We start from the raw sequence: 282,695 nt of genomic DNA, 5'->3' as shown, positions 1-282,695 counted from the left end.
ATATTTTTCACAATATTCCTGAAACATTGTTCCTGCAACATTTTCAAAACGTTATTAAACATTCTTGTTAGCTGGGTTGTAGCTAAATGCATTCATTCAAATGGGTGTCCACTAACATTTATGCATATGGTACCAGTCAAATGTTTGAACACATCTTCTCATTCAATATTTGTATTTATTTATTTTTATCTACATTGTAATTGAATGGAAATGAATACTCTATAAAGCATTTAGGTGCTCTTGTCTGGGGAGATGTTACCTCGTGGTTTCTGAGGCTGGTAACTCTGATAAACTTATCCTGTACAATAGAGGTAACTCTTGCTCTTTCTTTCTTGGGGCGGTCCTGATGAGTGCCAGTTTCATCATAACATTTTTAATGGTCTGTGCGACTGCATTTAAGAATACTTTCAGAATAAGTTCCTGAAATTCTGACCTTCATTTCTTATGTTAAATATTTTTTTCTTTACTTAAGGCCAATTAATGCTATTGCGTCAAACCTACGCTGTAACCTATGAGTCTCCGTGTGCCCTACGCTGTAAACTATGCCGTAGCTTGATGTGGACCTTCCTGGAAATTTAAATACGCATTGCACAATGCGGACAGCTGCAGCTGTGATTGGTCCTCCAGGCCTCAAGTTCCCGCCCACACATTCCAGTCTTCATGGTTTAAACTGCAGAGCGACGCAGAACCGCTGATATGCGCACACAGAAGTATAAACACCCTCCACTGCGTGGTGTACTCTCACTGGATACACGTAGGCTACGGCGTGTAAATTGGCCTTTAGTTGAGTAGTTTTTGTCAAAGTGCGGATTAGTACATTACTCAAGTAGAGCTATTCACTGCATTCGAATTATTCATCTTCACTACTTTACAACTGATGCTCTTAAACACTTTATTAAGAGGCAAGAAATTCAAGTAATTAACTCTTAACGAGTTCAGCACAGCTGTTAACTGAAAGCCTGAATTCCAGGTGACTCTACCTCATAAAGTTGACTGAGAAAATCCAGCCAAGATGTGCAAAACTGTCATCTAAGAATCTAAAATATAAAACATATTCTGGTTTATTTAAGACTCTTTGGATGTTTAGATGACGTTAGTATGAATCTACAATGCAGAACATTTCAAAACAATAAAAAAACACTGAATTTAAGGTGTGTCCAAACTTTTGACTTGTGCTGTAAATGGTTAAATATTGTTTACACAGTATAAAGCTGAAGGTTGCCTTATTTGGACCCAACACAAGCTCCAGACAGCTAATGACTGATAATACAATAATAGTCCTCACACCTTCACATTCACATTGATTAAACACTGATAAATCATTGAGTAAACCAGCCTCTGTCACTTTCATCTGCTTCTTGGGGTTAAAGGTCGTACTTGTTTATTTGAGTTAAGGAACGATATGATCTTTGTTTTGCAGGGACTTTTACAGCACAGGCCAGAAGATAAGAATTAGATATCAACAGAATTAATGGTTAAGGAAATATTAAGAACAGTGGGAATTCACATTATATCCCCTGCAATTTAACATGCGTATTTATAAGAATGTCTGGGAACATTTGAAAAAGGTTCCAAGAAGGTTAGCCTGTCATATAACAGAAGCATCACAACTTTATTAGAATGTTTCTCCCATAATGTTCCCAGCTACACAAATAGAAACGTCATAGAAACATTAAAAGTAACATTCCCAGCTAAAAGTTCAAAGACTGACACAAGAGATGTTTTAAACAAGAATATCCATAAAACTTGACAGATTGAACGGCCCAAGAACGTTAATTCTAACGTTCAGAAAAGGTCATACAGTTAAATCACATTGGGAAGTCTACAACTAAACTAAATAAACATAAGGAAACCTGAATGAAACCACCCTGGTACCACCCATTTTGGTCACAGCAGGATTAGCCAGTAGACTTTGTCTGAGGCAGGGATCTGTAACTACTGTCTGTGGAAGCAGATGTCAGCAGATGACAAGGATGTAGGACCTTTGAAATAATGAGTTTTGTGCTTTTATCGCAGTTTATGAAGCATGAACCTAACACTAACATGTTGTAAATGCTCAGCATACACAGCGTATTTGCATAAAAGTGACAGAGCCCATAAATGGCTCATTCTGAAAGGGACTAAAACTAGCATGAATAGAGCTGGTGAGTTATTATATATCTTTATGTGAGAGTGATTTTGTGCAAAGAACTTCATGAACCTACAGCTCTGGAGAAAATTAAGAGACTTTGAGTTTCTGAATCAGTTTCTCAACATTTCTTCAAAATAAAATGTTTGTCATTTAGAGCATTTATTTGCATAAGATGAGAAATGGCTGACATAACAAAACAATGCAGAGCTTTCGGACCTCAAATAATGCAAAGAAAACAAGTTCATATTCATAAAGTTTTAAGAGTTCAGAAATCAATATTTGGTGGAATAACCCTGGTTTTTAATCACAGTTTTCATGCATCTTGGCATCATGTTCTCCTCCACCAGTCTTACACACTGCTTTTGGATAACTTTATGCTGCTTTACTCCTGGTGCAAAAATCCAAGCAGTTCAGCTTGGTGGTTTGATGGCTTGTGATCATCCATCTTCCTCTTGATTATATTCCAGAGGTTTTAAATTTGGTAAAATCAAAGAAACTCGTAATTTTTAAGTGGTCTTTTATTTTTTCCAGAGCTGTATTTTGTATAAACCTACAGTATTCTAACTTGTGTTAAAACAGGCACACTTTTGCTTAATGACTGACTTGCAAATATAGTTGGCTTTTTTTGCAAAGTAATTATATACTTGAAATAAGAGATAATGAGAGTTGAGTTTTATGTGGCACCTTTACACTCATTCATTACCTACTGAACAAAGCCAGAGAGGAAGAGCCATAAAGATAACGATTACTCTCTTTGCACCTTGAGCTAATGCTAATGCTTTATGGGCCTGTGCACTACGGCACTATGGCAGCTGGAGCTGCAGTCATGCCCAACTGAAGGTGAGCTGCATGGGTTGTGATGAAACTGCTGATCTGGCCTTAATTACTTACGCTTATTATCCTTTAACTCAATGTACTGTATTATACACTGGTTCATCATTAATATACTGTATAATACAGTTCATCATTAAAAGAGTCATTATTAGGATAATGTTACTGATGCTTATAGCATTGAGGAAATGACATGCCACATAATCTCAATAGGATTCAGGTCAGGCCTCACCAAAATCTTCACTTTGTTTTTCTTCAGCCATTCAGAGGTGGACTTGCTGGTGTATTTTAGGTCATTGTCCTGCTGCAGAACCCAAGTTTGTGTCAGTTTGAGGTCAAAAACCGATGGCCGGATATTCCATCAGGATTTTTTTGTAGACAGTGGAAATCCATGGTTCCATTTATCACAGCCCCATACCATCACACTACCACCACCATGTTTTACTGTAGGTATGATGCTCTTTTTCTGAACTACAGTGTTACTTTTTCACCAGCTGTAATGGGACACACACCTTCCAAAATGTTCAAATTTTGTCTTGTCAGTCCAGAGAGGATTTTTCCAAAAGTCTATACGGATCATCAAGATGTTTTCTTGTAAAATTTTAGACGAGCCTTAATGTTCTTTTAGCTTTTTTAGATATTGTTGCGGGGTCCTTTGTGACCTCTTGGATGAGTCGTCGCTGCTCTCTTGGGGTAATTTTGGTTGGCCGGCCACTCCTGAGAAGGTTCAGCACTGTTCCACTTGTTTGCCATTTGTGGATTTTTGTCAGGCAGGGCATATTTAAGTGATTTCTTGATTGAGAACAGGTGAGGATGTAATCAGGCCTGGGTGTGGCTAGAGAAATTGAACTCAGGTGCGATAAACACTTTTTCACACAGGGAGATGTAGGTTTGGATTTTTGTCACCCTTAATAATACAAATCTTTATTTAAAAAAACTGCATTTTGGGTTTGCTTGTGATGTTTTGAAAAAAAAAAAAAAAATCATGAAGAGGCAAACACTTTTCACCCCACTGTATTCTCTTCAATATTTATTTCCCATGGCGGACAATTTTAGCAAAAATTGGCATGGTTGACCAGGAGTTGTAAACATATCGAATTGTTCACGGTGACCTTTTTCTGTTCCGAAGATTTAATTTTGATTTTCAAAAATTATTTTCATTACCTTGATACAGGGTGGACAGCTTAAGCTTCAGCTCCAGAGGGGTTTCCAATGGGGTTCAGGTCTAAAGGTTGACTGTCAGCATATTGGAATATATCAGCCTGCAACCACAGCATGACACATCATCACGTGACCTACAAAAAGAATGGCAGATTGGAGCTGTGGTGAAGTGCACAGAAAGAACAGATGGAAACAGGCTACTAGAGGTGGGATATAAGTCATCTAAAGCTAGAAAAAAGCCCTTTATTAACGAAAAGCAAAATAGAACCAGGCTGAAGTTTGAATGGTCACAAGTCATTAAAAGTAGTTGAACTGCTTGAATTTTTCCGGCAGGAGTAAAGGCATAAGGTCACCCAAAAGCAGTGTGTAAGACTGGTGGAGGAAGCATGAAAGCTGTGTTTAAAAAATCAGGGTTATTACACCATATATTGATTTTTTAAGACGTGGTCACTAGTTTATAGAATAAAACAACATTTTAATGTTTATTAGTATATACTTGTATGTTTAAAGGGATGTTTAAAGGGAGATAAAGCCAACATGAGGCGCTGGAATAAAGAATGCTTAGTAAATTGAATAGAGGAATCTTATTTTTTTACTTTATTATAAACATCTCAGCTTGATTGTAAGGATTTCTGAAATAGAACTTTAGAATAGTTTATTATTATTTGAAGCATTTCTCAATCTTTTTGGTTTGTTTTCACACAGGCATAAAAACTTCTAAACGCACCAATATGGTCACCAATAAACCACGCGAGCACATCGTCTCCTCTGATTGGTCAGAGCTGTCTGGCGCAGGAGTGAGAAAGTAAATATAGTAAGAAGATTCTGTGTTCCAGTGTGTATATCTGTATCTATAGCAGTGTGAAGCTGCTTTAACACAGAACGCATACAGAAATTTGCTGCTGCTCTTTTTTTAAACACAGTGTTTTTAATAGGACGTGCAGCACAGACGTGAGCAGTGAACGTTGCACAGACTGCGCTCTTAGTGTGTAAACAACATGGAGCAGCAGCAGAGACAGCGTGTGTTCATTGCAGTATATTATCTGGCTAATATATCAGATTAAACTGAGCCTTATCAGCATTTTAGCTCAATTAAAAAGAAGTATATTTAAGAGCTGAGTCGGATCGAGACCAGATCACATTCTCATATATATGTATATATATACACACAAATATATACAAAGCTTGCTGCAAATATACGTGTTTTTATGATTGAGGCCTGTCCTAAACTCCTATAGTCTGCTTGGCCTCTTCTGTCTCTCTGCTCTGGAGCTCTCCTGCTCAGTGGCCTGTCACTTGTGGGGGCGTGTAATCATTTATCATGCTCATGTATCCACAGGGGGGGGGGGGGGGGGTGATTGGCCCACGCTGAGACATCACCCACCCTCTGATTGGCTGAGCGGGGAGGTGGGGAGAGTGCGAATTCTGCTGCAGTCACGTGCTCCTCTGAAGCTCATGCATGCCTGTAGGACAGGACAATTCACGTGAAACGTCCATTTCTGCTTCCCAGAGTTCAGACGCCACATGCATGCACTGTTAAAGAGCTCATGCACAGACATGGTTCAGACCTGCAGCTTTAGGCTGGGGTGATGCAACATTTGTAGGCCTGTGCATTTACTGCATGAGGAAACTAAGAGTGTTTTAGACACTAAAAACTACAACAACAAAAAACAGGAAAGTCTAGTTTTACCAGACCACCATTGGTTGCATAGAATTGTTAATGGTATTTTAACAGTAGAGTTTTGAAACATCTTTATTTGTGGCATAAGGCTGGGTTATATATTTAACAAAAACACATATCTCAAATTGATTAAAAGAAACGGTGATATTCTTAATATTTCTAATCTTCAAAAACACACTTTTGATTTTTAATAATTAGTTTAACCATAAAAAATTGGTGTCAGCCAGTGGTTAATTTAGTGTTGTGGTTTAAACCCAACTCTATAGACAACAGTGTTGTACTTTGTTCTGATTGGATAACAAACATCATTTTTTTACTCAGATTTTATAAGGTGTTTGCCTGATACTTGTTCCCATTTGCAGGAAAGACCGGACCCCTGGTCTATATCTTAAGGCTCAACAAATAAAAACCTCATATTAGAGAGACGAGAGACTCGTAGCTTTAAAAAGGGAAATGGATGCGTTCGTTAGCAGCTCATATGTGGAGCATCTTTTGCTGGAGTGGAGAAACAGTAAACAGCTGGTCTGAAGTTCATACTCAGGTCCAGGAGGTGAAAAAAGGACAGGTGGTTTGCTTTTGCTGTAGCTATAGCTGCACAGCTGCACCAAGAGATGTGTTTGTGGGTACGAAAGAGAAGCACGTAGCGCTAATGCTAATGCTAATGTGTAAAAGAGAAAAGACGCATGAATCCTGTTTTGACCGCTTACATTCATGTCGCATGTCCATGGATCAGATGCGTATTTGATTTAGAACCGCATATGAAAGTGACTCAAAACTGATTTAAAAAAAATGGATTTGGCATGTTCACGCAGCCAATAAAAACAATTAGATCTGAGCCACATTGAGCAAAAATCTAATTTGAGTCAATTCAGCCAGGTAATGTGAACGTAACATTACATATGTGGTCCTAAATCGGATACGTAGCTGATCCATGACCGTGCGATGTGAATTTGAATGGTCAAATCAGAATTTGTGCGTCTTTTTGTTTCTACCCGTTAGCATTAGCATTAGCGCTACGTGCTTCTCTCTCAAAAAAACTGCAAAAGCAAACCGCCTGTCCTTTTTTCACCTCCTCGACCTGAGCATGAACTTTAGACCAGCTGTTTGCTCTCCACCACCATGTAAATTACTGCTAATCACTGCTGTATCTGATCCACTCACTGTACCACCAGCTCAACACACACTAACACCTCATACACCACCACCATGCTAATCACTGCTAATCACTGCTGTATCTGATCCACTCACTGTACCACCAGCTCAACACACACTAACACCTCATACACCACCACCATGCTAATCACTGCTAATCACTGCTGTATCTGATCCACTCACTGTACCACCAGCTCAACACACACTAACACCTCATACACCACCACCATGCTAATCACTGCTAATCACTATTGTATCTGATCCACTCACTGTACCACCAGCTCAACACTCACTAACACCTCATACACCACCACCATGCTAATCACTGCTAATTACTGCTGTATCTGATCCACTCACTGTACCACCAGCTCAACACACACTAACACCTCATACACCACCACCATGCTAATCACTGCTAATCACTGCTGTATCTGATCCACTCACTGTACCACCAGCTCAACACACACTAACACCTCATACACCACCACCATGCTAATCACTGCTAATCACTATTGTATCTGATCCACTCACTGTACCACCAGCTCAACACTCACTAACACCTCATACACCACCACCATGCTAATCACTGCTGTATCTGATCCACTCACTGTACCACCAGCTCAACACTCACTAACACCTCATACACCACCACCATGCTAATCACTGCTAATCACTGCTGTATCTGATCCACTCACTGTACCACCAGCTCAACACACACTAACACCTCATACACCACCACCATGCTAATCACTGCTGTATCTGATCCACTCACTGTACCACCAGCTCAACACTCACTAACACCTCATACACCACCACCATGCTAATCACTGCTAATCACTGCTGTATCTGATCCACTCACTGTACCACCAGCTCAACACACAATAACACCTCATACACCACCACCATGCTAATCACTGCTAATCACTGCTGTATCTGATCCACTCACTGTACCACCAGCTCAACACTCACTAACACCTCATACACCACCACCATGCTAATCACTGCTGTATCTGATCCACTCACTGTACCACCAGCTCAACACTCACTAACACCTCATACACCATCACCATGCTAATCACTGCTAATCACTATTGTATCTGATCCACTCACTGTACCACCAGCTCAACACTCACTAACACCTCATACACCACCACCATGCTAATCACTGCTGTATCTGATCCACTCACTGTACCACCAGCTCAACACTCACTAACACCTCATACACCACCACCATGCTAATCACTGCTAATCACTGCTGTATCTGATCCACTCACTGTACCACCAGCTCAACACACACTAACACCTCATACACCACCACCATGCTAATCACTGCTGTATCTGATCCACTCACTGTACCACCAGCTCAACACTCACTAACACCTCATACACCACCACCATGCTAATCACTGCTAATCACTGCTGTATCTGATCCACTCACTGTACCACCAGCTCAACACACAATAACACCTCATACACCACCACCATGCTAATCACTGCTAATCACTGCTGTATCTGATCCACTCACTGTACCACCAGCTCAACACTCACTAACACCTCATACACCACCACCATGCTAATCACTGCTGTATCTGATTCACTCACTGTACCACCAGCTCAACACTCACTAACACCTCATACACCATCACCATGCTAATCACTGCTAATCACTGCTGTATCTGATCCACTCACTGTACCACCAGCTCAACACTCACTAACACCTCATACACCATCACCATGCTAATCACTGCTAATCACTGCTGTATCTGATCCACTCACTGTACCACCAGCTCAACACTCACTAACACCTCATACACCACCACCATGCTAATCACTGCTAATCACTGCTGTATGTAAATGAAAATTTCATTTTTCCACTCTTCTTCTGGTTTTGTTAAGGAAACTATGAGTTGTTTTTGTCTCCTTCAGGGTGACCTGTATTCAGGGTGACCTCAAAGTGACCCGAGGGTGGAGTTGAGTGAAGGAACACAGCCACAGCCTTGGAAAGCACAGGCTAATTCAGTTTATGCATGGCATGCAAGTGCGTGAGAGGAGTATACATAGGCACAGTCATGTGATATTCAGGCAGTTGGCATGTTGCAGGTGCTCTGCACACTCCGCTGCCTGTATCTGCTGACTGGTTTCACTGGGTTGAGTCTAGACTCAACTGTATTAACACTGGCATCAGATCCAGTCTCATCTGGATGAGTTTTCCGGGGCCGGACGTACAGATCTCTCTGCTAATCAGTAAATCTGAGTGGAGGTGAAAAACAGAGTGTGTACTTTGTCCACAGAGCGCTGGGGTAACTCTGCCTGCTCTGGATTCACTTCGCTTATTTGATTAGCAGTCAAGGTTAAGCTAGGCACGATGCCATCGTGGTTAATGTTTAATATCAATGTCACAACACCAAATACAGCAGTAAATGATAAATGAACAGACAGCCCGTGGCCTGTGTCTCTACGTTTCAGCACGTTTAATCAGTCACGAGTATTACAAGCGTTAGAGGCTATCACGGGCCAGGTTCACACTAGGGTTGCCATCTTTCAGAAATAAAAAAATAAATAAGGGACGCCCACCACAGCTCCTCTGGGCCATGACCACAACAGTCAACTCCAGTAAATCAAAATATAAAAATTTGATGTACAGTGGCATGAAAAAGTATTCCCCCCCCCCCCCCCCTAAGATTTATTTTTATTTTGAGATATTTTTAAAAATATCAAACAAATTTTAATATCAGACAAAGAAAACCTGAGCGAATACAAAAAGCTCAATTTAAATGATAATAAAAAGAAAATATGTGTGAAAAGTTTTTGTACCCTAAATCTAATGACTTGGTTGTCGAGCTTTACAGATAACTGGCAACCAGTCTTTCACATCTCTGTGGAGGAATTTTGTTCCTCTCTTCTTTACAGACTTCTTTTAATTCAGCACATGCTTTGGGTCATTGTCCTGCTGCAGAACCCAAGTACTCCTGAGCTTGAGGTCACTAAGGAACAGATGGTCGGACATTCTCCTTCAGGATTGTCTGATAAACAGCAGAATTCCTGCTTCTCCATCTATTACAGCAAGTTGTCCAGACCCTGAAGCAGCATAAAATTATTTAGTGTGATAAGAGACGTTACTGTATTCTATACAGGTTTGGGACGATTACTGTAAAAATGTGTTCTATAATAGATTACTAATTACTGTTGTAATGTAATTGAAATCATGACCATATTAAAATACAATAAATCCGAACTTTCAGGTGTGAAAACACCTTTAGTGTTGTCAGCGCTAACACACACACACACACACACACACACACACACAGCTAATGTCACATTTCCTCTTTTCAGGTTGTTAAATTGTGGAATATGGAGCCACACTAGCATTTGTTCCTCAATTAAGCTCAGTAACTAAGCATATTATAATTTTCTAATTTATTTATTTTTTTCTTCTTTCATTGTTTGTAGTTATTGCTATATATATATATATATATATATATATATATATATATATATATATATATATATATATATATATATATATATATATATATATATATATATATATGTGCAAAAGTTTCAGGCACCTGTGGGAATTTCAGTAAAGAAAAAGCTTCTTATCTGTGCAGTAAGTGAAGTTTATTATCTCAGTAAAACACATTACAACATTACAATAAATACAAACAGCAATTTTACAAAATGCAGAGCTTTTCCTTAAAACATCTCCTAATCTCTCCTCCTCATCTGACTTATTGACTCTGAGTTATTTCTAGTTCTCATCATATTAATCAACACCTGCTTTGGTAAATTGGTAAATTTTGTAAATCAGGTGAGCTGCTGACGGAACTGAACATAATAATATACACATGCTGGCTGAGGGAAATCATTCAGGAGAAATCTGGAATCTCTACACTTTGTTCTTCAGCTTCAGGCTCACAGGATATAACATACTTATAGTTAAAAATGAGAATTCCTTGTTACGTTTTACTGTATGTATGTTAATTTGCATCTGTTTAAATCATATGTGGTATTTTTTCAGGTAAAAACACTCATATTGCTGAGATAAATGGATTAGTGTAATTTGCTTTGGTGCCTAAAACTTTTGCACAGAACTGTATATATATGTTTTTTTTTTTACTCTTTTATGTGCGTAGTTTTATTTTTTCACCTGTAGCTGCATTTGTATCATTTTTATTAAATTAGATTTTCTCGCATATTATTTTATGATTCTTACTAAATTATTTTTTATCTTATTTGTTTTACATCTTATTTTAAAATATCTGATACATGTAATTAAAATGCTGGGTCTTTTTATTTATTTATTCTTTTTCTTTGACAATCCCTTTCCTATGTATTGGCTTGACTATATAGTAAAAGAGGGCCATCCTCAATGTACTCAGCGTTTATATGCAAGGTTGAATGATTGATCGATTGATTGATTGAAAAAGCATCAAAACGGCTGTGAGATTTTATAATACAGTAAAACCACAATACACTATCATTTTGATAAATACATTCAGCATTTCGTTTAAATTATAATTTTGAATCATGATTAGACACAAAAAACACTGTTATAAAAATATATAATTTTGCCAATCTAACACTGACTTTTCTGTTTACATTTAAATACCCACTATTAAAAGCTTAGTCTTAAGTAGAAAGAAAAAATGCAATTCATCTCACCTCATTGTGCCAGGTGTAAAGTTTGGTGGAGGGGGGATAATGGTCTCAGCCCTTTAATAGCCGCAAAGGATGGTCTGACATCATATTAAACCCTGTGGATTAAAAATGAGGTGTCACTCAAGTTCATATGCATTCAGTGAGTTCATATATTTTGATAATATAGTGGTAAATAAGGGCAACTCAATCAAAGGTATTAGGTAATGGAGGACCCGGGGATTGGGTGGCCTGTTTTTTTGCCTGTACAGTCTGTGCTTTACACAGTTGGCCATTAGATGGAGCCACATGATTAGATACTCTTCATCCTCATCTTCATCCACTCACCCACTTACTCATCATCCTCTACTTTATCTTAAACTATACAGCACTATATAAAACCTTCACTATTAACCCTTTCAGATCTGAATTATGTATATATATATATATATATATATATATATATATATATATATATATATATATATATATATATATATATATTCTAATATACAATTTACATGCACATTAAATACAAACTACATAAAATAAGTAACTGTTTTTATTTTAGATTTAATCTTGACCTTTTTGTTCACAAACCATCCCTAAACACTAAAATAAACCTGATAAAAAAGTGTTGTAAAGCACACACAGTTAGTAAAAATTAGCTCTTTTAATTTGCCTATTTTGGCTTTAGTGCTGGGATTTTTTTTTTCGCCCCAAGTGCAGTGGGCGGGGCTAAGCTAAGTTTATTGTTCATTGCCTCGTTTTTAAGTCTATTCCGATTAACAACAGGTCTCAATTAGTGATATGTGCAAAAAACATATATATATATATATAAAAAAAAAAGAAAATACATAATGTCCATTGTAATGGATGCAGGGTCTAAAAGGGTTAAACTTTTTACAGATCTTTGTTAAATTAATAGATTTAAAATTATTTAAAATGTAGAATTTATTTACTATTATTATCTATTATGTATTCATTATTATGCTTTACTACTACACACATGGCTAAAGCAAAAAAAGCACAGGTTCAAAATTCTGTTCAAAATGTGAAACTCATATATTATATAAATGTATTACACTCAGAATGATTTACTGTATTTTAATTGTTTATTTATTTTATTGTTTATTGATAATTATGGCTTACAGTCAATGAAAACCCTAAAATCAATGTCTCAGAATATTACAATATTATATAACCCTTGTAAAAGAAATGTATTAAGTATATATGTTTCAAAGCATTCTTAAGGTGGAAAGGTACATACATTTTTTATTTTAAATTAAAATATGTACTTAAATACTTACTAAATATACTATTTTGGAACAATTTATGGCAACTTAAGTATATTTCAATGTTAACTAAGCTATATTTAAACACAACATAAAAGCATTAAATTGTGCTTTTGAGTGTGTTTTTCTGTCTGTGAACCTAAGTTAAGAAATTTAAGTATGTGTTTTTAAAACATAATTTTTTATATATATATTTGAAGTATTAAATTGTATATGTACTACTTTGCATATTGATGCACATATTGTGTACACCTTAATGCTGCTGAAAAAATAAAACTACGCTAAATTGCACTTCAAGCCGTATTTAATGCCACTATATTTTGTCAACACGATGTATAATTTAATTAAGTGCTTAAAAATACATTTTATTGAAATACAGAGAAAGTATATTTTATGTGTTTTTTTATATTTTCAAACAGTATATTACATTTAAAATGCAATTTTAGTATTCTTTACCTAATTTTTTAATTAACCTAAACGCTTAACGTTCTTAAGTATACTTCCTTTTCACAAGTGAAAAGACTAATTGCAGACATCCCAAGTTGCAAAAGTTGATTTCAGGGAGGTTACCCCCCCCCCCCCCCCCCAACTTGCACACAAACCAAAGGATAACGACACTAAATAATTTTTCTTTTATTTAAATTAAATTTAGAGTATTCAGAGGTGAAATGAGTTCTATATTTTTTTCTTTTTGGAAAAAAGGGGGAGGGGGAAACACTGCCCGCCCACACTAAAAACTGATTGGCTGTCTCGCAGACTCTTTGCAGAGAACAGGCCAATCAGAACCCTCTCTGTTTTCTCTCTCTCCTTCCCACACACGTGTGCTCGTTTGTGTTTGTTCTGAATTCCGGGAGATTAAATGTGACTCGCGGGCATCAGGGAGCCACTACCGAAATGCGGGAGACTCCCACAGCTTCAGGGAGAATTGGTACTGTTGGCAGTGTGCCAAGTCCTGCTGGAAAATGAAATCCGCATCTCCATAAAAGTTGTCAGTAGCAGAGGGAAGCATGAAGTGCTGTAAGATTTTCTCAGGAAAACAAAACTGCACTGACTTTAGACTTGATAATAGAACACAGTGGATCAACACCAGCAGATGACATGTCTCTCCATTATACCATCACTGATTGGTGAAAACTTCACACTAGACCTCGAGCAGTTTGGACTGTGTGTCTCTCCACTCTTCCTCCAGACTCTGCTTCCTTGATTTACAAATGAAATGCAAGATTCATCACTTCATGCTTCTTCCCTCTGCTGACTTTAACTTTTATGGAGATGCGGATTTCATTTTCCAGCAGGACTTGGCACTTGACACTGCCCACACTACCCCAAAAGTACCAATTGGTCTTATTATACTGTATAATATTTTTTTAAGATACTGATTTTTGGGTTTTCATTGTCTGTAAGCCATAATAATCAATAATAGAATATATAATAAACAATCTATATAATATATGAGTTTCACATGTTAAACTGAATTACTGAATGAACCAATAAAGTAACTTTTCAATGATATAAAAAAATTTTGAGATGCACTAGACTAGTACATAATGACAGACAGACAGACAGAGAGACAGACTAACACACACATATTATCACACAGACACTTGTAGATACAGACAGAAGTGTGTAAGTGTGAGAGGCCTAAAAGGGAAAGAGTTGAACAGGTTCCCACGAGAAAGCTCCAGTCGTGTGCCTCTCTGCCGGAAGCTGCGGTTCGTGTGGTTTCGCTCTGTGTATAGAACAGTGCATCTGGCTGGCTGGAGACAGACAGCATGGCGGAACACAGCGGAACTTCACAGAGCACTGATCTGTAGTCAGTCTCAGACTTCTGTTAATGGTGTAAATGTAGCAGATTAGCACTGATAGGCCCTGGTGATCAGATCACAAATCACAGCTTCAGTTATGTCACACTCACACCCGTCAGCCACCTGTAATACATGCAGGGGTCACGAAAAGTGCAGGCAGGGGGACTTTAGAGGTCACGCAGAGGGCACACAGAGGGCACACAGGGGTCACGCAAGGGTCTCACTGATATGAAAAGGTCGAAAAGTCCCTCAAAAAAGAGGAAGTGGTACCCAACCACAACCAGAGACCTGGGGTGGGTTTCCCGAAAACGATCAATCTTAGCGAATAACGAACGAAGTAACGAATGACGTGTGTAAAGAACGAGCCAGTTCTGCGAGTGTTTCCCAAAGAGCTTCACAACGTGAAAATTAACGAACGAGGTTAAAGAACGTCTTTGTTGACTCCTCCCCCGAAACAGCGCGCTCAATCGATCCACAAATATCGATTCAACACTGCAATATGCAGTATTTATTCACTATTACACCCTAAAAACGTAGAAATGTGTTGTAATTAACAACATTATACTCCTAAAGATACATATGACTAAATAAATACTCGAAAATCTAATCTATTTTAAAACATTAAACTTATTTTTTACATTTTTAAAACTATTATTGTTAATATATATTATTTTAATAGATATTATACTAATATTATTAACAGTAATATTGATAGTAATATTAATTTATTATTATTATAATTGTTAATATTATAAAAATAATATAATAATACATATGTTCCTGTGTGTGTGTGTGTGTATATATATATATATATATATATATATATATACACACACATATATATATTACATTTTAAACCAACAGAAATATGTTTTGTACTTTATACTGTGAAGCTCCAGCTCAACCTAAACCACCATCTCAGTTGGGTTTATGTCAGGGGATTGTCAAAGCCGTGCACCTTTTTGTCTACTAATTCCATTTGCGTCAATTAGTTTTCATGGTTTTAATATTAATCGACAATGTAAAAAAAAAAAAAACATGGAATGAGACGTGTCCAACTTTTGACTGATATTTGCGAGCTGACACACCCCAGAGTTTGCCCAGATGAACTTGGTGACTTTGCAGCTTTGCTTAGACCGTGAGCATCATCTGCAGGAATTGACTGATTGCATTTCTTGCAGCATTAATGTCAAGACTTCTATCATCGCTAATCTGGATTTAAATAATTTACTCGTGGGTTTGATTGCCCAGTTAGACTACAAGCCACAGTTGGCATTATAATATAATATAATATAATATAATATAATATAATATAATATAATATAATATAACTTATTCACTCATTTACTCACTCGTCAACCGCTTTATCCGTTAAGGGGCGCGGGGGGGGGGGGGTCGATGCTTGGTGGCTGGAGTCTATACCAGCTGGCATCGGGCTGAAGGCAGTATACACCCTGGACAGGATGCCAATCCATCACAGGGCAGACAGACACAGACACATTCACTCACACACTCACACCTAAGGGGCAAATTTTATCCGACATCTAATTAGCCTGAACTAATTTCTTTGGACTGTGGGAGGAAACCGGAGCACCCGCAGACACGGGAAATAATATAATATAATATAATATAATATAATAATGATATAATATAATAATAATGATATAGTAATATAATTGATTATAATTAATAGTAATATAATATAATATAATAATATTAATAATTATATAGTAATATAATTTATTATACTTAATAGTAATGTAATATAATTGCTTCAAACACGGAAATTATCATTTTTCTTCCTCAAAATTGGCGGTCCCTGGTGTTTAAGGTGCTGAACTGCAAGTCGAGATCCCCTAAAGAAGCTCGTTAAAAATAACGACTGGGTGAGAGCACTCGTTAATCTGCGAGCGAGTTTACGTAGTACTTTAGTTACGCACGGGTTTGGGAAACACTCTTTAATTAACGATCAATCTTAAGTACGAGTTAACGAAGTTCTTAGCGTTACGAAGCTTTCGGGAAACCCACCCCTGAGCTTTTGTGGAGATCTAACCTTATAGAGAAAGTGTGAATATTATTCATGCTTTGATCAATTTTTAGCTTTTTTTTTTTTTAGGTTTTATCATGCTAAATAAATAATCTGTAAAAGGATTTGTTTTAACTTTACAAGGTTGTTATAAAACCTATTTCTGTCTTCTTTGCACAGCAGTGCTAAAATGAGAAATATGTACACCCTTTGCAAGGCGAGTCGCGATGTTTGTTGCTATCTTACACCCCATCAACATTCGATTTTTATGCTTTGAGGTTTTTGGCTTCCTCGGTCACATGACATCATGTTCAGTTGTTCAGTAGCTCCTCCATTTCCACTCGCTGTTGTGTTTTTTTACGTGGATCTCCGTGGAAACATGTGCTCAAAGTGTAATTACGGTGCGCGGCAGTGGACAAATAGCTCTTTTATTAAACGCAAGGAGACGAAACTCAGAGATGTGGATCCGGACGAGACTAAAATTACCTGAGGACCACGAGGAGTTCAGAGAAAAACAGTAGATAATTCAGCCTGTAATTTTCTTTCAGAGGACGTCTAAGACAAAAAACACACACTTGGTCATTCTGGATGGGATTAAAATCACAGAGGACCCCTCGCCTAGTGTAAAAATAGTAGATTAAAGTGTAAAATTAAACAACTTTTTTTTGTACTTATTATAGTTTATCTGTATAAAATAGAACAAAATTCTTACTTACTGTACTAAAATGGAACTATTTTAAATATATTTAAATAACATTTAAACTACTTTATACTACTTCATGTACGTAACCCAATATTTTGAATATGCTTACAGTAAAATTCTAATACATTTAATGAGTATGACAACTGTATCACTATTATTATACACCAGGTATATTAAGAAATGTATTAATAACTGAGGTTAAATATATGTGATTTATTTACATTAGAGTACAGAAACATGCTTCTTGTTCCTGTCTTTTGTAAGTATCACACTTCTAGTGTACTTTGTTGGGTATAAAAATATATTTTAATATACTGTAATACTGTAATTTTTTAGCATGTTACAAATGTACTTATTTAATTTTTTGACATTTGATATTTAAATGTGTTATTTAACACTGTATCCTGTATTTGACTTATATTTATATTTATATTTTTTGACATACATTTTAACTGTTAAAAATATTTTTAAAACATTTTACCAATGTAGCAATTTAATTTACTTTCTAAAAAGTCACATGATACATTGTATTTTAAGTGAACTACTGTAACAGCTGTTTTTAACACACTTTGTTAAAAACATACAAAAGTATATTTGGAACTAAGTATTTTAGAAGCATATTGAATTACATTAAACTAAAAGTGTACTTCATAGTACTCTATTTAATTAAATACACTATATTGTACTTTTTAAAAAGTATGATCAAAGTTTACTATCAATAATATTTGATTAAAGCATAATATTAATGTATTTGTAATACAGGTGCTGGTCAACGAATTAGAATAATTTGAAATAGTGCAATCATGAAATTCTTTGAATGCATTTTTTGTGCAGAAAGCAAATCAGGTGTTCACCGCACCTGTCCTACTCGTTAGACTAATCACAGAACTGGTTACCTGGCATCAGCCAGTCTTCCGTCTGCAAAGCTCTCAAGAAAAACTGCAGCAAGCGCACCAACTGTTCCGGCGTCCGAAAAACTTCTGCTCGCGACAACAAGCAGCTGAGAAAGATTGCAGTCAGCAACCGGTTCAAGTCCACTTCCGAGCTCACCGACTTGTGGAACAAGCAGACCGGCGCTGACGTCTCCAGATCAACCACTTACCGTCGTCCGCGCGAACTCGGCTTCAAATCTCGCGTTCCAGCAGTAAAACCGATGCTGAACAAGAAACAAATGGAGAAACGGCTGAAGTGGGCCAAAGAACACGGCGAGTGGACTGCTGAAGACTGGCAGAAAGTGGTCTTCAGTGACGAATCACGCTTCTGCATCTCCTTCGGTGACCAAGGTCCTCGTGTCTGGCATCGTGGTGGCGAAACCTACAACCACGAGTGCGTGAAAAGATCCGTCAAGTTTCCCCAGAGCGTTATGGTCTGGGGATGCATGTCCGCTCGAGGTGTAGGGAAACTCTGCTTCCTCAAGAAGACTGTCAATGCTGCCGTATATCAAGATGTTCTGGAAACGTTCCTGATTCCGACTGTTGAGGAACAGTTCGGCGAAGAAGACTTCATATTTCAACAGGATCTTGCACCGGCTCATGCGGCAAAGTCGACCAAAGATTGGTTCACTAAAAAACAGCTTGAAGTTTTGGCATGGCCGGCCAACTCGCCTGACCTCAATGTCATTGAAAACCTTTGGGCCATCGTCAAGCGGAAAATTCGCGACAGAAAGCCTACTACGCTGGACCAACTGAAGCAGAACATTGCCACTGCCTGGGAAGCTGTGAGTGCGGAAACTTGCGACAAGCTGGTCAAATCGATGCCGCGGAGACTTCAGGCAGTCATACAAGCCAAGGGGGCAGCCACAAAATACTGAGAAAGTGATGATTGTAATTATAATAAAAATTATTCTAATTCAATGAAACGGTTTCTCCATTATTCTAATTCAATAAAACAACAGTGTCACAGTTAAATGGCCTAAATGGGCCTTTTGGAAAGCTCAGCTGAGCAAATTTTTTTCCAGGTAACGGGTTCTGTGATTAGTCTAACGAGTAGGACAGGTGCGGTGAACACCTGATTTGCTTTCTGCACAAAAAATGCATTCAAAGAATTTCATGATTGCACTATTTCAAATTATTCTAATTCGTTGACCAGCACCTGTATATGTAAGTAAGTACATCAATATGTTAGTATATTTACAGCATACTTTCATACATTTTTAAATTTTCAATATGTTTTAAGTACAATTAAGTATATATATTTTTTGAGAAACTATATAATCCCATTCAGAAACAGAAAAGCTAAAGTTCTCAAACTTCTCAAAAAGCACTTATACTACCCAAGGACCCATGTAGGCACCCTTAGTGTTTGCCTGAAGTGCTGGAATATAATCAGAATGTGTAGAATCCCTTGTGAAAAAGTTGTATATTTAAATATAATAATAGTGTTTTTACCAATTTAAGTAGTATTTAAATATACTTTGAAAAATACACTAGTTAGTTGGATGTGCTATTTTTGTACTGGTGATGTACTTAAAAATTTATATTTAGTATTATTTTACAAAACTGTGCTTTTTTATCATAAAACTACTTTTGTTAAATGTGTCCCAAGAGCCAATATTTCTGCAATAAAACTGTTCTTTCGTCACATTTAAAACTTTAAAAGACAATGCTCCGAATTGAGATATCTTGGTTTTTTTTTACCAGTTTATATATGTCACTCCCCAAAATAAATGTTGTGTTAAATATTTTAATCACACTTTTAATTTGTTTTCAATGTTCCGTTGGACAGCTCACATAAATATACTTAAATTGTATTAAAAAGTGGGAAAAATAGCATGAGTATACTTAATATGAATTTAGTGCAAATTTATATAATTTTAATTACAAACAAGTAGTAAATAAGTACAAATGAATTCTTCTAAAATAACATAACATAACTTAACCCTTGTGTGGTGTTCATATTTTTGTTACTCATTTACTTTGTTACTTGTATTTAATTCAGCAAAATTAAGCAATTTTACATTAAAATGCTTTACACATGCTTGCCTCACCTAAATTGCAAGCAATATAAACACAGCTCACATGGTTAATATTTGCCCTTTACCTTTCTTATGTTACATTTCTTTCAAAAAGTGCTACTCTTTTTTTTTTATTAGTTTTTTAATAAAATGTAAAAGAAAATTAATTAAACTCAAGATATGAGTAGAAAATTTGTTTAGTTTCAAATTTACAAATGAAGCAATGTTTATTAGCCCAAACATACTGTATGTAATATAAATGTGTGTGTGTGTGTGGGGGGGGGGGGGTGTACATTGTGTGTTTATCGAAAATGTGTTTTGATATATGTTTTTCACAAAAAATGAGCCAATGCCAATGAGTTTGAGTTAGAAAATTTTTTTTTTTTTGTATCATTTGATGAAAAATGAAAACGGGTCCCACAGACCCGAACACCACACAAGGGTTAAGTACAGACCTATTTCAGCATAATAAAGTATACTTTTTTTTTTTTTTTACAAGGAATGTGTAGAATACGTAAAGCTCGCAGAGCTCAAGGCCATCCTGCAGTAATCTTTTCCAGATCTGACTGCAGCATTGACTCTGAACTTCTGAATGGGATCACTGTGGAGCTTTTTAGAAAAATACCACTTTCCTCTCGACCCCAGTGAAGCACTGATTGGTGTGATTTGTTGACACAGTCATTTTCATGTTCCTGTTCTCCGTGGAAAACGCTGCTCTGCCACAGAGACCCCGTACAGTATAGGAGGCTCTTGAAGATGTCTGTGAGCTCCACTGAGAATAGGCCCGCCTGGCTGAGCTCCACGGCTGTCGTGAGAAAGAACGGCTCTGTTTACTGACCTCAGAGGAGCACCAATCAGAAACGGGGGCCAGTGCCAATATTCCTGAATACTGAAAGTGAACACCCAATCAAAAATAAGCAAATTAAGAAAAGATAACACCACCTATGATGCTGAGAGCTGCTGGATGGCTTTCTGGCTGTGGCTGAGCAACATATATAACATTATAGCTCAGGCTAGTAGCATTTTATTGTGGACATTGATATAGTGTTCCATTGGCGTAGGAACGGGGGGAATGGTTAGGATGGTTATGGTAATGGTTATGTCCCACCCAATATCAGAAATAGGTGGACACCCCCCCCCACACACACACACACACAAAATGATACCACCATAGACTGTATATAGCTGGACAGAGCATCGTCTCTCAAAAGTGTAGCCACCACAGGTCGGGTGCCCCCTGCTGTTCGGTTTCAGAAAGCCGTGTAACTCCACCCATCCCCATAGGTTTCAATGGCAAAACAGACAACTTTCAATCACGTTTTTTTCTAATATGCTGTAATTTTACCTCCATTATTTAAATGCAGCAGCTAGTGTAACCTCTGCTTATAGTGTCACATTTTTATATCCCCACAGAATTCGGTTTTTAAAACTTTATTCAGCTCAAAAAAGGTGTGGTTATTGTAAAAGGGCTGGTTATGGGCGGGACCAATAACAGACCGTCAGCTCCGCTCCGCTCCGCTCTGCAGTCTGTGACCACGAGGCAGCCCTCAGGGGCGGGGTTATTTAAATGAGTAGGCTGTCTCTCCACAGTCTTTCTCCCTCCTCTGGTCTCTACTGCGCTCTACAGATTCAGGTTTCAGGATCGCCAACATGGCGGAAGATTTTGGCTTCATTTTCATTGAACGAATGGGAACGGCGACACGGCGTCCATCTTTTTTTCTCTGGATACCACAGAAAAAGCTGAAAATGTTTTAAAAGAAACTTTTATTTTGAAAGTGCACCAAAGCTCTCAAAAGCGCGTTTCTAATTAAAGTTAGCTAAAGCGACTATCAAAAAGATGTGGGTGCGAGCTCCCGAGAGGGGGTGCTTTTCCTGGCAGGGGTGCAGATTTAGGCACAACACCGGCTTTACATGAGGCTAGGAGGGCTTGGGTTATCTAACGTTTATATTAACTGCTGCCAATAATCTACAGGGTTTTTTTTTTTTTGAGAAAATGTAAGTATACAACAGAACTTACATTCTAATACACAATAATAATAATAATAATAATAATAATAATAATAATAATAATAATAATAATAATAATACATTATATATATATATATATATATATATATATATATATATATATATATATATATATATATATATATATATATATATTGTGAGATTTACTCTGAATGAACACATTATTACTATAGCTGTCATTGTTAAAACATTAATTCACGCAATTAATATGGAATCAGTAGCGCATTATTATTATTTTAACTCTTTAATTAATTACACCACCAGGTTTGATCCCAATTTCCACAGTAATCTGTTTCCTCTATTCAATTTATTATGCAGTCTTTGATCAAGCTCCCCAAGTTGGATTTATCTCCCCTCAAACTTTCAAATATATATATATTAGTATTAATTAACACCAATATATATATATATATATATATATATATATATATATATATATATATATATATATATATATATATAAACATCAATTCTTAGTAAATTTCTAATATACTCAGTGTATAATAGTTGTAATACTCATTAAATATATCATAATGTTACTGTGAGCATATATAAAATATGGGGTTACAGTACATATAGGAAGTAGTTTATATGTGTTTAAATGTTACTTAAATATATTTAAAATAGTTCAATTTTAGTACAGTTTAGTACACTTTCACAATTTAAGTAAGACTTATGTACTATTTTTATACTGTAATTAAAGTATAATAAGTACAAAAAAAAGTGTTCCACTTAAGCACTTTTTAAATATATTGATTAATAATGTGGCTACAAGAACACTTTATTTAGTGCACTATAGCACAATAATGCTTAATATACTTTAATACATTTTTTTTCAGTAGGGAAAATATATTTTAAACTATTCATCATTTTCGCAACTCCAGCTAAACTTCTGCTAATAGCGTCCTCTCATCCTCTCATTGTCCACCCTGTTTTATGACTAGCCATTACAGGAAATAAAAACTAAAATAATATAAAGTATAAATAAAGGAGATTAAGCTGAAAAATATGATTTTGTTTTATCTGGTTTATTTGGCTGCTCATTATGACCCTAAACATGACTGTGCTGTACTGTAGTATATCAGATTATAATTCAGGGCATGAACTGTTGCTGCAAACGAACAATTGGTGGATATAAACTAACTTCATAATGGCGGCATTAAACAAAATCACCCACATCCATTCACCAGAATCATTGTTTTAGTTTCCTTATGAAATGTTTCTTTTTATATGATAAGATTTTGCATTGTGAAGTGTGATTTCCACTCCATCTCTCTCTCTGTTAGCCTCAGTGTGAACCCTTATGTTATGTTTTACAGTGAATACTGCTTTTTTTTAAATCTCATTTATTTTAAAATAATACCTAGAAAAATAATATCAAGTTTGTAAGATCATGAACTTCATTCTTTTAATTGGATTTTTTTTCCACAGTTTTTGTAAAACGCCTTGCATTCTACGATAAACTACTTTGTCAAAAGCATTCCCTGGTGAAAAAAAATATATACTTCATTGTACTTAAAACATACTGAGAAGTGTGCTGTAAATAGTCTAACAGATTTATGTACTTACTTTAAATATAGTAAAAGTACATTAATATGAATAAAATGCTTTCATCAAATGTTTAAAAGTAAACTATATATTTTTAAGTACAATATAGTGTATTTTGAATAAATACACTACTATAAAGTACACTTTTAGTTTATTATAATTCAATATACTTACTTTCAAATATACATTTGAAAATTTTTAGAAAAGCATGTTAAAATCAACTGTTACAGTAGGTCACTTAAAGTGCAATGTATCATGTAACTTTTTAGAAAGTAAATTAAATTTAATAAAAATAAAAAATAAAGTACATTTGTAACACGCTAAAAATTGTAGTACGGTATATATTAAAATATATATTTTATACCCAAACAAAGTATACTAGAAGTGTGCTATTTACAAAAGACATGAACAAGAAGCATATTTGTGTTCTAATGTAAATAGATCACATATATTTAACATCAATTCTCAGTACATTTCTAATATACCTGGTATATAATAAATAGTGATACAGTTATAATACTCATTAAATGTATTAACATTTTTAATAGCATTAACATATTTAAAATACGGGGTGACATACTGTCACGGAAATGGGGGTGACCCAGGCAGGGAGACGAGGAGGCGGACACAAGTGCAGGTAGGGTGAAATCAATAAACAATAATTTAATAAATAAATATAAATAAACCAGGAAACGAGAAACAAGTAAACACTTAAACATAAAACAGGGAGAAATATACAAGAATCAAGGGAGTGAACTAAATAAATTAAACTAGATAAACAAATAACCAAAAACCAAAACAAACGAGAGAAACCAGAGAACATCAACTAAACCAACAAGAGATAATAAATAGCAAAATAAACTGGGAGTAAATAAACAAAGAAACAAACGAGGGACTGAATAAATACAATACTAAACAAGGCAGGGATATATACAAGGAAAACTAACAAGAGGCTAAACTAGACAGGGAAAAACTAAACTAGACAAGAATAAATAAACTAAGCAGGGAACTAAAGGGAACAAGAAACAAGAAGATGTAAACAAGGAACTAGGGCTAGGGCTAAGGCTGAAATCACAAAGAGACACGGAGAGACAAACAACAGGGGTTAGTGCAAAGACCGACGGAGACAAAGTGGCAGAGGAGGGCTATTTAAAGAAACAGGAAACACTATAATTAGAAACACCTGGGGAAGGGGCAGAGCAACAAATGAGAAACAGGTGGAAAAGTACTGAGACGGGAGACACAGGGGAGCACAGGTCACGTGGGGAAGACACACAGACACGAGACGAGACCAGGATGTGACACATACATGAAGTAGTATGTTTGAATGTTGCTTAAGTATATTTAAAACGAGTTCCCTTTTAGTACAGTTAAATAAGGACACTTTTATACTATTTTTAAACAATTAAAGTATAATAAGTACAAAAGAAGTTGTAATATTTTGTCGGCCCACCATTTAAAGCTATAACAGCTTTAACTCTTCTGGGAAGGTGGAGGAGGTGTACTATTTGTGCTAAAAAAAAAAAAAAAAAAAAAAAGCTGTATTAAAAAAAGTTGAACATGACAATCAACAGCACTGTTTTTGTTCCACTTCGAGTTTAATCCAGGTTAATCTACAGTTACAGTAGATACAGTAGATTTTTCCTAAACCATTATCTGTCTGCTATGGGAAATCTTTTTTCTTCTTTTTGAATTTGTTTAATGGGTAAGGATAGCCTGCCTCAACATCTTGTAACTGCTCTAAAATTCAAAATCTAAACCAAACAGTGCATTCACACTGCTAACGAACCAGATCGTGGTTCAGCTGATCTGGACTAAAACCAACACTTTGGGTCAGATCAGGTTTTGGTCTTTTAGTTCAGGATACATTTACAATCACTAATGAAGTACAAATTCATTGTTATCTTACTTATTTAGAAATGTTGGTTATCTATTCTTTACCGTATTAATCATTCTTTTTTTTTTTACGACTTTTTACTTCTACTTCTTAAATTTGTACACAATTATCTTAACTTTCTACACCTTACATTTTTCTTAATAGCCTCGTTACTTCTACTTCATTTCAGCTCGTTTTTTTTTATACCGGCTTCTCATCGTTCAATAAAACCCCTATCCAGATAAATCTCTCCTCCATCCAGATAGAGTGAATCTGATTGTGATTGGATGTAGAGAAGTATAAACATATACCGTTCCGACTCCCTATTGGTTTATACTGTGATCCATCACACCTGCACACGCCCATATTTACATTTACATTGCATCCCAAATTATATTATCAACATTAACATTTTATAATAGAACATTATAGTCATTATGGACTTTTATAAAAATGTGTACTTTCATACTTTAAGTAGTTTTAAAAGCAGTACTTTTTTAAACACTTTTACTTAAAAAATAAAAAGCTTGAGTTGATATTTCTTCAACTCCTACAGAAGTATTTTATTAAACCCTAGTATCTATACTATATATACACTCTAAAAAACAGCGGTACGATATGAGTACTTTTTTGTACTCAAGGGTACACTCTTCGTAATTGTACCCTTAAAGGTACAATATTGGTCTTTACGGGGTCAGATTTGTTCCCTCTGAAGTACAAAGTAATTTCTAACAGCAATAAGTACAGATTTGTACCATTTAACCAGCCAAAAGGTACATTCAGTATTCTGCATCACTGTACTAATAAACAATATATATTTGAATTGCACATTTTTTTATTTGAAAGGCAGACAATTTTAGATGATCAAGTTTTTGACACATATTTAGTTGATGATAATGTTTATAATATTTATAATCTTTACTGACACAAAAACCATGGGTACAAAAAAGGACTTTCACTGAAAGGTACTTTTTTTGTACCTCAATATAAGGTTCAGCCCCAGTGACAAGCTTTGTACTCTTTTAAGTACAAATCTGTACTTACTTTTCTTAGAGTGTACCTACAGAGTAATGACTCAGAATACTTTCCACACCTTTAACAGTCTCTACACAGATGTATAGTGAAGTGTATGATTCAAGGCCAACTGATTTCCTGTTCACTGTGGGAACAGCTGCAACTTTTCCATAGACTTTTTTCCATATATATTTTCTTTTAATAATAACATTTTTTTTTCTATCTGAAAGCACTTAATAATGAAATATTTAAAAAATGTTTATTTTTCATACGGCCACTCGTGCTTCCTGTTGCTAATCATTTGTTTGCTGCTAAGAGTTTGGGGAATCTCTCTCAGGGGATGAAGAGCCAGAGAACAGAATGTTCTTTTTGAGTTTACTACATTATCTCAAGGCCATTCGGGGACAGCGGCTCGTAAATTAATTTTTTTAAAAGACTTTTTGGTTTATTTCGAGCGATAAACAGAGATAAATACAGATCTGCAAAAAATACGAGACCACTTAAAAATGACGAGTTTCTTTGATTTTACCAAATTGATACCAATTTTTTTTTTTTTACCAGGAGTGCAGGCATAACGTTATCCAAAAGCAGTGTGTAAGACTGGTGGAGGAGAACATGATGCCAAGATGCATAAAAACTGTGATTAAAAACCAGGGTTATTCCAGCAAATATTGATTTCTGAACTCTTAAAACTTTATGAATATGAACTTGTTTTCTTTGCATTATTTTAGGTCTGAAAGCTCTGCGTCTTTTTAATCGTTTTTTGTTATTTCAGTCATTTCTCATTTTCTGCAAATAAATTCTCTAAATGACAATATTTTTATTTGGAATTTGGGATAAATGTTGTCTGTAGTTCATAGATTAAAACAACAATGTTCATTTTACTCAAACATAAACCTATAAATAGCACAATCAGAGAAACTGATTCAGAAACTGAAGTGGATCTTATACAGTTGAAAAAACTGTTAATTTCTCTTTTAAAGAGACACATTTGTAAGGAACATGCGTTGGTGGGATGAGCAGCAGAGCTGAGTATCTGCTGAGGTTGCGCCAGTGAAAAATTTGCTAAATTGTCTCTACTATGGAGTTAGACACAAACATTTGAAGATCACAGCTACCAACTAGCCATAGCATTAGCTATGTGAAATAACAGTGAAATAACTCCAGTAAACTCACCTTAACATGTCTTACAGTGTCATTCCCTGTTTAAACTGTCCACCATTGAGCTTAATTATTATGGCACCATTGTGAAAACAGCCTCCATTAAGGTCAAGTGTGAACCCCGCCCACAGAGAACACTGATTGGGCTACAGAGCACAAAGACAGACCAATCATCAGAATGTAAATCCCAACCCAGAGAGCATTGTAGATCTACTGAGCACAAAGGCTACGTTCCCATTACAAGCCACATTGCTCAAATCTGATTTATCTGTGAGTAATGTGAACAAATCTGTCTCTGAAACACTGCCTCACATGCACACACTGATACCTGTATAAACACCTCCTTCTTCACCAGCAACAAAAAAAACTCATATTAGAGAGACGAGAGACTCGTGGCTTTATAAAGGTGAAATGGATGCGTTTGTTAGCAGCTCATATGTGGAGCATCTTTTGCTGGAGTGGAGAAACAGTAAACAGCTGGTCTAAAGTTAATGCTCAGGTCCAGGAGGTGATAAAAAGACCAGGCGGTTTGCTTTTGCTGTTTTTTTTGCAGCTATAGCTGCACAGCTGCACCAAAAGATATGTTGTGGGTACAAGAGAGAAGCACATAGCGCTAATGCTAATGCTAATGCGTAAAAGCGGGAAAAAGACACATGAATTCAGATTTGACTGTTCACATTCACACGTCGCACGTTTGTGTATCCGATACGTATCCGATTTAGGAGCACATACAGACATCCCAAGTAGCAAAAGTTGATTTCAGGGAGGTTACAACCTACTTGTTTCTTTTTGGAGAAGAAGATTTGAGTCACTTCAGCATGGTAATGTGAACGTAGCCAAAGGCCAAAAAAAAAAAAAAATAAATAAAGATTTGAATCTCCCAAAAACAGTGTGAATGCACCAGATATACAATATCCAATTGTTTTGCTGATGCATGTATATCTGTTTTGCTATTAACTGATTGCCTGGTTAACCCTTTCAGACCTGAATTATTTCCAGTCTACTATAAAATCTATATAACAAATAAATCCAAACAATTAAAATATTTAATTAATGTTTTTTTTTTTTATTTCCATTACATTGGAAGGCTGCTTGTAATATTTTATATTTCATATCGAGCTATTAATTTCATAAAAAATCCCTAATCAGTAAAAACATTATTAAAAAGTGTTAAAAATTACATTAAATTGTTATAGTGGGCGGGGATAAGTTATTGTTTCATTGGTGGACAACAGCTCTCAAATAGTTTTATTTTAATATTTAACAAAAGATTTTATAATAAAGAAAATAAATGATATTTATTGTAATGGATGCATGGTCTGAAAGGGTTAAATGAAATGTAAAAAAAATAATCTGGGATTATATTTGATTTGTGGGCAAATAAAGGTATCAAAAGTATCTCCATTCATTACTCTGTAGGTAGAAGTATAGATACTAGGGTTTAATAAAATACTTCTGTAGAAGTATTTAGAAGTATGCTTCTTACTCTTTAAGTAAAAGTAATGTCAATGCCCAAAATAATCGTATTAAATAAATAAATCAATAAAAATAAGTATTCTGGTCACCAACAGATGCACACACATCATATATTTTTCTTAATATACTTTAATAATCAGTTATACAATCTTCTATCTGGTTCCCATACAAGTTCCAATAGACTATAACAGATCAATAATAATATCTATACCCATATCTATAAATGCACAGAATCAGCAGATGTGAGTATAAGGCTTCAAAAGCTGATCAATACAGACTTTCACAGGACAAAATACCCTCATATAGATGATAACACAACGCTGATCTGAGCTGCATTTCCCAAAAGAATCTTAACCAATCTTTACCAAATTAATGCTAACCTTACTTTAATTGTTTCAGCTTTTGAGGTGATATTTAATATAACTTAAGTTAATAATGAGAGTCATACAATTTTTAGATTTAAAATATCAGGTCTTAGGTTTCCATATATGTTCAGGTTTTAAAACATCAGATCAATGCAATTTTAAGGTGAAACAAATATCATATCCATATTTTGTTTGTTTTTAAAAATCAAATAAATAAATGTTTTAGGTCTGATGCATACATTTGTTTAGGCTTTAAAAAATCAGATGCATAAATTTTTAGGTTAAAAAAATGATGCATACATTTTTAGGTTAAAAAAATTCAGATGCATAAATGTTTAGGTTAAAAAAATTCAGATGCATAAATTTGCAGGTTTTAAAAAAATCAGAGGCGGGTTTTTTAGGCTTTAAAAGAACAGATACATAATTTTTTAGGTTTTAAAAAATTAAATGCATACATTTGAAAGTTTAAAAATCAAATGCATACATTTTTACATTTTTTAAAAAATCAGACAAAATCCGATAAAAAAACAGATCTAAATTAGAGCTTTAAATTTTTTTTTATTTTAACTTTTAATTTTAAATCAAGAAAATTTTTTTTAGCTTATTTGCGTGTCCAGAGCATCTAGACTGAGGCACATCCGTACAAATCCAATTGTTCTCACATTTCAAGCAAACTTTTGCATTTTTTACTTTAATTTTACGTTAAAAGGGATAAAAAAGGATAAAAGTCAAATGCTGAATTTCTTTGCTAGTAGTGAAGAAGTTTTAACATGAAGATGCTTTTGGGAAAATGAGCCCTTGTCAGTAAATTTGAAAGAAAATAAAAGTTACAGCATAAAAAAAATATAGAACACATTTATATCTCAACAAAACCTGGTATAATGTCTGATAGTTTTTAACAACTTTATAGAAGAAGGCAATGCTTTTAACTTTAAATTTTAAAGCTTTAATGTACAGTAAGTTAAAGCAACACAATATATTCCAAGTAATTCTAATACTAATTTGTAACATATATATATTTATATACACGGTATACAGTATTTGGTATTGATTTGCTCACTAATTTTTAGTTCTTTTTTTGAACTAGTCAGCTTTAAAAAGAGTTTGAGGCTGTAGAGGCTTTGGAGGAGGTTGCAGGATGCTGACGGCTTCAGGTTAAAAGTCACCGGGGCTCGGCTTCGTCATGTAGGCTGTTGGCCTAGTTTCATTGCACTGGTTTCAGTCTCTGTTTTAATCTCAGCATCGTGGAAAAAACATCAAACCTCCTCCATGATTATTTAAAAACACCCTGTAAAAAGCACTGATTTTATATTTATATATTTATATATACTGTATGTATATATATACACACTCAGGACATTGAAAAAAGGCAGTCTGGCTGAAGAATCCATCATTACAGTAATTTGATTATATATGCCCACTCCCCAAAAAAAAAAAAAAAAAAAAAAAAAAACAATAAAAGAAACATAAAAGATGTTAAAAGTTGAGTTACTGGCACATTTTAAGTTAAATATTGGCTCCATCAACATTATACACAGTCATTAAATGCATGTAAAGTTCAAACTAGTTTAAAACAGCTTTCACATTAAAAGGGAGGATATATTTCTAGTATATTTTTTGTGTTTTTCTCAGTTTTTATTTGTTTTTCGTTTCTGTGTGCCGAAAGCTGCGCCAGTGGGTTAACTGAGCAGGTGGCACTCCACTATGACTGGCAGGTAATTTCACTATTTCACCATGTTTAAATAAAATATATATATAAATAATATTTATTGGCCAAAGTAAAACATACTCACGCAACACAATGCAATAATAATTCTATGGAGCTTAAAAGCTGACAAATTAGAATCTGCCTTTTGTATATTTAAATTTAATTTACTTTTAATTTTAGATGCTTCATAAATATTTTGCATGGTGGTGAAATTTACTTTTGAAAAATGTACATTTTTAAAATGTTAGAATTTTAGAAAAAAAAATCAGCTTCATAAACTGTCAAATAAAAAAAAATGAATCTGATTATTACATTTTCAGATAAAAATTTCAGATTAATAAATGTTTAGGTTTAAAACAAATCATATTCATACATTTTCAGATAAAAACAAATCAGATAAAAAAAATCGGATTCATAAATTTGCTGTTGAAAAAACATATTTCAAAACAGATATTTAAAAAGATACATAATTGTTTTAATAAAAAATTCAGATCTATATTTTTTTCAGTAAAAAAAAAATCTGATCCACATTTTTTTATAAATAAACAGATGCATTTTTTTTAAATAAAAAAATCTGATCCATATTCTTTTTTGATAAAAAATTGTGATACATATTTTTTTTAGAATAAAAAAATTCAAATTCACATTTTTTTTTGAATAAAACATTGAATTGATTCAAAATAAAGTCATATAAATGTAGGCCTGAATTTAAACATCTGGTAGATCTGTGAAACCTAAAAATATAGAGATCTGATTTTGAAATGTATTTTTCACAAATAAAAAAGCGTTTTAGCTACATTTAATTCAAATATATAAAAGGGACATTCAAATATGTGTATAATAAATTATATAACTTTTAAGCTCCATATTTTATACTTTTATAAATGAATATATGTGTGTATAAGTTTTTTAGATTTATCTAAACTGCTACATAATGAAGAAGTGGAATAGCTTAAAACGGTTTCATTTACTGTTAATTTATGCCACTGTTTTGCGCATTTATATAATTTCTATATGATCATACAGTATATATCCTTTAAAAAGCATATATATATATATATATATATATATATATATATATATATATATAGACTTACATACAAATCATTCTATAAACCTCAGATCAAAGATACAGGAGCTCCACAGTATCAGACGGCGTATATCATCAGCACAACACATAATATAATACAATCAATGCAATATATCACTTTTAACCATATTAAAAACACAAATAAGTGGAAATCTAGCTGCAGGTTCCACTCCGTGTCAGTCTACTGCTGCAGACCAAAGTACCACGTCCAGTGATGAACACTAAATAACGGGAAACAGATTCGCTAAATGAAGCTACCTGGACTCGGCCATCACCGGCTAGCGCTGTGTGATCTGAGCTGCGGTTGAGAGAAGATGCAGTTTTTTTGAGGAATTGACCAAAACCTCAAATCAGGGTTGATCGAAGTATTGCCTTGTTTTATATTTGGTCTCCAGAAACACGGAGTCTCTCGGTTGTGGGTCCGTTGTTTGCTATTTTAAATAAAGTGCTTCACAAGATGTGGAGGAAAGCTATGAAACGTACAGCATCGTTGTCATCGTGAGGATGGATTGGGGGAATGTGATAGAAAGAGAAAATTGAGAAAAGCAATTTTTAAAAAGAAAGATATACCCTTAAAAATAAGAGTGCAAAAAAAAAAAGAGTTCTTTGAGCGATGCCTTAAAATGATCACTTTTGGTTCCAGAAGAAGCATTTTTGTGGATGTAAAAATACTGTAAAGATCGGTGTCAGAAGTGGTTCATTTAGTGTTGGGTTTAAACCCCGCCCACTAGAGGGCAGTGCTGTACTCTCTCGTTAGACTGTGCTTTTTTGACTGAATACTAATTAAAGTTTTCTTTGATTCAGTTTTTAGAATTTCGCCTTGATTACAGTATAGCAACAGGCAGCACAAAAAACACACTCTGAGGAAAGCGCCGGATCCCCAGCTATGATACATCAGCTTACAGACGCCTGTGCTGACCAACATCTCACTAGGAGTGCTGTGGGAAGACAGCGCCACCTGCTGTACCCACCCAGATTGAGCATAGCAAATTGTGCTCGCTCGGACTTCGGCTGCTGATGGCTGCTAATTTTCTCATTTGTAATTTTATCACTTTGAATGACCATTGTGTATGAAAGGTGCTATATAAATAAACTTGCCTTGCCTTGAAACAAAGCGAAAAATATATCAATGTTTTTATTTAAAAAAATGTATGACTGATAACGATTTATTTGAAATATATTTTAAAGGATTTGGTATTTTTGCTCAAGTTGCTCATCTGGTTTTCTATTCTACCCAATGTTGTCTCAGAATTGCAGACTGGAAGGGGGAGGAGTTTCGTTACTATATATAATGTGGAAGTATGTGAACACACACAGTGAGTAAAGCATTATGGGAATCCTTTTTAGATCAATGTTTCGATTAATTGCCCAGCCCTATCGATTGCCAGTACATAGCCTACATAATTAAATGTGATTAAACATTTTTAGATGAACCAGAAGTGGTTCCACTTTGGCATCGCTCAAAGAACCTTTTATATATATATATATATATATATATATATATATAAACTTTTAAAGCACCATTACCATATTTTTCGGTCTATAAGGGACACTTAAAATACTTTCATTTTCCCCAAAATTGACAGTGCGCCCTATAATCCAGTGTTCCTTATGTATAAATTCTACCAGTCAGGTATTAAGGAGCAGTAAAGCCACTCCTCTGAAGTACAGAGTTATAAGGATGAGTTTTCAGTGAAGCTTCTCCAGCACTAAGGCTAGGTGCAGCAGCATTAGCATTAGCCGCTAACCGCAGAGCTATTATATGCGATTAGCGGCTAACGCTAAAGCTGCTGCCCCTACCCTTAGTGATGGAGAAGCTTCACTGAAACTCATCCTTAGGTAAAATATTGGAAATCTAAGCTTACTGTAAATAAACAGAAGTGTTTTACTCACCCAAATTAACCTTTTTTATAATTTGCAAGTTTTATTTACTTAGGCACCTTCCTTCAGCTTCCCCATTAGAAAGGAAACATGGCGACACTCTAGCTCACTTCGATGTAGGTATCCTTTAATGCGCCTTATAATCCGGTGCACCGGATTCGAATCCGAAAAATACAGTAATAATCTTATTTTTAAGAGTTTTTCATTTCAAACCTTGCGTATTTTGTAGTATTTTTTTTATCTGAATATAATCTGGATTCATAATCGTCCACTTTTTGCTGATGCGATTCACTTCATATCTTTTTGCCCCCCCAAAAAAATATTATGAAACTATTGCAAAATTATCTGCAATTTTTTTCAATTGAACTTAAAAGACGAATATGAAACGTGATTTTTATGTACATTAGTAGTGACCGGAGAAATTGCACCAGTGAAAGAACAACTGGCAGATGTAGTATTTTTTTATAGACTTTCTATATTTGAATACATTATTGTCTTCAATATGCTTGAACACGAGCGAAATATGCAACACGTAGAGAGATCAGTAAAAGTATACAGTCTTATAAACAAGTAACAACTCTTAGATAAAAATATAATACACATTACATCCGTGTCGTGTTGTGTGTGTTTGTGTGTGTGTATATAAATGTGTGTGTGTGTAGTCTCTGGGTGTGTGGTAAAGGCAGCTGTTGAGAGTGAGGCATGCTGATTGTTAGGCACAGTATTGGCTGAAGGACCGGGTCAGGGTGGTTCTCTTGGTTCTGGTTCTGGTTCTATGTGGCCTGGTCCAGAGCTTTGAGAAGGTCGCTGCCCTGCAGGAGGTGGAGGTTCCCCTGCAGCGGCACGTTCACGTCGCAGTCGTACTGCGTCAGCTCCGTCAGACAGAACGAGTCAAACGACGGAGCCAGCAGTCGACTCGTCATCCCTGAGAGAGAGAAATAGAGAGATTAAATAAAAATATTAAAGCTTTAGAACTTAAAAAATCCCTTTATAATACTCTTATATAAATCTGCATCCACAGGGCTTGGACAATGAAACTGAAACACCTGATTTTAGGCCATGATAATTTTTTTAGTTTACATAGCCGTGGTTTTATGTTTTTTAGATACAATCCGGGTTAGCACCCGAACATCCCTTTCAGACAGCTTCCTCTTACAGTGTCCACAGTTAATCCTGTTGGATGTGGTTGGTCCTTCTTGGAGGTATGCTGACATTACCCTGGATACCGTGGCTCTTGATGCATCACAAAGACTTGCTGTCTTGGTCACAGATGCGCCAGCAAGACGTGCACCAACAATTTGTCCTCTTTTGAACTCTGGTATGTCACCCATAATGTTGTGTGCATTGCAATATTTTGAGCAGAACTGTGCTCTTACCCTGCTAATTGAACCTTCACACTCTTCATGCTCTTACTGGTGCAATAATGTGCAATTAATGAAGATTAGCCACCAGGCTAATATTCCAACAAGGGCCAACATCATAATTGACAAGCAGACTTTTCTTATTCTTGTTGAATTTGTAGAATTTTATACAGGTTTTATTTTCACTACTATTTTTTTTTTACTCATAATCAAACAAAAATAAATAAATAAAAAAACACAAATAATAAAAGCAGTTTTTAAGCAATTATATAATTTATTAAGGGAAAAAAAAAACACTATTCAAACTAGGGGTGTGCCGTATCGTATCGTACGCCATAATATTGCCAACAATTTTTGAATATTGTGAACAATACAATACCCTGAAATATGGTGCCTAATTATCACATCAGGGTACTACTTTTTTATATCTACTGTTTTTAGCAAAATAAAGGGGAAATTCACCTTGTTCTCATTTCCCATTATATATCTACTAGAGACTAGAGATTATATCTGTCCAGTATCATTTATTTTACTTTAATCCTGGATATATGGAGATAGCAGTGCATTATTATTAGCATCATGACATTCTGGATCATGTACTTCTGTTACAAATCTGATAGAATTCTTGTTTTCTCAGAAAAAAAAAAACATGGAAAACCCATCATTTATTTTTTAATCATTATTAATCAAAGATTACAGTTGTAAATAATCAAATTTATTTTAAGTGATTAGCAAATTGGAATTAGATTTCTTATTAGTGGTGTCAATCTTTATTTAATCATATTATTTACATTAAAATTAAATACTTAATTTTTAGAGAAGAGAAAAACAAGTAAGATAATTTAGGATTAATCACAGAATATGTTTTTTTTTTATTCATTCACACAGAGGTAGAAAGTCACTGTATCGATGTAAAATCGATGTAATAAAAATGGTATATATACAGTACCAGTCAAAAGTTTGGACTCGCCTCCTTATTCTTTTTTTTTCTTTTTTTATTAATGTTCCTACATTGAATGTAAATGAATATTGAAGTGATCCAGACTATGAAGGAACACATAATGAATCATGTAGTAACTTAAAATTACTGCTAAACAAACCAAAATACTCTGTGAAGAAGCATTTAGGTGTTCTTATCCTGTATAACAGAGGGAACTATTGCTCTTTTTCTTCTGGGGCAGTACTGATGAGTGCCAGTTCCATCAACATAAGGTTTTTTGATATTTTTTTTGCGACTGCACTTGAGGATACTTTCAAAGTTCTTCGAATTGACTTTTGAATTGACTGACCTTCATTTCTTAAAGCATTATTTTTATTCTTTACTTAGTTGAGTAGTTCTTGCTTCTCATAATCTGGATTAGAACATTACTCAAATATTCACTATTCACTGTATACCTGTAACTCTACCTCTTCACTACTTTACAACAACTGATGCTCTCAAACACATTCATATTTAATATGATTTTCTAAATAGTTTGCATAACTTATTATGCAGAAAATGTAAAAAAAATATATATATATATATATTAATAAATATATGTATATAGGTGTATATAAAGACCAATAAAAACAGTTTAACAATACCACACGTGTTTTTAAGCTGTTTTATGCATGTTGTGAGTGTGTATATAAGAGGTGTGTGCTGGAATAAATGCATGCATGTTTGCGGGTATGTGTGTGTGTGTGGGGGGGGGGGGGGGTTGGGGGCTGACCTGTGGGTTTGGGGGAGGGCAGCATGCTGTACTGATTGAATTCAGGGGGGCAGAAATGCTCAGTGAAAGGCCGTTTGTGCTCTCTGAAGCTCGGCTTGTCTGGAGGAAGCTGATTTCCACTGATCTGAGAATCCACCGCTGCTGGTCTGGATGAGAAAGTGTCTGAAAGAACAAAAAATAAAACAGAAATAATATAGTGTGTAACCAGATCAACCAATAAAAAGCCATTAAAATGTTAGTAAATGTTCTGTTAATGTACCTTCAAGCACTGCAGAGCTGGTGGGGTTTCTGGCGGTAAAGGCACAGTTGTCATTGGTTATCGTCTTCATTCGCTTCCACAAGTCTTCCATCGATTCGCTACGAGGAATTCCCTCCTGAAGACAAATCCAACAACCACACAACTCAACAACTCAACAACGCAACACCACAATCTCTTAACCAACACTGTAAACTGTGCAGCAACAGATTCATAGCTTCGGTCTCTGACTTTACTTTAACTACAAGCTGGAGTTTAGAGATTATAGATTTATAAATTTATTTTTAGGTGGAGGGGAAGGTTAAGTTCAGGGGCAGTAGTTTAAATGTAGGTTTAGGTTGAGAAATTGTAGGTTAAATTGAGGTTTAGCTTTAGATGTAGTAATAAGGTTTGGGCCTAGGTTGAGGAGTAGTTGGTTAGGTTTAGGTTAAGGGATTATATCTTAAGTATAAATTTAGGTTTAGGGATTAGATCTTAAATTTAGTTTTAGGTTGAGGGATTATATCTTAAATTTAGTTTTAGGTTGAGGAATTATACGTTAAGTGTAGGTTGAGGGACTAGTTTAGGTTCAGGGATTATAGGTTAAATTTAGGTTAGGCTGACAGGAACTTTAAGTATAGGTTGAGGTCTAGTTGGTTACGTTTAGGGTTAGTTTGTGGGATTATAAATTAAGTTTAGGTTTAGTTTAAGGGATTATAGGTTAAGCGTAGATTAAAGGATTAGTTTGGCTACCAGTTGATGCTCGCATCAAATTCAAAACTCTTACAATCGCCTACAAGGTGATGTCAGAACAGGCTCCTTCCTACCTGCACTCGCTCCTGAAGGCTTACGCTACCTCCCGGCCGCTGCGCTCCTCCAGTGAACGTCGCCTCGCTTTGCCAAACACTCACACAAAGCAATCCAGACTGTTCTCATACAGAGTTCCCCAATGGTGGAACAAACTACCTTCCACTACCAGATCAGGAGAATCTCTCGCTATCTTTAAGAGACTCCTGAAGACAGAGCTCTTCAAATAGCACTTACTCTCTTAACACCTCTAACTAACTACCTTCTACTACCAGATCAGGAGAATCTCTCGCTATCTTTAATAAACTCCTGAAGACAGAGCTCTTCAAAGAGCACTTACTCTCCTAACACCTCTAACTAACTACCTTCTACTACCAGATCAGGAGAATCTCTCACTATCTTTAATAAACTCCTGAAGACAGAGCTCTTCAAAGAGCACTTACTCTCCTAACACCTCTAACTAACTACCTTCTACTACCAGATCAGGAGAATCTCTCGCTATCTTTAATAAACTCCTGAAGACAGAGCTCTTCAAAGAGCACTTACTCTCCTAACACCTCTAACTAACTACCTTCCACTACCAGATCAGGAGAATCTCTCACTATCTTTAATAAACTCCTGAAGACAGAGCTCTTCAAAGAGCACTTACTCTCCTAACACCTCTAACTAATTACCTTCTACTACCAGATCAGGAGAATCTCTCACTATCTTTAATAAACTCCTGAAGACAGAGCTCTTCAAAGAGCACTTACTCTCTTAACACCTCTAACACACTAACTACTTCTAACCCCATTTCCTTCTTCCCCTCCTTCACTCCTCTATCCTATTATTCCCCTTTGTCCTCCTTTTATCCCTATCCAAAGATGTTTTTCCTTTAAACTTATTTTACATTGTACTTGACTATTGTAAGTCGCTTTGGACAAAAGCGTCTGCCAAATGTAATGTAAAGTAATGTAATGTAGTTTAGTTTCAGAAATTATAGTTTAAATTTAGGTTAGTCTGATAGGAAGGTTAAATTTAGGTTAAGTTTAGGTTTAGGTTTGATGAATATAGGTTAGGTTTAGGTTTGGTTGATAGAAAGCTTAGTTTAAGGTCTATTTAGTTACTTTTAGTCTTAGTTTGAAGGATTATACTTAACGTTTAGGTTGATGGATTATAGATTAAATTCACATGTACGAGGGACAATTTATGTAAAACACACATTGTAAAAATTCTAAAATAGTGAAATAAGTAATTTTTTTTCCCCCAAAATACATTAATATTTATGATTATATGGCTATATGGAGCCATCTCACCTGAGGGGTGTTTGAGAAAGAGCAGGAGGAGCTGAACACGGTCTGCCTCTTGCGTTTAAAATTGGCGGACGGTGGAATCTGATCAAGGCCCAGGTCATCACATGGCTTAGCGAAGTCTTCAAAAATTCTGTAATTCAAATAAATTAGCATTTGCATGAATTGCAATAGATTTTATAAAAACAAAGCAGAACACAGAACTGAAAAAAATAAGAGATCTCTTCAAAATGATGAGTTTCTTTGATTTAACCAAATTGAAAAACCTCTGAAAAGTAATCAAGAGGAAGATGGATGATCACAAGCCATCAAACCAAACTGAACTGCTTACATTTTTGCACCAGGAGTAAAGCAGCATAAAGTTATCCAAAAGCTGTGTGTAAGACTGGTGGAGGAGAACATGATGCCAAGATGCATGAAAACTGTGATTAAAAACCAGGGTTATTCCACCAAATATTGATATTTCTGAACTATTAAATCTTTATGAATATGAACTTGTTTTCTTTGCATTATTTGAGGTCTAAAAGCTCTGCGCCTTTTTTTTTTTTTGTTATTTCAGACATTTCTCATTTTCTGCAAATAAATGCTCTAAATGACAATATTTTTATTTTGAAATTTTACTCAAACATAAACCTATAAATAGCAAAATCAGAGAAACTGATTCAGAAACTGAAGTGCTCTCTTCTGTATGTTTCAGCAAAACTTTCCTTACCTTTGCTGGTTTTGAGCACATGTCAGATTCTGTCCGTCCAGCTCCGGTCCTCCATACTGTAGAGAGGACTCTGGGGGCCACTGCAGGTTCTGCCGGCCCCCTCTGGAGGGCAGCGGGGTGGTGGCAGGGCTCTGGTATGGGGGCAGGATGTCTGGGTTGGGGTAGGTGCTGGGGCAGGTCTTGGTGTCAGGGGTGAAGGGGGCGAGGGGCTGGAAGAGGCGGGTGACGCAGTTGAAGCTGTGCTGGGGGGTGGGGTACAGACTCGGACACGCCTCAGGCAGAGGCTCCTCCTGACCAATGGGGTTCAGCTGGAAGTCTTCCCCATCCATAGGGATGTAGGGAGCCAGCGTCTCCAGATCCAGATCATTCAGATCAAACTGAAAGACAGTGTAAATTTTTACATTTTCTATTATTATCTGAAACAGAAATGATAGAAAATGTATTTTTTTCCAACGCTTTTTGTTTAATTATGGTCACAATTTCGACATTATAAATAAATACTAAAGTGATCCAGACTATGAAGGAACACATAAGGAATCATGTAGTAACTTAAAAGTGTTAAACAAACCAAAATACTCTGTGAAGAAGCATTTAGGTGCTCTTATCTGTGGTGCTGTTAACTTGCAGTTTCTGAAGCTGGTAACTCTGATGAAATGAGGCAGTCCTGATGAGTGCCAGTTTCATCATAATAGTTTCGATGGTCTTTGCACCCTTTTGCATTTCTTAAAGTCTTTGTTTTGTTTTCTTAGTTGAGTAGTTCTTGATATAATATGGATATATTAGGACATTAACCTCTTAACACGCCCAGAAATGTATTAAATATAATATCTGGCTGTGTTTATGAATAGTTATGAATACTTATAGGTTCAATATAGACACCCAATATACCATTTTAAAGCTTAGCATCTCTGCTTTTCAGTTATCTAGCCTATTTAGCAGTATCTCCTTTCAGAAAATAAACATTTAGGGCGAAATATGCCTTGCTTCTCAAAGTTATGATTCATAACTTTCATATTTGCGTTTATCGTACGTCCATATTTGATCGAATGCGGTCATGTTATACACCAGCGTTTTCTGTTTGTATAGGAGTAGACCACACAAAAACAGCCTTATTACTGCAAAATGAGTTATAAAAGTGGTAGTTTTTATTATAAAGTTTTCAGTCCTTTGGAGAAAGAAAATACCATTACTGCTTCAGATCACAATAAAATCTAAACACATTATAACAAAATGTAGAGCTGCTAAAAAGCTTCATCCATATAAATAGTTCATTTTATATGTCTGAAAATAAAAAAATAAAATAGAAAATCTGAAAGGCGCCTAACAACTTTCCTGGTTTTTACCATATTTTGGCCATTATATGTTCAATTGAATAATTAAAGTGTCTTAAATGAATTGTGTAAAGGCTTCTAAGTGATATTAATTCATAGAATTGACTCTGAATTATTTAATATTGGAGTGAGAAGCCTTCAAATGTGAGCATGTAATTTCAGGCGGAAATTGGTCAAAAAAGGCTTGGAGCTTAAGAGGTTAATCAAATAGAGCTATTCCAACTCTGTATACCAAGCATAGCATTTAGGTGCTTTTATCTGGGGAGCTGTTGTGGTTTCTGTTACAGTTTCTAAGGCTTTTCTTGGTTTTCTTGAACTTATCCTGTACAACAGAGGAAACTCTTGCTCGTCCTTTTCTTGGGTTGCCCTGATGAGTGCCAGTTTCATCATACTATCATACTATTCATATCTGATGGTCTTTGTGACCATCTTTTAAAAGTAGTTCTCGCCATAATCTGGATTAGAACATTACTCAAATATTCACTATTCACTGTATACCTGTAACTCTACCTCTTCACTACTTTACAACAACTGATGCTCTCAAACACTTTATTAAGAGACAAGAAATTCAAGTAATTAACTCTTGACGAGTTCAGCACAGCTGTTAACTGAAAGCCTGAATTCCAGGTGACTCTACCTCATAGCTGACTGAGAAAATCCAGCAGAGATGCTACAGTAAAATCTACACTTTTTTGTGTACTAAATAATTCCATATATTTTTCTTCACAGTTTGGATGATTTTAGTATTAATCTATGAACATTTTAAAATAATGAAAATATACTGAATTGTATATGTTGTGTTCAAACATTTGACTTTCTACTGTATACTGCACTGACCTGTGTATCAGTGGGACTGTTGGACTCGGTGGTTTGGGCGAACAGTCTTTCTGTCAGCTCTACTTTCAGCTCATTCTCTCCGGTGCCGTAAAAATCTCCTCCTGAACTCTCAGGCTGCAGAGGAAAAGGGACAACATGAGCAGATCTATACATAAAACATATATATATATATATATATATATATATATATATATATATATATATATATACTATAAAATATTTTTAGGGCTCTATCATACACCATGCATGTTGCCATCTTACACCCAGTCATCAACCTATTTTCACACCTTGTGCTCGCACTGTTAAAATAGTGCTGGAGTTTAGGAATAAATCTACACTGATGGGTGTGGTGGTCTGGAAGTGAGGTGTGTTCAGGCAAATTTCTGGCATGTTTTTATCGTGGTGGTGGGAAATACAGGAGCGCCACTGACTGATTAAAACCCTGACAACAGTCAATAGTCAGCCGCCCAATTCTATGCTAGCCATGCAGGAGCGCCTTGCGCATTGTGCACCCTCAGTGTGAGCAAATCCAGCTTTTACATTAATAAACAATATCAGAATAAAGAATAAAATAACATTACTGTTCCATTAAATGAGCTGCTGGTGTATCTTCACAGCGTGAACGCACCGCACTACAAAGATTATCAAGATACGAACGCGCCAAAGTGAGAACCTGCCTCTTAAAGGGAATGATGACAGGCACACTGATTGGTTTATTTCACGTTACGCCCAAAATTAACCGCACCCATGATTAATTGATAGATAGGACCTTTAAAGCCTTAAAGCTTAAATAAGAATAGGCTAAGGAATAACTAAGTAAGGTAAAGGGACGTACAGTGGAGCAGCTGCTGATGTTGTTCAGGCTGGGCATGGAGTCGGACAGGGTTCTGGGCAGGCCGCTGTCGGAGCTGGAAGCTGGAGAGTCCATTTTCCACAGTTTGCTGCCTGTAGTCTGACAGGGATATTTGTAGAAGATGGACTGCTCTTCAAACTGTGGCCTTCCTGTAAACGTACAGTACAGAGAATAGGTGTCAATAAAGCCATTTATACTATAATTAACCCAGAAGGAAGTGTGGAACTGCAATGCTATTCAGAAGGAAGTTAAAGATCAATAAGAAGGAACAATAAACGCTGAAAATAAAAATATGGACTGATATGTTCAATATGTATTGAGCTGCACGAACATAAAAAAAAATGTGTGTAAGGAAGTTGTAGAGGTTCCTAATGGAGTCCTGTGATAATCCATTGCAATACTGCTTTAATTTTCTCACACAGTTCCAGCGGTAAAAAGATTTAGTATTGGGGATGTAGGGAATGTTGATAGAGCATTCAATACTGTTGCATCCCACACATTTTCTTTAGATTTCAATAGATTTTGTATATTTATGGCAAGTTCTTTTGTAGAACACTGTCCTGCTGAAATATAGGTGGGAATTAAACAACTTAAAAAATAAAAATATCATTAAAAAAGTAAATTTATTATTCTAAGCATTTATTTCTTTTGTTGTTGATGAGCGTGCCAATTCCTGCTGGAAAATGAAATCCGCAGTGCTTCCCTCTGCTGACAACTTTGAACTTATGGAGATGCAGATTTCATTTTCCAGCAGGATTTGGCACACTGCCCACACTAATCCACACAAAAGTACCAACTGGTCTTATTTAATATTAAAATTTTCTGAGACGCTGATTTTTGGGTTTTTATTGGCTGTAAGCCATGATCAACAGTTTTATCACAAATAAAAAAAAATAAACACTTAAAATAGATCACTCTGTGTGTAACACATATATATATATATAATATATGAGTTTCACATTTTGAGCTGAAATACTTAAATAAGGCAACTTTTCAATGATATTCAAATTTTTTGTGATGCACCTGTACTACCACTGATCGCAGGACATTATGCTTTTAAATGTAGGAGTGCTTGAAAATATTGGATATCTATGGGATGGATTTTTACAGGACTCCATTAGGAACCTCTACAACTCTCTGTAGCTCAATAAACAGTACCTATGTATATATCACCTATATTACCTACCTATATATATATTTTTTTTTATCTCTCCTCTGAATAGCATTGCAATTTGAAACTTCCTATGGTGTGCAACTATTTTTTTTGTCATTGATAATTCTACAAAAATACAAAAATACAGAAATGAATGTTCTGTTGAGCTGTGAGTGACAGTATGGAGAATATAAGAGAAGAGGGAATGGTGATTGTTAAAAGTGAACCAGAATACTCCCAAGGTTTGATCTAAAACAGACAAAAACAAACCAGTGATTAGTTGGTGTCCACTGCATGCAGGTGAATGTGGAAAAAAATACACAAGAAATGAGATTATTTAGATTAGCAGTGAAACAGGTGAAAAAGCCTGAATAAGGAGAATACCCATGAAAAAAAAAAAAAGAATACAGCACCATCACAAGATAACACCACAATACACAATCCACAACCCAGTACCCCACATTAGAAGAGAAGAGATCACCAATGAGAATGGTGCACACCAGAAAAAGAATACTTAAAGAAGATTTAAATAAAAAGACCTGTTTATTTTTAATAACAAAAATATTAAAGAAAAAAACAATTAATTCCCATTTTTATAAGTAAATTTATAAATTGTAAGTATTCCAATAAATGGGTACCACTTTAAAATAAGGCTCCTTTATAAAGGGTTTATAAATAATAAGTTTATACATGAGTTTATTAATGATCAATAACTAGGTTATAAACCATTAATAAGCAGTAACAATACATAAATGTAATTTCCTAAATAGTGACTCCGCATTCATTTATACAGTTACACCTCAGATCTTACTGGATGCTTAACTTTATTTATTTAACCATGATAACATGGTTATTATAACATTTAATGACTAAACTGACTTAATTATTGATTATTCTATATTATTTTATTTAATATGTTAAAAACGTAATTGTCCCTGTTATTCTTTTCTTTCTATTTTTATGTTGTAAGTGGTTATTAATGTTTTTAAAGTATTTATAACTTAATTTATAACCATTAATATGCTCTTTTATAAAGTATGTATAAACCCTTTATAGGGCTGTCACAATAATTGCAATATCGATTTATCGTACAATAAATGAACATGAGCTCAATCAAAAAAATTTTGATAATGGTGATATCTATGTTGTCTATGTCTATTGTGCTTATGTCTATGTTTGTTCACATATACTGTATAACAGTGAGCAATATTTTAGCCAGTCATGATTCAATACCTGGGACTCCATAACATACACACAGTGTGAACTAAAGAAAGTGAAGAAATAAGTATCACTCCCAAAGTCATTTTAATAAATGATTAATTCAAATTTGTTGTGCTTATAGCTTATAGTGTATAATTGCTTTTTTACACTGCAAAAAACTAAATCTTAGCAAGTGAAAATTTCTAAATTTAAGGCAATAAATCTTATTTTCTTCTCTTCTTCAAAAAGTCTTACTAAGCATTGTGTGTAAGTGTTAGATTATTTTTGCTTATTTTAGGGATAATTATCCTAATCATTCTTACTTAGAATTTGTACTTTATTTTAAGTAATTTGAACTCAAAATAATAAGCACAATCAAGCAGCAATCAAGTTGTTCTGACTCTTGTGTCCAAAAACAGTGACTTTTTTTGCTTGATTTAGGTGTTTCTTCACTCATTTTGAGACTTTGCCATTGCTTTTTGTAAGAAATCTTATTAAGAAAATTTTGCTTGCCCCATTGGAAGATTTTTTTGCTTAATATACATATATTTGTCTTAATTTGCATATATTTTGTCTAATTTTTGCCAATGGATTTTTTGCAGTGTATGCCATACTGTTATCATTATGTCAGTGGCATTTATAAGTTATGAAATTACAAAAATATCGTGTATCGCAATAATTTCTGGGACGATGTATCGTCCACAAATAAAAAAGTCGTATCGTGACAGACCTAACCCTTTATAAAGGAGCCTTATTTTAAAGTGGTACCAATGGTGGTAAATGTGCCGATGTACCATTAAAAAAAAGCCCACTTTTTAAGTTCTCCAGCATCATCAATAAAGCGAACCCTGCTGCAAAGCCAAGCTACAACCAAGCCACTGTACAAATTCAGCTGCTGTTGCGAAGCGTACGGGCACCAGGGCACTGCCGTGAACGTGTGCGTGTGCGTATGTGGTGATTCCGAGGTAGAGAACTGGGAATACTGGGAGGATTAATGGAGGATTAATTAGGAGTTCACGCATGCAGGAGAGGGGTGGACATGCCATCGAAGGACGGGGTAGAGTACAGACTGAAGTTGTTGTGGGGGTAGAAGTAGCGACGGGGGGCGTTCTGACCAAAGTCCAGGGCAATGATGGCGTCTCCAGGCATGGGCGCCAGCTGTGCCAGCTCCTCGGGCTCCTCCTTCAGCTTGTTGAAGAGCAGGCTATCCGGGTCCGACACCGAGCCGGCCTGGCAGAAGAGTTCGCCGGCGCCCAGCATGTCGCGGGACTTGAACAGCGCCTCCGTCTGGTCCATGGAGAAGACGATGGTTTTCTCTTCAATTTCACTGAAAAATAAGCAATGAAAGAAAGAAGAGAACAGTCAAAGCTGGCACTGGTCCATACTTTTATGATGAATTATAATGGGTTATGATGGGTTATGATATGCTATCAGTATCAGGCCATTGAGAAAAAAGGCAGGAAATGTTCAAACTATGTAACTAAGAAAAGAAAAAAAAACAGCGTTACGCCTGAAATCAATATTATTGAATATTACTGAATATTATTACATATCACAGAAGCTATGCTGGTTAAAGATAATTACGGCATCAATTTATTGTAAAATATATAAGCATTAAGCATGACCTCATGAATCATTTTTCATGACCTCAATACTTTCAATTAAAGAGCCAATTAAAATGAAAATTGCAAATAAAATGAAATATATATATATATATCAATGGCGTGCAGTGAATCTGGTTGGTTAGACTGTCCTTTCACTTTGCTAATGATTCATTGCTACACCCTTTTCAAAATCTGCAGAAGGGTCACGCAGTCACGTGAGCAGAATCCATTTTAAAAAGCTGTGATTGGTTAAAACCGCTGTCAGTCAGATAAGAGTCCTGTAGCAACTAAAAAACACAGACTAATGCTTTAATTAGTTGCTGTTTTTTTATTTTAGTTAATTTATAAAATAAATTCTTACACTTACAATAGCTATGATATATATTTCCTGATTACAAATTATGTAATTATTTACATGCATCTATTGTCACCCCATGGCCTCACTGCACACCACTTATATATATATATATATGTGCTATTTATAGATTTATGTTTGAGTAAAATTAACGTTGTTGTTTTATTCATTAAACTATGGACAACATTTCTCCCAAATTTCAAATAAAAATATTGTCATTTAGAGCATTTATTTGCTATATATATATATATATATATATATATATATATATATATATATATATATATATATATACATATATATATATATATATATATATATATGTATATATATATATATATATATGTATATATATATATACATATATATATATACAGGAACACTTATCTACTTACAAAAATGCAGCTTACCTGAGAACATAGTTGATGCAGACGATGCACTGCGGCTGAGAGTTACGGCTGTTGTAGATCACTGTGCCCTGAGTCTCCACCCACACGTAGCCTCCATGTTTGGCCAGCATCCGGTACTGCCCGCTCACCGCCTGCCCTTTAGCACACACTGCACACACACACACACACACACACACACACAAACACACACACACACAAACACACACACACACACACAAACACACACACACACACACACACACACACACACACACACAAACACACACACAAACACACACAAACACACACAAACACACACAAACACACACACACACACACACACACACACACACACACACACACACACACACACACACACACACACACACACACACACACACACACCACTATTAATACTGTGGTCAGATATGACTTGTATTGTTCTTGTTATTATATTGTTAAGTATTGGGACAACTGCTCATTCATAGTTTTTATCTGAAATTATGGTTATTAAAAAAAGTTTATTTTAATAAATAAATAAATTATTTATTTAGACATATTTTTAGACATATTATTTATTTAGACAGAAAATTATTTATTTGGATTATTTATTTAGACATATTTATAGACATATTATTTATTTAGATTATTTATTTAGACAGAAAATTATTTATTTAGATTATTTATTTAGACAGAAAATTATTTATTTAGATTAAGTATTGAGACATATTCATAAACATATTATTTATTTAGACAGAAAATTATTTATTTAGACATAGTCAACATAAAGTACTACATTTAGTATTGCATTGTACTAAAGTCATCAAAAGTATGTAATTATTTAGTGACAAACCAGAATTTGATTTATATTTTAGATTATTGATAAGACGACAGTTTTGCACATCTTGGCTGGATTTTCTCAGTCAGCTTTATGAGGTAGAGTCACCTGGAATTCAGGCTTTCAGTTAACAGCTGTGCTGAACTCATCAAGAGTTAATTACTTGAATTTCTTGCCTCTTAATAAAGTGTTTGAGAGCATCAGTTAAAGTAAAGTAGTGAAGAGGTAGAGTTACAGGTATACAGTGAATAGTGAATATTTGAGTAATGTTCGAATCCATGTTATGAGAAGCAAAATCTACTCAACTAAGTAAAGGAAAAAAACAGTTTAGGAAATGAAGGCACTTTAAAATAACTTTCAAACATTAATGATGAAACTGGCACTCATCAGGATCGCCACAGGAAAGGAAGAGCAAGAGTTACAACCCTCTAATCAGCAGACCTGACCCTAGATCAGCTTCTGCAGAGACCACGCTATCACTAACACAGTCACATGACCCAGATATCAGGAGTCAGGCCACTTCCTTGACCCGAACCGAGCTGATCCTGGAACAACAGCTATACAACGACAGAGATAAATGCATGAATAAATAGTGGAGGAGTACAGAACATTGTGGACTGCACGTTTATGGACTGTGTGCTGTTTTGTGATCTGCTCTGAATGACCGCGATGGACGCTGATATAAAAGGGCACAAACCTAGACGACATTAAAATTAAAAAGCACTATGTGTTTCTATATTTAGCAGCGCATACAGGAATCACAGCCCATTTACACAGCCAAAAACCCTTCCTCCACTGCAGCAATCATAAATAAATGTAATAATCAACACATGGGTACAACATGTTTGTCCTTTTTTTGTTTTTAAGCTTGTTGATAACAGCTTGTACTGTTTATGATTCACCAATGTGATCAAATTCTAGGTATCTTCCCCTCGTCAGGCATCGCCAGATTAGTTCATATATAATAGCTAGTTTCAGTTCCTCCAGTCATAAGTTTGGACATACCATAAATTTAGTGTTTTTTTTTTCTTTTCATTATTTTAACATTTTCTACATTGTAGATTAATACTAAAGTGTTCAAAACTATGGAATTATTTTATAAGCAAAAAATGTCTTAAACAAACCAGAATATGTTTTATATTTTCATATTTAAGTTACTTGGAATACATGCTTTCAGTTAACAGCTGTGCCGAACTCATCAAGAGTTAATTACTTGAATTTCTTTAGTTTTAGAGCAGAGTTGGTATACAGTGAATAGCTCTATTTGAGTAATGTTCTAATCCATATTATGAAAAGCAAGAACTCCTCAAGTAAGTTAAGAAAAAAACGTTAAGAAATTACATTTAAAAAAACTTTGAAGTATCCTTAAGTGCAGTCATAAAAAAAGAACATAAAAAAGAACAAAAGAAAACCAAAGAAATGATGAAAGTGGCACTCATCAAGACCACTACAGAAAAGGAAGAGTAATTAAGCCCTTAATTAATCGTACACCCTGCGCAAGGCACGTGTGATGCTCTTTGCTATCTTACACCCTGTCAACCGTCTATTTTCACGCCTTGCACCCTCTTTGTTAAAATAGCGTCAGAGAGAGTTTGGGAATAAATCTACACTGATGGGCGTGGTGCTCTGGAAGTGAGAAACCTGTGTTCTGGTAAATTTCTGGAGTATTTCTGTATTGGAGGTGAGAACAACCAGGTGCGCCAGTGATTGATTAAAACCCTGACAACAGTCAACAGTCAGCCACGCAATCCTATCTTATTCAAGCAGCCATGCACTTCCTTGCTCAATAAAAATAACATTGCTGTTATTTTAAATGATCTGCTAGTGTATCTTCACAGCGTGAACACACAGGTCAGTATCTGTCTCTGCTGAGACGTGCAAAAGCACTGCACTGTTAAGATACGAACGCGCCAAAGTCAGAGCTCACCTGGTTCTTAAAGGGAATGACAACTGGCACACTGATTGGTTTACTATTTCACGTTACGCCCAAAATCAACCACACCCATGATTAATTAAGAGCATTAGTACATGACTTTCTTGCATGTTTTGAAAAGCAAAAATGTATTTTTTGCACCCTAACAATACACAATTAGCAATTTACCTATATATTTGCAATATAGCTCGCTAATATAGGGCCGATATGAGTTCTTCTATACTTCTATACTCTTCTATACAAGTTACTACATGATTACGTATGTGTTCCTTCATGTCTGGATCACTTCAGTTTAAAATAAAATGTTTTCAGGATGTTGGAAAGCAGTATATGTGATTGGTTTTTGGTGCTTTATATGGGGATGGACGGGTGAGATTTTGCCGGGTGCTGGTGTGGGTCAGTGCCATTCCTCAGAGAACGTGCAGACAGGCTGGCCGTCACTCGATGCCCTGTAATCCAGCGAGAGCGGGAAGTCTGAGCTCTGCTGATTTATGATGACAGTTTCAGAGAGCACAGGAACCCTGCAGGTCTGAGGAACAGTGTGAGCGTCTGAGATCAGCTCAGAGTTCAGCACAGGTCCAGCTCAGCTCTCACATAACACAATCCTACAGCCGCCAGAACACGAACAGCACCCGCATACTCCACCAGAGCACCACCTGTCTGTCTGTCTGCCTGTCTATCTATCTATCTATCTATCTATCTATCTATCTATCTATCTATCTATCTATCTATTTTACATCTCTTTGTTTTACTTTGTCTATCTTTCTATTTTACTGTGTCTATCTATCGATCTGTCTGTATGTCTGTTTATCCATCTATTCATCCGTCTGTCATACTGTGTGTCTATCTGTCCGTCTATCTGTCTTGCTTTGTGTCTATCTATCTATCATGTCTATCTATCTATCATGTCTATCTATCTATCTATCTATCCATCTATCTGTCTGTCTGTCTGTTGTCTATCTATCTATCTATCTATTTTGCAGTGTCTATCTATCTGTCTATCCTACTGTGTGTCTGTCTGTCCGTCTATCTGTCTATCTATCTATCTATCTATCTATCCTGTCTGTCTGTCTGTCTGTCTGTCTATCTATTTTGCAGTGTCTATCTATCTGTCTATCCTACTGTGTGTCTATCTGTCCGTCTATCTGTCTATCTATCTGTCTATCTATCTGTCTGTCTATCTATCTATCTATCTATCTATCTATCTATCTATCTATCTATCTATCTATCTATCTATCTATCATGTGTGTCTGTCTGTGATCTATCTATCTATTTTTGTCTGTGTCTATCTATCTGTCTGTCTGTCTGTCTGTCTGTCTGTTGTCTAGCTATCTATCTATCTATCTATCTATCTATCTATCTATTTTACAGTGTCTATCTATCTGTCTGTCTTATTGTGTGTCTATCTATCGATCCATCCATCTGTCTGTCTTCCTGTCTGTGTCTATCTGTCCGACTGTCTGTCTGTCTATCTATTTTGCAGTGTCTATCTATCTATCTATCTATCTAAATTAGAAACTCATCTGTATTTTTAAACAGTAAACACCTTAAGTTTAAAACACAAATGCATTGTTACAAGTCTGTCTGTCTGTCTGTCTGTCTGTCTGTCTGTCTGTCTGTCTGTCTGTCTGTCTGTCTGTCTGTCTGTCTGTCTGTCTGTCTGTCTGTCTACAATTTAATTCCGCCACACAAAGGCTAAAAAAAGCTAAAAACGCTGTGGTTCTGAGCAACCGTGTTTATTTTCTCTGTGACTAGTCGTACCAATAAAGCCATAAAACCCTCAGTTCAGGCTGAAACGCTATTGGACGGCGGTAAATATTTGCACTGAGACATCTGCTAAGCAAATAAATAATGAGACGCAATAACCACTGGGTTTATAAATAACTCAACAATTCTAGGACCCGGGCTGGACATCTGTTTCCCTCCGTCAGCGCAGCGAGTGCATGGGAAGTGCCCGTCGCCCGGGGAAGTCTGACCCCAGGCCTGGAGTTTACACTTCATTTCAGACGATAAGAAGCTGTGAGTCATTCTGCTGCTGCTGCTATTCACTCAGGGTTAATATGAACACACACTATATTTCATCAGTCAGAAAGACAATGTTAAGCGCTCTCTGCAGTCTCAGCATGTTTTTGGACGATGCATGCATGTTTCTGGTTGGTGGACTATTCTCAGTTCCGCAGTCACACTGAGGCGTTTAAAAACTCCAGCAGCACTGCTGTATCTGATCCAGTTACTGTACCACCAGCACAACCACAACTCAACAACTAACTCAGTAATCACTGCAGTGCATTTCTGCAAAACAGCCCACTGCAATACTTTAATATATTCCTATTTTTTACATCCACTGATCCAAGAGGAACGGTAATTCTTAATATGTGATAATATACTTGAATTAAATTGAACTTTAATGAACTTGAAATATTAAATTGGCACATTTCATACATTCATACACGCATATATACAGCTCTAGAAAAAAATAATAGGCCACTTAAAAATGATGAGTTTCTTTCATTCTATCAAATTGAAAACCTCTGGAATATAATTAAGAGGAAGCTGGATGATCGCAAGCCATCAAACCAAACTGAACTGCTTGAATTTTTGCACCAGGAGTAAAGCAGCATAAAGTTATCCAAAAGCAGTGTGTAAGACTGGTGGAGGAGAGCATAAAAATAATAATACTGTTCCCTTTAATGAGCTGCTGGTGTATCTTCACAGTGTGAACGTGCAGCTCTGTATCCTCTGCTGAGACGCACAAAAGCACTGCACTGTTAAGATACGAACGCGCCAAAGTCGTGTCAAATTCAAATCTCATCATGCGTTATTCTAAATGAATGTTTATACACCTTTTGCAAACACCTCAAGTTTAAATCACACAAAAGCGTTGTTAAAATTCTAAATTTTGAATTACATGATTGAATGCTCAGAATTTATGAAAAACGTTTAATAAAATGTGCTTTAAATTTAAGTTGATCTACAAAACATAGATTCAAATATTAATGTCAGCTTTTAAGTGCTGTAGACATTCTGTTTTTGTATTTTTTTGTATTTACTGTGAAGCTTTAATGGTACTGTTTGTATAATTGTAACATTGTTCAATTTAAACATTTAGTTATAATATAGTTGCTGTAGTATATTGCTGAAATCAGATTAAATTAAATTATTGCTGAATATTACAGAATATATATTTTAATTTATTAGTTTTGTTGTATTGCCCAGCATTTAATTATCACAAAAATACCCTGACATACTATGATAGCATTAAATTAGATAATTTAATGGGCTTTCTAGGTCATTGAGTGATTTAGTGATTGGTTTTTGGTCAATGATGAATGGATGGATGGATAGATGGATGGATGTTTGGATGGATGGATGAATGGATGGATGAATGGATGGATGGATAGATGGATGGATGTTTGGATGGATGGATGAATGGATGGATGAATGGATGGATGGATAGATGGATGGATGTTTGGATGGATGGATGGATGGATGGATGGATGAATGGATGGATAGATGGATGGATGGATGGATGGATGGATGGATGCTTTATTTATCCCACAGGGAAATTCTGGGATTCTGTACTCACGATTCTGGTGGCTCTTGGTCATGCTGTCGGAGTCCAGCGCATGGTAGAAGTCATACGCAGAGCGTCCAACCAAATCTTCAGGCCTGTAGCCCATTAGAGATCTCACCCTGCAGAAAATCAAACAGAAAAACTATTATATACAGTATATTTAATAAATTATCATACTCAAATACTCAAAATCCCTCAATTTAATTCTCTTATTCACCCTCTGCATGACAGAAATCATCACTGTCAAAATACAGTACTGTGTAATAGCTTATTACAATACATATAAAACACTTGGTCACTTCATTTGAAGCTTTTAATCACTGTCTTGCTCTGATTACAGGATTTGATTCATTATTCTTGTTTTGTCCCTCTAACTACTGCAACCATGTTCTAAACCTGTCCCAATACCCCACAGGTCTAATCAACTAATATGCAGCAGAAACACAACCACCTATCTGTAGAACAGTGCAACATTTTAGAAATGTTAGGAGCCTTATTAAATAAGCAAATCAAATGGTTTTCAAATGATACCACAAAACACTTGAAGAACACTGTTAATCATATTCATTACGTATGTTTCCAGTAATAATACTGAAACATCATTCAACCTTTATTTTCACTCAGGAAAAACATTGAGGGTGACCCTCGTTTACAATGTTGCCGAGCCTTTATAAGATCAAAGGGATTGAACACATTTAATAATAATTTAGAAATAATAAGAAATAAAATAGTAAAAAAAAAAAAAAAAAAAAACATAAGACAAGAGTTTGGAGTCCTATAAAACAGGACAAATCAAAGGGTTAATATATATCATATAAAGACCTCTTTCTCATGTATTAAAAATATATATGTTTCAAGTAATATTACTGTATCATTTTGGAGTAATAGGACACCAATCTAACAAAAAAACTTTAATGCACTTTTTCTAGCCCAAAACAGGCTAGATTTCTCTCACTGAATTAAAAAAAAAGAATTGGGGTAGAACAAACATACCAATACATTTATTAAATAATAAAACAAAAACTAGATTTTTAGGGTAAAGTTTTTAAACGCTGTTAATATTTTTTTATAAATTGGTTGTGGTGCTAGTCAGAACAATGCAAAATGTTTACAGTTTTCTAAAACATTTTATTTTATCATTGTAATGTTACATTTTCTGTTTTATGTGTATTCTATATGTATTGGGCAGAACTGAGATAAGTATATTAGTCTGGCCCTCTAAACCTGTTGCAATTTCTCATGTGGCCCCTTGGAAAAATGAATTGCTCACCTCTGCTCTAGAGCACAGTCCTGCAGTGATACTGAGATGTTCAAAAACACCAGCAGCACTGCTGCATCTGATCCACTCACACGCACTAACAACAAAATACCTCAATACTCAGAAACAAGGGAGTAGGGTGCAGATGAGAAGTGGGACTGGGCCTTATCCAAACCTCCACAAATCAGCACTTACATCTCTCCTCCACATTCTGAGACGTACTACTGAAATATAGACCAGACAGATCGACCCATCAGCCAACTAAACAAGACAAATCTCTCCCGCTGGAAGCAAAACGCAAACTCCTTCAGCACTACAGTGCAAACCTGACAACAAGTAGGACTTTTATTATCTGGGAGACCTGATCGCTCTTTCTCTCTCATTCCCACTCTCTCTTTCTCTCTCTTTCTTTCTCCCTCTCTTTCTTTCTCCCTCTCTCGCTCTCTCTCTCATGCCCACCTCTCTCTCTCTCTCTCTCTCCCTCTCATTCCCCCTCTCTCTCGCTCTCTCTCTCTCTTTCTCCCTCTCTCTCTCTCTTGCTCTCTCTCTCTTTCTCGTTCTCCCCCTCTCTTTCTCTCTCCCTCTATCTCTCTCGTTTCCCCTCTCTCTCTCTCTCGCGTTCTCCTCCTCTCTCTCTCGCCCCCCCTCTCTCTCGTTCCCCCTCTCTCTCGTTCCCCCTCTCTCTCTCTTGTTCTCCTCCTCTCTCTCTCTCTTTTCCCCTCTCTCTCATTCCCCTCTCTCTCTCTCTCTCTTGCTCTCTCTCTCTCGTTCTCCCCCTCTCTCTTTCTCTCTATCCCTCTATCTCTCCCGTTCCTCCCCTCTCTCTCGTTCCCCCCTCTCTCTCTCGTTCTCCTCTCTCTCTCTCTCTCTCGTTCCCCCCTCTCTCTCTCGTTCTCCTCCTCTCTCTCTATCTATCATTCTCTCATTCTCCCCCTCCCTCTATCTCTCTCATTCCCCCTCTCTCTCTCTCTTACTCTCTCTCTCTCTCGTTCTCCCCCCTCTCTCTCTCTCTCTCGTTCCCCCTTCTCTCTATCTCTCTCATCCACCCTCTCTCTCTCATTCTCTCTCTCTCTCTCGTTCCCTCTCTCTCTTGCCCCCCCTCTCTCGTTCTCTCTCCCTCTCTCTCTCTCTCGTGTTCTCCTCCTCTCTCTCTCTCTCTTTTCCCCTCTCTCTCATTCCCCTCTCTCTCTCTCTTGCTCTCTCTCTCTCTCTCGTTCTCCCCCTCTCTCTTTCTCTCTATCCCTCTATCTCTCCCGTTCCTCCCCTCTCTCTCGTTCCCCCCTCTCTCTCTCGTTCTCCTCTCTCTCTCTCTCTCTCGTTCCTCCTCTCTCCCTCGTTCTCCTCCTCTCTCTCTATCTATCATTCTCTCATTCTCTCCCTCCCTCTATCTCTCTCATTCCCCCTCTCTCTCTCTCTTACTCTCTCTCTCTCGTTCTCCCCCCTCTCTCTCTCTCTCTCTCTCTCGTTCCCCCTTCTCTCTATCTCTCTCATCCCCCCTCTCTCTCTCTCATTCTCTCTCTCTCTCTCTCTCGTTCTCTCTCTGCTGGGTTTGTTATCTTTGATACATTTCCAGCTTGTTCAAAAACACACTTATACTGTAACAGATCATACGGGCCTCTTTCCTCAGCGCTCTGAAGGGAGAAAGCTGTAAGGCATTAAACTCACGCGAGAGTGCACCTCGCTCAAAACTCCAGCAAGATTAAAGGCCGCTCTCAAAACGCCACCTCAATCATTAATCAAGGTTTTCTTGATTATCTCAGTGATCAATATCCTCATCATGCTGGGGCTCCGCTGTGATTGCTCCTGACCTCGCTGCAGGGGTCATCATGTTCCTCTTAAAAAAAAGTATCAATAACAGCTTCAGGACTCTTGTGCGAGGATTCTTGTGAAAGAACTGTAACACAGTCTTTGGTGAGGTGAGTGATTACTTTTAGCTACACATACCAAATGTGTATATTTTATATTATTATATATGTATATATGTATTATAATTATATATTAAATTACTTTATTTACTGCAAAGCTTCTAAGCAATGTTCCAGTTAATTCCTCAGTGCGCCAAACATTCTACTTTTTCACCTTTCTTTTCATTATTACATTACATTACATTAGAGCGGGGCGATATGGCCCAAAAAAAATAAATCTTCGAATCGAATTTTCGATTTAAATAGATTTTTTCCCCTACTAAAATCTCCTAAAAGTCGCTAGAAGTCGCTAAATGACGCCATCGCCTAATTTGCATAATACATGTTTTTGAAGCTGTAAAGGATTAACATTGTGAGAGAGTAAAAAGTGAGTAAAAAACACTCTAAATATGTTAGAAATGACACAAATAAACTGCAACAAATTAACAACTTCTGTTGCTTTTTAAATAGGCAGTCACGTCTCAAAATATAAATATACAAAATAACTTTATTTTACGTAAATTACATAAATCTGTTTTTTTTGCTGTGTTGTTAAATGTTATAAGAGCAGTTTTTTATTTGATTATTTTTAACTTTTTAACGTATTATAGACAAATTGTTGAATAGCTTTTTACAAAGGGGCTGCCCGCGGGAGAGAGGGGCGGGGCTAAGCTCAGGGGCGCGTCGGTGGTGAAAATTAAAACTCAGAGAAAATCGATTTTCATAAAAACACAGCGTCCTTAACTGTAAATTCGAATTAATCGATAAAATCGATAAAATCGATAAGATCGATTAATCGCCCAGCTCTACTTTACATTAAAACCATGCCACAAAATTTCATAAATATTTGCCCCATAACTTTTTAATGACCCACTTTTCACTTATGAGAGGTTATCAATTTGACTCCACCCCTTTCGCATTCATCCATCAGCACACCATTACCCCAGTATAGCGACGGTCACTACACTGCACTGACACTGCTGCACTTATCAACCCCGAGCCTTGACCTGGATACACCGACACACGGCCGGCCGAGCCAGACCGAGCCCCGCCCCTCTCGCCCGGCCCCATGTGTGAGAGTTATGTAAGAGAGCAGCTGCTGATCCCAGAAGACTGCCAGAGGTCGCGCTACTCTAAAACGACAGCCCTCATAATCACTTTCCCTTATTACAGCGCATGATAACAGCGCCGCAGCCAGCGCCGCAACTACTGCGACTCCCAGCAGGGCTTCAGATAAGAGCTCCAGCCTTACCCTTTAACACACTAACACCAGCGTCACATGACCTGCTCACAAAGCTACAGCAACTCATATTTATACACCATATATACCCACTGATCAGGCATAACATTATGACCAGCTACTTGTTTCTACAACCCTTATCACATTTATTTATTTATTTTCAGCTCTAGTGAACATATAGAGCACTTTATAGTTGTGTTATTAATGATTACAGACTGTAGTTCTGTATCTGTTTATCTGTATATTTATTATTAGAGCAGCTACTATTTTTATTATTATTATTATTATTATTATTATTATTATTATTATTATTATTATTTGGGTGGTGGATCATTATTCTCCGGCCTGCTGCAGCAGCGCTGCTGGAGTTTTTAAACACCTCAGTAAGAACAGTCCAGCAGTGACAATATAGTGCTCCTATATGGAGCTGGTAGAATGGACAATATGAATGTAGAAACAACAGGTGTTCATATTAAGTTATGTTATAATTGTTGTATATCCACCATTCAGAGTAATAAGATAATTAAAAAATGAATGGATGCTGTTAAAAGACTACTATTTTCATTTAGTCTAGATTTATATTTTTCCTTTTTATTTGATTGTCGTGTTTAATTTTATTTTTTTATTGTTCTTATTCTTTTTTTTTCTTTTTAATGCTTTATTCATTTCTCAAATTACTTACTTACACGTGTACATCTTTTCCATTTAACTGCTTTTGAATTTATTCTTTTTTTAATGTAAATTTTATGTTGTATTTTTAGTAAGTGCTACTGATATTTTTTTGTCTTTATAATATTCAATTAATTATTTACATTACTTATTTTTATACTATTTCACTTTGACTGCTTTAAATTTTATATTATTTTTTTTACATACATTTTACGTTTTATTTTAAGTGCTGCTGTTTTTCTTTCCTATTTTCTTTATTTTATTAATTAATTACATTATTTACTTACATATTTCACTTTGACTGCTTTAAATTCTATATTTCAATTTTATATACAATTTTTTTATATTATTTGTTTTCTCCTTTTTAATGAGATGTCTTTATTTTTTTTGTTTGTATGTATTCCAATTAGCTGTTTAACTTGGCTGATTTTGCCAAATATAATAAATGTATATGTATTTATATGTATTTCAAAATAAAAATAAAGTTTCGCTAAATGATTAATTAACTGATTGAGTTAAGAGTGCGAAGTAGGGGTGGGCGATATGGTACTATAAATAATATCATGATATTTTAGGGTATGTCAACGTGACAAAACATTTATTTTTTTAATATAAAATATACTAATGCAACAAAATAAATAATTAAATAATTAAGTTCTATTTTAAATAAATACACCAATTTTATAACAAACCTATAAACGTTGGTCTGTTTCCTAAACAGTAAGACCTCGATTTTGTACAAAAAAATGTTATTAAATAAATAAATAAAGTAAATAAGTAAATTAAATAAGTAAATAAAAAATTTAAGTGCAGCATATGTACTGCATGCACATAAAAAACAAACAAGTAACTAAAAGTATAAAGACTAAATAACAAAACAAAAAAAGTGGAAAAGTGGGCGTGGCTAAGGTAAATGAGGTAGGAAGTAAGAACTACATGCCTCTCGTCGCAGTAGATGAACTTCATGTCCATGTTGTGTCGGCTCATGAAGGTTTTGCTGTCGAGGGGCGTGTCCACATTGGAGGGGTTTGTGATTGGCTCGCATAACATGACCACACAGGTGAGGGGGGGCTCCGTAAATCCACATAACACGTGCGGGGGGCAGCTGGTGTACACCTTTAAATGACCTGTACAGTGGAGAACCTGAGGGAAAAAAGTGACGATAATAATAATTAATAAACTAATATTATTACCAATAACTTACTAATAACCACAACATTAATTACAAATAGGTTGGGACACTTTCTAGTTTTTGTTAATCTGACCACAGAACAGTTGTAGAGATCTCTTTAGGCAAGCTGTCAACCAAGCTGTTAAGTGCAGCTTAATTTAGGGCGTGTCAGTGTGTCTTTGCTATCGTAACGTCGGGAAAAGTACACCTTGCGCGGCTTGAAATGCCCAGTAGGCATGTACTAATTTTCTTAATTAATCATGGGTGTGTTTTGGGTGTAACGTGAAATAAATTATTATAAACCAATCAGTGTGTCACTCTTTAAGAGCCAGGTGAGCTCTGACTTTGGTGGATTGCTATTTTAACGGTGCAGCTACCTGGATGTGTCAAACACTTCTCAGCAGAGTTCGTTCACACTGTGATTTATTGTTGATGTAAGTTGGGTTTGTGCACTGCTGCGTGCCCCTGTGCACCAGCATTGCTAAGATAGCAATGAACGTCTGACAATTGACTGTTGTCAGGTTTTTAATCAGTCAGTGGCACACCTGTGTTTTCCACCGCCAAGATAGCAATACACCAGAAAATTAACTGAAAACACCTCACTTCCAGACCACCACAACCACCAGCGTAGATATATTCACAAGCACTGTTGCTATTTAAACAATGTAGGTGGAACGTGTGAAAACAGACTGTTGGCGGGGTGTAAGATAGCAATAAGCATTACAACATGCCTTGCACAGGGTGTAAGATAGGGCTTAATGTTTTACTATGTTTTTTAAACAAACAGCGGTTGGACAATGAAACTGAAACACCTGGTTTTAGAGCACAATAATTGATTGTGGTGACGGACAGTTCTGGTGGAAACAGGAGAGTTATGGTGCACATTGAATTCTGCCGTGATTTGATCAGCCGTGGTTTTATGTTTTTTGGATACAATCCGGGTTAGCACCCAAACATCCCTTTCAAACAGCTTCCTCTTACAGCGTCCACAGTTAATCCTGTTGAATGTGGTTGGTTCTTCTTGGTGGTTAATGCTGACATTACCCTGGATACCGTGGCTCTTGATACATCACAAAGACTTGCTGTCTTGGTCACAGATGCTCCAGCAAGATGTGCACCAACATTTTGTCCTTTTTTGAACTCTGGTATGTCGCACATAATGTTGTGTGTATTGCAATATTTAGAGCAGAACTGTGCTCTTACCCTGCTAATTGAACCTTCACACTCTGCTCTTACTGGTGCAATAATGTGCAATTAATGAAGATTGAACACCAGGCTGCTCCAATTTAGACATAAAACCTCCCACACTAAAATGACAGGTGTTTCAGTTTCATTGTTCAACTCCTGTATATTTCTCTACAATTTACATAATGTTTTTGGAATTAAGGTTGTATTTGTGATTGCTCACCTTCCATGTGGCTGATTTGAGGTTGACGGTACGTCCTCTGCTGGTAACTGTACACTTCATCCTCATGAAGAAATCTCTCTCCGTGTTCAGCTCTTTACACCTCCTGCCATAAACCGGCCCTAAAACCAACATCCGGCAAATTAGTATCAATTAGTATCATCCTTAATATTGTATGAAACTGTATTTGATTACTGTATTAAATTTTGATCATTTTAAAATCGACTATGAACCATAACATCTCATAGAAACAGTATGAGTGACCACTAGGCCCATCATAATAAGTATGTTTGCCTTATTGTCATTTTAAGACCATTTTATGCCAATGATATAAGTAATGCATAGCTTACAGTGGCTTACAGCAGTATTCATGCCCCTTTCACATTTTGTCACCCTACAACCACGAACATAAATATATTTTCTTGAGACTTTAAGTGGTAGACAGACACAAAATAGCACATAACTTTAAATCAAATAAAAATGTGTGCGTGACATGCAAAAGTATTCACTCTAAAACCCCTAAATAAACTCCCGTGCAATCAACAGCCTTCAGTAGTCATTTAATTAGTTAATTAGTGTGCCTGCTGGAAAATGAAAACTGCAGCTCCATTAAAGTTGTTAGTAGCAGAGGGAAGCATGAAGTGCTGTAGGATTTTGTGGGAACACAAAACTGCACTGACTTTAGACTTGATAATAAAACACAGTGGATCAACACCAGCAGATGACATGTCTCTCTATTAAACCATCACTGATCATCAGTAAATTTTACATTTCATTTATAAATCAAGGGAGCAGAGTCTGGAGGAAGAGTGGAGAGACACACAGTCCAAACTGAGGTCTAGTGTGAAGTTTCCACCAATCAGTGATGGTTTGGAGATGCGGATTTCATTTTCGAGCAGGACTTGGCACACTGCCCACAGTACTGCCAAAAGTACCAACTGATCTTATATAATATTCTAATTTTCTGAGACACTGATTTTTTGGGTTTTCATTGGCTGTAGGCCTTAATCTTCAACAATAAAAGAAATAAACACTTAAAATAGATCACTCTGTGTGTAATACATCTATATAATAATCGAAACAAATTCGATTTCATATGCATACATACATTAAGTCAATATTTTTATTATGACAGGCCTGTTGGTCACAGTGGTAAACAGGTTGGAACTGTTTTCTGACTGGGCTGTGGGGGTCAAAGTACAGCTGCAGTGAGCGAGCCGGCCTGCTGAAACCCGGCTACACTATAACACTGCTATCATCTCAGCCAGATTATACTCCAGCGGCCAATCAAACGCCAGAAAAATCAGTCACACAACAGCAACCAGGCGGAGCAGGTCAGGTGACAAAAAGAGAGAGAGGGAGTGGAAGATAAAAAAAAGGGAGGAGAAGGAGCAGAATAAAAGTGAACAGACGAGAAAAGAGGGACAGAAAAGTGACTGCAGGAGAGAAAAAAAATGTTGCAAAGGAATTATAACAGTTATAATGTGTTGAGGGGCTTCATTTGGGTGAATGAGAGAGAGATTGAACGAATGAGTGCCCTACTAATCAAGTGACCAATCCAGTGGCTGCGTAACCGAATGAGTTACTGACCAACTGACTGAATAAAAGACTGAAAGACTACATGAGTAACTGACTAAGTGGTTAAGTGACCAATCAAATGAGAGACTGACCAAATGACTTATTTGTGATTGACCAACCCAGTGGCTAAGTGACTAAACAAGTAACCAACACAATGTCACTCAGCACTTGGTTGGTCACTCACTCAGCCATGTGTGATGAGTGACTGAATTACTGACCAAGTGTGCGACTGAATGATCAACTGAGCGACTGACTGCCCAAATGACTGAACGACTGACTGAATAAATGAGCGAAAAGCAAATGAATCAAGTAAGTGCTGAACCGAAGGACTGACTGCCCGAATAACTGACCAACCAAATGCCTCACTAAGTGTTCGGACGAGTGACCGACCAAATGACTGACCGACCAAATAACTGACCAAGTGTGTGAATGGGTGATCGACTGAATAGCTGACCGCCCAAATGACTGACCGACTGACTGATTGAATGAGCAGCAAGCATGTGATGAGTGGCATATTAAATAAGTGTTTGGATGAGTGACCAAGCAAATGACTGACCAAGTTTGTGAATTGGTGACCAACAAAAATCATTGACCAAGCAAATGACTAACCAAAAATATGAATAAATGACTGACGAAATGTCTGTCCGACCGAATAACTGACCTTCTGATTGACTGACTGACCAAAAAATGAATGCAAGACTAAATAAATAAATAAGTAAATAAATAAAATTAAATAACTAACCACGTGAATGAGTGACTGACTGACTGAAGGACTGACCGAATGACCGACCAAATAAATAAGTCACCTTCTCAAAGACTGGCCAAGCATGTGAATGAGTGATTGACCAAATGACTAACCGATCATATGTCTGAAAAAACGAGTGAGTGCCTGTCCGACCAAATGACTGACCTTATTGTATAACAAACCATGTGAATGAGTGACTGACTGACTGAATGACTGACAGAGTGACCGACCAATCAAATGAGTAATCATTTTAATGACTGACAAGCATGTGAATGAATGACTGACCAAATGACTGACTGACTGCATGACTGAGCAAACAGGTGAATGCCAGACCTTCTGAATGACTGACTGACCAAAAATTGAATGAGTGACCAATCAGATGCCTGGCCGATTGAATAACTAACCACGTGAATGAATGACTGACTGACTGACCAATTGAATGAGTGACCCTCTGAATGACTGACCAAGCATGTGAACAGGTGAGTGTCTGTCTGACTGAATGACTGACTGACCTTCTGAATGACTGACCCACCAAAAAATTGATTGAGTGACCAATCAGATGCCTGGTTGATGAAATAATTACCAAGTGAATGTGTAATTGACTGGCTAAATGAATAACTGACCGACCAATCGAATGAGTGACCTTTTGAATAATACACACGTTTCAGTCAGTTAAATTCAATGCAGATTTTTTTTTTCCCCCCCAGAGCACATGATTCACACAATACACAGAGCCGGGCTGTAGCCATTTGAGGAATGTACAAAATGTATCATGGAAACGGTGATAAGATGTCTTGGATAAAGGCATGCTGAAGCTACTATGCAGAGAGATAAGAAGGAGGCGGAGCTTCAGTTCATATGGGATCTCGGACCATTTGAGTATAAAGATACACACCAATCTACTCATCTCCAAAACAACAGTGTAACAACAGCTGCAGGAAAAAACCACAACACACTGCTCACGTACCGCCAGTGCACCCGGTGACACCAACACACACTCACGCACACGCGCACACACACACACATGCACCTGCTTTAATGCTGAGGTTCTCCCGGATCTCCTCGTGATCGCAGGGGTGCGTGAAATCGAAGATGCTGTGTCCCGTTAACTCCACCTGTAAGAGTTACATTCAGATCAGAACATACAGCAGCTCATCTTCATACTCATCTTCTCTAGAATGATAAGAGGTGATGATCACATTCCTGATCAATGGTGGAAAAAAATAAATAAAAAAATAAATAAAAATACTGCATGATATACTGTAGTCCCTGTAAATTCTATAGGGGGTGTGGCTAAAAGTAAGAAAGAAAAAAAAAAACTTGTTGATATGAGTGATAATGTACCATCAGTTCATACAATACTATTGATTCCATTGTTAAGAGCACCTATAATGCACTTCTTCATTAGCAGTGCATCTAACCAAAGCAATATGGCCCTAAAATAATATAAAAATATTTTATGGTATTTTAACGATAATGACAAAACATTGATTTCAGCGGAATTATTTCAAGAATACACTACTACAACAAAATAAAAATTAAATGTTATTATCGCATACAATATAATATGGCACACCGCCACACCCCTAACAGAAACATTAAAAAATACAAGAATTTTATCAGATTTCAATAATTCAGAATGTCATGATACTAATAATACTAATACTGCATTCCATATATCTCCATATATCCAGGATTAAAATAAAATAAATTATACTGGACAGATATAATCTGTCTCTCTAGTAGATATATATTGGGAAATAATGAGAACAGTGCGAATTTTTCTTTTGCTAAAAACAGCAAAAAAAAAAAAAAAAAACAAAGTTGTATCCTGATGGGATAATTAGGGGGGTGGGGGTGATCTGGCACCATATTTCAAGGTATAATATTATTCATGTTCACGATATTTCAAAAATGTTGGTAATATTATTGCGTATGATACGATCATAATCGTTATAACTTTTTTTTCATAGAATAAAAAAAAAAAAATCCAAATTTTGATAAGAGCTATATTCTGTTTTGAAAGCCTATATCTATACTGTATTTGTTTTGCTCTTTACTGTGAAGCCTTAAGGGTATTTGGGACTCATTAACACACAATATCAACAGTTCTTGATTTAGAGGCACGTCATTGGGCTGCAATGATTATATGATATAATCAGCAATGTCGATTATAAAAATTTGTTGACTCCAGATGTTCATTGTCGACTAATCATTAACCCTCTGGGGTCTACTAACTCACCAGCATGTCAAATTTAATGTTTCTTGATGTTTCTCTTAATATCTTTAAATAAAACTAATAGACTTTATAAGTCTAATGACTTTAAATGCAAACCTCCTATTAAACTTGCTTCTTCAGCAAAGTAAATCATCCTGCACTGGGGCACAATGGCAATTTCTACCCTTATTATTAGCCTTGTAACTCCACATGTGAGCATGATATGATTTTGCAATAAGACAGAATTGAAAATTCAGACTCAACAGGTTTAGAAAAGTTTAGAACAATCTTTATGTGTTGTATTATCTCCAAGATATTAACATAAATATCCAAACTCACCCATGATTAATTGAGAGAATTAGTACATGTACATTTGTTGTATTTTTCCTGTTGTTACGATAGCAAAGACACACCAACATGCCCCAAATCAAGCTGCATGCTAGAAAATAGGGTCATGGGGCACCAATAGGGAGGCGCTTGCCCCCCCAGCTCGAGTCCGCTAGTGTTCCTGATAGAGAGACAGATCAGGCAGGAGACTCACCTGTGTCAGACCCATGAATTTACTGACGTTCTCCGAGAGGAAGATCATGTCCCCTTCTGACGTCACCACGACAACAAAGCCCTGCAGACTCTTCAGGTACAGAGCGTCCATCTGCATGTCCTCTTTCGGCTGTCGGCCCATGCAGCCTGTGATGTACACAGAAACAGGGGAAAAAAGAGATTAAATGACTTAAACGCCTTGATGTGTGTGTGTAGGTTTGTGTGTTCGTGTTCTTGCTAAGAATATTCCATGCATCTGATTGAAGATGACTTAAAAATTGTGCTTACAGTGACACAGCTCTGCATGAACTGATATATAATTAAACTGTAGACTTCCATGTTTATTTTAAAGGGTTAGAAATTTTAGGGGTTAAAAAGTTTTTAGACAAATGCACTTTTAATTTATTTTTTTAATAAAATGGTCATTTAAAAAAAACTTAATTAAGAATAACTTAAAGTACAATCTAGCATGTAACTTTTTAGAAAGTAAATTAAATTACTACATTAACCCTTTCAGAGCCGAATTATGTTTCAGTGATGAATGATGAAAAAAGATGAATGGTGTTTTCTGTCTGTAATGCATTCCAAAAGCGTATATTTTGTATTTTTTATGTTAATTTCAGTGTAATAATTTTATATAACTTTTATATAACTTTTTTATTTCACAAATCATCTCTAAGCAGTAAAAAGACTCATAACATGTTTTTTTTTTTTTTTTGTCCAATGCAGTAGGCAAGGCTAAGATGCTGTTTGATTGGCTGATAAATGTCAATTCTGTTGGATAACAGGCCTCATTCTGTGTTAAATGCAAGAATACACAAGAAAGAAGAAAACATGTCCATTGCAATGGATGTAGGGTCTGAAAGAGTTAATAAAATTTTAAGTAAATTTGTAACACGCTACAAATGGTAGTACAGTATATTAGCGACAAAAACGTCTCACAAATGTGATGTAATATTAAAATATATATTTAATCCATACAAAGTATACTAGACGTGTGCTACTTATAAAAGACAGATACAAGAAGCATTTTTGTTTTCTAATGTAAATACAGAAGATCACATATATTTAACATCATCAATTTTTAGTACATTTCTACTAATATACCTGGTGTATGATAAATAGTGATACAGTTGTAATATTAATTATATTAAATGTATTATACTTTTACTGTAAGCATATTTAAAATAAGGGGTTACAGTGCAAACATGAAGTAGTTTAAATGTTTAAATATTACTTAAGTTAAGTATATTTAAAATTGTTAAAAAAAGTTAAGTACACTTGTTTAAGTACACTTAGCACAATTTAAGTAAGACTTTTGTACTATTTTTATACTGTAATTAAAGTATAATAAGTACAGTTCCATTTTAGCTCTCTTTAAATATACTGATTAATAATAATGTGGCTACAAGAAAACACTTTAGTGCACTATTTAGTGCATAACAATGCTTAGTATACTTTAATCTGTTTTTTCCCACTAGGGGAGGATTTTTAGAAAAATGTAAAAAAAAATAAATTCTAAATGATTAAATAGGATATTTTTGTTTCGACTCTTGAATTAAACCTATCTTATTGGTTTTATTTCAAATCCAGTGAAATGTGGTGGCATGCATAATGTAGCATAACGAGAACTTTTAGCAACAAAAGCCAAATTTAATTAAAAAACAATCATTTAAGATTGTATTAAAACTTGCACAGCATTACATTTAATCATTTTTTAAAATTTAATCTTTACACCAATATGCCAAAACATTAGGAACACTAAAAGATGAAGCAAGTCGTATGAACTCTCCTAAAACAATGGCACATATAAAAGCACATAAAGTAAGTTAGACTAAAGTAAGTAACTAAACAGTCCAAACTGGTCCTAGATGGTTAACTGGGTGAACTGGGTGAACTGGGTCGAAGGTGGAGTTCCCCTGCTCAGCTGTGGTGGGCAACTAATGACCATAGTTCAAAACAAGGGACAAACCAGGACATGAATCAGACAGGAAACTGAGGGTTCAAAGCCCACGGCTCTTTAAAGTATGAAGACAATGAAGGACATCACATCAGAGGAACTGAAGAAATGGGGCACAGGAGTCTCAGAAACTTTGAGCATTTGAGAATGTTTGGAGATAAAGATCTCCCCATTGGTTTATTAATGCTGATGGAATTTTTTTATAAGCAATTTTACACAATTTTACTCCGTCTCCAAGTTTAAACCTTTGCTTTATATGAATGGTTCAGACTCCAGAAGTAAAAACTGTCCTAATAAACATATTAATGGTAGTATTTTATACCAAAAAATCAATTACTGTATCTTTCGTACTATAAGGTGCACCAGATTATAAAGTGCATTATGCAACACTAGTAAGGAACAGGGGTGAGGCCATGTTTTCCTTCTAATTCAGCAGGTCTTGCTGCTGGGTGGTGCCTCTGAACGACGAAAGAGCTAGTGCTTAGCACGGTTAGCGGTTAATGCTAATGCTGCTCCTTTTACTGCAGAAAAAAAGGGTTTTGTATCACCTACATCTGTAGCCTGTATCCAGGACAAGGCGTGTTATGGGGTTAATGCTTTGCTTTATATTGTTGATCAAGGCTTCAGAAAAGAAAACTGTTCTAATAAACATAATAATGGAAGTATTCTATACCAAAATAACATTCATCATATTTTTCACACTATAAGGTGCATCAGATTATAAGGTTCACTATCTATAAACGTCTATTTTCTGGTCTATTTTAATACATAAGGTGCAATGGATTGTTAAGCACATTTTTTGCGACACTAGTAAGGCACATTGGTGTGGCCATGTTTTCCTTCTAATTCATCAGGTCTTGCCGCTGGGTGGAGCCTCTGAATGGCAAAAGAGCTAGCACTTAGTGGCTAATGCTAATGCTGTTTCAGCAGTGCTAGCCGGGGTTAGCAGCAGACTACAGGCCAATTAATACTCACCTCTGAATGGTAAAAGAGTTAGCGCTAAACGAGGTTAGTGGCTAATGCTAATGCGGCTCCAGCAGTGCTAGCTGGGGTTAGCAGCAGGCTACAGGTCGATATATAGTCAACTCTGAATGGTGAAAGAGCTAGTGCTTAGCACAGTCAGCTGCTAATGGAGAATGCTAGCCGGGTTTAGAATCAGGATACAAGCCAATATATACTCACCTATGAACTGTAAAAGAGCTAACGCTTAGTGCGGTTAGTGGTTAATGCTAATGCTGTTTCAGCAGTGCTAGCCGGGGTTAGCAGCAGACTACAGGCCAATAATACTCACCTCTGAATGGTAAAAGAGCTGGCACTTAACGAGGTCAGTGGCTAATGCTAATGCTGCTCCAGCAGTGCTAGCTGGGGATAGCAGCAGGCTACAGGCCAATTAATACTCACCTCTGAAATGCAAAAGAGCTAGCGCTTAGCACAGTTAGCCGCTAATGGAGAAAAACCTCACTGAAACTCCTGTTTAATGCTGGAACTTTAAGTTTAAACTTTAGTGGAGTGGCTTTGCTGCTCCTTTTAAGACCTGACTGGTAAAATTCATTTATGGGAAAATGTAATCTATTATATATATTTAATATATATGTCTTTTTAATATACACACCCTGCACTGTTCTACCACACAGTCACCGATCCCACTAAAGAGCTGCATTCCAGCCCAGTCCAGGAAAACCGAGCATGAGAACCAAAACAAGTCTGCGCAGTAACATCAGCAGATCAGCACACAATGACCACGCCGAACAATCTGAAGACCTGCAGACAATAATTACAGCCGGGACTCACGCTGCGGGAGGAGAGCTGTTTCCCCCGATAACAGCCAGCCTCCTTCCCCCTGCACAGAGTCACCACTACAGCCCCACGTCCACTATAAACACCTCCCTCCTCCATCACCCACCAACCAAACCTCCATCAGCCATTCCCAGCATTCCTTATAGCAGCTCTGCCACAACCTGAGAAACTCTATCCTTTACTCTCTCTCTCTCTTTCTGTCACTCTCTCAATCACTCTGTTTGTTTTGGGTGTGTCCCAATTGTTAACCAATCAATTATGGGATTACTGTGCCTTTGGGTCCTCAAAACGTATTAAACAGTGTAGTTTGTGGTCTGCATCTGGTCATTTTAGCAAGGAACAGAAAGCACCATACAGGTGCATCTCAAAAAATTTGAATATCATTAAAAAAAGTGACTTTATTTCCATAACTCAGTTAAAAAATTTAAACTCATATATTATATAGATGTATTAAACACAGAGTGATCTATTTTATGCGTTTATTTCTTTTTTTGTTGATGATTATTATGGCTTAGAGCCAATAAAAACCCTAAAATTCATGTCTCAGAAAACTAGAATATTATACAAGACCAAGACCGGTACTTTCGGCAGTGTGGGCATTGTGCCAAGTCCTGCTGGAAAATGAAATCCACATCTCCATAAAAGATTTTCCGAGACACTGCACTGATTTTGGACTTTGTACTCGTAATACTGTAAGTCTATGTTCTATAAATAACATGTTTTTAGTCTTTCTTTAGTTCTTTAATCGCTTCCAGAACGAGTCGGTTAAGGGCTCAGTCCTTTTTATGCAAATAAGCTGTTGCTGGCCACACCCCTTGTTTACACTGAGCATTTACCACATGTTAGAGTTAGCTTGTGCTAAATGGCAAAACACAAAGAAGCTAGTTTATCATGCCTAACTGTTATAAATACAAAAGACAAACTTGACACTGACGGTAGGTACAGATTCCTACCTCAGACGAAGTCTGCTGACTAAATTTGTACTGTACTCTGTGTACTGTCTGAGGTTCTCAAGCAAAATGACCAAAATGGCCAAAATTGAGGAAAATTCAACAGTGGTTCTCCATTGGTCATTGGTTGGGGCTCTAGCAGGGGTTTAAAGGTAAGGGTGGTGTCAGGGATGATTCTATGCAGGTTTGCTGATTGTAAATTTTTCCACACAGTTTTCATATAAAGATGAAACTATAAACTAGGAATACTGTAATTTTAGTTTGTACTGTAATTGATTTTTCTTTGAATAAGTTTTATTCGCTTCCAGAATTAGTCGGTTAAGGGCTCTGTCGATTTTATGCAGATAAGCTGTAGCTTAGCTGTAACAACCCCCCCCCCCCACACCCCATTAACGCTGATCATTTACCACATGTTAGAGATAGCTTGTGCTAAATGGCAAAACACAAAGAAGCTAGTTCATGCTTAACTGTGATAAACACAAAACACAAACTCGAAACTGACGGTAGGTACAGATTCCTCAGTCAGACAAAGTCTGCTGACTAAATTTGTACTGTACTCTGTGTACTGTATGAGGTTCTCAAGCAAAATGACCAAAATGGCCAAAATTGAGGATAATTCAACAGTGGTTCTCCATTGGTTGGGGCTCTAGCAGGGGTTTAAAGTTGAGGGGTGGTGCCAGGGATGATTCTATGCAGGTTTGCTCATTGTAAATTTTTCCACACAGTTTTCATATAAAAATGAAACTGTAAAATAGGAATACTGTAATTGTAGTTCTGTAATTGATTTTTCTTTGAATAAGTTTTAGTCGCTTCCAGAATTAATCGGTTAAGGGCAAAACACAAAGAAGGTAGTTTATCATGTTTTACTGTGATAAGCACAAAACACAAACTCGAAACTGACGGTAGGTACAGATTCCTCCCTCAGACGAAGTCTGCTGACTAAATTTGTACTGTACTCTGTGTACTGTCTGAGGTTCTCTGAGGACCAAAATGGCACATAATTCAATTTCTCTAGTGGGTGGAACTCTGGTAGGGGTTTAAAGGTGAGGGGTGAGATTCTATGCATGTGATTCTATGCATATATATAAGAGTCAGAAGCAGCAACAGGAATTATATGAACAAAACAATAAAGCTGCTACAGCAGCAGAGCCTCCAGCAGATACTGTATATAAGCACGTCTGACAGCATACCTCTCTGCTCTGTTTAACGCTGTACGACACCACCTACACCACCGCTCATAAATCACACTCACACACAATCATCTCTCAAACACAATCACACAAGATTTTATTATAAACTCATTACCCGCCTCCTTTACCAGCCTTATAATATTAAATCCATTCAATTAAATCAACATATTATTCACCTTTCATTTCCTCTACAGCAGCGCAAAATCACATCTGCTCTTCTTCACACACACAGCAACAGTCAGCCGTGAGAGAAAGAATATCAAAACTAACACCCAGAAAATCACATTGTCTAAATTATATATATTTATTTGCATTTTGAAGAGACTAATAAGTATTTGATCTTCTACAAACCACTAAGGGTTCTGGCTCCTACAGACAAGTTTGACGATCCTAATCCACTCGTTAAAAGACTTCTGTCCACAGACCCAATTAATCAGTCAGGCTCTAACCTCTACAACATGGGCAAGACCAAAGAGCTTTCTAAGGATGCAGAAAGCAATTGATCTGGGGCTCCATGCAAAATCTCACCTCATAGGGTATCCTTGATCATGAGGAAGGTGAGAGATCAGCCTAAAACTACACGGGGGAAGTTGTTAATGATCTCAAGGCAGCTGGGACCACAGTCACCAAGAAAACCATTGCTAACACATAAGCTGTAATTGATTAAAATCCTGCAGTGCCCGCACTAGTATCTGTATAATGTTCATCAATTTCATGCAAAAAACTTGTCTATTTTTCCTTGTTTTCTGTAAGTTTTCATCATAATATGGAAACAGCTTCCAGATTAAAATTTCAGAAACAGAAATGCATCAGAATGACCTGACCTTTGTTATATATGTATATATATATATATAAATAGCAAAATCAGAGAAACTGAATCAGAAACTGAAGGTATTCCTTTAGTATATATATATATATATATATATATATATATATATATATACGTATATATATATATATATATATATATACTAAAGGAATACCTTCAGTTTCTGATTCAGTTTCTCTGATTTTGCTATTTATATATATATATATACATATATAACAAAGGTCAGGTCATTCTGATGCATTTCAGAGAAACTGAATCAGAAACTGAAGGTATTCCTTTAGTATATATATATATATATATATATATATATATATATATGTATATATATATATATATATATATTTACGTATATATATATATATATATATATATATATACGTATATATATATATATATATATATATATATATATATATATATACGTATATATATATATACGTATATATATATATATATATATACACGTATATATATATATATATATATACTAAAGGAATACCTTCAGTTTCTGATTCAGTTTCTCTGATTTTGCTATTTATTGGTTTATGTTTGAATAAAATGAACATTGTTGTTTTATTCTATAAACTACAGACAACATTTCTCCCAAATTCCAAATAAAAATATTGTCATTTAGAGCATTTATTTGCAAAAAATGAAAAATGTCTGAAATAACAAAAAAGATGCAGAGCTTTCAGACCTCAAATAATGCAAAGAAAACCAGTTCATATTCATAAAGAGTTTTAAGAGTTCAGAAATCAATATTTGGTGGAATAATCCTGGTTTTCAATCACACTTTTTTCATGCATCTTGGCATCATGTTCTCCTCCACCAGTCTTACACACTGCTTTTGGATTATATTTCAGATTTTATATTTTTATAGAGCTGTATATATTTTTTTACATTGACTTATATTAAAAGTTAAGAAGGGTTATTATCTTCTCCAGTAAAGCTGTTATTTTGAAAATACAAGGCTTTTGCAGTATTGCATTAATATATTTGTGTGTTTCTGTGTCTGTGTGTGTGTGTGTTTGGCCCGAACCTGATGCCAGCAGTTTGCGTGTGCGGAGGAAGCTGATGGTGAGTCTCATGATGGAGGCTTTGTCCAGGTGTGAGCGGACGCTGTGAGGGAGGGGCAGCTGATGAGCCAGTTCATAAAACACCTCCGTCTCTTTACTGCGTCTGCAGCGCGCCGCGTCCCGCGACTTCTCCTTCCGCCGCTCCGACGGGTGCCTGAACACAGACATCACAACATCACAACATCAATAAAGCAGCCAGACTCTGGAGGACCTCAGATTATAGGTGCATATCAATATATCAATATAGCAAAACATTGCAATATACAGTTCTGCAATACTGTATCGATTCTCTAAAACACAGTAATGTAATGTATTTAATGATTTTTAATTTTTAGTTTATATGTAAAGGCTGCTGTCCAATAATAATTCACTAATGCTGTGATTAAACTCAGTCTTCAGTCTTCAGAGCCCTCTGCTCTGATTGGATAAGAAATAAACTTTTCTTTTATGCAGATTTTATAAATAATTTGATTTAAACAACTGCAAAATATGCCTTGCTTACAGTATCACAAAACTAGAGCTAGGCAATAAGACACAATAAAATATCATCATAATAAATTTGATTATTGTACTGACAATATATACTATATTGTAACATGGAGGAGGCAGGATGTAAACGCAAGTCAGGTTTATTCACCATATTTAAAAAATAAACTAACAAAACACTAAGGAAGAACTATAAAGAAAAAGGTTACTGAAACAAACGCTATACACCAGAAGATAATCTAAAAGACTGAAACAAACAGGCCAAAATAACAAAGAAACAAACTACATAAAGCAAACCTGGAAAACTGAAGACAAAAAAACACAACAGGTCTGAGGCTAAACAAAACATTTAAACACGATCTGGAAAGATTAACGAACACGGTAAAACAAAAAGCGCGACCGAGAACAAAGGATAACATGAGGTATATATACACAGGCACACACTAGGGACACCTGTGGAGGTAATGAGGGGGCGGAGTTACAAATGAGACACAAGGTGACAACACTAATGGCTTGGGCAGGGCTAGGGCGGGGCTAGGGCGGAGACAGAACAATAACAAAACAATGCCATGTGCTCAAAAAAGCACATGGCTGGAAACACAAGACAGGAAAACAGGGCAGGAGCACAGAAAACCAAAAGAGGGAAAAACACAGGACAGACATGGGCTGAGGTGTAACATATATAGGTATAATATATACTACTTTTATTTTATTTATGTGAAATATATACTTATTATAAAAATATAAATAAAAAAGCACTACTGACAGTGTCAGTGCATGATGATGTGCATGATGATGGGTATTAAACTGTTATTAAACATATATTGATAACAGAAAAAAATTAATATCGACCAAAACTACGAAATACAGTACCAAGCAAAACTTTGGACACAAATTCTCATTCAATATTTTTATTTAGTGTTTATATAGTGATAAACAAACCAACATACTCTGTGAAGCATTTACGTGCCCTTGTCTGAGGTGGGGCAGTCCCGATGAGTGCCAGTTTCATCATTTCGGTTTTGATGGTCTTTTTTGTGACTGCACTTGAGGATACCTTTATTATACCTTTATTATAAGTTTTTAAATAGCCTTTCGGATTGACTGATCTTCATTTCTCAAAGTATTTTTTATTCTCTTTAATTAGTTGAGTACAGTGTTAATGTCGTTGACGAATAATTTTCGTCAACAAAGCTTTTTTTCAAGACGAAAACGAGACGATAATTAAATAAAAACAGCATTAAAAAAACAAAAACGAGACGAAATTAACTGACATTTTCGTCAATGAATAAAAACGAGACGAAAATGTTTGGCAGGGACGACATCCAATCAGAACTGATTTAGCTATGTTATGTTAAAGGTAGGGACCAGTTAGGAAGAGATCCAATCAATACTACTTTAGCGAAGGTGGAGAGGCGGGACAAGCGGGGTAGTCAACCAATCAGTGCCCGCCGCTTTCTGGTTTGACTGAATTGTAAAAAAAAAAAAAAAAAAAAATGAAATGTATAATGTATATATAAACCAGCACTTTTTAAATAATATTTTTGACATTTTCTTCTATAAATTACATATATTAGACTCACTGGACCAAAAAAAGGCCACATCATCTCAACCACCCATTTATATTGTGATTTAAATTTTGTAAATATCATTAAACTCTATGTAATATGTATTGTATTGCCCAATTCTTGCCAACACACATCTATATATATATGTGTGTGTGTGTGTGTGTGTGTGTGTGTGTGTTAGGGGTGTGCCATATCAATAATATCGATAATATCGCCAACATTTTTAAATATCGTGAACGATATTAAACCCTGAAATATGGTGCCATATCACCCACCCCTAATTATCACATCAGGGTGAGACTGTTTTTAGCAAAAGAAAAATGTATACTGTTCTCATTTCCCATTAAATATATACTAGAGACACTTGATGTATAGAGAAATATGGAGTGAATTATTAGTATTGTGCAGTAGTGTATTTTTGAAGAAAAAAAAAAAAAAAAAGAAAAAAAAGAAAGTGTTGTCATATCGTCAAGAGTATCGTTATCGCAAAAATACCATGAAATATCGTGATATAATTTTAGGGCCATATCGCCCACCCCTAGTGCGTGTGTGTGTAATGTGGTAACCACTAAACATCCCTAAACAGCAGCACTATCTTTATAACTAGGCGGCTGTGCAGCCAGAATGTCTGATGAGCTTTTCCGTCTCATACCTGAGGAGGCCGAACGACTTCCTGTTTATCCTGAGTAAACGAGCGGGCGGACACGCTGCCCTCCCAACAAAACAATCAAGCCATCATCTGTAAGTGGAGCCAGACAACAATATGAAAGCGGACGGTGACTGTGCAGCCAAACGAGCCCGAGCACCGCCAAATACCATTCATCTGGATCCCAGGCCTGAGTCACGCTGTTCACTGTTCCTACAGCTAGACCAGGGGTGTCCAAACTACGGAGGTACTTTAGAAATAGAATGAAAGTTGGCCTGCTGTTAAGCAGGCTTTTATAATGTGAGATTCAAAGTTTGAACGCTAGGAGTCAGAAACGGGCCAAAGAGTCTAAAAGCGGAGAGAGTGCGCATTTCTAGCGCAGAAAAACGGGCCAAAGAGTCTAAAAGCGGAGAGGGAGTGCATTTCTAGCGCAGAAAAACAGGGCAAAAGAGTCTAAAAGCGGAGAGAGTGCGCATTTCTAGTGCAGAAAAACGGGTCAAAGAGTCTAAAAGCGGAGAGGGTTCGCATTTCTAGTGCAGAAAAATGGGCCAAAGAGTCTAAAAGCGGAGAGAGTGTGCATTTCTAGCGCAGAAAAACGGGCCAAAGAGTCTAAAAGCGGAGAGGGTGCGCATTTCTAGCGCAGAAAAACGGGCCAAAGAGTCTAAAAGTGGAGAGAGTGCGCATTTCTAGTGCAGAAAAACGGGTCAAAGAGTCTAAAAGTGGAGAGGGTGCGCATTTCTAGCGCAGAAAAACGGGCCAAAGAGTCTAAAAGCGGAGAGGGTGCGCATTTCTAGCGCAGAAAAACGGGCCACAGAGTCTAAAAGTGGAGAGAGTGCGCATTTCTAGCGCAGAAAAACGGGTCAAAGAGTCTAAAAGCGGAGAGGGTGCGCATTTCTATTGCAGAAAAACGGGTCAAAGAGTCTAAAAGTGGAGAGAGTGCGCATTTCTAGCGCAGAAAAACGGACCAAAGAGTCTAAAAGTTGCCGTAATTAAGGAGTTTAATATTAAGAGACATCATGAAATTAAACACTGTCAAAGATAGATATAGAGAGTAAGTCAAGTAAAATGGTGTGTAAATGAAATAATCAGGAAAAAAGTATTATTTAAAGTGCTATATTTCATTATTTGTTTTATTACAGAGTCTGTGGCCCATGACTTCAAATATATTTCTCCTTCTGGCCCCCAACAAAAAAAGTTTGGACACCCCTGAGCTAGACCATACTGACGCCTGACATAATTCAGTTCATAATTAAAAAAGAAAGTGATGCTTTCCCTTTATGATAAGTCCATATATTTTACCATATAAAAAAAAAAAAACAAGGCATCAAACCAAATTGAACTGCTTGATTTATTTTTCACCAGGAGTAAAGCAGCATAAAGTTATCCAAAAGCAGTGTGTAAAACTGGTGGAGAAGGAAAACATGATGCCAAGATGCATAAAAACTGTGATTAAAAACCAGGGTTATTCCACCAAATACTGATATCTGAACTCTTAAAACTTTATGAATATGAACTTGTTTTCTTTGCATTATTTGAGGTCTGCAACTTTCCCTTGAAACCAAATTATAAATGCGTTACATAAGCCAAGTAGTGCTTACTGGGTGTTACGACTCATATTAGTTTTTTTTTTTATGACAAATTTCCAGCTCTCACACACACACACAAACAGAACACTGGATTGAGGAATGCTTATTGTTCCACTTTGTTTGATAAGTGATGCCGCCTTGCCATGAGCACAATGGTCAGTGTTCAACCTCACTCACAAGATATAACCTAACAATGTATAGATGTGTTGGTTCCATACATATATATATATATATATATATATATATATATATATATACAGCTCTGTAAAAAAAAAAAACAATAAGAGGCCACTTTAAAATGATTGGTTTCTTTGATTTTACCGAACTGAAAACCTCTGGAATATAATCAAGAGGAAGATGGATGATCACAAGCCATCAAACCACCAAACTGAACTGCTTGAATTTCTGCACCAGAAGTAAAGCAGCATAAAGATATCCAAAAGCAGTGTGTAAGACTGGTGGAGGAGAACATGATGCCAAGATGTATGATGAAAACTGTGATTAAAAACCAGGGTTATTCCACCAAATATTGATTTCTGATCTCTTAAAACTTTATGAATATGAACTTGTTTTCTTTGCATTATTTGAAGACTGAAAGCTCTACATCTTTTTTTTTTTTTTATTTCAGCCATTTTTCATTTTCGGCAAATAAATGCTCTACATAACAATATTTTTATTTGGAATTTGGGAGAAATGTTGTCTGTAGTTTATAGAATAAAACAACAATTTATTTTACTCAAACAAAAACCTATAAATAGCAAAATCAGAGAAACTGAATTTTTTCCAGAGCTGTGTGTTTATTTATTTATTTATTTGTTTGTTATTTATTATTATGAGGATTAGTAGAGGTGGTGTGTTGAGGGAGGATGTAAGGCTGCTCTGCCAGGCTGAGAGAAAGAGAGAGAGAGAGAGAGAGAGAGAGAGAGAGAGCTCTGTGGTCTGTGGTTGTGGAGAGTGTGTGTGAGGGCGTGTGGCAGAGAGAGGTGAACTCCACATGCCCTTCAGTGTGGTACACCACTGCGGCCTGTGCCACACAAACACACACACACACACACCCTAACGAAACACACACACAGGCCTATGATACACTCCTACTGCTTCTGTTTCTCCTACTTCTATTGTGGTTGGTTTAGTGTAGTGGGTAACAGCACCGCCCTCACTGTGGCAGACCACGGTTCAATTCCCTTCCTGGGTAAAGTGCACCAACCACGACTCCATATTCACTGACCTGTGTAACATAATAACTCCACTAAAATCCACTTGTTCTTGTTCTTTGTGAAATACAGTAGGTCTCTCTGAGTTGTTTATGCATGCTGCACACTGAGTTGTTCTTCAACCTCCACTGTAACTGTAAACCCAGAAGTATGTTACCTTCTGGCTCTCTCCCTTTAGTTAGGCTGTTTTATTTAGATCTGCCGGAGTCATTAGCCACACTCTGATAATGTTTTATATTCTCTGTTTTACATAAATCCAGTCAAAACTAATTCCATCTCTCTGCCTTCCTCCGAGTTACTGACCGCCCACCTGTCTGACCCCCAATACCGATGGATGTTTGAGACCAGACTGATGGAGTTTCTGAAGTCAGCTCTTCTCCATCCATCACCCACCACAGATCAGCTGCACATCATCCATCTTACTCTCCACTACAGACCACACCCAAGCCATTAGTGGCGCTATTATACTTCTGAATATATAAAACCTATGTGGATGTATGAAAGACTTTTTAAATTTTAATTTAAAAGCCGTTCGACCAGTGGTAGGATGGTCCCCCCTTAAATGTGAGTCTTGGTCCTCCCAAGGTTTCTTCCTCCTCCTGCAGCTCTGAGGCAGTTTTTCCTTGCCTCAGCGCTCACTAGGGTTTCTGTGTTGTGTCATTTCTATGTTTAATCTTTTGCCTGACGCTTTGTCCTGTAATCATGTTTCTGTAAAGCTGCTTTGTGCCAACACCAGTTGTAAAAAGCGCTATACAAATACATTTGATTTGATTTGATTAGTTTGAATCCAAATAAATTAAGTCTGTTTTACATAAAATTGGATATTTCCAAACAATACTCAAACTATTTTGAGTTAGTTGAACATTTATGAGCACATTTACATTCAAACCGAGATCTTTGAGTTGAACCAACTTAACTGTATACCAATAATAACTGAGTTTAGTCTGTTGCCATTGGCAGCTTCGTTTTCCATTGGCTTCTGTCACAATCTATTTGCATACTGGGTGTGTCCAACAGTTTCTGACTAACACTCACCACCAGTGTGTAGTGATTCCCCCCGGGGCTACCTTAGATAAACTTGTAGATCATATATTATGATTAAAAGCTTGGTCTCTGTGTTGTAGCTGTAGAACAAGCATCATTTACTGAGCTGCAGTAACTCTGTGTTCTCGCTGTGCTCTCAGTACTTTTAATTCTTTACTGTTTCCATTCATCTACTTTTCTATGAGTATTTAAAAAAAAATTGTTGAATGAAACCAGAAAGAAGACTTAATACAAGTTCAGGAAAATATAAATTTTAAATATATATGTATATGTATTTGTTAAGTTCATTGTACTTAAAAATTATATTACATGAGCTTAAAATGTATTAGGTAATCGGTTACAACAAAAGTTTTGAGTTTAGTCAACTTATCGGGTTTTACAGTGTAGTAAAAGAAAATATATTTAGAAAAATGAGTCAATCAGGAAAAGCACTGTCTATGTTAAACCGTGAATTAGTATTCATGGCCACGCCCACCTCGGCTCGGAAACGCCCACAGACAGAGCTGAAGCCGGGCTGCAGCAGAGCCGACACTGTCTCTCGTAAGCTAAAGAGCTTATAGCTCTGTTTACAGCAGCTAGTTAATGTTAATGTTAGCTATCTTGTGTAAGTAACTATAGGTTTAAATAGGATCTCCGGTGGATTCAGTGTTTTACCGAGACCTTAAAAGAACACTAGGGAAGCACGGTTTAACAAGGTAGCTCAACTTGACAGACTCTGGGGCTTTGATGTGGTGAAACTGCCCAAGCACCCAATCAGCAAGTCGCACAGCGGCATTGAAACATTTCTCGGCCACAGGGGAGTCTGACGTTAAGCGAAGTTTAAGGGTTAACTCTATCTAGCACTCAGTGCTGTATCTTTATAACTAAGGCTGTATCTCTGAAAACCTTTTGTCCTTTTAGAGTTTTAGAGCTGTAAAATTGACTGTGGGGGAAGGCAGCAGGTTGCTGTTCTCTGCTGAAGTGCTGTTAGCCAATCAGAGGCGATATGTTTGCATGTATGAATATTCATGAGCAAGAGCCGAAAACCTGTCTTTCTTCAGAGACCTCTAATTCAGTGATCTAAAGCTAAAGGGCTAAATAAAAACACCTGAGCACTTCTTAAAAACAAAAAAAAACATCTCACAGGGCATTCATTCATACTAGAGACCAGAACTACACTGTTTAAAATGAATGAAAAAATGATGAAATGAGATCTTTAATACAGAATAATAGAAAGAAGAACTGGTATTTTGGCTCCTGAGCTCCCCCTACAGTTGGGGAGTAACAGATCTTAACTTAAATGGTGCTAATACAAATTGCACTGTGAGCTTTCCCTCACATGCACGTCATCACATGCTTTGCACGTGCACTTGCTAGCAAGCTGAAAGATACAAAGCCAGCATCTGAACTGTGGTGGAAGAATAATACAGTATAAAGAAGTTCTAAATCACTATATTTAGATGGTCCATTATTGGAAGCCTCATATATGCTCACTTAACATTAATCTAACGTTTACATGAATATATATTTATTTATTTAGTGCAACTGAACTCTAAACTGATCCTAATCATAATATTAGATTAATTACGTGATTAATTAAGAGAATTAGTTAGTTAGTAATTATTTTTGCGCGTTTTGAGCCCTGCAAGGCGTATTTTTTTGCGTCCTCTCGATACCAAAGACACACAGACGCCCTAAATCCAGCTGCGCGATACACAATTGACTGGTGCACTATAGATCACTAAAAAAGGGCCCAGAAAAATAAAATTCTTTCAGTATTTAAAAACTAATCATTATATCAATCAAGGGTGTCAAAAGTATTCACATTCATTACTCAAGTAGAAGTATAGATACTGGGGTTTTAAAATACTTGAAGTATCAACTCAAACTTTTTACTTAAAGCAGCGCTAGGTAGGATTCCCTTGATTTTTGATCTTTTTAAAGAAGTGAAATTACAGCTTGAAACTCACTGCAGTGCTGCATTGAGGTGTAATAGGAGGAATAGCGGTGCTCTCGTGTCTGTGCCGGAGCTCCTCCGAGCTCAAACCAGACTCTGTAAGTTTTCCGAGGCGGCTGCGACCAACGCTCGCGAGAACTGCAACCTGCTTTCCGACCTCTAACAGTTCTACAAGGACTACTGTTTCATTCTTTACAAACTAACATACAGACACTCTGGCAGAAGCTGAAAAGAGACCGAATATGTCTGCGAAAGCCAGAAAATGAGAAAGAGAAACTAATTCGCCTGAAACATTTATTACACTCTGCAACTGTAGGGGGAGCCCACGGGCACAAAATCTCAATCCTACCTAGTGGAGCTTTAATTAAAAGTGTAAAAGTACTGCTGTTAAAACTACTTAAAATATAAAAGTAAAAGTAATGTAAGGACAAAAATGACAGAAGCCTAGGCCGCACTACCGAGGCCTATAGTGCACTAAACCCCTGATGACTAGATGACTATAAGAACTGAAATGGTGCTTAAAAAAGTCTTCAGAGGAATGTTATATATTAAATATTAAATATTTTACAGACTCACACAGACAGCATCATACCAGCTGTAGACTGTAGATTTGCACAATGAACTCAAGTACCAGTCAAAAGTTTGGACACATTAATTTCTCTTTTTTTTCTACATTTTTTGCAGATTAATATTAAAGCATCAAATCTATGGTATATGAATTTACAGAGTTATGCAGTAAACAAAACAGAAAAATAGTCAACAAAATATATATGTTTTGTTTTATAAAGTAGAAGCTTTTGCTTTGATGCCAGTGTTGCCTACTCTCATGCAATTGTAAGCATAATCAAGATAATCCTCATTTTTTATTATTTTTTTATATATGTACAATTTTCATATTTTGAATTTAAATACTGCAGTTATGAAATTTAATTAAATATTGAGAATAATTACACTCTCTGTAAACACAATATGCTCTCAATTACATATTTATCACAATATGATTAAATATTGTCATATCACACAGCTCTAGTAGTACATTAAAATTGGTTTATGCAAACCGCTGCAAGCTAATTATGATTCATACCTATTATTCCATAACACCAAACACACACACACACACACACACAGACAGAAACACACACACACACACACACACACACACAAACCCATACACAGTCAGTCACACAGTCACACAGTAGTTCGTTTAATAGGTTAACACACTTTCCCACACACTGTTAGATCTGGTTTTGGTAAATGTGTCACAGTGGTGGAGCTCTGTGTGTGTGTGTGTGTGCGTGTGTGTGTGTATTTGTAAAACAGAGTAGCAGAAAGTTTGGCCTGCAGGAATGTGCTAATCTTCCCACCATTACAGAGCTGCAGATCTGGCAACATGCCCCAACTTTACTTGCAACTTTTTTTTACAGTTTTTAACATGATAAAAACTTCGCTACAGCATTACAGTGACCATCTAAAAAGATTTACTGTAGTTTTTACACAGTAAAAGCCTCTGTCTTGTGAGCCTGGCTGGACAAGATGGCCCAAATTATACATCACGTTATATTATTTCTTAATTTTGATCGAAACAATATGATTCAAGACCAATATGATCAACATAATTACACATAAAAACTAAGAAAAACAGCCAAAAACAGACGTCTATACCTACACTATTTATTGTAATGCATTTTTAAATTAGGGCTGCACAATATATCAATTGAGAATCGGCATCGCAATGTGCACAAGCAGAGTAGACACACCGCAGGCTCTGCAATGGGGGGCTCTATGATTTTTGCAATGCAGAGATCACAGACAAAATCAGGCTTGAAATTTATTTTAAATAATAAAACTAAAATATAATAAGAGAAAAAGCCCAAAAAAGGAAAATAAAACAGATCAGTATATACATATTATGCCACAACTGACTATTGCCCAAAATGTTAAATCCCAAAGTCAGATTATATTTTCATACACCAATTTTATATATATTATTAATATATTGTATATTGAAACATTAACATGTTCTTTAATATCGTAATATATATATATTTTAGAACAACATAATAGCACAAACCCAAATACTGTGCAACCCTTCGTGAAGTAGTGTACAGTGTAAAACATATTTTAAATATAATATAATGTTTACACATGTATATATCTTATATATATATATTGAATTATTTTGATTATTGCCCATCCCTTCTTGTGCACAAAATATGCTAGAACATGTACCTCTATTATATAGACACTTACAATATGCTGACAGGCAAAAAGTCATGGGAGAGCAGTGTGTTATTTATTGTAATTTTTTTTTGGCAGATTGGCCTAATATTATACAGGTCTAATATATAATATAAACAGGTCTAATATTATACCATTATATCATTTATATCATAATTTTAATGCAAAACTGTGGTATGTCCAAAACAGCTTTACTTTACTTTGAAAAGGGAAAAAAAATCCTTCTCAGCTTTTAATAGACATTAATGTAAAAATATTTTATTTTGGATCATTTTATTGGCCTATTCATTGCAAAAAAAAAGTAAAAAAAAAAAAATACTGACCTATATACGCATGTGTGTGTGTGTGTTATGTAAGTACTGTATTCCTAACCTCAGTCAGGTGATGCCAACCCTTCGCCCAGTGACTCTCACTATACTGTAATCATAAAACTGTCTAGACACAGAGAGATCATGAACTGAAGTGGAGCAGAGGAGATTTTATACAGTGCTTAATCATTTATTCAATTTATTATTCTGTTTAATTAGGTCAAAATATACACTGTGTAAAATGTATCTGGTGAACTGGGGTAAAATAAAAAATCAAATAAATAAAACTACACTGTAAATATGGTTCATCCCTTCAATCTTAAACACTTAATGTAGACAAAAAAACTTTAAAATTGGCATATTAAACTCAAATTAAATAATGATCGGTTCGGGGTATTTACTTAAGTATTAGTTTTTGTGGTGAAATGGACATTAAAAAAAGTACATAAGCTGCAAGGTCTGTCACAATAATCACAATTTAACGGTTTATTGTTCAATATATGGACACATTTCAATCCTTTTTTCTGACATTAATATTGCCTGTTATTATGCTTAATTAAGGATATTTATTACAAAAACTGTACAAATATCCTAATGTCTATATATTCTTAATATATTAAAGGTTGAAAGACACAAGTTTTTTTCATGGCAAAGTTAAAATGTATTTCGAAAACGAGAATGTAACACACCCTCATTCTTAACGGCTAAAATAAATCAACCTATCACCACCAATCACCACACAGACTGACCTGTTCCTGGAAGGCGGCTTTTCAGTACACAGACACACACACACACACAGATGCACACAGAGACACAATGACACACATTGACAGACTGACAGACAGATAGATAAACAGACACAAAAACAGAAACACACACACACAGAAACACACTCAGAAACATACACGGAAAAACACATAGAAACCACATGCGTACACAGATGCAGAGACAGAGAGACATACAGACAGAGAAACACAGAGACAAAGACACACAGACACACACAGAGACACACATACAGACACACCACAGACACAAGCACAGACATGCACAGAGACACACACAATTACACACATACACAGACAAACAGAAACACAGCAGAAACACAAGTGCACACACAGACACACACACACATGCACACGCATGCACACATGCACACACAGACACACACACACATGCACACGCATGCACACATGCACACACAGACACACACATGCACACAGGCAAGCACGAACACACACACACATGCACACACACATGCATGCACACACACACACACACACATGCACACACACACATGCATGCATAAACATGCACACACGGACACACACAGACATGCACACACATGCATGCACACACACACAGACACACACACACATGCACACACAGACATGCATGCATAAACATGCACACACGGACACGCACAGACATGCACACACATGCATGCATAAACATGCACACACATGTACACACGGACACACACAGACATGCACAGACATGCATGCAGAAACATGCACACACGGACATGCACAGACATGCATGCAGAAACATGCACACACGGACATGCACAGACATGCATGCAGAAACATGCACACACGGACACGCACAGACATGCATGCAGAAACATGCACACACGGACACACACAGACATGCACACACATGCACACACGGACACACACAGACACATGCACTCACACACAGACAGATGTAAAATCTCCAGAAAGGTAAAACATAGTAAAACACAAAATTATGAAATCTGAATAAAAGAAACGACAGAGTACAACACTGCCATCTAGTCGGCACTGTTTAACCAAAACACAAAATGAAACACCCATCTTTACATCTACGATAATAAATAAATATCAGTAATGTATTTTTTAAAAATCGATACAGTATTGCAAAACGAAACATTGCAATACTTCGATATATTGATATATCTAAATAGTAGCTTTATTTACGATCATTTTACAGTGAAAAAGGGCCCTAGACTGTACTTTATTAAGCGTAATTCCCTACAGATCAAATAGTTTGGATCAATATTTAAGATATATTGCCCAGCCCTGATTGCAGCTGCTCAATGTAAGTTATTATTGTTGTTGTGCAGAAGCCTGGCCTGTCCTTGGCCTCATTCCTACTGACCCTGTTCATCCGAACGAGCTACTGAAGCCAGTTCCCACACACTCCAGCAGCTGACCTCCAACCCTGAGCCTCCAGCTACTGCTCCTGCTCCATCTCCTGCTTCTCCTCCATCTCCATCTCCTGCTCCATCACAGAGACGCGGCGGAGGAGCCGAAGCAGAGCTGGATTATCAGATAAAGCAGAAGCTCCGGGTGAAGATGAGCAGGCACTGGGCTGTCAGCAGATCTGACACATGGCTGTTCTTTTTTTTTGTGCTGCAGGCGGAGCCACCTTTACTCCAACTTTACACAGTAACGAGCCAGAAAACGCATTAGGAGACACCCATCACCTGGCCACGCCCCCTGGCCTTTACTTATTGATCAGCTTTGATTAAAAGTGTCAGTCAGGTCTTGATGGGTTGGGGTTAAAGGTCAGGAAAGTGTTGCATGTGCACAAGGTCGAGAGAGAAAAAGAAAGATAGATAGATAAGGAGAGACAGTTCTCATTTGTTTTTACTACAGAAGACAATATATGTTGCTTAAGTCATGTGTGCGTGTGTGATGTAGTTTAATCAGTTTAACAGCTTAATATATTTCCCCATTCATTACATATACATATATTCATTATATATATATATATATATATATATATATATATATATATATATATATATATATATATATATATATATATATATATATATATATACACACACACATATATAAATATATATATATATATATATATATATATATATATAAATACAGGAATAATAGTGGGGAACTCAAAATCTAATGTAATCAAATATATCTACATTTTCATTTATATAGTTGCATGGCAGTTGCAAAACTATACACAAATATTCCAATTTAAACAAAACAAATACAAGATTTTTTTTACCCATCACGTCAACAATTTTTGGTAGACAATATATTTATATTTTCCCAGAAACTATAAACAATTTTCTTGCTGGGCGATATGGCCCTAAATTAATATCACGATATTTCATGGTATTGTTGCGATTATGATGTTCTTTTTGATATGACAACATTATTAATTAAAATATATATATATATTTCAAAAATACAATAGTGCAAGAAAATGAAAATATTAAAAAATATTAAAAAATACAAGAATTTGATCAGATTTGTAACAGAAGTCAATGATCCAGAATGTCATGATACTAAAAATGCACTCCAAATATCCAGGATTAAAGAAAAATAAATGATACTGGACAGATATAGTCTCTAGTGGATACATGATGGGAAATTAATTTCCTTTTTCTAAAAACGTAGTCTAAAACGTAATCTAAAAAGTAGTACCCTGATGATTAGTGGTGGGTGATTTGGCACCATATTTCAGGGTACAATATCATTCACGATATTCAAAAATGTTGGCAATATTATTGCGTACGATACTAACTGGATTATATAAAAAATGTAAAATGATTTATAGCCTTGATGGAATTAGTTTCTCAGGGGGACGTCTGTGAAAAATATTTCACACTTCTTGATAAAACTCCTGCATCCGGACTGCAATTGAAAAAACAGGAGGACCAGTGAGTTTTTAGGCTTTTTCTCGGTCACATGACTTTGCGGCGTTCAGTAGCTCCTCCATTTCAACTCGCTGTTGTGTTTTTCCGGGGATCTCCGTAGAAACGCGCGCCCAAAGTGTAATTGCGGTGCGCGGCAGTGGACAAATAGCTATTTTATTAAACGTGAGGAGACGAAACTCAGAGATGTGAATCCGGACGGGACTAAAATTACTGGAGGACCAGAGTTCAGCTAAAAACAGTAGATAATTCAGCCTGTAATTTTCTCAGAAGACCTCTGAGAAAAACATGTTTATGGTCGTTCCGGACAGGAATAAAATCACAGAGGACCCCCCTATAAATGAGAAAATGACCCCAGAACCCCCTGAGAAACTAATCCCATCTGGATAGAGCTTTAGACTGTTTTTATTAGTCCACTAAACCCCAGAAGATGTCATAAGGAGTGAACCCAGGAACAACATGAATAATATATAGGACAGAATCCAGTCCTTTAAAATATATACTAGCCTAGCCTAGTTTCATACTCAACTGGATGAAAAAAATAAATACATATAAATAAAATAAATAAATACAGAAATCACATGACTGCTGGTCTGACCCTCACCCCTCTCACTCTCTCTTTCTCTTTTAATCATTTACTCACTCACTCACTCACTCCCTCTAACAAGATTAGAGGAGCATTCAGGACCACCGGACCACACAGAGACCCCATTCACACTCACACTGCCCCTACTACAGAGATCTCAGCAGCCCCATCATCTCATTCATCTACACTATTACTCTCTATTCTATTACTCTGTATTCTATTACTCTTAATTCTCAAATTAATTCGATTACCTGAATGACTGTTTAAATGCAATATTCAATATTCAAAATTCGATTATTGAGAAAGTCCCTTAAAATGACATTACAGCTGAATATTAGTGGTATATAATATAGATCAAACACTATGATATGTGATAATGCTGGTAAATATCCAGGATAAATAAAGATCATAGATTAGTTTAAGTTCCGCAAAAAAAAAAAAGAAAAATTAGCTTTTTTGAAATGTATTTTTCTCAAGTTATGTGGTTGTATGATGTGAGGTTCACTGTGAAACTTTGCCTCACACTACCACACTTTACCTCTGCCTCACCCTAACTCATTCGGTGATGCTCAGCCACACTCTACCTCACTCTACTAGGGCTGCATCTAATGATTATTTTAGTAGTCGACTAATCTGCTGATTATTTTTCAGATTAATCGATTAGTCAACAGTTATTTCTGCCATGCCCTCCCTCTCTGCTTTCTGTGGGTATGGCTTCTGTTTCTAGCTTTCACTATTGGTTCAAAAACGATAGAAAAAGCTGAACGTGGGATTTAAATGCCCTTCAAATGTCCAGAACATTTTGTGATTGGGTACTTTTGGAGACACAGGCCGAGTTGAGTGTTACCTGAATAACATTGTGTTTTTGTCCCCAGTAATTTGCGTAGTGCTACTAATTGATGATTGGTCGACAACGAACATTTGGAGTCGACAAATTTTTATAACCGACATTGTCGATTATATCGACTAATCGTTGCAGCCCTACACTCTACCACACTTGACCTTGCCTCTGCCTTTACTCTACTTTGCTCTCATGCTCTACCACGCTCTACCTCGATTTTCCATGCTCACTCAACCTCACTTAACAATACTACGACACTTTACCTCTGCCTCACTCTTCCTTGCTCTCACTCTGCTATGCTCTAGCACACTGTACCTCTGCTTCACTCTGCCTCGCTCTACATTGCACTACCTCTGCCTCACTCTACCACACTCAACCATGCTCTACAACACTTTAACACTGCCTCTTATTATCTCACTCTGCCACACATTACATTTGCCTCATTTTATCTCTGCCTCACTCTGCCTCATGTCATGTAATCACAGTCTGCAATGTAAAAAGCTAATATCTGTTGCTGATTGCAGGTAATATACTTTGAGATTAATTTGCTCTTAGTCACAATAGTATAGCAGCTTTTGTTGTGTTCATCATGAAATCTCATATCGTGATCACGATAGAAATCTGATTTATCGTACAGCCCTAGTGATTATGTAATTACACTAAAGCCAATCTCTTATTTCTCTCCCTCACTCTCTCACACACCTGCAGCATCTCCTCTTCCAACCGGCCAATTGAGCTCAAAGCCCTTGGTCTGAAGACATCAGACTAAATTATAGAGCTGACAATAGAGTTGTAGAAACACGACCGCAACCCAATCCGAAGCTGCGAAGGTCCAGAGTGCTGATAAACCAGAACGCTGCAGCAGCACAGGCTGATCCTCAGAGCCCTGTTCTCTCTGCTCGTCTCTCTGTGCTTTTCCACACTCTGAAAGGGAAGAGGACAATTACCTGCTAATCTCCATCTGAGCTGGAACATTACGTCCCCTCTAACGAGCCGGCCACGGCCTGAGCAGCAGCGCTGAGAACAAATCAGGCCTTCTCTAAACGTCCCTCAGGCCTCCAGCAGCTCAGCTAGAAAATGGCTATACTGAATTATATTCCACAGGTAATCCTTCTTCCTGCATGTAGATGTATTAGAAGGCTAGGGGCAGAGTGAGGTAGAGAAATGTAACGTGAGGTACAGTGAAGAAAAGTAAGACATAGTGGCAGCGTGAGACAGTAAGTTAAAGAAAGATATAGGGAGTTATTGGAAGTTTGAGTGAGGTAGAATGTTGGTAGAGTGTGGTAGAGGGAGGTAGGTTGAGCTAGAGGTAGAGAGAGGCAGAGTGAGATAAAGCAAGGCAGCATGAGATTTGTTTGAGGTAAAGTGAGACAGAGCAAGGTAGAGAAAGCCAGAATGAAGGACAGTGAGGTAGACAGAGGCAGAGTGAGGTAGAGCAAGACAGGGGGAGATACAGAAAGTTCAAGTGAGGTAGAAATGGGAGAGGTGAAGCAAAACAAAGCAAGCTAAAATGAGCTAGAATGAAGGAGAGTGAGGTAGACAGAGGCAGAGTGAGATGGAGTGAGGTAGAGCAAAGTTGAGTGAGGTACAATGTTGGTAGAGCAAGGCAGAGGGAAGTAGGGCGAGCTAGAGAGAGCTAAAGCAAAGAAGGCTAAGGCAGAGGAAGCTAGAGTGAGGTAGAGCAAGGCAGCGTGAGATTGAGTGAGGTAAAGGAAGGTAGGGTGAGCTAGAGTGTGGTAGAGAGAGCGTGAGGTGCAGTGAGAAAAGCAAGGAAGAGTGAGGCAGAGCAAACTAGAGTGAGGTAGAGCGAGGCAGCATGAGGTTAAGTGAGCCAGAATGAAGAAGAGTGAGGTAGAGTTGAGGCAGACAGAGGCAGAGTGAGAAAGTGAGTGCGAGTTATGTAGAGGGAGGTAGAGTGGTGAGGTAGTGTGTGGGCAGAGTGGGGTAGAGTGAGCCAGAATGAAGGAGAGTGAGGTAAACAGAGGCAGAGGGAGGTAGAGTGAAGTTGAGTCGGGGAGAGTGAGGTAAAGGTCCACAATGAATGCTCATTTCAAACTACTTCGTATCCTTGGGAAAATAAGTACTAGTGCATCTAACCAGGTGCAGAAAAACCCATTCAGGATCTTTATTTATCATATTTCAGATATATTCAGATATTCAGCAGCATTATCACACATCACATTTTTCTCACCGCCACATTTATACACCCCTAATATGTACAGTACATGACCTCAATCATTTTTACCATGTCAGGCCTACTGGATGCAGCACACTACACTACACTACACTACTTTGTATACATCAAAACAACAACAGCCAACACTAACACAGGACCACCGGGCTACCATGCATCAAAGTGTAAAATTCACAAGAAATCAAAGAGGAAGTGTGCAGAGTGAGGTGTGATTTGTGAATGACTAATTAATTGCAAATATGTGATCAACAGGGTCCTTTCTGACTGAGCCAGCGAGCCCACCACAGCGCAGGTGCCAATAAAAAGACACTGAGTGTTTTGTTGCCTGAGCACCCGATGCAAAACAGAGAGAGAGAGAGAAATAAAAGATTGAGAGAGAGAGAGAAAGAGAGAGAAAGAGACAGAGAGAGAAGGAGAGAGATGCACTTAAGATGATTCAATCACTCATTTTTAGTTTTAGGAAGAAAGGTCATACTACACTCTAGGGGTGTGCAATATTATATTGTATACAAAATATCGTGACACAGAAATATCGTCTAAAAATGTAGTGCATTCTCAAATTAGATGTAATTATTAGACAATTCTGACATAATTGCTACTATTAGATAGAATTGTAAGAATTTAAGGTGCAACGTCCTATTTTATTAACCCTTGTGTGTTTTCATTTTTCATCAAATGATACTAAAAAAAATATTTGTTCTAACTCAAACTCATTGGCATTGGATCATTTTAAGTGAAAAACATCAAAACACATTTTCGATAAACACACACTGTACTACATTTATATATCACCTTACACATTTATATTACATACAGTATGTTTGGGGCTAATAAACATTGCTTCATTTGTAAATTTGAAACTAAACAAATTTTCTACTCATATCTTGAGTTTAATTCATTTTCTTTTACATTTTATTTAAAAAATAATAATAAAAAAAGAGTAGCACTTTTTGAAAGAAATGTAACATAAGAAAGGTAAAGGGCAAATATTAACCATGTAAGCTTGTGTTTATATTGCTTGCAATTTAGGTGAAGCAAGCATGTGTAAAGCATTTTAATGTAAAATTGATTAATTTTGCTGAATTAAATACAAGTAACAAAGTAAACGAGTAACAAAAAATATGAACACCACACAAGGGTTAAACGCTATCAGCATAAAGACAGTCCTGCTCCCTCCTGCACCTCGGCTGCATTGGGTTCGCGGCTCTCCGGGCTATTCTCAGCTCTCAGTCTGAACTTTAAAACAGTCAGACATTTTCATTTCTCTCAGCCTTAACTGCACCGGTTGTCTTCTTAATTCGATTCCTCAGGCCAACAATTTCTGCCCATAAATAACACCAGTATATTCCTCCTCCCAGCACTTCCAGCGCTTCATCCAAATTGGAAAACAATTTAATCCAGTTTCAGCTTTACAAAGGCAAATGGGGCCCTTACCAAACATAAATCACTAAATCACATTAGGGCCCTTCTTTGTAGCCCTATTAGGCTTCTCACGCAGGCAGACAGACAGGCCTCCATCACAGTAAACTGCTGCCAGAAACATTCTGACAGATATACAGTAGATTAGAGAGTTTAGAGTCTTTTTTATCCTTTTATTTAGAAATAAAGGCCCATCATACTAAAGCAGATCTTATATTAAATACATAAAATGCTGTTTCCCATCAAAATGAACATTAGAATCAGAAGAAGCACCCTAACAGAAGAAGATATTTTACATTACTTTAGTGATTCAGTTCAAAATGTTCAAAACTCATTTATTATAAAGATGTATTAAACACAGAGTGATCTATTTTAATTAGGTAGATGTAGTATCAGTGCATCTCGGTGGATAACAAAAATGGCACGGATTGGTCAATGGGTGGCGCTATAACAAGAAAAGTTATATATATATATAGTAGGGGTGTCACGATTCTCTAAATCCTCGATTCGATTTTATTTCCGATTTTAGGGTCACGATTTGATTCGATTCTCGATTTTATTTATTTATTTTTTTTACAGCAGAGAGGCCTATGCCAGTTTTAGATTAGTCTATGGTCAGTCATTGGTTTGATTAATTATCTTACTTCAAAAGGTGGGCTTGATATAAGTGATGCAAAGTGATACAAGTGATCTGTAACACACCACATTAGGCACTAATGGTCAAATTTAAATAATTTAATTAAGATATATATGTAATGCCATCTAGTGGCTTTTTTTGGTAGCAGCAGTGTGCACTATTAAAACAGCAATGTGCAACATAAAATAAATAATAAAAAAATACAGAAACAGTCATGTACAAAATAATAGAACAATTAGAGCCTTAACAAACTGAACTCTATTCTACTGTAACAGTTAAACATGAAAAATAAGACTTTAAGACTTTTTCAGTCCCTGAGAAGGGGAAGGAAAGTTTTTTTCTTTAATAAAGATATATTATTAACTTTATCTGAGAGAAAGATGCTCCTTAAGGTACCAAAACTATTAACATATTTGAGGCTAGACAAAACAATTGTTATTTTTATATTTTTAAGTTTTTCTTTAAGAAGATGAGAATGTCCACATTCTCTGGAGAAAGAGCTGCTCTTTGAGCAGTCAGAGTGACCGCGGCGTTGGCTACTGTGTGCTGTGCCATTTGCGTAGCTTAGCGTGAGGAATCGTCAATCCTCTTTTTGACTTCAAGGCTCGAGACCATGACATAATTTCGATCGATTTCGATGAAATATCGAAATCGTGACACCCTAATATATAGTTTTCACATTTTGCTCAATAACTCCAAAACCATAAGACCTACATTCAAAATTCTTTTTTGCTAAAATCCTTGGGTCAATACCTACAACTTTGCAATTTGGACCATGCACTTCCGCCCACTTCGATTTTTTGCTAATTTGCATTATATGCGAAACATACTTTTGCAAACTAGTCCTAGGAATTTTGACCAATCCTGACATGTTTGGTATTAAAATACTCGTGAGAACACATTCAACAAAAAAAGTTGATATCTGTAAACAATATGGCCACCATATGCAAATGAGTCTTTCTGGATATATGCCCCATTCACTCCAACAGTTGAATCTGGAACACTGTTTCTCAGCAACAGTGCAACTTAGTAAGCTGAAACTTTGCATACAGAATCCATTATACAAACTCTGATGGATATTTAAAGGACAACTTCATTAATCAAAATGGCTGAACACCATCCACCAATCAGCATTCAGCAGGAATTTTGGCTGGCTTTCTGAACACAACTTTGTGAACATACTGGTTGAAGTCTCCTAATCAAAAAACAGTAACATATAGACGCCTTTTGACTAATTCACTTTGATTTAACTCGCTTGATGAATTTTCTACAAAGTTCATTAGATTTGTATGTGAATTTAAGCCTATGCTTTACAATAATAAAAGACTTTTAATAATCTAAAAATGTGACCAAGTGTCTCAAATATATTATATTGATTATACATCACCATTCTACGCTCTAGTAAACACCATTGTGTCGCTTGGTGCTTGAACACGCTGATTGTCGCTTGTGGATATATTTTCTTTTATTGTTGATTATTATGACTTACAGCCAATGAAAACCCCAAAAAAATCAGTATCTCAGAAAATTAGAATACTACATAAGACCAATTGGTAGTTTTGGCAGTGTGCCAAATCCTGCTGGAAAATGTTTACCCTTTTATTTAGAAACAAAGGCCCTTCATACTTCAGCAGATCTTATATTAAATACATTAAATGCTGTTTCCCATCAAAATGATCTTTATAATCTGAAGTAGCACCCCAACAGACTAAGATATTTTACTTTATTTTAGTAATTCAGTTCAAAATATGAAACTCATATATTATATAGATGTATTAAACACAGAGTGATCTATTTTAAGCGTTTATTTATTTTATTGTTGATAATTATAACTTACAGCCAATGAAAACCCCCAAAAAATCAGTATTCCAGAAAATTAGAATATTACATAAGACCAATGGTAGTTTTGTCAGTGTGGGCAGTGTGCCAAATCCTGCTGGAAAATGTTTACCCTTTTATTTAGAAACAAAGGCCCCTCATACTTCAGCAGATCTTATATTAAATACATTAAATGCCGTTTCCCATCAAAATGATCATCATAATCAGAAGAAGCACGCCAAAAGATAAAGATAAGCCAGACCTTCCAGCCAGACAATCAAGAGATCAAAGATTAAAGTGGAAACGGCCAATAGAAACCCCAGTCTATAAAGATAAAACTGGGCTAATGTGCAGAACTCATGTGAAAAAGGTGTTAACTGCTCTAAACCAGCTCAGAATAATGCAAATCTCTTTCTACTGTTAGCTAATTATTACCAAATACAACCAAACAGGGCTCGGGCCTCTGATTAATAGTCGAACTCCAACTGCACAGGAAATCTGAGGCAATTAAAAACACCTCTCACAAACATAAAACTAAAATTTACTCTAAAAAACGTAACTCTCAATTCCTCAACTCCATATTATTGAATATATATATAAAGTATTTAAAATTAAAAACTCTAAAAACACTTAATCAACTTCGATATGCAACTTAAAAAAAAACTAAACTCCTCAAATTAAAACATTTGTCACACCTTCCAATGCTTCTACTGACTTTTCCACCTTCACAAACTCCAACTCCCAGAATGCACCTCTCAATCCTGTGTCTCAGCCAGCCAATCAGCACCTGATTGTTAGATCTGCTTCTGTGTTCTGAGTAATTACTGGGGGTTTTCTATGTATAAATACAAGTCTGTTTGTCCGGTTTCTCGCGAAGTATTGCCCCTGTTATTCAGCTGCATACCGAGCGTTATTTCTTTGATTATCTATTTCCGTGTATGACCTATTTTTTGGCTTTTGTCTCTGATTTTGTCTTGCCCTTTTGGTTAGTTCATTTGGCTGTTTTGTTCTGGTTTAGACCCTTATTTCCTGTTTATTGTTTATCCCTTTTGGACTGTGATTTGGCTCTGATGTTTTGGTCTGTGTTGTTTGTGTTTTGTACTGTTGTTAGTACTCAGTTTAAGCTTGTTGGTTTGGCTCTGTTTATTAAAACCTCTCCTGATTTTTACTGCAAGCGTCTCACTCCTGTCTGTGGCGTCACAACATTAACCTCAAATCGCTTCTTTAAATACTGATTTAATTTAAATGAAATAAAAGAAAAAAGAAAAACAGTACAAAACACAACAACTGCTTAAACTCAAATTCAACCCATGCTACTGTCTCATATTATTGGAAGAAGTTACAATCTAAAGGATTTTAGATTAGGGAATCTAAAAAACACTAAAAACACACCTCCTCAATCTAAAATCTACCTTAAATCTACCTTAAATTACATAAAATGCAAAAAGAGAAACACAACTCAACTTAACCCCCAACTCCCACCTTTATTACTGAATTAATTCATATTACGTCAAATTTAAAACACTTAATAAAACATGTTAACTTCTCAAGCTCAACTCCAAACTCAACTTCTACCTCAAATATGGATTATTATTATTATTATTATTAAATACCTGGTCAAAATAAGGTTTACCACTTACTATGGTAATAAAAACACCAATCCAACCAAACTTAAAGCAGGTTTGGGTCTTATTATTGAGCAAAAACACATAAAAACACTCCTCACTAACTCAATTCCTACCTCCAAATCCTAAAATTTAGATTTAAATATATGTATAATATTAAAACGCTAAAAATAACTCCCCAAACTCAGATCATACTGAACACAAAAATTGATTATTATCAATAAATACAATTTACTATGGGAAAAAAACACCAATTCAACCAAATTTAAGGCAAGTTTGAGAAATTTTATTTTATTATTATTGAGCCCAAACACCTAAAAACACATTAACTTCTCAAACTCAATTCCTCCTGACTTTTATTTTAATTACTGAATTACTGATTGCAATTCAATCCTAAATCAAAATCATACCTCAAACTACATCTACAACTACAAAACAGGCCCTCATCTCCTACCTAATGTTCCTGGAAGTTATTGTTTTATTATATTTAAATTATAGACCAGTATAAAACACTAAAAAACAACTCAACTACTCAAACTCAACTCATAATGAAACACAAATACAGATTATTTTAAATACCTGCTCAAAATAAGGTAAACCTCAAAAACAAACTCAATTCCTCACACCTATTATTACTGAATGTATTTAAACTATTAAATTAAAAAAAAAAACACCTCAAACTCAACTATAAACCCAAACCTGCTCAAAATAAGGCCATCTACTTATTATGGTAATAAATACCAATCCAACCAGTCGTATTAGTACACTAAAACACTTAATATTCAACAGTTTATCTACTCAAACTCAATTCCCACAGCATAGTGTAGATTTTTTTATTATAAAATCAAAACACCTTAAACTCAACTATAAACCAGCGAATTAACTTCTATATCATATTCTGACATTTAGATTTAAATTATAGAACTTTAAAAACAGTAAAAAAATATATAAATCCAATCCAACCAAACTCAGAACCAGTTAGACCCATATTATTGAGTCACAACATTTTTTTAATTACTTTGAAAAATACTGAATTTATTTAAATAACAAAAGAAAAACACCTCAAACTCAACTGTGAACCAAACCTCAATCCAACTCCTATCTCATATTGCTGGAATTTAGGTCTAAATGAAATAACATAAAATAAAAACACCTCAACTCATACTAAAAACAAATACATTTGTCAAAGACCTGTTTAAAATAAGGTCAACCATTTAATGCAGCAATTAACACCAATCCAAAATACTTAAAAAAATTAACTCCTCAAACTCAATTCCTTCCACTTATACCTGAATTTATTTTGATCACAAAATCAAAAACACCTCAAACTCAACCTCAACTCAGAATTCTACCTCACAGTGCTAAAATTTTGATTTAAATGATATAAAAAAAACACCTTAACTCATACTTAACACAAATACGATTCTCAAAAGACCTGCTCAAAATAAGTCAACTATTTAACATAGCAATTAAAACCAATCCAAGCAAACTACTCCAACTCCAAAATACTTAAAAAAATACTTTTTTAACTCTTCAAACTCAATTCCTGCGAAATATTACTGAATTTATATCCATTATAAAATCAAAAACACCCTGAACACAAATACGATTCTCAAAGACCTGCTTAAATTAGGTCAACCATTTAGTACAACAATTAACACCAAACTACTCCAACTCCTCAAACTAAATTTCTTCCTTAAATTGCATAATTTATTTCAATAACAAAAAAAAATCAAAAACACTTAAAAACTTAAGCTCAACTAAAAAAACTCTACCTTATATTGCTGAAATTTAGAATTAAATTATAGAACATTAAAAACATACAAAAAACAACTCAACTCATGATAATATATTAAATACAGCAATTAACACCAATCCAACCAAACTAAAAAAAACAATCCGAAATACTTAAAAAAAAACACTTTAACTCCTCAAACTCAATTACTATCAATACAACATCAAAAACACCTCAAAACTTAACCTTAACTCGTAGAACTCTACTGCATATTGCTGAAATTTAGATTCAAATTATAGAACATTAAAAGTCTATTAAAAGTCTAAGCACAACTCAATTTATGATAATACATTAAAAATATTAAAAACAAATAAAACTCCAGAGGTTTTCTTACCTTCTCTTCTCTTTCTCTGAGGTCATGGTTGAGTCCTGTGGGAGAGAAGATCCAGCTCGAAGAACGTCCTTCACTCAACTCTATTCAAGTCAACTCTGTTCAACTCAACTCTATTCAACTCAACTCTGTTCAACTCAACTCTATTCAAGTCAACTCTGTTCAACTCAACTCAGTTCAACTCAACTCTAAACAGCAACTCAACTCAACTGGAACTCAGAACATCCACCAGTGGTTATCTCCCCTGCTGAGGGTCCATGCTGAGTCCGGGGGGTTTGTGCGGTAGTTCTCCGGTACTGGTACCGGTACCGGTACTGGTGCTGGTGGGATTGGTCGAGTGCAGTCTCAGAACACTGCCGAGGATCGCACTCCCTCTCCCAGTCTGAGCTGCTCCTCTCTCCGGGCGCTTTAAAGGTCGATAGCGCTCTGAGCTCCAGCTCCGTGTCCTTTACTGCTGTTTAGCTGGGCTTCAGCCAGTTCCCCCACAGCCCACCCGCATTCAGCACCCAACCCCACCTGTACTCAGCACAGACCCCGCCCCCTCAACCTCTATTGGCTGGAATGGTAGACTCTCAAAGGTAGAGCGCTCAAAGGCAGGGCTGGAAGGGTGAACTGCTAGCCAATCAGAGAGCGACAAAAATATTCAAGCAGCCAATCACAATTTAGAAGCCACTCCCACTCCAGGGAGAAATATCACAACAGCACCAGCCAATCACAGCAGAGTGAACTCTAAATGATATTGCTTTAGTTTAAAGTTTAAACCATTAGATATATAGATAGAAACTCAACTATAAACCAGCCAATCAACTCCCACCTCATATTCCTGAAATTTAGATTTAGATTGTACAATAGAATAGAATTAATAAACACTAAAAAACGCATCAACTCCCCAACCTCAACTCAGCTCATACTGAACACAAATATGGATTATCAATAAATACCTGCTCAAAATATTAATTAACACATGGCTCAATAATAATGAGCCATGACAATAATGTCAATAATGACAATGACTCCTAATCATCCTTTTAGACCCTATTTATGTTGCTGGTAAAATAATAATAATAATAATAATAATAATAATAATAATAATAATAATAATAATAATAATAATAATAATATGCAAGTTTCACTCCTTTAAAGATAAATCAACACTGATCATCAATATTTAGACATTGGGCCTGGAATATAAAATAATAAAAAATGTTTATATATCTTTAAAAATGACAAAGTCGACATGCTAGCTCTCTAATTGCTAAATAAACACAAAAAATGGAAAAAATAAGAAACCACTTAAAAATGATGAGTTTCTTTGATTTTACCAAATTGAAAACGTCTGGAATATAATCAAGAAGAAGATGAATGATCACAAGCCATCGAACCAAACTGAAGTGCTTTAATTTTTGCACCAGGATTGTAAAGTATAAAGTTATCCAAAAGCAGTGTGTAAGACTGCTGGTGGAAAACATGCCAAGAATTATTTTCTTTCACACATCTATCATCTATAAGTTGAAAAACTATTTTTTATGTCATTCAATCTTATAGGCAATATGGTAAAACATATATATATATATATATGTATATATATATACATATATATATATTCTTTAAGTGCAATAGCACACAAATTCAGCTTTTAATTAAATGAAATAGCATTGCTGTTCCCCTAAATGAGCTGCTGGTGTATCTTTACAGCGGGAACACGCAGGTCAGTATCTGTTTCTGCTGAGACGCACAAAATCTCCGCACTGTTAAGATACGAACGTGCCAAAGTCAGAGCACATCTGGTTATTAAAGGGAAAGACAACTGGCACTCTGGTTTACATTGGTTTATTTCACGTTATGCCCAAAACACACCCATGATTAATTCAATGATTTAGTGCATGTTTTAAGCCGTGCAAGGCATACTTTTCCTGTCGTTACGATAGCAAAGACACACTGACACGCCCTAAATCAAGCTGCGTGATGCACAATTGATGTCTCGCCTATAGATCAATAAAAAAGGGCCAACAACGTTAAAACTGAGAACACTCTCAACAAGTGACCTATAAACCATCATACTGTAAATCAGAGATCAGATGTTTGCTGTATTAAAACTACTAAGCTTTCTAAGAATCTCTGCCTCACCTTTTTATAGAGGTGATTCACAATTATCTAAGAAGCGAGTCTTAAAAAAGTCTTTACAATGATCCACTTTTATTACTTTACTTTACTTTTCCTAAAATCATTTTTATAGACTTAATGCAACATTAATTTGTCACGTTTTTACAATCTAACAAACAATTAAAGCAAACAAAAAAAATGGAGTAAAATTTACTTGAATAAAAGTTTCGCAACTTTCTGCATGTGCTTTTCTTAAGTAAATTTAATTAATTAAGTAACTTCAAATCGGTTTCAAGACTTAAATGTTACATTTCTGCATACAATATTATCTAATTACAATTACTTAATTTATACAATATTACTCAAGTAATTTATGATACATAATATATTATTCCTGAAATTTAAATATTTTTAGTTAAAACACACATATTACACTGTCTCAACTCATGGATGGGAAGTAATACATTCTTTTTAGTATACTAAATTATATTAAGTATACTACAAATACGTTTTCAGTAATATTGTATAAATGAAGTAATTGTAATTAGGTAATATTGTATGCAGAACATAAGTAAAGTGTACTAAAAGAAAGGATTGATTCAGTAAAAATAAATGAAGTAAAGTTTACTAAAAGAAAGGATTGATTCAGTAAAAATAAATTAAGTAAAGTTTACTAAAAGAAAGGATTGATTCAGTAAAATAAATGAAGTAAAGTTTACTAAAATAAAGGATTGACTGAAGTTCAGTTCACTTATTTACTCTATGTAACATTAAAGTCTTGAAACTGAGTTGATGTTACTTAAATTTATTTGAAATTAAATTGACTTAAAAAAAGCAAATGCAGAAAGTTGCGAAACTTTTTTGAAGGAAATTTTACTCATCATTTTTTTCAGTGTATGACGTGAACACTGAATACAACCAATCCATTAGTCCACACCCAAGAAGCTAAATTTAGAAGTCATTTGATTGGACGAATGCAGTAATACCCCATCAGTCATGCCTGACAGGGGGAAACTGTATTTCCTTTATCTGACGCTGATTAAATAAACATATCTGCCTGTGTGCTGAGAGATAATACTAACACTGTTTAACATTTCCTTCCAAGAAGAAGGAGAGGCACACCTGACTGACCTGGATTTACACCTAAACATCTAAACATCTGATCATCTGACCATCTAACCAAACCAGCTCAACAGCACTTTCACTGTAGAATGTAGAAAGCGTTTTCACACCTGTAGTTGTTCTATAGTTTCTATGATCCGGATCAGTTGATGAGTTTGTTTATTTGGAGCATTTTTTCTACCTCTGTTTGGTTTGGTTTCACACAGGCATAAAAAACCTAAACGCACCAAAATACCCACCAATAAACCACACAAGCATATCTTCTCCTCTGATTGGTCAGAGCTGTCTGGCGCAGGAGCAAGAAAGCAAATATAGTGAGAAGATTCTCTGTTCCAGCGTGTACAGGGTTTGGACAATGAAACTGAAACACCTGTCATTTTAGTGTGGGAGGTTTCATGGCTAAATTGGAGCAGCCTGGTGGCCAATCTTCATTAATTGCACATTATTGCACCAGTAAGAGCAGAGTGTGAAGGTTCAGTTAGCAGGGTAAGAGCGCAGTTTTACTCAAAATTTTGAAATGCACACAACATTATGGGTGACATACCAGAGTTCAAAAGAGGACAAATTGTTGATGCACGTCTTGCTGGAGCATCTGTGACCAAAACAGCAAGTCTTTGTGATGCATCAAGAGCCACGGTATCCAGGGTAATGTCAGCATTAACCACCAAGAAGAACCAAAGAATCACATCCAACAGGATTAACTGTGGACGCTGTAAGAGGAAGCTGTCTGAAAGGGATGTTCGGGTGCTAACCCGGATTGTATCCAAAAAACATAAAACCACGGCTGCTCAAATCACGGCAGAATTCAATGTGCACCTCAACTCTCCTGTTTCCACCAGAATAATAAATTATTGTGGTCTAAAACCAGGTGTTTCAGTTTCATTGTCCAACCCCTGTACGTGTATCCGTGCAGTGTGAAGATAATTTTCAGCTGCACTTTTAAACACAGAGTTTTCAATGGGATGCGCAGCACAGATGTGAGCAGTGAACGCTGCACATTACCGTGCATCTAAACATCAAATGTTTGGACACAACTGCCCTTTTTTTTTATTCCTACAATATAAGTTTTTGATGAAGTCATCCAGACTATAAAGGAACACATAATGAATCATGTAGTAACTTAAAAGTGTTAAACAAACCAAAAAATACTCTGTGAAGAAGCATTTAGATAGCTTTCTTGCTGTTTCTGAGAATCGTAACTCTTCTTCTTCTTCTTCTTATTATTATTATTATTATTAATAACTTATTCTGTGCAACAGAGAAAACTCTTGCTCTTCATTTCCTGAAGCAGTCCTGATGAGTGCCAGTTCCATCCAGTTCTTGCCATAATCTGGATTAGAACATTACTCAAATATTCACTATTCACTGTATACCTGTAACTCTACCTCTTCACTACTTTACAACTGATGCTCTCAAACACATTAAGAAGCAAGAAATTCAAGTTATTAACTCTTGATGAGTTCAGCACAGCTGTTAACTGAAAGACAATCCAGCCAAGGTGTGTAAAGCTGTCATCTAAGCAAGAGGTGCTACTTTGAACAATGTAAAATATAAAACATATTCTTGTTTGTTTAACACTTTGTGGTTTACTAAATAATTCCATATGTTTTTCTTCATAGTTTGGATGACTTTATAAGTAATGAAAAATGAATTAAAATATACAACATGCTGATTTAAATACTTATATCAGCTTTTAAGCTCCATAAAGTAAGAGCCCCTCTCATTGGGTGTATAAAAGTTGCTATAGCTTTGTGATAAAAAAAATAAATAAATACATACGTAAACTTGTATTTTTGACATCTTAGTATTTAATAGGTTCAAAAAACAAAAACCAAACACATTCACATCCTTTAGATTACAGTACGTTTGGCACATAATAAAATGCTTACACTGAGAGACCGCTAGAGTATCCAGAAAATAAAATAAAAATTTAAATTAAAGATATACCTCTGTGCACACAAAGCTTCACCAAACAGAAACTAAACCCAATACAAGATGTATATAATACATACAGCACTATCATACATTATGAAAACGGCATGTATTTTAATACTGTATGCGCAAATATATTTAATATTCAGCCAGACGACAAACGTTTGCACTTCATTTAAGAGGTAATATTGAGCTGTTTGTTTTTATTCGTTACATTATTTACTGATGTATTTGACTTTGACATTGAAGACAGACCGTTTGTTGGTTCCTACAGAAGAACATTTTCTTTGTTTTATTTTTTTTTGTTTTACAGTAGAAAAAAGAAGGAAATGAAAAAACAGAGCTGAGACGAAGTGTTTGGCTTGGTAGAGTGAAAGAGAAAAAAGAGAAAAGAGAGAAAGAAACAGAAAGAGAGAGAGAGATAAAGACTGAGTAAGATCAGAGCTGGGCAATATGACAATATTTTATTATATTGTGATAAAGTTTATTATCGTATTGTCAATATACTGTTGTAGTTATACTGAGAATATCTTCAGTTGCGTAAAGAACACTGAACCAACCGTTCACTTTATTAGAAAGGGAAAAAAATCGTAATTAAAAAATATAAAATATTTATCATATTTATATATTTTATATATATTAGGAATCTGTCACTGCTGATACACGGTGTCTACATGTCTAAACATAATTGCAATAAATATATTTTTTTATATTTTATATTGAAATATATCGTGATAAATTTCCTTATTGTACCTGCCTTATAGTATGCTGTTGTAAGCATACATTACAAATATAATGCACATTTTAGCAAGTGAAATGCTTACAGTGAAAAGTACAGTCTGAATATCTAATATCTTAATTTTTAGATGATTATATCAATATTGTAAGAATTTATAACTTTATAATATTTAATAACGTCCTTTTGTGTGTTTTGCACTTGTAGATTAAGTGGGTAATAATATAGTAATATTATGGTAACAGGATGTAGTAATCCATACATTAAATATAAATTACCTCTTTTTTTTGTTAGTGATGAATAAATCATGAATTTTGGAGGTAATATCTCTGCAACAATTAGGTAATAATATAATTATATTAAGGTAACTAGTTGTATTTACAGCAATTAATTATTTGGCAATTATGAATTTGTTACTTAATAACAAATCAGAGAAACATTGCACTAATTTACTTCTAACTTATTACTTCTATTTCTTCATGGATAATAAGTTAATATTTTAGTAATATGTCAATTTTAATGATAATTTGTAAAATATAGCTTAAATATGTTATTTACCTAATAAATTATGTGCACCTTTCTTTTAAGATATACTATACTATATATTATATACTAAATTTAAAGTTGTAATTCTGCTGAAAAAAAAAAAAATATATATATATATATATATATTTTTTTTTTTTTTTTTTTTCCCCCAGCAGAATTACAACTTTAGATTAAGTACTTTGTTTCTGACTGGTAGGAAATGTATATTTACTTTATGGATTAATACAACTTGTTACCATAATATTACCATATTATTACTCAGTTATTAGCGATCTGTAAAATAAAGTGCTACCAAGTTTTGAATAAAATATTTTTTTTCAGAATCTGCCAAAACAGATATTGAGACATTATTGCAATAAATATTGTATTGTACTGTGTGAGTGTTATATATTATGAGTGTTATATCGTGATGTATTATATATTTATCATATCGCCCAGCTCTAGGTGAGATCTTGGTGGCTGGCAAGGAAAGGCTTTCACAAATTGAAATGAAAAATAAAGCAGAATTGACAGAAATCGACCCACAGACACATGAGCAATAAACAATACCATGTAAAACGTAGCAAACAACGAAAAAATAACAGTTTAAACAGTTAAAATTAAAGCTGAAAGACAACTGGAGGAAAAGGAGGATAAGAGGGCGTGCTCAATAAAAAGAATAAAATAATAAACGAGCATAAAATAATAAAAGAAACACTGTTTCAGATAAAACTCTGTGGAGATTCGTCAAACTGCCACTGAATTGTTCAAGCAAAGTCATCACATTCCAGCGAGATTTAATTAGTTAGCCTGAAATTGACCCTTTTCTCGTACTGACCTCTTCCTCTTCCTCCTCTTTGTTCACATTATTCTTTTATATAAATAACTAAATCCACTATCTATCAAATGCAAATGTACAGGATGGAACGATATAAGGGGTGAAACAAACAGAAAACATCAGAAAATCAATCATATATTAAAAATAACTGAGTGGGAAAGGAGCATAAAAAGGCTTATTTGTCTGAAATATACAGACGCACAAAGCAGAGAAGGGAATAAAACGCTTATTGACTCAATGAGAAGAGATAAAAAACAGAGAAAGAGAAAAAAGAGAGAGAGATTTGTAGATTGTAGAATAAATTAGACACACAAATATTATTCCACTACATTCCACGGTTTCTGCTCTATATACAGTACATTAGAATGAACGTATAAAGAAAAGGAGTGAAAGAGATGGATCAAGAAAGAAAGACAAAAAGAAAGAAAGAGTGAGAGCAAGAGAGAGAGAGAGAGAGCGAGAGAGAGAGAGAATGGAGCTTCAAAGTTGACAAATATCTGAATCTGCACTTCATACATTTGAATTAAATTTACTTTTTGGCTTTTACTTGACTTATTAAATATATATTATAATGCAATTCATGAATTTTGACAGTGTTGTGTTTTTTGACCTGGTGATGTGGTGAAATTTGCTGTTGAAAAAAAAAAACACTTTTAAATAACAACTTACGATTTTTACATAAAAATTATATAAAAAAAAAAATATATATATATATATTTTTTTTACATTTCAATTGGATTCAAAACTCAGACAGACATACAAATTCAGGCCGGAAGTGAAACAAATATATCATATATCATATTAAATTTATGGATAATTGTTTTTTTTTGGTAATTTTTAAATTTAAAAATTTTAACACTTTTTTATTTTAAACTTTCATCATTTCAGTTTTTTTATTTTAAGTGTTTTGATTTTAGATTTTAAAAAATAATATATTTATTTTTCAACAGCACAATTAACCAGCTTACAAGTTTAGGCCAGAAGTAAATTAAATAGTGTGATTTTATGGATAATTTTTTTTTTTTTTTTTTTTAATTTTCAACATTTTTGGAATTTTGAACTTTCGTAATTTAGAATTTTTACAATTTTAAATGTATTGATTTAAACATTTTCTTGTCTTTTTTCATATTTTTATTTCTTAACAGCAAATGTAACCACCTCACAAGCTCAAAAGCAAAAAAAAAGGATTATTATAATTTTAATTCTAAATCTTTATTTAAGAATTATATATTTAATATTTTGTAAAAGTCAGGTTAATAAGTTAATATTACACAAAAACATAGAAAAACCAGATTCAAATATATCAAATATCTGCTTTTATTCAGCTCCATAGAGAGAGAGAGAGAGAGAGAGAGAGAGAGAGAGAGAGAGAGAAGAGAGAGAGAGAGAGAGAGAGAGAGAGAGAGAGACCCTCCTCATTGGGTCAAAATCCACATCCTGCTGCTGCTCTGCTGAAGCTCCAAACTACAGGATGGTCTTTTCCCAATCTGGGATCAATCAGCAGGGGTGACAGCAAAAAAAAAAAAAAAAAAAACTACGTACAACACACAACAGCAAATAAAAACAGGAATAAGAATAATATAACAGAAACAGAAGAAAAATATGTAATAATAACAATAATAACAATAATAAGTAATAATAATAATATGTTCAGGGTATTGCACATGGATATCAGAAATGTTTCATCCTCGTTTTTTTCTCCTCCCTGTAGACTGTAGTACTACTGAAATAAAGCATCAGACATGCAGCAGATGATTACACTAGTGTAGCTGAAGCGTTCAGGCCGTCACAGGCTCACAGGATCAGGAGCTAAACTCTATGTACATGTTATAACGCTCTGTACGGGAGAGACGGGCACTACTGCGGCCACTCTGCCCTCTCTGCCCCCTGCCGACTACGCCAACCCTCACGTAGTGGTGTGACGGAGCACTGTACATACTGTACACACACACACACACACACACACACACACACACATACACACTTAGCAGCCAAGCAGAGAGGGAGGACCAATCAATGATCAATGCACACACTGAAAAAAATGATGAGTAAAATGTACTTTTAAAAAGTTTCGCAACTTTCTGCATTCGCTTTTTTTAAGTAAATTTAATTTCAGATAAATTTAAGTAACTTCAACTCGGTTTCAAGACTTAAATGTTACATAGAGTAAATAAGTGAACTGAACTTCAGTCAATCCTTTCTTTTAGTAAACTTTACTTCATTTATTTTTACTGAATCAATCCTTTCTTTTAGTAAACTTTACTTACTATTTGTATACAATATTAACTACAATTACTTAATTTATACAATATTACTCAAATATTTCATGATACATAATACAGTATATTATTCCTGAAATTTAAATATTTTTAGTTAAAACACACATATTACACTGTCTCAACACATGGATGGCATGTAATACATTCTTTTCAGTTTACTTAAAAAAAAGAATGTATTACATGCCATCCATGTGTTGAGACAGTGAGATTTGATCTGTTTACAAATAAATATTAAATAGTAAATACGTGAATGTGTGTTTTAACTAAAATATTTTAATTTCAGGAATTTTAATATATTATGTATCACAAATTATTTAAGTAATATTGTATAAATTGTATAAAGTCATTGTAATTAGGTAATATTGTATACAGAAAAGATTGACTGAAGTTCAGTTCATTATTTACTCTATGTAACATTTAAGACTTGAAACTGAGTTAAAAGACTTAAATTTATCTAAAATTAAATGTACTTAAAAAAAAGCAAATGCAATTTTACAGTAAATTTTACTCAGCATTTTTCTCAGTGCAGGAGAAAAAGCTAATCAAACTTAAAAAAAGAAAAAAAAAAAGAAAAACAAATTAAAAATGACCAAATTTTAAAAGTTAAAATGTCAGATTACATTTTGCAATAAGGCTACATAAAATTAACAGTACTTACGACAGAATGTCTCTAATAACTAATTACTAATAATTTACACTAGCTTAGACATTATTAATCATTAACCTACTTTTTTACTAACTTTACCTTCCTTGATCCATTTTCCCGACGCACAAAGCAGAGATGGAGATGGAGTTACTACTCAATACATAGAGTAAATTTCAATTTCTGTCATATATATATTTATTTAAGCAGTAAACAGTTTTGACCCATCTTCTTTTCTGCTGCGACTGATAGCAGTTCATATTAGCATGTTGTAGCATGACGTCGTCAACCAGCATAATATATATATATATATATATATATATATATATATATATATATATATATATATATATATATGTTACGGAGGAGGGATGGAGGGATGGACGTAAGTGCACAATATAGTTTATTTAAACAAACTAGATTATAAAAACAGAAAACAAAACACGGGTAACGCAATAACTCAAAAAAAACAAGACAAGGATATAAAATCTAACTAAGACAAAGACTAGAAAAACTGAGGAAACATGAAACTCTAAATATAACTCTAAACATAAAATAACCTGAGAACACAAAGATTACAACCTGAACAAACTTGGAACACTTACATACAGAGGACAAGGATACAAAGATACAACGGATACAAAGATACTAAGGATACAAAGATACTAAGGATACAAAGATACTAAGGATACAAAGATACTAAGGATACAAAGATACTAAGGATACAAAAGACTCAACACTGAACGCTCAAACAGAGGGGCTTAAATAACTGAGGAGAGTGAGGAACACCTGGGCTTGGATAACGAGGGGGCAGGGTTACAAACAAGACACAGGTGAGAACACTAATGGTTAGGGCGGGACTAGGGCGGGGCTAGGGCGGAAACAGGTACAAAAACACAACACAAGCACATGGCAGGGAACACATGACAGGTAAACAGAGGGGCAGGAGCACAATAGACCAGGAGAGGGAGACACAACGAGACAGACACGGGCTAAACTGTGACATTACCCCCCCTCAACGGCGCCACTACCAGAGGCGCCGAGAGAGAGGGAACAGAAAAACAAGACAAGGCTAGACAAGACCAGAGAAAGAACACAGGGGCAGGAACTGAGACAGGAGACTAGACAGGAGAAACATACTGGGACTGGAATGGAGACTGGGGAGGCGGAAAAAACAGAGACTGGACAGGGGACGAGAACTGAGACTGGACAGAGGGCTGTACATTGGGCAGGGATGCAGAAAGGGCAGGGGACATGAACAAAGACTGGACAGGGGACGGAGACTGGACGAAAGACTGGACAGGGGACGGAGACTGGACGAAAGACTGGACAGGGGACGGAGACTGGACGAAAGACTGGACAGGGGGCGGAGACTGGACGAAAGACTGGACAGGGGGCGGAGACTGGACAGGGGGCTGGACGTTAGACTGGGACAGAGACTGGACTGTGGAGGAGAACATAGACTGGGCTAGGGGCTTAGACTGGACAGAGGACTTGGGCTGGACAAACTGGGACTGGACAAGACAGGGCGATGGAACCGGGACAAATACACTAACTGGGACTGACACAAATACGGTGACGGGGATGGGAACAGAAAAACCACCGGGGACAGGAATGGGAACAAACACAGACACTGGGACCAGGACAGGGAGAGACATGGGAACAAACAAAACTTGGGGATGCCCAGGACTGGCTAAATTCTGTGGGGTAGTTAGAGGGGCCAGCCTGGGCACAGTTCTTGGGCAGAGGTCCGGGGGCCTTGGGGCGGGCCTAGGAGCCCGTGACCTGGGAGCAGGCCTGGGGATAGGCCTGGGGGCATACAAAGTTCTGGGAGTGGGCACAGGGTCAGAGGCGGCCGGAGCCGCGGGCACAGGGTCAGAGGCGGCCGGAGCCGCGGGCACAGGGTCAGAGGCGGCCGGAGCCGCGGGCACAGGGTCAGAGGCGGCCGGAGCCGCGGGCACAGGGTCAGAGGCGGCCGGAGCCGCGGGCACAGGGTCAGAGGCGGCCGGAGCCGCGGGCACAGGGTCAGAGGCGGCCGGAGCCGCGGGCACAGGGTCAGAGGCGGCCGGAGCCGCGGGCACAGGGTCTGGAGCAGTGGGTACCACGTGGGCGGAAGGCACTGCTGGTGCTGGAGCTGAGGCTTGAGCAGCGGGAGCTGCTGGCGCTGGAGCTGAGGCTGGAGCAGCGGGAGCTGCTGGCGCTGGAGCTGAAGCAGCGGGAGCTGCTGGCGCTGGAGCTGGAGCAGCAGGTGCTGGAGCTGGAGCTGGGGCAGCAGGTGCTGGAGCTGAGGCAGCAGGTGCTGGAGCTGAGGCAGCAGGTGCTGGAGCTGGAGCTGAGGCAGCAGGTGCTGGAGCTGGAGCTGAGGCAGCAGGTGCTGGAGCTGGAGCTGAGGCAGCAGGTGCTGGAGCTGGAGCTGAGGCAGCAGGTGCTGGAGCTGGAGCTGAGGCAGCAGGTGCTGGAGCTGGAGCTGAGGCAGCAGGTGCTGGAGCTGGAGCTGAGGCAGCAGGTGCTGGAGCTGGAGCTGAGGCAGCAGGTGCTGGAGCTGGAGCTGAGGCAGCAGGTGCTGGAGCTGGAGCTGAGGCAGCAGGTGCTGGAGCTGGAGCTGAGGCAGCAGGTGCTGGAGCTGGAGCTGAGGCAGCAGGTGCTGGAGCTGGAGCTGAGGCAGCAGGTGCTGGAGCTGGAGCTGAGGCAGCAGGTGCTGGAGCTGGAGCTGAGGCAGCAGGTGCTGGAGCTGGAGCTGAGGCTGGAGCAGCGGAAGCTGCTGGTGCTTGAGCTGGAGCAATGGAAGCTGCTGGTGCTTGAGCTGGAGCTGAGGCTGGAGCAGCGGAAGCTGCTGGTGCTTGAGCTGGAGCTGAGGCTGGAGCAGCGGAAGCTGCTGGTGCTTGAGCTGGAGCTGAGGCTGGAGCAGTGGAAGCTGCTGGTGCTTGAGCTGGAGCTGAGTCTGGAGCAGTGGAAGCTGCAGGTGCTTGAGCTGGAGCCGGCTGTAGAGCTCGGGCAGCGGGTGCTGCTGGAGCTGGTTGCAGAGCTGGGGCAGCGGCGGGTGCAGCTTGGGCAGGCTCGGAGGGTTCCAACCCGAGGAAAGGCGCTGGGAGCGGAATATCTCCTCGGATTTGCTCGGCGAGGAGCCGGAGAAATTCAAGGTCCGCCTTCCGAGTAGCATGCCACTGTGCTACGTCCATATTTAGGTTGAGTCTTATGTCACGAATGAGGAATGGAGGGATGGACGTAAGTGCACAATATAGTTTATTTAAACAAACTAGATTATAAAAACAGAAAACAAAACACGGGTAACGCAATAACTCAAAAAAAACAAGACAAGGATATAAAATCTAACTAAGACAAAGACTAGAAAAACTGAGGAAACATGAAACTCTAAATATAACTCTAAACATAAAATAACCTGAGAACACAAAGATTACAACCTGAACAAACTTGGAACACTTACATACAGAGGACAAGGATACAAAGATACAACGGATACAAAGATACTAAGGATACAAAGATACTAAGGATACAAAGATACTAAGGATACAAAGATACTAAGGATACAAAGATACTAAGGATACAAAAGACTCAACACTGAACGCTCAAACAGAGGGGCTTAAATAACTGAGGAGAGTGAGGAACACCTGGGCTTGGATAACGAGGGGGCAGGGTTACAAACAAGACACAGGTGAGAACACTAATGGTTAGGGCGGGACTAGGGCGGGGCTAGGGCGGAAACAGGTACAAAAACACAACACAAGCACATGGCAGGGAACACATGACAGGTAAACAGAGGGGCAGGAGCACAATAGACCAGGAGAGGGAGACACAACGAGACAGACACGGGCTAAACTGTGACATTATATATATATATATATATATATATATATATATATACAGTGGCAAGCGATGATGAGTATGAATGTGAGCACTTAAATTTAGAAATAAAAATAAATAAATAAATAAATAAAAAGACAACTATAGCTAGCTAACTGTTTGCCTGCTATTGTGTTCTATACCCGGCAATCCAGGGTGTGGAAATGGGACTGAGGGAACGGCAGTGGGCAGATTTGTAGGCTAAACCCCACACAGATTACCATGACGTACCACACTTTTGAAACAAGGACATACTGGCTAAAGCTTTGCTGACAAAACAAAGAATTCCTACTTTTTGGTCCTTTAAAAGTTAAAAGTAATGTTTAATAATGTCTATCATTTAACAATTTTTTTTGTTTTTTTTTATTGTCGCAAGTACTGTTATTTGTGAGCTTTATTGTTAAACGTAACCAAATAAAACATTGAAAATTTCAAAAATTAAGATTTTTAAAAAATATTTAATTTAAATAATTAATGGCACGTGCACCCACTCATGCAGACGCATGCATATGGACACTGTGCCAATAAGTCAACACCTTATATCAACACAACCCCAATGAATACAGCAGGCCGTCGGCCTTTACTGACCTCCATACTAACACTGTGAATATGGGAATATACTGTAATTTACTATAAACCTTTTTTTTTACGTTAAAAAATTGCTCCCAAAAAGTTCCAACGAACACACACGAAAAAAAGGCATTGGACTGCACAGCACAATACATTGGTTTCATTGTCAGTTATGCAGGGCACGCTCTTCTTCCTCTTCTTCTTCTTTGACATCATCTTCATTATCTTCTTCATCATCCTCGTCATTATAATCAGTGTTTCGTCCTGATTCTGGTGATACGGCAGTACAATCATTGGTTTCCTCAGGTTTTGGTTTAAGAGTGCAAAACCCGCCCCCTCGTTAGGACACGCTGGCTCTAGAGCAGTCTGTAAAAACCCTGAACTGGGAATACTGGTGCGGCTGGATAGGCTTTAGTATGGAAAGAGCTGAAGTGAAAGAAGGCGAGAGGAGGAAGCGTCTGGAGAAGAACAAAAGAACAGAAGAACAAAAGAAAGGAAAATAAAAGAAGAAGGAGGAGGAGTAGGAAAGAAGTAGTAGCTTCAGATGCACACCGTGACCTTGTGTCTTGACTGCGGCCACTTAGCCTTAGCCATATAGCCATAGCCTTAACAAAGACCAAGCCTTAGTCTTGGCCTAAGCCATATTCTTAGCTTTAGCCATAAAGATATAAATTTAACAAAAGGCCTAGCCTTAGCCTTGGCCTAATCCATAGCCATAGCCTTAGCCATAAAGCCATATCCTTAACAAAAGACATAGCCTTAGCCTTGGCCTTAGTCATGGCCTTAGCCATAAAGCCATGGCCTTAGCCTTGGCCTAAGCCACAGTCATATAGCTATAGCCTAAACAAAAGACCTAGCCTTAGCCTTTGCCTAGGCCATAGCCTTAGCCATACTCATATAGCCGTAGCAACATAGCAAAAGACCTAGCCTTTGTCTTTTTTCATATAGCCTAAGGCCACAGCCGCAAAAAAACCCAAGCCTTAGCCTTGACCTAAGCCCTAGCCTTAGCCATATAGCCTTAGCAAAGGCCTAGCATTTTTCTTAGCCATATAGCCTTAGCCACAGCCTTAAAAAAGACCTAGCCTTAGCCTTGGCCTAAGCCATATCCTTAGACACAGTCATATAGCCTTAGCCATATCTTTAGCCTCAGTTTTAGCCTACCCTGTCACCAGCACTTCTGCCCATTCACATTTCTCACCAGACGTACGTATATGTTTTTGTGTGTGTGCAAGTGTGTGTGAGTGTAAGGGTGTACATGTATGTGTATGAGTGTGTATCAGTGTGGAATGGTTCCACGCTGCTAAATTTCAGGCCAATGTCTCTTCTCCAAAGTATGAGAAGCCTTTGAACTCCTCCTGGTTGATCTGTTTAATGATGGCGTCGTCCACAGGAGTGAGGACGGGGTCTTCCCGTGTGAAATCCTGATCAAAATTATTCACATCCCTCTTGGTTTTCTGCAGAGAGAAAGAGAAAGAGACAGAGGGAGGTTATTGTACGTTTATTTGTGTGTATATGCTATTCTTTTCATATACCTGAATGGGGTAATGTGTATTAGTGTGTCTTTGCTATCGTAACGATGGGAAAAGTACACCTCACGTGGCTCGAAACACGCAAAAGACATGTTCTAATACTCTTATTGTAGATGTAAAAGTTGTGTTTGTTAACGTTGTAAATTTGGCACTCCTGTGTTGCCATAGCCTTAACAAAAAATAGTCTTAGCCTTGCCCTAGGCCATAGCCTTAATAATAATAAAAACCTAGCCTTAGGCTTGGCCTAAGCCATAGGCGTAGCCATAGTCATATAGCCATAGCCTTAACAAAGGACCTAGCCTTAACCTTGACCTAAGCCATAGGCATATCCATTGCCATATAGCCATAGCCTTAACAAAAGACCTAGCCTTAGTCTTGGCCTTAGCCTTAAACGAAGACCTAGCCTTAGTTTAGCCATAGCCATAGAGACTTAGCAAAAGACCTAGCCTTTGTCTTAGCCATACAACATTAGCCTTACCCATAGCCTTAAAAAGACCTGGCCTGAACATCTAGATAGCAATGAACATCAATTCAGTCAGTGGCACATCTGTGTTTCCATAGCCAAGATAGCAACACTCCAGACAATATTGTGTAAGATTGCAATTATAAAGTATAAAAAACAGATACTACAGGACTACAATCTATAATTACAGAACTACAAAGTGCTTCAATATGAGCAATGAAGCTGATAAGACAGAGGATCAGTGTAATCACATTTAGTGGCTTGACCGTGTATAACCAATAGAGAAAATGTGTCACAACCGTTAATTTCCCATGGATCGGCCATGCTTCAAAAATCACTTTCACAGAGAGCAGTAAATAAGATTTTGGGAAGTCACCAAAAAGCTCAGGGTAATACCTACAGACCTACAGGCCTCTCTAGCATTGAGTAATGTCAATGTTTAGTCATATAATGAGTCCAAATAAACAGTGAACAAAACAGTGTGCATGACAGGATATTAAAGAGGAAGCCCTCCCTTTTCAAAATGAACATTAATGCTGCCCATCTGAAGTGAAATTAAAACCACATGCATAAGCCGGCGGCAGAAATAGTTCATTTCAGCATGAAAGCCTCACCATATCTGTTAAGCATGGGGGTGGATGTATCGTTGTTAAGGGTTTCTGGATGGCTTGCCATGATTAAAGGAACGGTATTTTCAGGATTGGAATAGCACATTTTACAATAGAATTTCGTGCCAAAGTCAGAGCTCACCTGGCTCTTAAAGGGAATGGCAAGTGACACACGGATTGAAACCTATGATTAATTAAGAGAATTAGTACATGCCTTTTGCATGTTTCAAGCTTTGTATGGCGTGCTTTTTGCACCCTTCATGATAGCAAAGACACGCCCTAAATCCAGCTGCATAATGTGCAAGTAACCGGTAACCTATAGATCACTAAAATACAGGGGTTGGACAGTGAAACTGAAACAGCTGGTTTTAGACCACAATAATTTATTGTGGTGACGGACAGTTCTGGTGGAAACAGGAGAGTTGAGGTGCACATTGAATTCTGCCGTGACTTGAGCAGCCGTGGTTTTATGTTTTTTGGATACAGCTTCCTCTTACAGCGTCCACAGTTAATCCTGTTGGATGTGGTTGGTCCTTCTTGGTGGTATGCTGACATTACCCTGGATACCGTGGCTCTTGATGCATCACAAAGACTTCCTGTCTTGGTCACAGATGCTCCAGCAAGACGTGCACCAACAATTTGTCCTCTTTTAAACTCTGGTATGTCACCCATAATGTTGTGTGCATTGCAATATTGTGCTCTTACCCTGCTAATTGAACCTTCACACTCTGCTCTTACTGGTGCAATAATGTGTAATTAATGAAGATTGAACACCAGGCTGCTCCAATTTAGTCATGAAACCTCCCACACTAAAATGACAGGTGTTTCAGTTTCATTGATCAACCCCTGTAGGGCCCATGGTTTATAGTCTCAAGACTATAAGGTTTCGTTTGATATTTTTTGATGACACAGAAATATTTAAAAATGTAAAAATGTTAGTTTCAATTTCAATCTTAAAGAGCATCTCTACTGATTTCTCTTTCTGACTCACTTCTCTCTGTTTGTTTTTTTGCTTTCTGTATTTCACTATGGCAGCGGTGTGGTGTGAACCAGTGTGGTGTGACAGAAGGTCAGGTGAAGGTCAGTCAGAACGAGGCACGAGGGTAAGCAGTGGCAATACTTTCTCTTCACCTTCCGGTGACCTTACTTCTTACCACACTCGCGCTTAGAGACGAACTCTCTCGCTCACACAAACACAGGCCCTCAGACACACTCACATCCTCCTCGAGCATGGGAAAGCAGAAGCTCAGCGATGTCGTTGTGGCATCTGACTTTCAGTCTAGACCGCAGCAGCGAGCAGTGAGGTGTGCATCAGTTAAAGTAGGCAGTCTCTAATTAGGTGGCGTGAGGGATTTCCTGTGTTCGGCTCCATAATGCATATATTTAGCACACACATGTATTTATATAATAAATGTATGGCCTTACACAACCATAACCCACTGTCATTAAAACAAAAAAGTTCTAATTTGGTCAAATCTGTCAAAAAAAATCCTCTAATAGTCTTTAATAGGCTTGTCTACGAGCTTTTTGCTTAGGGTCATTGTCCTGCTGCATGACCCACATTCTCTTAAACAGATGTCCTGTCATTTACCTTTAGAATTATCTAATATAATTCCAAATTCATTGTCAATTCCATCAATAAAGGCAAGCAGTCCTCTGGCACTGATGCAGAAAAAAACAAGCCCAATCCATGATGCTACCACCACCATGTTTTACAGAAAGGATAAGAGTCTTAAGTTAGAATGCAGTATTTTATATTTTGGTCTAATCCATTAACAAATATTCTTCTAATAGCCTCAAATAGGCTTGTCTATGGGATGTCCTGTCATTTACCTATAGAATGATCTGATATAATTCCGAATTCATTGTAAATTCCACCAATAAAGGCAAGCAGTCCTCTGGCTCTCATGCATCAAAAACAAGCCAAATCCATGATACTACCACCACCATGTTTCACAGATGGCAAAATATTCTTAAAATGGAATGCAGTGTTTTCCGTTCTCCAAACATAACATAATTTGGTCTAACCTATCAACAAAAAATCTTCTAATAGTCCCAAATAGGCTTATCCTTATTATTATTACTATTTTTTTTTCTTTAATTGAAACAGGCTCCACCCACTTACACCTGATTGTCATTCAATTGATAAAAAATTTTCACCTTCAAACTAACTGCTTATCCCTGAGCTTTACATACTTTTTTTACTCACAAATATGTAATATTGGATAATTTCCTTTAATACGTGAATGACGAAGTATAATATTTTTGTCTCATTTCATTAACTAAGTTCTTTTTATCTACTTTTAGGATTTACATGTAAATCTGATGATGTTTTATGTCATATTTATATAGAAGTAGACTCACGATGCGTGGTTTGAATGGAGGTTTTATCTTCCTCTGCTCCAGGAGAACCCAGTCTATCTCTCTGAAGAAGGGATGAACTTTGATGGCCTCCTCCAGGCCCTGAGACACCATACATCCCAGCCGTTTATTCGGACTCTTCGTCATGAACTGGAGAAAAAGATAAGGAGAGAAGATAAGAGATTAATACAAATTCATTTATAGCACAGAAAAGGAAATTAAGTCAAGTTAAATGACAAGGAAACATTGGTGAACTCTGGTGATCTCAAGTTGAGTTAACTCAAGTAAAGTTATGTTGAGTTAATGGCACTTACTGTATTTTTTGCACTATAAGGTGCACCAGATTATAGGTTCACATAAAGTGCACTGGATTAAAAGGCTCAATTATGTGACACTAGTAAGGAACAGGGGTGCGCCATGTTTTATTTCTAATTCAGCAGGTCTTGCTGCTGGATGGTGAGACATGTAAAGCTAAGCTAAGTTAAATAAACAAAACTGTAATTCTTCAATAAAAACATTTTATTTTAAAGTCAAACAAGCACTGGATGTTAATCTACACAGATTTCTCTCTTGAAAGTTGTTTATTTGGGTGAGTGAAGCGTTTTAGTTAATTTACAGTAAGCTTAGATTTCCAAATTTCCACTAAGGCTGGGTGAATTAGCATTATCATTAGCATTAGCAGCTAGCCATGCGATTAGAGCTAGTAAAAGCTGCCCGACAGCACCACCCTGAGGAACCCTGAGTGTTCCTTTACGCCAGGGCAATATTAGCTATCGGTTTGTCCCACTTAGCTATTTTTAACGCAGTAAACACACAGAATACAGTGTGATACACTCGCCTCTAAATGGTGAAAGAGCTAGCACTTAGCGCAGTTATTGGCTAATGCTAATGCTGCCCCAGAAGTGCTAGCCGGAGTGAGCAGCAGGCTACAGGCCGATAATACTCACCTCTAAATGGCGAAAGAGCTAGTGTTTCGCGCAGTTAGTGGCTAATGCTAATGCTTCTCCAGCACTGTTAGCCAGGGTGAGCAGCAGGCTACAGGCTGAAAATATTCACCTCTGCACAGAGAAAGAGCTAGCTTTTAGCACGGTTAGTGGCTAATGCTAATACTGTTCCAGTCTCTGTGCTAAAGAGAAACTAAACTGAAACTCCTGTATAACTCTGTACTTCAGAGAAATGGCTTTACTTCTCCTTAATACCTGACTAGTAAAATTCACAGTTAATTTTTGGGGAAATTAAAGCATTTTAAGTGCACCTTATAGTGTGAAAAATACAGTATTTCTTTTACAGTGTATCTACTGTTTACACAACCATAATACACCTTTATTAAAACAAAAGAAATACTATTTTAGTCTAATCTTTCAACAAAAAATCTTCTAATAGCCTATAATAGGCTTGTCTATGCAATTTGTAGCAAACTTCAGATGAGCAACAATGTTCTTTATGGACACCACTATTATCCAGTGTTCTCCTGATAATGAACTCATGGACTTCAACATGGGCCTTCGGTTGCTTAGAAGTTACTCTTAGAAGTTATTTATACAGAACTATAGATTTTTCAATTCTAAAGGGCTCACAAAAAAAAAAAAAACAAGTGCTCACTATTTACCAGATATCAATGGGAACTCACGTTTCACATATGTGCTGACTGTCTTTGTGACTCAACTAAAACTAACACTCAACTGACTCAAGAGTCGACTCAAGGCTTTATACTCAGGATTTGCATGAATTTCAACTAGAGAGAAAGAAAAAAAAACATGAAGAAACCAGATTCATTTCAGATCGCCAACCTTTAAAGCAGAAAGTGCATAAAACCTTTCATTTCCGCCTTTATACGCATGAGTTATCTCTTCAGTTTTGGTATGATTGTGCATATTCATAACTGTGAGGCTGTTTTCCCACAGTAAGCATTTTAGATCTCTGCTTTGCTCAGCGTCAGGCTGAGGCTCAGGGCGACTCTTCTATTAAAGGAACAGTTTGACGAAAACAGTTTTGTCCCCTTTGCCCCAACTGTAGTCAATCAGCCAACAAGCTGCCAACAAGCTGCACAGCCAATCCATCACACACTCGCCCTTAACTGTGTCGAATTGTTAAGAAATATAATATGGACTTGCTTAATTGGCTTCTGACAGTCAACAACATAGTGCTACCCAATGGACGTTTCAGAAGAATGTTATTTAAATAACAGTGATCCAGACTATGAAGAAACACATAATGAATCATGTAGTAACTTAAAAGGATTAAAAAAACCAAAATACTCTGTGAAGAAACATTTAGATCAGGGGTGTCCAAACTACGGCCCGCGGGCTATTTGCGGCCCGTTTCCTTTTTGGAGCGGCCCGCGAGGTATTTTAGAAATAGAATGAAAGTTGGCCCGCTGTTAAGCAGGTTTTTATAATGTGAGATTCAAAGTTTGAACCCTAGGTGTCAGAAACGGGCCAAAGAGTCTAAAACTGGAGAGAGTGCGCATTTCTAGTGCAAAAAAATGGGCCAAAGAGTCTAAAATCGGAGAGGGTGCGCATTTCTAGCACAGACAAATGGGCCAAAGAGTCTAAAAGCGGAGAGAGTGCGCATTTCTAGCGCAAAAAACGGGCCAAAGAGTCTAAAAGCGGAGAGGGTGCGGGTTTCTAGCGCAGAAAAACGGAACAAAGAGTCTAAAAGCGGAGAGAGTGCGCTTTTCTAGCGCAAAAAAACGGGCCAAAGAGTCTAAAAGCGGAGAGGGTGCGGATTTCTAGCGCAGAAAAACAGGCCAAAGAGTCTAAAAGCGGAGAGAGTGCACATTTCTAGCGCAGAAAAAAGGGTCAAAGAGTCTAAAAGCAGAGAGAGTGCACATTTCTAGCGAAAAAAACAGGCCAAAGAGTCTAAAAGCAGAGAGGGTGCACATTTCTAGCGAAAAAAACAGGCCAAAGAGTCTAAAAGCAGAGAGGGTGCACATTTCTAGCGAAAAAAACAGGCCAAAGAGTCTAAAAGCAGAGAGAGTGCACATTTCTAGCGAAAAAAACAGGCCAAAGAGTCTAAAAGCAGAGAGGGTGCACATTTCTAGCGCAGAAAAACGGGCCAAAGAGTCTAAAAGCGGAGAGAGTGCGCGTTTCTAGTGCAGTAAAAGGGGGCAAAAGAGTCTAAAAGTTGCCGTAAGAGACATCCTGAAATTAAACATCAATTTGAAAAATCGTAGTTTACACAACACTGTCACAGATAGATAAAGATAGTAAGTCAAGTAAAATGGTGTGTAAATGAAAGTCATAAGGAAAATGTATTATTTAAAGTGGTATATTTCATTATTTGTTTTATTAGAGAGTTATTACAGAGTCGTGACTTCAAATATATTTTTCCTTCTGGCCCCCAACAAAAAAAGTTTGGACACCCCTGATTTATATGCTCTTATCTGTTCAAGAAATGCATCTAAAAATACAGAACAATTTTAGAAAAATGTTCTTCTAGGAAAATTGTGAGTACTTTAAACATCCAACCATCTACAGCTCATAATATCTTCAAATGATTAAGAAAATCCCTGTATTTTAGGTACAAGGCTCAATATACTGGTGATCTTCAGGCCCTCAGGTGGTGGTACTGCATTAAAACATTAAAAGCTGTACTGATTCACCATGCTGTAATCCACAAATAATTAAACTGTAAAATATGTTTAACAAAATGGGGTTTAGCAGGCTCTGAGTGAAGTGGTCCAGCGGGCAAAGTGCTGCCACTATGATTGGGAGAACGCTGGTTCGAATCCCAGTCATGCAGCTTGCCTTCAGCTGCCGGAGCCCTGAGAGAGCTCTGACAATTGCTCTTTGTCTCTCAGGGTGGGTAGAGACAGTAGATGGAGCTCTTACCCCTCATCACTCCTAGGGTGAAGTTGATCAGCACAAGGCTGCGTCTGTGAGCTGATGTATCAGAACCGAGTCGCTGCGCTTTCCTCCGAGTCTTATGGCTATGAGGCGGAGTCACGAAGGAGGCATGTGCTAGTCTTCACCCTCCTAGTGTTGGGGCATTACTAGTGATAGGGGGAGTCATAATGAGTGGGTTGGGTAATTGATCTAGTAAATTAAAATTAAATTGATTTATTTAAAAAATAATGCGGTTTAGCACATTTGCTGCAGATGATTACACTTAAGGCTGACTAAGACTTAGACTTAAGGCCATCTGTCCATAAACTGAAGCTCAAGCAAGAGGTGGGCCATGCAACATAACAACAACCCAAAACATTTCAGTAAAAATTCACCAAGAATTGTTTAAAAAAAAAAAAAAAACAGGGCTTAGTCCTAAATCCTATGTAAGTTGTATGATAAAATGCTGAAATTTGAAATGAACTGGTCATGCAAAAGGTTAACCAAGGTTATTTAAGCCAAAGGAAGAAATAGCAGTTTCTTATAGGTAGGAAAATAATTCAACAGAATCTTGTAAAACCGAAACCAATATTATCTTGTCACTTTTAATTCTGCTTCTCCCCATTAGTGTTCATGTTCTGTCCCTTTAAAATATACTACCACATGTGTAGGTACACATCTAGGCTTCCACATGGAAGCAACATTAACTAAGTGAAGAAAAAAATATAATTCAAAGTAAAAGTAATGAAGGTCAATCAATCCGAAAAACATAAAAAAAAAATCTGAAATTATAGACTATTATAAACATTATGAAACTGGCTCTCATCAGGATCGCCTCAGGTTTTCACCTCAGTCCCCTCCAAAAGTACTGGAACAGTGATGTCAATCCATTTATTTCTACTGTAGACTGAAAACATTTGGGTTTGATATCAAACGATTGATATGAGACAAAAGATCAACATTTCAGGTTTTAATTCTGGATCTGATCTGATACTGCAGCACCTTCTGTCTGAACCCACCTATATTTCTTATAAACAAAAGTATTGGAATATGAGACTGTCAGGTGTGTTAGATTTTAGGGTTGATTAAGGGTTAAGGTTAGGGTTAGGTGTAGGGTTAGATTTTATGGTTGATTAAGGGTTAAGGTTAGGGTTTAAAGAGCCATTGCTCACATATTGTTTATAGTCAGTACAACCGTATGGAATATCCCGAAGAAGAAAGTCGTCACTGGTGTACTACATAACAGATTAACTCAGAAATCTACAGAAAGGTTTTGTCTGTGAATTTAAAGTAAAGGTTTGGGATTGGGAGATCCTTCATCATTTAGATTAGATAATATAATGATCCAAATCAGAGAAGAAGAATGCAGAAGGTTAGTGATTATTCAGTGGGTCACAGACATGATGCAGCTACTGCAAGCGAAGGATTCGCAACTAAATAGGAAATCGGTAACACTTTACTTGGATGGTCCATTTGATGGCCTCTTTGATGCTCAACTGACTTTCAACTAACATTTAACTACATGTCTATTAAATGCAAATGAACTAAAAGGAGAAAGTAAATGAATCTCTATTGAATATAACCCTACATTCAACTCTAATCCAAACGCTTATCTTAATATTTTATTGGGTTTAGGGTTAAATTTTAAGTTTAGGTTAAGTTTAGGGTAAGGGTTAGGTGTAGTGTTAGATTTTATGGTAGATTAAGGGTTAAGGTTAGGCTTAGGTGTAGTGTTTGATTTTATGGTAGATTAAGGGTTAAGGTTAGGGTTAGGTGTAGGGTTAGATTTTATGGTTGATTAAGGGGTAAGGTTAGGGTTAGGTGTAGGGTTAGATTTTATGGTTGATTAAGGGTTAAGGTTAGGGTTAGGTATACGGTTAGATTTTAGTGTTGATTAAGGGTTAAGGTTAGGGTTAGGTGTAGGGTTAGATTTTATGGTTGATTAAGGGTTAAGGTTAGGGTTAGGTGTAGGGTTAGATTTTAGTGTTGATTAAGGGTTAAGCTTAGGGTTAGGTGTAGGGTTAGATTTTAGGGTTGATTAAGGGTTAAGGTTAGGGTTAGGTGTAGGGTTAGATTTTAGGGTTGATTAAGGGTTAAGGTTAGGGTTAGGTGTAGGTTTAGATTTTAGGGTTGATTAAGGGTTAAGGTTAGGGTTAGATTTTATGGTTGATTAAGGGTTAAGGTTAGGGTTAGGTGTAGGGTTAGATTTTAGGGTTGATTAAGGGTTAAGGTTAGGGTTAGGTGTAGGGTTAGATTTTATGGTTGATTAAGGGTTAAGGTTAGGGTTAGGTGTAGGGTTAGATTTTATGGTTGATTAAGGGTTAAGGTTAGGGTTAGGTGTAGGGTTAGATTTTATGGTTGATTAAGGGTTAAGGTTAGGTGTAGGGTTAGATTTTAGGGTTGATTAAGGGTTAAGGTTAGGGTTAGGTGTAGGGTTAGATTTTATGGTTGATTAAGGGTTAAGGTTAGGGTTAGATTTTATGGTTGATTAAGGGTTAAGGTTAGGGTTAGGTGTAGGGTTAGATTTTAGGGTTGATTAAGGGTTAAGGTTAGGGTTAGGTGTAGGGTTAGATTTTATGGTTGATTAAGGGTTAAGGTTAGGGTTAGGTGTAGGGTTAGATTTTATGGTTGATTAAGGGTTAAGGTTAGGGTTAGGTGTAGGGTTAGATTTTATGGTTGATTAAGGGTTAAGGTTAGGTGTAGGGTTAGATTTTAGGGTTGATTAAGGGTTAAGGTTAGGGTTAGGTGTAGGGTTAGATTTTATGGTTGATTAAGGGTTAAGGTTAGGGTTAGATTTTAGGGTTGATTAAGGGTTAAGGTTAGGGTTAGGTGTAGGGTTAGATTTTATGGTTGATTAAGGGTTAAGGTTAGGGTTAGGTGTAGGGTTAGATTTTATGGTTGATTAAGGGTTAAGGTTAGGGTTAGGTGTAGGGTTTGATTTTATGGTTGATTAAGGGTTAAGGTTAGGGTTAAGTGTAGGGTTAGATTTTAGGATTGATTAAGAGTTAAGGTTAGGGTTAGGTGTAGGGTTTGATTTTATGGTTGATTAAGGGTTAAGGTTAGGGTTAGGTGTAGTGTTAGATTTTAGGGTTGATTAAGGGTTAAAGGGATAGTTCGGGATTTTTGACTTGAATCTGTATGGCATCAACATGACCAGTTTCGTGCATTCTCACTGACTTACCCCCGACCATGTCCGGTGAGCGGAGTTCTTGTCCAGTATTGTCCGAGCCGAAAGTAGTCCGGCATGTTTGCTGGGGTCACGAAACGAAAGTGTTTTTCTTCCCAAAACAGTACGAGTGCAAAAGAGTGATTTATTTGCATAACAAAAAACGGTGTCTGCAAAAGTCACGCCTCATTATCACTGGGGCACTACTTTCATTTTGGATCAGTGCGCGCGATTGCGCAACCTGGCAGCTAGCCTACGGTTTCGATTTCACTGTTTACTGTTCGGGAACATGTCGGACTACGAGAGCGACGAGGAATATATTGATTTCCGCTCAGAGCCAAGGGGGGTATCTTTATGAGCCTGAGTATACTGAGGAGGAACTTGCCCAAATCGAATTGGATCGTGCAGAAAGAGAGAGGGTGGACAGAGAAATGATTGAGACCGAAGCTGGAGCTGCTGCTGCTGCTGCTGCGATACCAAGGGTGGCCGACAAATCCTGGTGCACTTGTTTGAAGTGCGAACTAATGCCGACAGAGGTGGAATGTTACTGCTGCCACGAGTGGGATTTAGTTATGCCCGAGATACAGAACCTGTCAATTGATGAGGACGTCGGCGGGCCAGCTGCTGCCTGCATCACAAACAACAGCGGGCATGGAGAAACATAGTCATCCTCGCTGAAGTGCGCACCGCAAACACGAAGCTTCTTCATTTTCACCACTTTGGTGTCCACATGGAAGCCCATTGCAAGTATCCAAAGTTGCCTGAGAGCAATGTCAGTCACGGGGATACGATGGAAACTGTGCGGAGAATCAGCCACATCTTTGTTGCTACAGCCTGGATAATCACAAGTCCGCACCATTTTAACACACACACATACAAATGTATAAATCTGTGTTCAAGAAGCTTATAAAAGCCGATAAACTTCTCTCTAAAGCTTGCTCTTTGCGTTGCTGGTTGAAGCTGAGCGCAGCCAATGATCTGAAAGACTAGTGCGCTGCTCGCAGTTAGAATGACATGCGCACTGATCCAAAATGAAAGTAGTGCCCCAGTGATAATGAGGCGTGACTTTTGCAGACACCGTTTTTTGTTATGCAAATAAATCACTCTTTTGCACTCGTACTGTTTTGGGAAGAAAAACGCTTTCGTTTCGTGACCCCAGCAAACATGCCGGACTACTTTCAGCTCGGACAATACTGGACAAGAACTCCGCTCACCGGACATGGTCGGGGGTAAGTCAGTGAGAATGCACGACACTGGTCATGTTGATGCCATACAGATTCATGTCAAAAATCCCGAACTATCCCTTTAAGGTTAGGGTTAGGTGTAGGGTTAGATTTTAGGGTTGATTAAGGGTTAAGGTTAGGGTTAGGTGTAGGGTTTGATTTTATGGTTGATTAAGGGTTAAGGTTAGGGTTAGGTGTAGGGTTAGGTTTTTTTTTTAATCATTAAATTTAATGGACATTCAATTCAGTGTTAGTTGAATGTCAGTTGAGCGTCAACAAGGCCATAAAATGGACCATCCAAGTAAAGTGTTACCATGAAATCTTATTCACTTAAATTTTCATTTTCATTTTAATCCAATACTTTTGTTTCTTAAGAAAAATGGGTGGGTTCAGACAGAAGGTGCTACAGTATTTTCTGATCATTTGTATCAGATTCAGATGTACAGTAAATAACTGGAAATAAAAAAACTGAAAGGTTGATCTATTGTTTCATATTAATCTTTTAAAGTCAAATCCAAGTGTTTTTTTTTTTTCAGTCTACAGCAGAAATAAAGGGATCAGCTTCACTGTTCCAAAACTTTGTATGGATTTTAAAGGGTTAATGTGGAAAATCCCAGTGTTTACAGAAACTAGGGTTAATGTCTCTAATTCATTTAATGAGAAGTACCTAAGTTAATTTAGCATTAGAATTAAATGCAGCTTTAAGTAACTCATGATGTGCTCCTGCTGCACTAAGGCAATCTTAGATACGCTGCAGGTCAGACGGGATCTATGAATGTATGTCAGTGTCAGTGTGTGTGTGTGTGTGTGTGTGTGTGTGTTTGTGAACACAAATGCAGGAACCCGCTGCTGTGGAAGGGAGGGAGGGGCACTGGCGAGGAGGAATGGGTGGAGGGGGAAGAAGGGAACTAGGTGAAAGGGTAAAGGAGGAGTGGAGGAGTCGGAGGAGCTGGAGAGAGACAGATCCTGGGATAGAACATCCCCGTCCAAGATCATTTTTGATTACCACTTCAAAATAAGACTACCTTTATAAAGGGGTTATGAATGGTTTATAAATGAGAGTATTAATGTTTGATTAATTAGACTACAAATACTTTAAAACTCATTAATAAGCAGTTATAAATAAATAAATAAATAAATAAATAACAACACTAAGTTAAAGAAATGGCAAAGTAGTGATTCCACACTCATTTCTACTGTCAATATTTGCAATATTAATATATTTCAAATATGTATTTTTATTTATAAAATGTATTTAAATCATGAAAGTATCCCAGAGCAATTTAAAAATGACTTCATTACAAACGCAATTTAGATCTTCATTTTCCTAAATTTCTCTCTTGCAGAGATACATTTTCAATAAGATATAAAGGGGACAAAACTGTGAAATGATTTTAACCGTTTGACAAAAGAATATTATTATATCTGTAAAACATTATAAACAATGTTTAAAAGATCATTTGATTAATGTTTTGTGATCACTATTTTTTTTTTTTTTATATAGTTATATAGTTGGAATGTGATATTCTTTTGTTATGTTCGTTATAATATATATATATATTTTTTATATATATTATTAAGGTAGAGGCCCATGTTAGGTTTTTGCCTTTACCTGCACTGTATTTTATAGCTATTTGCAGTATATGTATGTTGTTTTTTTTGTTTTTTTTTACAAATACAGACCTTAGATCTTTCTAAATACTGATCTTACTTTGCGTTTTCCATAAATCAGCATTAAACTTGTCATATTAATATATTTGTAAGTATGTTTAATTATTTACTATAAATTAAATTACTCAGTTGAATTAAATGACTAAGCAAACAACAGATCACTGTTGCCTCTTTTTAATTGATGTGTTGTAACTGCTTATCAATGGTTATAAGGTAGAGCTTAGATTGTCTGCCCGAACCCCACCTGACCGAGATTTCCCACCACATTCCTCGGGCTGGGTCGGGTCGGGCTCCAGAAAATAGTCTGAGATGTAGGCATCTGTTGTGTCTAAAGCTCTGGTGTGATAATCACAACGTTGCTAAGTAACCAATTATTATTGTTAATGAAAACGAACCAATTTAATAACTAATTTGTTTATAATCGCTGTCTATTTGTGCCGATTCTGTCCGCGGAGCGGGAGTCGGATTCAGCAGTGAGTCAGGTTCGGCACAACAGCAGCAGCGCGGCGGCACCTCGCGGTCCGCGGTGTTAGTTGTAAGCACACTAGTCGCAAAATACGACAGAAAACACTGAGGGAGCTGCAGAATTCTGTATGGGAGTAGAATATGAGCACGAGGAGTTAAAAGAGAAACAGGAGATACAGTGTGTGAGAACCTTTACCTGTGAGTAGCTCATACACCAGAACACGCAAATCTCTCTCTCTCTCTCTCTGTATCTCTCTGTTTCTCTCTCTCTCTCTCTCTCTCTCTCTCTCTCTCTCGCACGTGAACGCCTCCGCGTTTGACTTGCAGCATTGTGTGTAGCTGTTTTTTTTTTATCATTTTAATTAAATAATAGTTCTATGCTTCTATGTCACAGTGTTAATTAACATAATTCTCATTCAAACAGCCCAAAAACAGACAGTTTATGGGTCGGGCTCGGGCTCATAATAACAGTTTATGGGTCGGGTCGGGCTCGGGCTCGGGCTCATAATAACAGTTTATGGTTCGGGTTGGGTCGGTCTCGGGCAGAACGTTCACAGGCTTGGGCTGGGTCGGGTCGGATTTTTTGGGCCCGATCTAACCTCTATTATAAGGCATTTACAACCTAGTCAATAATACTTAATAATCTAATGTATAAACCATTTATAAACCGTTTATTAGGGTAGTCTTATTTTAAAGTGGTACCCATTTTCGTGTGTGTGTGTGTGTGTGTGTGTGTGTGTGTGTGTGTGTGTGTGTGTGTGTGTGAGTGTGTGTGAGGTCACTCACTGCTTTGAGGATGCTGACGGCCTCCTTGCTGAGCCAGACCGGGTACAGCACGTCGTCATGCAGGATAGACTCAAACAGATCGTCCTCGTTATCCGCCTCAAACGGGGGCTGACCCGCCATCATCTCGTACATCAGGACCCCCAGCGCCCACCAGTCCACCGACGGCCCGTACTCAAGCTCCTGCAGGATCTGTGGAACAGATTAGCAGTGTTAGCATCGTTCATTTACAACCACAACTCAGAAAAAAAAAATCATTAAATTTTTATTTATTGAATCACACAGTAACTCAAAAGTGTCAAACAAACCAACATACTCTGTGAAGCATTTAGATGCTCTTATCTGGGAAGCTGTTAACTCATGGTTTCTGAGGCTGGTAACTCTGAACTTATCCTGTACAACAGAGATAACTCTTGCTCTTCCTTTTCTGAGGCAGTCTTGATGAGTGCCAGTTTTATCACAATGCATAATCTGGATTAGAACATTACTCAAATAGAGCTATTCACTGTATGCCTGTAACTCTACCCCTTCACTACTAACAACTGATGCTCTCAAACACATTATTAAAAGTCAAGAAATTAAAGTAATTAACTCTTGATGAGTTCAGCACAGCTGTTAACTGAAAGCCTGAAATCCAGGTGACTCTACCTCATAAAACTGACTGAGAAAATCCAGCCAAGTTGTGTAAAACTGATCATCTAAGCAGGAGGAGCTCGTTTTAAAAAAATCTAAATTCTAAAACATTTTTAGATGTTGTTTGGACTGATAACAGTCTGGATGGTCCTTTTCATAGTCTTTGATTATTATTTTGTTCACTTACACTTGCTCATTTATAAATTAAATGCCAAAAATGTAGCGAGCAATTACATCCAACAAACCTATCAAACCACTTCTTTTTAAGAATGAATTTATAAGAAATTGCATGTATGGTTATTTCGGAGCACTGATATTGAGTATCTTGGAGAATATATTAGATCTGTGATGAGGTTTCATATTTTTCTATTGCTCTTTTCATCATAATAGAACGATAAGCTTCTGATTTTTTTCTTATAGCAGCAACTTTCATTTTCTTTTTCAAGCTAAATTCTAGAGAAACCTAATGTGTGAAACTATTACAGCTATTTGGACGAGGTGTTAAATATGCTGTAACACATTTACATTCAGCGGTATCACAGCTACTGCTGCACATGTGCTGGACTGCATCACCACAGCAGAGTGACTAATACTGGAAGAGGCCGGTTCAGTCCCATTTCACTCCTTAGCCCTTTAAAATAAGCCCTACGCACTTAAGATCGGCCTGATTCCTGTTGGAAAAATGTGTAGGCTGAAATTTTAAGGCAACAGTGCTTCCAAACAGAACTTTTTAGAAAACACACACAAGATAGCGGCAGAAGTGATAAAAGAAACCCACAAATGTAGTATTTTCTTTGTTATATAGGTGATCTAAACACCTTCACACAGCCTGTAACTGTTTTAGAGTTTTTTTTTCCTTTTTGTTTATTTATTATTATTTTTTTTATTTATCTAATTTTATATTTTAGCCCTTTTATTTTATTTATTTTATTACTTTTTATTTCATTTATTACGTCCTTTTACTATTTTAATTTTTTTAAACTATTTTAACTATTAATATTGCATCTTACTTTAAGTTAGTTCCAATGTATTATTGGCCATTTTCTTTATAGCAAGCATAGAAAGTCTCTTGTAGTACACACAAAACAGACAAAAACGCATTGTTAATCATCAAATTCATGAATTAAGTATATTAATTATTTTAATTTTATCCAAAAATCGTCAGTGCTCCTTTTAATTCGGTGCTCCTTATGTATGAATTCTACCGGTCAGGTATTAAGAAGCAGTAAAGCCACTCTGCTGAAGTACAGAGTTATAAGGGTGAGTTTTCAGGGAAGTTTCTCCAGCACTAAGGCTAGGTGCAGCAGCATTAGCATTAGCTGCTAACCACAGCCCTAGCTCTTTCGCCGTTCAGAGGTGAGTATATTGGACAGTAGTCTGCAGTGTGTTTACCGTGTTAAAACAAGCTACAAGCTATATTGCCCTGATTTACTGGAACACTCAGGGTTCCTCAGTGTAGCGCTATAGGGCAGCATTTACTAGCGCTAAGTGCTGCTAACCACGGTTAGAGCTGAAATATTGGAAATCTAAGCTTACTGTAAAATAGGAAAGTGCTTCACTCACCCAAAAAAACATTTTTAGGAGAGAAATCTGTTTAGCTTATTGTGTGATGTCTTTGTTCCTTACTAGTGTCGCTTAAAATGCACATTATATTTCGGTGCACCTTATGTATGTGTTCTACTAGTCAGGTATTAAGGAGCAGTAAAGCCACTGTGCTGAAATACAGGGTTATAAAGATGAGTTTTAGTGAAGTTTCTCCAGCACTAAGGCTGGAGCAGCAGCATTAACATTAGCATTAGCTGCTAACCACAGCGCTAGCTCTTTCACGGTCCAGAGGTGAGTATACCGGATTGTAGTCTGAAGTGTGTTTACCGTGTTAAAACAAGCTACATGGAACAAAGCGCTAGCTGATAGCGCCCTGGCTAACTGGAACACTCAGGGTTCCTCAGTGTAGCGCTATAGGGCAGCATTTACTAGTGCTAAGCGCTGCTAACCATGGTTAGCGCTGAAAATATTAGAAATCTAAGCTTACTGTAAAATAGAGAAGTGCTTTACTCACCCAAATAAACATTTTTCAGGAGAGAAATCTGTGTAGATTATTGTGCGATGCCCTTGTTCCTTACTACTGTCGCTTAAAATGCACATTATATTTCGGCGCACCTTATGTATAAATTGTACCAGTCAGGTATTATATTAAGGATCAGTAAAGCCACTCTGTTGAAGTACAGTGTTAAAAGGGTGAGTTTTTTATTGGAGTTTTTCCAGCACTAAGGCTGGAGCAGCAGCATTAGCATTAGCATTAGCTGCTAACCACAGCGCTAGCTCTTTCGCGGTTCAGAGGTGAGTATACCGGATTGTAGTCTGAAGTGTGTTTACCGTGTTAAAACAAGCTACATGGGACAAACCACTAGCTGATAGCGCCCTGGCTAACTGGAACACTCAGGTTTTCTCAGTGTAGCGCTGTAGGGCAGCATTTACTAGCGCTAAGTGCTGCTAACCACAGCTAGCACTGAAAATATTGGAAACCTAAGCTTACTGTAAAATAGGGAAGTGCTTCACTCACCCAAAAAAACATTTTTAGGAGAGAAATCTGTGTAGCTTATTGTGTGATGTCCTTGTTCCTTACTAGTGTCGCTTAAAATGCACATTATATTTCGGTGCACCTTATGTATGTGTTCTACTAGTCAGGTATTAAGGAGCAGTAAAGCCACTGTGCTGAAATACAGGGTTATAAAGATGAGTTTTAGTGAAGTTTCTCCAGCACTAAGGCTGGAGCAGCAGCATTAGCATTAGCATTAGCTGCTAACCACAGCGCTAGCTCTTTCACGGTTCAGAGGTGAGAATACCGGATTGTAGTCTGTAGTGTGTTTACTGTGTTAAAACAAGCTACATGGAACAAACCGCTAGCTGATAGCACCCTGGCTTACTGGAACACTCAGGGTTCCTCAGTGTAGCGCTATCGGGCGGCATTCACTAGCGCTAAGCGCTGCTAACCACGGTTAGCGCTGAAAATATTAGAAATCTAAGCTTACTGTAAAATAGGGAAGTTCTTTACTCACCCAAATAAACATTTTTCAGGGGAGAAATCTGTGTAGATTATTGTGCCATGCCTTTGTTCCTAACTAGTGTACTACTAATGTATTAAAATAGACCAGAAAATAGTTAAATATGTTTATTGATAGTGAGAAATAAGTCAGGGCCATGTTAAATGGTGCTTATATGGGTTGTCGCTGTACCTCAGGAGCAATGTAGTCCGGTGTGCCGCAGAAGGTGGTGGTGGTGACGCCGTTCAGGATGCCTTCTTTACACATGCCGAAGTCCGCCAGCTTACAGTGACCCTCGGCGTCCAGCAGGATGTTGTCGAGCTTCAGGTCCCTGTCAGAAACGCAGGTAAGAGAAAAAAAATGGAGGAGTGATGAACTTGTACCTCAGCTATGTAAGTCATTAACACCGAGGTCAGCTGCTGATGTAAGGAGGACGGTGGGCCGAGCGCTGCCCCCCGCGGCGCGTCCGCCACCACGACCCGGCATCAATCAACCAGCAGGCACAGCTCTGCTCATCTCAGGGTGGATGCCTGAAGGGTCAGGTCACCGGGATCAGTGAGAGAACCCCCCGGGGTTAGAACCCCTTCTGCACGTAGCACAGCTGAGTGAGAGGAACCGTTCTAGAGCTTTAGGAGATCACCTGAAGGACAATGTCACGACGGAGCTCTCGCTAACTGCGCTAACTGCGCTAACCCTCATTATTACACGGTTAGTTCTGGTATGGCTGGCTTGTTTCCTTAGGCTGAGGGCAGAGCCGCCTTATTAGCTGAACTCACTGAACGAACGTGACTGTTAGACTGCCTTAACTTGCAAAAACTCTTTTTTTATATTGGCAATTTTATTTTAAATATCACCTTACATTACATTTTCACTACTGTCCTTTAGACACTTTCTCAGATGTGCATTTATTACTATACTAGTGCATCCCAAAAAAAATGTATTCCAGTAAATCTGTTCAAAATGTGAAACTCAAACTATATATATATATATATATATATATATATATATATATATATATATATATAGATGTATTACACACAGATTAATCTATTTTAGGTGTTTACTTCTTTTATGATTATGGCTTACGGCTAATAAAAACCCAAAAATCAGTGCCTCAGAAAAAGTCTAATATTATATAAGATAAGATAATACGAGATACGATAAGATAATCCTTTATTAATCCCACAATGGGGAAATGTACAATATTAAAAAAAAATACAGGAAATATATAAAGATACTTAAAAATGTATATATATATATATATATATATATATATATATATATATATATATATATATATATATATATATATATATATATATAGTAAAGGAAAAAATAAATACATCTAGTGCATCTAAGATAAAGACAGAGGAGATAAGATTATTATGGTAGGGTGTGACCAGTATTACTGCACAAAGAGTAACAATGAATAAATATCAAATAAATAGTAGATGAAAAAGTGAGAAAAATATTGCATGTTAAACCAAGTCATGCTGGAAAATGAAATCCACATCTTCATAAACGTTGTCAGCAGATGACATGTCTCTCTAAACCATCACTGATTGGTGGAAACTTCACACTAGACCTCAAGCAGTTTGTACTCTGTGTGTCTCTCCACTCTTCCTCCAGACTCTGATCCCTTGATTTCTAAATGAAATGTAAAATGTACTGATGATCAGTGATGGTTTGGAGAGACATGTCATCTGCTGGTGTTGATCCACTGTGTTTTATTATCAAGTCTAAAGTCAGTGCAGTTTTGTTTTCCCACAGAATCTTACAGCACTTCATGCTTCCCTCTGCTACTGACAACTTTTATGGAGATGCAGATTTCATTTTCCAGCAGGACTTGGCACACTGCCCACAGTACTGCCAAAAGTACCAATTGTTCTTATATAATATTCAAATTTTCTGAGACACTGATTTTTGGGTTTGCATTGTCTGTAAGCCATAATCATCAACAATAAAAGAAATAAACACTTAAAATAGATCACTGTGTAGAACATCTATATCAGGGGTGTCTAATTTTTTTTTGTTGGGGGCCAGAAGGAGAAATATATTTGAAGTCACGGGCCACAGACTCTGTAATAACACAAATAATGAAATATACCACTTTAAATAATACTTTTTTCCTGATTACTTTCATTTACTTTCATTTCATTTACTTGACTTACTATCTTTATCTATCTGTGACAGTGTTGTGTAAACTAAGATTTTTCAGATTGATGTTTAATTTCATGATGTCTCTTAATATTAAACTCCTTAATTACGCCAAAGTTTAGACTCATTTGCCCTTTTTGCTAGAACTGCGCACTCTCTCCGCTTTTAGACTCTTTGGCCCGTTTTTCTGTGCTAGAAATGCGCACCCTCTCCACTTTAAGACTCTTTGGCTCGTTTTTCTGCGCTAGAAACATGCACCCTCTCCGCTTTTAGACTCTTTGGCCCATTTTTCTGTGCTAGAACTGCGCACTCTCCCGCTTTTAGGCTCTTTGGTCCGTTTTTTGCTCTAGAAATGCGCACCCTCTCCGCTTTTAGACTCTTTGGCCCATTTTTTGCGCTAGAAATGTGCACTCTCTCTCTGCTTTTAGACTCTTTGGCCCGTTTTTCTGCGCTAGTAATGCGCACCCTCTCCACTTTTAGACTCTTTGGTCCGTTTTTTGCGCTACAAATGCGCACTCTCTCTCTGCTTTTAGACTCTTTGGCCCGTTTTTCTGCGCTAGAAATGCGCACCCTCTCTCTGCTTTTAGACTCTTTGGCCCGTTTTTCTGCGCTAGAAATGCGCACCCTCTCCGCTTTTAGACTCTTTGGTCCGTTTTTTGCGCTACAAATGCGCACTCTCTCTCTGCTTTTAGACTCTTTGGCCCGTTTTTCTGCGCTAGAAATGCGCACCCTCTCCGCTTTTAGACTCTTTGGCCCGTTTTTCTGCGCTAGAAATGTGCACCCTCTCTGCTTTTAGACTCTTTGGCCCGTTTTTTGCGCTAGAAATGCGCACCCTCTCTGCTTTTAGACTCTTTGGCCTGTTTCTGACACCTAGCGTTCAAACTTTGAATCTCACATTATAAAAACCTGCTTAACAGCGGGCCAACTTTCATTCTATTTCTAAAATAATGTAGTTTGGACACCCCTGATCTATATAATATATGAGTTTCACATTTTGAACTGACTCTGTTTTGTACTTTCAGGTATAAAAATGCCCTAAAAGTTCCTCAAACTCCCAAAGGGATTTTCCTTTTCTTAAACAGCTTAAAAAAAATGATTCCTATCATCTCCGTCGTCTGAAACATATGGAGCCTTCAATCAAAGAGCTGAACACAAAGCTGCACTCATGCTCAGCTACAGTCGGGTGGAAGCTGAGGAGGCCCCTGCCTGTATGCTATGGAGCAATATGGATTCATACGAGCGGTGGAGTGTGTAAACAAGACGTACAGTAAAGCAGCATGAAGAGAGAGAGCCCAGCGCAGTGCCCCCAGCAGACCATTACCCAACAGACCATTACCCAACAGACCACCCAGAGCGCCCGCTTTCATCTGAGCCTCCCATCTCTGCTGCCTTTTCTCCCCGGCCTGGCTGCCATTCCACCCCCAATCCTGCTTTTCTGCCTCCAGCTCGCCTCCCCCCTCGAGGTGGGCCCCCGGGGCCACGTCCACACCCACTCACAAACACACACATACACATACACACACATTTACTAAGAGTGTTTTTCTTTTAAAAGTATGAAATTCAAGTTAAGGCTTGTGATTTGACTCGTTGACAGAGGTTTCTGTATGGCGTATAGGATTGTACTGAAAATATGGGCGAGATTCATAAACCTCAACAGAAACTGGCACCGTTCCAGAGTGTTAAATAGTTAAATACTGTTACAAAAGTTAAATACTGAAGGAACACATAAGGAATCATGTAGTGAACTTAAAAAAAGTGTTAAAAAAATCCAACACTGGCAAAAAACTTAATATATGTAATTTAAGACATACAGCTCTGAATAAAAGTAAGAGATCACTTCAGTTTCTGAATCAGTTTCTCTGATTTCGCTATTTACAGGTTTATGTTTGAGTAAAATGAACATAGTTGTTTTATTCTATAAACTACAGACAACATTTCTCCCAAATTCCAAATAAAAATATTGTCATTTAGAGCATTTATTTGCTGAAAATGAGAAATGGCTGAAATAACAAAAAAAAGATGCAGAGCTTTCAGACCTCAAATAATGCAAAGAAAACAAGTTCATATTCATAAAGAGTTTTAAGAGTTCAGAAATTAATATTTGGTGGAATAACCCTGGTTTTAATCACAGTTTTTATGCATCTTGCCAAGTTCTCCTCCACCAGTCTTACACACTGCTTTTGGATAACTTTATGCCTTTACTCCTGGTGCACAAATTCAAGCAGTTCAGCTTGGTTTGATGGCATGCTTGTTTGATTACCCATCTTCCTCTTGATTTTATATTCCAAAGGTTTTTAATTTGGAAAAAAATAAAGAAACTCATCATTTTTAAGTGCTCTCTTCTTTTTTTTGACACAAAGTAACCGCATGGCCTCCATCCACATGGTTGGGCATGTGCTTGTAAACGTGAGCATGTGTTGAAAGCTGTGCACCTCAGTCCAGCACAGTTTTGCAGCACAGATATTTCCAGTTACAGCTGAATTCAGACTTTTAATCCCAGAGAAACAAACGCTCTTATTTACCTTTTAAAAAGCCGTTTAAATGCCTGATTAAATGACTGATTACTGTTGTTTTGCTGTTTTCCTCAGGTTTTGAGTTGAGCTCGGCACTGACTCAGCTCTTGATTGGTCCGGACGTGAGACAGCACGTGATAAGGGGCGGGGCTGGAGACGTCATGGGCCCTGCATGGTTTAATATCGCAATATATATCGTTGAAAAAAAAAACATTTGCAATGTAAAAATTTTTCTATATCGTCCAGCCCTAGTGTATATATATATGCATGCATGTAAAGAGGCTAGACAATGAAACTGAAACACCTGTCATTTTAGTGTGGGAGGTTTCATGGCTAAATTGGAGCAGCCTGGTGGTCAATCTTCATAAATTGCACATTATTGCACCAGTAAGAGCAGAGTGTGAAGGTTCAATTAGCAGGGTAAGAGCACAGTTTTACTCTAAATATTGCAGTGCACACAACGTGACGTACCAGAGTTCAAAAGAGGACAAATTGATGGTGCACGTCTTGCTGGCGCATCTGTGACCAAGACAGCAAGTCTTTGTGATGCATCAAGAGCCACGGTATCCAGGGTAATGTCAGCATACCACCAAGAAGGACCAACCACATCCAACAGGATTAACTGTGGACGCTGTAAGAGGAAGCTGTCTGAAAGGGATGTTCGGGTGCTAACCCGTATTGTATCCAAAAAACTCCAATAAAACCACGGCTGATCAAATCACGGCAGAATTCAATGTGCACCTCAACTCTCCTGTTTCCACCAGAACTGTCCGTCACCACAATAAATTATTGTGGTCTAAAAGCCCTGTATGCATGCATGCATGTATGTATGTATGCATGTACGTGAGTGTACGTGGGTGTGTGTGAGGGTGTTTCACTCACAAACACACCTGGCCAAACTGGCTTGAACCTGAAGCAGGAATGAAGAGCAGGGCTAATCTGATTGTCCTGTCTGATAAGCTGGGTTCTCTCAGCTCAACAGAGAGAAAGAAGCTGAAAGAGGAAAACAGTGAGACGAATAAAGGCTTCTCTCTCTCTTTCTCTCTCAGGGGACGGTGGGTCCATTATTGTGGTGATCTGACCCAGAGGGTTTATGACCATTTAGTCTATGTTGTAAATACTACAGCTCCAACACTAATAATATGTGAAAGTGCATTTACTTAGACATGTTTCAGAGGAGTGTTTTTTCCTCAATAATAGGTGGTGGTGACTCAAAATTTAATATCTACAGACTCAGATGTGTGCAACTGCAACACTAGCTAGTTTCCACTAATTAGCAATTAGCCATAATACAAGCACCACTGAAAGCTGAAATGAAGAATACTCTATATTCTATTTTAATGTCTTCAGAGTTTAGGAATAAATCTACACTGATGGGTGTGGTGATCTGGAAGAGAGGAGTGTTCAGGTAAATTTCTGCCGTGTTTCTATTTTGGCAGCAGAAACCACAGGTGCTACACTGACTGATTAAAACCCAGACAACAGTCAATCATTCCTACACAGTAAAATCTATAGTGTTAAAATCACAGTGCAAACATTTTTTGACTCCCTGGGTGTTATCCTAACAGCTCTCAGTGTTGGTGTCTCAGTTGGAATTATTTGCCAGAGTTAACAAATTTCAACTCCTCCCAGTGTATTCTGTCTCACAAGCTCCGCCTCCAAACTTTGCTACACTTAAAGTTTGTCACCTGCCCATTTTCTTCGTGTGTCTTTTTCCCCCTCAAACTCTCGAATTTGATAAGTAGCGACATTAAATATATTTTGTATTGTTTTACCGTGTATTAAATGTTTTTTTAATTCTAAATATAGTTTTTGCATTGTTTTTGCATTTTTATTAATCCTGTGGAATCCTTTTTGGGCTCCTTTAGTTAGTTAGTTAGCTAACTAGCTAACCTAACTAACGCTAGCTGAGGTGAAACTGAAAATTTCTCACAATAAATTGGCTAGCCAAGCTAGCTGAGGAGAAGAATTAACCTATGTTCTCTTAAACAATTAACTTTGCCCAGCTAGCTGATGTGAAACAGCTAAAAGAAACAGCTAACCTAGCTGGTTAGCTAGCTGACGTGAGAGGGAAAACTTATCGCAAGTTAAACAAGAAGTGTAGCGTTAGCCAGAAAAAGAGTAGCGTTAGCCTCTTGCCAGAAAAGGCTAGGTTAGCTAACCTAGCTAGCTAGCTAGCCTTAGCTTACAAGAAATGGGCAACTTATTGCAAGAATTAACCTAAAGTTAACTAGCTAGCTAGCTAGCTGAGGTGAAATTGAAAAGTTCTTTCAGGAAACCAACGCTAGCTATCTAGCTAAATGGCACGGTCGTTAAATTCTGGCGTTTGAAGTCCCAGCATGTAGGCTAGACAGATAAATTTTGTAGCTACAATTTAAGGTGCATTTGTTTTCTGGTCCACCTTAAACTACGCAATAGGTAAGTTTTGCGCTGCGTTTGAAATTACTCTGGTTGTACTCTATACTGCAACTTGATTCATATCTATGAGTGTGTTTAAATGTGATGCATTTTAAATAAAACTACCAAGAACCTGAACAATAAAAAAGGATATTTTTTCGTCTTTATTTTATGGTAAAATGGTAAACTGCACAGTGTCATATTAACACTAAATATTTAACACTGATATCAGTGTAATTTTTACACTCTGTAGAGAGGGACCATATATGCTCTGAAGGAGTGTTAAAGTTAACTCTTTAGGTGTTGATCCAGCACTGCTAATTTTACTGTGTATAGGTGCACCCCCCGCTCGATGTGTTGGAAGCAAGATCTTGTGAAGGTTTTCTGGTATGCAGTGGTCAGTACATACCAGAAGTGCTCCAAAAGAGGAAACCAGTGAACAGGGGTCAGGGTCATGGGCACCCAAGGCTCAGTGATGTGAACCATTCACTTCAAAGTTGTGCTGCTAACGTCTTGGTGTCAGATACCACAGGAAGCTTCAGAAATCTTGTGGAGCTCATGCTTCCGAAGCTTTCCAAAGTACTTTATTTTTTATGTTATCTTAAAAACGTTTCTTTGATTTGATCAATTTGAGGAAGATGGATGATCGCAAGTCATCAATCCAAGCTGAACTACTTGAGTTTCTGCACCAGGAGTAAAGGCAAAAAGTTATCCAAAAGCAGGGTGTAGGAGAACATGATGCCAAGATGCATGAAACCCAGGGTTATTCCACCTAATGTTGATTTCTGAACTCTTTGTTGCATTATTTATGGTTTGAAAGCTCTGCATCTTTTTTGTTATTTCAGCCATTTCTCATTTTCTGCAAATAAATGCTCTAAATGACCGTATTACTATTTGGAATTTGTCATTTTTTAATTGGTCATTTAAAAAATACTGTACTTTATTCCATGTCATAGTAAAATATCATGGTAATTATTATTATTTAGAATGTAGAATTCTTTTTTTTATATAAGTTTTGAGGGTTAAACTGCACAGTAATCACAGTGATTCTCCCACTGCAGCACAGCGGCTGAGTTTACTGAAAGTCTTAAGTGGAAGCACCTGAACGAGGAAGGAGCTGGGAACCAGTGAAAGCTCAGAGCTCAGATCACACTGGTCTCACACTATTTAACCGATAGCATCTCTAAAACGAAGGGGGGGGGGGGGGGGGGTTGAGGGGTCTGTGAAGGTAGTGACATCATACTGACATTTTGACCTTTACCAGGTTTTAGTATTGCACACTGTGTTTATTTAATGAGAAGAGATATACCAAAATAAAAAAATATTTGATAAAAAAATAAAAATAATATATATATATATATATATATATATATATATATATATATATATATATATATTATGGCAAGCCAAACAGGAAATATATAATAAAAGCTGATATACATAATGAAAGCCGATATATTTATAATGAAAGCGATATATATATATATAATAAAAGCCGATATATATATATAATGAACTCTGATATATATATAATGAAAGCTGATATATATATAATGAACGCTGGTAGACCGTCCCTGGCTCGGGGAAAGCAGCTCGCGGGCCGGAGCTTTTTTGCCACCTTCGCCCCCTGACACTTTAAAGCCAGTCCGAGGCCGGTCGCGCCGCTCCTCCGTGGAGAGAATGCGCCGCGCTGCCTGCCGGTGGTCGGCCTCCCCTGCGCGAGGAGCTGCGGCCGGCTGAACCACAACGCCACCTTCAGTCTCTCAGGCTGACTGTGCGGACCACCCGTTTACCTCTTAAAGGGTCTTAACAGCTTTCATTATATATATATATCAGCTTCTATTATATATATATATATATATATATATATATATATCAGAGTTCATTATATATATATCGACTTTCATTATATATATATATATCAGCTTTTATTATATATTTCCTGTTTGGCTTGCCATAATATATATATATATATATATATATATATATATATATATATATATATATATATATATATATATATATATATAATTTTTTAATCCCAGCTGGTTGCGATTTGATTACATCATCAAAAATATTTTTTTTATTATAAATTATACATTATTACTTATTGTATTACTTAGGTTTTTTTTTTTGCTTTTTTTTAGTTATTTAGAGTTTTTTTTATTTTAACATTTTTTAAATTTCAATTGCAATGTTTCATTATTCTTTAATAGCTATCAAAAGTGCATTAATCTTTAAAGTCCACGGGAAGATAAATCTTCGGGTTTTTTTTATTGGGTTTATTTGGCTTCTCTGTTTCCCAGGTGTAAATGTGAAAAGTGTTTCTTAAAATAAAAAAAATAAAAAAATCTTTGCTGTATTTTGGCAGTATCACTCTCCCCTGGATGTAGAATAGGCAGATCTAAAAGTGGAGCAGGCTAACATCAGCAGAAATCTGACCAATCACATTGTTAGGAACATAGCTCCGCCCCTCTCTTTGAGTCTGAGCAACCGACATAGGTTAGCTAGTGAGCTGTCGCTTAGCAACCATCTTAGTGAATTAACTAGCAAAATATCCAGAAACTCAGATATTCAAGTTATGCCTATCGTAGCAAAGATTTGAGCGCAGTTGCCATAGTAATGCAAACAAACATTTGTTTACCAGTGATAAGATATCTGTCAGTCGTGCACATTCATTAGAATATTAATATTAACCACATCCACACTGTTCTCAGAGAGGTCTGAAGAGTGTTATATCATATTACTGCTTGTGGTTTCTGTTTAAACCCTTTTGAATGTTTAACTTCCCTTGTAAAAGAAAAGTTTATTAAATATATTTTTTAAAAGTATGCTTAACATGAAAATTCCAAACTTTTTAAAATTAAAATATGTACTTAAATACTAAATATACAACATGACAACTTACGTATACTTCAATTGTAATTAAGCTATATATATATATATATATATACACAACATAAAAGCCTTAAATTGAGCAAACTTAAGTAGATTTAATTATATATTTTTAAACACCTTTTTAAATACACTTAAAGTGTATTGTAAATGTACTAGTTTGCATATTGATGCACATATTGTATATACCTTAATGCTACTGGGAAAAAATACACTAAGTGCACTTTAAAAATACATTTCATGGAAGTACATAGGAAATATATTTAATGTGTATTTTTTAATAAAGTATATTCAGTTGAAAATGTACTTTTAGGACTCTTTACCTAATTTTAACATACTTTTAATGGTTTAAGTATACTTTCAGCCTTTTTACAAGGGAAGATTTACCCAAGTTAAGTGTTATACAAAATAAAATCAATATATAAAAATCTGTTCACATTGGCTTTATTATTATATTGTCATCATTTTATCAGAGATATCATTTTTTTAAAAGTCTTAATATGATAATATTAGAATTTATCATGATATATTTTTAAATAACAGTATCAAGTATACTGTTTTGGGCTAATTGCAAAAATAGAAAATTGGATGTAAAAAAAATATACATTTTTTTAATATGGTGCAGTGTACAAAAAATTATTTTTTGTAAATTTTTCCAATTTTAGTTTTTTCATCTCTGCTCCTCACAATCGGAATTTCAGGAAAATTAAAATATATATTTTTTTCTTTATTTTCTGATTTTTCAGTTTTGGATTATATAATCAGATTTGTGTTACAAGACACAAAAATGGACAAATATGAAAATCGAGAGAAGATTTAACTTTTCACTTTTCTTAAAAATTCTGTTTATGAAAGACTGAAACTGAAAAAAAGGATAAAAACCAATTTCTTCTTCACTATAATGAATGGAAAAAAAGTTTTATTCCCAATTTTCTATTTTCAAATGTATCTTGATTTATTATATTATGTAATCATTTTATCAGTTGCAAAAAAAAAAAAAATCTTAATATTTATCATGATAATTTTTTGTATGGTACCATGTTTACTGTATATTAATAATAGTTAAATAATAATAATAGTGATAATAATAGTGACGGGTCTACAAACTGCTCAATCACTCTAAATCCATATATATAGATATTAATAGAAAAGATGAATCAGTGCATCTCCATTGTCTTCCTTTTTCTTTTCCTTTCCTCATGTTTCCTCCTTTCTCTTACTCACCAGCTCTCTTTCATCCCTACTTTTTAGTCTTTACACAAGCATAATGACTACTATACAGCGAGTGTGTGTGTGTGTGTCGATGCACTGATGCCAAGATAAAGTCTACCAGGACAAAGATAGCACGAGGAAGCCGAGCAACATGGGCTTTGATGGTTGATTGGTAAAAAATGTCAACATTTCTTCACCAGCATCAGTCAAGCAAAGGTGTTTTTGTGAGGCGCTGATCCGGCGAGAGGGCGGAGCCGGCCCGGTTTATGTAACTGTTCTATTCTGGAGAAAGAACAGCGGCGGGGACACAACGTGTTCTGCAGTGATGTAAACGTAATCTGGAAACAGCTGCTTTTTTATTTTATCATTTTAGCAATGAATTTATTACTGAGCTTCACCTGTCAGACCTCTAATTTGTCTCTGTACTGCTGACACTGAGACTTTTTGAGTCCGATGTTAAGCTAAAGAGCTAAAGAGCTTAAGGCTACAGCTGTTGCCATGTGGGTCAGCAAGACGTAACCCTTCCTGTACCAGTTTTTTTTTTAAGTATTTTGAAGGTGACCTCCTGGATGAGTTGTTCATGCCCTTTTGGAGTAATTCCAGTCAGTCGGCCCCTCCTGCGAAGGCTCACCAGTGTTTCACCATGCTTTCTCCATTTGTGAACAATAGCTCACACTGTGGTAAATGATGAAATCATCATTTTTAAAAGTGCTTTTTATATGTACTCAGGTTATTAATTGTCTGATATTAAAACCACTGTATACATTTTATACTGTATACAATAAAGTTTTGCTATTTATAGGTTTATGTTTGAATAAAATGAACATTGTTGTTTTATTCTATAAACTACAGACAGCATTTCTCCCAAATTCCAAATATAAATATTCTTATTTAGAGCATTTATTTACAGAAAATGTAAAAAAAAAAAAAGATACAGAGCTTTCAGACCTCAAGTAATGCAAAGAAAACAAGTTCATATTCATTCAGTTTTAAGAGTTCAGAAATCTGAAATATTGGGTGGAATAACCCTGGTTTTTAATCACAGTTCTCATCATGCATCTTGGCATCATGTTCTCCTCCACCAGTCTTACACACTGCTTTTGGATAACTTTATGCTGCTTTACTCCTGGGTGCAAAAATTCAAGCAGTTCTGTTTGGTTTGATGGCTTGTGATATATAAATATACAGTACAGGCCAAAAGTTTGGACACATTAGTCATGACTATTTACATTGTAGATTCTCACTGAAGCATCAAAACTATGAATGAACACATGTGGAGTTTTATGTACTTAACAAAAAAAAGGTGAAATAACTGAAAACATGTTTTATATTCTAGTTTCTTCAAAAATAGCCACCCTTTGCTCTGATTACTGCTTTGCACACTCTTGGCATCATTCTCTCAATGAGCTTCAAGAGGTGGCCACCTGAAATGAAAGGTTTTCCAACAGTCTTGAAGGAAGGAGTTCCCAGAGGTGTTTATTAGCACTTGTTGCTCCTTTGCATTCTTCACTCTGTGGTCCAGCTCACCCCAAACCTCAAATCTGGATTGGGTTCAGGTCTGGTGACTGTGGAGGTTCAGCTCATTTTTTGTTAAGTACATAAAACTCCACATGTGTTCATTCATAGTTTTGATGCTTCAGTGAGAACCTACAATGTAAATAATCATGAAAATAAAGAAAACGAACTGAAGAAGAGAAGGTGTCCAAACTTTTGGCCTGTACTGTATCAGCAGAAATCTTTGCCAAAGGTCAACCAGGTCCTCTGCATCTCGCTGCACTCCCACAACCCCATCACAGCTCCTCTGCTCTTCAGTTGAGCAACGGGACTCTTATCTTTCCACAGACCAAACGGCAGATACACAAACACAAACAGGCACACGCACACACGCTCACACGCACACACACACACACATGCTCGAGCTCAGATACACAAAAACGCATGCATGCAGCCACACGTAACACCCACTGATTGGAGACGTGACACACTGCCCCTGTGCTCCAGTGGGCCCTCACTTTGTAGCTATAGTTTACAAAGCCCTGATGATGTTTTCTCTCCCTCATCTCCCCCACCCAGTCCCTGCCTCGCCTCGTCCCCCGCCCGTCCCCCCGTCCCTCTGTCTCACACACAGCACATGTGTACACTCACATACAAACACCCAAACACATACACACACACACATACAATCAGAGCTTATTGAAAAGCCTTCCTGTGCTGCTCGTTAGTGCAGAGTGATTTTTCCATAAGACTATCGGACAAACCCTTAAAGTCCCCCCAGTAAAAACCCTATCTGAGACCCCCGGCCACAACAACTCACACTCACTAAACTCCTAAACTCAACCTAATCATAGACTGACTAGTTTAACTAGAGCTGGCCAATTGGCTATAACAAAGTTTCCTTATGAAACTGACAATATTCTCCTTTTTAATCATATCAAGACTATTATCAGTGCTTAAATAACACTAAATTAACTGTATTTAACTGTATTTGAATACAAATTGTGTAAATAAACTAAAAAAAAAAAAACAATACAAATCTATGCACTATGCATGAGATTATTTAAGTAGTAGTAAGGTTTAAAAATCTGGGTCAGTGTAACTATTATTAATTACATTTTCTGACTGTTTTACAGGCTAAATGCAAAAATAGAAAATTGGATGTTTTTTTTATTTAGGGCAGTGTACAAGAAATACGTTTTCAGCCATTTTTCCAATTTTAGTTTTTTCATCTCTAAAAATGAAAAAAGAAATCATTTTTTCTTTATTTTCTGATTTTTCAGTTTTTGCAATTTGCAAGTTGGATTTTACCATTAGATTTGTGTTACAAAAGATACAAAAATGGACAAATCTAAAAATTTGAGAAGATTCAACCTTTCATTTTTCCTAAAATTCTGTTTGTAAAAGGCTGAAACGGAAAAGTAAATAAGAGAAAAAAAAACACATTTCTTCTTCACTATACTGAATGGAAAAAAAAGTTTTATATGCATTTTTTTTATTTTTATTTATCTTGATACGGTCAGAAAATTAAACTGCTAAATGTTACACTGACCAATCTCAATCTCTTTAGTTTTTGTATTTTGCAAGTTGGATTATACCACTAGATTTGTGTTACAAGATACAAAAATGGACAAATCTGAAAATTTAAGAAGATTCAACATTTCATTTTTCTTTAAATTCTGTTTGAGAAAAATAAGAAACTAGATAATGGGAAAAAAACACACATTTCTTTTTCACTACACTGAATGGAAAAAAAAAAGTTTTATACCCAATTTTCTATTTTCAAATTTATCTTGATACGATCAAATTATGTATGAGAGAGAGTATTTAAATAGTAGTTTTTAAGAATCAGGTGCAAAAATAGAAAATTGGACGTAAAAATTCATTATATTATTATTATTTTTTTTTATGTAGTACAATGTACCAGAAACAAGCTTTCATCCATTTTTTCCAATTTTATTTTTTTCATCTCTGCCCCTCACAATCGGAATTTCAGCAAAAATGACAAAAAATTAATCTTTTCTTTATTTTCAGATTTTTCAGTTTTTGTATTTTGCAAGTTGGATTATACCACTAGAGTTGTGCTACAAGATACAAAAATGCACAAATCTGAAAATTTGAGAAGATTCAACATTTCATTTTTCTTTAAATTCTGTTTGAGAAAAATAGGAAACTAGATAATAGGAAAAAAATTCTTTTTAAATACAATGAATGGATTTTTTTATTATTATTTTTTTATTTATCTTGATACGGTCAGAAAATTAAACTGCTAAATGTTACACTGACCAATCTGCCACTGCTAGTGCAATTTATCTGCCTGGAAAAATATATATATATATATTGTAATAAAATATTTTTACATTATCGCCCAGCTCCAAGTGTGACATACTAAAAACGCTGTGTGTTAAAATATATGTCCAAAACAAAAAAAACTTTTTTTTTTTTTAATGCAGGTCAACGAGTTTACTCTAGGCCTGCAGGGCCGTTTTGTCCTGTCCTCCTGAATCAGGACATCTGGACATCTCCAGCATGTCTCAGCCTGCTCCACAGACCCACCGGCTCCACTCGCTCTACTGCTTTCACTCCTCCAGAAGCAGAAGAACATTCAGCCCCTCACTCACAGCGCAATAGATAGACCAAGCTGTGCGATCCACAATTGATTGGAGATGCTACAAATTACTAAAATAGAGCCCAAAATGTACAACTCTAAACACTATGAGCTCTTAAAAGCATCACTACAAGAATCTGTGTTTGTTTATCTCACCTTATTCATTTAAATCAGGGGTGTGCAAACTTTTTTTGTTGGGGTCCAGAAGGAGAAATATATTTGAAGTCATGGGCCACACTGTATTAAAACAAATAATGAAATATACCTTAAAAATATATATTTTTCCTGATGACTTTATCTTTGACAGTGTTGTGTAAACTAAGATTTTTCAAATTGATGTTTAATTTCATGATGTCTCAATATTAAACTCCTTAATTACGGCAACTTTTAGACTCTTTGCCCCGTTTTTATGCGCTAGAAATGCGCACTCTCTCCGCTTTTAGACTCTTTTCCCCGTTTTTATGCGCTAGAAATGCGCACCCTCTCCGCTTTTAGACTCTATGGCCCGTTTTTCTGCGCTAGAGATGCGCACTCTCTCCGCTTTTAGACTCTTTGGCCCGTTTTTCTGCCCTAGAAATGCGCACCCTCTCCGCTTTTAGACTCTTTGGCCCGTTTTTCTGCGCTAGAAATGCACACTCTCTCCGCTTTTAGACTCTTTGGCCCGTTTTTCTGCCCTAGAAATGCGCACCCTCTCCGCTTTTAGACTCTTTGGCCCGTTTTTCTGCGCTAGAAATGCGCACTCTCTCCGCTTTTAGACTCTTTGGCCCGTTTTTCTGCGCTAGAAATGAGCACTCTCTCCGCTTTCAGACTCTTTGGCCCGTTTTTCTGAGCTAGAAATGCGCACCCTCTCCGCTTTTAGCGTCTTTGGGCCCGTTTCTGACACCTAGCGTTCAAACTTTGAATCTCACATTATAAAAACCTGCTTAAAAGCGTGCCAACTTTCATTCTATTTCTAAAATACCGCTGTAGTTTGGACACCCCTGATTTAAATAATGTAGGAGTGCTGGATTAGTGCTAAAGATCAGTGTTCTTTCATACCGCTCTCTCTTGGGCTACTGGAAGCACATAGTTGCATACTGGGTCTGCATTAGTATTTTAGGTACCACTTTAAGATAAGACTACCTTTATTAATGGTTTATAAATGGTTCATAATTAGCTTATTAATTAGTAGGTTACTAATTAGGTTGTAAATGCCTTAAAAATCATTAATAATCTGTTATAACACATGCGTAGAAAGGGCAACAATGACCTGTTGTTTATTAAACTTGGGAGTTAAATGGTTAAACTGATGTTAACTGATGGAGAAATAAGCTTTTATCCATTTTTTTCAATTTTAGTTTTTTCATCTCTGCCCCTCACAATCGGAATTTCAGCAAAAATAAAAAAAAATTGACCTTTATTTTCTGATTTTTCAGTTTTTGTATTTTGCAAGTTGGACAAATCTGAAAATATAAGAAGATTCAATATTTCATTTTTCTTTAAATTTTGTTTGAGAAAACTAGAGTAAGTTGAGTTTCTGACAAGATCTGAAGTTTAACAGTATAGATGGCTGTGGGTTCACTATTTGGCAAACTACGGTCATTGTTGCCCTTTCTATGTATGTGTTATAACTGATTATTAATTATTTTTAAGCATAAACATATTACAACCTAATTAGTAACCATTAATAAACTAATTGTAAACCATTTATAAACCCTTTATAAAGATAGTCTTATTTTAAAGCGGTACCGTATTTTATATATTAATTAGCTGCCAGGCCCAGTGCTGTAGGCTGTAAGAGCAAATTACATTTATACATATGTATATATATATATAAACACATTATATCACCTTACTTACCATATCACAATATATACAGCATCATTAATTATGTATCATGATGTATGTCATGTCATCGTCAATATGGCACATATACGGCCTGTAGTGGAACCACTGCAGGAAGTTTAATGTTTTAAAGCTTTTTCCCAACTGCATCAAAACATTTCCAGGTTCTGAAAGTCTAAATGACCCTTTCCACCTTTTCAAAGGTGACCGTAAACACCAGCCTGCCCCGCCCGCTGCCTGTAGGGTCAGCCTGCATATAAACAGAGCTTTTACAAAGTGTCAGATAACCTGCTGACCAGGTTTACAGCAATAAAACAGTTTCTTTTGAGATGCAGATCGTTAAATAATCAATACAACACTAAAATGATGAGTGAAGGGCAGGGAGATGTTCAGTTAGAGGTGAATATAATTAATAACAGGTCCTTTTAATATGCTAATTAACACCTTTATCTTTGATTGCAGCACACATTCACTGTGGCATTGTTTCAATAAGCTTCTGCAGTGTCACAAGATTTATTTTAATCCAGTGTTTCATTAATTTATTAAATTTTCACCAAAATCTTGCACAAAGCAGCTCTTCTCCATCCAGCACATCCCAAAGATTCTCAGTGAGGTTAAGATCTGGACTCTGTGGTGAACTCTCTCTCTCAATCCATGTGTGAAAATGATAAATGATGATCTCATGCTCCCTGAACCCTGAACTCTTTCACAATTCCAGCCCCATGAATCCTGACATTGTCTTATCTTGGAATATGGCCGTGTTCATCAGGGAAGTGTCATCATGGAATAACCTGGTCTATATTCAGTATATTCAGGAAGTCAGCTGACCTCATTCTTTCAGCACATACTGTTGCTGAACCTTAACCTGCAGACCAACTGCAGCATCAACCAACCCCAGATTATTTACTTACCACATCACTTATCCAGGGGGAGACTTTTTTGTTTGGCCAGGCAGTGTATCATCACCTGCATAATTATTTGGAACACTGTGTACACTATTAAACTACACCAGTCCTGTTCCACTGCGTTCCACCTGCAGCATCACTGTATAAAAAACATATAGTAAATCTAGTGCAGGTAATCACTCAGAGCATCCTGACACTCTGACAGGTGCAGAAACATCAGAGCTGATGAGAAAAAAAACGTCCAAACAGCGCTATTCACTAACACGACATGACAGCTGAAAACGCCCGAATGACACCTCCTCTCACTGAAGCCTGACACAGCGCAGGAAACTAGCACACAAACCTGACTCCAGCGCATTATGTGTCTTTAACCTGTCAAACGCCGCTCTCTCTCTCTCACACCCCTGCAGAACTGACACAGCTTAACCCTTGTGTGGTGTTCATATTTTTTGTTACTTGTTTACTTTGTTACTTGTATTTAATTCAGCAAAATTAAGCAATTTTACATTAAAATGCTTTACACATGCTTGCTTCACTTAAATTGCAAGCAATATAAACACAAGCTTACATGGTTAATATTTGCCCTTTACCTTTCTTATGTTACATTTCTTTCAAAAAGTGCTACTCTTTTTTTATTAGTTTTTTTAATAAAATGTAAAAGAAAATGAATTAAACTCAAGATATGAGTAGAAAATGTGTTTAGTTTCAAATTTACAAATGAAGCAATGTTTATTAGCCCTTGGCCAAACATACTGTATGTAATATAAATGTGTGTGTGTGTGTGTGGGGGGGGGGGGGGTGTGTACAGTGTGTGTTTATCGAAAATGTGTTTTGATATATTTTTCACAAAAAATGAGCCAATGCCAATGAGTTTGAGTTAGAAAAAAATATTTTTTTAGTATCATTTGATGAAAAATGAAAACGGGTCCCACAGACCCGAACACCTCACAAGGGTTAACACAGACACAGACAAGAGCAGGAGGATTTACCTGCAGCAGTAGAGCACAGAAATCTGGGGTAACTGGGTTCACCTAAGGTAAATAAGCACACAAACAAGTGCGTCACCACTGTCACACAAAAATCTTGTATCTTTTTGAGATAATAGGACTCTGGCAGTTGTTTTTAACACTGCGTCAAAAATCATGATGGATGGAGCTACACCTGTCACGATATAGAAATCATGAAATATAAACACAAGAAATTATATATACAGCTCTGGAAAAAAAAAGTTTATTTGATTTTACCAAAATTAAAAACCTCTGGAATATAATCAAGAGGAAGAAGGGTGATCACAAGCCATCAAACCAAGCTGAACTGCTTGAATTTTTGCACCAGGAGTAAAGGCATAAAGTTATCCAAAAGCAGTGTGTAAGACTGGTGGAGAAGCAGAACATGCCATGAAAAACTGCATGAAAACTGATTAAAAACCAGTGTTATTCCACCAAATTATTTCAGCCGTTTCTTATTTTCTGAAAATAAATGCTTTAAATGACAATATTTTTATTTTGAATTTTATTTGGGAGAAATGTTGTCTGTAGTTTATAGAATAAAACAACAATGTTCATTTTACTCAAACATAAACCTATAAATAGCAAAATCAGAGAAACTGATTCAGAAACTGAAGTGGTCTCTTAATTTTTTACAGAGCTGTATTTTTACATTTTTAATCCCACTTTTCTCCCAAATGCATGACTGGGATTCGAACTAGCTATCTCTCGTTCATAGTTGTAGTAGTTATATTTTGTTTATATCTTTAGGATACAGTATTTGAACATTTAAATATTCAATATTTGCTTTCACTGTCTGAATATTCTTAATTATATTATTATTATTATTATTATTATTATTATTATTATTATTATTATTATATCAAGTTTATCAAGTTCATCAAGCACTATAAAACATGTAACTAAATTATTTTGTTAAAATATTATAACTACATCGGTGGAATAAAATGATCTTTAAATGACAGTAAAATATTTTATTGCAATTATTTCAAGGACAGCATATTGTCCAATCTAATAACTACAGTGACAGTTCTGAATTGACCAATAAAAATTTTATAAATGCTCCAAAAATCCGAAAATGAAAGCAGGGTTGCACAAAACATTGTATTGTGGCTAGGGGTGGGCGATATGGCTCTAAAATAATATCACAATATTTGATGTATTTTTTTTCATGCAAACGATACTCTTGGCGATATGAAAAAACACTGAATTAAACATTTTTATTAAAATGAAAATTACATTTTATTATTGCATATGATATGACTGAGATATTTAAAAATATATAAGAATTTTATCAGATTTGTAACAGAAGTCAATGCTCCAGAATGTCATGATACTAATAATAATGCACTCCAAATATCTCCATATATCCAGGATTAAAGTAAAATAAATGATACTGGACAGATATAATCTGTCTCTAGTAGATATATAATGGGAAATGAGAACAGTGTGATTTTTTTTTTTTTTTTTGCTAAAAACAGTAAAAATGTAATACCCTGATGTGATAATTAAGGGTGGGTGATATGGCACAATATTTCAGAGTATAATATCATTCACCCTATTAAAAAATGTTGATTATCATCATTATCACAATGTGCGCATGTGCAATAGTTTAATAGAAGTATATGCACATATAAGTATATGTTACATTTGTGTGACATGTTTAAAGGGCTGGACAATATCTCCTAAATTTATATCACAATATATTTATACAATATATTTTTATATTGTATAAGAGAGAGAGTAAAAAGGAAAAAAAGTATTGGGGATTCTGAATGAAATCACAGGTTAATAATACAGTATGTACACAGATAAACACAGAACTCCAGAGAAGATAGGCTCTGATTGGCTGGGAAGGTCAGCATTTTATATATTGTGGATATGGCAGCTTTAGACTGATAACGTAGTGAAGAGTAAAGATACGGCGTTTGTTTAAAGCGGTGTTTAAACTGAGGAAAGCAGGAATATCTGAAGTTATCTCCAGCTATCTCTCAGCACCGGACAGAACTGGGAGAGTTTGTGTTTGATAATAAATCTTTATCCAGTTGCACCACTGGAAAAGTGCTGTAGCTCTGTCTCATCAACAGCCCAACCTCTGCCCTGTTACCTCAGAGTCCCTGAGCCTGAGTTACCGCCTAATCAATATGAACACATAGTAAAGTGCTGTCTGAACAAACACTCCAAAATAGCTTGGAATAAAAAAAAAAATTCTTTAAGGATTCTGACTGCCTTTTAAAGCTTTTAAAGTTTTTTAATTGCTGCTTTATAAAAAAGATTGGATAGTGTAAAGATCTCTTAGTGAGAGATCTTGACATTTTCTTTCAATTAAAGGTGCGCCACTGACCGAATAAAACCCTGACAACAGTCAACAGTTGTGCATGCTCATGTTCTGAAGGTGCACCAGCAAATTTACTGCTTTACTGTCCAAATTTATTGTTCTATGGCCAATCGGGCATTCATGGAAGAAGCTAGGCAACTGTGTTCTGATACATCAGCTCACAGAAGCAGCCTTGTGCTGATCGACATCACCCTAGGAGTGATGAGGGGAAAAAAAAAGAGCTACTGTACCCACCCAGACAGAGATCAAGGCCAATTGTCGGAGCTCTCTCAGGGCTCCGGCAGCTGATGGCAAGCTGCATGACCGGGATTCGAACCAGCGATCTCCTGATCATAGTGGCTTACCCAATAAACTTAAATAAAACACTTTTTCATGAATGAGTGAATGCACATAAAAAGATATATACCTAAAAAATTAAAAACAGAAAATAAAATACACAGAAACAACAGAGAACAGACCGTGTATGCTGTACAGGCTGTGTATGCTGTGTTTGCTGGAATCAGGGTGTGGGTCAGACCCCAGGGAGAGAAACAGCCTGTTGTTTGGTCATATTCTGGCCTTTTCTAAAGAACTATGAAATGCATCCACCTCGATTTAGAGCCCAGCAAAACAGGCAGCTCTGAACACTGAGCTTTCCTCTGTCTCTGGAGATGACTAAATCTGCTCTCGCTCCTCAGGGGCCCCCAGCGAGTTCAGGGGCCACAGCAGGTCTCGATTTCACTGCTGTTCTTTGTCCAGGGATAACTGGGTTTGGTTGGCATCTCAGAGTAGTTGAAAGTAATGCATGATGTGATTTATAAAGGACAGGATCTCAGAGATTGCCAGGGTTAACGTTAGTGCAGTTGCATGAGCTACAAGAGTTACATGAGCTAACTAGTGATTTAGAGTTAAATTTAATGATACAGATAATTAAAATATTGTTGTACTCACAAGGAAGTGTGGGATTACAATGATATTCAGAAGGATTGATAAAAGTTACCGGGAATAATAAATGATGAAAAATTTCCCATTTGACAGACTTTGAGAGTGTGTGTGTATTAGAGGTTAGATCGGGCCCAAAAAATCCGACCCGACCCAGCCTGTGCACGTTCTGCCCGAACCCGACCCAACCCGAACCATAAACTGTCATTATGAGCCCGAGCCCGACCCGACCCGACCCATAAACTGGCTGTTTTCGGGCTGATTGAATGAGTAAAATATGATCAGAATTATGTTAATTAACACTGTAACATAGAAGCATAGAACTATTATTTAATCAAAATGATTTTTAAGAACAGCTAAACACAGTGCTGCAAGTCAAACGCGGAGGAGTTCACGTGCACCCAGAGCTACATGATTATAACATTTTTCATTTTTCATTATAGTTAAATTTTATTTTGTTTTTATTTTTTCTCCTACAGTTCAGTAAGTTTTAATTTGTTTTTAGGGTGGGCTTGCTAGTTTTTATTAGTTTTCACACATCTTATCAGAGAGATCAATCTAAGAAACGAGAGAGAGAAAGAGAGAGAGAGAGATTTGAGTGTTCTGGTGTATGAGCTACTCACAGGTAAAGGTTCTCACACACTGTATCTCCCGTTTCTCTTTTATCTCCCTCGCGCTCATATTCTAATCCCGTACATAATTCTGCAGTTTCTCAGTGTTTTCTGTCGTATTTTGCGGTTAGCGCGAGCGATTTAAACAAGAACTAACGCCACGGATCACGAGATGCCTCGCACTGCCGCTGTTGTGCCGAATTTGACTCCCTGCTGAATCCGACTCCGCTTCGCAAACAGAATCGGCACAACACCCCCCGCTGTACAACTCCGGGAGTGAAAACAGCGCTTATAAATAAATTAAACATGAAAATGAGGGCATTCTATCAGTAATTTCAGTTCGTTTAAGTTACTTTTATAAACACACAATACAGTTCCAGTTAGTTAAGTTTTTTCCTTTTAATTACCGGTTTTATTAAATTCAGTTAACACAAATGTTTTCACGTTCAGTTTTCGTTATTTCGTTCTTTCCGTTAACAATAATAATTGGTTACTTTGCTACATTGTTATTATCACACCAGAGCTTTATATAATAAAAATATAATTAAAAAACAGATGCCTACATCACAGACTATTTTCTGGAGCCCGACCCGGCCCGAGGAATGTGGTGGGAAATCTCGGCCCGACCCGAGCCGATTTCGTGTGTGTGTGTGTGTGTGTGTGTGTACCTGTAGATGACGCCATGTTGGTGCAGGAACATTAGGGCAGAAGTAACTTCAGCAGCATAGAAACGCGAGCGAGCCTCGTCAAACTTCCGCGAGCGCTGGATCTGAAACATCAGATCTCCTCCATTCACATACTCCATTACAAAGAACAACCGATCCTGCAGAGAGAGAGAGAGAAAGAGAGACTCCTGATGATTCATTTCCATTGAGGGCTGATGAATGGTGATGTACTGTGCAGCAATGTAAAACTATGATCTATATCTATATGGTATAGAACATTTTAAACCACACAGCAAAGTTATAATGAACTATATTATAACCATTTTTAAGTACATATTTAAACTTAATGAACTGTTCAACTTTATTAAAATACTCCATATATTATATGTTTACAACTAAAAATGAACCGTACATTTTTTTTAAATAACAAAACATACATTTTCTATGGTAATAAACCACGTTTGATAATTATAATGCAATACAAAATCGTTAATTATAATGAATTATACAAATTTTATTACTGCAAAATATGGTTGTCTTATCTTGTCTTGTCATGTCTTGTCATATGGCTACACCTAGATATAGTGTAGAATCCCTAAAGTCAGGCATGCACTGTGTGATTTTTTTTAATGTGGTGAGTTGTGGAGAGCTCACACATGTATTTTGTCTGATGGTTAATTAGGTTAAATATCCAGTATCAGTATGTAACACTCTATGCAGTCTGTAATACTGGCTTTTCTCTTTTATATTATAAGTAGATGGATGATATGAAGGGTTTTCCGGACCTTCTGCGCATCATTTGAGGACTTTAGCCTCAAAAACGAAATGTTTCTCCATATATCCAGACGAAAGATACCAATTTGAGAAAGGCCATCACAAAAGATCCAAAAGAATGGCTTTTTCATGAGTATATTAGCAGCGAATTATGGCAAAACAGGTTTTTGGCATGTCAGAAATCCCTGCTCACATCCGACTGCTCATTTGCAGCACGACAAACGAAGCGCCATGAAGCTAAAATTCAAGCAGATCATTAAATTGATTAAATTGGTCGCATTCGACCAGATCTGGTTAAAAATCGGGTTAAAATCAAACACAGTGTCTGCCTGGCTTAATCAACACAAGACTATGTAATCTCATGTATACAAACTCTTTTATTTAATCTGAATCAGAACGTCAGATCTGTATAAAATGAAGCGAGATACCCATATGAGAAAGGCCATCACAAAAGATCCAAAAGAACAGCTTTTTTATGGGTATATTTGCAAAACATTTTGGGAAAACGGGTCGTGACGTTGAGAAATCGGCTCTTAAGACTCAGCTCACACTGTGAAACAAGCGACCAACATTTCAGGCATTTCACTGCTGAAATAAATTCACGATTAGAATAGCAATGCTGAGGTGAGTGTCCTGTGCTTTGTTGGTTTATCTGCTGAGGTATTAAAGATCTTGTTTAATAAACATTTCCTAAATATATGTTTATTCAATTTGCTCAATAATGAGGTAAAAACAAGCATTTTATGCAGATTAATTATATATTTGCTGTTCCAAACCTGGACAGTGCTCTCTTAAGTGGCCACATTTGTAGTTCAGCGTCCATCAATTAGGAATTAAGATACATTTTTTCCCTAAATTACATAGCAGTGGGTGGGAACCCATATGACAAAGGCCATCACTCCACAAGAAAGGGTTTTTTTATGGGTATATTTGCAATACATCTTTGGGAAAACAGGTTGTGACGTTAAGAAATCGGCTCTTAAGACTCATTAAATTTATTAAATTGGTCGCAATCAACCAGATCAGGCTTAAATTTGGGCTAAAAGCACACACAGTGTCTGCCTGGCTTAATCAACACAAGACTATTTAATCTCATGTATTTTATGGGTATATTTGCAATACATTTTTGGGAAAACAGGTCGTGACGTTGAGAAATCGGCTCTTAAGACTCAGCTCACACTGTGAAACAAGCGACCAACATTTCAGGCATGTCAGAAATCCCTCCTCGCATCCATAAAGCTAAAATTCAGATAGATCATTAAAATCAGTCGCATCAAACCAGATCTGTCTTAAAACTGGGCTAAAATTTCAAACATTGTCTGCCTGGCTTGATAAATACAAGACAAATACAAATACAAGTAAAATCATGTATACAAACTCTTTTATTTAATCTGAATCAGAACATCAGATTTGTACAAAATGAACCGGTTCTTTTGATTAGGGGTGGGCGATATGGCTCTAAAATAATATCACGATATTTCAGGGTATTTTTGCGATAACAATATAGTTGGTGATATAGGAAAACTAAAATAATTCATTCATTTCAGGAATATAGTATAAGAGTATAACAGTTTAATCATAATGTGGCAAAATAAATAATATAGCATAAAATAATATAATGCAGCAAATAATATTGCAGAATATTTAGTGCATGCATATAAACTGCAAACTAAAACAATTATACAATAAATACACCTAAAGCTTCACAGTAAATAATAATAGACTACTTTTAAGACAGAACAGCCCTATTATCACAATATGGATTTTTAATATCATGATATTTCTGTGTCACGATATATTGTATACGATATAATATTGCCCACCCCTACTTTTGATCCTGAGAGATGCACGACCTATGCACGAACTATGTTCTCCTAAAAATAGCTGCAACAATACGCATTCAGCGGCGCAGCGGGATCAGCCCCCTTTAATCCAGCTGATGGAGCGGCGCGGCGTCGGGGGAATACGCGGGGAAAGGTCAGTCTTCCTGCATTCCTGCGCCGTGATGTGGGAAACGGGCGGAGCCGCTACAGATCTCCACTCCGCTCTTCCTCATCAGGTGCTATTGTTCTCCCTCTGAGCAGAGCTGAGGAGGAGGAGGAAGCTAAGACACATATTTTATTATGCTTTTACAATGAAACAATGCCAGATCTCTGATGAGAAGGAAGAGGCTACGCTCTACACTCTACAGATTTACAGGCTACTGTAACTCAGCACCCAAACAGCTCCGTCACTATGAACCACACTTACTGTACGCACACTAATGTGCACCAAACACGGCAGGACATGGAGGTCATGAGGGCAGAGGAGGTTCTGATACTGTAAAGAAGAAACTGAACTTTCTCCAGCAGGTCCAGGTTCAGGGAAAGGAAAGGGAATAGCACTAATTACAGCAGTTTAACTGTAAAGTAGGTTGTGTTATTACTGTATTATTAAGGAATAACTGGAGGAAAAGATCTAAATAAACCAATAAACAGTCTGGCCACACACCTAGGTATTCAAAAACTTCTATAACTCAACAAAATCACACCTATACCTATAGGAAAAATACACAACACAATAAGAGCTATGCTTCAATATATCACAATATATTGTGTGATACTTCAAGCAAGGTGATTTAGAGTATTTTTGTATACGTTTATAAAAAAATTAAGCAGAACTGGTGTGTTTCATTACTTCAAAGGTACACATTTCAGCTATTTTTATGGATTAGTGGCTCTTAAACATCCTGTTTTATTCAGAATTATGAGTGAAAAACGGTTACGGTACATAAAAAAAAAATGTGGAATATGGAACCGGAAGCATTTTCAACAAAACTACGAAAACACACATCCAGAAGACAGGAAATATTATATGAGTTATAAATCAACAATTTAACTAAGGGAAAACTTCACTGACATAAATATATCTGTTCTAGTTGTTTGGATGGACAGATCTGTGTTAAACGAGTGCACGGCTCCTGCCGCAGTGCGTTTTTATTCTTTATTCAGAAGGAAGATTTAAACAGGATGCTCAAATCATTTGTTTAAATGGGGCAAGAACTCTGGAAGAGGCCCACCCAATCAAACATGAACAAACAGTGCCTGCTTCTAATTACACATGCACAAATAGTGTCTTCCGGTTGGGCCGAGGCTCGGCGGAATGACTCTGATTGGTAGATAGCGGCTCAGAGACGGCCTGACTGCACATACACAACCTACACAACGTAAAAAAAAAAATAAAACAGCCTACAAAAATAAAACGGAATGAGTATTTTTATCAGGTTGATTGAGAAAAAGGTCTTAACAGAAATCTGAGCTGCAATATGTGTTAAGCAAAAAACTACTGACAAACTAATATATACAAACTTATATATATATATATATATATATATATATATATATATATATATATATATAAATGGAACTTCTTATTAATTTAAAAAAATGTGAAATATGGCATATCTAGCCCCTATAGCTACAGTTACTTGAAAAAGTCCTGCTGAAAAATGAAATCCTCATCTCTAAACCATCACTGATTGGTGGAAACTTCACACTAGACCTCGAGCAGTTTGGACTGTGTGTCTCTCCACTCTTCCTCCAGACTCTGCTCCCTTGATTTACAAATGAAATGTAAAATTTACTGATGATCAGTGATGGCACTGATTTTTGGGTTTTCGTTGGCTGTAATAAATATTAATGCCTAATGCTCCTACTGGCTGCTGCTGCCGTAATGTGTGAAGCTGAAAAGCCTCTGATTGGCTGCTGACTACATGAATTGTGCTTCTCATTAAGCCCCACCTCTACATGTTTAAAATTAACCCCTAATATGGGTTGGACGGAGTGCTTATAGGGTGGGAAACCCACATATCCGAGGGTGGACAAACAATATAACTAAGCAATTTACATATATAATCTTCTTTTTCAGTTTGCAGCAGTTTATGATCAGTGATGGCACTGATTTTTTGGTTTTCATTGGCTGTAATTAAAGAAATAAAAGCTTCACATTTTGAACTGAATTAGTGTAATAAAGTAATTTTTAAAGTATATATTCTATATTTTTTTTTGGGATGCACGAGTACTTATATCAACCTATATTACAAACCAGGGGTGGGTGATAATGTTAAAAAAAAGACATCTTGGTATATTTTTTTTAAATATATGTGCAATTCATGATTGCGATTTTGATTTGTTTAGTTCTTACATAAAAAATAGTTTGTTTAACATTTAAAAAAACTTTTTTAATTTTAACTATTTAATATTTTAAGGACAATAATCAGTTCCTTCAACATTACAAGCAGCTTTTATTAATTGAACAAGGTGCAAAAATACATAACCTTCTTATATTTCATTTTATATTTCAGGAAATATAAATATAAATATATAATATTTAATTTATATAAAATATAAATAAAAATGATTTAAACATAAAAAAAAAAACTTTACAGGTTTCTGACATAAGTACTACACTATCTATTGAGATTCTCTCTAGAAGCTTTTCTATGTAAAGATGCACATCTTCATTATCCTTTTTTGAATTTTGCATTGAAAAGTCAGAATATTATATGTTATATATATATTATAATTAATTTGATTAAATTCCCAGAACAAGGATAAACTACACTGTTAATGTGCTGCATGTTTATAATGTTACTGGCTGATAAAACAAGTAGCAGATCAAAACAGCTATCAAACTAAAATTCTAAACAAAACAGGGAAATACAGAGCTAAACTGCAGCGTAAAGGACTTCATATATGAAACACTGCGCTTGTGGTGTGTGTGTGTGTGTGTGTGTGTGTGACAGCGCAGGGGCAGATGGGTGGTGTAAGGAAATGTCTGTTTAGTCTCTGCTCTGCTTATATAACATGTTATGAAAAGCATTTTCAATAGCTCCTGTTTTGCAGGTGCAGGAGGTTTCTGACTGATCCACTAAACAACACACACACACACACACACACACACACATACACAAAGAAAGAACTGTAGAGTTAGTTTATAAAAAAAACAGTATGAAACTGATAATGACTTATTGGTGTTGCAATAAGTGGCAGGGGTACTATTTTACAGCATGATTTCAAATTAAAGACCATCAAAAACGTTAAAGACCACTGAAGTCGTGATGTCATTTTGTAGTCTGCGCCATGTTGTTTATGCCCATATTTGGGGCTCCTTTCGGGTTCCATGTCTAAGCCGTCCAAGTCAATGCGGGATTTGAATGGGCTTTTCAAAAACTGGCCTCTGTCACATTCTGTGGTAAATAAATATGTTCAGAACCCTGTACGTTTTATTCTGTGTACATTTACCTCCTAAATATCACTGGTTTAAGGGGAGTAATCAGAAAAATGCTAACTTTAAGCTAATGCTAAACTGACGTCACAGCACAGCGGCTGGAAGAGACTCCGGACTGGATTCTGCACAACACCAGTGAACTACCATCAGAAAGCGTTGTGGATTATTATGCTTCTTCACAGAGGATCATTAAAGCATTTAAACAGGTGAAAACTCTTTCAGTAATGTTGAGCAGTGTATTCTGTCTTAGAGCTTTAAAAAGCAGATAATAAGAGAAAACGGCTCTTAGTTCAGCAGCGCTTCCCCGAAGGGTTTAGTATTCAATTACGGTCATTAGTTTATACTAATTACAACACCTGACCCAAATAATCAACTAACAACTAACTACCTGCCCTCACTGAGGCGACAACCAACCAGAAACACCCATTTATTTCACTGCATAATAAAGAGGGTAAATGTTAAAACGTGTTACAGCTGGTTCTGGAGTATCACTGTCCTGTTTTAGTGATTTTATGCTGTTTCACTCTCAGCTCTCCTCAGTAAGCGCAGAAAGTTCATTATTAGTCTCAGCTGTGTGTAAAATGCACCTAACTGACGGCAGGAGTTCTCTGGTGTTGCGCCGAAAACAGTCCCCTGCTAATCTCTGCAGCGGCGCCTGGAGGTCAGTTCACTGCAGTGCTGTAGCATTAGCTTGAAGTTAGCATTTTTCTCATTACGACCCTTAAACGATCTCGAAATTCAGAGGATCCAGTGATGTTCAGGATTGTAATGTACACAGTATAAAACGTACAGAGGTCTGAACAGATTTATTTACCACATAATGTGACAGAGGCGGGTTTTTAAAAACCCTATTAATTTTTCTCATAGGGAAAAAACGCTTAGACACGGAAGCTGTACGAGGACTACAGAATGGCGCACGACTTCAGTGGTCTATGATGAAACTGGCTCTCATCAGGGCCGCCCCAGGAAAGGAAGAGCAAGAGTTGCTTCTCTTGTACAGGATAAGTTAATCAGAGTTACCAGCCTCATAAACTGCAAATTAACAGCTCCCCAGATAAAAGTCACTGAATATATACAGTATATACAGTAACATGAACGAGTATTTGCCCCCTACAGATTTCTTTTGTTTTTGCTTTTGTGTCATACTGTTATTTCTCGGATAAACAAACTTTAATATCGGATAAAGATTAGCTGACTAACTATAAAAAGCACTTTTTAAATTATAATTTTATTTGTTAAAGGAAAAAAAAAAACTAACCAAACCAATCTAGTCCCGTGTCAGTCTTAAAAGTTGTTCTGGGTTCTTTTGTGACCTCCTGGATGAGTTGCCCATGCCCTTTTGGAATAATACACACTGTAAAGAAGTATTGATAGAGTGGTGATCATCCAACATCCTGATATCACTAATCTGACAAGCTCTTGTCACTGAATGCAATCAGATCCTCACAGCAAGGGGTCAAAAATTAAGTACATGTGAATTCTAGAAGAAGAATGTAATGGAAAGAAACTTCATGTGGTCAAACAGTCAAATAAAAAGTCAGCTCTAATGCTCAAGTCAGCAAAGCCTCAGAGCTGAAACTGCAACCTGCACAGAAACTGCAACACCAAAATCAACACATACGACAAGTGTGAATCACTATTATAAAAGTGAAAACAGTCTTTATTACTGTGGGAAAATCTTAACATTTTACAATTCCATCCCAGCTGTCACATGACTGACATTCAATGTTAAGAAGTGGTTAAAAGAATGTCCGTTGTAGTTTTAATGTTGAAGATAACAACATGTTTAGGGCCATATCTTACACCCTGTGCAAGGTGCATCACAATGCTCATTGCTATCTTGCAACCAGCCTATTTTTCACACCTTCTGTCTGCATTATTTGGTTACAGTAGCAACAGTGCTTGTGAATATATCTATATGTCGAGGGGAGTGGTGGTCTGGAAATGAGGTGTGTTAAGATAAATTTCTAGTGTATTGCTATATATCTTGGCCATAGAAAGCATAGGTGCATCACTGACTGAATACAACCTAGACAGACATCAACAGTCAGAAACTCTCAGGTCAGTTTCCTCCGCTGAAAAGTGTTGGACACATTCAGATAGCTGCGCCATTAAAATGACAATCCGTCTAAACTCCAACATTAATTAAAAGACTTATTACGTCTTTTTGAGTTTTTGAGCCACACAAGGTGTACTTTTCCCATTGTTATGACAGCAAAGACACACTGACACACTGCCCTAAATTGATCTGTTCTTTTGCTCCCCTTATGATTTTATTGATCTCAAGTCCACTTTATATATGTACATTTCTGTGTTGAAAAGTAGAAAGTAGAAAACAAACAAACAAAATCACTAGAAAATGTATAAAACACAAGAAAATAGTTTATAAATAAGCTGTGAGTTGATTTACTTTTGTGTAGAATTAAAAAGGAACGCAATCTAGAGCAAAGTAAGCTGCTGAAGCTTTCAACTTTCAAAATTAAAACATAAAAATAACATTCAACCTTAATATAACTGATACAACCTTGAATAAACATTGAAATGTCCACATGATCAATCTTTAACGTTGACATATGGTTGGAATAATAATCAGTTGTAATTTAAATGTCAATTAAGATGTGGATGAAGGACCACCAGATCAAGACCCTGTCTTGGCCAGCCCAATCTCCACAAACCATCAATTAAAGCTGAACTGCTTGAATTTGTGCACCAGGAGTAAAGGGCATAAGATCACCCAAAAGCAGTGTGTAAGACTGGTGGAGAGCACACCAACACGCATGAAAAACGATGTAATGTTAGTGAACAAACTAACTGTTTTGCTGCAGATGGATGTTTGAGTATTGATCGCACGTTTTAACCCTCCTGTTTTATTTTCTGGGTCAATTTGATGAATTTCAAAGTTTACAGATCTTGGAAAAATAGTTAAAAGTATTTTTTTTTCAGTATGAAACTTCTTCTGCTTGCCTTAATTAGTGAAATCAACACATAATATGAAAATGGTTCATCTCACATGTTTGCAATCAACCACCCACTGCAAATACATAACTATAACAAAATTGCAATGTTATGTTTTAGTGTTATGTAAATGTATTGTTTAATATGTTATTATTTCAAAAGTGTCACGTCCTGGTCTTGTCCCCTGTCTCTGTGTGTTATTCCCACGTGACCTGTGCTCCTCTGTGTCTCTTGTCTGTAGTTTTCCACCACGTGTTTCTCATTTGTAGCTCCGCCCCTTCCCCAGGTGTTTCCAATTCTAGGGTGTTTCCTGTTCGTTTTAATAGATCCCCTGTGCCACTTGTCTCTCGTCGGTCTTTGCACCTTCCTCTGTTGTTTTGTCGCTCCTTGTTACTCTCGTTTATTCTCCTCGTTCCCTATATTTCCTTGCTCTGTGTTTTTCTCTGTTTATTTCTTGTTTGTTTGTTTCTAGTTTCTTGTTTAGCTCCGTTTTCCCTAGCTCCCTGTATATAACCTGCTTTGCGTTTATTTTCTAGTTTAGCTCCTTGTATATATTCCCTGTTTGTTTATCATTATTATTATCTCTAGTTTGTTTATGTTCTCTAGTCTCTCTCGTTTATTTTGGTTTATTCTTCTTTGTTACGTGTTTACTTGTTTCTTTGTTTATCTTTGTTATTTATTTAATAAATTATTATTTGTTTCGCCCTTACCTGCACTTGCGTCCGTCTCCTCGTCTCCCTGCCTGGGTCACCCGTGACAAAAAGTAATAAAGAAGTGAAACATTAAAAAAGTTTGAACATATATTTTAGGTAAATTATCCTAATTGAACCATTACTGTTAGAGTTAAAAAAAAAAAACACCATTGCACTAAATATTGATAGAATTATTAGAATTATTAGTAATTATTATGATTTTTTGGGGGTTTTCAATTTACCATAATAATACTGACAAATGACCATAATAGGAGGGTTAATTCAATCTGAAGAAACGTTTTTTCAGCTGCAGATGGATGTTTGAGTATTGATGACACTTTTTAACAGTGCACAGTGTACTAAAAGTTAATAGTAAGACATTAAAACAACTATTTAAATTCTAATTCTTTGATTCCACCGTGAATAAGTGCTGATACTGCAGCTGGGATGTTTTAAATGTCATATCTTGATGATTCAGTGTTCGGGTTTGTGAAAAACGCTGTGAATCTGCTGAGCTCTTTCCCGTCAGCAGCTCTTCATCAGCCGCCGATCGCTGAGATCATTAGTATTCAAAAGGTCTGATATTGATTAATTCACAGAGAGCTGATAAGCCTCCAGTCCAGTTCCGGTGCTCCAGTCTGGAACACGATGTGAAGCAACACCTGCTTTTCTTCTTCCGGATGATCTATCGCTCCAACTCACTTTCTGCCTGCATGTTTCAGGAGTGCACCACTATCTACCACCACTCAAATATTGCTTTAGTAGTGTCTGCTCTTCTTCGGTCATCAATGACCCTGACCTTTAAAATGGAATACAATCTGAACATGCAGCGATCAGCATTTATCTACATAAATAAACTAAGAGACCACTTCAGCCTCTAAATTAGTTTCTCTGATTTTGCTATTTATAGGTTTATGTTTGAGTAAAATTAACATTGCTGTTTTATTCTATAAACTACAAACAACATTTCTCTCAAATTTCAAATACAAATATTGTCATTTAGAGCATTTATTTGCAGAGCTTTCAGACCTCAAATAATGCAAAGAAAACAAGTTCATATTCACAAAGTTTTAAGAGTTCAGAAATCAATATTTGGTGGAATAACCCTGGTTTTTAATCACAGTTTTCATGCATCTTGGCATCATGTTCTCCTCCACCAGTCGTACACACTGCTTTTGGATATCTTTATGCTGCTTTACTCCTGGTTTAAGTATGCAAGCAGTTCAGTTTGGTGGTTTGATGGCTTGTGATCATCCATCTTCCTCTTGATTATATTCCAGAGGTTTTCAATTTGGTTAAAATCAAAGAAACTCCACATTTTTAAGTGCTCACTTATTTTTTCCAGTGCTGTAGATTAAAAACAACAAGCTAATGCATCAGTGCTGAGATGTAGAATTAGTGTGAAATATGTTTATAAAAAAGAAAAATATTCTAGATATTAAAATAATATAGTAGATATTAATAAAAGCATTATAAAAGCATAATAAAAAAAATCTCTTTCCTCTTAACTTACATAGTAACAAACTCCCTATTTACACTTTTAATGTTGTACAGAGCTGTAGAGAATTAGTATAATCCCAGTGACTTTTAAAACACTGCAAATTTTGCATTAAATTTAAATTGTAAGTCAAAGATTATATATTATCCTTTTTTTGTGGTACTGATTTGGTTTTAACATAATAAAAAAATCATTGGCATTGAGCACATACAGCTCTGGAAAACATTAAGAGACCACTTCAGTTTCTGAATCAGTTTCAATAATTTTGCTCAGAAATCAATATTTGATGGAATAATTCTGGTTTTTAATCACAGTTTTCATGCATTGGCATCATACTTGGCATCATGTTCTCCTCCACCAGTCTTGCACACTGTTTTTGGATAACTTAATGCTGCTTTACTCCTGGTGCAAAAATTCAAGCAGTTCAGTTTGGTTTGATGGCTTGTGATCATCCTTCTTCATCTTTATTACAGTTGTGGTCAAAAGTTTACATACACTTGTAAAAAAACATAATGTTATGGCTGTCTTGAGTTTTCAATAAGTTCTACAACTCTTATTTTTCTGTGATAGAGTGATCGGAACACATACATGTTTGTCACAAAAAACAGTCATAAAATTTGGTTCTTTCATCAATTTATTATGGGTCTGCTGAAAATGTCACCAAATCTGCTGGGTCAAAAATATACATACAGCAACAAAATTTGTCAATTTTGGTGATGTAGCGAGTTGTGTCAATCAAATTAGCTTCATGTCATGGCCTCTTCACTTCTTGTAAGTGATTCTGATTGACTACAGCTGTTGACTTCTCATGAGCCCATTTAAATAGGGCTCATTTGACCCAGTGATTAGACTCAGCTACAAAAGCTACAATGGGAAAGTCAAAGGAACTCAGTGTGGATCTGAAAAAGCGAATTATTGACTTGAACAAGTCAGGGAAGTCACTTGGAGCCATTTCAAAGCAGCTACAGGTCCCAAGAGCAACTGTGCAGACAATTATACGCAAGTATAAAGTGCATGGAACAGTTGTGTCACTGCCACGATCAGGAAGAAAACGCAAGCTATCACATGCTGCCGAGAGGAGATTGGTCAGGATGGTCAAGAGTCAACAAAGAATCACCAAGAAGCAGGTCTGCAAGGATTTGGAAGCTGATGGAACACAGGTGTCAGTCTCCACAGTCAAGCGTGTTTTACATCGCCATGGACTGAGAGGCTGCCGTGCAAGAAAGAAGCCCTTGCTCCAGAAAAGGCACCTTAAGACTCGGCTGAAGTTTGCTGCTGATCACATGGACAAAGATAAAACCTTCTGGAGGAAAGTTCTCTGGTCAGACGAAACAAAAATTGAGCTGTTTGGCCACAACACCCAGCAATATGTTTGGAGGAGAAAAGGTGAGGCCTTTAATCCCAGGAACACCATGCCTACTGTCAAGCATGGTGGTGGTAGTATTATGCTCTGGGGATGTTTTGCTGCCAGTGGAACTGGTTCTTTGCAGAAAGTAAATGGGATAATGAAGAAGGAGGATTACCTCCAAATTCTGCAGGAAAACTTAAAACCATCAGCCCGAAGGTTGGGTCTTGGGCGCAGTTGGGTGTTCCAACAAGACAATGACCCAAAACACACATCAAAAGTGGTAAAGGAATGGCTAAACCAGGCTAGAATTAAGGTTTTAGAATGGCCTTCCCAAAGTCCTGACTTAAACCACATTGAGAACATGTGGACAGTGCTAAAGAAACGGGTTCATGCAAGAAAACCATCACATTTAGCTGAACTGCACCAATTCTGTCAAGAAGAGTGGTCAAACATTCGACCTGAAGCTTGCCAGGAGCTTGTGGATGGCTACCAAAAGCGCCTAGTTGCCGTGAAAATGGCCAAGGGACATGTAACCAAATACTAATGTTGCTGTATGTATATTTTTGACCCAGCAGATTTGGTGACATTTTCAGCAGACCCATAATAAATTTATGAAAGAACCAAATTTTATGACTGTTTTTTGTGACAAACATGTATGTGTTCCGATCACTCTATCACAGAAAAATAAGAGTTGTAGAACTTATTGAAAACTCAAGACAGCCATAACATTATGTTTTTTTACAAGTGTATGTAAACTTTTGACCACAACTGTATATTCCAGAGGTTTTCAATTTGGTAAAATCAAAGAGACTCATCATTTTTAAGTGATCTAATTTATTTTTATTTTTTGCCAGAGCGATACAATGATATGATACAAAGATTTATGATTAATGTCAGTATAATATACAACTAATCAACTACTTTATTGTTGGTCAATATTTAAAAGTCATTACATTCTGTGACTTGACTAGAAATTGAAGTTTAAGATTCGGGGACATGACGTGCAACTTAGCGACCTGTTCCCACCTCTGCTGCATTGTGTACTCATACTGTATACTTGATACTGATAACTCCAGTACAAACATCTTGATAATGCGGGTGTTTCCCGCTCGCTCGTGTTTGTGTTTGTCAGTGCAAACGCTGCTTAGTCAGAAGAAAAAATAAAATTCAAGGAAGAAGTTTTACTTTCCCACTCTTCACACTTCCACTCCCCGTTTTAACAGCATGAAGGAAGACGAATGAGGAACCAGAACCCAGCATTCAGTAACGTGAGCGGAGCCCGGAGAACACTGTAATATAAGAGACCAGAGAAAGAGAGGAACAAAAAAAAAAACGGGAAACTTTCTCACACTGAGGGAAAAGCTGACTCTGCTGTTACTGCTGAGCTTTCAGAGTCAAAATGTCACTTATCAGTCTGTAAAAGAGAGAGAGAGAGGAAGGAAGAGAGAGAGAGAAAGAGAGAGAGAAAGAGAGAGAGAGAGAAAGAGAGAGAGAGAGAGAGAGAGAGAAAGAGAGAGAGAGAGAGAGAGAGAGAGAGAGAGGAAGGAAGAGAGAGAGAGAGAAAGAGAGAGAGAAAGAGAGAGAGAGAGAGAAAGAGAGAGAGAAAGAGGAAGGAAGACTGCAATTCCTAAACAAGGTCCTATTTCTTCTGGAGGAATGCCAGGGCAGCTGAGTTCCAAAGTCTAGGCTGCAGTCGACTAAGTCCTGTGTATTGGCAAGAACTTGCCGATATGATACGTATCACGATACAGAGGTTCTAATTATGTTATCACAACAAACTGTAATACTGTAAGAAAGGCAATATATTAGGAATGTTTCAATCAAACCCATCCTGATACAAAAATCACTCCCATTTATTGGCCAGGATCCAGTATAAACCTGGGCCAGATTCAAGTCCTAAATGAGTTCTGGATGTGCCAACACCCCGGTTGCCAAGTGTGATATGGAAACCATCCCGAATTCCTCATCACCCTAGTTGCAAGTAAATTACTTTCACTGGCCTGGTTGCTAAGTATAACATGGACATTATCCCAAATCAAATGTGCCAACACCCTGGTTGCCAAATATAATATGGAAAATCTCAAATCACATGTCCCATCACCCCGCTTGCCAAGTATAGTACAGTAATTGGCCTGGTTGCCATGTATAATACGGAAACAATCCCAAATCACATGCGCCAACACCCTGGTTGCCGAATATTTTATGGAAACTGCCCCAAATCACGTACCAACACCGTAGCTGCCAAGTATATTATAGCAATTGGCCTGGTTGCCAAGTATAATAAGGAAATGATCCCAAATCACATGTGCCATCACCCCAGTAGCCAAATATATTACAGTAATTTGGCCTGGTTGCCAAGTATATTACATTAATTAGGCTGGTTGTCAAGTATAATAAGGAAATGATCCCAAATCACATGTGCCATCACCCTGGTTGTCAAGTATATTACAGTAATTGACCTGGTTGTCAAGTATAATATGGAAATGATCCCAAATCACATGTGCCATCACCCCAGTAGCCAAATATATTACAGTAATTTGGCCTGGTTGTCAAGTATATTACAGTAATTAGGCTGGTTTTCAAGTATAATATGGGAATGACCCCAAATCACATGTGCCATCACCCTGGTTGTCAAGTATATTACAGTAATTGACCTGGTTGTCAAGTATAATAAGGAAATGATCCCAAATCACATGTGCCATCACCCCAGTAACCAAATATATTACAGTAATTGGCCTGGTTGGCAAGTATAATATGGAAACCATCCCAAATCACACGTGCCATCACCCTGGTTGCCAAGTAGAGTACAGTAATTGGCCTGGTTTCCAGGTATAATATGAAAATAATCCCAAATTACATATGCCAACACCCTGTGTGCGAATATATTATGGAAACCATCCCATGTCACGTACCAACACCACGGTTGCCAAGCATATTACAGTAATTGGCCTGGTTGCCAAGTATAATATAGAAATCATCCCAAATCACATTTTGAGTATAATATGGAGACCCTCCCAAATCACGTGTCAACACCCTGGTTCCCGAGTTATGGTAATTGGCCTGGTTGCCAAGACCCCGGTTGCCGAGTGTAACATGGAAACCATTCCAAATCACATATGCCAACAACATGGTTGCTGAAAGTAATATGGAAACCATCCGGTTGCCAAGTATATTACAGTAATTACCCTGTTTGGCAAGTATAATATGGAAATCATCCCAAATCACATGTGCCAACATCCCAGTTCCAAATATAATATGGAAACCGTCCCAAATCACATGTGCCAACACCCTGGTTGCCAAATATAATATGGAAACCGTCCCAAATCACATGTGCCAACACCCAGGTTGCCAAATATAATATGGAAACTGTCCCAAATCACATGGGCCAACACCCTGGTTAGCAAGTACAATATGGAGAACGTCCCAAATCACATGGGCCAACACCCTGGATGCAAAGAATATTACAGTAATTGGCCTCGTTGCCAAGTATGGAAATTATCTCAAATCATATGTACCAACACCCTGGTTGGCAAGTATAGTACAGTAATGGGCCTGAGCCGCATGTGCAACAAAGAGAAAGCCAAGTATATTATAGAACCACCCCAAATCACATCTGCCAACACTCCGGTTGCCAAGTATAATATTGAAACCGTCCCAAATCACATGTGCTAACACCCCAGTTTCTGAGTATATCATTATAATCTTCACGAACCCTTTTTGCTAACTCTCAGGTTGCCAATTCCACATGACTGGGTCTCAGCTGAAGCTTGGGACAATTCTTCATGCTATCTGGGCTGAATCTGCCATCAATCTCTACAAGCAATCTAATAATAAAAATGTATATTGTGTTTGGATGCAGCTACATGAGTAATGAGTAAAATACCCCAGAGAGGGACAGAGAAAGAGCACAAGCACAATCAAACCCACAAAAAACCATCCGCAAGACGATAGCACTGCCAACAGTACAAGAGTGGCCAAAACAAAATGAGCAGAAGAAGCAGAAAAAAGTCCCTGAGAACATATTCACAAAAAAGAGCAGAATAGAAACAGAAGAAAACACAGATCAGGAAGAACGAGAGACAAACGAGAGGCAGACTGACAGTGAGGCTCTCAGTGTCCTGGTCTTTACATCCTGACCACCTGCACTGGACTGGAATTACAGCAGGTTTTACTGTTAAATATTCTCATATTCTACTTTTTGATATTTTTCAAACCTGTTTCCATTTACAACCACAATCATACATTGACTTCTGTATTAAATGAACCCTATAATTAATTGATTATAATATTATATTTTTATTAAGGTTGTATCACAACACACGAGTTATTATTTAAAATCACAACAAAATTTGGGATTTTTTAATATCTGTTATTTAATGCAATATACATGAATAAAATCTTTATTTCTATTTAAAACCTGGTGAAGCTAATTCTAGTAAAGTGAAATTGCAATATTTAAATAATATATACTAGTGCATTCCAAAAAATAATAATATCATAAAAAAGTTTCTTTATTTCAGTAACACAGTTCAAATATGTGAAACTTTATAAATTATATTATTTAGATGTAAGGCTTTAATTTTAAGTGTTATTGATTAAGGCTTACAGCCAATGAAAACCCAAAATACAGTGTATTATACAGTACAAGACCAATTGGTACTTTTGGCAGTACTGTGGGCAGTGTGCCAAGTCCTGCTGGAAAATGAAATCTGCATCTCTATAAAAGTTGTCAGCAGCAGAGGGAAGCATGAAGTGCTGTAAGATTTTGTGGGAAAACAAAACTGCACTGACTTTAGACTTGATAATAAAACACAGTGGATCAACAGCAGCAGATGACATGTCTCTCCAAACCATCACTGATTGGTGGAAACTTCACACTAGACCTCGAGCAGTTTGGACTGTGTGTCTCTCCACTCTTCCTCCAGACTCTGCTCCCTTGATTTACTAACAAAATGTAAAATTTACTGATGATCAGTGATGGTTTGGAGAGACATGTCTGTCATCTGCTGGTGTTGATCCACTGTGTTTTATTATCAAGTCTACTTCAAACACTGTGGTAGCAGGTTAGTCTGCTTCTTTCTGCATCTTTAAACTGCTATTTAGCAGCCAATGAAATTATGACTGACTGGTTTTAGTGAACAGCAGGAAGATAAAATGACCTCAGGGTCAGCATTAAGTTGCACGCAGTAAAAACTGGGGAATCTCTCTGTAAAGATGCTTTAAATTGTTTTAATTCCTGGTTCCTTCTCTTCTGCCACTGAGTTGACGTATCATATCTTGTGCAAACACCAACACAATTCTCTACCATTGTGAGGAAAGGTGCAAATATCTCACGTTCAGACGTTCTGCGGTCTCAAGAAAAACAACACACAGGGAAATGTACAACACACACACCCACCCACACACACTCACACACATTCTTTTGTTCTTGGAGATTGTTTAAATTGTGGGTAAATTGGATGTGTATTTAAGCTAGCTTCCTGGACACACCTACTGTTCACTGGGTGCTACTGGTTCTCATATCTCTCTTTTACAAATATCCGACAAACATTTGCAGAACAATATTTTAATTTTAAAGAGATAAACTGTTTGGATCCTGATTATATGCAGTAGAAACTGCAGAATGCCACCCATCAATGTACTCTTTATACACAATGGTGCACACAATCAGTTTTAGCGTTTTAAGACTGGATTTAAACTTTTAGACACAACAGCATTTTAAATACAAATTTCCCACTGAAAGTAAAAAAAAAAAAAAAATATATATATATATATATATATATATATATATATATATATATATATATATATATATATATATATATTCCAGGACTAGGTTTTAATCCCAGTCCAAAAAATGGAACATAAATGTTCAAAAATGTGGATGGTGTGGTGCAGTGGATAACACCACTATCTGCCAGTGAGATACGACTACATTAGCACTTTTCCACCAAAAGAACTCTCTTGTTCTTGAACAAGTTCCATTCAGGATTATAAGAACTGTGGTGCTTTTCAGCCAACCAGCCCAAGTCTCCACCAATTTTAGTGGATCTGTCAGTCCTTTGTTTAAGGGACATTCCAGGATTTTGGTACATTTCAGGGGTGATCTTCTGATCTTCAATTTGATCATTTGTAGTCATATATTTGTTAAATACGGGTAATAGACTATCAAAAAGTTTGATTCGTCAAGCTCAGGTATCAAAGCAGTTTTTTTTAATTAGATTATGTAATATATTTGGTAACTTACAGTAACAGGGTTGCGAGTAACAGGGTTGCAAATCTAGGCTAAGGTGTGGTTTACCCCAGGAACAGATGCTAACTGTAAAATTTAGCTATGTATACAAGATCAAGGACAAACATGGTTATATAAGTATATAAAGTAAATTTTGACTCTACTCATTATTAGTCTTACAATATGAGTAACAGGGTTGCGTTCACTGAGTGACACACACAACTTGGACAAACATATTTGGAAAAAAAAAAACTTGAGAATTGTTAGAGCACTTACTCTTGGTCTTGCCATGTGGGCAGGAAATGTCCTTGTGATGTCACTTCCTTTGTGCCAGTAGACAAATATTTTTAACTCTTTCTCTGCCAGGTAAAATTCCTTATGGTAACAGGGTTGAGCGCATGTTGTGGGACACAACTTAATAGCATAAAAACTGTGACATGCAAAACAATGTAGACCAAAGAAGTTGTTTTCATAAGTAAAGGAGATGCATATCAACAATATACAAGAGGAAGTCATTTATTTAGAGCTTATTTTAATTGTTAAATTTGGCAAAGGAGTTGGTCACCCAATGAGTGGGACAAGAGAAAACGGCCATTTTTTGAGGTGGTCCAAAGGTATTCGGTCTTTTGAATAATATCTGAGGAGCTTATTATTATCATTTAGATATTTTGGATATGTACATTTGAAATTTAAGTGGTGGGACAGGAAATGTACCAAAATCCTGGAATGTCTCTTAAATCATTAGTGTTTGGTGAATGGTTCAAGTTCATGATTTGAAATGGGGCCAAGTCAAATTCCTGACCTAAATCTAATGGAAATGTTGAGGATTTTTGCCTGAGGCAAGTGAAACCTGGCATTTTGGTCGGCCGGCCACTACTGGGAAGGTTCACCACTGTTCCACATTTTCATTTTTTGTGGATAATAGCTCTCACTATGGTTTATAACCTTTTCCAGACTGATCGATCTCAATAACATTATTTCTCATTTATTCTGTGCTTCTTTAGATATTGGAATGTTGTCTAAATTATGAGTATATTTTGATCTACTTCTTTTTGTCAGGCAGGGCATATTTAAGTGATTTCTGATTGAGAACAGGTATGGCATTAATTGGGGCCATTTTCACACAGGGCCATGTAGGTTTGGCTTTTTTTCTCTCTCTCTTAATAATGAAAACCTTGCATTTTGTGTTTGCTTGTGTTGTCGTTGACCACACTGTAAAACTTGACAAGTTAAATAAACTCAAACGATTTGAGGAAACTGATTGCCTTAAAACATTTATGTTTAATACCTCAAACAATTTGAGCATAAATATATTTTTTTTAATGAGTGTGAATAATGCACATAATCATTGTTATATAGAATTGAGTAAAATAAGTGACCTGTACTAATACCTGTCCACAGTGTAACTGTTTATTTAAGTATTTTAGACTCTGTAAAATGCTCTGTAAAGTCTCCAGCAAATCAAGTTAACATAACTCATTTGTAACTATCAAAGTAAAATAAATAGGATGTGTCCGTCTGTGGTTCCAGCTTTCAGGAATCAGCCCTGTCCTTCTACTCATCAGAATTATTTCACAACCCTTCTAACTTCTGCTTTTTTTCTCTTCCTTTCCTTTCTGTTTTCTCTATCTATCTCTTTTACATGTATGGAGATGCCCTGTTCCTGTTGTTCCCAGCCTGGCTCTCCACTGCCCGCTGTGTTGTTCTCCGGCTCTGCAACCCTGCACTGATTACCATTAACACACTCAGTATCTGTTTCTGTATTAGCCATAGCTCTATAGTTTGTGCCCATCACATTCTTATATTCATAAATTAGTACCTGTTATATTAGCCATAGTTCACATTAATTCTCTGTACTGTTTTGTTCTGTTATTTGTTTGTTGTTTGTTATTTGATTGTACTGAGCGGGTCAACCCGAGTAGGATGGGTTGCTCGGACTGAGTCTTGGTTCCTTCCAAGGTTTCTTCCTCTTAAAGGGAGTTTTTCCTTGCCACTGTGTCACCATAAAATTGGTATCTCTGTGGTGCTGCTCATAAGAGGCGTGGACCTGTTTTTCCTGTAAAGCTGCTTTGTGACAACCTTTGTTGTAAAAAGCGCTATATAAATAAAATTGAATTGAATTGAATTGAATAGTTCTTTGATAGAACTTCCTATCAAACAGCATCACCTTGTTTTTATTTGAGGAAACCTATTTAAATTATTTATTTAAGTTACTCTAACTCAAATCAAACACTTAAAACAAACACTTTAATTTAAAGAGCAGCTATTAATGCAAGAAGACAACACATCATTTTTGAGTTAGTTTGACTTTATCAGCATAAGTGATGCCAAGTTTCTGTAATTTTTAAGTTATGTTAACTTAATTAGTTCAGTAAGAAATGCAGTTTTTGCAGGTTTTACAGTGTAATAATTGTGGTCCTCCAGAACCACTGAGCTGAGAGCTATAGAATACGAGAGGAAGTGTGTTATTTGTGATAACACACGACCTCGAGTGTTCTTTTTTTATAAAATGATTAAATAAAATAAATCAAAGAACTTTAAGAAATTAAGAATAATTATGGTTTAATATGGACTGTGCCTTCCGCCAAAAAGTAGTTCCACCACAACTGTAACAGAACTGAAACTTAACTACAAAACAGTGTATGGTTCATACAGACTAACACCACGAAAGTTAGCTTGAAAGAAAAATTGGGAATAAGTGAAGATGGTAACGTTAGGAGCGTGAAATAACGCTAATACTCTCCTCTCCTGCTCCGTGGAGTCGTCTTAAGGTGAACGCTGCACATTTTTTGAGCATTTCTGCTTGTTTTGCTGGGTGGTGTTGGTTTTAGCTAGCCGGCTGGACTGTGGTTAGGTTAGCGTTGCTTGCTTTACCTCAGCATTAACTTAGCTTAGCCTAGCCTGGCTGGTTAAGTCACCGTTCTGGCTGTCAGACAGCATTAGCCGAGCGATTTTCTTTCACTTTTTTCCACAAAAGACGAGCCAGCGCTGCAGGAGAGCGCGCCGTGGCTAAGCGCTAACCTGTGCTAAGCTAACGCTGCTGCTAGTGCCGGTGGAGGTGATGATTCAAAACTGTCCTGTGTGTATACGCCGTTGTTATCACAAATATTAGCACGGCTAGAACACTTCTCAACCAATCAGATTGTGAGGTTGGAACTACCTGTTGTATAATCCAGTACTTCTCCAGACTTTCAGAGATCTATCTAGTACCCTTGGGATGAGCTGGAATGATGTCTATGATCCAGAACTACAATGAAAATGGGTCATGCAAAAATGATTTCTCTTCAATTCATCTTAATTCAACTCAACTCAAATTAATCTATTTTCTATTCCCTCCCTCCTCCCTATTCCCCTCCTCCTCCTACAGGGTTCCTCTCTCTCTCTCTGTACAGGCATGTCCGCCGTGGTCCGGACAGGCCTCTCAGAACCCGTTGTGTAGCATTATTTACATTTCTTTGCTGTAATTACGGCTGATAAGCTCATGGCTGTGATCCCAGTGCTGATTAAGAACAGAGCCCGAGGTTCAGCTGGAGTGCATTACACCCCCCCGCCAAAAACATTACAAAAATCAATTCATCTCTGTATTGTTCCCTTTTTCCACCCTTTTCTCCTCTTCACTTCTCTCCGCAGACATGTCTTCCCTCCTCTCTCCTCCACTGTGTGTCTGTGTTCCTGCTCCAGCGCTTTGTTCCCCGACTCGCTCTCCAAAGTGTGTGAAACGCATCTAAAACCAGCGGCGCTTCAGAAGCTGTACGAAGGCTCGGAGACTGAGATGCGGAGATAGCGAATCAGGAAAACAGTCTGTGTGACTAACCCCACCCCCTCACTCAATGAGACAACAGGCAGTATTTTTATACATTATATAACTTCAATTCAATTCTTGTTTTTTTTTTTATCTTTTTTTTCCTTTTTTTTTTAAATCAGCCCACCAAAACTAAAGAGTCCAACAAAATGTGCGAGTACACGCCTATAGAAATATTCCGAGGACAGTAAACCTATACTACTGTACTTCTGTACAGCTTGCACAGAAGTACAGTAGCATAGGTTTACTGTCCTCGGAAAATAACTCAACACACAGCCATTAAGGGCATTTTCAAACCTGTAGTTTGTTTATCTGGTCAGAATCAGTTGATGAGTTTGTTTAATTGGAGAGTTTCTGCTTCTGTTTGGTTTGGTTTCACACAGGCATAAACCTAAACGCACCAAAATGCACACTATAAAACAAACCACGTGAGCACATTCTCTCCTCTGATTGGTCAGAGCTGTCTGGTGCGTAAGTAAATATAAATACACGGAAAAAAAAAAATACAGTGAGAAGTTTTTGTGTTCCAGCGTGTATATCTGTGCTTTAGCACTGAACGCTGAAATGCTATGCATTCAAACACAGTGTTTGGACACAGTGCAGCACAGATGTACGTTTATAGCGTTTGTTCATAGCTGTGGTAATTAGTGTTATCTGGCTAATATATCAGTTTAAACTGCACCTTATCAGCAGTTTAGCTCAAATAAATGGACTATATTTAATAGGTGAGTCAAATGCACCTCCCAGACAGCCAACATGTCCAACTTTTGCCCAATTGCGTCGTTGTCTCTCCCTGATGTCATGTGACTTATTAGAGTTGCAAGGTTCCACATGTGAGTGGAAAGCAGGGCTGTTAAATACTGGCCACTGGATATTTAATACGGCACCTCATGGCAAAGAACTCTCTGAGGATGTGAGAAATACTATAGATTTTCTGCTCTCCACAAAGATGGCCTATGCTACGAGAATGTGAGGTGTTGGATACAGTATATAAAATCATGCTAAATTGTACTGAAATTGTAGTATAGTAATACATCTATATAATAAATAAGTTTCACATTTTGAACTGAATTACTGAAATGGAGTAACTTCTCAATGATATTCAAATTTTTGGAGATGCACTACTATAGTATATTGTGTTTGTCCTGGGCCACGATTTTAAAAATCGTATTATTTTAAATTAAGTTTCACATTAAGCTTTTCATTTTTCGAGGGAACTCTTTCTCTTCTGGCAAAAAAGATCAAATCTCTACATCTGTACGTGAGCTCAAAAAAAAGTTCACAGCGTTTCGTGAAGAACCTGCTGCCCTCGTTTCCCAAAAACAACAACAACAACTGGACAAGCTTGTACTGGTAACACTGGGGGACACCTGCAGCCTTCAAGTGAGGTAAAAAAAAAAGCCATTAATAATAAATTACGACATACCCAGCTTATAATTTTTGGTTAAAAGAATGCTCTTTTTTTGAAAAAAAAAAAAAAACATTAACATTCTTAGACTGTTCAATCTGTAAAGTTTTCTGGATGTTCTTGAGATGTTTTTAAACTTTCTGGTAATGTTGCTTTGTATCAATGTTTTAATTTTTAGTTTTTGGATTTTTTTTTTTTAACGTTTCCATAATGTTAGTATTCGTTGAGCTGTGGATGTTATCTGAGAAAAGTTATTATAACCAATAATGTACATTTGTCACACTTTGAAATCGTTCCTGAAACATTATTTCTGTACTGTTACAGAAGTTAATGCTAACTTCGGTAACACTTCATATGAACCATGTGTTCATAATGCATTATAAATGCACTGATAATGCATTATATGACATGTATATTACCTTATAATTACTTTAATAAGCTTGTATAATTGCTCATCAGTACTTACAGCAATATTCATAACACATTATAAACTACAAGTATAAGGGTTTATAAAGAAAGGGCTTATAATGCTTATAATATCTGTTCGTAAGAACATTGTACAATGTAGTGTTGTAATGCACTATAACACAGCTTTCGTATATTTTGGTATGATGCATATATGCAGCTATGATTTTTTTCAAATTAGGCTTTATAAAAGTGTGTAACACATTATAAAGCCTTATATACAGTTATTATTGACTATGCATTAAGTGAAGTGTTTTAATATGCTTTTTTAACGTGAAGTAAATGTTATTATGCCTCACTGTAGGCACTTAAAAAGGCATTTGAAAACACACTTCACTTAAAGCCAGTATAGAGCACTCGTAATGCTCTATAAGACATTACAGTGAGGCATAATAAAATTTACTTCACATTTAAAAAGCATATGAAAACTCACTTCAGTTAAAGTCAGTAATAACTGTATATAATAAGGCTTTATAATGTGTTACACACTTATATAAAAGCTTAAATTGAGAAATCATAGCTGCATATTATAATGCATTACACCAAAATATACCAAATCTGTGTTGTAGTGCATTACAACACTACATTGTACAATGTTCTAATAAACAGGTATTATAAGGCATTATAAGCCCTGTCTTCATAAACCTTTATACTTGCAGTTTATAATGTGTAATGAATGTCGCTGTATGTACTCATGTTTTATTATACAGGCTTATTACAGTGATTATAAGGCATTACGCACGTCATATAATGCATTATAAATGCATTCATAAGGCATTATATAGGCAAAAGGCCAAATGTTGCTAAATGTTTGTAGAAGAGCTCAGTTGTAAAGATATACTTATTAAAAAAATAGCATTTTTAGTGTCAATCATTCACAATCATACACCATAATGTGTATGATCATAATGATTCTTTCTGAAATTAACAAATAATACAAAAAAACTTTCTTGCATTGAATTTTCTTCACTCTCACATATTAAAGCGAACTGACACCTCTTGTGCACAGACGGATGGAGTGTTGCTGACTGAAAGCATCACCCTAAACCACTTTCTGCAAACCCAGCTCACAGTCTAAGGCCAAGAACTGTCCTTCCTTTAGACAGAAATGTGTGTGTGTGTGTGTGTGTGTGTGTGTGTGTTGCCCTCTTCTGGACTGGCTTGGTCACTGTCACTGTCTTTTTGATGGTGTGCTGTGAGTTTATGCCACCTGCTGGACAAACATCGTCAAATACCTCAAATATGTTTTTTTCAGCTACAATAAAATCTTGTAATGTTATTTTATTCTATTTATTGCTTCTCATTGGAAGGTCGTGGATGACAGTAGTTTTTTTGTTTGTTTGTTTTGTAGGAGTTTGACTGGGCTTTGGTTGAGCTTTGGTTGTGACTTAGCTCCAGAATTTCCCCTCGGGATCAATAAAGTATCTATCTATTTAGCTATTTTTTGGTTGTAGTTTGGCTGTGGTTTTGTTGGAGTTTGACTGGGCTTTGATTGAGCTTTGGTTGTGGCTTAGCTATTTTTTGGTTGTATTTTGGTTGTAGTTTGGCTGTGGTTTGGTTAAAGTATGCTGTGGTTTTGTTGGAGTTTGACTGGGCTTGGTTGAGCTTTTTTTGTGGCTTAGCTATTTTTTGTTTTTATTTTGGTTGTAGTTTGTTGTGGTTGGTTATAGGTAAAAGTTGGTTTGGTTTTGCTGGAGTTTGACTGGGCTTTGGTTGAGCTTTGGTTGTGGTTTATTTAGAGATTGATTGGGGTTTATTGGGCTTTGGGTTGTGGCTTAGATATTTTTTGGTTGTTGTTTGGCTGTGGTTGGGTATAAGTTGGTTTGGTTTTGCTGGAGTTTGACTTTGATTGAGCTTTTGTTGTGGCTTAGCTATTTTTGGTTGTATTTTAGTTGTAGTTTGGCTTTGGTTTGATTACAGGCTATTTATTTAGAGATTGGTTGGGGTTGTTGAGCTTTGGTTGTGGCTTAGCTATTTTTGGTTGTATTTTAGTTGTAGTTTGGCTTTGGTTTGATTACAGGCTGTTTATTTAGAGATTGGTTGGGGTTTGTTGAGCTTTGGTTGTGGCTTGGATATTTTGGTTGTAGTTTGCTGTGGTTTGGTTATAGGCTGTTGAGTTTATGTAGAGATTAACTGGGGTTGGTTGAGCTTTGGCTGTGGTTTGGTAATAGTTGGTTGCAGTTTTTTTTTTCAGTTTGGCTGTGGTTTGGTTGAGTTTGGCTGTGGCACAGCATTTTGTAAGGAACCTGCTGGCCTGTGGCAGCTCTAGGTTGTAAAGTAGATTTGGTTGTGGATTTAGTGGAGTTTGACTGGACATGGTTGAGCTTGAGTTAAGCTTTGACTGTGGTTTGGTTGTGGTTTGGTTTAGGCTTATCTGCTTTTGGTCGCAGTTTGTCTGTGGTTTGGTTTTCTCTATTGTGATTTTGTTACTGGTAAAGTACCTTGGTCTGGAAGCAGCAGAAGAGCTGGGTCAGGTAGGGGTGTTTTCTGGCCAAAGCCAGGATGCGTTTCTCAGTCAGGGTGCAATCCACATCGTCGTCCTGCAGGATTACGTCTTTCTTCAGCACCTTTACAGCGTAAACCTCATCAGAGCCTTTCAGCTCCGCCAGCATCACCTGATGGAGGGAGGAAGAGATGGAGGAGCTCTTCAGTTTACAGTTTTACATATATCTATGTTTTTTTATGCAGGTAGTAAATGAAATAATGTTATTTTAGTACAATAAAGTGCTTTTACCTTTCCAAAGCTGCCCTTTCCCAGTACTTTGATGAAGGAGAAGTCAGTCAGGTTCATCCTCTTCGACTGGATGCTCTTCAAGTCTCCGTTCTCGCGGCCCTCGCTTCCTGTGCCCTGAAGCCCACCACTCATAGAGGAGGAGGAGGAAGACTTGTGCTCCTGGCCAAACGACAACGCTTTCCGTATGCTTTCCAGCTCTGATAGCTCTGAAACAAGCAAAGAGTTCAAGGTTAAGAAAGAGAAAGTGAGTACCTCAGACAGTACACAGCAGGATTATCTAGCAGACTTCTTCTGAGGGAGGGATCTGTACCTTCTGTCTGTGGCAGTGCTTTCAAATAAAGAGTTAATGAGCATGAACTAGCTTGTGCGTGTTATGCCATTTAGCACAAGCTAACACTAGTGTGTGGCAAACACTAAGTGTAAACACAGGGTGGCCAGCAACAGCTTATTTGCATAAAAGTGACAGAGCACTTAAACGGCAAACTGGCAAGAATAGAGCTGGTGAGGTCTCTTTATTTATTTATTAAGAACTTCATGAACATGTTTTGTTGTTTAGCCCATAGATCTACAGTATTGTAACTTGTGTAAAAAGAGGTATGATATGTTTCTTTTTAATTTTAGCAAAAACGATGGGGGTCATGAGAATTTACTGTATAAGTCGATTTATAAGTCGATAATGAAATTAGTGCAATAAGCCTCCATGATGGAGAGCAGAAACAGGTCAAAGGTTAATGAGAGGAGAGATAGTAAAGTGAGTGAAATAGTAAAAAAAGAGATAGAGAACAGGTTTGATTAAAAAGTTATAACAGGTTCTTGGTTACCCTGATCACATGGTGACGTCGGCGCTGATTTGCAGCGGTCGGAGTCGTCTGATGAGGCCGGTTCTGAGGCGGACGGCTGGGCTTCCTGACCTGGAGTCAGCTGCAGAAACGAGAGATTAAATAAATAAATAAATAAATAAATAAACATTAAAACATCATTTCCTCCACCTGCTCTAATCCCACTGCACTTTACTGTGATTACTGTGGGATGAGTATACAGTAGATTAGTGAATGACAGTACTCATCATCATCATCATCATCATCATTATTATCATCTTCATCATCTCCACCATTATCATCTCTAATAGTCGTTCACTTTGAAAATGAGAATAGTCTTTGTTAATATATATATATATATATATATATATATATATATATATATATACATATATATTTAATATACAAAATCTCCCCAAAGTGAGTACTAAGCATTATTATGCTGTAGTGCACTAAAGTGCTCTTGTAGCCACATTAATTATTAATCAGTATATTTAAAGAGTGATAAAATTAAACAACTTCTTTTGTACTTATTATACTTTAACTGTAAAAAAAAAATAGTACAAAAGTCTTACTTAAATTGTGCTAAGTGTACTTAACTGTACTAAAATGGAACTATTTTAAATATACTTAAGTAACATTTAAACATTTAACCCCTTAACGCCTGTTGTTGCAAATATGCGACTAACCGTTTGATTCAATCAACCTGCCAAGATAGCGCCTGCATTCCCCCAATGCCTGTTAGTGCATATTCGCCACGGACCTAGGAACCTTTGACAATTTACAATTCAAATGAATCTAGAATTCAAATTAATGAAATGTTTCCTGTAATATTTGTGTATATTGTGTTGGTGACAGTAATTGGTGTTATTTATTATTGAATGCCTGCTGTTGGGTGCATAAATAAAACATTGATTTTTCACTGTTATATTACTCTGTTATTGTTATCTTAGTATGGACCATTATGTCTGCTGTAGCAAATTTGCAACATACCAAAATTTCTATTTATTTTTGTGCAATACAAATTTAGAGGGGACCGTGCCTTCGCTGTAGTGGCACCTAGGTTATGGAATAGCTTGCCCCTGCACATTAGACAGGCCTCCACACTATCCAGTTTTAAATCGCTTCTTAAAACCTACCTCTTCTCCTTAGCCTTTGATACCTACAGTGTTTATTGTATTGATTGTTGAATGTACCTATTTCTATTCTGAATATTCTTTTATTTTTATGTACAGCACTTTGTCCTTTCTTCAAAAGTGTTAAAGTGCTATATAAATAAAGGTGGATTGGATTGGGATTGGATTAATAATGAGTATTACAACTGTATCACTTTTTATTATACACCAGGTATATTAGAGTGTATGTACTAAGAATTGATGTTAAATATATGTGATATATTCATATTAGAGTATAAATATGCTTCTTGTTCGTGTCTTTTGTAAGTAGCACACTTCTACTTTCTACTACTTCACTGGGTGTAAAAATATATATTTAATATACTGAACTACAATTTTAGCGTGTTACAAATTGACTTTAACATTTTTATTTGACATTCAAATGTGTTATTCAACATGGTATCCTATAAATTACTTATAATTATGTTTAACTAATTATAATTACCAAACATTGAAATACATTTTAACTGTTATATTAATGTAATACCTAAATATATATTAAAAACATTTTTTACCAATGTAGTGATTTAATTTACTTTGCCGAATGATACATTTAAGTGAACTACTGTAACAGTTGTTTTTTAACACACTTTGCTAAAAATGTAAAAAGAAAGTATTTTTTTGTATTTGTAAATAAGTATTGTACAAGTATACTGAATTACATTAAACTAAAAGCATACAGCATACTTAGACATTTCTCAATGTTTCAAGTACAATTATATATTCAAGTATATATGATTCAGTCTAAAATAGTTTCATCAATAGAGAAAGGGTCTTCACTGCCCCTATAAACAACCCAATTGCAAAAAAAAAAAAAAACATCCATCTTTTTCTGTGAAAAAAATAAGAAACCACTTAAAAATGATGGGTTTCTTTGATTTTGCCAAATTGAAAACCTCTGGAATATAATCAAGAGGAAGATGGATGATCACAAGCCATCAAACCACCAAACTGAACAGCTTGAATTTTTAAGAATTTTTTAACAGCTTGAACACCAGGAGTAAAGCAGCATAAAGTTATCCAAAAGCAGTGTGTAAGACTGGTGGAGGAGAACACGATGCCAAGATGCATGATGAAAACTTTGATTAAAACCCAGGGTTATTCCACCAAATATTGATTTCCGAAATATAAGGAGTGTATTCACTTTTGGGACATTCTAAGACTGGAAAACCCACAAGTCTATTCATTCCAATTCTATTAATTTTACACAGATGGTTTGGCAGCTCGACCCACCCCAGAACTGAGAGATATATTTGCCTTTTTCCTGCGCTGGGTACTGTTGGAGATTTTGTCTGGCGTCACTCCGAGATCCGACAGGACTTTAGCGATTCCTCTAGCGTCTACTCCGCAGTTAGGAGCTACGTTAGTCTCACAGCGCCGATGAACATTCATCTTACAGACTGAAACACAAGCAGAGACACGTGAAGGACAATCACTATAGACAATCTATCGTCGCTGTCCAATGAAAAACACTAATTTCTTTCTCTATTTTTGTCGATTTTCAGTTTGGTCCATAATTTGAACAGACAGACTGTCCCGTACACTGTGCCAAAGTTTCTTGATGAACGGACCAATAGAAACTCTTCAAAATGACCTGAAATAAACTCTTTTTACATTACACTACATTAGACTTCCATTAGACTTTTCTCTCTCCTGTAAAGTTGCTGTTTTGGAGATAAGTGTTTTTTTATTGCACAGCGACGATATACATCATGTACATGTCTAAAACATGCATAATAAATATAAATAAAAATGTTGAAACAGTTTTTTTAAAGATGCAAATAAGACATTCCAGTTTTGCTTCCATGTAGTTTACATTTTATTCGATTGCAGGAAGTATGAACCCAAGATATTTTGTGTATTATTTGGTCAACTTCTTTTAATTGTTAATATACATCTATTTCTAGATTTTAAGAAAACCCATCTTAAAGAGTGTAAGGGCCCTATTCGGTCAATTCTGGATCGTGCAGATGGATTTCCAGCTTATCTGTGTGTCTTTGGTATCGTGAAGGTGCAAAAAATACGCCTTAGACGGCTCCAAACGTAACGGGTGTAATGTGAAATAAACCAATCAGTGTGGCAGTTTTCATTCCCTTTAAGAACCAGATGAGCTCTGACTTTGGCGTGTACGTATCTTAACAGCACAGCGCTTTAGTGAGTCTCAGAGACAGATACTGATCTGCTCGTTCACACTGTGAAGATACACCAGCAGCTCATTTAAGGGAACAGTAATGTTATTTTATTCTTTATTCTGTTTATTGTCGAGTTATGATGGTGAGCTTTTGTTTACATTCCTCCCCTGTCTTTCTCTCTGTGTTGCGCTCGGCATGACTTTAATTTCCGCCCGTTCTCGTTATTCCGCCCGTTCTTGGGCTCTCTATCTCCTTATAAGGGCGTTTTTTTCCCGGTCGTGTCCCAATTCACTAGCTGGGGCAGCGATAGTGTATTGGACCACGACCCTGACGACATGGGTTGGATCCTGCGTGAGGAGTGGTGTGTTTATTTATTTATTTATTCCTTTCTTCATGGGTTTACCTGCTTTGAGATCAACTGTTCTGCAATTGGGTTCAACAACCCTCTGGGCTGGAGAGCTATTAGTCTGTAGCAGCACTCCATCCCATTACACTTCATTTTACAAAACACATTTTTTTTTGTGTCCCGCCACAAAACGGCTTTGAAAATATCTGGCCCACAGCCAAATTTAATTGCCGACTCCTGACTGATTGACTGTTGTCTAGGTTCATTTCAGTGAGTGGAGCTCCTGTGCTTTCTGCCGCAAAATACTGTAGCAACACGCCAGAAATTTATCTGAACACACCTCACTTCCAGACCAACACGCCCATCAGTGTAGATATATTCCTAAACTTATTCTTAGACGCTATTTTAACAGTGTAGGGACAAGGCGTGAAAATAGACTGTTGACAGGGTGTAAGATAGCAATGAGCATCACGACGTGCCTTGCATAGAGTGTAAGATACAGCCCATTGGGTTCATACTGTCTGCAATGAATGACAATCCATGTTTTATGAATTTATATGTATAAAACTACATTTCCCAGAGTTCCTCACCTTTGCACTGCAGCCCCTGTCTCAGCAGCCCCCACAGTAACGAGCCGCAGTGGTCGCAGAAGGTAGGTACTTTGTAGTTGTGAATACTGAACTTGTGAGGCATGTTCACACTGAAGCGTTGTGAACCGACCTAGACAAAAAAAAAATAAAAAATTACCCATGATGCTTACTTTCCATTTCAACTGGACACATTCTTAATTAGGCTGCATTCAAGCCCACCACAAAAAATAAGTAAGTAAGTAAATAAGTAAGTAAGTAAGTAAGTAAATAAATAAATTAATAAATATATTAGATATATCCATTAGACAGATTGATAGCTGACCTCCTCTGGAGTGTCGTCCTGCTTCTTCAGGCCGGGACACTTTGTGATGATGAGCTCGTGACATCGTTTATGGACCACACAGGTACACACTGCCGGACAAAGCACAAATCAACACACAGTAAAAAGCAGCAGAAATAAAATGCAGTAAAACTCTGATCTCTACTACTAATAGTGCAAAATTAAACACATTCCGTTAATTTGGTTAATTAAAATGACTGTTTTAAAGAGATTTTACAAAATAAAAGTAGTCAAGATTGTGTTACTAAGCCTGTAAATAACTCTTTTTAGTATCACTTTAAAATACATGTCTGTAATAACTGTGTAGTTACACATTAACAATCATGTAATAACTGTGTAACAGTGTAACTACTGGTGGAATAAGCACTGTTAAAGATTATAGATTACAACTGTACAGGTTATGTAATTGCAATTGTGTCTAAAGATCAGCTAGACATAGAAGAATATGGAGATTTCATTAAGAAGACATAATGAAATCTGAATTATGATTTTCAGTATTTAAAAGTATTAAAAACTGTCTCTCTCTCTCTTTCTGTCTCTCTCTCACACACACACATACAAAGCTGATGGCCCATTTTGTCTTTTTAAGCTGTGTCAATGTGTGGAATATGGAGCTACATGCAATTATTTTCTTCATTAAAACTCTAAGTTAAACTTAGTAACTCTGAGCACATTACAATATTCTAGTTTAAAAAGCATTAAAACTATCCTGAGATAATATAAAACAATAAAACTACCCTGACATATTATAATATGGTAAAAAAAAGATCTAGTCTGCCAGGAAAATAGCAAATTCTACACCATTACTACTGTCCACTTCTCAAAAATACCAAAAAAGACCAAAAAAAGGTTCCAAAGCACTGATTTTTTATTCACATTTAAATACCCATTATCAAAAGCTTAGTCTTAAGAAAGAAAAAGTGTGATTAATTACGATTAATCACATCATTCTATTGTGATTAATTTGATAAATGATTTAATCGATTAATTTCCACCACTAATTTCTACACTTATTACACACTTATTACATATAACACACACTATGCCTTATAAAATAAAAGTCAAAATTGATGCTGACATCATTTAAGTGGTTAAAATCAAATTCAATTATTCAGATTTCAAGATGCGAAAGTGGCATTGTTAAGATCTTTAGGACATTTATTTTTTTATTAGACAATTTAATACAAATTAATAAAAAAATATTTTGGCACATTTGGCACTATTTTTTTTTTCAGTTGTTATGTAAGTAAATGTGAATTTCTCACAAATTAGAAGAAAGAAGAAAAATATAGATTTTATTTTCCTTACAATATATATATATATATAAAGACAATCGCCCATCACTATCTCTCCTGTATTAAACGGCACAAAACATTTATAAAAATAGAAATTAAACACTGCCAACCTTGACACTGGTAGCCCTGCTTTCCTAACACTCCCCTGTAAAAAGATGACACAGAAAACATGTGTTAGACAAATGAGATGTCACGCTCTGTCAGCCGGCGTACACGTCTGGATTCTCCACGGCCTGAGAGCTCAGCCAGCATCCCGCATCCCGCAGTTCAGCTCCCGACCAGAAGAGGGGGCCTTCAGCTCAGAAGATACAAAAAATATAAAAATAAAAAATGTCCCCCATGTGCTCTCCATGCTTACTGGGAGGGAAAAAGACAACATTGTCTGCCGTCACACAGAAGCACTGTTTACCAGTTATGCAAATCCACAAACTGTACTCAACAGCCTTGAGACTAAAAAAAGCAGCAAACTCTGGACTGTCAGAGAAACAGATATATCCATAGCTGTCTGTCTGTCCATCTGTCTGTCTGTCTGTCTGAGATATTAATGTCTCACTGTGCCTGAATAGGGATCGGTATAAATGCTCATTGAGTATATCAAACCATGGACATGCTAAAATGATGTTCAATGATGTGTCTTGTCATATTTATGAGACTTCAGAATACACAGAAATTATATTTTCCCAGTTTAATTATATAAAATGTTTACTTGCATTCATTTGTCCACCCTGTCACAACAAGCTGCACGACAGGGTGGACGAAATAAGCAAAAATTGGCATTTGATGAAAACGTGGTTCTAGATCTAGATCTAGAATGGCAAACATCTTGAATTCTTAACCCTTTCAGATCTGAATTATCTCAAGTGATGGAAAAAAATTTAAGATTGTACTCTAATATTCTACTATAAAATCTATACAGATACTAATAAATCTAATTAACTAAAATATATATATATATTTTTTTTATTTACATTGAACTGGAAGCCTGTGTGAAATTATATTGACCTTTTTATTTCATAAACCTTCCCTAAACATTGAAAAATATTCAAAAGATAGGTATCAAATATACTTTAGTGCAGTTTAATCTGATAAATTAGCCATATAGCGCTAATTACCACTGCTATGAACAAAAGCTGTCTCTGCTCCATGCTGTTTACACGCACAGCCCGTGCTGCATTCACTGCTCACAGCGACGCAACTCCGGTTACTACTTGTACATCCAATTAAAAACATTGCGCTTAAAAACACAGCGACAGATTTTCAGCGTTCTGTGTTACAGCAGCTTCACACTGCACAGATATTCATGCTAAAACACATAATCTTCTCACTATGTTTACTTTTCTTGCTCCTGCGCCAGACAGTGCTGACCAATCAGAAGAGACGAAGTGCTCGCGTGGTTTATTGGTATTGGTGCACGTTTTGGTGCCTTTAGGTTTTTTATGCCTGTGTGAAACCAAACCAAACAGAGGGAGAAACTCTCCAAATAAATATATTTATCAACTGATCCGGATCAAAGAAACTGTAGAACAACTACAGGTGTGAAAACGACCTTATATATATATATATATAAACAGTTAAGCACATCAAAGAAAAATGTAGACAATTTTATGGTTAACATCCATCTATATGTTTTAAGTCAGAGTAAATACTGACTAAAACATATTGTTACACAGTGTTTGTATTAAATTTAAACTTTAAACTATGCTGCAGATTTAAAAAAAAAAAGCCATGCTATTTTAATATTGACCTTATTGTTCACTCACATGCAAAAATCTTTTCCATTTTACATGATTTTCAATTTTGATTTAATTTGAATCTGATGAATGAACCAATATAAATCTAATCTTCAAAAGTAATGTGATAGCATTGGATAAATTGGTGATGAAAGTGTTATCTCAGGGGACTGGTTGGAAATGCCCACATTCCCACCTGTATGAGTTGTGAGCTGTTATCTTGTGAGTGAGACACTTTTTTGGCCAGTTATTGGGACAAATATACTGTATTTTTTGCACTATTAGGTGCAATTAAAATCAGGTATTAAGGAGCAGTAAAGGTTTGCTGCTGAAGTTCAGCGTTATACAGGAGTTTCAGTGAAGTTTTTCCACTTAAAAGAAAATATATTTTTTAAGATATTACAGTTTAGTTTACCCCGCAGCAGCAAGACCTGCTGAATTAGAAGGAAAACATGGGGACACCCCTGTTCCTTACTAGTGTCACATAATGTGCCTTATAATCGAGTGTGCCTTATAGCGCGAAAAATACAGTAGATTAAGCGATAGAGATAAACAAAGAGAGAGAAACAGAAAGTAATAAAAAGAGAGAAAGAGAGAGAGGAGGCTTACCAGATGAAGTCTCTACAGTGAGAACAGTAAGTGGGTTGTCTCAGGTAGGTGGCCATAAACTTGTGTCCGTTAACCTGATGGACACGCCTCCGTACCGCCCCCTGCCGCTTCCGGGGCCGCATGCGTTCACGGAAAACTCGCTCCTCATTTTCACTGGATGCAGCAGCTGCCAAACACAGACAAACAGAGAAGAATTAGTATTTTTAACATTTAGAACGTTCACAAAACTTCATATTAAACTTTCCACACAGTCTAAATGATTCATTTCACATTATCCTCCATGAAAAGTGATTACTTCTGTCTTGAAAATGTCACCATGCATTAGCATGGGCAGGAAAAAAATAGACTATGTTATCAGAGGTGTCAATAACAAAGTAGAAATGTTGGTTATCTGTTCTTTACTGGAGTAGTTATTATTTTTCAGATGATTTTTTACTTCTACTTCTTACATTTTCACACAGTTATCTAAACTTTCTACTCCTTACATTTAAAAAAAAAAAAAAGAAGCTCATTTTCATTCCGGCTTCTTATCGTTTAATAATAAAACCCCTATCCAGATAGATCTCTCCTCCATCCAGATAGAGTGAATCTGATTCTGATTGGGTGTAGAGAAGGATAAACATATACCATTCCCACTCCCTATTGTTTTATACTGTGATCCATCACACCTGCACCCCCCCCCCCACACACACACACACACACTCCAGCAAGAACATAGCAGACGTATGTAGCCTAGTATGAAGATGATCCGTGCAGAGACTCAAGAGGACTCCGAGGCAAAGCAAGGCAAATTTATTTATATAGCACCTTTCATACACAATGGTTGTTCAAAGTGCTTTACAAATGAGAAATTACACAGAGAAGTCAAATAAAAAAAAAAACACATGTAAAAGAATAACAGTAAAAATGGAAATATAAACTAAAATAAGAATCATGATTAAAACAAAGAGAAGTAAAATTAAAAACATGTAAAAGAACAACAATGAATTGGAAATAAAAATAAAATAAGAATAAAGCATGAATAAAACATGATATAAAAGTGCCGTTACAGAATAAAAGTGGGCGGAGCTGCAGTGTTTTAAACTGAGCTGAAAGCCTGATCAAACATGTAGGTTTTCAGTCTGGATTTAAACATGTTTAGTGTTGGTGCTCTTCTAATGCTCTCTGTTAACTGGGTCCATTTGAGAGCAGCGTGGTAGCTAAACGCTGCCTCTCCGTGTTTAGACAAATGTCCAACTAAGCTTTATTAGTTTTAATATATTTACATTCTACTAAAATACATTCATTTACAATGAGCAAGCATATAAGCAGCTGAAACAGTAGAGAGCCTAGTGCATCACAAATTTATCAACATTAACATTTCAATATTTTAACATTATAGTCAATATGGGTTTAAGAAAAATGTGTTTTGGGGAGGAGGGGTAGTAGTGCACTATATGACTCCTATAGTTTTTATTTATTTATTTTTTTATTTAGCTTTTAGCAGCCTAAGCTTTTATTCTTAAAGATCTCCTTCCATTAAAATGCATTTCTTATTGTTCTTTGTATAATACTATAGGTCTCTCTGATTATATATGATGGTGCACATGAAACACAATGTTTCTCAACCTCCCTTGTCTGTAGTATATAGTAAAAGAAAATCCTCAGAAATACGAGTTGACTAGAGTGAGGTTAGGGTGTCGACGTCAACCAGTGACTTCATGGCCTCGCCCACCTCGGCTCAGGACCGCCCACGGGCGGAGCTTACAGCTTCTGTTTACAGAGCTAGTTAGGGTTAGCTGTCTTCTGTAACTATAGGTTTAAATTGGATCTCCGGTTGATTCCATGTTTTACCAAGACCTTAAATAAACACTAGGGAAGCACGAATTGACAAGACAGCTCAATTCAACAGAACACCGGTCAAAGCGGCACCGTTCACATCGGATTTTATGATATAGAGCGACTCTAGAGGGCTTCGACATGGTAAAACTGCCCAAGCACCGAATCACCAAGTCTGAGGTACGAGTTTAGTAGCTGCCGGGATTGTCTGGGCTCAGCTCATGCCGTTGATTACGTTCCTCGGCCGTGGAGCCGCTCGAGTCTGACGTTAAGCGAAGTGTAAGGGTTAACTCTAACTAGCACTCAGTGCTGTATCTTTATAACTAAGGCTGTATCTCTGAAAACCTTTTGTTCTTTGAGTTTTAGAGCTGTAACATTGACTGTGGAGGAAAGGCAGCAGATAAGCGTTCTCTGCTGTCGTGCTGTTAGCCAATCAGAGGCGATATATATTTGTATGTATGAATATTCATGAGCAAGAGCCGAAAACCTTAGTGGTCTTTCTTCAGATACCACTAATTCAGTAAACTAAAGCAGGGCTAAATAGAAACACCTGAGCACTTTTTTTTTTTCACAAAAAACAGCTCACATGGCGTTCATTCATACTAGAGACCACAACTAATTACCTTTAATGGCATTTTTCCCCACTTACATTACATTTACTTTTATATTAATGAAATCAATGCAGGGAAATATGTAAGAACACAACTTTATGCATGATTTTTTATTTGTGTTTTAGGTTTTAAGATTAGATGGGTGGAGATAATATATACTATTGGATAAGAAGCTGTTTGTTAAACATTTATGCTATTTTTATTGGCTTCTTCTTAAATTTGTACTTCTATCTTTACACACACACACACAAATACACACATACACACACAGGCACAGAGTGTGCTATTTCCACTTGTAGGCTGGACAGAGGACACACACTCACTCACACCCGCGCTGAGCCAGACTGCTTTAAAACAGAGAGGTACTCAAACAATCATCCCGCCCACCCCCGGTCCCGTCCTCAGGTCACCCAGCCAGCGGAGAAGAGAAAAGCAACAAACACCGCTTTCACTTCTCCACTCCTCTCTCTCTCTCTCTCTCTCTCTCTCTCTCTCTCTCTCTCTCTCTCTCTCTCTCTCTCTCTCTCTCCTGTACACGGACCTCCCAGCACTGTACACTGTCTGAGCATGAGTGTAAATGTGTGTGTGTGTGTGTGTATTTGTGTGTGTGTGTGTGTGTGTATTTGTGTGTGTGTGTTTGCCGATCATGAGAGGGACCTGAGGCCCAGACCACCTGACCCAGCATGTGCCCTGCGCAGTCATGTGCATTAACGCAGGTCAAGTCATGTAGCCCGAGGGACGTCACAACGCATGTAGCACAGCGCTGACCTGCACGAGCTGCACGGGCGCAGTTTACACCACCAGCACCAATACCGGATCCGTGCACATGAGCGGCACCATAAAACAGCTCCATTTAACGAAAACGAACGAAATAACGAAATCTGAACGTGAAAAAACATTTGTGTTAACTGAATCTAATAAAAATGATAATTAAAAGAAAAAAACGTAACTAGCTGGAACCGTATTGTGTGTTATATATAAAACTAACTCAAACGAACTGAAATTACTGATAGAATGCCCTGATTTCCAAGACTGTCTGTTTGCAACAGGGGCTTCACAGTGCACATGCACCGCCAAGCCCCAGAAATGCACTCTCAAGCCCCAAACCTTCAGTGGCCAATGAAACTGGGTGTGTTCAGTCATAGAAGAGATCAGTATGAACATGTGGGTAAATTGAATGCTGATATCACTTTAGCCAAGTAGCTAACTACTTATTAAATGTAAATGTATCAACGTTTCAGGTAGATTGTTTTAGCTTCTATGAGTAGCTAGCTAGCATTAAGCACATTTTGCGACATGTCAGTTATAACAGTAGCAAGAAGCTAACTGGTTAGGTTGGCTAACTAGCTTACCTAACTGCTAATCAAGCTAACTACAGCGTAACAGTAAGACAAAACATAGACACTAAAGCTTGAAACATTTAATATTCATGGGTTTACCTAACAATCAGTCCACCCACAATGCTACAACTTGGGGCTTGAGAGAGCATTTCTGGGGCTCGGTAGTGCATGTGCACTGTGAAGCCCCTGTTGCACACAGACCCCTCTCCTCATTTTCGTGTTTAATTTATTTATAAGCGCTGTTTTCACTCCCGGAGTTGTACAGCGGGGGGTGTTGTGCCGATTCTGTTAGCGAAGCGGAGTCGGATTCAGCAGGGAGTCAAATTCGGCACAACAGCGGCAGCGCGCGGCACCTCGTGGTCCGTGGCGTTTGTTCTTGTTTAAATCGCTCGCGCTAACCGCAAAATACGACAGAAAACACTGAGAAACTGCAGAATTATGTACGGGATTAGAATATGAGCGCGAGGGAGATGAAAGAGAAACAGGAGATACAGTATGTGAGAACCTTTACCTGTGAGTAGCTCATACCATTAGATTCATCTTTTCTCTGTATTTCTGCATGCATGCAACAAATGCACGTATATGAAGTAGCGTCCATTACAAACAGTACAGTTTATTTTACATGCTAAATCTGCAGTATCACTATATAACAAAGGGCAGTATTAATTAGCAACTGATACAGTGCAGTGTATTAGTGTACAGGTGTATCGTGGTAGGGTACACACACACACACACACACACCGTGATTACATTACCCATACCCAGCTCCCAGGGACGATGCAGTGTGGGTTTAAGGTCTGCTTCATGTCGGCTACCTTTTCAAACACACCTTCTATATGAGCGTGTGGGAGTGTGTGTGCTGTTAGCCGTCTGTGTCATGTCAGCAATCTTCGGGAGTACGGCTGAGTGTGTGTGTGTGTGATATTTTGCAGTGAGGGCAGCTGCTGAGGAGCAGAGCAGCTAAAAGGGCCATTAGTGGGATAGATGTGCTTACATAACACTGCTTTACCCATCTGCTTAGAGAGCAGGCTTAAGCTCAGCCTAAGAATGCGACTCCGACACGCCACCAACAACAACGTTTAAATAACGTTACACTGCAGCACATCTACAGACAGGGTACTAGATACTCTATACTCTGATCAAGCAAAACATTATCACCATCTGCTTGGTTCTACACTGAGCATATAGAAGTACTTTGTAGTTGTATAATAATTACAGACTGTAGTTCTGTATCTAATTCTCCGTATACGTTATTATTATTATCCCCCTTTTACTCTATTCTTCAATACTCAGGATCTCACAGGTGGTGCTATGGGTAAGTAGAGCAGTGCTGCTGGTGTTTTTAAACACCTCATTTAATATATATATATTTTTTCTTCAGTTTGGTGTGTATATATATAATATAATAAAGAGGAAGATGGATGATCACAAGCCATCAAACCAAGCTGAACTGCTTAAATTTTTGCACCAGGAGTAAAGGCATAAAGTTCTCCAAAAGCAGTGTGTAAGACTGGTGGAGGAGAACATGATGCCAAGATGAATGAAAACTCTGATTAAAAACCAGGGTTATTAATTTGCAGAAAATGAGAAATGGCTAAAAAAAAAAAAAAAAGATGCAGAGCTTTCAGACCTCAAATAATGCAAAGAAAACAAGTTCACATTCATAAAGAGTTTTAAGAGTTCAGAAATATTTTAATATTTGGTGAAATAACCCTGGTTTTTAATCACAGTTGTTTTCATGCATCTTGGCATCATGTTCTCCTCCACCACCAGTCTTACACACTGCTTTTGGATAACTTTATGCTGCTTTACTCCTGGTGCAAAAATTCAAGCTTGGTGGTTTGATGGCTTGTGATCATCCATCTTCCTCTTGATTATATTCCAGAGGTTTTCAATTTGGTAAAATCAAAGAAACTCATCATCATTAAGTGGTCTCTTATTCTTTCTTCCAGAGCTGTATACTGTGTATATATATACATATATAATTTTCTTTAAGGAAGGTGGTGAGCCTGAGCTTCTCTCTCTCTCTTACCCTCTCAGAACCCAACTCTTATGCCCACCTGGACCCCGACAAGCCCACTGTCCACCCATGTGAGACTCACATGAGCATGCTGGCTTACACCTAGACACCTCTCCTTTCGTTTATTCCAATGAATTCTTCTCAATCTCCACCACCGCTCGCTCTCTCTCCTCTCACACTGCTGTGTGAGTGTGTGTGTGTGAGTGTAAAGTGGAGAATGTGGTCTGCAGGAGGCTGATCTGATGAGAGGGCAGCAGAGTGGAGCAGAGAGCTGACCGCCCACGGTCAGACAGCCAGAGCAGCGCAGAGCCCGCGTCGCCCACACCAACGCCACTCCAGCCCCAGACACGCCACACACACGAGCACCACAAGCACCCTCCAAACCCCGGCACGGCTCTGCCACACACTAATTAAACCAGCATTAATCAGAGAGAGAGAGAGAGAGAGAGAGAGAGAAAGTGAGAGATTTCACACATCCGTCAGTGACCGCAGCACTTTCGACTAAAAGAGCCAAACACACACACACATACACACTTAAACACACACACAGATGGAGTGAGCCATACCCATAATGGCTTGATAACAGCCGAACGCTGTGGAGAACATTTTCAGGATACATGATCTGCATCACAATTTCCTCAACTATACAAATACACATTTCCAACAGACAAAACATGTAGTCCAGGTTAGGGCTGCACGATATATCATTGAAGCATGGTCATCGTGATGTGCTTAAGGCAATTAAAACAAACACGTCATGTTGCAGTGTTTTGATTCTTGACACAAGAAGTAGATACACAGCGCTGTCTCTGTGTCTGTGTGAGTGACAGGCTGCTGTTGCCTGAGAAGCACAAAGGCGAGGGGGAGGGGAGGGGGTAGTGCAGGAGTAAACACGAGGTAACCGCAGCATGGCCTCCATCCACGTGGTTGGGCACGTGCTTGTAAACGTGGGTGCAGATATTTCCAGTTACAGCTGAATTCACGCTTTGAATCCCAGAAAAAATGCTCTCGCTTATTTATCTTTTAAAAAGCCATTTAAATGCCTGATTAAAGGGATGATTGCTGTTGCTTTGCTGTTTTTCTCGGGTTTTGAGTTGAGCTCGGCGCTGACTCGGCTCTTGATTGGTCCAGACATGAGACAGCGTGCATGGGTGGGGGCGGGTTACTTTATGAACCCTGCATTGTTTAATATCGAGATATATATTATCGAGAAAAAACATTTGCAATGTAACATTTTTTCCAATATCGTGCAGCACTAATCCAGATGTTTGTCGACACCCTTTCTAATGAATGCATTTCATTGCAGAAAATACATGCATATTTGTATTTGTTTTGCCATTTACTGTATTTACTCTTAATCGTTCCTTTACCGGTTATATGCATGCAGAATATGTTTTAGATTTTAGATTCTTCCAAGTAGAACCTCTTGTTTAGATGACAGTTTTGCACATCTCTGCTGGATTTTCTCAGTCAGCTTTATGAGGTAGAGTCACCTGGAATTCAGGCGTTCAGTTAACAGCTGTGCTGAACTCATCAAGAGTTAATTACTTGAATTTCTTGTCTCTTAATAAAGTGTTTGAGAGCATCAGTTGTTGTAAAGTAGTGAAGAGGTAGAGTTACAGGTATACAGTGAATAGTGAATATTTGAGTAATGTTCTAATCCAGATTATGAGAAGCAAGAACTACTCAACTAAATAAAGAAAAAAAAAATACTTTAAGAAATGAAGGTTAGTCAATTCGTAATTCAATTTCTTCATATGCAGTCGGAAAAAAGACCATCAACACCCTTATGATGATGAAACTGGCTCTCATCAGGACCACCCCAGGAAAGGAAGAGCAAGAGTAACCTGTGTTGCAGGTAAGTTCATTAGATGTGCTGGTAAAACTTTATAAGAAACTTGAGGCAGTTTACATTGTTTTAATGCCCCCTAGTGGTTTAGTTAGTAACAGCATAGCCTAAATTCAAACTTGTTTAGTTGTTAACTGACCATTCAGCAGTGCAGTCAGTCATTGTTTTCTCCCGGTGAAATCTTGGCCCACATATGCCTGTAAGTTGCTCATTTTGACGTTTTTTCAGTTACATTGTCTTTTTGAGTTGATTATATGTTGTTTTAGTTACTTTGATAGACCAAACAAGCTGTAAAATGTAGGATATCAAAGGTAACTGTATTAGCATGCATGCTAGTGTGTTTACATGAAGGTAACTAGCTCTCTGAAAATATTTAGATAGAGCTGTGTGTGTACACGTATGTGAGATTAGTTAATTTTGTAAATATTGTAGTAGCTATCTCAGTAATGTTATACTGAACCAGTGTATATTTGGTGGTTTAGAAATTAATATTTTTTCCCTTGTTTATTTCAGTTTTACAAAAAAGGATAAGAGAGAAGAAATAAAGATTTTGAGTTTGAACTCTCTACTGTATGCTGTCTGTCTAACTCAGGGGTCCTCAAACTACGGCCCGCGGGCCGCATACGGCCCCCTGCGCTCATTTGACCGGCCCCTTTAGCTCCAACAGCAGTACCTGCTCCCTGGCCCCTCACGCAAGCAGCATTAGCTATACGGGGGGAAAAAAACAGTAAAAAAAAATGACAATTGGCCATCGAGTGTCTCCGTAGACAGATGAAAAAAAACAGAAGGCTATTTCCCACGGTAATCAGACAACATACTACCACTCGCTCTGTGCTGTTCGCATGAGCTCTGAGACTCACATCTGACGGAATGTCGAGGAAAAGAAAAATCGACTCTGAGTGCAGGGTATTTAATCAACAGTGGACCTCTGACTACCTTTTTGTGCAATGTAAAGAAAAGGCTGTTTGTCTCATATGCCAGGAGTCAGTCGCCGTGTTTAAGGAATACAACCTGCGCCGCCATTATGAATCGCGCCATAAAGACAAGTTCGGCTGTCTGACGGGGCAGGTGAGGACAGACAAAATAGCAAAACTGAAACATGTGTTGGAGACTCAGCAAAATTCTTTTATAAAGCAAAAACACCTAAATATATCATCAGTTCGAGCTAGCTTTCAAGTGGCCAAGCTAATAGCTAGCAGTGGAAAGCCGTTCACCGACGGAGAGTTTGTAAAACAGTGCCTGACGGCGGTTGTCAAGGAGGCGGACCTGTTCAGCGCGGTGAGTCTATCCGCACCCACAGTTACACAGAGAGTAGAAGAAATGGGCGACAATTTGCACCTTCAACTGCAAACTCAGACAAAAAGACTTTGCTCCTTTTCACTGGCTCTTGACAAAAGCAACGTATGCGTGACACGGCGCAACTGTTGATTTTCATCCGCGGAACTAATGATAAGTTCGAAGTCACAGAGGAGCTTGCTGGACTACAAAGCATCAAGGGAACGACAACAGGAGAGGACATCTACAGGAAAGTTCACCAAACGGTGGCGGATTTAGATCTGGACTGGGCTAAATTAGTGAGTGTTACCACGGATGGTGCGCTTTGAAGTAAAACTGGGTCTCCTCCTTAAACATGTGAAGGAGAAAAAATTCTGCCATTTTCCCACTACACAGAGTAACAAACATGGAACCTGACATTGACAGTCTTGTCAGCCAGAAGCAGGCTCACAGTTCACATTAACTTATGGAAAAGCACTGTATGAGGTAGGATAATGGAAATTATTACTTAATAAATCATTAAAATGTCTGCATTGTGAATTACACATATAGCATATATTATGCAACCAGTATCACATGATAAATAGTTTTTAATGTTTATTTTTAGTCCGGCCCCCCAGAAGACTGAAGAACAGTGAGCTGGCCCTTTAGTTTAAAAGTTTGAGGACCCCTGGTCTAACTGAATAGCTTCAGCCAGTTTCACGTTCAGTTGGGACAGAACATTAGAGTTACTGGCTTGTAAACTACAAGTTAACAGCTCCCCTGATAAGAGCATCCAAATGCTTCTTCACAAGGTATTTTGGTTTGTTTAACACATTTAAGTTACTACATGATTCCTTATGTGTTTATTTGTAGACTAGATGACTTCGGTATTCATTTACAATGTATAAAAATAAAAATTGAATGAGAAGGTGTGTCCAAATTTTTGACTAGTACTATATGAACTAGATTTTTAAACAGCTTATGTCCAATTTTAAAAGGAGCCAAAAACCTAAGCACAAATTGTTTTAATTCAGTGTCTGAATGACCCATTTAAGATGGATCAGGAAATAAAAAACACAAAGCAGTAGTACAAAATTAAATAATAAATTAACATAAGCTGTATAACAAGGTGACAGCTGACAGGCTACTTGTTACTATGCAGTGGAAACTGTACAGTTACACATAGCAGATGTTAATGTTCATAGGCTGGCTATAATTACTGTACAACTGCCTATTTTATCATTCATATATATTAGGGGTGCACCAAAATTAAATGACTGGTGGTTTTAATTTATCACCAAAAATATTACTAATATGACTTTTGACTTATTTGTCACTGAAGTAGCATTAGCACTAGCAGCTAACCATGCTAAGCACTGGCTCTTTTACTGTTCAGAGCTGAGTATATTGGACTTCAGTCTTAGTCTTTACCATGTTAAAACAAGCTACCTGGGACCAACCGCTAGCTAATATCACCCTGGCTTATGGGAACACTCAGGGTTCCTCAGTGTAGGGCTGTCGAGCAAAATTAGCCGCTAACCACAGCTAGCCTTAGTGGAAATCTGAAAATCTAAGCTTACTGTAAATAAACAGAAACGCTTTATTCACCCAAATAAACGGTTTTCAGGAGAGAAATCGATGTAGATTAACATCAAGCGCTCGTTTGACTTTGAAAGAAAATGTTTTTACAGTTTTGTTTACTTAACTTAGCTTTACTTAACTTAACCACCCAGCAGTGAGACCTGCTGAATTGCGACACCCCTGTTCTTTACTAGTGTCGCATCAATTTGAATTTAACTTTAACAATAACATTGCTGATTAGTTATAGCTGTGTTAAAGGTGTGTTTTTGTCTTCTAAGCTTTGCCACCATTAATAGGTTATATAAAGCTAGAGACCACTTAAAAACGATTAGTTTCTTTGATTTCGCCAAATTAAAAACCTCTGGAATATAATCAAGGGGAAGACGGATGATCACAAGCCATGAATTTTTGCACCAGGAGTAAAGGCTTAAAGTTATTCAAAAGCAGTGTGTAAGACCGGTGGAGGAGAGCATGATGCCAAGATGCATGAAAAAAACTGTGATTAAAACCAGGGTTATTCCACCAAATATTCATTTCTGAACTCTTAAAACTCTTTATGAATATGAACTTGTTTTCTTTGCATTATTTGAGGTCTGAAAGCTTCTTTTTTGTTATTTCAGCCATTTCTCATTTTCTGCAAATAAATGCTCTAAATGACAATAACCGGGGTATGCCACCTCTGCTTCAGAGAGAAAGAGAGAGAGAGTGATGGAAGGAGAGATGATGGAGGAGGTGGAGAATGAGAGGATGATAATAGCGGAGGTGGAGAGGAAGAGAGGAGGACTAAAACAGAGCTTTTATTCCTATATGGATTTCCTCAGTCTTTTGGAAGGGGTCACAGGAGAGTTTAGAGGGAGACATCCTCCCTCCCTCTCTCCTTCTCTCTCCCTCTTTCTCTCTCTCATACACATTTACACACACACACACACACACACATTTACACACACTCACAGGACAGTCTGGGGATGGCTGAGATGTTATCTAACTAGCCATCTGGCAAATGATCCTCTCTCTTTCTCTCTTTTACACACACAAACACACACACACACACACACATTCTCTTCCTGCAGATTAGAGTACAAAAGGAAAAATGACAACCCTTCTGAACACACACACAAACACACAAAGTACTAGAATAGGCAGTAGACTGTAGCGCTGTATCTATATGTTCATTTAATTATTTTTATTGTATTTTATTTGAATATCATTTAGTATATTATGGATTTATTTATTCTTCCTAATATTTTGTTAATCATTTGTTATTTTTCGCATTGTCATTTCATCTCTGACTAAATTATCAATTAATCTAAATGTTTTTTTTGGACTGATACATTGTTGGGTACATTAGCAGGGTAAGAGCACAGTTCTGCTCAAAATATTGCAATGCACACAACATTATGGGAGACATACCAGAGTTCAAAAGAGGGCAAATTGTTCGAGCACGTCTTGCTGGAGCATCTGTGACCAAGACAGCAAGTCTTTGTGATGCATCGAGAGCCACAGTATTCAGGGTAATGTCAGCATATCACCAACAAGAAGGACCAACCACATCCAACAGGATTAACTGTGGACTCTGTAAGAGGAAGCTGTCTGAAAGGGATGTTCGGGTGCTAACCCGGATTGTATTAAAAAAACTCCAATAAAACCACGGCTGATCAAATCACGGCAGAATTCAATGTGCACCTCAACTCTCCTGTTTCCATCAGAACTGTCAATAAATTATTGTGGTCTAAAACCAGGTGTTTCAGTTTCATTATCCAACCCCTGTAGATGCTTGAGGACAACTTTAATTAGATGAATTGCAGTATATATTAAATAAAAGTCACTGTACTTGTCAGGGCTAGGGATGAGATGAGCATAGATATATTAAAATCCAAAAATCCAATATACTATTTGAATTTGCTAAAAAAAAAAGGGACAATCCAAAATTGTTGTCAACAACAGATAAGGTCAAAACCCCCAAGGCATTGAACATATCAAGGTCAAAATGAAAGACATTGAACATATCAAAAAGGGTGAGACAGTCTAGTCCAATATTAGAGAGCAAGACAAAATCATAACAGTTATATCAAAAAGCTCATACACAGAATAAACGACGTGAAAGACAGAAGCAGATCAAATACCTGGAAAGGTTTAAGTGAAGTGCAGTGGTGTATATAGTGCGTGTAACAGGTGAAATCAATTCTGGTGATTGTGGTCTGGGTGAATGAGTAATGTCAGTGTATGGTGCATTCTGGACAATGGAGTCCAGACATGGGAGATTGCTGGTAGACACAGGTGCAGGAGTATTGGAGCGTATTTGGTTCCTGGTGTGACAGTAATCAATATAGGAGACTATTTAAATAGTTTTGATTGAGATCTCAAGTATAGGGATGAATATGCAGTAGTGTACAGTGAAAATATATTTAAATACTGTTATACTATGTATTTGCCATATATTTCCCATCCATACTATGCAGCTCTATATTTGACTGGACCTTGAGGCAGCATTGCAGTACACAGTGCTGGAAACAGACTCCGAACCATTTTCATACTCGTGCATCATGTCTCTCTCGCACTTCCATCCCTCCCTCTCTTTCTCTGTCTCTCTCTCTCTCTCTCTCTCTCTCTCTCTCTCTACAGACCTTGCTCTTTCTCTGTCCCTCGAAACCTGTGAGCTCACAGGCTGGTTTCCATGGCGACCCCCGCAATCTAAATGATCTGAGCGACCGGGCCACCCTGCTGAACAAACACAGGTACCGACTATAAACCAGCCTGCAGCTTCCCCCCACCAAACCCCCCCGAAACATGGACCCCGGATCATGGCCCCACCAATCCAGACCCCCGAAACCAGACCCTGACCCGGCCCCCCAAAACCAAGCCCATCCAAAACCCCCCATCCATCCAAACCAAGCCTCTAGAAACCAGCCCCCCAAAGACCAGTCCTTCTGAACCCAACACCCCCTAACCAAGCATCTAGGTCCCAACCCAACCAACCCAGCCCGCCTAGATAGACAGACAGACAGATATACATATAAAGAGATAGAAAGAGGGGGAGTAATTGAGAGAGAGAGAGAAAGGAATAGAAAGAGAGAGAGACATATATACATATAGCAAGATAGAAAGAGAAGGAGTAATAGCAAGAGAGAGAGAGAGAAATATATATAGAGAGATAGAGAGAGGGAAATAGTAAAAAAATAAATATAGAGAGAGGGAGGAAAAGCAAGAAAGAGAAAGAGAGGGAGTAATAGTGAAAGAGAAAAATATATATATAGAGAGAGCGGTAGTAATAGTGAGAAAGAAAGAGCAATAATAAGTAATAGCGCGAAAAAGATATATATAGAGAGAGGGAGGAATAGCAAGAAAGAGAAAGAGAGTGAGAGATATAGAGGGAGTAAAAGAGAGAGAGAAAAAATATATATAAAGAGAGAGGGAGTGATAGTGAGAGAGAGAGAGAGAGAGGGAGTGATAGCGAAAGAGAAAAAAAATATAGAGAGAGTAATAGAGAAAGGGAGTAATAGCCAGAGAGAGAGAGAAAAATATATATAGAGAGATAGAGAGAGGAAGTAAAAGCAAAAGAAAGAGAGAGAAATATATATATATATATATATATATATATATATATATATATATATATATATATATACAGAGAGAGAGAGAGAGAGAGAGAGAGGGAGTAAAAGTGAAGGAAAGAGAGAGAGAAAGAAAGAGAAAGAAAGAGAGACAGAAAAAAGCTAAAAATATCAGTCTCCCTCCAACGCCACCTCTCTCTCCCTCGCTCACAGCCATGGCCTTGCATATATTTGCATGGTAAGAGGCGAGAGCCTCGGCGTGTTGGGAACACATGAACCCTGGGAGAAAGTTCAGGTGAGGCAGAAAGAGAGAGAGACAGTGGGCGGGATCTTTGCAGAATTACAGCCAATAGGCAGAGAGAAAATCCAATGATATATTGCAACATCAATATTTTGTCCAAAAAATATTTGTTTTTGAACATCTAGGGTACTATCTTTAGAGATCTATAGGCAAACTGTCAATTGTCCATTGTGCAGCTTGATTTAGGGCGTGTCAGTGTGTCTTTGCTATCATAACGACAGGAAAAGTACAGGTTGTGCTGTTCTAAAGGCATTTAACTTTGGCGGATTGCTATTTTAACAGCGCCAGCGTTACACCTTGACTGACCTGCCTGCTTGTGAATATCTGATTGTTGAGGTCTGTCTAGGTTGTATTCAGTCAGTGGTGCATCTGTGTTCTTTGTTGAAAAGATAGCAATGAACACACCTCATTTCCAGACCACCATGCCCAGTGTAGGTATGTATTCAGAAGCACAGTTGCTATTTAAACAATGCACAATAAATGTGTCTTCAGTAGAATATCAATAGAAATTATATATATTTTTTATATATATTTTTACAGCTTTATTGGTGAGTGGTCAACACACACACACACACACACACACACTCTCACACTTGCGTAGAACTGTGTGTGAGAGTGCAATAATCCATGGCTCAGTCTCACCTGCTATTTTGAGACAGTAAACCCTGGTCAGCAAACTAACTGCACCTGACACAAATGTTTCCATTCATGCACATATGCATGCACACACACACACACATACAAAATAAAATCACAGACGAACACACTCCAGTCCTTCAACAACACACTCCAGCACTCCACACACTCACACTCTACATCCAGTCAGTATTAGTTAATAACTCTAATCCCGCTCAGCGCTCCGCTCACAAGCAGGTGAGTCATTTGTGTGATGAGCGACGAGCTATAAATAGTGAACAGTAAAGACAGGCGGTGTATCTGACCGTTCCTGTCAGAGGCGTGGCCAAAAATAGCACAAGGACCTCAGTCACGTGGGACAGCTGGGTCCCGACCTCTTCCTGGTGACCCCTGTGAGTGGATGGTGGACGTGAAACACTACTGGGTCAATATCAATATAACATGTCTTTTGTGTCGCAGCATAGTTGCACAGTTGCATAGTTTACATTTCATACATAATGTATTTTTCACACTATAAGGCGCACCAGATTATAAGGTGCACTATTAATAAATGTCTATTTTCGGATCAATTTTCATACATAAGACACAACAGACAATAAGGCGCATTATGTGACACTAGTAAGGAATAGGGGCGTCACCATGTTTCCCTTCTAATTTAGCAGGTCTCGCCGCTAAGTAAAGCTAAGCTAAGTAAACAAAAGTGTCATTCTTAAAAAAAAACTTTTTCTTTTAAAGTAGAGAGCTAGCACTTAGCATGGTTAGCGGGTAACGCTAATGCTGCTCCAGCAGTGCTACAGACCAATAATACTAATTTCTGAATGGCAAAAGCGCTAGCGCTTAGTGCGGTTATTGGCCAACGCTAATGATGCTCCAGCAGTGCCAGCCGGGGTTAGCAGTGGGCTGCAGGCTGATATACTCGCCTCTGAGCGCCGAAAGCGCTTAGCATTGTTAGCGGCTAATGCTAACGCTGCTCCAGCAGTGCTAGCTGGAGTTAACAGCAGGCTACAGACCAATAATACTAATTGCTGAATGGCAAAAGAGCTAGAGCTTTGTGCGGTTAGTGGCTAACGCTAATGCTGCTCCAGCAGTGCCAGCCAGGGTTGGCAGCAGGCTACAGTCTGATATACTCGCCTCTGAACGGCAAAAGAGCTAGCACTTAGCACAGTTAGCAGCTAATGCTAATGCTGCTCCAGCAGTGCCAGTCGGGGTCAGCAGCAGGCAACAGTTCGATATACTCGAATCTGAGCGCCGAAAGAGCTAGCGCTTAGCATTGTTAGCGGCTAATGCTAATGCTGCTCCAGCAGTGCCAGTCGGGGTTAGCAGCAGGCAACAGTTCGATATACTCGCCTCTGAGCGCGGAAAGAGCTAGCTCTTAGCATTGTTAGCGGCTAATGCTAATGCTGCTCCAGCAGTGCTAGCTGGAATTAACAGCAGGCTACAGACCAATAATACTCATTTCTGAATGGCAAAAGAGCTAGTGCTTAGTGCGGTTAGTGGCTAACGCTAATGCTGCTCCAGCAGTGCCAGCCGGGGTTAGCAGCGGGCTACAGGCCGATAGTACTCACCTCTGAATGATGCAACCACGTGAAATACCACACAAACCACTATAGCAACGTCATAGCAACCATGTGAAATACTATATCAACCCCCACAGCAATACTTTAGCAAGCATATGAAATATCGCCATAATAAATATCATTAATACAGGACAATGGATTTAGATTATATTGATTTCTAATTTTTATTTCATCTTGTTTGTATGCTTTTAGCAACCACGTAAAATACCACACAAACCACTATAGCAACTTCATAGCAACCATGTGAAATACTATATCAACCCCCACAGCAATACCTTAGCATGCACGTGAAATATCACCATCATAAATATCATTAATACAGGACAATGGATTTAGATTATATAAATTTCTAATGTTTATTTCATCTTGTTTGCATGCTTTTAGCAACCACGTAAAATACCACACAAACCACCATAGCAACACCTTAGCAACCATGTGAAATACCATACCAACCCCCACAGCAATACCTTAGCAAGCATATGAAATATCGCCATCATAAATTTAATTAATACAGGGCACTGTATTATGGTGTTATTGATTTTTTTTTGTATGCTCTTAGCAACCACATGAAATACCACACAATCCACCATTGCAACACCTTAGCAACCATGTGAAATACTATACCAATCCCCACAACAATACCTTAGCAAGCATATTTTTTTCCATCTTGTTTGTATGCTCTTAGCAACTATTTGAAATACCACACGAACCACCATAGCAACACCTTAGCAACCATGTAAAATACCATACCAACCCCCACAGCAGTACCCCTAGCTCTGAAAAAGAAAAAAATATTTAAAAATACAAATTATTATTATCCTTATTAATTTGTAAAAGAAAGCTAATTAACAAAAAAAAAAAAATATATATATATATATATATATATATATATATATATATATATATATATATATATATATATATATATATATAATAACAATAATAATCATGAAATATGAGTATTTGGACCAGAACTTGTTGCTGAGGTTCATATAATGATGTATTTTCGTCAGTGTTCTCCACAGCCTGCCCAGCATCACAACAGTAGCTCTGAAAGAATGTGTGTGTGGGCGGAGCATGGGTGGGTTAATTAACCACTGAGTGAACTGAGTGATTCTGCAGCAACCGTGAGAGGCGGAGAACGGCATAAATAGCCCTGTGATGTCATCAACACACACACACACACACACACACACACACACACTGCTCAGGGTAGAATGATTAAGAGTGTATGTAATAAACGAAAGCAAGATTGGTAAAACTGAATTTATATAAGTGGCATCAAATCGTTATTAAATATATATTAAATATATATTAAAATAATTAAATGAATCACTAGTAATTAATCATGAAAGCCGATAAGTGTATGTATATTGGTAAGTTTTTGACTATAAATGATTTACTACAACCAATTCTCTTAAGCCTATGTTAATACTATATATATATATATTATTAAATGTTGCCAGAACAAACCCCCTATAAATATATTAACCTTGTCAGATATAACTTTACAAGCAACAACTTAGCAACCATGTGAAATACCACAGGAACCACCATGCCGAAAATCTGAAGCACCTCAGCAACTATGTGAAATATATTTTAACAACCCTACAAAACCTATTTAGCAACACCCTAACTTAGCAACCATGTGAAATACCACAGGAACCACCATGCCAAAAATCTGAAGCACCTCAGCAACCATGTAAAATATATTTTAACAACCCTACAAAACCCATTAAGCAACAACTTAGCAACCATGTGAAATACCACAGGAACCACCATGCCAAAAATCTGGAGCACCTCAGCAACCATGTTAAATACATTTTACCAATCCTAGAAAACCCATTAAGCAACAACTTAGCAACCATGTGAAATACCACAGGAACCACCATGCCAAATATCTGGAGCACCAAAGCAACCATGCAAATTATATTTTAACAACCCTACAAAACCTATTTAGCAACACCTTAGCAACCATGTAAAATACCACAGGAACCACCATGCCAAAACTCTGAAGCACCTCAGCAACCATGTTAAATACATTTTACCAATCCTAGAAAACCCATTAAGCAACAACTAAGCAACCATGTGAAATACCACAGGAATCACCATGTCAAAAATCTGGAGCACCTCAGCAACCATGTGAAATATATTTTAACAACCCTACAGAACTTATTTAGCAACACCATAACTTAACAACCATGTGAAATACCACAGGAACCACCATGCCAAAAAATCTGGAGCACCTCAGCAACCATGTGAAATATATTTTAACAACCCTACAGAACTTATTTAGCAACACCATAACTTAACAACCATGTGAAATACCACAGGAACCACCATGCCAAATATCTGGAGCACCACAGCAACCATGCAAATTATATTTTAACAACCCTACAAAACCTATTTAGTAACACCTTAGCAACCATGTAAAATACCACAGGAACCACCATGGCAAAAATCTGGAGCATCTCAGCAACCACGTGAAATATATTTTAACAACCCAACAGAACCCATTTAGGAACAACTTAGCAACCATGTGAAATACCACAGGAACCACCATGCCAAAAATCTGGAGCACCTCAGCAACCATGTTAAATACATTTTACCAATCCTAGAAAACTCATTAAGCAACAACTTAGCAACCATGTGAAATACCACAGGAACCACCATGCCAAAAATCTGGAGCACCTCAGCAACCATGTGAAATATATTTTAACAACCCTACAAAACCTATTTAGCAACACCATAACTTAGCAACCATGTGAATTATCTTTTAACAACCCTACAAACCCCATTAAGCAACAACTTAGCAACCAGGTGAAATGCCACAGGAACCACCATGCCAAAAATCTGGAGCACCTCAGCAACCATGTTAAATACATTTTACCAATCCTAGAAAACTCATTAAGCAACAACTTAGCAACCATGTGAAATACCACAGGAACCACCATGCCAAAAATCTGGAGCACCTCAGCAACCATGTTAAATACATTTTACCAATCCTAGAAAACTCATTAAGCAACAACTTAGCAACCATGTGAAATACCACAGGAACCACCATGCCAAAAATATGGAGCACCTCAGCAACCATGTGAAATATATTTTAACAACCCTACAGAACCCATTAAGCAACACCTTAGCAACCATGTGAAATACCACAGGAACCATCATTCTAAAAAATCTGGAGCACCTCAGCAACTATGTGAAATATATTTTAACAACCCTACAGAACACCCTAGCAACACCATAGCAACCACATAAGCTAAACATTTTTCTATTTTTTTTCTTTAGGTAATGCCCCATTCTAGTTACAGTATATTATTTTAGGCATGAATGTATTCTTGTTGCTGTAATATAATATAGTGTTTATATATTGTTTGTGTGTTGGTGTGTGGGTGTGTATGTGTGTGCATGTTTTTTTTTTTTTTTACCATAATTCTTCTGCAAAATGCTTTAGACTTGAGTTTTTTATATATTTTTTATATATTTTTTATATATTTTTTCTCAGTGGAAAGGAAGATGTTCTCATCATTCCAGGCATCCTTCCACATACGAACATGTGAGGGTTGGAGGGCGGCGAAGTCAGCAGACTTCTGAATCAGGATTAAAACTGCGTTGCTGAACCTTCACCACTGTACAGCAGGAGAGGAGCAGGCAGGTGGAATTGTGGGTAATTGTGCAGGGATTGTGGGGAGCTGCAGTGTCTGAGCTATTCAGGAGCGTGTAGCTAGAGGCATCACTGAAAATAGCTCAACTCCCCCTCACAGTGCTGGAGAGTTTCTCCTGTGTCCATGTCCGTGTGTGTGTGTGTGCGAGTGTATGCGCAAGTGTGTGTGTGTGTGTGTGTATGTATGTGTGTGTCATTGATTGGGTCTGTCTGTGGAAACAGAAAAAGAACGGCTATTTCTTTCCTCTTCTCTCTTCGCTTAGATGACGCACCTACTTCTGTGGCTAAGGGGCAAAGGTCAAAGGTCGTAACCTAGTTGAGATCGCCGCGGGCGACACATTATACCTGCTTTTTACACAAGCTGTTCATGTTCATTAAGTTCTTTGCACAAAATCACTCTCACATAAAAAAGATATCTCACCAGCTCTGCTCAGTACCTTTCAGAATGAGCCGTTTAAGTGCTCTGTCACTTTTATGCAAATTAGCTCCTGCTGGCACCACTCCATGTTTATGCTGTGCATTTTCCACGTTTGTGTTAGTTTGCATTTAATGGCAAAACATGAACAAGCTAGTTCATACTTAACTGTGACAGAAGCACAAAATGTATTATTTGAAAGTACATACACATCAATGGACACAGATAATAGATACAGATTCCTCCCTCAGAAGAAGTCTGCTAGCTAATCCTGCTGTGTACTGTCTGAGGTTCTCAGCCAGCAGACAGAAATGGCAAATCTTCAAATGATCTAGTGGGTGGGGCTCTGGTGGGGATTGACAGGTGAGGGGTGGAGCCAGGGTTGTTCTACTGAGGTTTTCTTATAGTGATGTCACAATAACGGAGCCTCCAAACAGCTCATAGAAGCACATGATACCATGAAAATTCTTTCAGCTGATTCACAGAAAATGGTTGAATGAATGTTGTTTTTGGTGCTTAAGACCCAAGTGGAAATACAAAAGCATAGATAGCTTCTTTTGAGCCAGCGAACAGTTCAAAGTATCAATCTTAGTTCCTCCTGGAGCCTATCCGCTCCCTGTGCTGCGTGTGGGGTTACATGACTGGTTCATTTTGTAACGTGACGCTTCCTCTAATCACATTACTTCCCTTTCCAATATTTTTCCCTTCCCCCCCCCCCCCCCCAACACTTCAGTGCTCCTGATCGGCCTTGATTAGATAGTGCACAAATCCTTTAATTAATGAGTAATTACAGAGCTGGCAGTATAAGCACACAACAGGTACCACTGGACTGAACTGGAAGTTAACAAAGCTCAACTGCTTGATTTTTTGCACCAGGAGTAAAGCAGCATAAAGTTATCCAAAAGCAGTGTGTAAGACTGGTGGAGGAGAACATGATGCCAAGATGAATAAAAACTGTGATTAAAAACCACCAGGGTTATTCCACCAAATATTGATTTCTGAACTGTTAAAACTTGATTGATGATTAAGAACTTGCTTTCTTTGCATTATTTGAGGTCTGAAAGCTCTGCTTCTTTCTCTTTTTTTGTTATTTTAGATATTTTTCATTTTCTGCAAATAAATGCTCTGAATGACAATATTTTTATTTGGAATTTGGGAGAAATGTTTATAGTTTAAAGAATAAAACAACAATGTTTATTTTACTCAAACATATATCTATAAATAGATATATGTTTAATCAGAGAAACTGATTCAGAAACTGAAGATGTATATTATCCAATTATTATTATTGTTTATTGGTATAATTGTATATTGTAATGACATCATTTTTTTTTTTCATTCTCATTTTAAATTCAGTGTCTGAAATGTTTCATAAAGCTGGTTTAACCTTGTAGTACAACCCCCCCATGAAGGTTACAGTATATTAGCCTACAGCAATACACACACACACACACACACTCACACACACAATCCGACTGAATGTACAGGCTGCATGTATGGCACATGGTCATGAAAGCTGCCACTCCATTGGTCTGCAGCTGCACTGTGTGCTTGGCGGGAGGCGGGCGATGGTGCCGGGGCATGCTGTGGCCCACGTGAGCTCGACCCGGCCAGCCGAAGCAGGCACAGTGCTCTGGGTCGATGGAGCAAATTAACCAGAAATCAATGAGTGTGTGAACACACTGAGCACAGTGAGCACACTGAGCACAATCACCTTGAAGCCGTTTTCTGGGAACGCGGCGGAGGGCTTACGGCCCGGGCTTAGTGCAGCGCTGTGGACATAAGCCCACTAAAATGAGCTGTGAAAAGATGCTGCACTTTCATTACGGACCCCTGCGACCAGGTGACCCCGCCACTGTGCGCGCACACACACACACACACAGACACACACACACCACCGGGCAGCACTCGTGCATTAGCGCTGATTGGCTGTTTGCATCGCGGCGCAGACACGCTAGAATTAAAACACAATTATTTACCAACATCCCCCAGCAGGGGGCTGTGATTACAGCGTCAACCAGACACCACCACCACCACCACTATCATTTACACACTAATCGACCATCTGTGTGTCTGTGTGCGTGTGTGTGTGTGTGTGTAAGTGTGTGTGTGTGTTTCTGTTTGTTGTTTTGTGTCTGCTAATTTTTGTGCCAGCATCCTCTGGAATTCACAGGGCTTATTATACCAGCTGGTTGGCACACTGGGCTATTTGTGTGTGTGTGTGTGTGTGTTTGTGTGTGTGTTTAACACTATTGTGTAAAGAATGGGCCGCACCTCATAAAAAAAGAAAAATACTCAAATTTATTAATTACGTTATTAATTAATTACACTATCGACTAATCAGACAATTAATGGACGTTATTATTAATCAGTATATGGAAAAAAAACCTTTTTTTGTACTTATTATACTTTAATTACAGTATAAAAATAGTACAAAAGTCTTACTTAAATTGTGCTAAGTGTAATTAACTGTACTAAAATGGAACTACTTTAAATATACTTAACTTAAGTGACATTTAAACATTTAAACTACTTCATGTATGTAACCCCATATTTTAAATATGCTTACAGTAAAATGATAATAATAATAATGAGTATTACAACTGTATCACTATTATATTATACACCAGGTATATTAGTAGAAATGTACTAAGAATAGATGTTAAATATATGTGATCTATATTTACATTAGAGAACAAATATGCTTCTTGTTCCTGTCTTTTGTAAGTCGCACACTTCTACTTCTAGTATACTTCGTTGGATATAAAAAATATATATTTTAATATACTGTACTATAACTTGCATGTTACAAATGTACATTTACTTTACATTTTTATTTGATATTTAAATGTGTTTTTTAAACACTGTTTCCTATAATTTATTTATATTTATATTTTCCTTATTATAATTACAGAGCATTGAAATACATTTTAACTGTTATATTAATGTTATTCCTAAATAACATTTTACCAATGTATTCATTTAATTTACTTTCTAAAAAATAAAATGATACATTGTACTTTAAGTGAACTACTGTAACAGCTGTTTTTAACAGCTTAACTTTGCTAAAAAAACAAAAGTATATTTGGAAATAAGTATTTTAGAAGTGTATTAAATTACATTAAACTAAAAGTGTACTTCATAGTATTCTATTTTTTTTAAATACACTATATTGTACTTTTTAAAAAGTATGATCGAAATTTACTTTTAAACATTTGATGAAAGCATAATATTAATGTACTTTTAAGATATTTTAATAAGTACATAAATCTGTTAGTATATTTACAGCATACTTAGACATTTCTCAATATGTTTTAAGTACAATTAAGTATACTTTTTTCACCAGGGTAATAAAGTGATTTGATCATGAAGTGTTAAACAATCCAAAGCATTTGGTGCTGCTGCAAAACTTGCGGTTTCTGAGGTTTCTGGTAACTCCTGTGCAACAGAGGTAACTCTTGCTCTTCGTTTCCTGGGCTATCCTGATGAGGGCCAGTTTCATCATAACGTTTTTGATGGTCTTTGCAACTGCATTTGAGAAAACTTTCGAAGTTCTAAAAATTCTTCTTTTCAGATTAAATGACCTTCCTTTTTTCTTAAAGTATCTTTTTCTTTACTTAATTAAGTAGTTCTTGTGTACCTGTAACTCTACCTCTTCACTACATTACAACTGATGCTTTTAAACACTTTATTAAGAGACAAGAAATTCAAGTAATTAACTCTTGATGAGTTCAGCACAGCTGTTAACTGAAAGCCTGAATTCCAGGTGACTCTACTTCATAAAACTGACCAGCCAATATGTGAAAATCTGTCTAATCTAAGCAAGAGGTGCTACTTGGAAGAATCTAAAATGTAAAATATATTCTGATTAGTTTAACACTTTTCGGTTTACTAAATAATCCCATATGTTTTTTTTTTTTTTTTCCATACAGTGGCTTGGAAAAGTATTTGCCCCCCACAGATTTATTTTGTTTTTGTTTTGTCTTTTTTGTTATACTGATATTTTTCAGATTTTCAAAAAAACTTTATTAGACAAACATAACCAAATTAAATATAAAAAAACACTTTTTAAATGATAATTGTTCTCTTATTAAAGGAAAAAAAATCTATCCAAACCAATCTAGCGATGTGTTTTTATCTTGGAACTCTCCAAATTGAGACCATTTTCACCAAGTCTCTTTATTCTTATCATTGAATCATTTACACTGATCTTAACTGAGGCCTGAAGTGAAACCTGTAGTTTTTTAAATGTTGTTCTGGGTTCTTTTGGGATCTCCTGGATGAGTTGTTCATGCCCTTTTGGAGTAATTATGGTTGGCCAGCCACTCCTGGGAAGGTTCACCAGTGTTCCATTTTTCATTAGTGAATAATAGTGAATCACTGTGGTTCTCTGGAGTCTGAAAGCTTTAGAAATGGGTTTATAACCTTTTCCAGACTGATAGACGATCAATGACTTTGTTTTCTCATCTGTTTTTGAATGTTTTCTTCAGATCTCTGTATAATGTGTTGCTTTTTGAGATCTTTTATCTGCTTCATGGTGTCAGACAGATTCTATTTAAGTGTTTAAGTTCTTGATTCTACAGGTCATCATTTAAAAAGTGCTTGTTCTGGGGCGCCAAGTGGTCCAGCGGTCTAAGGCGCTGCCACTATGAGCGGGAGGTCGCAGGTTCGAACCCCCACTCATGCAGCTTTGCCATCAAGCTTCCGGCGCTCAGAGGGAGCAAAATTGGCCCTGCTCCCTCAGGGTGGGTAGATGGCGCTCTCTCCCCACATCACTAAAGGGTGATGTCCGCAGCTATAGAACCACAGGGCGTCTGTGAGCTGATGTATCGGAACAAAGTCGCTGCGCTTTCCTCCGAGTGTTAGCTCTGTGATGCTACTCAGCAATGCTGCATCACCAAAAGCGGAGGCTGACTTCACAATATGAGTCCTAATGAGTGGGTTAGGTAATTGGCTGTGCTAAATTGGGGAGAAAATGGGAAAAATTAGAAATAAAAAAAGTGCTTTTTCTATTTACTTATTGATTATATTCGTCTGATATTAGAGTTTGTTTGATAATTTGAAAAATGTAAGTATGACAAAATACAGATACAGAAACAAAAGAAATATATTTTTTTCAGGCCACTGTAGTTTTAATGAATGTAGTATTAATCTACAATGAAGAACATTTTAAAATAATGTTAAAGCAATGAATTAAAGGAGTTCCCAAGTCAGAAGAGTGAGGAGCTATTCATGTTAGTTCTATCACCATCATAAAGTATGTTTCACCACAACCAAAGTCACTTGGAGATAACAGTACAGACAGTCATCTCAACAGATTTGCCTGTAATCTGAATATAACCAAACACTAGGCCAGCAAGACAGCGGCCAACCTCTCCAGCGACAGCCTTTTATAACACAGTGAAATTTTATATTGATGTATATTAACCCATGTCAGTAGATGCAGAGCTTTCCTTTCTTCCCACTTGTAACTTTATGATTCATCAGCGTTTCTCAGTAATAATAAGCCTAGCGTTTCAGTGGACGGGCTTCTGAGGGAAGTTGCTGAGTTCAGGCGAGGATTTCATCAATATGCTGGAACTAACAGAAAAAAGTGAATCATCAGATTAGCTCCGGAGCAGCGCAGGGAACCTGCACTCACCAGCTACACCGGTGTGTGGGAACTCTTCAGGTAACTCAGACGTTATGATCTTCACAGTTCCGGCGCCCACACACACACACACACACACACTCTCCGCGTTTAAAAGAGTGGGATTTCCCTGCAGATAACGCGCACAGAGACACGCAGTGCAGGCATGCACACTCTGTTCTAGTCAGGCTGGCACAGGAAGTACCAATACATCCTGTTGTGCTGTGTATGTATACGCATCAGAAAGTGCAGGAAATAATGAAGGTGAAATGTATTCCCAAACAAATTACAACCCAACATCAGGGCAAATGACACGGCTGAAATTTGCCTTGAGGAAATAAAGGTATGGAAAATGCTAACGGACAGTTTCCCAGACAGGGATTAAGCCTAGTCTTATACTACACTAGAGATGGGACCAAATATAGATATTGCAATATACTGTATTGTTTTAGTTTGCAAATGTACGCTAAATGGACACGCCCTCGATAATATTTGATTTAAGCAATAGAACTCAAGAGGGAGTGTGTTATCACGAATAACATCACAGCTGTGATTCGGTCGTAGATCATCACAGCTGTGATGTTATTCGTTAAAACTAAAACAATGAATAAAGAAAATAAATCAAAGAACTTTGAAAAATTCAGAATGAATGCGCTTTAATATGGACTGTGCCTTACGCCAAAAAGTAGTTCCAACAACTGTAACAGAACTGAAACTTAACTACAAAACAGTGTATGGTTCATACAGACTAACACCACGAAAGTTAGCTTGAAAGCAAAATTGGTAATAAGTGAAGATGGTAACGTTAGGAGCGTGAAATAACGCTAATAGTCGTCTTCAGGTGAACGCTGCACATTTTTTGAGCATTTCTGCTTGTTTTGCTGGGTGGTGTTGGTTTTAGCTAGCCGGCTGGACTGTGGTTAGGTTAGCGTAGCTTGCTTTAGTTCAGCATTAACTTAGCTTAGCCTAGCCTGGCTGGTTAAGTTAGCATTCTGGCTGTCAGATGGCAGTAGCCGAGCGATTTTCCTTCCCTTTTTCCACAAAAGACAGCCAGCGCTGCGGGCGAGCGTGCCGTGTTTGAGCGCTAGCCTGTGCTAAGCTGACGCTGCCGCTGATGCCGTTGATGATTCTAAGCTGTCCTGTGTGTATATACGCCGTTACTCGGCAACGAGTCGGCGGAGTGATACAAGTTTAGTGTGAGAAGGCCGTGATGTTATCCTAAATATCATCACGGCTAGAACACTTCTCAACCAATCAGATTGTGAGGTCGGAACTAACTGTTGTATAAAATGGCGATATCATCCTTTGTGCTTATTTAACAGTGCATACATAACAGTGAACAGCATTTTAGTCAGTTATGCTAAATGACCAATCAGTGCTTTCAATAACTGTGACTCCATAAACAAAGTGTGCACAGACTGCAGTAGCTGAATAAAAAAGTATATATTTTTTATAACCCCAGCAAGGACTACTGTAGCAGTATTAGCATTAGCCGCTAAACACGCTAAGCGCTAGCTCTTTCACCGTTCAGAGGTGAGTATTATTGGCCTGTAGTCTGTTGTGTGTTTACCGTGATAAGACGAGCTACGTGGGATGAACCGCTAGCTAATATAGGGATCCTGAGTGTGGTGCTGTAGGGTAGCATTTACTACCATTAGCGGTTAGCCGCTAATGCTAATGCTAATGCTGCTTCACCCAGACTTGTAAAGTGTAAATCTAGAAATCTAAATTTAATGTATAAGCAGAGGTGCATTATAGTGCGAAGAATACATTTTTAACAGGAAAAATAATACAATTTGTGGGTTTGTACTTTCAGATCAGCACGCCCATCAGTGTCGATTTATTCCAAAACTCTGACGCTATTTTAACAGCGCAGGAGCAAGAAGTGAAAATACTCTTAGCCCTCTGTTTTGAGACTGTTGATGGGGTGTAAGATAGCAATGAGCATAGTGACGCACCTTGTGTAGGGTGCAAGATAGTGCCCTTTGAGTGGTATTTCTTCTTTTTACTGAAATAACTCAAATCTGTGTCAGTGCATTTCTTTCAAGATATTACCTTCACTGGAGGATCCTGACAGGTCGATGATGACGTACACTTTGCCCTCAGGCTCCAGGTCAATCTGAGGAGAGAACACACACACACACACACACACACAAGATCAGAGATTAGTGGACCTGTACACCGGCACAATCACTCCAGCTGATGGACTGGGAGAGATTAAACCATCGCAGCGACCTCACAGCATCACTATTCACTTTCTAATACCATCCAATACCTATTTAAATACATCAGGAGTTTAAAATTCTCATTTTAATTTCACAGATAACAAAACTACAAAAAGAAGATGCCAACACACATCGATTAGCAAACATACACACATTATCATCACCATCATCATCACTAGGGATAGGAATCTCTAGGCACCTCAGACGCCAAAAGCAATTTGACAATTTTGGCGGCACAGTGTCTCTCTCTCTCGCACCGTCTCTCAATATTTGTAGTGGTCTAGAAGTGAGGTGTGTTCAGGTAAATTCCTCGCTCACTCACGGTGTCTCTCACTCGCTCACTCACTCTCGCGGTCTCTCGCTTATTCACTCTCTCGCTCGCTCGGTCACTCGTGCTCTCTTCCTCACTCGCTCTTTATTGTGCTGTCTCTCACTACTTACTCACTCGCGCTGTCTCTCGCACTGGCTCTTATTCATTCACTCACTCACTCGTGCTGTCTCTCACTCACTGTCTCTCTCTCACTCACGCTGTCTCCCACTCACTCACTCTCACGCGTTGTCTTTCACTCACTTGCTCTCTTGCACTGTCTTTGCGCATTCACTCTCTCCTGCACTGTCTCTCGCTCTTTCTCACACTGTCTCTTGCTCACTCACTCTATTGTGCCGTCTCTCACTCACTTGCTTTCTTTTGAGCTGTCTCTCGCTCACTCGTGCTGTCTCTCACTCTTTTTCCCACACTATCTCTTGCTTTCTCTCACTCCCTCGCTGTCTCTCACTCTCTCTCACACTGTCTCTCGCTCACTTTCTTGCTTGCTCGGTCTCTCGCTCACATGCTCTCTCTCGCACTGTCCCTCACTCACTCCCTCTCTCTGTCTCGCTTACTCATTTCTTCTCGCTTTCTCTCACTCTCTCTCACACTGTCTCTCACTCTCTCTCACACTGTCTCTCGCTCACTCACTCGCACTGTCTCTCACTCTTTCTCTCACACTGTCTCTCGCTCACTCTCTTGCTTGCTCGGTCTCTCGCTCACTTGCTCTCTCTCGCGCTGTCTCTCACTCACTCCCTCTCTCTCTCTTGCGCTTTTTCACTCTCTCTCGCTCACAATATGTTTAGGAAAAAATATTTATAGTTTAAGCAGTTGAAGTAATGCTGTGTTTTTTGTTTTTTTTAATAAAGCACCACAAACAAAATGCTTAGTGTTTGTTTGTTCCAAAATGTTCCAAAATGTCGTGTGAGAATATTGTTATTTTATCGCTTTTAGTATTTTTTTTGGTTACAATTTAGAAAAAAGGTATAGAAAAAAGGATCATTTTAAAGCGATACTCAGTCCTAGTCTGTACATAAAGCAGAATATAGACTGTGTAACACATTCAATTTCAATGAATCCATCAGGATCATCCATTTCACAGAGTAAAAATCAGGTCCGGAGGGGCCGGAACTGAAACACCGGGTCAGGCTCTGCGGACGCGCTGCACCGCGGAGAGTCAGCATGCTGAATGTTCCTGTTTTATAATTCCACCTCGGATCACTCGGCCTGCCTGAGCGGCCCACGCGGACCCCCACGCGGGCCATCAGCGCAGCACGGGGGAGCCGGGCCCCGACAGGAACACTGTCAGAAACCCACTGCTTAATCTCATTATCCAGAGAGAGAGAGAGAGAGAGAGAGAGAGAGAGAGAGAGAGAGCGAGTGAGAAAGAGCAGGATGAAGAGAATGAATGCTGCAGTGTGTCCAATGGCTGGAGGAGGGCGGGGGTGTCGGGAAGACATCTGAATTAGGACACATCAAACCTCAGTTTAAAGCTGATGCTGATGCTCGCTGCAGCAGAGCTGTGGAAGCAGATAAGCCCTGAAATTGCTGGATGTTGTTGGGCTGAGAAGAAGAGCAGCAGCACATTTAGCCTCTGCTGATAACTAACCCACACAGACCTTCAATTGTACCAACAAATTGGTACTCGTAGTGTCATACAAATGTATGTACATAGAGTCCGCATAGTGTAGCAGCCGGCGCCAGGAGGCAGGCTATGCGAAATCTATGTATATACATGTATGTCATTATCAGTACAAAGATGGCGGCGCTCGGAGCTGAAGCTAGCGTTACAGGATGTAAACAGAAGTTTTTAATAAGCTTCTTCTGCACTTTTTAAGTCATTAATCTCCAGATTCTAGCAATGAGGTGTGGAGCTACTTTGAGCTGGATAACGGTGGAAAAAGCGATTTATCGAGGGAAAATTACACCCCGTATCACCCAGTCTGAAGGGTGTTTGGACAAACTGTTAAAAGAGAGAGAATGGAGGTGTACTATTCATCAAAGATAAGTACTTTTGATCATGTTTTACTACAACAAAAGTCCATTTTACACCGGAGTTCTCCTTTAATGAAGCTGTAGCTTTGCAGAATGCCAGTTATCCCCACCTATACTACCACACAGACCTTCATAAAAACTGAGCCTTCCATTCTCCTGCTGCTTCCTGCAAACTATCTTCATTCATTACTCTGTAGGTAGATATAGTATAAATACTGTTTATGTGTTTAGTAAAATACTTCTGTAGAAGTTAAAGAAGTATCAACTCAAGCTTTTTACTCTTTAAGTAAAAGTGTATTTAAGTAAAAGTACTGGTACTCAAAACTACTCAAAGAATCAAAGTTAAAATGATGTAAAATGGGGAAAAAATAAAGCCATTAAGAACTAAAGCTTAGGCTGATCCACAGAGTCCTATAGTGCACCCCCCCCCCCAAAAAAAAATAAATTTTTCTAAAAGCAATAATGATTATAATGTTATATTATACTAAAATGTTAATGTAGATAAATTTGGGATGCACTAGGCTCTCTAGTGTTTCGGCTGCATATATGCTCATTGAAAATGAATGTATGAATGAATGTCGCACAATGTAAATATATTAAAGCTTTTAAAGCTTTTAAAATTGGATGTTTCTAGAGCTGGAGTTCTTTCTACGTTCTCATTTTAAGAACATCTGCTGTGTTCTTGCTGGAGTGTGGGGCGGGGGGAGGGGGGGATGGGACGAATAAACTCTATATAAACCAATAGGGTGCCCAAATGGTATATGTTTATACTTCTCTACATCCAATCACAGTCTGATTCAGTCAGATCTGGATGAAGAGATTTATCTGGATAGGGGTTTTATTGAATAATGACACCTTTTTTTTTTTACCCCTTGTGTGGTGTTCATATTTTTGTTACTCGTTTACTTTGTTACTTGTATTTAATTCAGCAAAATTAAGCAATTTTACATTAAAATGCTTTACACATGCTTGCTTCACCTTAATAGCAAGCAATATAAACAGCTTACATGGTTAATATTTGCCCTTTACCTTTCTTATGTTACATTTCTTTCAAAAAGTGTTACTCTTTTTTTATTAGTTTTTTAATAAAATGTAAAAGAAAATGAATTAAACTCAAGATATGAGTAGAAAATTTGTTTAGTTTCAAATTTACAAATGAAGCAATGTTTATTAGCCCTTGGCCAAACATACTGTATGTAATATAAATGTGTGTGTGTGGGGGGGGTGTACAGTGTTTGTTTATCGAAAATGTGTTTTGATATATGTTTTTCACAAAAAATGAGCCAATGCCAATGAGTTTGAGTTAGAAAAAATATTTTTTTAGTATCATTTGATGAAAAATGAAAACGGGTCCCACAGACCCGAACACCACACAAGGGTTAAATGTTGTGTGAAAATGTAAGGAGTATGAGTAAAATAATTACTCTATTAAAGTAGAGATAACCATTAATTATACTTAGATAAGGTCATAAAGTATTTGTACTTCCTTACTCAACACCTCTGGTTATAATATCACTGACAGTTGGCTATGGAATATTTAGTAGTGAGTAGCGAAATTTCACGACTGGACTTGTTGTACATCCCATAACGCGAGCTTCAGCGCCATGTGCCGAAAAATTGATACTGATAATGTCATACACATGTATGTACATAGAGTCCGCATAGTGTAGCAGCCGGTGCCAGGAGGCAGGCTATGCGAAATCTATGTATATACATGTATGTCATTATCAGTACAAAGATGGCGGCGCTCAGAGCTGAAGCTAGCGTTACAGGATGTAAACAGAAGTTTTTAATAAGCTTCTTCTGCACTTTTTAAGTTATTAATGCCTCGTTTTAAATGTCAGCGCTCTCCAGATTCTAGCAAGGAGGTGTGGAGCTACTTTGAGCTGGATAACGGTGGGAAAAAAGCGATTGAGGGAAAATTACACCCTGTATCACCCAGTCTGAAGGATGTTTGGACAAACTGTTAAAAATTTCTGGATCTCGGAACGCTGTGGGAGAGCGGAGGTGTGCTCTTCATAAAAGGTAAGTAATTTTTATCATGTTTTACTACAACAAAAGTCCATTTTACACCAGAGTTCTTCTTTTAATGAAGCTGAAGCTTTGCAGAAAGCCAGTTATCCCCACCTATACTACCAGAGCTTTATTTTTGCTGGGAATTAAACCCCAGTCTTCCATCATCAAAAGCATTAAAGCCCATGTCTGATCTCTGATCAGCTTCTCCGAGAGCAGAAATCCTGTCTCTCGTAAGGAAAAGTCACATTGGAGCGAAAATGGAAAACAGCAGATTGCGCTTGAGCAGCTGATGATGTCATCTGGAGCACGGACAGGGTGATGACACGTCTGTTATCCTCCACGCGGCCCTCAGCCGAACCCCCCGCTCCCCTCCACTACTCCCCCCCACCCCTCACTTCCTGTGATGTCATCAGATTCCATTCATCTGCTGTCTCTTCGAGCGCGGCGGTTTCGGAGGTGCAACGGCCACTAAATATAGCCGAGGAAGGAAAAGCCTTAGTGTTTGAGTGTGTATGTGCATGTGTGTGTGTGTGTGTGTGTGTACGTGCTAACCCGCCTGCAGTGTGCAATTTTCTCTGATGATACTGTCTGTATAAAAAAAGGAGGTAAATGCTTTTGCAGCTAAACAATGTTGGCAAGACACCGTGGAGATTCTCAGGCTCTGTGTGTAAGTGTGTGTGTGTGTGTGTGTGTGTGTGTGTGTAAAAGTGTCTGTGTACGTGTGCTTAAGTACATACTGTAAGTGTGTGTCGCCTTTGTCCATGAGGCCAAAATTGCTCCCAAAGTCACTCCCATCAAAAGACCCTGACGGACTGCAGACAGCCGCCAATACACAATACACACACACGCACGCACGCGCACCCCAGCAGTGGCCTCACTCCACTTCACACAGAGGTCTAACCCTCAGAGTGCTCACACACATGCCAACACAGTGCTCCAACCACTCACCCGTAACACACACACACACACACACACACACACATGCATAAACAAACACTACAGCCACCAGATCTCTGCCTTCCATTACTGAAAGGAACAAAGCCAGTGGCAGAGAAGGAGGAGTAGCCACTGCCAGACAGGGACACACATTTAATTACAGTCAGTATAAAGCATACTCTATATACACGCATGCTGTTAAAATAGCAATCCGCCAAAGTCAGATCGCACCTGGATCTTAAAGGGAATGGTAAGTGACAGACTGATAGGTTTATTGCAAGTTACAGCCAAAACACACCTATTATAAATTAAGAGCATTAGTACATACCACGCAAGGCGTACTTTTCCCGACGTCCCAATAGCAAAGACACACTGGCACGCCCTAAATCATGCTGCAGGATGCACGGTTAACACTCAGCTATAGACAAAATAGGTAAAATAGGGCCCAAAGATGTCAACAAAACCTGCCATTAACCTTTCGAAAAAGTAACTGTCCTACTGGTGCTATAGAACCACATATGAAAGTGACTCAAATCAAATGTGATATGTGAGCCATTACTCACAAAACGATCTAACTTGAAACAGTGGTGAACCTTCCCAGGAGTGGCCAACCTACCAACATTTCTCCAAAAGCATATTCACAACTCAAAAATAGAAGAAATTTGAAATATAGAAATAGAGAAATAGGTTTCAAACACTATAAGCAAGTGTCTTTGAAATTACTTAACAGTCTGACACAGAAACGTATTTTATTTATTAGCAAACATTAATATGGAGACCCTGAAGGGACATGGTGTAAAAAGTGGAGAGCACCAGGTACTAAGCAGTGTGTGTCCGTGTGTGTGTGCCCAAAAGCTTTTCTTACAAAATGATACCTCCTGCCTTGTGCACATCTAATAGGAGTTAGCGGGCTATCATTAGCAGGCTATCATTAGCGGGCTAATGTTAGCTCTGGGCTAAAAGCTTCCTTTAGCTACCTAGCTAAAACATTTCCCACTGAAATAAAGTAGTTAACATTAGCTAACCTAGCTAACGTTCGCTAAAACAGTCCACACTGAAATAAAGTAGTAAAGCTAGCTAGCTAACAAATTTATTTCACTGTGGAACATCTATCAGTTTAAACTATCACTTGCTAGCTACCATTATCTGGTGCTCACCACTTGATATGTGGTGCTCACCACTTTTTACGTAAAAACAAAATACACCATGTCCTTTCAGGGGCTGAGTACATTAAAGAAGCAAACTGAAGAAAAAAAAAACAGGCTTCAGCTGATTGGTTGCATCTAAAATACTTGATTTAAAGTTTTAAAAATTAGCTGTGGTTTAAACTGTCATGCTGGGTTAAAACAAGAAGTGGCTTATATGGTTTAAAACCACATAAACCCACCCACCCCCCACCCCCCACACACACAAACACACAAACACACACACAGACACACACGCACACACACACACACACACACTAGTTTGGCTGCACAGTAACAGGCCTGTCAATCAGCTGCTGATTTGTGTCTGCTAAATAATGTACAATGCTGAGGCTAAACTCTAGCTCACATTACACACACATACACACACACACACACACATACACACACACACACTCATAAATAGGATAAAAGAGAACAAAGGCAGGAGATGAGAGAAGAGAAGGAGAGAGAAGAGGGATAAAGAGAGGGAAGTGGGCAAATGTATACCCGAGCGTCTGAGAGTGAGAGTGAAAAGAAAGAAAAAGGAGTGAGGGACTGTGTCAAGAGAGTGAGAGAGAGAGAGAGAGAGAGAGAGAGAGAGAGAGAGAGATGGGAATTTTAGCGGGATTAAAGGATATGTAGGATTTTTTTGTTATATAAAACACTCATCATAAAAAAATACGAAAAATGCAGTGATTAGCAGTAATTAGCATGGTGGTGGTGTATGAGGTGTTAGTACAGTGAGTGGATCAGATACAGCAGCAGTGCTGCTGGAGTTTTTAAACACTGTGTTTAATCATCACTCACTGTGCTCCACTTTAATACACACTCCTACCTACAGCTAAAACACTCTGTAGATAAAGTATTGGAAAATTTTAACATTGCAAATTTTCTTGACGATATATATCACGATTTTAAACAATGCAGGGCCCATGACATCACAAGCCCCGCCCCCACCCGCGCGCTGTCTCGCGGGGACCAATCAAGAGCTGAGTCAGTGCCGAGCTCTCAAAAGCCGAGAAAAACAGCAAAACAACAGTAATCAGCCCTTTAATCAGGCATTTAAATAGCTTTTTAAAAGGTAAATAAGAGCGTTTGTTTTTCTGGGATTAAAAGCGTGAATTCAGCTGTAACTGGAAATATCTGCACTGCAAAACTGTGCTGGACTGAGGTGCACAGCTTTTCACACGTGCTCACGTTTACAAGCAAATGCTCAACCATGGCCATGTGGTTACCTCATGTTTACTCCTTCCACCCCCCCTGTCGCGCTCCCCTTCCCCTCGCGCTTCTTAGGCAGCAGCTGTCTGAAAGGGATGTTCGGGTGCTAACCCGGATTGTATCCAAAAAACATAAAACCACAGCTGATCAAATCACGCAGAATTCAATGTGCACCTCAACTCTCCTGTTTCCACCAGAACTGTTCGTCAGCACAATAAATTATTGTGCTCTAAAACCAGGTGTTTCAGTTTCATTGTCCAACCCCTGTATATAAGTAAGTGTATAAGCAAAAAAAAGGATTTAATGGATTGGAGCGTGGAGTGTTTATAGTGTTTATAGATTCAAATGGAAAACAAAGGCCATATACTCTATCTAGCAATTTCACAGCTGTTATCATGTAATTATCTATAAATCAAAAAAAGTCAGCCCGGCTTTAAGTGTTTACATGTGTCTATGTCTGTGTGTGTGTGTGTGTGTGTGTGTGAGAGAGAGAGAGAGAGAGAGTGGAGGAATAAAGTGAAGGATAAGCTGTGGGACAGCAGCAGATCCTCTTACGCAACAGCCTGCAGCTCACTCTCTAACCCAGCAGGAGCTCTACACACTCCAGAGCCGGCCTGTCTCACTCCGTCAGCGTCCGTCAGTACACTCACACACACACACACACACACACACACACACCCCTGCATGCCTACACAATCATGTAAACGTGTGTATGAGACAGTGTGAGTGTGTTTCTATGAGTGTGTATATGTGTGTTTTAGGACGTGTGGTTATGTGAGTGTGTGTGAGTGTTAGATTGTGTGTGTGTGTGTGTGTGTTAGATTGTGAGACTGTGTGTGAGAGTGTGAGTGTGTTTCTATGAGTGTGTATATGTGTGTTTTAGGACGTGTGGTTGTGTGAGTGTGTGTGAGTGTTAGATTGTGAGACTGTGTGTGAGAGTGTGAGTGTGTATATGTGTGTTTTAGATTATGTGTGATTATGTGAGTGTGTATGTGAGAAACTAGGTGTGTTTCTGCGAGTGTGTATATGTGTGTATGTAAGACTGTGTGTGTTTTAAATTGTGTGTGTGTGTGTGTTAGATGGTGTGCGTGTATTAGATTTTGTGAGTGTGTGTGGTTATGTGAGTGTGTGATTGTGTGTTAGACTGTGTGTGTGTTAGATTGTGTGACTGTGTGTGTGTGTTTTAGATTGTGTGTGTGTGTGTGTGTGATTTTATGTGTGTGTGTGTTTTAGATTGTGTGTGTGTGTGTGATTTTATGAGTGTGTGTGTTAGACTGAGTGAGTGTGTGCGTGTTAGATTGTGTGTGTGTGTGTGATTTTATGGGTGTGTGTGTTAGACTGAGTGAGTGTGTGCGTGTTAGATTGTGTGTGTGTGTGTGTGTGTATTTGTTAGATTGTGTGTGTGTTTTAATTTTTAGATTGTGTTTGTGTGTGTGCGTTAGATTGTGTAAGTGTGTGTTCATTAGATTGTGTGTGTGTGTATTTGTTAGATTGTGTGTGTGTGTGTGTGTGTGTGTGTGTTTCAGATTGTGTGTGATTATGTGAGTGTGTGTGTGTTATTTTGTGTTTGTGTTTGTTAGATAGTGTGTGTTAGATTGTGTGAGTGTATGTGTGTGTGTGAGTGTGTGTGTGTGTGTGTTTGTTAGATAGTGTGTGTTAGATAGTCTGTGTGTGTGTGTGTGAGTGTGTGTGTGTGTGTGTTTGTTAGATAGTGTGTGTGTTATATTGTGTATGTTTGCGTTTGTTAGTGTGTTAGATTGTGTGAGTGTATGTGTGTGTGTGTGTGAGTGTGTGTGTGTGTGTTTGTTAGATAGTGTGTGTTAGATAGTCTGCGTGTGTGTGTGTGTGTGTGTGTGTTAGAATGATACAGAAAGCACAATCACAGTGAGAAGCTGCTGTTTGCCCATCTGCACTCCTCTCTCCATGACTTCCTCCAGTTCCAGGAAACACACCAGTCCTCCAGCATCTGCTCTCTCTCTCTCTCTCTCTCTCTCTCTCATTCACTCTGTCCTTCATTCTCTCTCTATTTCTTCTAATTTACCTACTCTTTCTATTTTGCCTCTGTCTATGAAAGCGCAGCGAAAGTTCTACTAAAGACTCCAATGCTACGTCACCTAATTACCTATCCAATCAGCTGTTCCCTCTGCCTTTAAATAAGATCACTCATTCAGTACCTTTGCTGCCTTTCAGACGCTGATGGTCGTTCTTACCCTCCTCCTTCCCCACCGCCTCCAGGTTGGTCCCGTTTGGTTGCCCGGGGGTTGGCTCCGCCCCTGTCTCCAATGTACGACAGGATCTGCAGAGCCCAGATGTATCAAGTCCTGGGCCGATGACGGGGCCTACGCCAAAGACTCTACTAGAAGACTGTTTCATTATAACCTCTTCATATATGTATCTTTGTTTTGCTAAATATGTTAAAACATTAAATCGTGCAACTGACAACATTTCTTCCGGAGTCGTAATAGTAGAACTTACTTTCTACTTTCTATTACCTTTAGTTCTCTCTCTCACTCTCTCTCATTCTCCCCACTTTCTCTGAGTTTTTTTCTTTATAACACACTTTCCCTCCATCCTGTTTTTCTTTCTCTCTTTCTTTCTTTCTTTCTTTCTTTCTTTCTTTCTCTCTCTTACATTCTAACTTGCTCTCCATCTTCTCTTTTTCTCTCTCACTTTATAACTAACTCTCTCTCCCTCATTCCATCAATCTCTCTATGTTGATTTAACCCACTCTGTCCCTCTCTCTCTCTCTCTTTTACTCCTCTTTTATTTTATCCCAGTCACTATCTGCCTTGCAGTCTCTCCCTCTTTTTTCAATCTATCCATCATCCTCTATCTCTTTTTCTTTCTAACTCTCTCTCTCTCTCTTTCTATCTCACTTTTTTCTCGCCTCTCACTATTCCTCTTCATCCTCCTCTCACTTTCCCTGCTTCTCTTTCTTACTCACGCAATCTGTCCTCCATATCACTCTTTCACTCTCTTTTTCCATCATCTCTCTTTCTTCTAACTCAATCACTCTCTTCTGTCACACTTACTTTTTCCTCAATTCATCTGTTTCTCTTTCTTACTCATGCAATCTGTCCTCCATATCACTCCTTCACTCTCTCTTTCCATCATCTCTCTTTCTTCTAACTCAATCACTCTCTTCTGTCACACTTACTTTTTCCTCAATTCATGTCTCTTTTTCGCAGTCCCTTTCTTTCCATTTCTCTCTCTCATTTCTATCTTTCAAACATTTCAAACTCTTTCAGTTTCTCCCTCTCTCTATCTCTCCATCCTCCTCTCATTCTTTCGTTGTTTCTTTTCTTTTTCTAACTCACTCACATCTTTCTTCCACTCTCTCTGTATTTTTTCCACTTTTTTCTCATCTCTCAATTTGCTTCTTCATCCTCCTCTCTCTTCCTAGAGTTTCTAACTCCCCCTCATCTCTCTATTCCACTCTGTATTCTTTTTTATACACTTTCTATCTTCCCTCTCTTTTCTCTCTTACTTTTTAACACAGTTTTCACCTCGCACTTTATCTTTCCATCCTCCTCTCTCACTTTCTGTTCTTTTCAGACTCTCTTTATTCTCTCTTTCTTAATTTCGCCTTAAACACACTCACACTCTCTCAAACCTCTCACTCTCACTTTATCCTCCACTCTCTCATTCTCTAACTCTATCCTTCTTTCTTTCTCTGTTTTTCTTTCTTACTCACCCTGTCCTCTGCATCACTCTCATCCACTCTCTTTCACTTATTCTATCTCTCTCTATATCATTTCTCTATCCTCTCTTTGACTTTTTAATTCACCCTCTCATCTCATGCCATAACTCTCTTTTAATTTAAACCCACTCCTTTTTACTCTTTGTCTTTCTTTTCCATTTAACTCTCTTTTTTCCTCTATCCTCCTTTCTCTATCTCTTTCTCTGACTCTATCCTCTTTCTCTCTTTAACTCAGTGCTGTTTCTAACGCCTCTTTATCCTATCTATCTCTCATTTCTGTCATCTCCTTTACTTTTGACTTTCTTTATCTCTCCATCCTCCTCTGTTTCTCCAATTCTCTCCAATGTATCTCCCCATCTCTCACTTTTTAACTCACTTCACTCTTTACTTGATTGCTCTTTCTATCTCTCTATTATCTTCTTCTTCTAACTCAATCACTCTCTCTCTCTATCTTCTCTTCTTTTAACTCACTCTCTTAACTTGCTCCATCTCTCTCTCTATTATTTGATTCTACTCCTTTATTTCTCTTTCTAGATCTTTACATCCTCCTCTCTTTCTTTCCTTTTTACTCTTTTTTTACTCACTCTGTCCTCCTTTACTCTCTCCTCCTCCTCTCGCCTTTTTGTCTTCTTTCTAACTAAATCACTCTTCACTCTTGCTCTATTCTAACTCTCTCTTTGTTTATCTTTCTAATTCACTCTCTAGTATCTCTCTCTATTTCCTCCTTATCTCTCTTTATCTTTCTTCTGTTGCTTTATCTCTCTCTCTCTCTCCATTGCTCTGTTTATCCTCTCTTTCTCACACTCACTCTCTTATCATTCTCAGCTCTAATCACTACTGTACAAATACATATACAAACCACACACACACACACACACACACAAACATTCAGATGCATTCTCATCAAAATGCATTGGGTTAATTCCTTTAGTGTCTCTCAGACCTGATTATAAAATGCATTTTAATATGTGCTGCTCTGCTGCGGCTCTAACAGCTCTATCGCTGATTAAATATTTCATTGTGTAATACTGGGTCATAATGCTGTATTTACTGAGAGATAAATATTATAACACTGCTGGGTGTATTGAGGCTGCATTACATTATATTACAGTTATATTACAGTGCTGCATGAACAAACGTTAAGTGATTTTGATATAAGCCAAATTGTGATTACTAAATGTTCCAAATGGAAGGTGTGTTGCGGTAAGCAGTGGACAGTGCTTACAACAAATGCTCCAAAAAGTGGGTGCCGAGTGGTTCAGCGGTCTAAAGTGCTGCCACTATGACCGGAGATCACCAGATCGCTGTTTCAAATCCTGGTCATGCAGCTTGCCAACTCTCAAATTCATCCCCAACTCTCCAATTTATCCCCAACTCTCCAACTTATCCTCAACTCCCCAACTCATCCCCAATTGATCTCTAACTCCCCAACTTCACAACTCATTCCCAACTCTACAACTAATCCCCAACTCTACAACTCTCCAATTTGTCCCCAACTCCCCAACTCATCATAAACTCCCCAACTCATCCCAAACTCTCCAACTCATCCTCAACTCCCCAACTCATCCCAAACTCCCCAACTCATCCCAAACTCTCCAACTCATCCCAAACTCTCCACATCATCCCCAAATCTCAAACTCATCCTCAACTCTCCACCTCATCCCCAAATCCCCATCTCCCAAACTCATCCCCAACACATTCCCAACTCTCCAACTTATCCTCAACTCCCCAACTCATCCCCAATTGATCTCTAACTCCCCAACTTCACAACTCATTCCCAACTCTACAACTAATCCCCAACTCTACAACTCTCCAATTTGTCCCCAACTCCCCAACTCATCATAAACTCCTCAACTCATCCCAAACTCTCCAACTCATCCTCAACTCCCCAACTCATCCCAAACTCCCAAACTCATCCCAAACTCTCCAACTCATCCCAAACTCTCCACATCATCCCCAAATCTCAAACTCATCCTCAACTCTGCACCTCATCCCCAAATCCCCATCTCCCAAACTCATCCCCAACACATTCCCAACTCTCCGACTTATCCCCAACTCATCCCCAACTCTCACACCCATTCCCAACTCTTTAATAAATCCCCAACTCCCCACCTTATCCCTAACTCTCCAACACATTCCCAACACATCCCCAACTCCCCATCTCATCCCCAACTCCTCACCTCATCCGCAACTCCTCCCCTATTTTCCAACTCACCCCCAACTGCCCACCTTATCCCCAACTCCCCAACTGATCCCCAACTCTGCAACTCTTCAATTTGTCCCCAACACCCCAACTCATCATAAACTCCCCAACTCATCCCGAGCTCTCCGTTTCATCCCCAACTCATCCCTAACTCACCATCACATCCCCAACTCCCAAACCCATCCCAAACTCCCCAACTCATCCCAAACTCCCCAACTCATCCCTAACTCACCATCACATCCCCAACTCCCAAACCCATCCCAAACTCTCCAACTCATCCCAAACTCCCCAACTCATCCCAAACTCCCCAACTCATCCCTAACTCACCATCACATCCCCAACTCCCAAACCCATCCCAAACTCTCCAACTCGTCCCAAACTCCCCAACTCATCCCAAACTCTCCAACTCATTCCAAACTCTCCAATGCATCCCAAACTCCCCAACTCATCCCAAACTCTCCAACTCATTCCAAACTCCCCAACTTATCCCCAACTCATCCACAACTCCCCAACTAATCCCCAACTCTCCAACTCATCTCCAATTCCCCAACTCATCCAAAAAGTCTTGGATGGCCCCTCCTGGCATTAGGGATGGTGCTAGTTGTCCTACACTATTGGCAATATTTCTCTTCGAGAACTAAAAAAGCTGTGCCAGCAGTAAATGCAATTTGAAGTAGCTAAACATCTGGACATGGAACAATGCTTCTTTTTGTAACCAAAACTGGATTTTCCAAGCACTGCTCACAACCCCATCGTAGCACCTTTATTTTTGGAAGTGCAAGACCCCGAAAAGCTCAAGGGAGGCTTTAACATACTCCATCTGTCCCAAACCCCAGCCTGGAACACCCACAGCTGAGCCTCCAGAAGATACGGCGGTGGAGATGAAGACATGGGGTGGAGTGCTATTACACTCCTCCACTTCATTAAGCTGCTACTCCCATTAGAAACGCTCGGTAGATCCAGAGAAAACTGAGCCTCCTTTACAGACTGCAGGGAGAGCGAGGATAGAAAGAGAGAGAACGAGAGAGAGAGAGAGAGAGAGAAAGGGCTCATGAGAATAAGAGTGATGTGATTGAAAAAACGCTCTCTTTCCTTCTGGGCTTAGGGGAAATCAGAAAATAGGTCCAGGCGATGAAGGCAACGTTAAGCACATGTAGCTCTCGCTTCTCCATTCAATGCAATTAATCGATGGCTGAAACATGCACTGTATGTTAATATTTGATATGTCCATGTCCAGATTAAAAACAATCGACATTATTAAAGCACAGTATCTGATACATTCATTCATGATTTATAGAATCATCATCTAATGCTCTACACTCTAATGTGCCATAAACTACATAAACTAGCACAAGCTTTTACTCTCTGAATACAATACTCTTTAAAAATAAAAAAAGGGATTTAAAGGGTTCTTAGGTGGTAAGCCAATACGAAATATTCAACAATAGAAATTTGCATATTGTAAAGCAGGTAAATGGTAGTACTTGCTCTTTTGAAATACACACAAGTCACTCCGAGTTGTATATGCATGCTAGTGCTATGCGCTATACTGGTGCATCCGGTATACCGGCGGAGAAATGAATACCGTTATGCATTTTCACATACCGCCATACCGCCAGAGGCACTGCAGAGCACTGTGTAGAACAGCACTGCCAAAGCTAGCTGACTTCTGTGGAGTCAAAATGAGAACCACACTTTATCTGAGGAGCTCCTGCTGCTGTTCCTAACTGTGCGAGTGTTTGTATCCAAGTAAAATAAAAAAACAACAGCAAACAGCCACTATTCATTTAGAAAACAGACAAATGGAACTAGGGACAATGGAAGCTTGTGACCGCCCACTGCACAGTCACAGTGCTATTAGCCAATCATAGGTGAGACGTTTGTGTGTCATGAATATTCATCAATACGAAACAAAATCCTGTAATTTTTCCCCGCCCACTCTCCACGCCTCCCCTGAACTAAAACAGCCTGAAACAGGAGAACACAAAAACCGGCTCACAGGGCTTTCATTCAGAGACCAAAGAGACCACCAAAGAGATCATTAATAATCAGTTATAACACATACGTAGAAAGGGCAACAATGACCTGTTGTTTGCCAAATAGTGAACCCATAGCCATCTATATTGTTGGCCTTTCTACATGTGTATGTGTTATAACTGATTATTAATGATTGTTAAGGCGTTTACAACCTGATTGGTAACCATTAATAAACTAATTGTAAACCATGTATAAACCCTTTATAAAAGTAGTCTTATTTTAAAGTGGTACCATAGAGTCTAATAGAGATGACATTCATAAAAAAGTTTTAGAAAAATGTCTAAGTAAAAGTGAATAAGATCATTATTACTAAAATAAGTAAAACAATCTTACACTTACACAATGCTTAGTAAAACAACAAATCTTATCAAAGAAAATAAATAAGATTTATTGCTTCGAAATGTGTTAATTTCACTGGCTAAGAACTTTTTTTTGTTTGCACTGTAAAATAAAAACTGTTTTTTTTATTTTATTTTATCATAAACACCCGCTGTGTGAACGCAGCCCAAACACGTCAGCACACTTCCTGCGAGATGAAGTGTGAGAAAAAGAGTGATGTGATTGAAAATGCTCTCTTTCTTCTGGGCTTAGGGGAAATCAGAAAATAGGTCCGGGCGATGAAGGCAGCGTTAAGCACATGTAGCTCTCGCTTCTTAATAAAACCATCGCTCCTCCACAATTTCCACAGTGTAGGAGATCCGAGCCGCATTCTCCGTCCAAGTGTACCGAAATGTACAGATCCCTCCCTTTCTTTATTCTCCCTCTCCTCCCCCACAATGCACCTCTCTCTCTCTCACTCTCGCTCTCTCGCGCTCTCTCTCTCGCGCTCTCTAGGACAGTTTGAGCTCAGTAACAGCCCTCCCACGTCCATCTGTCAACAGCACACTCTCAGTATAAAGACAGGGCAGCATGCCTGGAACCCATTCACACTCTCTATCTCTCTCTCACTCTCGCGCTTTTCTCTCTCCCTCTCGCGCACACACACACAAACCCAAACCAATGCACTCTCTTATATATATACACACAATCCGAGGCATTCACAACACATTCGTACCCACATTCGCATGCACACACACACACACACATACACACACACACCGCTCAAACACACTGAGTGAGTGAGACTGTCTGGGCCGTATGAATTATTAATCAGCCAACACACCGGGGCTAATTTTGCATAATTTATGACACACAGCAATAATGGGCTCCTTTGAAGTTCTGATTGGAATTGTGTTTGAATAAATACTCCTTCCTGTGGGGCTCCCGTCCTCCAATTCTGTAAATAATCCCCCCCCAAAAAAAAAGAAATATTAATGCTTTAACACACTAAATAATTTGGAAACAGTAACGCGTTATTTATTCTTTTCTTTTTTTTCCCATTTTCTCCCCAATTTACACGACCAATTACCCAACCCACTCATTAGGACTCCCCCTATCACTAGTGATGCCCCAACACACCAGGAGGGTGAAGACAAGCACATGCCTCCTCCGATACATGTGAAGTCAGCCACCACTTCTTTTCGAGCTGCTGCTGATGCTTTAGCATTGCCGAGCAGCATCACAGCGCTAACGCTCGGAGGAAAGCACAGCGACTCGGTTCTGATACATCAGCTCACAGACGCCCTGTGCTGCAGACATCACCCTAAAAGTGATGTGGGGAGAGAACGCCATCTACCTACCCAGAGGGAGCAGGGCCACTTGTGCTCCCTCTGAGCGCCGGCAGCTTGATGGCAAAGCTGAATGTGCGAGGGTTCGAACCTGCGACCTTCTGCTCATAGTGGCAGCACTTTAGACCACTGGACCACTCAGCGCCCACGTTATTGATTTTTTTAACGCAAACTACTACCATAATTTGCCCCACCGTAATTTGGGGTGCGTGGACGACCTTTTCTTCTTCTCTGTAAGATGTGGCGAGCAGCTGCTCACCGTGATGGGGATCAGCCTCAGGTACCATCGAGCCATCACAAAACCCTTCAAGGAAGTGCGTGACCATGTGGATCCTGTTCAAATGGACCACGCCCGCACTAGCATCTGAGCTGTGTGCGCGTTACACACGGGAAACGCCGAACTCCACACCTAAGACTCATTCAAGATGCTTACCATAAAGGAAAAATTTGTTTCCTCTATACAATTTATCATCAATTCAAAATCCTTTATTCCAGCGCTCTACGCTGCTTTATCTTACAAGCTTATACTAGTATTATAATTGACACTAATTGACACTAATATAAATAAAATTTAATTTTACATTTCTTACATTCAATCAACTAATATTCTGTGCAACTCTCAACTTTCTTTCCTGGGGTGGTCCTGATGAGTGCCAGTTTCATCATCATTACGTTTTTGATGGTCTTTTTTTTGTCCGACTGCACTTAAGGATACTTTCAAAGGTATTGAAATGTCCAGAGTAGGGGTAGGCAATATTATATCGTATACAATATATCGTGACACAGAAATATCATGATATTAAAAATCCATATCGTGATAATAGGGCTGTTCTGTCTTAAAAGTAGTCTATTATTTACTGTGAAGCTTTAGGTGTATTTATTGTATAATTGTTTTAGTTTGCAGTTTATATGCATGCACTAAATATTCTGCAATATTATTTGCTGCATTATATTATTTTATGCTATATTATTTATTTTGCCACATTATGATTATTCTGTTATACCATTATAAAATATTCCTGAAATTAATTAATTATTTTAGTTTTCCTATTTCGTCAAGTATATCGTTATCGCAAAAATACCCTGAAATATCGTGATATTATTTTAGAGCCATATCGCCCACCCCTAGTCCAGAGCATGCAGACTGAGATGCATCTGTACGACCTGTATTGGAAATGCATTTTAAACCACCTTTCGGCCCCCTGTGGGCCAGATCTGATTTTACAAAAACTGGATTTCATGTTTATTATTGCTGTCCAAAAGAAATCTGAATACAATAGAAATGCCAAAAATCTGATTTAAGGAGCCAATCTGAACATGACCTCAGAGCACCCCCGCTCCTGACCACACTTGATCCAGCTGATAAATTAATGATCGAGTCCTTTCAGAGGTGAACTGGGTGAATTAGAGCAAGGACAACATAACAACATGCAGGGCAGTGCTGTTCCACCACCCAGACCCACAACCACTGCTCTACATCACTCTACACCATGTTCTTTAAACTTTAAAAACATCCTTCACTCACATCTTCATCATGAACTGATAGCCGAGACCATGTTCTATTTTAATATTTAATGCTCTACAAGCTAGTAAATTATGATGATTATAATTTATGTAGGGAGCAAATTGTAACAGAATATTGAACCATCTTTTGGTCAAAAGTTTACTTAGTAAAGTCCAAGTAAAATTATTATTATTATTTTTTAAAGCCAGTCAGGCTCAGAGTGCTGCCACTATAATCAGGAGATTGCCAGTTCGAATCCTGTTCATGTAGCTTGCCATCGGCTACCGGAGCCTTGAGAGAGCACAATTGGCCTTGCTCTCTCTGGGTGGGAAGATGGTGCTCTTTCTCCTCATCACTGCTAGGGTGATGTGGATCAGCACAAGGCTGCGTCTGTGAGCTGCTGTATCAGAACCAAGTCGCTGCGCTTTCCTCCGAACATTAGTGCTGTGATGCTACTTGGTAATGCTGCATCAGCGGCAGTTCAAAAAAAGGTGGAGTCTGACTTCACATGTATCGAAGTGGTGTTGGGGCATCACTAGTGATAGGGGGAGATCTAATAAGTGGGTTGTGTAACTGGCCCTGTAAATTGGGGAGAAAATGGAAAAAAAAATTTAAGTATAAAAAAAGCCAATCTATGTGCAACATTGTTACAAGTTTTAAAAACTATTATTATTGCCAAAATGATCCTTTTCCATGGTAAACACACTAGTGGAAAACGTGTAAATGTGTCACGAATTGACCCAGGCAGGGTGACGAGGAAAGCGGACACAAGTGCAGGTAAGGGTAAAATAAATAAATAATTTATTAAACAAATAACAAAGAAACAAGGAATAAGTAACGGGAAACAAAGATACACAAATAACCATTAACCAAAACAAATCAGAGAACATAAACTAAACCAACTAGAGAATAAAATAAACAGGGAATATATACAAGAGACGGACTAGAAATAAACAAAGAATTAAACAAGAAGCTAAACTAGAAAATGGAAAACTAAACTAAGCAGGGCAAGGGAGAAAAAACAATGGATAAAAACAGGAAACTAGAAAATAAACAGAAAAACACAGAATAAGGAGCAAGGGAAAACAAACTAGGAAAAAACACGGAACTAGGGCTTTCGCAATACAGAAACGCGGAGAGACAGACAACAGTGGAAGGTGCAAAGACCGACGGAGACAAAGTGGCAGAGGAGGGCTATTTAAAGAAACAGGAAACACACTATAATAGGAAACACCTGGGGAAGGGGCGGAGCTACAAATGAGACAAGTGGTGGAAAGGTACTGAGACAGAACACAGGGGCACAGGTCACGTGGGACACACACAGAGACATGAGACAGGGCTAAGACCTGACAAAATGTTTCTTTATAGAACCTTTAAAAAGGCCTAGTTCCACTTATGTTACAAGTCAAATTCTATATAGAACCTCTTTTCTTTAGAGCAGGGGTTCTTAACCTGGGGGGTGCGTTTTCTCAGCTTAATTTGTGACGAATCAGATTTGTTAACCTTTTAACAGGCAAGCATTTTAGTCAAATTTCAGCCTGATTATACGACAATATCTTTACATATATTTTGATAATTGTAAGTGTAGTAGAAAATATTTTACAAATGAGTAGTAAATCTGCAAACTGTCAAAATATAATGAATACAATTTAAGCTTTCCATAACTGTACTGAATTTAAAAATCAATATTTTCTTAAATACACATCAAACCTTATTTGTCCTCCAAACCCTTGGCTTTGTTACGGTTGTCTGGATTTTATGTCTATTTTTAAACATGCAGAATTTGGGTTGATTAATGTTCCTGATCTTAACTTATTAAGTGGAGTAGAGAGAAAACAGGCAGCTTCTCTAAATGTCCTGTAGAAGATTTCAAACCCCTCATAGTATTCAAAATGTAAATAACTTATTTTACTGCAGATAAAATAGGATTTGTATCATCTGTACTTGTGGCCCATATATTGGCCAAGGCCTGTTAAGGGGTAACTTTGCATGCTTTTTAAATAAAGTTTTTGTCGCTGTTCTACTCAACACTTCGATCTCAATCTTGATTTACTTTCACACATGCGCCAAATTTCTGTGAGTCCAGACTGGATTAAAATGAAGCGCTTTTTAGAGGGTCGAATTGGAAGTGGAGACCGAAACGCACACTTCCACAAACTTCCAGAAACTTAACAAGAAAGTGAGAAAATATGATGAAAAGTACTTAAAAAATATGGTTTATGATTCTGGAGTTCACTGTCAACAGAGTTCCCAGCGTTGAAAAAACTTCTCCTTTTTGGATCAACATTTCTCTGTTAGTCTTGAATAATTTTCTGCATGTCTAAAAATGTTCCTGAGCCCTACTAAGTAGAGCTTAGATTCTCTGCCCGAACCCGACCTGACCCGAGGCCCGACCCGAGATTTCCCACCACATTCCTCGGGCCGGGTCGGGTTGGGCTCCAGAAAATAGTCTGAGATGTAGGCATCTGTTTCTTATTTATATTTTTATTTTTAAATAAAGCTCTGGTGTGATAATCACAACGTTGCTAAGCAACCAATTATTATTGTTAACGAAAATGAACCAAATAACGAAAACTGAAAGTGAAAAAAATAATTGATTTATAAGCTCTGTTTATTTGTGCCGATTCTGTCCGCGAAGCGGGAGTCGGATTCAGCAGGGAGTCGGATTCGGCACCTCAGCGGCTGCGCAGCGGCACCTCGCAAAATACGACAGAAAACACTGAGAGAGCTGCAGAATTCTGTATGGGACTAGAATATGAGCACGAGGAGATAAAAGAGTAACAGGAGATACAGTGTGTGAGAACCTTTACCTGTGAGTAGCTCATACACCAGAACACACAAATCTCTCTCTCTCTCTCTCTCTCTCTCTCTCTCTGTGTCTCTCTCTCTGTGTGTGTCTCTCTCACACGTGAACGCCTCCGCGTTTGACTTGCAGCACTGTGTGTAGCTGTTCTTAAAAATCATTTAAATTAAATAATAGTTCTATGCTTCTATGTCACAGTGTTAATTAACATAATTCTCATTCAAACAGCCTGAAAACAGACAGTTTATGGGGCGGGGCGGGGCGGGCTCGGGCTCATAATGACAGTTTATGGTTCGGGTTGGGTCGGGCTCGGGCAGAACGTGCACGGGCTCGGGTCGGATTTTTTGGGCCCGATCTAACCTCTACTACTAAGCCACGCATGGAACTTCTTTGTGCTTTAAAGCAGGCCCAACTATCACAATAAGTAAGCAAACTTATAATTGGTGTATTTGTGCTTCCAATGATGGGTGGTGGGGGGTTATAGAAAGGTCGTGAAATTTTCTAGAGCCAACAATGGGGTCGCACAGTTAAAAAGGTTAAGAACCCCTGCTTTTGAGTGTTGGTTACACCTGAGTTACCCTGATAGTCAGGGCATTTTAGTCCCAAAAGTGCACAAAAACAAAGACACACACTCACACTCACACACAATCTGGTGTCCTCAGTGTGTGGGTGTGTGTGTGAATGTCCTGAGTGTGTGAATGGGGTGCTGAGAGGCTCTGGGCTGGTTTCAGGATCCTGCAGAGATGATGATGGCAGTGATGAAGATGGTGGGAGTGCCTGGCTCGTCCACATGGTCAGAATGCAGCGCTGCATGAGTGCAATTCTGCGAGTGCTGCGCGAGAAGTGGGTCAATGACGAGTCCTTGCCTCACTGTTGCTCCCCACTACGCCTGAGGCTACTCCCCCTACTATCCATCACCTTCCACACCTACTATAGACTGTACTAATAGACTAGCAAACATTAGGCAACACCTTAGAATCATCTGAGATAAAACAGCAACCATGATGCATTGCAATGCTCATTTAACGCTTGTTTAAATAGCAACATTACTTGTAAAAATATCTACACTGAAAATGTTCAGGTAAAGTTCTGGCGTATTGCTATGTATCTTTGCAATGGAAAACACAGGTGCTCCACTGACTGAATACAACCTAGACAGACATCAATAGTCAGATGTTCATTGCTATCTTGGCAGTAAATTGTCACCACAATTGTCAACATTGGCAAAAACTGGCAGCAGTGCACAAACCCATAGAACATGACTGTTGGCAGCAACGCAAACTTTTACATTAACAATAAACAGAACATACGAACATGAATGTGCAGATCAGTTTCCTCTGCTGAGAAGCTCAGAAGCACTGCGCTGTTTAAATAGCAATCCACCACAGTCAGAGCTTACCTGGCACTTAAAAAGAATGAAAGGTGATCTGCTGATTGGTTTATTTCACATTACGTCGAAAACACACCCATGATTAATTAAGAGAATTACTACTATGCCTTTTGCGTGTTTCGAGCCAAACAAGGTGTACTTTACCTGTCGTTATGATAGCAAAGATGCACTGACACTGACTCATTATTTGAAAGTACTTAAATCTCCCTCATCTGATGACTTGCCACAGACAGCAGGTACAGATCCCTCTCTCAGACGACGTCTACCTCGGCTAATCCTGCAGTTTACGGTCTGACATTCTCAACCAAAATGACAGAAATTTGAGCCGCGCAAGGGGTACTTTTCCCGTCGTTACGATAGCAAAGACACTTTGACATGCCCTATATCAAGATGCACAGTGTGGGGTTGATGGCTGAGCTATAGATAGCTATAGATAGCTATTTCTTAAGAAAAAAGGGTACTTATCACATTTGATAATAGTATATGATTGTGAATAATCCGATCTTTTTTTTCACCACTAGCTTGAATGGAACATGATCGTCAGTAATGAGTAAATTTGAATGGCTAGCAGAGATAATCGCTACCGTGTACATGTTTGATAGCATGTGTGTGTCTGCGATTGTGTTTGATTGAGGATGAGCATGTACGAGTGTGTGTAAGGGTGTGTATAAGAGTGTGTGAATGTAACTGGGTCGTGCAGGCAGGCGTGCAGTTGGTGTGGTGATACTGGAGTGTGCTGGCACTCATCTCTCACCCTCTTTGTTCCTTTTCTCCAAAGCGCCCGAGCCCAGAGCTCCGGCCCAGCGCAGCATGTGACACCGACACAAGCAGCACCCGCATTACCACTGGCACACACACCCACACCCAGCGGGAAAGCTGCTCAATGGCTAAACTAATAAAAAGGTCAAACCACACACCTCGCCCGAGCCATTTAACACACAGTTCAATCCAATCCAGTCCTCCAAACGCCTGACAAGAAACACACACACACACACACACAGAGTGAAGAAGAACTGTAGACTGTTAAACTGTAGATCTGGCTAATACGCCATATTGTTTCCTACACAATAGTATCGTTATTATTTTTGAAACAATAAAAAAATCATATTTTGATAACAGTGATATTCTATATTAAATTAAATAAATTTTGTGTTCCTTTCACTATTTACTGTAAAGCTTTGGCTCTGTTTAGCAAAAGAAAAATTTGTCCAGCATCATTTATTTTACTTTGATCCTGGATATATGGAGATATTTGGATCGCATTATAAGTACCATGACATTCTGGATCATTGACTTCTGTTACAAATCTGATAAAATTCTTGTTTTTTTTAATATTTAAGTTCAGTGTTTTTCATGTTGCCAAGAGTATCGTTATCGTTATACCATGAAATACCATGAAATACCATGAAATATTGTGATATTAGAGCATATCACCCAACCACCCCCCCTCCCAGTTCTAATCCATGTTATGGTAAAAACTACTTAGCTAAGGAAAGAAAAAAATACTTTTAAAAAATGATCAGTCGATTCTAAAAATTATAAGAATTTTGAAAGTTTCCTCAAGTGCAGTCTCCTCCCAAAGACCATCAAAACATTATGATATTTGATGAGGTTGATGATGAAACTGGCACTCGTCAGGACCGCCCCAGGAAAAAAAGAGCAAGAGTTTCCTCTGTTGCACAGGATACGTTCATCAGAGTTACCAGCCTCAAAGCACTTCAGTATTCACTTACAGTGTTGGTAAGTTACTGATGTATACAGAATAGACAAAAGCTTACAGATATTTTTTATTTCTACTGAATGTTTAAGCCTGTTATACTAATTCAAACTTAAAATTGTATTTTGTTGCAGTAGAATGTTGAAATAAATGAAATATTTGTAATTCTAACAGTGCCAAAAATATTATTATCACAAAAATTATTTAAAAAATGGTATCTTTAGGTCTTATTTTAGGACCTGGTGTTCTGCTCCACCTGCAGACAATGAAAGTCACCAGCCGCCACTCGAACACATGCAGACAGACACACATACGGCACATATGGAAGAGTAGTATTAAAAAAGACAATAATGTGAAGGAAATGAGCGGAGGAGCTACGAAGGAGAGCAGCAGATGTGGCCTCCCAGAGAGTCACTTCCTGTCGCTAATTACTGCTGCTGTACGGACGCTCCACCTCCAACGTCCAGCGAAGAGCACAGCAGGAGGACTGGAGGAACACCTCCACCAACTTACTGCAAACTTCATATCTGCTGACAGGGACCTACACCCGCAGGATGCTGTCGGGGGAATGTTCTCAGTGCAGGAGGAAAGTAAAGCAGGACAATTATGTTTTTTAAAGTATGCACCGAAACAGATTTAGGACTACAGACTGTAATTATTATAGAACTACAAAATGCTCCTGATATGATCAGTGGAGCTGAAAAAAAAAACGATAATTGCTGTAGAAACAAGAAGGTGGTCATAATGTTATGCTAATTTATAGAGTTTTCTTATAGGTTTTATCTTGTGAACATTTGCTAATTAGCTTTAGAAATAGTCATTATTTTACACATGTTTAATTAATGTAGGTTTATGAGGTATACAAAAATATGTTCATGAAGTTCTTTGCGCAAAATCACTCTCCCATAAAAAGATCCTAAAAGCTCTATTCTTGCCGTTTTTAGTTCCTTTTAGAACGAACAGCTTAAGGGCTCTGTCACTTTTATGCAATTAAGCTGATGCCTTCATCTTTAATTAAGCTGATCTCCTTCATTTGCTGACTTGCCACGGACAGTAGTTACAGATCCCTCCCTCAGACAAAGTCTGCTGGCTTTTCCTGCAGTGTACTTTTTGAGGTAATCAACCAAAGTTACTGAAATGGCATCTCTTCAACTGATCTAGTCGGTGGGGCCCTGGTGGTGGTTGACAGGTGAGAGGTTTCCTTATTGTGATGTCACAATATGGGAGGAGCATCCAAACAGCTTTCAGACCTCAAATAATTCATAGAAAACAAGTTCATATTCATGAAGTTCTAAGAGTTCAGAAATCAATATTTGATGGAATAACCCTGGTTTTTAATCACAGTTTTCATGCAACTTGGTATTAGGGCTGCAACTAATGACTATTTTGGTGGTTAACTAATCTGACGATTATTTTTTCGATTAGTCTATAAGTCATCGATTATTACTGCCATCTTTAAAAACGCTAGAAACAACAGAACAGGAGGTTTAAATGGCATTTAAATATCTGAATGTTGTTTAAACATGGAAATTACTGATATTTAGTGATTTAATAAGTAATCTGTTGTGTTTGGGCACTTTTGGAGACACAAACTAAAGTCTCCCATTGCGCTTTTGTCCCCAGCACTTTGTTTAATGTGGTACTGTTACAAATTAACAATTAGTCGACAATGAAATTTGTAATCGATTAAATCGACTAATCGTTGCAGCCCTACTTGGTATGTTCTCCTCCACAAGTCTTACACACTGCTTTTGGATAACTTCATGCCTTTACTCCTGGTGCAAAAATTCAAGCAGTTCAGCTTGGTTTGATGGCTTGTGATCATCCATTTTCCTCTTGATTATATTTCAGAGGTTTTCAACTTGGTAAAATCAAAGAAACCCATCATTTTTAAGTGGTCTCTTATTTTTTCAAGAGCTGTAGTGACATCCGTTGCCCATGGTAACCAGCAAAAAAAGATGGTCTGAAGACTCATTGACCACGCTGTTGTGCAGTGATACAGAGGAGCATCAGTCCAGCAGCAGCTCTCCATCAGTAATGCCTTTATCTGTAGCTACAGCAACACCCAGCCTGAAACGCTGCATCAGCATTCCACTGCAGACCAGCAGCTCATCATGACGAGCCGAGAGATAAATCAGCCCAAAGTCCTGGAAATTATAAAATGTAGAAGTTGTGTAAATCTGCAAAAATAAAAAATGGATAATACACAGGAAGGAAGCTCGGGAGAGAGAGGTAGAAGGACAGCAGACAGAGGACAATAGTAGGAAGACGAGAGAATGAACCAAACAAAGAAATAAAGATAGTGAGCGGTGGGGGTCGGCGATATGTCCCTTAAAAAGTATCACAATATTTCAGGGTATGTTTGCAATATCGATTTTCTTGGTGATATAAAAAAAATATCGTATTCATTATAAGAATACTCTACTGCAACAAAATAAATGGTATATGTTTGTTCAATATTAACATAACAGTAGATTATATTATATATAGTATTAAAGTCATATCTCACTCTCTGCATAGCCACCACCATCTGGAGTGTTGTCTGAACTTACCCCTGAAGCCACCTGTTCACCTTACTGTCTTCGGGACTAAGGAATATCTTTTTCCCAATGGTGATTAGCATGCTTAATCAGACCGCAAACACTGCAAATAAAGCTCTCCAGTGACTCACGGGCACTCTGAAGACTTTATTAAATTTAACAGTAAACCATGCCAGCATAACATCTTGCATGTTCATATTTTTTTATAAATAGTTGTTATAGAAATGTTGAATATAGAGGAACATACAGCTCTGGAAATAAACTAAGAGACCACTTCAGTTTCTGAATCAGTTTATCTGATTTTGCCATTCATAGGTAAATGTTAGAGTACAATGAACATTGTTTTATTCTACAAACTACAGATAACATTTCTCCCAAATTCCAAATACAAAGAAAATGAGAAATGGCTGAAATAACAAAAAAGATGCAGAGCTTTCAGACCACAAATAATGCAAAGAAAACAAGTTCATATTCATAAATCAATATTTGGTGGAATAACCCTGATTTTTAATCATCTTTCAAGCATCAGTTTTCAAGCATCTTGGCATCACGTTCTCCTCCACCAGTCTTACACACTGCTTTTGGATAACTTTATGCTTTACACTCCTGATGCAAAAATGGTTTGATGGCTTGTGATCATCCATCTTCCTCTTGATTATATTCTAAAGGTTTTCAATTTGGTAAAATCAAAGAAACTCATCATTTTTAAGTGCTCTCTTATTTTTTTTTTCCAGAGCTGTATATTCAGTATTATTTCTTTTGCACATTTGTTTATTTTAAAAGACTCAGCTGCTTATGTTCTTTGGACTCTCTATTGGACTGATTATGTCATATTTGCACTTCCTATTCCCCAGTGCTAGTTCCACATCCCAGGTTGCCAGGTATAATAGAAGACAAGCATCGATGGAAGTAAGCGAGCGAACAGTAAAAAATAAACTGAAACAGAAACAGCACTGGGTGCTACCTAACTTAAAACACGTGTTAAAGGGGGTTAAAGAGCATTTAAATCCCAACTAGTCATCTAAATAAAAAAAATATATATTATTTGGTTGCATTATTGTGTGATATAGTGGGTGGTAGGGGTGGGCGATATGGCTCTAAAATAATATCACGATATTTCAGGGTATTTTTGCGATAACGATATACTTGGCGATATAGGAAAACTAAAATAATTCATTAATTTCAGGAATATAGTTTAATAGTATAACAGTCTAATCATAATGTTGCAAAATAAATAATATAGCATAAAATAATATAATGCAGCAAATAATATTGCAGAATATTTAGTGCATGCATATAAACTGCAAACTAAAACAATTATACAATAAATACACCTAAAGCTTCACAGTAAATAATAGACTACTTTTAAGACAGAACAGCCCTATTATCACGATATGGATTTTTAATATCATGATATTTCTGTGTCACGATATATTGTATACGATATAATATTGCCCACCCCTAGTGGGTGGTACCAGTAAAAGATGGGTGATCTTCTCTTTCCCAGCAGAAGCATCTTCTTCACTAAAGCACTCCCACCCTGCCCCTCTCCAACTGCCCCTATACACTATATATGACTCCATGCTAAAGGCATTGAAAGTAAGTAAGGAAACTAATAGGCTTCTAGATAAGAAACTCTCAGTGCTGATAAAATCAGACGCAAGGGAGCGTAGCAGAACTACGCGGCGGCCGCCGTGGAAGTGGACCGAAGGCTGGAGAGCTCCAGAAAGCAGCTGATGGAAGGCCTGTGAATTATTTAAGTCCTTCCTGCCTCGCATGAAAAAGACAGCAGGCCAAGTCTTGATGGTGTCTGAGACACATCCACAAAAGACATGGCAACCCAGCTCCAATTACCCCCACGGCTGGACTCTGCAGAGACGGCAGACATGTGCTGCTTATAACCCACCCGCGACCCGGAGTTAGACAAAGCATAGAGCTTTTCATGCAACTCATGCAACTCACACAGTGGTGTGAACAGCCCACAGACTGAGAAACATCAAATTCACAATCCAGTCTACAGCAAGAGTGGAAACCCCTGTAGCATTGCAACATCTACCATCAGCATGTGTGTTTGTGTTGTGTCTGTGAGGCTAGAAAAAACAGCAACAGAGAAGTAGTAAAGCACCGAATATGACACAACACCGTCAACTTCCTGTTTCTCAGAAACAACTGCTTTGAAGTTTCAATGGACATTTAGGCCAAGAGAGTTTTTTCACTAAGGGTGAGATTCACAGAGCATCTCACCATACGATATGATATCATAATACATTGCCCATCATATATAACTAACTAAATGATTCTGCAATACCATATACAATACACTGCATTGCAAGACAGTTCTCTATGATCTTTCAAAGCATCTGTGTTACTGAAGAGAATAAAAATACTAATTACTAGGGGGGGTCCCGATTCTCTAAATCCTTGATTCAATTTTAATTCCGATTTTAGGGTCACGATTCGATTAGATTCGATTTTTATTACAGCAAGGGCTGCTCTTTGAGCTACAGTGGGTTGTGCCATTTGCGTAGCATGCTGCGCCATTTGCGTAGCATGCTGCGCCATTTGCGTAGTTCGCTGCGTCATTTGCATAGTGCGTAGCGCACTGCGCCATTTGCGGGAGGGATCGTGGATCCTCTTTTTGACTTCGATGCTCGAGACCATGACATAATTTCGATCGATTTCGATATTTCATGACACCCCAACTAGGGATGCAAATGATTAATCGACTTTAGATTAATTGTCGATCAAGAGGTTGCTCGAACAAAATGTATTACTCGGGATTAATCGCTAGAGGGCGCTACTGTAGTAACTTGAACAGAGCGTGAGAACGAGAGGTGAACACGACTCGCGAGAGACCAGGGTTGAAAACAAAATGAAGCGGGCGAAAATAAGTGCGGTGTGGGACCATTTCAACATTGTTAATTTAGGCAAAGAAGTCAAATGTTCTCTGTGTAATGCGGTATTGAAATACAACAGTTCCACTAGCTCACTCAGTTATCATTTGAACGCCGTCACAGTTTCACTGAGAGCGCGAGCGTGTGATGAGAGAAGGGCGGAGGACATTACAGAGAGGATATGCAGCATGATCAAGACAGTTGACGGTACAGGGTTTCAGGATCTCATTGCATTGAGGATTGTTGAGGATTTCCTAATTAATAGCCTGGATGCAGTTTCTTCATAATCTATAGGCTCAATAATAATCTGTTTGGCTCTCTATTTAATTTCTTCTATTCTTTTTTTTTTTTTTTAATATGTCTAATGGTACAAAAACGCAAAAACTGAGCCAGTCCTTAATTTATTTCTTTTTTTAAATTAAAGAATGTATTTTCTTATACCATAAAAAGTCTGCTTTCTTTTCCTAATGCATAATTACTTGAGGAATATATAATATAATATAATACAATATAATTATCATAATATAATATATACTTTTTGAGCTCAGTGTTTTAACTATTTAGCTGGTATTTTTAAAGGCCCTATTGAAACACTAAAATTCAGGTAAAAACGCCGCTTATCAATTAATCGAAAGTCGATCGATAAGATCAATCAACTAATGATTAACGAATTAATCGATAATTTGCATCCCTAACCCCAACTAATTACTAAATACTAAATGTGGAAATGTGAGTAATATATTAAAAAACAAAGAATCAAACAAACAAAAGACCTTAAACCTTAAACAGAAAACTCTGAGAACACAAAAGAACCAAACACAACCAGAACCGACACGAGAACGCACAAAGGAAACTGAAAAACGCTGGGGTATAAATGCGCTTAGAGGGTACAGGTAACACCAGGGGACAAGTAATGAGGGGGCGGAGCTAAAAATTAACACTGGTGGGAGCACTGAAGACACGGGTGAAGAGCTATGTGCTAAGAAAGATATGTAAATAAACAGGAAGGCAGGAGAGTTTAAAACAGCTAAACATGTTTCAATAAAAATATTAATATTTGACATCACGTATAGATATGATACAATCATTTAAAAAATATATGATATATATGATATATCAGAATATCAATATACTGTCCCACCTCTAAATGAAACAGTACAGTCGTTACAGCTGTTTGCACTCGTTTTTTATGGATGTTGCAAGCACTGTACATTCTATCTTATAAAATGCTCACATGTGCAAAAGCTGGTTTATTGTTCACCCACTGTAGAGTATCTACCACTCTATGCTTCTCCAGTTTGTGGTGTCTACTGGTTAAAAACACCGGCTTTTCTGTGACAGAATGAGGTTCCATTTCCAGGCTGGACAATCCCACCATGCTACACCAGTATCAATTCATTAACACGTCTCCCAACACTGCACTGGTTGGTCTACCTGTGTAACACAGTTCTTATATGAGTCACTCTGAGGAACAGCGTCAGCCAAATGCCAGAGATGCAAATATAAATGCTTCTTCCTGGTCAAGGTCACAGCAGGTCCAGGGCCTACCAAGAATCAGTGGGCGTGAGGCAGGAATAGCCCTTGGACAGGGCGCCAGGTCTTTACAAAGCACTCACATGCCCTTTAAGTTATAGGAGGAAACTGGCACGGCTAATTCACTGAAAGTGTTCAGTTCTGTAGTTTGTAAAATGATTATTTTGGTAGTCGACTAATCTGATGATCGTTTTTTTTTTTTTTTTTTTTTTTTTACCGATTAGTCGATTAGTCAACGATTATTTCTGCCATGTCCTCCATCTCTAAAAACAACAGAAAAACTGCTGAACATGAGATTTAAAAGGCATTTAAATGTCCACATGTTGTTTAAATGTGAAGAGTACTGACGTAATGATTATTTTGGTAGTCAACTAATCTGATGATCTTTTTTTTTTTTTCGATTAGTCGATTAGTCAACGATTATTTCTGCCATGTCTTACATCTCTAAAAACAACAGAAAAACAGCTGAACATGAGATTTAAAAACCACTTTTGTTTGGGCACTTTTGGAAACAAGACAGACCCAGATTCTTCTGTCCCCAGCACTTTGTGTAATGCGGTACTGTTACAAATTAACGATTAGTCTACAATGAAATTTGTAGTCGACAAATTTAAATAATCGACATTGTCGATTATATCGACTAATCATTGCAGTCCTAGCAAGCAACAAGGTGGCTTAGTGGTTAGCATGTTCGATTCCCAGCACAGGGGTCTTGGGTTTAAATTCATGGGCATGGCAACACCCTTGCTCACTTCAACGTAGGTATCCTTACTAGTGTCGCTTAATGTGCCTTATAATCTGGTGCACCTTATGTATAAAGATAGACCTGAAAATAGACATTCATTGATAGTGCATCTAAAGCTACGTTCACATTATAAGCCACATTGCTCAGATCTGATTTGGCAGAATCTTGACAGTTTACATTCACAAATGTAAGTGATCTGTATCTGTGTGTAATGTGAACGAATCTGTCCCTGAAACACCGCCTCGCATGTTCACATTGATACATGTATAAACGTCTCCGTCTTCACCAACAACAAAAAAACCTCATATTAGAGAGACGAGAGACTCGTAGCTTTATAAAGGGAAGTTAATACGTTTGTTAGCAGCTCATATGTGGAGCATCTTTTGCTGGAGTGGAGAAACAGTAAACAGCTGGTCTGAAGTTCATGCTCAGGTCGAGGAGGAGAAAAAAAAAGGTCAGGTGGTTTGCTTTTGCTGTTTTTTTTGCAGCTATAGCTACACAGCTGTACCAAGAGACGCATGAATTCAGATTTGATGTTCACTTTCATGTTGCATGTCCATGGATCGGATAAGTATCCGATTTGGGACCACATATGAAAGTGGCTCAAATCTGATTTGAAAAAATCTGATTGAGTCACTTCAACCTGGTAATGTGAACGTAGCCTAATAATAAAAGTTTACTTTTTATCCCAAAGAGGACAGTGGAATCAGCATTGCCATGTAGTGAGCTGGGTTTAAACAGAACACTAAATGAACCACTTCTGACACCAATCTTTACATGTAAGCTATTAATTAAAAAAGAGGTAAAATACTGTGTTTTTAAGACTCGATACAGAATTGCAAAATATAATTTTGCAAGACTTCAATAAAACAACATTTAAAATAATTTAAAACGACATTTAAAATAGTAAATAGTTTTATCTAGTTAATGTTTAGTTTATGTGACGTGCCAAGACACTACTGTAACAGTGAATTTTATAAACCTCACCCAGTGCTGGATCTACCTGAGCGTTCATGTGATGTGTGGGCGTGTCGATGTGCGCTGCATGTGAGGAGCTCTCAGTGTTGAGCAGTGTGGGTTTGGACTGTAGACGTCTAGCCGCATTCACCACTGGCCAAATGTATGGGCGTGCTGGCCCACCACCACCTACACTGTTTATCCTGGCTATGGAGAACTTGGCTCCAGCGCTGGCAGCTGACTAACACTGACAAATCTGCCTTGTTTGAAGGACTGACTGCTCTTTACTGTCTCCCATCAAAAATGCTCATTTATGGTTCAGCATCAAATATGCTGCAGGCTTCAACTTCAGCACACTTTTAAGTAAGCACAGCCAAGGGTAATTTAGAGTTATCTGGCAACCAGGCACTTCAGCCTGGAGCTCAAAATCTCTAGTGCTGATATTGACATTTTCCATTATGTATTTTCTTAGGAAGAAGAACCCATTACAGTGATTGAGCCAGTATGTCACCTTTAAAACAGTGTTTAAAACAGCGTTTTCATTTGAGTTAAACTTATAGTTAGTTATAGTTAGAATATAGATTATAAGAATGTTAGATTATAATGTTATCTAGAAGGAAATTAAAGGTTACCAAGAACAATAAGTGACCAAAAAATATATAGATATTTAAAAAAAATTATATTATTGTCATTTTATTTATTTATTTTTGCCAGTGATAAAGTTCTAAAATAATATCATAATAATGCATCTACAACCTTTTAAAAACATCATTAACTTTTACTTATTATAAATATCCTGACATTAGAATTAGAATATTTAAATATATCCTAAATAAAGAAAACATATAGTATACTATATAATTTATGTTAACAAGGTAAAAATAATCAGGTCAGCAAAAATCATTAATGTTAGGCCTGGAGTGATAATTACATTATTGATTTATCGTACAATAAATGAACATGACCGATAATTTATGCCTCCCATGACACACACACACGTACACAGTACAGTTTTACTGTTGCTGTTGTCTTTCACAGTGTATGTTGTCTCTATTGGACATTATAAAAGTTTTTTTTTTATGTTGTTCTGGGTTCTTTTGTGACCTCCTGGATGAGTTGTCCATGCCCTTTTGGTCACTCCAGTTGTGGTTATTAGTGAAATTGAACTCAGCTTTCCAAAAATAATTAATCACAGTTTCAAATCAATTTATTGGGGGGGCAAACACTTTTTCACAAAGTGCTGGGTTGGTTTGGATATTTTTTCCCTTAATAAATAAAATCAACATCATTTAAAAAGTTCTTTTTATATTTACTCGGGTTATCTTTGTCTGATATTACAGTTAAGAAAAATTTTACTATGACAAAAATGCGGGAAAAAAATCCAACAGGTTAGCCTGTTAGCAGTTAGCCTTCTAGCATTTAGTGTGTCAGTGGTTATCATTTCATGGGTTAGCCTGTTAGCAGTAAACCTAGGTATGAAAAAACTGGATACCACCCAATCCTAATACTGGTTCATTCATGTTCTTTTTTCCTCCTGGATGAGTTGTTCATACCCTTTTGGAGTAATTTTGGTCGACCGGCCACTCCGGATGTGGTAAGTAGTGAAACTGAACTCAAACACTTTTTTCACAAAGGGCTAGATTGGTTTGGATAGTTTTTTTTTTCCCTTAAAAAAATGAAATCCTCATTTATAAAGTGCTTTTTATTATTTACTCGGGTTATCTTTGTCTGATATTAAAGTTAAGAAAAATGTTAGTATGACAAAAATGCGGGGGAAAAAAATCTGTAAGGGGTAAATATTTTTCACGTCACTATACATGCAGTCTCAATCCCTACAGGAAGCAGTCTTAATCAAACGTGTGAAAGTCAGGCAGGCAGGCAGTGATGGAGATGCTGGGCTGACGGAGCTGTGTTAGTGGACAGGAACGACGGGGGAGTGCTGAGATGAGATTGATTTTCTCCCCTCGCTCTCTCTCTCTCTCTCTCTCTCTCTCTCTCTCTCTCTCACTTTTACACATTTGCAAAGCGAGAGCTGCCAACGCAGAGAGGGGGAAGCCTTACCAATACAGAACATGATCAATAAACTCTGACCTTTCCCTCTGTGTCTAACGCCAGAACACCACAACACCAGAGCACCAGCTCCTCACTGCAGCCCCTCGGCTGGGCTTAGATTACATAACACCGCAGCGCCTCATCATTCCAGCCATGCTTATACCGCAAACGTGGTCCATCTCATACCACACGCTATATATCCCCTCTATCGCCTGCACCCTCAAACCACTGTAACACGAGCCCAGAGCAGTTATCACCAGGATTTAACAATAGCTCACAATTTACAGCATACTGATAGTGAGACAATGCTGTGCTAAGATTAGATACAATGTTCCAAACAGCATGCTATCAGAATTAGATCAGTCACAATTACGATACTCATTTAGTTTGAACTGTTTTTGATATAAACTGTATTTTTGAGAAATTATTGCAATAAACTTTTTTAATTATGGTATTCTGTTTCATGCTGCTATTATATTAATGAAGACATTAAACCATACAACAATGCAATTAAAGTATTTTAAAAATCAATTAACAAATATGCACACTGAAATAATATCCTATGTTTAAATGAATAAAAGAATTAAAGTAGGATGAATGTTTTAAAACAAAGTCAACATCCCGGCTAGATTATCCAGTTCCAGAGGTTAGCCTGTTAGCCGTATTCATTCTAATGTTAAGCCTATTAGCAGTTAGCCTTCTAGCGTTTAGCCTATCAGTGGTTGTCATTTCATCAGTTAGCCTGTTAACAGTTAGCCTTCTAGTGTATAGCCTGTTAGCTAAGAATAACCAGTAAGCTAACAGGCTAGTTAGTCAGTTGCTTAGTCAGAAACAGCTGTACTGAGCTGTCTGATAGTCTGTGTATCTCTACTGGAGGCTATAGCTTGTATTTGTCCCTTGTAATACCATATACTGCAGTAAATTTTTGACACATAATGACAATATAAAAAAAAGTGGAAAACCACCCAACCCTAATACTGATTCATTTATGTTAACAGGCTGTTCAAGCATTATAAAAAAAAAACACACAAGACCAAATAATTAATATCAAACAATGACATTATTGATGACCTGCCTTCTAGCATTTAGCCTGTCAGTGGTTAGCATTCCACTGGTTAGCAGTTAGCCTTGTAGTGTTTAGCCTGTTAACTAACAATAATTAGTAAGCTAATAGGCTAGTTAGTAGGTTAGTTAGTCAGAAACAGCTGTACTGAGCTGTCTGATACTGTGTGTATCTGTACTGGAGGCTTTAGCTTAGCACGTGAGCTTTAGATCCCAACACCACACAAACATACGCTAATTTCTGACTTATTATGTCCATATATTGTATATAATAGGCTAGTCGTGCAATTACACTCTACACAGCTCACCTCAAACAAAGTTTTGATAGCTAATTAAGACTATTTAGACATTGCAATGGTAATATAAAAATGTTTATATATCATGAATAGAAAAAAATAGATGCATCAAATATTCAGCAACCAAAATTGCTTGGCCAAAAAATAGCACAATATTTTTTAATATATAAAACAAAGACAATTGATGAGGTGACTACATCACAACCAGCTGGTATGTGAAAAATGTCCAATGTATAATGTTAAATAAACAATTATGAATAGCTTCATATGTTTAACTTAGTTTGATTATTATTTATTTTGTGCATTTCTACTAAATAACAAAATCAATAAACACAATGGGCAATATTAAGGCCTGCAAAAATGGTTGAGCTCATAACAATTACTGGATGATAAGCTGAATACTGAATTTATCGTTACAGATCTAGATTATCTCAATTTTTTTTAAGCTTTATATTGCTCTCTCACAAATTCTATGAGATTATTTTCTGAAAATATGATTCTATGAGAAGTGCAAATCATTGCATTTAGGTCTGTCACAATAAAAAAAGTTTGTGGACGACATATCATCATAGAAATTATTCTGATAAATGGTATTATTCTAATTTTAAGGCTATTTAAATGCAGTTGAAATAATGTTAATAGAAGAGCATAAAAAAGCAATTGTAGACTTTTAAATATGACAAAATTCTAATTAATGATAGTTATTCTTCAGCTACTGCAGTCTGTGCACACTGTCTGTGTGTATGGCGTAACAGTTATTGAAGCACTGATTGGTCATTAAGCATGACTGGCTAAAATATTGTTATTCACTGTTATTTATATGAATAAACATACAAATAAACACAACATATGAGATCACCATTATCAAATATTATTCTGGTCATGTCGATTTATTGTTCGATTAGTTGATAACGTAATTACTGTGACAGGCCAAGACTGTATTCTAGTTTTGTTTATATTACATTTTACATAATTTCCAACTATTTTTGTATTGGGGTTGTACTATATGTCCATTTCAAATGCTGTATGTGTACTATGGATATATATATATAATCTGTACTTTCTGTGCTCAGCAGGTTCTAACCCATTTTTTGCCATGAGGACACACTCCAAGCGAGAGTGAATGGCAAACTGCCATCTTCACAATCGGATCAGCGCTACATAGACGCCTGACTGAGATGCACTGTGTGCAGAGTCACTCTTCAACTACACACCCATCCTCTACCACCAATTCACTTCTATGCAGTTCCTCATTCTGAACCTGCAGTCCATCTGAACTACATCATCAGCTAGAGTTGAGGTAGAGTTGAGGTGCACATTGAATTCTGCTGTGATTTGATCAGCCGTGGTTTCTGTTTTTTTATTGGATACAATCCGGGTAAGCACCCGAACATCCCTTTCAGACAGCTTCCTCTTACAGCGTCCACAGTTAATCCTGTTGGATGTGGTTGGTTCTTCTTGGTGGTATGCTGACATTACCCTGGATACCGTGGCTCTTGATGCATCACAAAGACTTGCTGTCTTGGTCACAGATGCTCCAGCAAGACCTGCATCAACAATTTGTCCTCTTTTGAACTCTGGTATGTCTCCCATAATGTTGTGTGCATTGCAGTATTTTGAGCAGAACTGTGCTCTTACCCTGCTAATTGAACCTTCACACTCTGCTCTTACTGGTGCAATAATGTGCAATTAATGAAGATTGGCCACCAGGCTGCTCCAATTTAGCCATGAAACCTCCCACACTAAAATGACAGGTGTTTCAGTTTCATTGTCCAACCCCTGTATACGTGCATGCCAAAAGTCATGGGAACTCCCACACAGATGAACTCCCACCAGTTGGGGAGAAAATCATAAAAACATGTAAAGACTAATTTAATTTTTTTTTTTCACATTTTGAAGGGCAGAATAAAAACTATAAAATTGGAAAATTAACTAAAATCTATTTATTTTTAAGTATATTAAGTTTAGTAGAATTACACCTTATTTTCTTTTTTAATATAAATTTATATTTTACCCTCAACAAGTCAGAAAATTCAACTGATATCACTGATTGCAACTTGTCTACATAAAAAAAAACTCAGTTGGTGAGTTAAAGGTTTTGTAGGGCAGTGATTCGCAACCCTGGTCCTGGAAAAATGTCTGCAGGTCTGCTTTGAATCATTTTAGTGCTAACCCTGCCCCCGACACACCTGATCCAGATAATCAGCTAATGGACAAGCCCTGTCTTAGCTAATGGGGGGTGTAAAAGCAGGAAACCACTACATTGTGCAGAGCAGGGGGTCTTCCAGGACCTGGCAGCCAATCAAATGAGGTTATTTTATCACAGGGACCATCAGTTCCAGTCTTGAAAGAAGAGGTCTGGTGTCCAGACCAGTTTAGTTTGGTGATTATCACTGATTTTCAGATGCAGATTTCATTTTCCAGCAGGACTTGTCACCCCACCAGTACTGCCATATATATACACATGTGTTTATATGTAAGCTTATATGTAACTTAGCATCAGTAAAACTGACCTTAGATGCTCTTCTTGGACCCTCTTCTTATATCTCTGTCATTTTGGATTCAATGAGGTCATTGTTGATTGTGTTGTGAGTAATGAAAAATATGAGGTGAAATCTGATTTGATTTTGCCCAAAGTGTCCAGAATATAATCTCATTTCAAACTACCTTTAAATGTTGCAAAAATCTGATTTCATGTGGTTTCTACAGGGGTTGGACAATGAAATTGACACACCTGTCATTTTATTGTGGGAGGTTTCATGGCTAAATTGGACCAGCCAGGTGGCCAATCTTCATTAATTGCACATTATTGCACCGGTAAGAGCAGAGTTTGAAGGTTCAGTCAGCAGGGTAAGAGCACAGTTCTGCTCAAAATATTGCAATGCACACAACATTATGTGAGGACAAATTGTTGGTGCACGTCTTGCTGGCGCACCTGTGACCAAGACAGCAAGTCTTTGTGATGTATCAATAGCCACGGTATCCAGGGTAATATCAGCATACCACCAAGAAGAACCAACCACATCCAACAGGATTAACTGTGGACGCTGTAAGAGGAAGCTGTCTGAAAGGGATGTTCGGGTGCTAACCCGGATTGTATCCAAAAAACATAAAACCACGGGACAATAAATGATTGTGGTCTAAAACCAGGTGTTTCAGTTTCATTGTCCAGCCCCTGTAGCTGTCCAGATTATCAAAAATCAATCTGGATACTATCTAGATATGCCAAAAATCTGATTGGGCCTGACATAGAATAAATCCCCTGGACCAGGAAAAGGATCAATCATTTTAAGAGTAAAGACTTATGTTCATAAATAAATACAGATATGATCACCATCATATATACAATATTTCCAATTAATACAGGTATGCAGACTGCTTCTATAAACATTAGTAAAGGATGGGTCTCAGGCTCTCAGGAGCTCAGTGAACTCCAGCACTGTGGTACTGTTATAGGACGCAACACCTTTGCAACAAGTCCAGCCGTGAAATTTCACTATGCACTACTAAATATTCCACAGCCAACTGTCAGTGATATTATAAGACAGTGGAAGCGACTGGAAACAAAAGCAACAGATGCTGAGGAGCATAGTGCACAGAGGAACCAACTTTCTGCAGAGTCACTACATCACTAAACACCTCCAAATGTCATGTTGCTTCAGATTAGATCAAGAACTGTAGAGTCTAAAGAGCTCCATGAAATGGAGAGTTTCCATGGCCGAGCAACTCCATTTTTCCATGGCCTTAAATCACCAAACACAGGTTAGGTGCATATTTCCTGGACACATGTCTGAAATCATCTTTCTGAGTCTATTTAGTATAAAAATCTCTTTTTAAAATTGCTTTTTTAATTATTCCATTGAAGAACCTGATTTGTTTCCATAACCAACCATATTTGTAGTATAGATGTGAAGAGCACAACACAAAGATGGTCTAAAGAAGCTTAATTTGATGTTGGGAGGGATCTTTGAGCGAATAACCTATTTAAAAAATGGCATATGTACATGAACAATTACTGATATTAGCATCCGCCTACAATTCCCATCATCACACGGGTGCATCCTTCCTGGAAACTGACTGAAATCAAAACTAAATTCAAAAGCATCATGAATGCAGACCTTACACACAAACTGACTTTCTACCAAATGTTACATTGCTTCATTTAGTTCATTGTGGGATGCCATTTCAGAAATTAGAAATTATTATAACATTTGTAATATGTTTGAGCTGTGTGAAGATAACAAAGACAGTCCAAGGAACCTTCATTTGATCCTGAAAGAGGTTCTTCACCAGTTTAAATAATCTTATCACCCTCACAAACTCACATCTTCCAGATATTAGCATCCGCTCATGCATTTTCTGTCATTATTTTATTGGAAACTGATTGAAATCAAAGCTAGTTTCAAAACCTGCATGAATGCAAACCTTACATTCATACAGACATACAGCCTTCAGACCATCCACCTGTGGTTAAATACTAAAAATAAAGGAGCTTCAAATGGTTAGAAGCACAAATATAGTTTGGCTACATATTGAACCATGTTTGTAATAGTGGTCTACAAATGTGAGAACCTTCAAATTGGTAAAGAACCTTAATTTTAATATTAGCTGATGGTTCTTCTTGCTCATAGAAAAGATGGTTCTTCAATCTGGGCCTTGAATCCAGTTTCCAGTCCTGGATTTTGTAATGACTGGATAATAAGGAAACAGCTGATGTAATTGATTGGCCCATGCAGTGGCACGCCTACCAAGAATTACAAAGTCCAGGACTGAAAACTGAACTGGACTTTTGATGTAGTAAAGCGTGATAAAAATTAGATAGTAGTCCATTCTACACCGGAGTTCTCCTTTAAGGCCATCTCTGACACATCACTGAAAATGAACTAGAATTCTGCACAGACAATTCTAAGATCATTACCAACCACTACAACTAAAAGTTGCAATCACTGGATATTAGAAAAAACATTTGATATAATTGATTGGATAATTTATCGGTCTTGCATCTACCAATGATCACAAACAGTCAAAGACTGGACAATGGATTGGAGGTATTGGCACTGACCAAAGAACCATCTGAAGCACCTGCATTTTTAAAATATGTATCTATGTGTATGTATATGTATCTCTGTGAGGCTGACCCCCATCCCTTTCTTTTCTTTTTCTACATACTGTTCATAAAAGCAGTACATACCCAGTCCTCGAAGTGGCGGCTGCCGTTCTGCAGCAGGTCCTCGAATTGGATGGTGCAGTTGGCCACGAAGTCATCGTAGCCGATGGGCGCGTCGTGGAAGACGGACAGCTCGATCTTCTTGCCGTCATAGACCTCGGTGACGAACTCGTCGTTCCACGCGGGGCTGTTGGTCTTCTGCTTGGTGGAGGTCTGGCCCACGCGAGAGTCGTCCACGTTCAGGGCGATGTAGGTGTCCAGCAGGAAGCCCTGCGTGCGGGTGCCGACGGCGTGGCGGAGCGACCAGGGGGTGGGCTTGAGGTCGAGCGCCTCGCACACCTTGATCTTTAGCAAGCCGTTGTAGACCACCATGATGATGCTGATGGTGGTGATGATGATGCTGCTGATGATGATGAAGACGGGGGCCGAATGCAACTGGTTGCACCCACAGAGCGTCGGATAATGCGGAGGGTTCACATGGCAGTTGGTACCGTCGGGGCAGGGTCGGTGGTGGCGGTGGTTAGGATGGCGGTGGCAGCAGCAGTGTGGAGCGATGCATGTAGATAGATTGATAAATTAATAGATAGATGAATGAATGGATGAATGGAAGAATGGAAGAAGGTGGATGGATTGCTGGTCTGCAATCTGGTCAGGTCAATAGATGCGTCTGGTTCTTGTTCTGTCTCTTCTTCTGGTTCCTATGACATACGTGGAGAGACTGGACCAATATAGGCTAGACTAGACAATATATCTACAGGTCAGGTGCGAAATCCTGAAGCTCGAAAGATCAAAGCAGCAGAAGATCAGCAGAATATCATCATCATTAGCAGAAGACGCTGGCTGTTCTTCTTTGATGCTCCTCGTTTGTTGTTGTTGTGATCAGCTGGACAGGAATCCTCCCCTTCTGGCAGAGCCCAGACTGATCAGTCTCGAGAGCGCGAGCGCAGGGAATAACGTTACTCCCAAGCGCGAAAAGCGCGTGGAAAAACGTGGAAATCAGGAGAAGCTGGAAAACGACTGATCCCAGTTGCCTGAATTATCCCAGTATGAACGTGAAGGTCTTCCAGTGGGCGAGCCTCATGAACGCGCAGCAGCCATCGGTCTGGGCAATCCTCCTCCTCCTCCTTCTCTGGCAGCCTTAAGCCGTGTGTGGCTGGTCTAGCCTTGTGTGTTTATGCGCGTGCGTGCCGCGCGTGCAAGAGCGAGCGCGCGCGCGTTTTGCGTGTATGTATCGTGAGCTGCGGATAGCAGCAGGATCCGTCCGCGCTCTTTGAGCCGCCCGTATCCGAGCGCGCAGTGGGGCTGGAGCTGCGCTCGCTCACTCTGTCACTCACTCACTCGCTTCCTGTAGCCTTTCTCTCTCTCTCTCTCTCTCTCTCTCTCTCTCTCTCTCTCTCTCTCTCTCTCTCTCTCTCTCTCTCTCTCTTTCTCTTTCCCTGCCTCCCTCCTCCCGCGCTGCGCCTGGGCAGGAAATGCGCAAAAACACGTCAGCTGGGTTAAGCCGCGCCGCGTCCAGCCTGGGCCGGATGGGGGAGTGTGTGGACACACATATAAGCACGCACGCGCGCGCGCCAGCACAAGCATACACAAAGGCGCGCGCGGGAATGTTGTGTGTGTGTGTGTGTGTGAGAGAGTTGGTCTAATTGTTGGATTAGTAACTAGTGTTTGAATGAGTTTGAATAAATTGTGTGTATTGTGTGATGCTCAGGTTTTGTTTATTACTAAAATCATTATTTAACTAACAACAAAAGTGAAACTTTAAAATGTAATTATGTAATTTTGATCTGTAAAGACATTAAGCTCAATTATCCCGGTCTGCAAAACTATCCCTTAAAGTGACTAACTAAACCCCCTGATTTTAGCTGACTCTACTTGAAAAATGCTACAAATTAGGAGGAGTAGTTTGGGAGGTGCACTAGATGATGTATGGGTTTAGGGGCGGGGCAGAAAGGAGAGCTGATAGTGCTGAGATAGAGGTGTGTCTTGATGGTTGGACATCACCAAGGGAGCGGTATTATTCAAAAGTCGAGATATTTTTATTGTCACGTCACAGAGTACAGGTGTACAGGTGTATTGATCAACTGATTTGCATATTGTGAGTGTCCACGCACCAAAGTATACACAAACATCATCCTCGCCTTTGCACAGTTAAATCTGTTCTTCTCAAGACTGTCAGCTGTGTCTGCTCAATTAGCCCTGTCTGGGAAACTACACCTTAAACTGTAACTTTAAACTTTACACTGATTTTAGATTACTCTATTTAAAAAAATGCTAAAAATTAGGCACTAGATGATGTATGGGTTTAGGTGTAGGAAGAGCTGATTGGGCTGAGCAGTGAGCCTCTAATAGAGGTGAGACACAACTGATCTGCATATAGTGAGTGTCTGCGCACCAAAGTACACAAAAATGTCATCCATGCCTATAGCAGAGTTAAACCTGAGAGGGTGCTAAAGAGGCATAAATTACTACAATAAAAGCGTTTTTTTAAAGGGTAGGAAATGTTTATAAAAAATGTAAGCAGGACTGGTATGTTTTACAACTTAATAAAAATATATATAGTTTAGGCTTTAGTGCCACTTAATCTTAAACTTTACATATGTTTTTAGAAAAGAAGAATCAGTTTTATGAGGTAGAGTCACCTGGAATTCAGAGTTTCAGTTAACAGCTGTGCTGAACTTGTCAAGAGCTAATTACTTGAATTTCTTGTCTCTTAATATTTGAGTAATGTTCTAATCCAGATTATGAGAAGAACTACTCAACTAAGTAAAGCATAAAAAAGCTCCATTAGTCTTTTTAAAAAGTACCTTCTGAGAGACTGGCTGTCCCACAGGATGCAGTTGAGGTCTTGAGTTGATCCCATTGGAACAGGAAAGCCTCAGGATAACTCAATCAGCTTCTTCTCGCGTGATAAAGCAGCACCCAGGAAGTCTTTATCTGCATGGCTGAATGATGAGAAGACGAGGTGTGGACATTAAGCTGGAGGGCTCATCAGTATTGAGTATAATATTGAGAAGACATGTTGGCAGATTTCATATGTGGCTGATAAAAGCATTGACCACTAGACTGAGAGCAGCTTGAGCTCTTTTGCTGTGTTTTACCGACCTCTAATGGTGGAAAAGGTAAGTGCAGGTCTATTTAAAGGACAATATTTGTTCTCAGCTGACAGCAAATGTTCTTTTCTGCGGAATTTAAAAGCTAACCAGAAAAAAATCATCTTGAAAGAGTAAAATGACACTAAAATTGCTACTTTTTAGTCTACTGGTTTCAGTCACTCGTGCAGTGATTGCATTATCCCAGTTGGTGGCACTGGTGACACCAGGGCCTCAGTGCTCCCACTCATATTAATAGACACATTCATACTGGAACTGTGGTGAAATATGAAGTGAAAAAATCATATATACGTCCAATAAAATACAAGTCTCAAAATCTCCAAAACAGCAAATTTACAGGAGAGAGATAAAACCCTCTTAACTTTCAATAGAAGTCAATGTAAAAAGAGTTAACTTCAGGTAATTTTGGAGACTTTCTATTGGTCCATTCATCAAGAAATTGTGACACAGTGTTCAAATTTTGTAGTAAACTAAAAAAAAAATGAAAAAAATTAGATATTTGTTTTTCATTGGACAATGACAACATACACTATTTGTCTATTTGGCTTTCCACACAGGGATAAACCTAGTCTTAGACAAAAATTTTTTTTTAATTGGAAATCTACATCCAAAATGACGATTAGTCCAAGAATCAGCTTAAAATACCCAGTTAAAGAAACCAAACCTTCTAATGAATACACTTACCTATTTTTAATGATTGACACAGATGTTCACACATAGCTTGTATAATCTCTAAACCTGGATAAGATGAATTTTTGATTTTGAGCGATAATGACAAAAATCTAAAATTTGCTAAATTTCGAAATGTTATCGTCCACACAACATAAAATTCCAACACTGTTGGATGATGATATGTTGTTTGTTTTAAATTCTGGTATTAAGTTTAATGTTAAATTAGTTTGATGTCTGATTTTTATTCGGGTACTTCTATTGCTAAACAAAAGCCTGTACAACAAAGGAGTTTGACGTCATGTTAAGTTTAACTAAAATTCAATGTCAGTTCCTTTTTTGTCCTGAAGGGGTAGGTGTCGTGTTTGATTTGGGCACATGAAAAAGCAGCATTGATGGTTCTTCTCTTTCTTCCTGTACAGGTATTTCCATAAAGGTGTGCACACTACATGGACAATGGTATCGGGATGCTTGTTTATTCATCGTTTCTTCCATAATCAAGAGCTTTTGTTGGAATATCTGTCTCCACTGTAAGCCCATATCATCCCCAACTCCTCAACTCATCCAAAAATTACTGGATAGAGCTCCATCAACATTCCAGAGAACACAGTTCCACTTCTCCACAGCTCAATGATTCCTCTAACCCATGTCTGACATTAAGCAAGGTGCCAATACGGTGGTATAAAAATGTGTTTGTCCCCTTTACGATTTCTTATTTTTTGCATGTTTCCGATCTTAAAAGTTCCAGATGTTTTACGGCAGATATAATGGGACACACACCTTCTAAAAAGTTCCACTTTTGTCTCATCAGTGCACTGACTATTTTCCCAAAAGTCTTGGGGATCATCAAGATGTTTTCTGGCAAGTCTTTTCTTATGGTGGATTAATGAACGCTGACCTTAACTAAGGCATGTAAGACTTGCAGTGGTTCCACTTTAAAATAAGACTACCTTTATAAAGGGTTTATAAATGGTTTACAATTAGTTTATTAATGGTTACTAATTAGGTTGTATATGCCTTAAAAATCATTAACAATCAGTTATAACACATAACACGTAGAAAGGGCAACAATGACCTGTTGTTTGCCAAATAGTGAACCCACAGCCATCTATATTGTTGCCCTTTCTACGTATGTGTTATAACTGATTATTAAAGATTTTTAAGTAATTTACAACCTAATTAGTAACCATTAATAAACAAATTGTAAACCATTTATAAACCCTTTATAAAGGTAGTCCTATTTTAAAGTGGTACCCTTGCAGTTCTTTGAAAGTTGTTGTGGCGTCTTTTTGTGACCTCTTAGATGAGTCGTTGCTGCGCTTTTGGGGTAATGTAGTTGGCCGGGCCACTCCTGGGAAGGTTTCATCACTGTTGCACGTTTTCGCCATTTGTCCATAATTGCTCGTAATGTGTTTCCCTGAAGTCCGAAAACTTTAGAACCTGGCTTTATAACCTTCTCCAGGTAGATCTTTTATAGACTTTGATAGATCTCAATTATTTCCTTCTCATTTGTTTCTGAATTTCTTTAGAAATTGGCCTGATGTCTAGCTTTTGAGTAGTTGAGTAGTTTTGCTCTACTTCCCTTTGTTAGGCAGGTTCTATTTAAATTATTTATTGATTGAGATCATATTTAAATGTGTTTGATGATCTGAAACATCCATCATCAACAGTATTGGCACCATGCCACGAACATATAGTGAACCCTTTTCACTAACACATAAAACTGCTGGGAAATTGAATCAGTCTTTGTTCTCTATTCCATATCAGCTTCACTTTCACTTCAACTAAACTAAAAAGGGTAGAAATGTGTGTGTTTTGTTAGAGTTTTGTATGGTGCTAAAAGAAGTTCTATGGCAGATTTTTCTAATGTTTTGTTTTAATTATGTAAATTCAATTCGGCATGCATTAATATTATCCTTCAAGCTACAGTATTAATATATTTAAACAGGGATATAATTACTGCTCTTGAAGTTTATTTGTACCACGTATCCAGTTTTGTAGAGTTTTGGGCGTTTTATCTCTCGTGCTGAATAAATAATTTTCACACCCAGGACTGATCCTGAATCGATTGTGCAATTCCATAGGTCTCTTTTTTGAGTTAATAATTGCTGTTTGCTGTTTTATTTTTTTTTATTTTACTCAGATAAAAATAAAAACACTCTTACAGTGAAAAACAGCAACAGGAGCTCCTCAGATAAAGTGCTGTTCTCATTTCTCTCCAGGCAGGACAGAGCTGAGCTACTGTCACTCCAGTATGTAGCTAGTGAGCGAGCGGTATCTGCTTCTTTGGTGGTACTACACAACTGGTATACTGGATAAACTTTCCCATAGTGTTTTAGGGTTGGTTTTTCAGACAGGGATTAAGCCTAACCCTTGATTACATATTACTTTTAATAGAGAATTTCTGTTCACAGTGCTTTATGGTTCAGGACTGGACTTAACCCCTTTCTGAGCAACTGGCACCTTGATATGCAGACTATTTTTTACTTTAAATGTAAAATCTCCATTTAAAGTGCTGAGTAGTTTTAATGCAAGCCTAGATTTAATCTCTGCATTGAAAGCTACCTCTATTAATGTTATAGTAAGTTATAGAACATATCCATCAATAATAGAGTAAATTCATTGTGTTATTTTATATATTTGCTTATTAATTTTTTTCCTTCTGCTGAATTGATTCTGTTAAAACTAAAACTACTTTGTACGTATCTGAGCCTAAGAGTCAGACACTGTCTCTCTCAGTGGTCACCGGTGTCCACATGTAGAAATCAAATCAATAAAGCTTTGTGTTTCTCCAGCAGAGAGGAACTAATGCAGTCCAACACTGAAACCCTCCACTTTATTTAAAACCTCTCACAGGCGTCTCTCTCACCTTTTAATAAAACCCTTTTCTGCATCTCTGCCTGCTGTTAGAGGAACTTCTGTGCTAATCAGAGGTGAAACACAAACATCACATAGTCATTCTGCTTAATTATAATATTATTATACATATTATTTACTTCAGTTTGCTGATTATATGAAAAAAAGGAAAAAAAAAAAACTCTGTATAGTTTATATATTTTACCAAAAGAGCTGCACAGTTTGATTTCTTGCTTCATTTAGAGATTTTTGGACAAGTTTAATTAAACAAGTTTCCCTTAACGCATTTCTCCAGACTTACATGTAGTACTTTTAGTACTTTTAGTACTTTAATATATCAAAAGGAGAAGTTATTCAATGAATAGAAGGGTGAAAATGAAAGAATTAAAGAATTAATTAGGGAACATCTCTGTATCAAGTAAAGTAGAAAAGTAATTAGGCAACTCTTCTGTGTAAATTAGGGAACATCTCTAAATAGAGGAAGGAATATAATTAATTAGGAAATGTAGGAAGGTAAAGAAGTGGTTAGGGAACCTAGCCGTTGCAAGTAAAGGAAAAAAGTAATTGGTAAACGTGTTATAAAGTATGCACCCTCTATGTACAGAGGAAATGAAATAAAGTAGTTAGGAAACATTGCTCTTTAAAGTTACATATAAAAACGAATTGGGGACATTCTCTGTGTAAAGAAGGGAACGTCTCTAAACAGAAGAAGGAAAATAAGTAATAACGGAACATTGACATGTCAAATAAAGTAAAAAGTAATTGAGGTTTGTGTAAAATAGGGAACACCTTTAAACAGAGGAAAGAAAATAGGTAATTAAGGAACATCTCTGTGAAGTAAACTGAAGTGAAGTAAAAAGTAATTAGGGAAGTCCTCTGTATAAAGAAGGTAGGGAACATCTCTAAACAGAGAGGGTTAAAGAAGTAATTACGGAATATCACTGCATCAAGTAAAGTATAAAAGTAATTGGGGAAGTTATTTATGTAAATTAAGGAACATCTCTAAATAAAAAAGGAAATGGGTAATTAGGGAACATAGTCATATCAAGTAAAGTATGAAAGTAATTGGGGTAGTTCTCTGTGTAAAAAAGGCAACAGATCTAAATGAAGAAGGAAAATAAGTAACATTGCTGTATCAAGTAAAGTAGAAAAGTAATTGGTGAAATCCTTTGTGTAAAGAAGAGAACATCTCTACAAAGAGGAAGGAATATCAGTAATTAGGGAACATCGCTGGATCAAATAAAAAAGAAAATTAATTGGGAAACTACTTTGTGTAAATTAGGAAACATCTCAAAATAAAGAAGGAAATACGTAATGAGTGAACATCTCTAAACAGGGGATGGAAAATAAGTAATTAGGGAACATCGCTGTATCAGCTAAAGTAGAAAAGTAATTAGGGAACTCCTCTATGTAAAGAATTGGTTAGGGAACATCTCTAAACAAAGGAAGGAATATCAGTACTTAGGGAACAACTCTGTATCAAGTAAAGTAAAAAGTAATTGGGGAACTCCTTTGTGTAAATTATAAAACATCTATAAATAAAGAAGGAAAATGAGTAAGTATGGAATATCACTGTATAAAGTAAAGTTAAAAAGTGATTAGGGAACTATTCTGTGTGAATAAGGGATCATCTCTAAACAGAGGAAGGTAAAGAAGTGGTTAGGAATCATCTATAAACAGAGGAAGGTAAAGAAGTGGTTAGGAATCATCTCTAAACAGAGGAAGGTAAAGAAGGGGTTAGGGAACATCTCTAAACAGAGGAAGGTAAAGAAGGGGTTAGGGAACATCTCTAAACAGAGGAAGGTAAAGAAGTGGTTAGGGATCATCTCTAAACAGAGGAAGGCAAAGAAGGGGTTAGGGAACATCTCTAAACAGAGGAAGGTAAAGAAGTGGTTAGGGATCATCTCTAAACAGAGGAAGGTAAAGAAGGGGTTAGGGAACATCTCTAAACAGAGGAAGGTAAAGAAGTGGTTAGGGATCATCTCTAAACAGAGGAAGGTAAAGAAGGGGTTAGGGATCATCTCTAAACAGAGGAAAGTAAAGAAGTGGTTAGGGATAATCTTTAAACAGAAGAAGGTAAAGAAGTGGTTAGGGATCATCTCTAAAAAGAGGAAGGCAAAAATGGGGGTTAGGGATCATCTCTAAACAGATGAAGGTAAAGAAGTGGTTAGGGATCATCTCTTAACAGAGGAAGGTAAAGAAGTGGTTAGGGATCATCTCTAAACAGAGGAAGGTAGATAAGTGGTTAGGGATCATCTCTAAACAGATGAAGGTAAAGGAGTGGTTAGGGATCATCTCTAAACAGAGGAAGGTAAAGAAGTGGTTAGGGATCATATCGAAACAGAGGAAGGTAAAGAAATGGTTAGGAATCATCTCTAAACAGAGGAAGGTAAAGGAGTGGTTAGGGATCATCTCTAAACAGAGGAAGGTAAAGAAGTGGTTAGGGATCATCTCTAAACAGAGGAAGGTAAATAAGTGGTTAGGGATCATCTCTAAACAGAGGAAAGTAAAGAAGTGGTTAGGGATCATCTCTAAACAGAGGAAGGTAAAGAAGGGGTTAGGGAACATTGCTGTATCAAGCAAAGTAGAAAAGTAATTGTTGATGATATTTCCTTTAAATCTAAATCCTCTATTTAAAGTGCTGTATAGTCGAAGACTAGGGTTAATCCCTGTCTGGGAAACTGACCCATATTGTTTTAACCACTACACCAGTATTTAGTTTTGAGTCTGTCAGCCCTGACGCTGTCAGTCTGCCCATTCAGGTCTATGGTTCTCCTAAAGACTCCATTTCAAAGTCAAAGTCAAAGTGGTTTTTATTGTCATTTCAGATATATACAGAGTACACAGGGAAACGAAACAACGTTCCTCCAGGGACCATGGTGCACAAACACAGTGTAGACAAAACAAAAAGTGCAACAGTACAAAAGTGCAGACAGACAATACAACACAATACAGAAAAAGAAAAATAAATATCAAAACAGTGTGCAAATTATGCAGTGTGCAAAAAAAGACCAGTGAGGTAGTAATTACCTCTATTACGTAGTGTGCAATATAGTCCAGTGAGGTAGTAGGGTTTTTTAGTGCTTTCATTTTCTGGGGTAAGTGGGGTAGAGTGACAGTACAGAAAAGAAATAGAAAAGAAATCAGTTCAGTCTCTGCAGTTAAGGAGTCTGGTGGCTTGGGGGTAGAAGCTGTTGCAGAATCTGGTCGTGCTGGACCGGATGCTGCGGTACCTTCTTCCCGAAGGCAGGAGGGAGAACAGTTTGTGTGAAGGATGGGTGGGGTCATTCACAATGCTGGTTGCTTTGCGGATGCTGCGGGTGGTGTAAATGTCCATGATGGAGGGGAGAGAGACGCCGATGATCCTCTCAGCTGTCCTCACAATACGCTGGAGGGTCTTGCGGTCAGAGACGGTGCAGGTCCCAAACCAGGCAGTGATGCAGCTGCTCAGGATGCTCTCAATGGTCCCTCTTCAGAAGAGTGTGAGGATGGGTGGAGGGATGGGTGTGAGGATGGGTGGAGGGTGCCTTTCTCAGCTTCCGGAGGAAGTAGAGACGCTGCTGGGCCTTCTTGGCTGTAGAGCTGGTGTTCAGGGTCCAGGTGAGGTTATCTGCTAAGTGGACACCAAGGAACTTGGTGCTCTTAACAATCTCTACAGAGGACCCGTCGATGTTGAGTGGAGAGTGGGTGTGTTGTGCTCTCCTGAAGTCAACAACCATTTCCTTTGTCTTGTCCACATTCAGGTGAAGGTTGTTGACTGTACACCAGTCTGTCAGCCGCTGCACCTCCTCTCTGTATGCTGACTCGTCGCCTTTGGTGATGAGACCCAGCACGGTTGTATCATCGGCGAACTTAATAAAGCTGTTAGAACTGTGTTTTGCAGCACAGTCATGAGTCAGCAGGGTGAACAGTAGAGGACTCAGGACACTGCCCTGGGGGGCCCCAGTGCTCAGTGTGATGGAGCTGGAGGTGCTGCCCTTGAACCGGACTGACTGGGGTCTCCCCGTCAGAAAGTCCAGGATCCAGTTGCAGAGGGGGGTGTTGAGGCCGAGCGAGCTTAGCTTCCTGGTGAGGTTCTGTGGGATGATGGTGTTGAATGCTGAACTGAAGTCTATAAACAGCATTGTGACGTAAGTGTCCTTCTTCTCCAGGTGGGTGAGGGAGAGATGAAGGGTGGTGGTGATGGCATCGTCCGTGGAGCGATTGGGACGATACGCAAACTGCAGGGGGTCCAGTGAAGAGGGCAGTTGTGTCTTGATGTTCTTCATGACTAGTCTCTCAAAGCACTTCATTATGATGGGTGTAAGTGCAACGGGACGGTAGTCATTGAGGCAGGACACTGTGGACTTTTTCGGCACGGGGACGATGGTGGTGGACTTGAGGCACGTTGGGACAGTGGCGCTGCACAGGGAGATGTTGAAGATGTCCGTGAGAACATCTGTCAGCTGGTCTGCGCACTCCCTGAGTACTCTGCCGGGGATGTTGTCTGGTCCTGCAGCTTTCCGTGGGTTGACTCTGCGCAGAGTGTTCCTCACGTCCACTGCAGTCAGGCACAACACCTGCTCGTCCGGCTTGGGCATGGTCTTTCTCACCAACGTGTTGTTTTGTGCCTCAAACCGTGCATAAAAGTTATTCAGGGCATCAGGGAGGGAGGCATCACGTTCACAGGACGGTGGCATTGTCCTGTAGTTGGTGATTGCCTGGATGCCCTGCCACATGCGCCGTGCGTCACCTGTGTCCTTGAAGTGGCTGTGGATTCTCTGGGCGTGTGCGCGCTTTGCCTCTCTGATGGCTCGTGACAGTGACTCAGCTCAACACATGACTCTGCAGCATTCAGCCTCGCCCACCTTCTGATTGCTCATTTCCCACACCTGTTTGTATTAGTATAAAAAGTCCTCCGTTTCCTCTGTTGCCTGCCGAGTATTATCTAGTTTTCTAGCTCTGTTACGACACATTTTTCCTTGCATTCTTGCCCTCTAGTTGGCCTGACCCAGCTGACAGAGTTATAAAAGTTTTTTTTTTGTTTTCATTACGATTATTATACGGAATATAGTGACATTATATCAAACATTAAAAATTAAAATTGCACAGTGCTGTTGACTACTGATCCACGGATATGCAGTTACAGCGGGAAACAATTAAAGTAAAATATTATTAACAAAGTATAAAATACTTTATACATAAAGCATAACAATAAATGGTAACACTTTAAAATAATAAGACTAGCGTTATAAAGGACTTATGAATGGTTTATAAAGGAGTTTATTAATGGTTATTAATAAGGTTGCAAATACTTTAAAACCCATTAATAAGCAGTTAATATTCAACATAAATAGAAATGGCAACAGTGAGCTGAAAATGAACAAAGTAGTGATTCCTGCCATATTAATATATTTATAAGTATGTTTAACTATTTACCATAAATTAAATGATTAAGTTGCCACTGTTGCTTTTTTAATTGATGTGTTTTAACTGCTTATAAATGGTTTTAAGGCATTTACAACCTAATCAATAATAAGTAATAGTCTAATTTACGAACCATTTATAAATCCTTTATAAGGATAGTCTTATTTTAAAGTGGTACCCAATAAAATCACTAATAAAGGGTTTTAAACCTGCTACGTAAACGAGTAATCGAGAGTTAATGAGTTTCCACCAGCCTTTCGTTTTATCCGAGTGTTTCTAAGCCAGCCAATGAGGGAGGGGCTAGGCTGTAAGTTGATGTGTATGTCCTTAGGGGAAGTGTCATCTTCGGGATGTGAACAATAGAGGTATAACATTGCATTGTAACATTAGCGAGAGGATGTGCCTGCGGCGTAAACTGTAAACATATACACCCCAAACTCTCGCAGAGAATGAATCATAGCGGACTGATTTCAGCCCTGCTGGCTGGGCCCAAAATACCCCAGCCCGGGTGTGTGTGTGTGTGTGCGTGTGTGTATATGTGTGTGTATATATATATATATTACTATGTATACTGATAACCATGGGAGAGAGCAGAATCTTCAGTCAGCTGCATGTAAATGTATTAAATAAAGACGCTACTAAAGTTTCTTTCAACCAGGTGTTTTTACTCACCGGTTTCTAATTAAAAAGCATCATTGCCCACAGTTGTTTGGGGTCAATTTGACCACATTCAATGTTCAAAGCCTTTAAATAAGCAGTTAATATCATTTTATTTACTCTATATTTAGTGACTTTTTCTAATTTAATGGGGATAACTGGGTAAACATAAAATTAATTTGATGTCCTGTACACATTTTCTATACATCAGTGTTATTTGGGGTCAATTTGACCCCAGGCTGTTTTAGCTGTATAAAACATAATTTTCATAAAAAATATGAGAATTTCGGACACATTTGTGTTGAATGATGTAAATGTTGATATAAAATATGATGTATATGTTGATAACATATATTTTTTTAAATTCTAAATGTCTTAGATTACAAAACGTTTTACTTAGAAATTATATAAAAGACACTAAAGTACCAATTTTATGTAAATCAGTATAATTTTATTGGTGATGTGCATATTTTTCCATAGTGGAATTAAATGTATTTTGTTAAATGGGTTTTTAAGTAGTCAACAAACTTGGGTAAATTTTTATATATAAAATATATATATATATATACACACATTTCTGTAGTTTAAAATTGCTCACACCAAACATAAAAGAGGTAACAGTAGGGTTAAAAGGATATCATTTATATAATTTATGCAACTCATTTATTTAATAACTTAGTAAAGTAAAAAATTGCTTACCATTTACTGTGTGTGAAAGTCAACGAAAAAAAAAATAATTTGTTGTTATTAAGGACAATTTCTATTGGTCTATTCATTAAGATCATGCTACACTTTAAAAAATATAAATTATGCTTAACTTTCTCAAAAAAATATATATTTTTTAATTTAAACATTTAAAAGAGCTTTTATTTGTTCTTTTTGTGCATTTGCAAAGACCACCCAACGCGCTATGATGAAACTGGCCCTCATCAGGACTGCCTCAGGTAAGGAAGAACAAGAGTTTCACACCCCTATTGAGCATTGCTCAAATAACCCTTCGCAGCACCTTTATATACAGTATATATATATATATTTATATATTTATATGATATTTAAGAATGTAGATATAACAATGTAATAAATCTAAAGTCTGCTCTTTCTCTCTACTCGAAACTGTCATTACACATGTATGCATGTAATCATGGGAAAATCCAGTTTGTGGTGTTTTTATGATTTACTCAGCCCCCACAAAGCCTGCCCGGGTCTGGGGCATTGGGTTACAGAACTGATGGAGGAGGGGCAACCACAACAGGACAGAATGTGTCATAGAGCAGAAAAATCCATTTCAGCAGTCCGCAGTTTACACGCACCCAACAAACACACAACTGCAAATATTTCGCTTTTTTTGCGTCATCCGTCCAAAAGCATTTCAAACCCAATGGTGAAAAACGACGATTCATTGTCCTGTAATGTTCTAAACATGCCATGTGCTTACACTGAGATACTTTCCCATGTCTCCAACATCCTGCATCTACCAATCACAATCTGGAGAGAAGGGTTTCCTTTCAAAAACTAGCTTTTTTAACCCTTAGAACCCTATGGACGGATTTTCCATCCAAAATCGCACCTTGTGTTTTTAGCTTAATTACTCAGGAATCCCTTCACACATCAACATAATCCATATATGGTTAGAAAAGGCAGAACTTACTCTTTCTAAAAATAGTGATCACATCCCAGTGCGGTAAAGCTAAATCTACAAGAAACCCATTGAGAAAAACACCTAAAAAAGTGAGATCTCCTTCCTCAAACAATATTATTTACCTTTAGTGCTTCAAACATATTTATATGATGTTTCAAAACCAAATATATCAGTAAACTGACATGAGTCAAAAGTGTCCACAGAAAAAGAGTGAAACTACCTGCTTTACTCAAACTTAAGCTAGGTATGGTGTGCGCACTACTTTATATAGTTTTTATTTTACCTGCACATTTTTACTAAGTAGTTATTTGGAACTAAACATTACATTATATTACATTTGGCAGACGCTTTTGTCCAAAGCGACTTACAATAGTCAAGTACAAACGTAAAAGTAATTACCCATAATAACCCATTTTAGATAGGGCTCAAAGGAGGTCAAAGGGGAATAAAGGGATAGAAAAGTGAAGGAGGGGAAGAAGGAAATGGGGTTAGAAGTAGTTAGTGTGTTAGAGGTGTTAGGAGAGTAAGTGCTCTTTGAAGAGCTCTGTCTTCAGGAGTTTATTAAAGATAGTGAGAGATTCTCCTGATCTGGTAGTAGAAGGTAGTTAGTTAGAGGTGTTAGGAGAGTAGGTGCTCTTTGAAGAGCTCTGTCTTCAGGAGTCTCTTAAAGATAGCGAGAGATTCTCCTGATCTGGTAGTGGAAGGTAGTTTGTTCCACCATTGGGGAACTCTGTATGAGAAAAACATTTTTATTCATTTAGACTAAAAAAGTGTACATTTAACTAATACAAATACTGAAAGGCATAGGCTGCTCTGAGAGTCAGGTTTTTAGTATCTACATGTATCCTAGAGGTGTGATTATTGATTTTCAAAAATAACGCCGCCTGATGCTGTTTATCCATGTATTTTGTCAAAATAATAATTAATAAGCCATGTAATGAACTCAAATCAATATCAATATTCTTATGCTTTCAACTCATAAACACTCTAGTCTAACCATTTTTAAAAAGATATCTTAGGTGTGAATATATTTAAAGTCTATACATTCAAAAATAAGTAAAAAAGTTTTGTTTCACCAAAACATGATCAGTTCCAGGAAAATATAACAATTCTGCTTCCTTTTACATTTTTAATGATTATATTTTTGAGAAGCTGTATGGCTTCTGGAGTAAAAGAGATCAGGGCATGTGTCCGTCTAATATAATTACTGTGTTATAAGACCTGAAAGAGGAACTGAAAACAAAAACAGAGAAAAAATACGGCAAAACAGCCTAAAGTTCAAAGGGTTAAGGTTTTTTAAAAGTTTCCCTTTTTAGTTTCTAGTTTTGTAGAAGATCCATCTGCACCCACTATAAGAGCTCACTCCAACGCTGATCATTATACGTCACCAACTTTACAAACAAGATAACACCTCGCAACTTATACAGGTGTGGACATTTCCAAGTTGTCCCTTTAGGTAACACTTCATGATCAATAACAAAAAAAAACACTTTTATCCCATGACATTTAACAAGCTTTCCAAAAAGTGTGATTAATCAGGACTCTGGAAAAAGCACAGTGATTGGAGATTTTCAATTGAAGTATATGTAGTCTAGAATTTAGCTAGGCTTAAGCTTAGTCTTGGATAGACTCTACACAGCCTTTTGAATGTACATTTTCTGCTGGAAGGAAAATATAGTCTATTACTGTCTGAAGGGATTAAAACTATACCTGGATGACATTTCCATTTAAAGTGATGTTAATTCCAAGACTAGGTTTAATCCCTGTCTGGAAATTATTTGAACCAGACATTTAATTTTTTTTTTTCATTTTTTGTTACGATTATTATACAGAAGAAACAAGAAGAACAAGAAGAAAAGAGGGAAAATGGCTCAAAAGTGCTTTTTCTTAGACTACTGACCCACGCAAATGCAGTAACAGCAGGAAACATTTAGGTAAAATATATTAACAAAGTATAATATACTTTATACATAAAGCATATATATATATAAGCACTAATAAAGTATCAAACCTGCTACGCAAACCAGTAATCGAGAGAAACGAGTTTCCACCAGCCTTTCGTTTTATCCGAGTGTTTCTAAGCCAGCCAATGAGGGAGGGGCTAGGCTGTAAGTTGATGTGTATGTCCTGAGGGGAAGTGTCATCTTCGGGATGTGAACAATAGGTTTTTAAGGTTTCTAAAGTTTTCCCCTTTTTAATTTCTAGTTTTGTAGAAGGTCCATCTGCACCCACTATACGAGCTCACTCCAACACTGATAATGGACATCACCAACTGTACAAACAAGATAACACCTCACAACGTACACAGGTGTGCACATTTCCAAGTTGTCCCTTTAGGTAACACTTTATGATCAATTTACACACTTCTATCCCATGACTTTTAATAAGCTTTCCCAAAAGTGTGATTAAATCACAGTTAAATGTATGGGGGGGAGCACTTTTTATTTTTTTTATTTATTTATTTTTTTTTTACAAAAGGTAAGATTGGTTTGGATATTTTTGTTTCGTTAACAAATGAAATAATCATTCGAAAAGGGCTTTTTATATTTACTCGGGTTATTGTTGTCTGATATTTAATTTTGTTTTACAATCAGAAAAATGTAAGTTTGACAAAAATTCTAAATCAAAAGAAATCAG

General features: G+C 37.5%; 2 protein-coding genes and 1 long non-coding RNA gene across 5 annotated transcripts; all 3 read right to left on the bottom strand.

The window, feature by feature from the left end:
- Positions 1–29,590: 29,590 nt before the first annotated feature.
- epas1a (endothelial PAS domain protein 1a) lies at positions 29,591–101,611 on the bottom strand. 2 transcript variants are annotated; one of them, XM_049464555.1, is made up of 16 exons: positions 101,179–101,611; positions 75,200–75,390; positions 67,436–67,581; positions 65,707–65,791; positions 62,357–62,475; positions 60,718–60,920; positions 54,719–54,825; positions 48,383–48,530; positions 47,084–47,340; positions 43,643–43,809; positions 42,808–42,921; positions 40,640–41,016; positions 39,934–40,060; positions 37,856–37,970; positions 37,597–37,758; positions 29,591–35,448 (listed from the first exon to the last, which is right to left on the bottom strand). In XM_049464555.1, the coding sequence occupies exons 1-16, from the start codon at positions 101,202–101,204 to the stop codon at positions 35,297–35,299; spliced, it is 2,496 nt and encodes an 831-aa protein (XP_049320512.1). In that variant the 5' UTR covers positions 101,205–101,611; the 3' UTR covers positions 29,591–35,296. The 2 variants fall into 2 exon arrangements, with proteins under 2 accessions (XP_049320512.1, XP_022526054.2); XM_022670333.2 differs by having other exon boundaries at positions 47,129–47,340.
- LOC125781198 (uncharacterized) lies at positions 38,579–39,601 on the bottom strand. 2 transcript variants are annotated; one of them, XR_007424412.1, is made up of 3 exons: positions 39,402–39,601; positions 38,901–39,195; positions 38,579–38,797 (listed from the first exon to the last, which is right to left on the bottom strand). It is a non-coding gene; the product is annotated as an uncharacterized LOC125781198 (long non-coding RNA). The 2 variants fall into 2 exon arrangements; XR_007424413.1 differs by having other exon boundaries at positions 38,979–39,195.
- A 13,027-nt stretch (positions 101,612–114,638) lies between the features above and the next one.
- On the bottom strand, positions 114,639–267,088 carry prkcea (protein kinase C, epsilon a). Its single transcript, XM_022670334.2, has 15 exons — positions 265,746–267,088; positions 223,626–223,689; positions 195,316–195,481; positions 193,087–193,121; positions 191,664–191,752; positions 191,342–191,471; positions 189,531–189,673; positions 187,102–187,201; positions 186,281–186,486; positions 185,988–186,161; positions 159,108–159,262; positions 135,750–135,888; positions 131,884–132,072; positions 120,749–120,895; positions 114,639–117,238 (listed from the first exon to the last, which is right to left on the bottom strand). Exons 1-15 carry the CDS (start codon positions 266,091–266,093, stop codon positions 117,092–117,094), a joined length of 2,232 nt encoding a protein of 743 aa, XP_022526055.2. The 5' UTR covers positions 266,094–267,088; the 3' UTR covers positions 114,639–117,091.
- Positions 267,089–282,695: the final 15,607 nt, after the last annotated feature.

This window comes from Astyanax mexicanus, chromosome 15, assembly GCF_023375975.1.
Source record: "Astyanax mexicanus isolate ESR-SI-001 chromosome 15, AstMex3_surface, whole genome shotgun sequence".
In the NCBI taxonomy this organism is placed as follows: domain Eukaryota; kingdom Metazoa; phylum Chordata; class Actinopteri; order Characiformes; family Acestrorhamphidae; genus Astyanax; species Astyanax mexicanus.
This window is presented reverse-complemented; position numbering and strand designations above follow the sequence as displayed.

Bases quoted from the DNA above. Each gene is read 5' to 3' on its own strand.
- epas1a (XM_049464555.1), bottom strand. From the start codon at position 101,204: ATGACCTCAGAGAAAGAGAAGAGAAG. The intron at 42,922-43,642 runs GTACGTCCCTTT...TTTCCTCTGCAG, and splicing joins ACATCAGCAGCTGCTCCACT to CCTGAGAGTTCAGGAGGAGA. The intron at 37,759-37,855 runs GTACATTAACAG...TTGTTCTTTCAG, and splicing joins CAGCTCTGCAGTGCTTGAAG to ACACTTTCTCATCCAGACCA.
- prkcea (XM_022670334.2), bottom strand. From the start codon at position 266,093: ATGGTGGTCTACAACGGCTTGCTAAAGATCAAGGTGTGCGAGGCGCTC. The intron at 193,122-195,315 runs GTAAGCCTCCTC...ATCTTTTTACAG, and splicing joins CACTGTAGAGACTTCATCTG to GGGAGTGTTAGGAAAGCAGG. The intron at 189,674-191,341 runs GTGAGGAACTCT...CTTGTGTTTCAG, and splicing joins ACAGGGGCTGCAGTGCAAAG to TCTGTAAGATGAATGTTCAT.